General features: G+C 38.4%; 4 protein-coding genes across 9 annotated transcripts; 3 read left to right on the forward strand and 1 right to left on the reverse strand.

Annotated features, from left to right (window-relative positions):
* Window positions 1–16,151: 16,151 nt before the first annotated feature.
* Window positions 16,152–72,128, forward strand: LOC306872081 (coronin-2B). Of its 5 annotated transcripts, none has more exons than XM_079420453.1 (12): window positions 16,152–16,458; window positions 40,315–40,515; window positions 63,215–63,331; window positions 64,433–64,582; window positions 64,814–64,978; window positions 65,764–65,880; window positions 66,507–66,611; window positions 67,487–67,583; window positions 68,202–68,314; window positions 69,649–69,739; window positions 69,834–69,973; window positions 70,094–72,087. In XM_079420453.1, exons 1-12 carry the CDS (start codon window positions 16,444–16,446, stop codon window positions 70,259–70,261), a joined length of 1,479 nt encoding a protein of 492 aa, XP_079276579.1. In that variant the 5' UTR covers window positions 16,152–16,443; the 3' UTR covers window positions 70,262–72,087. The 5 variants fall into 5 exon arrangements, with proteins under 5 accessions (XP_079276579.1, XP_079276582.1, XP_079276578.1 ...); XM_079420452.1 differs by having other exon boundaries at window positions 16,327–16,458; window positions 65,761–65,880; window positions 70,094–72,128; XM_079420455.1 differs by lacking the exon at window positions 16,152–16,458 and adding an exon at window positions 38,636–38,898 and having other exon boundaries at window positions 70,094–72,127.
* LOC306874749 (acidic leucine-rich nuclear phosphoprotein 32 family member A-like) lies at window positions 72,077–78,442 on the reverse strand. Of its 2 annotated transcripts, none has more exons than XR_013784657.1 (8): window positions 76,664–76,830; window positions 74,477–74,626; window positions 74,244–74,366; window positions 73,771–73,969; window positions 73,552–73,670; window positions 73,412–73,466; window positions 73,155–73,310; window positions 72,077–73,048 (listed from the first exon to the last, which is right to left on the reverse strand). XR_013784657.1 is itself a non-coding variant. In XM_079424983.1 (8 exons), the coding sequence occupies exons 1-8, from the start codon at window positions 77,959–77,961 to the stop codon at window positions 73,246–73,248; spliced, it is 792 nt and encodes a 263-aa protein (XP_079281109.1). In that variant the 5' UTR covers window positions 77,962–78,442; the 3' UTR covers window positions 72,082–73,245. The 2 variants fall into 2 exon arrangements, 1 of the variants encoding a protein (XP_079281109.1); XM_079424983.1 differs by adding an exon at window positions 77,946–78,442 and having other exon boundaries at window positions 72,082–73,310; window positions 76,664–76,728.
* A 16,874-nt stretch (window positions 78,443–95,316) lies between these two features.
* LOC306869383 (D-glucuronyl C5-epimerase B) lies at window positions 95,317–149,935 on the forward strand. Its single transcript, XM_079416145.1, has 5 exons — window positions 95,317–95,476; window positions 126,338–126,489; window positions 134,028–134,533; window positions 141,984–142,223; window positions 146,102–149,935. The coding sequence occupies exons 3-5, from the start codon at window positions 134,038–134,040 to the stop codon at window positions 147,124–147,126; spliced, it is 1,761 nt and encodes a 586-aa protein (XP_079272271.1). The 5' UTR covers window positions 95,317–95,476; window positions 126,338–126,489; window positions 134,028–134,037; the 3' UTR covers window positions 147,127–149,935.
* A 4,192-nt stretch (window positions 149,936–154,127) lies between these two features.
* LOC306882973 (membrane progestin receptor gamma-B) lies at window positions 154,128–162,425 on the forward strand. Its single transcript, XM_079438009.1, has 8 exons — window positions 154,128–154,363; window positions 154,644–154,771; window positions 156,683–156,888; window positions 158,362–158,488; window positions 159,962–160,006; window positions 160,250–160,346; window positions 160,647–160,791; window positions 161,092–162,425. Exons 1-8 carry the CDS (start codon window positions 154,310–154,312, stop codon window positions 161,349–161,351), a joined length of 1,062 nt encoding a protein of 353 aa, XP_079294135.1. The 5' UTR covers window positions 154,128–154,309; the 3' UTR covers window positions 161,352–162,425.
* Window positions 162,426–271,475: the final 109,050 nt, after the last annotated feature.

Genomic DNA, 271,475 nt, shown 5'->3' on the forward strand with positions numbered 1-271,475 from the left:
ACCAGTATTGTGAGGTTGTAACTCATAGCTCAAGAATCCCCACTGTCAGTTTGCAAAATGTCAACAGTCAAAACAAATGATAAATTAAAGAGGAACCTGCAATTAAAATTAAAGTCTAATTCTTTCTCTCAAAAGAGGATAGGGGCCTGAGAGGGAGGTGGGTTGCTTCACTCACTGTTTCCACATGGAAGGAAAATGCTTTCGTTCATGATGTTGAGCTACTTGACCAAAATTGCCATGCCAAGAGAAGAATTCAGTAAAAAGAGAAAACGAGGGACTGACGTATAGAATGGACTGCAGAAACGAAGTTGTTTTTACTGGAAATCATACCTTCATTTCTACATGTGGGAGTCCTGAGCCCCTTGTCGAGAAGAGGTTGGAAATCAATACATATCCTCTACAGGAGCAACACTTACCTAATGACCACAAACCTTCCACCAGCAGTCGCAACTGCAAACAATTATCCCAATAACCTCCACATTACCTGCTGCATGATGTATGACTGACCATTTAGAGAAACACAAGCCAAAAAATAAAGCCAGTAGCAATCATTGTTGAACTTCATCACAGTTAAAGGTTACAATGCAAATGTCATTAGTCAACAACATCATCATGGTTGCAACTGATGGAGAAATAATGAACATGTACTCTTGTGCAAATGGATTTTGTAATCTGAAATACTACTAATAATAATAATAGTAATAGTAATGCTTTTCAGAAACTGCTCTAATCACAGGGAAATTCAACGTGATTAAATACAGTTTTTGTCCTTATTTTGAACTGTGTACTAATATAGATTGATTATTTTTCTATCAATAGAAACAAATACATTTTTGGCCATATTTTGGTGATCACATTTTCCTTTCCTTTTAGCCTGGTTGTGTTGGCAAGGACATACAGCAATGTCAGTGACAACCCTGCTGTGGTCAAACCCTAGAAGTCACCACAGTGTCAAGTGCCAGTCAGATCAAACCAAATCTGGACTCTTCGGCTGTTTCTGTATGATGTTGCTCAAAACATGGCAACCACACTCAATAATGCTGAACTGTGGTAATATCTGAATGCCAAACTCCTGCTTTGTTTTGTTGTCGTTTCTTTCCACTTCCAGAATTTAAAATAGAAACTGTCAGAAAGCAGATGATGGTTGACCTATACAACGCCAAGTTGAAAATGTAAACTTTCCACGATTCTGGCAAATAACATTGTGAAATTGCCAGTAGGGAATCGACACATAAGTCAGTTGCCATAAAAGATTTTAAGAATGAGTCTTGAAAAAATATCATTGTTCCTTTTGCTTTTAAATAACATGAATTCTCTTTCATTAAATTAGTACATATCACATTAATCTGTATGGCATGACTCTCTAAACCCCAACATAAATGTGCTCATGAATTATATGAAATCATCCTAGGAATCAGAGATTTTGTGGTTAGGCCATGGAAGCATGAGTCAACCAATCAGACATGCAGAGTGTGATGTGTTTGGCCACTTGACTGACAGGCAACGTTCAACTGGAGGAATTCAGTGGTTTGGGCAAAGACGCCAGTGTCCTCGCACTCACTCGCAAGCTGTGATGAAAGCTTTGCTTTCCCAATATACAATATTTTATCAAGAGCTCAACTTGTGTAATCTCGGTATGCTAAAACCCAAATCAACACTCATGCTGTGTTGAAATCCAGCGGTTTGGACTGTAAATTGTGATCTCATAGCCATTTGCATTCCAGCTGCTCTTCTCTCTCCATGAGATCTGCCGTGAAAGGGATATTTTTGCTGGTTATGCTGTTCAGTTCAAAGACAAACTATGACAGAACTACACAAATAAACAGGCAAATATTATCGATGAAAAACGATGTGAGATTTTCTTGACTTCTAATGGTTTCAGAGTTCCTTTAAGGATGCAGCAGTCAAGGTCAGGTTTGATGGCTGATTTGCAGCTTTGTTCTTGAATGAGTTTACACTAAGCAGAAACACATTCGCTAAACTTTGATTTGTTGTTCTGGAAACCATATAGGCACAAAAATGACGTCCACAGACAATCATCTCAGTTCTGTGCTACCGTTCCATTAACAGTGGGGCTGAACTGGACGTCATCCACAGTGAAGTCAAAAATAGTAGTTTAGACACTTTATGATGTGCGAGAGATTGAATTGCACCTGCAGGATTAAGAGTGAGTTTTTGCTATGTTTTTTCTGGGGGGTCCACATGTATTTCCATCTAAGTAGGGTGCAGCAATTAATTTTAATTGTGGAGGTTTAAATGAACTCACTTCACAGAGATGTTCTGACTTTTGGATGCTGAAGATTAATAAACACTCTGGGAAAAAATTAAGATTGTTATCTTAAGGAGCAATTTATTCCTGATGTAACCTTTAAAAATAACTTCCATTGATGAGGTCAAACCGATCTCATAAGAAAACACAACTATTTTGTACTCAAAATTAAACTGATTTGTAGGAAAACAAATGTTTTTAGGGAAAAATAGTTTTTAATGAAGGTTCACTCCTAACCTAAATCTGGTGTAAAACATACAAATGAGGTTGTATGATTTCATATTAATTATATAACAGTTCACCAAAATGTAGATACAAACTGCCAAAATACAAACATACACTGAAAGCTATGAAAGCTATCCCCAAGTTAAATAATTAAAAAAATATATATATTTAAAATTATCATTTGAAATGCAAACTAAGTTTGCATGTGGTCTTTAAATATATTGGCAAGATTATCAAGAATCATGTTAGACATTTTTTCAAAATTAGCTAATAATTAAAACTCATAAATCAGTAAACTGCATGTCACATGACTAAATAACTTCATTATGTTCGCTCTCTAAGCCTTGGAAACTGCTTTGATCTGCACTACATGATATTTCCACAGTTTCCACTGTTTATATTTATGCATCACGTTGCCTTTTCAAAATCTAAGTCTATCACTTACAACGTTTGAAAGAACTAACAGAGTACTGACGATAATTAGTTACATTCTTGCCACCGTGGAGGTCTGTTCTACTTTTTGAGCACCAAATTTTCAAAAGTGTCATAAAATCTTGATATTTCTAATGGAACGTCTCCATATTTCTAGTGCCATGTGCCAAGGCCCTTTAACTCTCTCAGTCCTCACTGGTTTTATTATTGCACATGAGGTGGTTATTCACATAAGAATACTGCTGAGAGAATGGAGAGTGGTTTAATTGTAAGCAGGGCAACATTGTACCAATAGAAATGCTCATATAATGTGAAAAAATGCCAAAGGCCTTTAATATAAATACTGAAAGCAAGCGAGCGAATGGTCTAGCCTGAGCAGTGAGTCATTCTTACTTTTCCAGATATCTGGCATCTGAGCTGACTGGTGCTCAGAGCCAGTAGCAACATCGGGAGATGTGGAAACTGAAACCGCACACCAGAGCAGGAATAGCCACATGATTTGCACCACGTAACATACACATGCACACGCACAGTTCTCAAACACGCAAACAAATGCATAGACATGGAGACACACAACCAGAAACCGACCAGGGACAACACAGCTCCATTTAACCCTGTGATTTATAACCGCGCCACCTAACAAATTATATACACAGGTAAACTCAGGGTACACATTAAACCACTGGACTAACAAAATCCCTGACACCATAAATTCACAATTCCTCACTGTCAAAACAAGGAATTTGTGGACAGAAGCTGTCCTTTGTAACCTTTAAGCTGCAAAAGTAATGACTTCTGAGGCTGAGCTTTGGCCTTGGTTTGTTATCGCTTGAGTCAGCCCTTCAGCGGCCGCTTGAACACAGGCAGTTGTTTTAACATCGACCAATTAGCTCATAATGTGGTCTAAAATCACCCAATGCCTTGTGCATGCCTGCTATAGGGAAATGCTCCTGTTTCATAGAGCTTCCGCATCACTTCATATGAAACGGAATGGAAAAATGTAAGAGTGGGGGAAAATCATATCTTTCTTTTCTCCTGCATCACCATGGAAAACCCAAAGCTCCGTCATTTCCAGCATGTAATTATTAGGTTTGAAAAGCCTTATACGTAATTATTTATTTCAGGGTTGACCGCTTAAACGCTGTATACTGAGCCCCATGTGAGCAGGCCCTGTAAATTCATCCCATATGATGACATATTAGCAAAAGAAGGCATAATACTGCTTGTGGCTGAGAAGATTTTTGCAGTAATAATGCAGAGTCATTTCTTTTTCGCATAAATGTTTTGTTGTCCTTTAATTTCCTAGTAATACAGTCGTTTAAAGGACTTTTCACTCAGTAGAAAGTGGAAACATTGAGACCCTTGTGCTCTAGCCACTGCTATTAAAGGGATAGTTCATCCAAACAATGAAAATTCTGTCATTAATTACTCACCCTTATGTTGTTCCAAACCCATTAGACCTTTGTTCATCTTCAGAACACTAATTTGAAAACCGATGAAATCCGAGAGCTTTCCGACCCTGCATAGACAGCAGCACAACTGACACATTCAAGACCCAGAAAGGTAGTAAAAACATTGTTAAGATAGTCCATGTGACATCAGTGGTTCAACCTTAATTCTATGAAGCTACAAGAATACTTTGTGCACAAAGAAAACAAGAATAACAACTTCCGTGTCAGTTTCTGCTGCACATGCATGAGAGTACCATGTGACACTGCAGGGAGACACTGCAGTTTGTTTTCCAAAGAGAGGAATGCACAGTTGTTATTTTTTTTTCTTTAACATTAAAGGAAACTATGAAATGAAAACTAAAATGAGAGCATTTTTTAACTGAAAAATTTTATCTAAACTAAGAAACATTTCCATGACTCCAAAACCCATCCGAATAAAATACGGCCACAAATCAATTATTGTTTTGGATACATGGTATATTATAAAACTGCAAGTCTTTACATTAAAAGTTACATCTTAAAACTAAAACATAACACTGTTAAACATTTCTAGCACATTAACAAGTTAGCGCATTAACTTTAGCAGCCATACAAATACTAAAATAAAATTATAAACTAAGCTTTAATTAAAAATGACTTGACTTGAAAATAAAAATAGAAGTAAAACCTAATAAAATATAATATTATTAAGATAATCCTGGATTAAGAACATGTACAACTCACCTTCTCATTCACACAAACAGTGTAAATGAAAATCCAATATACTATAAAAACTAAAACAAAGGCCATTTTTCTCATGAGAATCTCAGAAAAAAAATGGAGCTATTTGAGAAGATGGGAAGTAAACAGTGAGCTTCCCTGTTTACCGTTTGCTTCTCTGATGTTTGGCCAGGTCAAAGGTTGCTGGACAGACTTCAGAGAAATTAGCCACTTTTTGATCCTAGTGACCGTTTACAGCAACAAGACATCATCAATAACGTGGTCATGCACACATTTCTAACTGTGAATACAATTGCCCTTTAAGGAAACTATAAAATGGAAAAAAAATCGCAATTTCAGATTTTTTCCTAATGTGACTTAATCCCTTAAAATAGATTTGTGCTTTCTGCTTCATCAGCTTGTATGATAATCACACCCAGAAAGTTATGGTTTCATTGCAAGTCATTTGTCAGGAATGAACAAGCCAGGGATCAAGCACTCAACAATATCAGTTCCCTGGACCTGAGGCACAGACACCACAGAAATTGCAAATATTGTGAAAATAAACACATAATTGCTCTAGAAATGGGTATGACTCACTTCCTAAGTCTTTCGAAAAGGTCTGGAAATATCACACGGGCATCTTTACAAAGAGCAGGCTACTGAAATATAGCTGGACGGCTGGGTTTGGATCTGGCCAAACAGCTGGGGACCTGGAGCGAGTGTTCAGCTGGAAATACCAGCTCAGATTTTCAGACAGTTGATTTTACATACTGCTTGGTGAATTAGAGGTAAAGATTATTCCAGAGGCATAGAAGCACCACTCCATGGAAAGAATGGAAAATCCCACAACGCCTGTATTGAATACAGGTGACCTATATGCTAAAGTAGAAACACATCTGAGCATATAATGGGCACAAATAACATTATCCAGCAGAGCAAATGTCAAGTAGAACATAAAGATTATTTTCAATCTGTCTGCCCTAGAAAGGGAATCATCACAAACTTAACAATTCTGTAGAAACTTCCCTTCAAACATTCCAAGAATACAGGATCTGTTTGGATAGTCACATAAAAGTATATTGACATAGTCTAAAACATTCACGAGATGTCTCATAAGGTCCACATATGGGCATTTTCCCTACATAGGTGTATAATTGGTCCACAGATGTGATGGAGGATAGTGTGTTCTTGGTGAAGCTTCTCTTTCTCTGATAGTGTTAATGATTTCATTAGCTGGGGTTAGTTATGATGACTGCACTATGGCTGTAACAGGGCGAACAAGACGTGAGACGTGCGGATCCATTTGCAAGGCTTTATTCAAAGGCGAGGTCATGCAATGGCAAAAAGGAACATCACAGGCATTACAAAGAGTAATCCTAGGGCAAGCGTGGGTCGACGATCGGCGAACAATATCCAACAGGGCAAGGCAGAGAGATAATCCAGGTACACGAGCAATAGTCCAAGAGAGGTGCAAACAGAGTCCGAACGGCAAGGCAAAGGGTAAATCCAGGAATCAAAACACTAGAAAACACGCAAGGCAAGGCAACTAAGTGGGCTCCGTAGAGTAGCTATCGCTAGGAGAGTGATATACGCTGTACAATACTCGGCAATGACAGAGAGGAAGTCCAAGGCTTATAAAGCGTGTGTGATTGTGTGATCAGCTGTGTAATCAGAGCAGTGTGAGATTGGCACAGCTGTGTGTCCTCAGTGCAATGGATGATGGGAAATGCAGTCCAGAGGTGTGCAACAGTAGTGTAGTACAAGAGTCAATGTGGTGAGCGAGTGACCTCTGGTGGTGAGTAAACGGAAGTTCATGGACCGGATTCGTGACAATGGCATACAACACTAAGGGTTTTCTCTGTTGGAACTGTTGGCCAAAAACAATTGTTAACTATTTTATCTTTTTGCAATGTATTTATATTTTTATATTTGCTAGAAACAATATTTGTTATTTATTAAGAATAATATTTATTACATATTGCATTTCATAAATATAATGTATGAAATCTGAACGAGCGGAATCTGCATGAGCAACCGTACAGATTTCCATTGAAATGAATGGAATTCACCCACAAAACTTTGCAGAGCAACAAGGTGACCGCACCTTATGAGACTTTGAAAAATAATTTAAAAACTTTTGATCAACACACTTGCTGAAAAACTATGCCATATGATGCAAAACATTACTGATTGGTTTATCAAATCCTTTTATGCAATTTCAACAAAACCTCACATTGGCTATATGCTTATTTTTGAGCCCTGTCAACTCAATGTTGTATGTATTTATTTATTTTTTACAAAATATTACATTGTACCAGATTCATTAGTGTACAAATTTGCCTATTTCTTCCAACCTGGTCTCATGGCACAACCATTTCTTCACCCTCATATGAGCTTTTCCATTTTTCTCTGGTCTTCATAAATGTTTGGCACAAGTACTCCAGACACGGTGCAATCCTGTGATCTATCCTATAGGCAAACACACATAAATGGTGAAGGAAACACCACCATGCTTTGACAGCTTGACGCCTGCATGTTTTTTTATAGACTTCAGTAGAATTTCCTCTTCTTTTATTCTAATCTCTGGTTTGTTAATAAAGCTTTTCAGTCGACGCTCCGTGCACCTCTGTGAGAGGTGCAAGCAGGCTCACAAAACTACTATAATTGAAGCAAGACCACTGGACTCATGGTTAAAGCCACATTGTGCTTCAAAGGTCAGGTAGCTGGCAGACCACACACACACACACACACACACAAGTCCTCACACACTCAAACAGTCCATATAGTTCTTTGGATTGTCAGTCTCACAAAATTTACACACACATGAAAGTGCTGACCTTTGTACACACAGTACCTGGCACTGGATCAGCCCAGCATACAACAATCTTAACCAAACATTAAATGCATAGATAAATGGATCTCTGACCACATCAAAGCATTTATGACCACTGAGTTCAGGACAACCCTGAACTATTACAATTTACTATAACATTTAAGCATTTAAAAGCATTCACACTTAGAAATATGAACAGCATATCCATAAAAATCATCTATATTTTATACTGCCACAGCATACTCAACCCAGTGTGAGATAATTTAGTTCTCGTGTTATTTCTTTTGTGCAGTTATTTTTTACAGTAATTCTAAATATTCTTGTATAGAAGAAATTATGGTATTTTTTTAATTATTAATGATACCCTGAGGGACACTTACATTAATTATTTCAATAATTACACTGCAGTAACTTAACCATCTAAAAACTGCATCTATAAGCTGTCTTTTTCACATATGTGCAGTGAATCAGTCAAATATGACGTGCAAAAGCATGTAATTCTTTATGAGAACATTGCATGATGTTTAAAGCTTGTTTAAAGTTTTCAGCTATTGAGATGGCTTTATTTCCAGACAGCCAGTTAACCCTCTGGAGCAGCGGCAATAACTCACCAGAATAAGCCTGTAATGATGTGACAGGGTTAACAGGCTAATGTCTTTATGAGGGGAAAAATGCCACGTGTGCAATGCAAACCTTAATGTATCACTCTGAGGAAGCATGCAGGAAGAGTTATGGTGGATGTCACATGGTTTCCTTCCACTTGTAATGTTTTAAAGGTGCAGATCTATATGGGTGAACTTATATAGTTGGGAATAAAACCAACTACTACAGCTCAATACAACATCATATAGAATGGTCTAGGTCAGGTGCACTTATGAGAGTCATTTCAACTTTATCGACTCATTAAGAGCTTTTAGCACTAAAGATTTCCAAAAAGTGCTCAGCATCACTTGTGAAAGAAAGTTTTAATTGTATTGAATGTGCACTTGCAGTGTACTTCAAACATTAAAAGTATAGAAAAACTGTATATTTCAATACATGACATGCAAGTTTCAATAGTAATAACATTATGAATATTTTAGTTTACCAAAAATGCTTGTCAGTACATTCTGCAGTATTTATGATGTACTTATGTGTACTAAGTATAAAAGTACACAGATATACTTAAGTCCTACTTAAAAAGGTACTTAAGATATATTTAAGTATACTTAAGTCCTACTTAACTCAAAAAGATCAGCTAGCTGCATTAATGTAAATTTAAAATATAAAATGTTCATGTAATTAACATGTATTTAAGAGTCTGAAAACAAAGCACTTATTTTACAGTTCACTTTCATTTGTTTCAAATATATAATTTCTGTGAAAAGTAATCTTTTTAAAAGTATACTAACAGTAGTGTACTTCTTGTTCACCTTATCCAGTTCATTAGCTAGTTCATCCAAAAATTCCGTCATCATTGACATTCACTCACTCAAGTCAAGTCAAGTCAAGTCAAGTCAAGTCAAGTCACCTTTATTTATATAGCGCTTTTAACAATGCAAATTGTGTCAAAGCAACTGCACAATATCAAAATAGGAAAATAGAGTGTCAATAATGTAAAATGACAAGATTAAACACTCAATTTTCAGTTAAAGGCATTTCATTATTGAATTCAGTGATGTCATCGTCCAGCTCAGTTCAGTTTAAATAGTGTCTGTGCAATCAGGTCGACAATATCGCTGGAAATGAAGTGTCCCCAACTAAGTAAGCCAGAGGCGACAGCGGCAAGGAACCAAAACTCCATCGGCGACAGAATGGAGAAAAAAACCTTGGGAGAAAGAGTTTGGGTGCTAAATAGAAAAAGGATCTGCCCCCCGCAGTTGATTTTGATATTCTAGGTATTATCAAATGGCCAGAGTTTTGAGAATGTAATGGACGTGGAGGACTATAATGCGATAAGAGCTCGCTCAAGTACTGAGGAGCTAAACCATTCAGGGCTTTATAAGTAATTAACAAGATTTTAATAGGGAACCAGTGTAGTGTTGATAGATCTGGGCTAATGTGGTCATACTTCCTGGTTCTAGTAAGAACTTTAGCTGCTGCATTTTGAACCATCTGTAGTTTGTTTATTAAGCGTGCAGAACAACCGCCCAATAAAGCATTATAATAATCTTACCTTGAGGTCATAAATTCTGCATTTGACATTGAGAGCATAGGTCTCAGTTTAGATATATTTCTAAGATGAAAAAAAACAGTTTTACAAATGCTAGAAACGTGGCTGTCAAAGGAGAGATTGTTATACAATAGCACACCTAGGTTCCTGGCTGATGACGAAGAATTTACTGAGCAGCCATCAAGTGTTAGACAGTGTTCTAGGTTATTACTTTTGGGGGTTTTAGGTCCGATAATTAACACCTCTGTTTTTTCAGAATTCAGCAGTAAGAAATTACTCGTCATCCAGTTTTTTCAATCAACTATGCATTCCATAAGTTTCTCAAATTGGTGTGTTTCACCGGGCCGCAAAGAAATATAGAGCTGAGTATCATCAGCCTAACAGTGAAAGCTAACCCTGTGTTTCCTGATAATATCTCCCAACGGTAACATGTAAAGCGTGAAAAGTAACGGCCCTAGTACTGAGCCTTGAGGTACTCCATACTGCACTTGTGATCGATATGATCGATATGACCTCTTCATTCACTGCTACGAATTGATGGCGGTCAGATAAGTACGATTTGAACCATGCTAATGCACTTCCACTAATGCCAACAAAGTTTTCTAGTCTATTCAAAAGAATGTTGTGATCGATAGTGTCGATTGCAGCGCTAAGATCCAGTAGCACTAATAAAGAGATACAACGATCAGATGATAAAAGCAGATCGTTTGTAACTCTAATGAGAGCAGTCTCAGTACTATGGGATGGTCTAAATCCTGACTGGAAATCCTCACAGATATCATTTTTCTCTAAGAAGGAATATAATTGTGAGGATACTACCTTTTCTAGTGTCTTTGACAGAAAAGGGAGATTTGAGATCGGTCTGTAATTAACTAGATCTTTGGGGTCAAGTTGTTTTTTTTTAATGAGAGGCTTAATAACAGCCAATTTAAAGGTTTTGGGGACATATTCTAATGACAATGACGAATTAATAATAGCCAAAAGAGGATCTATGACTTCTGGAAGCACCTCTTTTAGTCATTTAGATGGAATAGGGTCTAACATACATGTTGTTGGTTTAGCTGATTTAACAATTTTATACAATTCTTCCTCTCCTATAGTAGAGAATGAGTGGAGCTGTTCCTCAGGGGATCTACAGTGTACTATCTGATGCGATACTGTAGCTGACGGCTGCATGGTCAGAATTTGATCTCCAATATTATCGATTTTGGAAGTAAAATAATTCATCAGTTCATCACTCTCATGTCATTCCAAACCTGTATGTCTTTCTTTCTTCAGCAAGAACACAAATTAAGATATTTTGGAAAAAATTATTAAAGTGTTAGTATCCATACATTTTTAAGTAAAATAACGTTTAGCTATAATTTTCCATATCCTCTGTCACACCTTATTCTTTTTGTTTGTATTCCATAACGCCTTCAGTTCATCAGCTCCTCTCCTGTCTCCTTCCTGGAGGCCCTTACTTTTTCCCTTCACCCCTGACTTCAGAGGAAGTGGTTTCTGTGCAGACAGCGTGTAGCTGGAACATTGTGTCATGTACATGGGAAGCTGTAACCAAAGAAGTGCACATTAAAAGTTCCACTAGAGTAACACTTTCTGTGCAAACAGATCTGTTGGACAGTCAAGCCAGAATTGAGGGTCTGCCTTGAATCTCACCGTAAGTATATGAGTGTGTGTGTGTGTGTGTGTGTGTGTATATCTGACTTTTAGGCAAAGTGTATAATACTGCCCCCTAGTGTAAACATTTTGCTAGTGAACAGAGCACTGGGAAATGTCCTGCTCCCTGTTGCACATGAACGTACACATCTTAACACGCAAAGAATGATTTTAAGTAGCACATGACCACACTCATCACTGTCTATTCTAAAACTACACTTCCAATTTTAAGTTCCTGTAGAGCCTTACTCTCCAGATCCAGTCAAAATCATAAAGAAGTATTTCAGGCATGAGCAGATAAGATATTTACTCCACGTCAGGCTCTTATCTCTGCTTCTGTAGGTATACAGTAATTCCAGTAACTAGGCTTCTGAAGTTCAAAAGCATGGCTTATCTCAGGCATTTCTCCATATTGTTTTAATGAGACATTATTTACTCTGCATGCTTGGACAAATTTAACTAGATTCAAGATTCAAGATTTTTATTCGTCACATACACAATTATACAGAGTATAACCAGCAGTGAAATGTAAGTCAGGTCCGCTCCAAGGACAGTGCAATTATATAGAATACAAATATTAATAAAAAGAAAAGTAGAAAAAAAAAAAGAATAAAAAAAAGATAAAAAAATATAAATATAAATGTGGAGGTCAGTATGTTGTTGACATAAATAATAATATAACAGGAATGTGCAAAAGAATGTGCAAAAAAGTTGTACAGGGTATTTAAATAGCAGCATATGAGGTAGAAAAAATTATGAATATTGATATGGTGATATTTGATATTGATATGGTGATATAACTATAATGTAACTTTAAGGACAATGTGGTATATGAACACATAACTGAGCTTTAAGACCTTTTAGCCAAATTAGGGAGATGGTCCTCACTGCAAAACACAAGATCCAGGGGGCGTGGTTGGATCTAGATCCAACTCCTCCCACCTTACATAGACCTAAACCTACCCGTCTCCACCCCCTGATCCCTAAACCCACCCTTCTCCACCCCTAAACCTACCATTCTCCACCCCTAAACCTACTATCTCCACCCCCTAGATGTGGATCCAACCCCACCCCCTGGATCTTTGTTCTGCAATGAGGGGCTACTGAAATTAGGAGTTTTAAAGTAACTTAAAGGGATACCACCCTCACTCATGTCTTACCAAAACTGTATGACTTTATTTCTTCTGTTGAGTATGTGCAGTATGTGTACAGCATGTGTTTGTGTGTGTGTGTGTGTGTGTGTGTGTGTGTGTATGTATATATTAGTGCTGTCATAGTGCATTTGTTTACATAATGTGTGTATGTTGTGCATAGTTATTATGTATATATAAATACACACACATACAGCATATATTTTGATAATATTTACAAGTATTTATATGTATATATTTATATTAATCTAATTTATATCGCATATAAATATATTTCATATTTAAACGTAACATATATACAAATATATGTTAAATACTACATGCATGTGTGTGTATTTATTTATATATACATAATATATATACACAGTACACACATATTATGTAAAAAAAAACTTACATTTTGGATGCGATTAATCGTTTGACAGCACTAATATATATATATATATATATATATATATATATATATATATATACAGGCAGGGTGCGATTTGTGAAAAAAACAGAAGGGGGGTGCTTTTGAAAAATTTATATAAAATGTTTTTAATATGACAAAAACTGTATTTAACGTGATCGCAGTTTAATAAAAACATTGTAGGCATACGTTAGGCCTATTAATTGTAATGATTTCTTTTCCACAGTTATTCAAACAACAAATAAATTATATAGAGATAGCGAGCAAAGAACATAGAGTTTTTTGAAAAAACAAAACAGAGTTTTTTGAAACTCCGAATCAGGTAAACCATTGCGTGGCAAAATGATTCACTGTTTCGAAGCTCTCCAATCGGATCACGTATCATTTGATTCAGATCGGGACGTCAGAGCGGCTTCGCGGGATGTTTTTATCCCCACCGGGGATAAAAGTAATTCAGCAGAGGCAGGGATGCACAAACCAGAGGGGGGGAAATGTATATAGGCCTATTTTTTAAAAGCTTTAGCATTAGCCATGACAAACTAACTATGAACTATTTTTGGTATTCTTATTCCAAAGCCATTATTTTTGTAATTGGTGACACTATTGCATGTCGATCTATAATTCCTGAAGAAAGCTATGCATTCGCATTTCCATTCATCTAAACTGTAGTTGCTCGGCTGGCAGAAACATCCCCAGGAAATACAAGTACAGTCACTGGTAGAACATCTACTATAATATAATGAAATGCTGCATGTATACAAATGTAAACAAAAATGTGTTCAAAAGTTTTGGCTGCGTTAGATGTTTTTAAAAGAAATGAACAAAATTGACTAAATTAAATGTCTCAAATTAAATTAATCAAAAGAGACAGTAAAGACTTTTAAGTTGCTACAAAAAAAAACAAATCAAAAATCAAATAAGTGCTGTTTCAACAACAATATTAAGTAGCAATGTTTTTAGCAGTGATAATCATAAGAAATGTTATTTGAGCTCCAAATCAGCATATTAGAATGATTTCTAAAGGGTCATGTGAAAATGCTGAAAATTAAACTTTGCCATCATAGGAATAAATTACAACATTAAAATAGAAAAGTTATTTTCAATTATAATAATATTTTACAATATTGTTTTTTTTACTGATTTGTCATCAAATAAATTTAGTTTGGTGAGCATAAGAGACTTCTTTCAAAAACATTAAAATATATTACCAACCCAGACTTCTGAATGTTAGTGTATCTCATCAGAGCACACAACTCATTTTGAATGGCTGTCAATGGTGATTTGTTTTTCTCTCTTTAAAAATGGTGTAGTTATGCTAACTAAGTGGCTGCTAAAAAAGCTAAGTATGCTGCACATGTCCTTAAAATTGATGTTAATGTAATTTCAAGTGTTTGTTTTTGTAAAAGGTTTGGTTTTATGCTATAAAAATGAGGTGTGGCGTCATGATTGTGTGCTTACAGTTGGGTCTGCAGGAGTTTGGGCAGGACCTCCAGCTCATGATCACTACTACACAGAGTTGGGCTCCAAATTTCATCAGCAAAATATGACATTTCTGGTACATTTTGGTACAAATGTACCATTTCTGGTACATTTCAATTTCCTACAGCAGAAGGAAGTGGAGACACATGTCAATTCTGCTGTCATCTACTTATTGTCATTCTGTTATACAGTTAACCTTAATATGGTTTTCAACCATACAACAACACAAGACGTTAGCCAGAATAACAGCCTCAGTCACCATTCATTTTCATTCATCTTTTTCCATTGGACATCTTTTTTTTGTGTGTGTGTTCCACAGAACAAAGTACATCACACATGTTTGGAACCACACGGCTATGAATTAATAATGACACAATATCTGGGTGAACTGTCCCTTTAAATGTGTTGTTCAATAAATATAAATAGTGATGTGATATTGCTGAGGCCCACAAGAGGGCAGCAGAACATAATAAAGCTACAGTTAATCCTACATCACGTTTAGATGTTTTTTCGTTCTTCACGCTTCTTACTTTAAGAATCTGAAGTATGATAATCTTGTTAAAGTATATACATTTAATTAAGCATTTAATATAATTGTTTGCTTTATTATCATACATTCCAAAAAAACAGGGTAACCACAGTTTCCACCAAAATACTAGTCATTGTATTCATAATTCATGATTCCATAAAATGAACAGTCTTCTTCAACTGCTTTTTAAGCTTTCAAAGTCTTGCATTATGAATTTTGATTATAGCAGCCAAATTACCGGAGTATGATGATAGTAGATACAGCAAGGAGAGAGAGCATATGTGACCCTGGACCACAAAACCCATCTTAAATAGCATGGCTATAATTTGTAGCAATAGCAAACAATACAATGTATGGGTCAAAATTATAGATTTTCTTTTATGCCAAAAATCATTAGTATATTAAGTAAAGATCATGTTCCATGAAGATATTTTGTACATTTCCTACCGTAAATATATATATATACATCATTTTTTATTAGTAATATGCATTGCTAAGAACTTCATTTGGACAACTTTAAAGCCGATCTAAATTTAAAGCCGATTTAAAGCACCCTCAGATTACAGATTTTCAAATAGTTGTATCTCGGTCAAATATTGTCCTATCCTAACAAACCATACATCAATGGAAGCCTATTTATTCAGATTTCAGATGATATATAAATCTCAATTTCAGAAAAATGTACCCTTATGACTGGTTTTGTGGTACAGGGTGACATATATGTTGTTTACACAGAGCTAAAGAGAGGGGGTATGACACTGTAAACAGAGTGATGCTGTTGTGGACATCAATAATCTTCATCAGCACATGCAGTAATCAGATTGACAGCATGGAAGGAGAGAGAGAGAGAGAGAGAGAGAGAGAGAGAGAGAGCAAGGAGTAATAGTACTAACATACTACGCTGACTTCACTGCAGTATCCTGACTACAGGACCACGGCTACCGCAGCACTGATAGGCTTGGATACTTAGCGAGAGACAGCGACCAGACCCTCCCTCCCTCTCTTCTCCTCCTCTTTCACAATCTCTCGTGTCTCACTCTGCTGTCGTAGAGACTGCAGGCTGCACGTGCTCAGTGAGTCCTTCTCTCTCTGTCCTGCTGTCTCACTCAGCGTTTCAGGAACGGAAGCTGACTCTTCTGCACTGTTCTCTGCATGACTGTCACAAAGGTAAGCGTGTGCTGGAGTGTGTGAGGCTGGGAGGGGCTGCTGGAATTGAGCTTCACTGCAGTGGGATGTTCTGCTGAATCTATGGCTGTAGTGTGCTGCAGTGCTGGACAGGTGGAGTGTGTGTGTGTGTGTGTTTATGCATGTGAATATTATGCCTGCTGGATTTGCTGTGCGGTACAAACTTCTATGTGTGTTTGTCCAGCTGGCTCCCCGTGTGTGTTTAATATGCAAGTGCCTGTCCCGCAGTAGGGCAGTGGGTCTTGGCTGGGTGAGGCATGTTTATGTGTGAGTGTGTGTGTGTGTGTGTGTGTGTGGGGTGTGTGAGTGTGTGTGTGGCAGGCTTTAGCAGACTGATTATGAAGTGGAGCTCTTAATCCAGTGCTGTCCTGCATAAAGCCTGAGCTGTGCTTTTTTGCTGAGGAGAGACTGAGCATGTCACATACTACAGTATGCGTGAAGGTAAAGGCGAAAAAATTAAAGAAACAAGAAGAGAAGAGGCAGGCCAAGGGATATTGGAAGAATTCAGGTCAACTGGGCCACTTTTTGACATTGGGATTATGATGACAGTCAAAAAGTAGCCCAATTTAGTTGAATTCATTTTCAACTAAATTCATCAAGTATTAATGTAGATAAGGCTAATTATGTTTTGTTGTGCTTGTTTGTACGCTTATCAACGTGTCTGTTTAAGTTTGATTTATGTTATTGGACTCTCACAGCTGTCATGACCTGCAGGCTAACTGAACTTAATTCATTAAAGTCGGACAAAAATGACTCTATGAAATGATCATAAATGCAGTACACAAACAAGTCTGTAAATCTGGAAACATACCTGGTCTAAGCCTCATATTGTAGAGATGAACACAAAGAGATGCTGTTTATAAGTCACAAGTGTTTATGCATTTTATATATATCTCGGTATATATTTTATATATCGGTATCTGTATATATTTTATAGTTGTATATATATATATACAACTATATATATATATATACATGTATATATATATATTCTGTCACTACAACAAATTCCTTGTATGTGTAAACATACTTGGCCAATAAAGCTCATTCTGATTCTGAATAAAGCTCATTCTGATTCTGATATATATAACATGATATAATATCTTATTTCCTATTATATTTTTTTTTATATACAAAACCGATATATATATATATATATATATCAGTTTTGTATATATAAAAAATAATAATAATAGGAAATAAGATATTATATCATGTTACAATTCTACACAATTCTGATTTTGAAAATGGATAAGCATTATATTATGTTGCGTTACGTTAAGTTACGTTATAAGCTCCAGCATTCCTGCAACATCACATTGGGAAAGCAGTTTGCAAAGTAGATGGATGGATAATATATTTTATATTATTTAGAGTTGCTTATCTTACTTAAATCTCAGCCAGTGCCAGTGGTCATGCAGTGAAGTGTGTTGCAGTTATTCCCGGCTGAATTACCCGCATGACGCAGGTGCTGACTGTGTAAGAACTGATGTGAGTGTGTGTTTTGCTCTGATGGAGAAGGTTGAAATGTTGAGTGGGGTCACGAGTGATGGGTACTGTACAGAGCTAAATGACCTTGGAGTGTTTGTGTATGTGTGCTGATCGAGCAGAACAGCACTCTGTGTCAGACAGTGGGAGATGGAGAGCGATTCCACTCCAGAGTGTGTCTGCATATGTTAGAGTGAGTGCACATATAGACTAGTGTTTAACCACACAGCTGTGTGTCAGGATTTCCTCACAGACTCTTGGGACTGAAACCGTCACACACTCATACTGTCATGAACAGGACAGGCTGCATCTCTCACTGCAGGGCTATAAAAAAGCTGGCTGCACGTCACTTCCTGTCACACATTAGTTAATAAATCACTGTGGATGTTAATTTCATACAAGGTAGGAACTATAGCCAAAAAGCAAAGCAAAATTACATATTTTATTCAGTAGTGTACAAAAAGTGCCTCTCACACAATCTAAGAAAGGTCCCCATATAACAAGTGTTAGAGCTGGTTTACACTATTGGGCTTTAAATAATAATATTAATAATAAAAAAATAAAAAAAATTATTGCACAAATACAAATCTAGTTATTTGCACATAGACTGAATAATAATTTATTCTTATTTTAGTTAAATATTTACCATTATAAAAAATAAAAAACATGCTTGTGGCTGCATAAACCTTGCCAGATTGTCCCTCGAAAATATTTTTATAAATAATAAGATCTTGAAAATTCCAATAAAATTCCTTTAAAATTTACATAAAAATTCTCAGCCGCCTCAAAGTCACTCCCTAATTCCTACACTGTCTATAAGGTATGAAATCCACAGAAACATTGAGCCCTTTCACACATACAGACTTTTCCGGAAAAATACCGGTAAATTGCCGTAAAGAGATCATGTGTGAACAGGACCTTTTCAAAAATACAGGTAAATTCGTTCTGGCAATTTACCGGTATGAGAAGTTGTAACATTACCAGTAAATTGCCGGAATTCTGCTGTGTGTGAACGCAGAAGGAAAATTACCGGTATGAGCACGTACGAGTTCAGAACGCGCTGACGTAAGACGTGTACTCTGGGCCAATCATAACATTCTGACGCAGATGATGCATTCACTCTACAATTTCCCATGTATAATCCGCCCATGTCCGTCGCACAGACCCCTGTGTAGCCTATACACATGCGTTTTCTTTCTCAACTGTTTACTTAAGAAAAAAACTGCATACCTGCCAGGATGGCCATTTTTGCGTAATTTTGTGTGTATTTGGCCACTTAAGCTCAACAACAAACTACGAAAAATAACTCAATATGATACTCGCTAGAGGCGGCTTTGGATGTGACTGAGTGCTCAGCCTTGAAACAGCCTCTGGAGCGCGCGAGTACCGATTGTCTTAAAAAGACGTGCAAATTATTCATTTTTATGACGATCCAACAATGACCCGATTAAGCAAATGACAATTTTGTCAACTGTCCTGAAATGCAAGCGAAAGTCTTGGATCGGTGTGCAGCAGCTGCAGACGAGATGTGCTGATGTGAAGCCGCTTTGAGAGAGTGAAAGAAAGAAGACACGGTCCAGCTGAATCACACACGCTGTTTTCAAATGACTGATTTAATCTGCTAGTTTGTGTGGATTTATTTACTCATATAACCTACTTGCTATCTTGAATAAATGTTTGCAGGAATTTCCCTCATTATAAATTGAAAGCTGCGGGGATGAGTAAAACTATGTGATATAGGTCACAATTCCCCACGAAATTCTGGACATGATTAATTATAACTCTATTACAGAGATTTGTTAAATAAAATTCCATTATTTTTTATTTTTTCCCAGGCCTGGAAATTGCTGTTTCAAAATGTAATGGCTTTTTCAGGTTTTTCATGTATGAACCCTAATAAAAGCAACTGATGCACTCTAATCACTTAAGCTGGCCCACCAATGTGATCAGCTGAATGCTCCACCTCTCCCTCATCTAATCACATGCCGGATCCATCACCCCGCTTTGTTCCGGGACCTCGAAATTTACAAATTAAGCACTGGTTTGTAGTTTTCTATTACGATGTCTCTGGGACAAAAGCAGCTGCATGAGAGAGATCATTTTGTCTTCATAGAGTTGAAGCCTAACACATGTGCCCTTATGCCTTTGTTTAAAGCTTAGCATATCTTTCACCCTAGGACAGAATTTCATCTGACAGAAATGCCAATAGGCATCAGATTCTTTCCAGATAATTTGCAGAATGGACCCATTGGTTAAATGTTTTCCCCATTATCAACACACAGAGCCATGCAGACGTCACTGGTTCATGATCACTGAGTGTGCTGTGAGTGTATTTATTGGGTGATTGTGAGAAGGGTTCTCATCTCTGGTGTGTGTGGGTGGGTTTGCACATGTCTGCATGTAAGTAGATCGAGAGGAAGGTAGGAAGCGTACAGATGTGTTTATAAAGCTAAGACACAATTGCACATATAAAATGCACAGAAACACACTTGTCAGCAGTGTTTGAGCGACTGAGAAGACCTGCGTGGGAAGAAGGATTGTAAATTCACAGGTGTAAAACACATTATTATAACTACACTCCATATGCAACTGACCTCATGCAGATAATTGTGGGGGGGTTTTTGTTTTGTTTTTTTGTGGCGAGATGTGAGATGTGAAGTGTATATGCAGGCTATATATTACATACTCACACATAAAACTCATAGAGCTATGTTGGTGCCCACCCATTATATATATGAAAGATGATAATCTTGTATCAATGATAGCCAGAGATATTGTCAAAAACATCAATTATTGGCAATATTAAGAGGATTTGGTACTTCCAATTAATGTAGGCCAGTTACATTCTTATTTTTATTATTAAATTAAAAGTAGCTACAATTCATTTGTCCCGCATTAATTAACGCATAACTGACACGCTGCGAGGATAAGATTATATTTACTACTCAATTAAAATGTTTTTTAAAAAGGTATTTTAAAGCAGTTCTATTAGGCTATACATTAAATTATAGTCCTATAATTAAAATATGAACACTGCAGTCATCAATAAAAATCAATTAAATAAAAAGCTTTTATTTCAAGCACCGACTTTCAAAAACAACCAGAGAAAATATAAAGGGAAAAAAATATAAATATAAAATATAAAGGGCAAAAAGAGAAATATAAAGGGAATAAATGAAAACAGCTATAGGTTATACCGTTATCAGCATATGTTGAAGTAGATTCGTCTCTCGTTGTGTCTGAGAGAATACGTGGAGTCAGATGCTGAAAGCTCCATCATTACTCCGTCATTCCGTTTTTACTTTCACTTTCTGCTTATAGTGAATTGACTGAGATTAAGACGTTCACCAGCATAAATCTTGCGCAAAGTTTGCACGTGTGCAAACCCTGGTGCAAACGCGTGCTTATGTGATATCAATTGGCTCGTCTTCATGGTTTAAAACAGAAATATTTCCAACATTGTGATGTATCCAATTGCCCCGCCCCCCGTATCGAAAACGTACTGAATCGTGACACCACTGTGTCGTATCGAACTGAACAGTGAATTTTGCGAACCGTTACGCCCCTAATATATATATATATATATATATATATATATATATATATATATATATATATTTCTGTCATGACAATTCTCAGAGGGATTGGCATGGTAATGTACATAATGTTGATTTATTTGGTCTTAGCGGAATAGATCTGCTACGCTGCTGCTGTGCCAGAGCAAGTACCGAGACTTGCTACTTCCAATACATCCACAACATACTGCTGTGAGCATGTAAGAAATAATGCTGCTGAAAATATAACATACGTGAAATAACCTCCTATAGCATACATGAATCACCTCGTAGCAGATCTATACAGGTGGAGCTGGGGAAGGTGGAGGGTTTCTAAAGCATGCTGCGAACTGCTACAACAAGCACTAGTCATATATTTGAATGTTGAGCAGAGAGCTCATTGGCTACCAATACAGGAGAGAACCAGTCAGCTGTGCCATGTGATAATGATGTCATTGGGTCAGATTGAGTTAGACCTATCGGACTGCGCCATCTAGAGTTTCATGCCAGAACTCTGTATAATATATATATACTGTATAAACTGCCACCTCATTTTAAAACACCACCGCACGCCACTGATATATATTATATACATAAAGATGAAAAAATAGTGAACTACTGTAAAGTATTTAATCAAATTCAAGAACTTCACAATGCTGATGCTGACTGCATGGGTTATGTTTTCTCTGTTAATACTGCAAATCAAATAAATGGAAATGGTATGTTTAAAAACACATAAGTAGCAAAACTATGGCAAACAAAAGTAACACTATAAATTCATAGAAGAAAAATCCAACAGTGTTTATCAGTAATAATAAATATTTTATTATCAGTAATAAAAACACATTATTATAAACTTTCTCTTCTGAGAAAATGCACCAAAAATATGAACGACTCCTCTACAAAGATTTTTGTCCAATCAAATGCTCTCTAGAATGAAGAAGCCCATCCTTCTAATATTATCTTAAGCAACTAGCAAGTAACAAATCACGGTTCATGGCTGTGTCATAACTAAACCCATGTAAAAAAAATAAAAAAAATAAATAAAAGGAACTACCCTTTCGAGATGTCCCGGCCAAGCTTCCATCGCAATAGGAAATATTCCCTATTATTCATAGTTCCTGTAGAGGATATCTCTAATGAATTTCTAACAAATTTATGTAGGTTTGTTTCAATGCATATACTTATAAATTCATGAAATAATATTTTCTAATTGCTAAAAAATGCACTATAGAATATTTTATTGAACAGAAATAACTAACAGAGTGGCACGCATAGTGTAATTAGTGTATTAGATGGACGACTGTCATGTCAACATTTGTATGTAAGACTATTTTTAAACTGTTGCTGCTAGTTGATTTTTAAGATTACGTTAAAGGTTTGATATATTGCATAAATTGTATTTGACTGAAATGCCTGTTTTCACATATTTTATCCATTTTATATTCTACCAATAATAAAACTGCTAGATGATGAGTTTTGTGAGGGAGAGGCACTGGTAGGGGGACTTTGAGATCCTTAATTAAAACAGAGGAGTATGACACATAAAAGTGACTAAAAAATACTTATTTCAGGTATGGGAGTGCATATTTTGATATTTCAGATAGAGTCATTACTCTAGCTTTGAGCTATTTTTGATGGGCTATTGGGCTAGTTGTGTTTAGCAAACCAGGCAACCCTGAATACACGCTTGATTTGGACGCTGGTTTTTGTTTTATCCTCAGAGGGAATCTTATAATCTGGACTGAATTTGCAGGCTATTATGGCCTGTGCAGGCAGTTTTCACACACGCTGAGAAAAGTCACATTAGATCCAAGTTCTAACAGCTAGTTTAGCAACCCGAACCTCCCGCTGGCCAATGTGCTTATACAGAAAACATCCAATAATGAACAAATGACTAAAAGGTCCGGCATTTCTCTTCAACGTTTTTTTATGAAGCCTAAGAAAGTGCAAGACTGTGTATTCATTGATGCAGATATGAGAACGCCTCTTTCGATAGAACCAACTCCACAGAGACTAAGAGTTTCAGTGGGACCTTCTATAGAAAAAGAAAGGAGATCATGTCATTTATAAATATCCAGCTCAGCTCCTGCAGAGCTGTAGTGAACGTGAGATAGAGACACTGGGAAGCTTCCTGTGGTCCTTGGCTGGTGAGACTCAGTGTAGATAAACAGCAGCTGTGGGGCATCAGTATGTGATGTTCACACTGTCTTGTAATTCCCATTGTCTGTCTCCTCTCTTTTCACTCAAGGCACAGAAACTGAGAAAATATAATATTAAGATTCTTGCCTTGAGATATCTTTATCTATTGCCACTGCAATCCTAGATGCATAGACATACACTTGCAGGGTGTCAAGAAGAATGAGTGTATATGTCATAATGTAAAAACATCCACAAAAATAGCAGCCGACTTTCAGCTCAACCAACGGCGTGAGTTTTGGAAACAGTCATTAATATTGCAATCCCATTTGTGTGTCCCCTGTGTGTAACACAATGGAACGTGGGACCAGAGAAGGAAATGCTACAGCCTATCCAATCAAACAGTGTGGGAGTGGGAACTAAAGCGTGACAGTATGATGAAGATGGGTCATATGCTTCCACTCTCAGGATTTCAACACGCTTCTCCTACTAATACAGTCTCATGAAAATGGAGCTTATTATCTGTAATAAAGTACAGCAATGCATTCCACTGAGTGATCCCACTCACTCATGACTCTTTTAAATTTAGAAATGAACAGCATTCTGCTGCAGTAAAATGCTGGTAAATTACACACTTTCTTTAATGCATGTTATATGGCAGGTTTGGAACAAAACTGGCATAATTTGCACTAGACTGAAGTCTTGGACTACTTCAGTTTTCTTTGCTCGCTTTCTCTGTATAATGTATTGTCTGTTTAAATAACTGTTTTATTTCTGTTAATGTACATGTCAGGTTTCCAATCACTTGTGTGTTGTAATTTCACCCCTTGACCTCTATGAGTTCATCAAAACAAAGACTGCTTATCAGCGCTGTCTGTTCATGAAGACAACGTGGGGATGTGACACATTTCAGGATGGTGTGCACGCTCCACACAATATAGTACAATTGCCTTATGACAATTTCACATGGATCTGCCATAATTAGTTTTGATATGCTCAGTTTCTTTATGACACTCTTAAAGGATGTCAATAGCCATTAAATTTCCATTCAATATAAAAATTTAGGCAGAAAAAAATATTTTACAATTTATTTATGAATAGTAGTCAATCATTTATGACATCTTTATGTATAAAGTTTGTTTCCATCATAATGTATGCGCATGTCTTCACACAGAATAAAAATCTTGTTGACCTGAAGTTAGCATATATGTTTTTTATGGAGCATTTAATGCAACATTTCAAAATTTGCATTAAAAAATGGAGGGCCTTCATGATCATAAGCAAGGCCAAACATAATCTGATAGTCCAAAACTGGAATGCCTGTCAATCACGAATCCATCCCTCATCTTTTGCACGTTTATTAAATATTAAGGCTAATTTTGTGCTTCCAGCTATTAATAATAGTCTAGTATTCTAAGCTCGGTTCAAAACATTTTCTCTTTTTTAAATCCATTTCACAGATTCTCTGACCTCCACAAAATTAGCACAGAATAGCAGATTCCATCTGGGCTTGGTCATAAGAGAGAACGCACAATGAGAACATTATGAAAATGTTTTTGATACTTCAGGCTGAAGTAAACAATACCTACAAGTTGTCTGAGGTTATTGCTGCTTAAAAGGAAAAAGAGAACAGCTTTCTTTGAGAGCAGAAAGAAAGAGAGAGGTCAGCTGAGCGCTGTGAAGGTTCACATTCCTTCCCAGCATTCTCTGGCCCTCAGCAGTGTTTTTTGAAGTGATATGCCAAAAACTCAAGCCTTTTATTTTCTTAGAAAACACATCAGTGAGAAAGTGCAAAGGAGCAAAAAACTGTGTTTGTGTGTGTGAGTGTGTGTTTAAGAGCATTGTTAGACACTGCTCTTTCAGAAAAGCATGGGCTAGCTATTCCAACAAGAATGATCAATATTTTTATAAACACCAGCCAGAACATGATAACATATAATCAAATAAATCAAATATGGGCTGGATAGAAAGCAAACTTGGCATGAGAAATGCATTACATGTATTACAGGCCTCAGGTAGAAAGTCAGTGTCGTGGAAGGCAATTTAAAGAGGCACAGATCTAACCCCATGTGATCCTGGACTTACGGCAGCCCAGATTTCCTTCAGGCAGTTTTCTGAGTGCTTAGCTCTGCTTCCAGCCTCCAATTAATCAAATTTCACTACCGAAACAAATCCCACACAACAAAACAGAGCTGGAGGATTCAGAGAAAGATACATGTAGAAGGACAAAAGAGAATGTGCAAGAGTGAGAAACTAAAAGAAGCATGAAGAAGACACTAGAGAGGATGTCTGAGAAAAAAGCTAGGCAATGTTTTGGACACTTTCAGAGCAAAACAAAAGGCACCGCTTGACAAGGCCCGAGGCCTGAACAGACAGATTGCCAGGTGGAGATCCAATGACACAGATTTCAGCTCTACCACTCCAACTGTTCATTGCATCTGTTTGGGAAGTTATACTATGGCTACAAATTTCAAATATACCACCATTTAAAGAAATAGTTGACCCTAAAATGAACAATCATCTAATCAACACTAACTGAATTTTTCAAGAACTCAAATCAATGCATGAATCCAAAATGGGTCACATGATGTTGGACACGTAGGGGACACACATGCATTCATGCATTTGTGCAGACACAGAAATCTGTCAATAATGAAAATTGATTTCCTCTGATAACGTCAGTGACACAAATAAAAAGCACTACAGATAAGCACAGGATCTTTAAAAAAACATGTGGAGCGGCAAATTGTCATAAACATTAGACTATGCAAATATAAATGCTTTTGGTTAAACTTTAAATTAAGTAGAATTTGCAAACAGACAGCTTTCTCATGGGATATCTAAAAATAGATCAGATTTGAACCTTTTGACATCCACTGGTATGTTTCTGAAAAAAGAAGATTGTTTATGAGAATTTTTGCTTTGGAATAAAAAAAAGTGTAAGTTGATAAAGAACAAACATGATAGCATTTAGAATAATAACTTTGCACGTATACTGGAGTAGTACCCAGTGCTGCTCAATCTTAGTCCTGGAGCACCACCAGCACTGCATATTTTGGATGTGCCCCTCATTCGACACACCCAGTTCAGTTCATGAGCACTCTGCTAACCGGCTGAGGATTTCCCAAATGTGCAGTGCTGGGGGGTTGCTCTAGGTCCAGAACTGGAAAAATGTAGTCTAGCTTATCATTTAAAATTTAAAAGAAACAAGAGGTTTTACTTTACCAGTGCTTGCTTCTTTTTCAAGGTGCTCTTAAAAGCGTGAAATTGACTTATATTTAGGGGTGTGCGATATGACGATTTTTGATCGTGGACGATAAAAATGTCTCCACTATCTGCTTTTGAAGAAATATCGTAGTATCGTGCTACAGAACACATTATGTCAAATACAGTTCTGGTCTCTGTCTCTATATACTGTACAACACGACATACAGCAGTAGAGTTACTCTGACAGGACACTGCACTTATTCGCGATCGCAAAAGTACATTATTTGCACACAAGCCTTGCTGGTTAAATGTTTAATTCGCGCGCTGGTCTGACGTGCGCTTTTTCTGAGCGCATACACCTGAAGCATGCGCACTAAAACGCCTGTCTAACAGCGCGAGCGCCTGATTACTCAACTAAGTTATATTTTGCGCTAATACTGTCAAAACACACAAGGTTTACATACAGACTGAGTTGGTTATCTCTAAAATGAAAGTAAATAGTTAAGAGAGAAACGGATGCGTGCCTGTATATTAGATGCGTGCAGCTCTTAAAGGGACAGGACACTAAACATGCTGTCGACTGTCATTAAAGGGATAGTTCACCCTAAAATTTAATTTCTGTCATTATTTACTCTCTCACATGTTGTCCCAAACCTCTATTAATTTCTTGTGCTGAACCCAAAATAAGGTATTTTGAAGAATGAGGGTAACCAAACAGTTGCTGGTCTACATTGAATTTGATAATAGGAAAGAAAAATCCTATGGAAGTCACTGAGGACCAGCAACTGTTTGGTTTTCCACCTTCTTCAAAATAGCATTTATGTTCAACAGAAGAAAGAAACTCATTCAGGTTTAAAACAACTTTTGAGTAAATGATGGTATAAAAATAAAACATTATGACAGAATTGACAGACAGATGACAGAATATTTATTTTTGGGGGAAATATTCATTTAACGTTAACAAAACAACAAAACGCAAAGAGAAAAATCACTCACTATTCTTGACTGAAAAACTTTAATACAGTTGCTTTAGGAATCAGTCTATGTAGTGTTTTATTTTTATATTTGTTCATTCAATTTCATTGAATGCTCTGCTAAATACACCTATTGTACCTGAAAATAAAGCACTGTTTGTTTTATTTGTATATTATGTGTATTTGTAATGTGTATCTTTGTTCTTATTTTTTAATAAGAAAGATAAAATAATGAAAAATATTTTTTATCTTCACCCACTTTGGCCTAAATATCTGCCGTGCATCTTTGTCTTTCTAGTTTGGCTGTAATGCTCAGACAACTTGTAAAACCAAAATAGTAAAACTAACATGACAAAGAATCGTGATAAAATCGTGAATCGTGATATTTCTAAAAAAAATCGTGATATGATATTTTTCCCATATCGCCCAGCCCTACTTATATTTTACCTGTTTGGTGGCTTTTAACCTCACAGCTCAGGATTATTTGTATTTATTTATTTGTTGATGCCATCAGCCAGTCAGTGTTGCCATGATGTAATTTGCTTGTGGCTCTAGAGATTAATCACATGACATTTACACTACCATTTAAAAGTTGGGGTAATTTTTCAATAAGATGTTTTTAAAGAAATTGCTAATTTTATTCAGTAATGATGCATTAAGTTGATCTAAAGTAAACTAAACTAAAAAAAAAAAAAATGTATAATGTTTTAAACTGTAATACAATTTCACAGTGTTTTAAAGGGTTACTCCACCCCAAATGAAAATTTTGTCATTAATCACTTACCCCCATGTTGTTCCAAACCCGTAAAAGCTTTGTTCATCTTCGGATCACAATTTAAGATATTTTGGATGAAAACCTTCAGGCTTGTGACTGTCCCATTGACTGCCAAACAATTAGCACTGTCAAGGCCCAGAAAAGTATGCAATCCATCGTCAAAATAGTCCTTCTGCCATCAGTGGTTCAACCGTAACATTATGAAGCTATGAGAAAACTTTGTATACGGAAAGAAAGAAAAAAACGACCATTTTGGAGAATATCTGCTGGACACAAGCAGCTCTTCTGTATCAGCTGCGCCGCACGAATATGCTATTTTCGTTCAAATCAAAGCGTAAACAAACGTAGAAGACGTATCCGTGCGGTGTGGCTATTCTCCAAAATGACACTACGCTGACACAGAGGAGACGAATTGTTGAATAAAATCTTTTTGTTTTCTTTGCGTACAAAAAGTGTTCTCGTAGCTTCATAACGTTACGGTTGAACCACTGATGGCAGATGGACTCTTCTATATACTATATTCTGATGTTTTTTATACTTTTCTGGGCCTTGACAGTGTTAATTGCTTGGCCGTCAATGGAACAGTCACAAGCCTCCCGGTTTTCATCCAAAATATCTTAAATTGTGTTCCGAAGATGACTGAAGCTTTTATGGGTTTGGAATGACATGGGGGTAAGTGATTAATGACAAAATTTTCATTTTGGGGTGGAGTAACCCTTTAATCAAATAAATGCAGTCTTCCCAGCAAACATGCATTTTTTTTTTCTTTAGCCACTCAATTGAACTGGAATAGCTCAAACCAAAACCTTTTCAAAACCTGTTGTTTCAAATAGGCCAGGGATCCACAAATCTGGCTTACGAGGTACACTTTCCTGCAGACTTTAGTTCTAACCTTCATCAAACACACCTGAGCATGCTAATCTTTAGGATCATTAGAAAATCACAGTTGGGTGAGTTTGATAAAAGCTGGAACTAAACTTTGCAGTAAAGTGGGTCTCACGAGTCTTATTTGAGGTGCAACAGACATGAGCCAGTTAATAATAATTTTGTGGGCAGTTTTCTTCCTTACCACTAGGGGTGCTAGGGTGTTTTAGGTTTCCTAAGCCATGTGGGTAGAGGGAGTAGCAATAACAAGCAGCAGTAGCCAGCAATGGCTCACCTGCTGAGCACATTGTGCTGTGGTCTGGTTGGGAAATGTGTCATTTCAAGCCCAGTCTAAAGTGAGGAGTTGATGTTTTTTGCAGAGATGTTACATGTATGTATGGCCTATGTTTGGAGTGATGCTAAGAGTTTAAGACAGTGTATTTGTATGCATTTTAGAAGGACTCTTTATTGGTGAGGTCACCACATCATGGTCTAGTTTGAATATGGATTTAAAGTTCTTTTCGACGTGGGACCATAGTCTGGACTATTTTTGACTGTTCCTGGTTAGAAAGAGTCTGGTGTTTGAGAGCTGTGGCGTGTTTTCATTACAAGAGGCTGGATAATTTTTTGCTATAAGTAACTTCAGCTATGGACAGTGTTTGGACATTTATGCACTACAGATAAGACTTTCGCACGCATCAACTTTCACATGACGAAATCCTACAATCTTACACTGCTTTGTTTGCTTTCTTTGTTCTTTTGTGTATTTGGCTATATGTAGCTATATTAACTTGAATTTAATGTTTTCTATTTGTATTAAATTGTATGGTCAAGTATGGTAACCCATAATCAGAATTAGTGCTCTGCATTTAAAGTAAAGTCGTGACGTATTGTCAAGTATGGTGACCCATACTCGAAATTGGTGCTCTGCGTTTAACCCATCCAAGTGCACACACACAGCAGTGAGTAGTGAACAAATGCGCGCACACACACACACACACACACACACCCGGAGCAGTGGGCAGCCATGCTGCAGCGCCCGGGGAGCAGTTGGGGGTTCGGTGCCTTGCTCAAGGGCACCTCAGTCGTGGTATTGAGGGTGGAGAGAGCGCTGTACATTCACTCCCCCCACCTACAATTCCTGCCGGCCGGGGACTCGAACCCGCAACCTTTCGATTACGAGTCCGACTCTCTAACCATTAGGCCACGACTTCCCCAATTGATCCCATCCAAAGTACGCACGCACGCACACACACACACCCACCCACCCACCCACCCACCCGGAGCAGTGGGCAGCCATTTTTGCTGCGGCGCTCAAGGGCACCTCAGTCGTGGTATTGAGGGTGGAGAGAGCACTGGTTATTCAGTCACCCCACCTACAATCCCTGCTGGACCTGGACCTGAGACTCGAACCCGCAACCTTTGGGTTACGAGTCCGACTCTCTAACTATTAGGACACGACTTCCCACAGTTTTCACAGCATTATACAATAACTGTTTTCCCGAAAGACTTAAGTTATAGTAGCTGGAAAGTATTGATATTGAAATGTATTGTTGTTGATTAATAGTGCGGGCCCTGCATGTGCCATTGATGTAAATGGAAAGTTAACGCATAGTTTTCTCCTTGTACCATGGACCTCCTGATGTGCCTGGAGTTTCATTTAAATTTGAGGAATAGACATTGAAATGCAAGACAGAATACAAAATGAGGTTTAAAACTAATTTCAGTTTCTCACAAGTGCATGTATTAGATCACATTCACATTTCACAGAAATCACTGTTTTTGCCCCTGAATGCTAGCTTAATAATGCCATCTTCACTGAAATGTTTGCTTAATAGTTTTACTCATCACCTCGGTCGTACAGCTGTTTTATATTTGACACTAGCCTGAGCACATTTTAGAGCACACCTTGCAGAATCCAGTTTTAGCTCAGAGTGCTGTGCTGGCGATCACACTGAAACAGAATCCTGCCAGCAATGAAAAACAGTCAGAAGAGATTAGCCAAGCAGGAAGACAACAGGCTAATACGACATTGTCATGTCACTGTGGAAGGTCACGGTGCTCATCAGTAGCTGGGTAACACTATTACGGGATGCCAGCCTCTGAGGTCTGGCTGATGTTGTTACATCACTATCTGAAATGGCAGTGCTTTGACTGTGGCTTCAAAGGTCCTATGAAATATATTTATAAAAAAAGGGAGAAAGGGTACAATACATTCATACAGAAGTATGAGTATGACAAAACTTGCAATGTTTAGAAATTATTCCTTGATTTAATTTATTAAATTTTTTATTATTTCGTTTAGTTATACTTCCAAACCCAACACACACACATAATGTTGGCTGTCATGTATGTTTTGTTGACCCTGGCTACTCTGTATCTGATTTGTCACCTGTAAATAGCATGTTTGTTTTCATAATAATAAAAAAAATATTCCTTGAATGTTTTTTTATGAAACTATACACAATCAAGCAATTTGACAGATAGTCTACTAAATAAGAATCAGTCATTAAAAACCTATATTTATCTACCACTATTTGTAAAATTGCTTATAGCTTTTGCACAATAGGTTATGGCACCGTGACTGTTTTGGGTTTGGGTGTGGTGCATCTGGTTCATTTATCCAGGGCAGATGGCATGTCTGAGCCATGATGCTCCTCTTCTGTGTAGCATACAGGAGCAGGCTGTTACTAACACAGGGAGCCAGAGACTGCAGGAGAAAGTCTGTCTAGTCAGCAAAGCATTGCCAAATCTGAAGCCTTAATCCAATTTATAAAAGGACTTTCTCCAAGATGGAGAATGCAGGAGAGGGACTAACTTATATACAGTTTTCATAGGATTAGAAAGCACAGCATAGACTGAGCAGTACAAGGGTAGAGACAGTGTGAATGCCACCAAATGGTTCAATGTCATATCAACAAAATTCTTTACTTCAAATTGTCAAAATGCACATTTCTGCTCTACAGTTTGAAAGCTGTCATTTATAGTTGTACACCAGTGAGCATACATAAATTAGCATTTCCATGTGTTGATTAATTTACATAAAAGCCATCATTCTGGTTTTCACATATACAAAAAAGACACTACTGGCAAAAGCTGTATTCTAAAATAAAAAATTGCCTTTTTACCAATACTTTTACAATGAAATGTAACTATGATTTGGAACTATAAATAACCACTCTCATACATTTCCATTTTTGCAAATTACTATAGAAATGCTGCTCAGCAGAAAAGATGGACTGTACAGACTGTAAGGTTTAGTATTAGACTGAGTATTAAAATATTGTATTAAATACAGTATTTAAATATTGTGTCACTGACAGAGGTTTTTGTCAGGTATGATTATTATGTGTGCTGTCATACTGTGCGCATTTCATCCAAGAAAAACATTTGACATATTTATCTCTCAGGACTGTTTGTTTTAGTCACTATAAATCAAAAAACAGCAAGCTGCTATTAAAACTACTTGGGCAGCTTCAATGAATTATTCCTGACAGGTGAAGTGGATATCTACTGAATCAGAGATGACAGGCTGTTAGTCTTTATGCAAGTTTGCTGGACTCTTGGCATTCCAAACTAAGAAATATGTAAGTTGGGATGGAAGTAATTTTGCAAAGTGCATCTACATCTACATCTGTGTTGGAGCTCTCTAAATAATGAAAAGTATTCTGCCAACAGAGAGCAGCTCCTGCGGTAAAGAAGCGTTGCATGTCAAACTCAGAGAGAATGGACTTTAACCCCATTTGACCCCACTCGAAAAAAAAAAAGATGTAAGAGAACAGATCTGGTGCACCTATCTGAAAATACCGCAGTTACTTTGGTCTATTTTGTTTGTCTCTTGAAGACAAAGAGTCAGTACCGAATATTCTTCTTGAGCACTTGCCAGATGGCCATCATCGCAACTGGGGCTCGTGTTTTTGTTGCATGTGGTTCAGAGCTGGCATCAGGACATCTCAAGCTGTGTCAGAAAGCTCACACACATAACAGTCACTCTGTATTCTTTATGCATGCTAAAAAGTCACACTCTATGCCTACTTTCATTCAGAAATTTTCTCATTTCATACTGAATTAGTCAAATCTTAATGCAGCAAAGTGTCATTAGTGAATTCTGTGTAATTTGATTGACAGATCAGCAGAGAGCTGAGTCATGGTCTAATCTCATGGTGACCATAACGATCATCTTCTTACTGCCCTACCCCCTCTATCTCCTAACGTGTGCCATCCTTTGTCCTTCCTCTCTCTACCTCCCCACCATAATCCCCATCTATCCATCTGTTGGTTCTGCTTATCACACCCTTTCCATTGACAACAGGGAGGTTAGAGGAAGAAAAACAACAGACAGCTCCTCCCCTGGGAATAACAATCTCTAGGAGATGCTCTTTCAGACACTGCAGCAATGCTTAAAGACACAAGGACACAGGAGAACATATGGAGGAACAATTCTTTAGTACTGAATTTGAATATTAAGCAAATAAATAAATCATTTTACAGTATAGTATTATTATTAAAAAGTCAAAAGCCGATTGCATAGAAATAGACTTGTTACATCTAAAAGAATATCTGTGATCATAACACCAGATCTTCCTGTCAACCCTATTGGCAAAGTGCATCTTAGGAACCGCACTCCAGTGGTTTGAGTCTTACCTCTCAGATAGGTCCTTCAAGGTATCTTGGAGGTAAGGTGTCCAAGTTGCAACATCTAACTACTGGGGTGCCTCAGGGCTCAGTTCTTGGACCACTTCTCTTCTCTGTCTACATGGCATCACTTGGTTCTGTCATTCAGAAACATGGCTTTTCATATCACTGCTATGCTGATGACACTCAACTCTACCTCTCGTTCCATCCTGATGATCCGATGATAGCTTCTCACAGTGATCCGATGATAGCTTCTTCAGCTTGTCTAACAGTCATTTCTTGCAACTCCTTGTTCAATCTCTTGTTCTGTCCAGGCTAGACTATTGCAGTGCTCTCTTGGCAGGTCTTCCAGCCAGTTCTATCAAACCTTTACAATTAATCCAGAACGTGGCAGCAAGATAAATTTTTAATGAGCCGAAAAGAATGCACGTCATACATCCATTTATCAATTTGCACTGGCTATACTAATAGCTGCTCGCATAAAATTCAAGGCATTAATGTTTGTCTACAAAACCACCACTGGCTCTGCACCCCTTTATCTAAATTCCTTACTTCAGACCTATGTGCCCTCTAGAAGCTTGCGTTCTGCAAGTGAACGTCGCTTTATTATGCCATCCCAAAGAGCCACAAAATCACTTTCTCGAGACTTTTAAATTAAATGTTCCCTCCTGGTGGAATGGCCTGCCCAACTCAATCCGAGCAGCCAATTCCTTAGCCATCTTCACGAATCGGCTAAAAATAAGTTAAAACACATCTCTTCCATCTTTATTTGACCCTCTAACTCTAGCACTCTCTTTTCCAATTCTATTCTTTAAAAAAAAAAAAAATTGTCCCTTTTAGACTTGCACTCTATTCATATACTAACTGCTTGTTTTCTTATAAAAAAATTTAAATTTAAATTTAATAAATTAAATAAAAAAATTATAAATGTTTTAAAATATTCATATATGATTTTTATTTAACTAAAATAATTTTAAATGAATTTAATTTAATTTTAGTTTTTAATGGTCTTGACTTAAACCGAATAGTGCAAACCTGTTTTAAAAAACATTATGGGTTGATACCTCAAAGTAATGCCCAAAGTGATGACCTAGGTATAGGGTCGTTACTATAATGTAAGGAATAACAACATAATTCCATTACTTTCCCCATGTTTGCAGTTTCATAGTTTTGATAATTTTACAAGTATTCTAAAATGTGGGAACTACTAAAAAAAAGAGAAAGTAAGTGACAAAACTTCTGACTGTTAGTGAATGGACATACTCAGAAAAGATACACACTTAAGCAAGCTATATGTAATATGGAGGCTACAGAGTGTAAGATAGAGAAGGAGGGGGTGTGTTTACCATTTCTAGAAAGGATCTTTCATAAGCATATAGCTGGACCATAAGAGCAGAGCAAGGCGGTCCTTGACAAGGTGTTTCTATCACGGCATCAGATAAATTCCTCTTTCATTATTTTCTACTTCTTTATCAAAGTCTGATAACTCTCTCAAGGACATCCTGTCCCTAAGTGCATGAACAACAACATACAGTTTATATCCCCAGATGACACTTGCAGCACTTTACAAGTTTTTTTTTCACATATGAGTTATCAAAATAAAACCTTTAAAAGGAATCAAATTTTAAAAAAAAAAAATATATATATATATATATATATATTAGTATTAAAGTATTGCTTTCATTTCACAGAAAAGGATTGGGTGTTGAGTATAAAAAATTTCATAATTTGCAAAAGAAGGGCCAAATATTTCTTTCTCTCATTTCGTCTCCCCAGTCCATCAACCCCTATCTTCTGTCTTTTAGCAAGCTTATAGTGTTGTAGCCTGACTGCACCCATCCTGTCTGTCTGATCCCCTACAGAGACAAAAAGGGAGGAAACTGGTTGTCTTGTTTCTTATGTTTTTGAGGAAGTATGTCATGATACACTCAATAAATTTCCTAGTGTTCTTAGATCAACATCCTGCTGTTCAACATCATGGCAAAAGAAATCAAATTTTACCTGAGTTGTTGCTGTCTGTATCGAATGCAATAAAAAAGAGTGTGTGTGTCTGATTGCTGAATGAATTACTCATATGAGCCAATTTTTTATAGTGAATCAAAAATATACAGCACAGCCAATGTAGTCTGATTCACAAACAAATGACTTTTATGAGCTGGTTCTTTAAATGAATAATTCAAACAGATGATTTACTGGTTTACTTGGACAATATTTGGCAGTACTGCAATGTACCTCTAGTCGAAGACCCCTAGTCTTAAACAAGGCTAATCTTTCTTATTTTTTCTCCTTTTATACAGTTAGGCCATTTACAACGAGAGACGTGTTTCAGTATGTTATTAGATCAAGGACAGTGTGTGGAATTTTCAAATGTGAGTGTCAGTTGCTGCACCTCTGCTTCTGCACCGTCTGATGGAGCAAAAAACACAGCCAAGCAGACAGACAATAGCAAACAAAGGGCACCCCAGTACACAAAACACCCTCCAGTACAGTAGTAATGAGGGTCTCTATCCCATCTCGGAGTCTTTTTCCTCCCTCCCCTGAGTTCTGTCCTCACTGAGAATTGAAGGGATTTAAATGCCCTTCAGCTCTGACAAAATGATTCTGTTCTGAAATTTAACTTATACATGTGATTGTTTTCCTCAAGGTATTGCCATTACTTATGCTTAATAACACACAGTAAGCTTATGGCTTAGGATGATTTCATTAATGTGTGTGCACACATGTAGTGAATCCAGTGAAAACAAACAATAAAAATACATATACAAAATACAGTGTTATCATTTGCCGCTTGGCAGCCATATATCGGCTAAATCTCATGTTGTCCTCATAATATCTTTGTCTGCAAGGAGTAAATGCTGAATTTTCTATAGCGAGTTTTCCAAAGTTCAGGGCTGGCAGACTTTGGACAGGTTTAAGGACTAGATTTATCGAAGCTTATGCGATAAACTGTCTCTGCAGTCACCAACATTCATTCTGACTTTTCTGTGTGTGAAACGACAGCATGCAACTTGACCTGGCTCTCTTTCAGCTGTATTTCATTCACAGCTGGAGCCAGAGCTGCCAAAACAGGCAGTGGGTCTCTCCAGGCTCAGTGTTATTTAACTCCCACAGAGACAGAATGGCATCAGAACTCACTCCTGCTACTCAGAAGCGGGAGTGTGAGGTTAGCTGCTCTAATGCCCAACAAAGACAGGCTCCCTGGCATGGTGAGGGACTGAAAGCAGTCTAACCAATCACCAGCTGTGGCGCTCTGGAGGCCTTTCATCAGTTTTTGTGTACCATTTTAAAGACAGAAGAAGCTTACTTCCTGACTTGGAAGCTGTTGGAATATCAGTTTCTTTGAATGATTCTTTACACGAATTGGGTTGGGGAGATCTATGAATGATAACAACCTGGTTGGTCTTGCATTTTGCTGTTCTGTTTCATCAGTCTACCATTAGTATTAATAAGACAAAAGAATTTGTAAATTGGAGATAAGAAACATAACTGAAGTGTCTGCAATAATGGTAAAAAGAAAACAAAAGACAGCAGCAGCAGCAGAAGAAACTTCAGGCAAGATGTGAAAAAGTCAATAAAGTCAATAAAGTGTGAAGTCTCTGGAGTCTCTGTCCTGCAGCAAAAAGAGCATGTCCATGAAAAAAATAGACATCACCCAAATAATTTTCTCCCATATAGTCTGCTAAATTTGCGGTGATACCATCCTAGACAAAATGACACATGCTTCATCAGTAGCCATACTTTTGACTAACTGCACAAAACCTAGCCCAGACTGAAACTTGTTCTGGTAAAGCATAACCCAGGAGAAAAAAACATCTGGCTAACAATTAAACAAACTCCAGTTTGTATATATATATATATATATATATATATATTGTGTGTGTCGTTTAGGGGCAAGACTTATCTGAAATAGCCTAGATTACAGTAATAGACCAGTATCAAAAAAGATGATCTGATCAGAATTTCTTCCATCAAAAAATTAAATGTATTGATTATTTCACAGACATACTCAGAAAACAAATCTGAACTTTATACTGAGTGCATTACATTAAACACCAAGTACTGTAAATTTCAAAGATTTAATGCCATTCATTTTTCATTTGGTAAAAAAAATTATCAGCTCTTTCTGAAAATAACTAATTCTATCAGTTCGGGACACTCTCAGGAAAAATAGAGAGCTCAGGAACAAGAAGGTAATGTTTATGTAGGTAATGTTATGTTTTTAAGACCATAGCTGCCTGCTATAGTGGATGCACATACAGCAATAATCATCCTTCGGTGGAAATGAGGACACTTCCCCCAGACATAAGAAGACAGAGTGCAGTTGTGTCATATTATATAACTCTACATTGTCTTTTAGTTTAGATCAATATGTTTTATAAACTGAATGAGATGGTGAGGAATCTGTGTTAATACAAGAAAGACATTAATAAGCAAACACAGGCATGCATTAAAGAGAGGATGGAGCAACAACTTGTGCCGTGTATATGTTAGAAAGGGAGTAACTATGTGTGTGTGTGTTGCAGGCAAAGAGAAAGATATTCAACCTCTAGCAATTACAGTAGCTAATGTGGGGCTGGGCCTGGGAAGAGGGAGGGAATGAAGTAGTAAGGGAGGGATGAAAGGAGGCTGTGGGAGGAGAACGCTTGGAGGAAAAAGGAAAAGAGAGAAACAGATGGAAGCAACTCAGGCCGGCAAACTAGATGCACGCAGGAAGCCGAAGAAGATACAGGCTCTTTTTGTATGACTGCAGAATTCAGAGGGTGCTGAGCTCAAAACCAGAGGAAAGGTAGGAAATTAGTTTGAATAATCTGGAGTCAGACATTGAGGTGAAACTAATAATAAATGATGTACATTATTCCAATATATTGAATAAGAAAATATATTTTGTGGATTCATATACAGAAATACTGTAATACAGATAAACAGTACACAGATAGAGAAGTGAGCGAGTGTGTATGTACGTGCAGTATTAACTGAATATGTTGTATGCAAATATCAGGCACAGCTCTCTATAGCTTAAGGCCTCTCTGTGTTTGATTCGGTTATGGTTAAACAGACAGGACCACAAGCACACAAACCGCTGAATTCTTTAGGACTGCTGTAAAAATTCACACAGTAGTAGAGCTCAAAATTACACGTGGAATTAAAAAAAAATTGATGAGGACAGAAAGATCCCAGATAGATGTAATTTTAAACCTCACTGCTAACAGAAGCATGCTTAGCCAAACTTTTTAACTATGCTAACACAAATCCCGATTAGTCATCATATTAGAAATAAACTAAAGATTAAGGGTTGTAGATGTTCTCATACAAAAGCAGAGGGACATTCACAATGCAGTCTTTAGTCACGAGTGATGTCAATCTCTCATAAAGATTCAGATTTAACACTTCCTGTTCTCCTTGTGGCTACTATCTGTTCGAATCGCAGCTCATTTTAGTTTGAATGGCACAGTCTCATTCATTAGAGCCTAAATTGTTGCTTGCACATTCCTCTAGGCTGAACTACAAACGGCGGTTTGAGTTGTGAGTGAAATTTTACAAGCATCCACCAACCGCTTCCTGCTTGAGTGGCAGAGTCTTCTAAGGGTTTCATAATGGAAAATGGAGCCGAATCAGCACTAATGACTCCAATATCTGTATTTCACTTATCGTATCATGGTGTCAATGTACATTTTAATTGTTATATATTTATTGACGAAGTCTGTATCTGAGTTTGCTTAAAGGCCCCAAGTGATGCTGGGCTATGATAACAACTAGTTGGTATCTGGGTGTTGGTTTGTGGTCAGTCTTGTTTACTTTTTTTCTTTATTGCTGGTAGATTGCAAAAACACTCATTCAAGTTTACCACTAGTAACTACTTATCTTTTAAATTTAAAGCGTTGTACATATGTTATTAATATCTGTTATATATATTTTTAAGTTGCCTGTTTCCATGTAGATTAAAAACATTATTCTTGACATTATGGATTTTTCTTTAAACGTAGCTTATTGGTTCATATGCTCACCTGTGCATATAATCTTTCAGCACGGAGAAGTACTGAACCTTTAAAAACATAGCCTAGGTTTGATATGGACAACCCCATCTGCCCACGGCACAATTTAAACAAATAAATCCTAATAATAAAATTAAAAGCTAAAAAAAAAAAAAAAAACTGATGTCACTCTACTAATCTCGTTTGTTGTCTTCGCATGTGTTTTGCAGATGTCATGGCGGCCGACCTACCGGAGTTCCAAGTTTCGAAACGTCTATGGCAAAGTGGCCAACCGAGAGCACTGCTTCGAGGGCATCCCGATCACAAAGAACGTCCATGACAACCACTTCTGCGCGGTCAACGCCAAGTTCCTCGCCATAGTAACGGAGAGCGCGGGAGGAGGATCCTTCGTCGTTATCCCGGTCACTCAGGTAACCACGACGACGCAGCACGCGCGCGTACAAGTGTCTTCTCTACACAGAGTTGTTTTATGGCTTACACTAAATTCATGACCTACACAATGTAGGGCGTCAAACTACCACAAACAGCGGCATTAATTATGCGAACTTTTCAAGAGCATTATTTTGGCGACTTACAGTGTTGGGAAGGTTACTTTGGAAATGTAATAGGTTACAGATTACAAGTTACCCTACTTAAAATGTAATAAGTAGTGTAACTTTTCAATTACTTTATTAAAGTAATGTAACTGATTACATTTTATTACTTTTCAAAATTTCTAATGTTTTCAACTGTTAATCATTTTCAAACATGTAAACCAGGGTAAACCTTACAGTAGTAGCTACTACTCAACACTGATTACTGTCACACTTTCAAAATCCTTCATCTCTTGACTTAAGATTTTTTTAAAGTAGACATTGGATGCAAATTGTACTTTTACATGGTGTTTGTTAGGGGTGCCCCCGAATAGTCGACGATTCGATGCTTCGATGGGAGGAGCCTGATTCACTCCCAATCTCACAGTCGAATATTCGCGGGTGTTATGATCATGCCTTTTTGGATTTGGGGGTGCTCAAATGTTTGATTTCACATAAAACTACCAGTTTTCTCCCAATAAGTTAATATACAGCCTATTAAAATAATGTATAAATAAGAATCTGAAAATAAAGAAGCTTCAAATAAATATTTTAACGTGCTTGAATAAACCAGGTTTCACTTTCCATAATTTTTCCAACAGAGGATTTTGCCGGCAGGGATTTAAATCTTTAACAAGACTCAAATTGACACAGGCAGAGTGAAAGATTGGATTTTTACGATCAGGTAGGGTACAAGCGATTTCAAAACATTTCAGCTGGTTTATATATATAGTGTAGCCTATATATTATTTATCTCGAATAAGATGCATTTGGTTGAGTTACGATGCAGCGTGAACAGGACAAACAACAATGCAGAATATTAATAACTGACTGGGACTGTCATATACATAACATGATAACATCATTTATCATGATAATGAGAACACTATTATAATAAAACATAGTGAATTTTTAGAGTTTAGTTGCCGTGTTTCTGCACATTGTTGCGTGAAGAATGCGTCCACAAGAGTTCATTCAGAGCCGCACAGACACGTTCATGTGCCTTCTGGACATTTCGTGCAGATAGATTATAAGTTGTTATATTTACGTTATGTTGTATAAATAACGAAGCGTACTCTATATGACATAAATGAGTTAAATCTCATTGATTAAAAACCTGCTATCAATAGCTTCATTCTACTGGTCATCTTCAGCGTGTGCAGCTCAAAACAGAAATGCAGAACATATCAACAACTGTCATAACGTTATAATGAGAGCACTATTGTAAAACATGTTGTGAATTCTTAGGGTTTTGCTGACGTTTAATGTTAGCTATCTTTTAATCAAAACATAAAACATACCCCGTTTGTATCTGCGAGGCACCCGATACACACCTTCCCTGTGTGTTAACGTCAGTAATTACGACTGACTTGACTCTTGGTGATGTATTTTGCCCCGCCCCAAACATATGATTCGACTATCAGTCGAATATCGGCAAGATTCCAAAATTCCGATTCGACTATGAAAATCCTTAGTCGAGGACACCCCTAGTGTTTGCATATAAATGTATCTTAGCAGTGTGTGGACACAACCACCCTACAATGATAAAAATCCATTCACTCTTTTTTTTAATCCCCCAAAATCCTAAACCGTCTCAATTATCAAGCCGTTTTGATTTTCTGAGCAGCTGTCTTGTAAGCAATGCAGGTGTTTTGTGATGTAGAAGAACATAAGAATCTTAATTTTCTCCTGACATCAGAGCCACTGAGGACACTGTGCATTAGTTTTGTTTTTAATGGTAATGTTGTATTTAATGGCCACCGAATACACCTAAATTCGTTTATATCGGCACAAATACTTTTACTCCAGATTGCTTTCTGAATGAGGGATAATCAAGGCAGGTTTTGTTAAAAAGTTAAAACTCAAAGATAGATGAGTACCCATTGCTCATGATCCAGCTGCACCTCCAAAAGAAGTAAGTTCAGAGCCGGCACCAGGGCACCTCCATCGGGGGGGCATTTAAATTTCTAGGGGGGGCACAAATCACGTTTTGTGTGTGTGGGGGGGGGTTGCACAGAGTGTGCAATCTGTGATCGCGTGCAGTTGCTGACGATCGCTAAAGCGTGCAATTGCTTTCTTATGTGTGCTGTTTTATCGGTACTTTCGCTTTCAAAATCGATCGCGTTCAGCAAAGAGGGGAGAGGATGGAAAGTGGGGGGGGGGGGCCTGAGTAAGTCTGGCACTTTATATTTTTTATGATTATTTGCAAATCGCCTTTGCTCTTCCACGGAAGAGAGAGGCGGATGAGCAGAGCTCATTAGCATTTAAAGGGACATGCCCCTAAATGAGTCGCTATGAACAGAGCAAAATAAAAAGGGTGCTGTTTTACACGACCACTGAGGAATTTTAACCAAAGTATCTTGCAGACCGTTCATGAAGACCCTAAAGAATCATACCAACTTGTGGAACATCAATGTCCCCTTTGAAGCACAGCCACCACAAAATCAGACTTACTTTAAGGTCATCCTGAGGTTAAATACATATTTAAAATCATAAGAAATATTTTATTAGTTATGATACTGTTTTTAAAATCAAATCTTTGCATAGCTATGACACGAAACACTGGAATCTAACAATGCCTTGGAAAAAAACAGTTAATCTTTAAAAAATGAAGCATAGCTATACATAAACCCATACAGGAAATAAAAGAGTTATCGAATAAGCATTTTCTAAACTCCTGAAACATTGGTGTTTCATATTTTAGAGCAGTCACTGCAATTTATAAAAGAAATCAATTAAATCTGTATGTGGGAGTGTGTGTGAAAGAAATCAGATGTAACCCCTTTTATAATCGTTAACATTTTCACATTTTTTTGACGCCACCGTCCAACATATAGGCTAGTTTATTTATGTAACGTTAGGCTGCCACCAAATGTAGATCTTGTCAGTTTTTATCTTTGAGGACAAATTTGCCCCAAAGCACGTCTAAATACAAGGAATAACTACACAGTTATGGCTTATAGTGTGTGTGTGTGTGTGTCTGTGTGTGTGTGTGTGAGTGAGTGAATACATATGAATTAAAATTCATGTCTTGAATTAAAAAAAAAAAAATTATGTTTTAGTAATCAATGTTACAATCTACCCCAGTGCTCTTTGTGCTTGACTTTAATTAGTAGCAGACAGATATGGGAATATGAGACAAAGCACAAAAAAGGGCATTGGAGCATTACAACACTCAGTGAGCAGATATCTCTATATACAATATGATAATATATATATATATATATATATATATATATATATATATATATATATATATAAAGTGTGGCAGGCAACCAGCAACCGCCCTGGCCTGCATGCTGTAAAAAATGTGCATCTTAAGGTGAACTGTGATTAAAGTGTGCACACACTTGCAAGATCAAACTGCAAATATGCATAAAATCTGTCTAAAACAAAGCAATACTACGGAGCAGTGCTAATTGATGCTTTGCACAAATTCACATTTACATTAATTGGTAGAGAGAACATGAGCAGTGGTTCATGAACAATGGAAAAACATAGATGAGTCATCCCTCGCCCTGTTCTTATAAATGCACATGTGGTGCAAACTTTAAAAAACCCACAGGCCTCTGTCTCTCACTCTCTCTATCTGTTGAACACTTTAGTTGGCTCTGTTGTAGAGTAATATGCATTTTCTTTGCAAGGTTTAGATTTCCTTTGCACCAATACACAATCATTTCATGATCACCTACAATGAGAAGATCTCTTTCAACACGATATTATCCAGAGAGCATAATAAAGTCAAATTAATGAGCAAAATGTTGTGTTAGTACTATTGCCCTGTTGACAAATGTAAAGTTAATACTTTTGAGAAATACAAACGTTTGTTTTTGCATCTTTTAAGAGCAAGTTGCCATCTCCATCACCCTCTGAGTCTGAACCATGAAGTCCCTCTCCCAGTGGCTTGACATGCTCTAAATTGAATCTTTCTGTTACCCTTTTTACAGGCCGAGCAAAAGCCTGAGCAGAGAGCAGATACTTTTCCTTTGATCTCTGGCTTTAATGCTGTTAAATGGACAAGCACTGGAAGCTGTAAACTCCTGGTCACTAACATTGATATAGTGTGGACTAATCAATGTGGACATCAATGTGCTCTGGCTGGAACAGCTTTATATGTCTGCTTCATAAGGAAAAATAGAAGACAGGGGTTCTGCAGGTTAAAGATATAGTTTATCCAAAAATTAATATTCTGTCATCTTTTACTCACCCACACACCCTTGTGTTGTTTCAAACGTCTACGACTTTCTTTCCTCAGCAAAAGATGATATTTTGAAGAATGTTGGTAACCAGTCACCATTGACTTCTATTGTAAGGCAAAAAATAAAAATAAAATAAAATGAGACATTTCTCAAAATGTCATCTTTTATGTTCCAGAGAAAAAAGAAAGTCATGATAACAATTTTTCCATGAGCTTTGGTTTTGTAACGATGTGACTGACTCCTAAAAATGCAAAATGCAAAGTTAGTTCATTTAAATGCAACTCCAAATTCCACCTCCGCAGCAAGTGGCCAGACTGCACGAAAAGCACAGACAGAAAAAATGACTCACACACCGTTTATCATTGACATGACAATGAGATTTTGGCGCACAGCCTCTGATGTCCCATTCTTCTCTTCAGTCATCCCCGCTCTTTATTCTGTCAATTCTTCTGTCCCTCCTCTTGAGCGTATCCGGTCATGCTACACTGCCCATTCGGCCTGCAGACCCTCGGTCATGGTCTCAGCCAACTTGGATAAAGTATCAATAGCACTTTTGTGATGAACATTCAGAGTGGCCCAGTTAATGTGTGATGTAGAAGGCCAGCTTTGTGCCCTTAATGTGCTCATTTCACAGTGTTTGTGACTCCAACTGGGCTCCCAGGCCTTGGAAAAGAGCTCAGTCCCTCTGACTTCCGCATATGTATTTCTTTGGACACCACGTGGGGCTGTTTTTCCCCAGCTTCTTCATCCTCCTTCTCCCTTGTGTCCCTGTCTTTCTCTGTCTAGCACTGACAGCTTCCTGCAAAGTTTGCATACTTACTGTAATACGGAGAAATTCTCTGTCACATCACTAAAATCTGCCATAGAGATCATAGAAATCACTGTGAAGCTATTTAATAACTGACAATAGTTCAGCCTTAGCTGCATTATATACTGTATGTAACAAATATATAAACTTTAAGAGTTTTGCTTTTTAGCTTTTTATAGCCAATTCTTGAAGTTAAATATGTGAATTTTGGCAGTTTAATCCAATTTCGTGTTTGTTGTAATGTGTGTATGTAGCTTATTAAATTTCTCTAATGTGTTTATTCAGTCCAAGATATTAGTCTATATTACAGGGACAACTGTCTGATTAAGAATAAGCAATTCTCATAGTAAAATCCAGATACATGGGAGCAATATAGTGTCAGAACATTGGCTTTTCAAATGGAATTCCTCATATGACAAAGGAGCTTCAGTTGTGGAATGGAAACTGCATTCAGAAACCATGATGAGATGGCCCAGGGAAAGAGAAAAAAAAGAGCATGAATAGAAGACTGGTATTCGCGATGATGTCATCATTAACAGTTTAACCATTTGGAAATGAAACCGTTCCTTTCCTTGACCTGCTAAACGGCTGTTGACAGAAACTTCTGTGAATGACAATGTGTGAGGTGGTATTGTAATGGTTTGGGATGATATCAGAAGTCTTAAAATAATGCAGGCTGAAGCAGTCAGGCGTACAGTTACACACACACATACGCACACATATATATAAAAGGGAGTTGGGCCATCTGGCAACACTGATAGGAAACTGCCAACCAGTTCAGACTACTTTAACATGCCCAAAAGTGCTTTTTACTAGACCCACACCCATTTTTATAATGCCCCAGTTAGCATACAGTAAGCTCAGAAAAATGAAATGCCCTTTGTTTAGAATTTTGTTCCAAAACCATGGAAAATGTTGGACTTAGAAGAATGTAGGATAATTTTGAACAGGCTTTAGAAGAGCCATGTTCTGATGATGTGGTAGGATAAAACTCCACACTCCTTCTGCTGTCTCTGAATATCTACAACAGAATAATAATTAATTGTCAGGCTCTGCCAATCAACAGTTTGTAGCAAATAATTTATTTAGAGGTGGTTCACCCAAAAAAGACAATTCTATCATTAATTACTCACCCTCGTGTCGCTCCAAACCCGTAAGACCTTCATTCATCTTCAGAACACAAGTTAACATATTTTTGATGAAATCTGGGCGCTTTGAACCACTGATGCCACATGGACTATTTTAAAGATGTCCTTACTACATTTCTGGGCCTTGAACATGCCAGTTGTGTTGCTGTCTGAAAGCTCTCAGATTTCATCAAAAATATCTTAATTTGTGTTACGAAGATGAATTAAGGACTTACAGGTTTGGAACGACATGAGGGTGAGTAATTAATGAATAATAATTAAAGAATTGTCATTTTTGGGTGAACTATCACTTTAATTAAATATTACCATTTTATAATATGCTATCATTTTGTAAATGCAGAATGTGCACGCAAACTCTCTTATGTTTCTCTGTGATAAAAATGTAAATAAAGTAAATCTTTTGTTTATACTGTTACATGAGAGGAAACAATATTTGCAGCCTTTAGAAAAATGTTGTTTCTGTCTCTTAAGCTCTACTACAGTTCCAGTGAGTCATCACTTATTCGCTATTGTGTTTAGCGGTTATTTAGGGAGTAAAATGATAACCTCTTGCCCCAAAATGTGCATTCAGAAATGTGTTTAGTGTGAGGACTCAAACATAATAGCATCATAATCGAGCCTGAACTTCTGTAAATCTGTATAAAATAGACACTGATATAGCATACTCTATGGACTGTCCCATAATAATGTTATATTGACTTAATATATAGATGTAGAAATTCATGTGACACTAATTGAAGTACCAGTGGCTAAGCCATAGAACGTATCTACTAAGGATGTTACATTTGTCCTCTAAGAAAACACAATCTTTTTTTAAAAGAATGTGCTACCAGAGTTATGGCAGTCTAGACTGTAGGCACATCCACTGACATCATAATTAGTGTAATCACATGGCTGTTCCTCACGCATCATTGTGCTGCTCACAGGGTGTGGCTAAATATATTATCTCCTTTTGTCTCTGACTGGAAGATCTCAGACAGCGACTACTCAGCCTGATCTGCAGCCAACACATCTGTGTCAACAACCACCCGCTGCCAACACACTCCTACACACAAATCCGTAACTATTTTGCACAAAGAATAACAATAAACAAGAATACAAAACGAAGTGATTAGAGAGAGGAAACTGAGAAACAAAGAGAAATCTAGGCGTAAAAAGCAAAAGCACCTCCTTTCAACACTTTGTCCTGTGCATATATGAAAATGTCCCTCAGAGAAAATCAGAATCACGGTTGTACATTAGTTGTCATGTTGTTTTACCAAAATATTGGCAAATGCAATTAAAAGATCATTTAAAAAAAATCCATATTACCTTTAGTTAGTCAGTTATTAGTTAGCAACTAAATAATGTTAGTAGTTTTAGTAAAATCACACTTTTAATGTCGCTTTTTTATTATTATTTTTTTATATTTTATTTTTACTTTATTTACTTGTTATTAGTGCTTTATTTTATTTATTTATTTTATTTTTTTATTTTTTTGCTGCTGCCTTTAACAATGCTCTGTTTGTACAAGTTGTTTTGGTTCTAATAGTTCTAATAAATTAGCTTTTTGATTTGAATTGTTTGTACCAATAAGCAGGATCACTCTAAGAGCTATATACAGTGGGGTAAAAAATTATTTGATCCCCTGCTGATTTTGTACGTTTGCCCACTGACAAAGAAATGATCAGTCTATAATTTTAATGGTAGGTTTATTTGAACAGTGAGAGACAGAATAACAAAAAAATCCAGAAAAACGCATTTCAAAAATGGTTATAAATTGATTTGCATTTTAATGAGTCAAATAAGTATTTGATCCCCTATCAATCAGCAAGATTTCTGGCTCCCAGGCGTCTTTTATACAGGTAATGAGCTGAGATTAGGAGCACTCTCTTAAAGGGAATGCTCCTAATCTCAGTTTGTTACCTGTATAAAAGACACCTGTCCACAGAAGCAATCAATCAATCAGATTCCAAACTCTCCACCATGGCCAAGACCAAAGAGCTGTCCAAGGATATCACGGACAAGATTGTAGACCTACACAAGGCTGGAATGGGCTACAAGACCATCGCCAAGCATCTTGGTGAGAAGGTGACAACAGTTGGTGTTGTGGTCAGATGAGACCAAAGTCGAGCTCTTTGGCATCAACCCAACTCGCCGTGTTTGGAGGAGGAAGAATGCTGCCTAAGACCCCTGTAATATGTGTGTTGCCTCACCTGTGTGGGCGGTAAAGGTTCTACTGAGAGAGGAGCCAAATAAAGTTCAGTTGACATTCAGTCATGGGGTGGTGATGGCGCAGTGGATAAGACACATGCCTTTGGTGTGAGAGACCCGGGTTCGAATCCATTGTGAGACCTGAGCAAGACACTTAACCCCCTAGTTGCTCCAGAGGCATGCGACCTCTGACCTATAGCAATTGTAAGTCGCTTTGGAATAATGAATAAATGTAAATGTTTATTACATGGTGTCAGAAGTATCGAAATCCAGCCAAATACGTAAGGACTAAAGCCGCCACAACCACTGCAATTTGAAGGTAACACGGCAGAAAACTGGAAAAAATCTAAATAAAAATTTGGACTGTACATGACCGCATCAGGTGCCGCAAAAAGATAAGAAAATACAAAGCTGCACACTGCTACACGTCATTGGTGATGAAGCCCTAGAAATCTACAGCACATTCGACTTTGCAGAAACTGAAGACAAAAACGACGTTAAAGTCATAATAAAGAAGTTTGATGACTACCTTGAGCCGCAAAAGAATGTGACGTTTGAACGGCATATCTTCAGTTCGAGAGTGCAAGCATCGAACAGTTTGTTACAGATCTCAAAACCAAAGCCAAGTCATGCGAGTATGGACAACTATGTGACAGTCTAATAAAGGACAGAATCGTTGTAGGCATTCGCAAAGATGCTCTCCGGGCAGGCTGCTGAGAGAAACTGATTTAGATTTGCATAAAGCAATTCAAATGTGCCACGCATACAGCTCTCCCAAATTCAAGTTGCATCAAACAGAAGTTCACACAGTAAGACAAACGCGAACAAGACACGGAGCACAAGCCAATGATCCAGACATGTCACGTTACATCATACGAAACTGTAAGTACTGTGGAAGAGATCACAACAAAGGTAAATGATGCGGTGGTGATGGCACAGTGGATAAGACGCATGCCTTTGGTGTGAGAGACCCGGGTTTGAATCCACTGTGAGACACCAATGTGTCCCTGAGCAAGACACTTAACCCCTAGTTGCTCCAGAGGTGTGCGACCTCTGACATATATAGCAATTGTAAGTCGCTTTAAATGAATAAATGTAAATGTCCAGCATATGGAGTAAACTGCAAAAGATGTGGAAAAAGGAATCATTTTGCTAGTAAATGTGTCTACCAGACCTCAGAAAAATATAAACTGTGTCTGAAGAGAAAACGAATTCTATGTTGATGCTGTGAATGCAAGAAATGGAGAGGATTGGATGGTAACCATCAAACTGAACGGCCATAAAACAAAATTCCAGATAGACACAGGTCTCAATGTAACATCATTCCACAATCAATACACGCTCAAAGCTGTTACAAAATAGAAAAATCCAAAGGAAGGTTAGTGACATATGGTGGACAGTGCTTGAAACCTAAAGGTAAATACTTGTTGATGGGTGAATACAAAGGCAAATATTACGACATTGAATACCAGATTCTGGAGGATGATGTACAGCCCCTACTTGGACTAAAAACATGTATACAGATGGGGCTCATCAAACGTGTCGAAGCAGTTACATCACAACATGGCGACATTGAAGACCGCTATGCTGACGTTTTCACAGGACTGGGCTGTATAGAAGGGGAACAACACATCAAACTCAAACCTTCGGGTGCTCGTGCACCCAAAATCCTGCCGCTTCCACGAGCACGGCGCTTCGCGGCAGGCGCCGCCAAAAATAAAAATATTTTATCTTTTTGTGAGCTGCTAGCAACAGCCGCGTCAGTTTCAACCAATCAGAGAACGTCTCGGGTTACGTATGTAACCCTGGTTCCCTGAAGGGAACGAGACGCTGCGTCGAACGCTACGGGGAACGCCCTCAGCGTGACCACGCTCTGAACCAGAGTGTAAAATGTCCAATGAAAGGGCGAGACGTCATAGGCGGTGACGTCACTGACCGGAAAGCATATAAGCACGTGCGGTGGAGCCGGCGTTTGCTTCCAGGAATGAAGCAACCGCTCGCAGGGATACAGGAAGTATGGCCTAGAGACGCAGCGTCTCGTTCCCTTCAGGGAACCAGGGTTACATACGTAACCCGAGACGTTCCCTTCCAGGAACTCGAGCTGCGTCGAACGCTACGGGGAACGAGATGCCAACGCCACCAGACTTCCAAATACCTGCCCTGTGTGTATCACTGGGAGCACAGCGAGGGCGAGAAGAAGAGCCGGGAGTGGCCATACGATCAAGGTGATAGAACCGAACAAAGGTGAGGGGCGTGGACCAACCCGCAGCATTGCAGATATCCTGCATAGAAACCCCTGCCAGAAAGGCCTTGGAGGCCGCCATACTCCTAGTTGAATGGGCCTTAAGCCCCAGAGGCGAAGGGATGCCTGAAGATTCATAGGCCAAGGAAATAGTATCCACAATCCACCTGCTAAGGGTCTGCCTAGAAGCAGGCAGACCCCGCTTAGGAGGACCGAAGCAAACTAGCAATTGGTCCGTCTTTCTCCACAGGGCAGCTCTGTGGACGTATGCGTCCAGTGCTCGCACTGGACACACACAGTTATGCTTTCGCTGGTCAGGCTCCCGAAAGGGAGGAGGACTGAGGGCCTGCAGCACGACAGGCCGTGGTATAGAAGAGGGGATCTAGGAAATAACCCGCTCGAGGGTAGAAAAACGCTTTGGCCAGACCAGGGGCAAAGACGAGATAAGAAGGGGCCATGAAAGGCCTACAAATCCCCACTCTCTTAAGAGACCACAGCAAGGTCCCCGTAGGGACACGTCGTACAGGAGGCCTCAGCCTCAGCGCACCGTGGAGGAAACCTGTAACCAGGGGGTGTCGACCCACTGTAAGGCCACCGAGAAGGGCGTGGTAGGCCGATAAAGCCGCCACGTAAACCTTCAGGGTGGAGTGAGTTACCCCTGCGGAGAAACGGGCCTGCAGGACCTGCAGCACTGTACCAAACGGGCAGTTAACTGGGTCAAGGTGGCGGTCTCCGCACCAAGAAGTGAAATATTTTCACTTCAGGGCATACAGTTTCCTTGTAGAGGGAGCTCTGGATTGGAAGATGGTCTCAGCAACCTCGGTTGAGAGACCGGAAGCTATGAGCTGCGCCCCCTCAGAGGCCAGAACTTCCACACGTAATGCGCGCGTCGCCTCGGCAACGTGCGCTGCAACAGCGAGCACTCACTCAGAGGGGGAAGAACCGCACACGCGGGCTTCCACGAACGAGAGCGCTAGATCTGGGGAATGCAGGAGGAGATAGGGCGAACCCGTCTCCAACCTGTTCACCAGATCCCTGTTGCCATCCAGAACTCCCGGGAGCAGAGCGATCGGGGAAAAACCGTACAGACGAATCCTCGGCCAGGTCTGTACCAAGCGTCCAGTCCAAAGGAGCTGGAGGAACTAGAGGGGCATAGCGCTGACTCTCGAGTCGCACAGCCAAAAACCTCCATATCTGCTTCACCACCTCGGGGTGAAGCATCCATTCCCCGGGCCTCAGCCCCTGCCTCGACAGGATGTCTGCTCCCACATTGAGATACCCAGGGATATCGATGGCTCTGAGCGAGCGAAGTTTGCCCTGGGACCACACAAGGATCTGGTGCGCCAGCTTGTACAAGGGGCGCGAACGCAGACCTCCCTGGTGGTTGATGTAAGAGACCACCGCTGTGCTGTCGGTGCGCACCAACACATGGTGATCTCTTAGGTCCGGGAGAAAGTGCTTGAGTGCACGAAACACGGCCAACATTCCCAAACAATTGATATGCCACGTTAGATGGCGACCGCTCCACAGACCGCGGGCAGGGTGGCCACTCATGACCGCTCCCCAACCGGTGAGGGATGCGTCCGTCACTAGCATTACGCGGCGACAAGAGGCTCCCAGCACCGGGCCCTGAGACAAGAACCAAGCTTGGCTCCATATGTCTAAGGCACGTAGGCATCGCCGCGTGACCTTGATCATGCGAAGCGGGTTTCCCCTCGGGGAGAACCCCTTGGTCTTGAGCCACCCCTGTAGGGGTCTCATGTACAGCAGGCCAAAAGTAATCACGTTGGACGCAGCTGCCATGAGCCCCAGCAGTTTCTGAAACTGCCTGACAGTGAGTGACTGGCCCTCTTTCACTCTCTTGACTGAGGTGAGGATCGACTCGCTCCGAGCAGGAGACATACGTGCCTGCATCGTGGTCGAATCCCACACCACGCCTAGATAAGTGGTTCTCGTTACTGGAGAAAATCACACTTTCTTGACGTTCAGTCTCAACCCCTTCATGTGCGCGAGATCGACATCTCGATGCCGAGTCGCCACCTGCTCTGATCGAGCCAGAATCAACCAATCGTTGATGTAAAATGCGGGGTACGACTGCAGGGCCAACGAGAAGAACCCAATATCGGTAAGCTTTGCCCCTAAAAGCAAACCTGAGGGACTTCCCGTGAGAGGGAAGGATGGAGACGTGAAATATGCGTCCTTAGATCCATCGTGACAAACCAGTCCTCGGACTTGGTCTGAGACACGACTGATGAGTGTAAGCACCCTGAACTTCAGTGACATGACTGAGCGGTTCAACTGACGCAGATCTACCATCCTTCCTTGGAACAATGAAGTACCGGCTGTAGAACCCGGACTCTCTTCCGTGAGGAGGGACCACCTCGATGGCCTCCTTCCCCAAGAGAGTGTCTACTTCCTGTTCCATGATCAGAGCCTGCTGGGGGACCACGCACGTGGGAATCACCCCATTGAAAGGCGGTGGCGGAGCGCCGAACTGAATACAAAAGGCCTTTCTCTACAGTACGCAGGACCCAATGAGATCCAATTGGCAGTAGTTTCCACGCTGCCTAAATGGTCTACTAAGGGAACCAGTCTCTCGAGACTGGCCTCTGATGTACCCAGAGCTGCTGGCACGGTGCCCTGAAGCGGAGGACCGGCAGGGGACGGCCGAACCAGGAGCTCTAGGGACCCCCGCAGGGGTGGCGAGCTTCTCAGCTCCGCTACACTTCGGGGCGGAAGAAACTGAGAACACCGCTCGCTGGAGCCAGCTGCGCCCTGGAACTCTGGCAGGGTTGGCAGACTGCTCTCCCGAGGGCACTGGGGGAGACGGACACCCGATCTGCCCCAGAGGGGTCTGCCCTCGTAAGTCCTAGGCACAGCACCAGGACTGCCTCAGCCTCAGCCCCCTAATGAATGACGGTCCTCAGACCCGCGTCATTCCTAGGAAGACCAAGCTGAAGGACCAGACCCTGCAAGGCAGGACCCAAAGAGACACATCGGCAGTAGTTCCCACGCTGCCTGATGGTCTCCTAAGGGAACCAGTCTCTCGAGACTGGCCTCTGGCGTGCCTAGAGCTGCTGGCTCGGTGCCCTGAAGCGGAGGACCGGCAGGAGACGGCCGAACCAGGAGTTCTAGGGACCCCCGCAGGGGTGGCGAGCTTCCCAGCTCCGCTACACTTCGGGGCGGAAGAACTGAGAACATTGCTCGCTGGAGCCAGCTGCGCCCTGGAACTCTGGCAGGGTTGGCAGACTGATCTCCCACGCCCGTAGGCTTCTTGGCCGAGAACCCCCTTAGACTTAAGAACGGTCCGCAGATCCGGCTTAGCCTTAGAGGTCCCCGACCCAGAGCGTTAGCTGCCACGGCCCCACCTCGGTGGGGTGTGAGTAGCCACGCTCTGTTTTGCGCCTCTCTAAAGAGGGGCTGGCACGCGGCGAGGGCTGCTCCCGCCTAGCAGCCCCCTGAGCTGGAGAAAGGCGAGGGAGAAACCGCTGAAACGCCGCCGCTTGTCTACAAGCCTCCTGGTACCTGTCGACGACGTAATTGACGTAGTCGCCGAACAGGCCAGAAGGCGCAAGCGGGGCGTCCATGAGGAAAACCCTATCTTCTCCTTCATGTCAGATAGGGTCGACCACAGACAGCGTTTCTAGGGAGCTCAGAGACCAACTTATAATTCAATCAAGTTGAGCCCAATCCCTCATCCAGCTCTCTAAGCAGGTACGTCAGCTTGGTGCGTCTGCAACACTCTCTCTTTTTTTTTTTTTTTTTTTTTCGGTGTGCAGACACGCACCAGCCTGACCTGCAGCCGCGAGCCTTCAGAGACAACGCCACGCAAGGGGACAGATAGCTCGCGAGCGTCTGTTCCACCCGGGGCATCGCTCTGATATGAATGAGAATAACGCACGCGTCGCCTCGGCAACGCGCGCTGCGATCCCCGCACTCACACTCGCCGCCGTGCCTCAGCAGCGGCGGGAATGTGAGATGTACAGCGGAGAGAAACACAACCAGCCCCCTTTCTCCTTTTTTTGAGCTGACTGCGCGCCGTTCTCATTCATAATATGCTTGTGCAAACACTGTTTCATTGACGCGTCCACCTCCTCGGAGGAAGACAGGTCTAGGAGGAAGAAGACACGGGCTCGCCCGTCTTCATTCAAGGCTAGCGAAACTCACTCCTCTCTTTTTCTTTTTCAAAGAGAGCCTTCAGAGAGCAGGCGTAAGAAATGAAAAAGCTCACAAACAGGCAGTCAGCTCCCTCGAGAGCTGAAACTGCGCGCTCTGCTCTGAAGCAGACCACACACAGACTGCGTGCATCCCAAGCAGTGATATAATGTTGTGTAGGGAGGAACACACAGCCCAGAATGCGATCTGCTATCGCCCCAGTGCTTGCACATATTGCTGGAGCCTACTTAAGTGATTGTGCAGGACAAACAACACTAAATAAGACTCACAACATGCAAAGACAATACACACAGACAGAGAAGCGGTTGCTGAATGACAAAAAGCAAACGCCGGCTCCACCGCACGTGCTTATATGCTTTCCGGTCAGTGACGTCACCGCCTATGACGTCTCGCCCTTTCATTGGACATTTTACACTCTGGTTCAGAGCGTGGTCACGCTGAGGGCGTTCCCCGTAGCGTTCGACGCAGCTCGAGTTCCTGGAAGGGAACTGATTATTAACAACCACTTGTAACAATTCACTGAGCTCATGTTGGAGTGTTGAAAACATGATGAGGATCAGTGATCCATCAAAATCTCAGAGATTTTTATTTATTTTTTTAAATCCAGTGTGAGTGTACGGAGTTTGTTAATGAAAACGCTAATAGACACTCCCATAAAATGATAAATAGCAAATAACACCAACATAAAACTTATTATTATTTTTTTTTTTAGTTTAGGAAATACAAATGAGATTTGTTTGTAACTATGGTAACGTCCGCCCCGAGACCGCGACGCCAGCACCGCCTCAACAGCACAAAACGCTTCCACTACGAGAGAAAGCGGCAGCCGCGCTTCCCGTGTGAAAGGGCCTTAAGACTCCTCTTGGAAAAGACCGCAGAATGTTGCTGGGAAGAAGCTCTTTCAAAAGAGTTTTGAGGAATTACAAACAATGGTCTCTGAAACAGCTACTCTCAAATATTATGATCCAGTAATGCCATATGACACTTGTGTGAATGCATCCAGTTGCGGGGTAGGTGCTGTGATACTTTAAAACAACTGCCCTGTAGCATTTGCTTCCAAAGCGTTTACTGAAACACAGAAGCGTTGTGCACAAATTGAAAAAGAATTTGCAGCTATTGTATTTAGATGTGAATAGTTTTACCAGTACACATTTGGCAGACACTTCACAGTTGAAAGTGACCAAAAGCCTTTAGAAATGATTATGAAAAAAACCCTTGCTGACATTCCTCTCTGACTCCAAAAAATGCTCCTGAAACTTCAGAAATACGACTTGACAGTGACATATAAAAAAGGAACAGAGCTCCACATAGCTGATGCCTTAAACAGAAATGATCAGCCTCACACAGATACCGACACAGCGGGTGATAATATACAGGTGTGCACCGTTGCTTCACTGCCAATCGCACCATTGCGCTTGTTGGAAATAAAAACAGAAACAAGAAATTATTCAGTTTTGCCCATTGTCAAAAGTTTTATACTAAACGGCTGGCCTAAAGACAAACGTGAATTACCTGACCAGGCAAAACCTTACTGGGATTATCGTGATGAACTGACTGTCGAAGATGACATACTCCTAAAAGGTAACCGCATCTTCATTCCCCAAAGTAAACAAAGATTCATGTTACACAAACTCCATGCCAGTCACCAGGGCATTGAAAAAACTAAACGACTAGCAAGAGACATAATGTTCTGGTCTGGCATGTCAATGCAGATTACTGACCTAATTTCTAAGTGCCCAGTGTGCAATACATTCAGGAGAAGAAACTGCAAAGAGCCCATGATAGGACATGACATTCCAAATAGTCCATGGCAAAAGGTGGGCTCTGATCTGTTCAAATTTTGATTCTGAACTGCACATTGTACTCGTGGACTACTATTCCAAATTCATAGCAGTAGACAAGGTGAAAAACATTAAAAGCCCAACCATCATTCACATCTGCAAGCAGCATTTCGCTAGATATGGTATACCTGAAGTGATGATAGCAGATAATGGCCCAGTTTACACTTCAGCTGAGTTTGCTCTTTTCAGTCGGTCATATGGATTCAAGCATGTTACATCATCTCCAAGGTACCCACAAAGTAACGGCAAAGCTGAAAAGGCTGTCCAGGTGATTAAGTCACTCTTTAAGAAAGCCAAGGCAGACAGACAGGATCCATACATTGCGCTCCTAGACTACCGAAACACACCTCTGGAAAACCTGCCATCTCCAGCGTAAATGTTCATGGGGTGTAGGACTCAGACACAGCTACCCACTGCACAGACATTACTTACAACACAATGCATGACCGGCGTACACAGACAATTCAAAAGCAACCAGCTCAAAACAAAACAGTACTATTACAGGGGTACCAGACCCCTGCCGGATCTTAAGCCTGGTGATTACGTGCATGTACAAGAGGATACACAGTGGAAGCCGGCAAAGGTGGTTGAAGTATGTGAAGCACCACGTTCTTATGTGGTAGAAAGTGAGACGCAATAGAAGACATCTCATACAGACCAGCGAATAACCACAAAAAAGCATCACCAAAGATTCAGAACAAGAGTGTGTTTCCCAAGTGCCACCGACAGAAGAAGATGGAATTGATAAAATTGATGCCCAGTACAGGGTTACAGAGCCCAATGTCAATGTACAGTCCAGTGTGACAGAGCCCAGCATCACAGATGCGAGATATCCTAAAAGAGTTCGTAAACCACCTATGAACTGAGACTCTTTAGGATGCACATTAAATTACTGTTCACTGTAATGTGTTGATACTCCTTAATTTAGTAATGCTGTCCCCATTTAAGTTGAATTACTGTTCCTGTTACGTGTTGTTACTATGTAACTTAGAGAAAAAAAGGGAGATGCAATATGTGTGTTGCCTCACCTGTGAGGGCGCTATCGGTAAAGGTTCTACTGAGTGGAGCCGAATAAAGTTCAGTTGTTATTGACATTCATGGCATTCAGTTACATTTATTACAACCCCAAGAACACCATCCCCACCGTCAAACATGGAGGTGGAAACATAATGCTTTGGGGGTGTTTTTCTGCTAAGGGGAAAGGACAACCGCACCGCATCAAAGGGACGATGGATTGAAGCCAGGGCATTGAAAATGGGTCGTGGATGGGTATTCCGGCATGACAATGACCCAAAATACACGGCCAAGGCAACAAAGGAGTGACTCAAGAAGAAGCACACTAAAGTCCTGGAGTGGCCTAGCCAGTCTCCAGACCTTATTCCCATAGAAAATCTGTGGAGGGAGCTGAAGGTTCGAGTTGCCAAACGTCAGCCTCGAAACCTTAATGACTTGGAGAGGATCTGCAAAGAGGAGTGGGACAAAATCAAACCTGGTGGCCAACTACAAGAAACATCTGACCTCTGTGATTGCCAACAAGGGTTTTGCCACCAAGTACTAAGTTATGTTTTGCGAAGGGGTCAAATACTTATTTGACTCATTAAAATGCAAATCAATTTATAACGTTTTTCTGGATTTTTTTGTTGTTATTCTGTCTCTCATTGTTCAAATAAACCTACCATTAAAATTATAGACTGATCATTTCTTTGTCAGTGGGCAAACGTACAAAATCAGCAGGGGATCAAATATTTTTTTTCCCCACTGTATAGTCTTGGAAGACATCTTGACAAATCAGAAATCCCCACATATATGCAAATATTGCACAAGTGTCTTTGGCCACAGTAGTAAAAGCTTTGACATTTTATAATTGGTCATATTTTCTATGTTCTATTGAGTTTTGATCTCCTGTGGGAAATCAAGCACAAATTCTATTAAATGAACACCCCTCGAGCAATTGCAGTGCTAATTTAATGCAATAATCTAACACAGAGCAAATCACAGACATGATTTCCATCATGCTAATCTAGGAGAATAGCACAGAGAGCACAAACATGGAAACGTGTGACATGTTAAAAAAAATGTGTGACAGCTAGGAGTTCATTGCTATAATGTATGCGACCAAAAAGCAACATACTGTTCAATATCAAGCTGCTTTTGGTTTTTCATCTCTCTTGACTAAGATTTAAGCATCCATAATTTCTTCAGCAATAACTTCTCTGATATTAGAGCAGCAAAAGTACTATCTCTCTGCATTGTGCTGAAGGCCTGACGACGTATAGATGAAGAGTGTTTCATAAGCAGCCCACTTAGGGTGCACTCATGCATGACCTGAACTACAAATCCCACAGGACCTCAGAAGGAGGTCAATGGACTAAAGTGACATAGAACATTTATGACAAATGTTCAGTCTACTTCTCACTGTATGACTGTAGTTATGTAGCGCCACACAGTGGATGTTTGTGTGTATTACAATGGAGCTGTGTTTGTGTAAGTGTGATGTTGGTAAACTGTATGAACATATAGAAGACATCTCAAAAAATGTGGATGTTTTCAACTCTACGTATGTATATACAGGTACATCTAAAAAAAATAGAATATCATGAAAAACTGCATTTTTGGACCTTATTTCAAAAAGTGGAACTTTCATATATATTTTAGATTTGTTACATGTAAAGTAAGACATTTCAAAAGTTTTTTTGTTTTAATTTTGATGATTAGAGCTTACAGCTCATGAAAGTCAAAATCCAGTATCTCAAAATATTAGAATATTTCCTAAGATCAATCAAAAAAAGGATTTGCAAAGCAGAGAAGTTCAAGTTCTTTAAAGTATGTTCATTTATGCACTCAATACTTTGTCAGGGCTCCTTTAGCACAAACTCCAGCATCAGTGAGGAATGGCATGGAAGCGATCAGTCTGTGGCTCTGCTGAGGCACTATTGAGCCTTCAGCTCGTCTGTATTGTTGGATCGACTGTTTCTCGTCTTTCTCTTGAAAATATACCATAGATTCCATATGGGGTTCATGTCAGGCATGTTGGCTGGCCAATCAAGCACAGTAATATCATGGTCAGCAAACCACTTGGAAGTGGTTTTGGCACTGTGGGCAGGTGCTAAAGTCCTGCTGGAAAAGCAAATCAGCATCTCCATAAAGCTTGTCAGCAGATGGAAGCATAAAGTGCTCCAAAATCTCCTGGTAGACAGCTGCATTGACTCTGGACTTGATAAAACAGAATGGACCAATACCAGCAGACGTCATGGCACCCCAAATCATGTGGAAACTTCACACTGGACTTCAAGCAGCTTGGGTTCTGTGCCTCTCCAGTCGCCCCCAGACTCCAGACATTGATTTCCAAATGAAATGCTAAATTTAAATTTATCTGAAAAGAGGACTTTGGACCTCTGAGCAACAGTCCAGTTCTTTTTCTCCTTAGCCCAGGTATGCTTCTGGTAGCCCTTTTCCTGAAGACGTCTGAGCGTGGTGACTCTTGATGCACTGACTCCAGCTTCAGTCCACTCCTTGTGAAACTCTCCCAAGTGTTTGAATTAGCTTTGCTTGACAGTATTCTCAAGCTTGCGGTCATCTTTGTTGCTTGTGCACCTTTTCCTACCCAATTTTTCCTTCCAGTCAACTTTGCATTTAATATGCTTTGATACAGCACTCTGTGAACAGCCACACCTTTCAGTAATGACCCTCTGTGACTTACCCTCTTTGTGGAGGGTGTCAATGATTGTTTTCCGGACCATTGCCAAGTCAGAAGTCTTCCCCATTATTGTGGTTTCATAGAACAAGAGATACCCTGAATTTATACTGTAGAGATGGTCGTTTAATGAAACTCAAATAAAAATATTCTAATATATTGAGATACTGGATTTTGACTTTCATGAGCTGTAAGCTCTAATCATCAAAATTAAAACAAAAAAACTTTTGATGTTATGTTATGAATGTAAAATATATATATGAAAGATTCACTTTTTGAAATAATTTACAAATAAAATCAGTTTTTCACGATATTCTAATTTTTTTAGATGTACCTGTGTGTATATATATATATATATATATATATATATATATATATATATATATACAGTGCCCTCCATAAGTATTGGAACAGTAAAGACAAAATTAGCCGTGAGCACCAGCCCCTTTTCCCCTTGATGCCCAAAGTGCCCTTTTGTCAAGGCAATTTATTTTTTTTTATTTTTTTTTGCAATTAAGTGAAGTGACATACAGCCAAGTACGGTGACCCATACTCGGAATTCGTGCTCTGCATTTAACCCATCCAACGTGCACACACACAGCAGTGAACACACACACGCACCGTGAACACACACCCGGAGCAGTGGGCAGCCATTTATGCTGCGGCGCCCGGGGAGCAGTTGGGGGTTCGGTGCCTTGCTCAAGGGCGCCTCAGTCGTGGTATTGAGGGTGGAGAGAGCGCTGGACATTCACTCCCCCCACCTACAATCCCTACCGGCCCGAGACTCGAACCTTTGCATTACGAGTCCGACTCTCTAACCATTAGGCCACGACTTCCCCAAAGTAAGCGCCCTTTCGTGAAGGCCTGCCCAATCTAACTATTAGTAATATTAATTAATAATAGTTTAGCCGTAAATTAAATTATCCACATGATGACCTTTCACCTGACGATCTCATCCGTGACAATCCCTCACGTTCAGACACCTTTAGGATGCCTTCAATAACGTCCGCGGTTGCCGGTAAGTGGAGTTCTCAGCAGAGCTGTGTGCTTGTAAACTTATATTATTGAATTATTATTATTTTGCGAGAAGGCGTGAAGAGATCATGCACAGCTGTTGTTTGTATTGCTGTGTGTAGCCTGTGGAAGCACGGTTAGCTGCAGCAAGGGGCTACAATATTTTTGTTCAGTGTTTTCCTAATGACAATTTTAAGATTGGTTTATAATGGCTACTACAAACACCCTTTTCCCATTTTTATCACATTGCAGTTCCCTTTTTTTCGCCACATTTTTGCTTTCCCATCAATTAGATAAAGGTTCACCTTTGTCTCATCGGTCCATAAACACAGTTCCAAAACTCGTCTGGCTCACCTTTGTGCTTTTTTGCAAACTCTAATCTTGCCTTTCTATTTTTGGTGCTGGTCAGAGGTTTGCATCTTGCTGTGTAGCATCTGTAATTCTGTGTCAAAGTCTCCTGAGGACAGTAAATTGTCAGAGCATCACCCCAGCTTTCTGGAAGTTGTTGGTGATTTTACAGACACGTCTTTTAGGGTTCATTTTCACAGCTTTTATGATTTGTCTGTCATCAGCTACTGTTGTTTTCGCAGCTGATCAGGTCATTGCTGGTGGTTTCCAAACTCTTGATTTCTCCATGTCCTTTGTTTTTGCTATAGCTCTAACTGACTTCCTCTTTTCTTTTAGTATCCAAATTGCTTGCTTTTCTCTCAAAGTCAGCTCCCTCGTCTTCATCCTGGTTTGTGTGTCATCATCGAATGCAAGATTCAGAATACAGAAGTAATGGATATAACTGATACGACACATTCCCTGCTTTTAATATCTGAAGAATTAATGCAACAGGACATAGCTGATCACTTAGAAAGACCTGTGAGGCAACTGTTCCAATACTTCTGCTCACATCAGATAGAGGGATGAAACTCTAAAAGTGCTGAACTTCTTAGCTGGTAAAAAACATCTATGTGTTGAATCACCCAATAATAAAATGTGACATTCTGTAGTTTTGTCTCATATTCATCTTTTAATCATATTTGTAAATGTCTTGACTCCACAGCCAACAGAGCTATTTTGTCTTTACTGTTTCAATACTTTTGGAGGGTACTATATATACAGTATATATTAATCTTGTTATGTTTGTCCATACATTCTTTTGTTTGTATTCTTATTTACCTTACATTTGGGGGGAAAATACATCTGATCAGTAACCTGTACTTCCCTCCTGCAGTTTGGCCGTATCGACCCTCACTATCCAAAGGTCTGTGGTCACCAAGGCAATGTGCTGGACATCAAATGGAATCCTTTCCATGACAACATAATCGCTTCTTGTTCAGAGGACTCTTCTGTGAGTAAACTTAATGTTCAAAATCACCACAATAGTCAAATTAGTCAGCATCCTTTAAATAAACAGTGGAAACCTCTTTCTGTGCAGTGATAACCTGTTAAAATTGTTTTTGTTTCAGAAATGGAAAAGCTGCATTTACTTTGTCACAAATATCACTTAAATAGAAACTTTATTTATTAAACCTAAACCAGCACACCACAAGGATATACATGTATAAGGAAAGGCATAAACATTTAAATGTCATTTTCATGTGTGTACTTTTGTTTTACATAAATCATAATATATAACCCTGTAAATAATAATACAAAGTAATGTAATACAATAAAAATGAAGAAAAAAATTAAATGAATAAAGAAACAAAAAATTGACATTAATTTAAACTCACACACACACACACAAAATTATGCCCAAAATGCCTCAATCAAAATCACAATAGGTGTAGAGCAGGTGAAAACATATGATGATGATTAGATAGCTCTCAGGAATACTTGATCACTGTAATGCTTCAGTATGTTATCTGTGAGCCTGGACCACAAAACCAGTCATAATGATCAATTTTTCGAAACTGAGACGTATACATCATCTTAAAGCTGAATAAATAAGCTTTCCACTGATGTATGGTTTGTTAGGATAGGACAATATTTAGCCGAGATACAACTATCTGAAAATCTGTAATCTGAGGATGCCAAAAAATCTAAATATTAAGAAAATCGCCTTTAAAGTTGTCCAAATTAAGTTCTTAGCAATGCACATTACTAAACAAATATTAAGTTTTGAAATATTTACAGTAGGAAATTTACAAAATATATTCATGGAACATGATCTTTACTTAACATCCTAATGATTTTTGGCATAAAAGAAAAATGTATAATTTTGACCCATGCTATATATTGTTGACTATTGCTACAAATATACCCATGCTACTTATGACTGGTTTTGTGGTCCAGGGTCACATATGTTGTATTTGTCATTTGAGAGAAATTTATGAAGTTATAGAGTAATAACTAACGTGACATTCGAGTTTAAAACTGACTTCATATTTTAATCATTCTATTGATTCAAAAGTGATATTTGTGTGTTCTGTGTATGTGAATGTGTCAGGTGCGAATATGGGAGATACCTGATGGTGGACTGAGGAGGAATTTGACAGAGTCTGTATTAGAACTTTATGGCCACAGCAGGCGTGTGGGGCTCGTAGAGTGGCACCCAACCACTAGTGGGATTCTCTTCAGTGCTGGCTATGACTACAAGGTAATGAAATCTTTTGTAACAGAATTTGCCATTTTTAAATTTAGTAATATGATCTATACAATTAAAACATCTAACTAATATTTGATCATTTAAAATAACAGTGTGGACATTCGGTACTAAAGATTGTATTCTGATTGTCCATAATATGAACTTGAAAGTGCCACTCGCAAAAATAAAACTGTCAAAAGACTGTACTGAAGGTTTGACTATTGTGTTTTTCTCTTTCTGTAGATCCTCATTTGGAATCTTGAGATTGGAGAGCCAGTGAAAATGATTGACTGTCACACAGATGTGATCCTCTGTATGTCATTTAACACAGAGGGCAGCCTGCTGGCCACCAGCTGCAAGGACAAGAAGCTCCGCGTTATCGAGCCCCGCTCTGGCAAAGTGCTACAGGTGTGGATTGTGTGCATTTAGTCTAACAGTACATGCACTTGAACAATCATTGATGCAGAAACACTCATTTATACCAGATTTCAATCATGTTCCTTCTTAAAACTTGAATTAACACTTTGTGTAAAAAATGTATTTCTGCACTACTGTTCAAAAGTTTGGCGTCAGTCAGATTTATTTTTTATTTTTTTTTATTTTTTTGAAATTAATCGGAACTTAATACTTTTACTCAGCAGGGATACAAATAATTGCTCAAAATTGATAATAAAGACATTTACAGTGTTACAAAAATGTCAGTTTTAAATGAATGTTGTTTATTTTGAATTTTTTATTCATCAATGAAACTTGAAACAAATATTCAGCGCAACATCAATAATAATACAAAATGTTTCTTGAGAACCAAATCAGCATATTAGAATGATTTCTGGAATAATGACTGCTGAAAAATCAGCATTACCATCACCAGAATAAATACAATTTTAATAAATATTGAAGTAGAAAACTTTTTTTTTTTACAATAGTACTGTTTTACTTTTACTGTTAATTTGTATTTTTAAGGTAAATAAAATGCAGCCTTGGTGAGCATAAGATAATTCTTTAAATATATACATATTTGAACGGTATTGCAATTTTTTTTATTTATAAAAAATATTTCATTAACAAATAAACCATACACAGAGAATAAAACACTCTTTCATTTATATAATAATTATAATTTTTCATGCATGATTTTGTAAATGCGCTATTGAGTAAAATTTCACTTATTTTTGTTTTATATTGTCAAGCAGGAGGCGAACGCTAAAAACCACAAAGTGAACCGTGTTGTATTCCTAGGCAACATGAAACGACTCCTAACGACAGGTGTATCTCGCTGGAACACACGACAGATTGCTCTCTGGGACCAGGTGAGAAGAACCTGTGTGCGTGGGTCAGATTTTGACCTGATCAAATATTCCCACAAGGGTAGTTAAACCTGAAATCACCTACATTCTGAGACCAGTTAATGGTCCCACAAAATACCGTCTTAATTAAAATGTAAATGCTAAAATGTGTCTGCAAGGGTCAGGGCTAGGGGTTTGTGTAGTTTTAGGGGTTACAATATATCATTAGTTCAGTCTAAAGACAAATAATGTTAATGGAAAGACTTCACCATGACAGATAAACAAATGCATGTGTGTTTTTGTGCGATTAATTCCCAAAACTCATCCAGAAATACACTTTGTCCCTGATGTCTGCATTACCCTAAAGATTACCATGCTTAAAGTCATTATGTTTTCTTCTCAGCATCTTCCCTGTAATTATTGTGTGATAATCACATTCATTGTTCTTTGTAAGTGTAGCTAAACAGCTTCACTCAACTGCAGTAATGAGAGAATGTGGGTAAAGTAGCTGGTTGCGTTGCTCTTAGTACATTGTAAGGGTTCTGAGAAAGCCTTGTATCGCAAAAATATTTTGTAAAATGGGAAAATTGCTCTCTGCAAATCTGAGTTCAACGTTTTTTGCTCTCATACCACACTGTCTCTCATCACAGGAGGATCTGTCCATGCCAATCATTGAGGAGGAGATTGATGGCCTTTCAGGACTGCTTTTCCCTTTCTATGATGCAGACACACATATGCTCTACTTAGCAGGCAAGGTACATATTCATATAAGGATTCTTACTGCTTGTAATGCAAGACGTTCAAAAGTTTATTTTTTTAATAACATAAGAAATGTTTATTGAGCACCAATTCAACATATGTTACCCTGGACCCCAAAGCAGTAGCACGGCTATATTTAAAGTAATATCCAAAATTACACTGTACGGGTCAAAATTATAGATTTTTCTTTTATGCCAAAAATTCATTACGATATTAAGATCATGTAGCATGGAGATGTTTTGTAAATTATCATCCATAAATACAGCAAAACTTAACTTTTTATTAGTAATATGCATTGCTAAGGACTTCATTTGGACAAATTTAAAAGCGATTTTCTCAATATTTAAATTTTTTTTGCACCCTCAGATTGCAGATTTTCAAATAGTTGTATCTCGGTCAAATATGGTCATATCTTAACATATGATCTTATCCATACGTCAATGGAAAGCTTATTTATTCAGCTTTCAGATGATGTATAAATCTCAATTTAAAAAATTTGGCCCTTAAGACTGGTTTTGTGGTCCAGGGTCACATATTAGAATGATGTCTGAAGCATCAAGTCACACTGAAGACTGGAGTAATGGCTGCTGAAAATTGCTGAAAAAATATATATTCAAATAGAATTTTATCATGATGGTTTAAATTGTAATAATATTTTACAGTATTACTTTTGATAGTATTTTAAGCCTAGGTGAGCATTAAAAGCATTAAAACATAAAAAAAAAAAATCCTAATCCAAAACTGCTGAATGGTATATTTAGAAATATATTAGATATATCAATATTTTGTTTCAATTATATATTGAAAAGACATATTGATGCAAAGGTAGGGCATTATACATTGACAACTGACTAAGACGGTGTAATTGCAGGGTGATGGGAACATCAGGTACTATGAGATCACCCTGGAGAAACCCTACCTGCAGTATCTCATGGAGTTCAGGTCCCCTGCACCACAGAAAGGGCTCGGTAAAGCTGAATCCATAGCCTTCGATTATCACACTACACCAGCAACGTCTGTATAAGGGTGTAGGAAACTTTCCAAAGTAACCCTAGAATGCAAAAAACCCAAAACAAAAACAAAACCATCTACACAAATTGATAAAGGGGATCAAAATGGCCCATATTGGATTCAGCAGTTCTCTTCATAGAAAGGCATCCTTGTTTTCTTCATTTTCAGTGCAATGAAATCAAGAAAATTATTTGTTCATAATGTTCATTTGTTCACTTTGAAAGCATTCAAAATGTTATTTCTGAATCTATGATCAAAATATGTAAATGATAATAGTTTAATGAGGAATATAAAGAATATCACAGAATTCTATATTTTTGTAATAAACAAAAATATTCCAAAAATCACACCCTATCAAGTAATTTTACTGTCTTTATGCAGCCTGGGGTTAAACCTGAAATTTTCTATGTATTACCTTATAGCACTTTTATTTTCTCAGTAGGTTCTCTCTCTTAATAAACCAACTATGTGTCGTGTTATGGTCTCTTCAATATCAAGATAAAACCAAGAATAAGCATGCCAATTACCAGTGCCAACTTCTCATACGTTCCTCTCTCATGTGTGTATTCTGATAGGAGTGATGCCAAAGCATGGGCTGGATGTAGGAGCGTGTGAAGTCTTCAGGTTTTATAAATTGGTGACTCTAAAGGGCCTGATTGAGCCAATCTCTATGATTGTACCTAGAAGGGTGAGCATAAGCACCATGAAGCTATTAGTTCACAGTCCACAGTTCCCAGTTAAATGAATCATTGAGAGTTACACTGAAGGATGAGAGAAATTTGTGCTAGACATATCCCTTGTGTGAGGTCTATAGTTGAGTATCCTGCCAAAATGTCTCTTTTTAAGCAAGCAGTCTGACAGGATAGAGGAATCCATCACCTCTCTGTTGCTGGTGTAACCGGCGCCTCAGTGAGATGAGAGTAGTGAGCCATGTAATAACCTCCATGTGAGACACAGCATGTCCGTTTTGTGCTCTGTGCAGAATGGACAGCGGCAGGTTGGCCCATTATTGGAGGGCTTTAAAAACAGTGGGAGAGATAGCCTCCTATCAACACCACAACTTTAAAACACACCCCAATAAATCCAGTGGCAGTTCTGTTTCAGTGCAAACGGTTCTAATACCTATCAATCCATATCTATTATTCATGAAAGAGGGCGAATCAGCCAACCTTTTAACCCACGGTTTTTAAAATCAGGATGCAATATGTGGGAGGAACAAAATTGCATTTATAATTGTATTTAACAGTATGAATATGGTTATGCATATTATGCATGCATACGTATGTTCAATAACTGTTTTTATGTTATATCTGATATCCTTTTTTTTTTTACCACTATTTGCCATTTTTATGGAAATAATTTTGGTAAAGCTGCTTTGATATTTATTATGTAAAGGGTTGTACAAATAGATTTTAAAAAATGTTTCTTTAATATTAGGTAATAGTGTAATATATAAACATTAATTTAATATTTTTTTTATTTTATTTTAGTAAAATGACTAGGCAAATACATAATTATTTATTACTATAATTTAATTTGGAAAACAACACATGTACTATTTATTTCATCAATTTATCACATAATGCATATTTTTTTGTACTTTTAACTGCCTTTATAATTTAGGAAGGATATCATCATATTTGGAGGTTACAGGCATGTAAATGTTTTGAAAACCTCTAGTTTTACTCATACCCAAAACATTAGTAATTTTGCTTTATTTGTAGCAGAAGCCTCGGAATTCAGCAAACCCACATGAACCTGAAAGAATAAGTGCCTGAACACCTTGGATTATTTTCACTCAGATACCTCTTCATCCAAAGTTTCTCACAGTACACTAATTACACATCCTGGAGCATCCCTAAGTGCTCTGCACAATGAACACAGTGATAATAGTGCTCTTTCTGTGAGCCTCTGGATTCCATGTATTAGTTTAGACTGAACATTTACCTGCCCAGAGCCTAACACATCAACTAAATCTAACTGTACAAATAACAGTAAATTGAAAACCCTCTTTCTTTGCAGTCGGAGACATATCAGGAGGACATATATCCCATGACTCCTGGGACAGAACCTGCTCTGTCTGTCGATGAGTGGCTCAGTGGAATCAACCGAGGTGAAGACCTGCAGTTATTTTCAGAATAAAAATATTTGAAAAGAAAGACAAAGGCTAAAATTAATTGAATTCATGTCTGTATGTACACATCTAGGTCCGGTGCTCATGTCCTTAAAAGAGGGCTACAACAGACCAAACAAGCTGGTGTTCAAGGCTCCTGTGAAGGAGAAGAAGAGTGGAGTGGTCAATGGGATTGATCTGCTAGAAAATGTGCCTCCCCGTACAGAGAATGAGGTGTTACCGTAATTCTGTTAAGATTTATTATGGTTGTTGAAAGGACAATTTAGCCAGTACAGTTTCTGGCTGAGAGGTGTTTATATGTGTGTTTGTAACCCTGTACGTTTTGCTCTGCAGCTCTTGCGGATGTTCTTCAGGCAGCAGGAAGAGTTGCGGCGACTGAAGGACGAACTTACGCAGAAGGACATTAAGATTCGACAGCTTGAGCTGGAGCTCAATAACATAAGGAACAGCCCAAATATCAACAACAATAACAACAGCAGCAGCAATGGTAGCAGCATTTGACATTGGATCTGTGCTGTGTCTATTGATTTCCTAAAGTGACACACTATAAGCCCTGAGCGCTGCTGAAACATACAGGCTTCCTTTTGCCTAAAATTCCAATATCCCTCCTCTAAGACTACAGGAGAGCAAGTGCTTGTCTTTATAAAGCAGCGTTTCGCTCTGACCCCCAGTGTTGACCCCACAGCTGCTGTGTGCTAAGTTGACTTTATTGGAGTGATGATTCACTAACCCTGTGAAAACTGTCCCATCACGTGACCTTCCGTAACACTGTCGGCCTACCTGCAGTGGATTGATTCTCTCTATGGACTGGATTTGGTACAAGCTATTCATTGCATTATCATCACATAATTGTAGACTAAATTTAATTAATAGAATTATTTATTTCTTATTTTTTCTCTCTCTCTCTTTGTGCTACTTAGCCTCATTCTAAACAGCTTAATAAACTCCATATAGAGAAGAAACGTGTTTTTTAAGGAACAGACGTGCATCACCCATCGAGCTGTTATCTCATGTAAACGCTAGGTCTGTTGCATCATTTTGATATGACCCACAGTGCCGTTTTAATGTAGAAACTCAAAAACCACAGTGCAGTAATCTTACACAGCAGTTGATATTTATACAGCTGACATGCTCCTCAATCTAGAAGTATTGGGTTTGTACTAATATAAATTGGGGAATTTGTAGCTTCACATTACTTAGATCCTTCTCACACTGTGCAATGTGAAATATGTTCAAATCAGTTTATAGAAGCAATTCAAATGTGTTTTGAAGTTAAACTTAAGTATACATTTAGAAAAATCTAATTCAAATGTTATCCCTTTTAAAGTATATATTCAGGTCCCTAAAAGAACTAGTGGTTATAAATAACCTCGCTCGACCAGCACGAAAAGGAAAGTGACATTTTCCTGCTGTCGCTATTTAATGAAAACAATATGAGCCTCAAGCTTCGTACATATTTTGCTTCATAAAACAATAACACAAACTCCAGCAGCTCTTGCTTCGTTATTGCATAGTACTAGTGCGTTTTGAGGAGAAAGTGCATTTTAGGTTTCTTCACATTAGGGGGCGGTAAAGCCACAGTCTTGCTCATCTGAGCACATAGGCCTACACTTGACTACACACAGCATCCTCTTTAACATGTTAAAGTTCCGACACAAGCTGTAGTGCTTAGAAAACGGCCTAGCTAAATGGGCAAAACTGAGGAATAGGTTGTTTATGTAGCCAGTAGCTACATTCCAAATCTTGTGCAGTAGAATTATGCATCATTTTAGATGTTGAGGTGAAGTGGTTATTCATTTGTTCAGTTTGAGGTGCCAGAATATGTATATGTTGTACTCAGGCCCCTTTCATTTGGTGTCAGACGAGGCGCTCAATGCCTACACAAGCACAATTAATGTAGAAATATTTCGTGCTGACAATGCCTGAGGAATTATGAGGCAAGACATTAGGCTAACCTTTGTCTTTGATTAAAATGACATTAATTGGTAATCACTACTCTGTATTTCACTATTCATTATGATTAACTGACTAACTAAAGCATATTGCACAAAAGGTAATTGCATGCAAGGCAAAAACCTCTTCCTGAGGAAGAACACTAATGTGCTAAGCTGAATTTACTTCAAATGGTACATCAAATCTTAACTAGACTGAGACTAGCTAAATTTACCTTCAATCTCACATACACACACACAAAAAATGTTCCCACAGATCATGAGACACCTCAGTTACTCTCTATGCGATGCTTTCATGCTCATGTTAACAAAACACATGCTTATACAGTAAATATTCATTTGAACAAAAATGCTGACTTCTATTCATGTGAAATCTTAAGTCTTCTTTTAATAAAAAGTTCAATCAGTATGATCTGACAACTGGATACAGCTCAGTTAAAATTGCGAATGCTTTCTATTTAAATTGGCATGATGCTTCCGAATATTTAAACAATATTCAGTCATGTATCATCAAAAATATACAAGCTATTTTCCCTGAGCTTCACAATGCAATTTCACATCATGTATTCAGTTAACTCGCAATATCAGTGGCGAGATGATATACACTTGTAATCTCTGCACAAGACTTCAAATACATAATCTATTGATCAAGTATGTATTCACATCTAATTACAATAAGTGGATTTTCTGTGGCTGTCAGGACAGAGAACTTCAAATTATAGAGCCTCTTGCGTTTTTATTCATTTTATTACAGTTAATGGTTACAACTGAGATTATTTGTGAAAATGTCTGCCATTATCAAAGGGAATCAGAAAAAAATATATTTGGTCATTATTTACAAAGAACACAAAACCTCTGAACTATCCACACAAAAGGGAGAAGGGGTTTAGGGCTCATTTGACAAGGGCAGACATTCGGCTCTTAACATTAAAAAATAAAATAAAAATCACATTGAGAGGTTGAACGGTGCATGTCCAAGCAGACATCATGATGTATTCTTCAAGCCTAAACAGCACGTCACATGGTGGTGGTGAAGATCATGAAAACACCAAAGAAACAAAATACACAAAAGATGCAACAAAAAAAGTGGGTTAGAAAATGTTCTTCCTTGAAATCCAGTAGTCAACTTTAAAATAGAGTCAGCCATGCACTTCTAAAAGGTTTTTGGTTGTTTTTTCTTTTTTAATACATAAGTCATCACCAGCATTTAGGCATCAACAGTAAAGACAGGGAAAAATTACAAGAGCATACTGGTCTTTTTTTCCAACAATAATAAATTTCCACACTGTGTTGTCAGCCACTTGAAGAGCTTTTGGAGAAAATGAAGGGAATCAAACTGAAAGTACAAACCAAACCAAAAGAAAACATCAACAACAGCAACAACAAAAAAGCTAAAACAAATATTTAAACTGTGTCCTCGTTTATACTAACCCACCCCCTACCATTTGAATACCTCCCCAAACCATCGCAGAGTGACAATAGGACAGATATACAGGGGTTAAACGGTCAGATCACAATGGGGGGAGTGCATGTTCAGTCATCATCTTCCTCCCCTTCCTCATCCAGCTCTCTTTTCCTCTTCTGACCCCGCTCCTCCTCTGTAAACACAACACGGAAGGACCAGAAGTTTCGTTTACTCTTACTCTGCTTACCAGCATTCACTTCATGGGTAGTACAAACACTTCATCCATTCACTTACCAAAGTCTTCCTCATCATCTACCTCGCCATCATTTAACTCTTCTTCCTCCTCTTCCTGAAAGCGTGCGAAAAAGGCACAAATTGACACCATGTATGTGTATTTGTAAACAAAAAAGGAACCATCATTTTCCGGCATTAACCTCTCCACTGATGTCCTCTTCTTCCTCCTCTTCTCCCTCTTCCTCATCATCCTCCTCTCCCTCCTCTTCATCTTCATCTCCTGGAGCTGCATCTTCATCATACTCCTCCTCTTCTCCCTCTGCAAACAAAATTAGGTCAATGACAAATTGAATTCCTTAATCTCAGTTTAAAACCCGATACATCTTGAAGCACGTCAGTAAGACTCTTCAGAAACATACCATCTTCATCGTCGTCGTCGTCGTCTAGGCCTTCGACGTAAGCTTCGGCATCAGAGTCTGGTGCTTCTTTATCCTCTTTGTCATAGCCGTCGAGATATGTCAACTGAGGGAGGAGCTTGAAAACATTTTCTCTGTAGTCATTCAGGTTTGTCACCTCACAGTTGAACAAGTCTAAACTTTTGAGGCCTTCCAATTTTTTCTGTTGGGAAAAAGACAGGAGGACAAATTAACAATAATAAATCGGTGTTGTTTTTGTCATGTCAAGCCATTTAAAATCCAAGTCAACTTTTTTGTGCCAAGCAACAACAATTGTTTAGACGTGTTATTCAAGAATGTTAATAATAATAGTCTCTGAACAGTGTATGAAATCTATATTTATTTTAACATATATACAACTAATGAAAAATATTTCATCAGTAAGTTGATCAACTCCACTTGTTTACACCTCCTATGATACTATAAACGCATCTTACCAGGGGTTCGATGGTGCTGAGGTCTTTAATTTTGTTGCCACTGAGGTTGAGATGGGTGAGGTTGGGACACTTCTCTGCCAGTACCTCCAGACCCCCAGAGATTCTGTTATCGCTAAGCTCGAGCTGTGGAAAACATGGTTCAGTGGCATATTAAAAAGACTGGCAAAGACTTCACACAATCCAAAAAAATATTTTGATACTCCTGAAGTAGCGGTCAAGAAAGCACCCATTACCTTTTTGAGTTTGTTTAGCTTCGGCAAATTGGCGACTGATGTTAAGCCTACATTGATTGTGCTTAAAAATTCCAGTTCCTCAAACTCATCAGTGAGGCCCTCAATTTTGCCCTCATTTGATCGACAGTTGTCCAGCACAAGCTCTTTCACCTGTTACAGGGCACATGGGATGAAATGTTATGTTGAATACAGCATTTGTTAGACTCTACACCTGAGGGGCTTAAATTCAGTCACAGCAGAGCCGTGTTTAACTTTTGCAGCATGCCAAGAGCACCGTGATGTTTACTTCCATCATGTTGACCCACCAAAACAGCAAAACAAAAACTCACATTAGAAATAAAATTAGGGGAAGTCTTTCTCTCTACAGAGCACACAGTTATCAGCAAATACTTGGGGGAAAAACAAACAAACAAAAAAAAACAGCTTATATTCTTAACACAATATGAATATATTAATCAGGTTAGAATGAGGGGGAAAGACAGCAGATAAACACGTCGCCACGACCGAATCGGGCGCCATTCAGTTGTAAAGTTTACTTCAGCATGGGGTCTACAGTAGCAGATAGGGGTGCATGTTTCGGTGCTTTGACAAAATCTCACATTTGACTCCCTATCCAACAAAATGGCTGACTCCGCAACAAAGCGGCGTACATGGTTTTCCTGCGGGTAGAGTATTTTTACTATAGTGCGTGCTCGAACAGCAAAGTAAAGACGCGTAAACGATAGCCTGGGTGTTACACAAATGCATTACATTGTCTTGGAAGAGCAAAAACACGAGGACGGACCCAAGAATTCACGAGTAGGAGGGGCGGAGAGGCGCATGATAATGCAAAGGAGTCTCTCTTTAAGCGAAAGGTATCGACTTTCACGAAATAAAAATGAAATACCCGGCTTCGTACACGCTCGACTCTATATATTCAACGGTTCTGGTCGGTTCAAAGCATAGAGACGGCGGCAACGATTCCCTGCTCGATTAAATATCGTGCGTCTTTGTTGCGGGTTAAAATGGCGGCGTGTCCTAGATCTTGCAACTGGAGCAGCGCAGCTTCAAGTTGCGTAGCGCTCACATAAGCGCCCAGTCTGTGTCAATAACAAGCAGAGCCACACGGCTGAAAATCACTTTATCCTGCCAGTGGAGACGAACAGACGCGCTCAGAATACGGTTATGACATTTTAATTACGAGCTCTATTACAGCGTATTTGGGTATGCGTAAAGGGGCAATAACAGGGACCTTGATAACGTTGCATGGAATTGATCAGAGACGGTCGCTACACTTGTGAGAATTGATATATAGTAAGAAAAACACGGAGGACATTTAAGAAAGAGAGTGTGCCGATTTGGTCTTTGCATTCTGGCAATGTCGTCGACATATAATGCAGTTTTAAATAGGTTTGGGCACCTTTACGCAACTAGATATGCTGTGACACGATTACTGTCCATTCCGCGATTGAACAACAAATGCGCTCGTTTTCCATCCAAATCAAAGAGGTGACTATCAGTAATGCGCTAGAAGCCCTCGAAAAGATCCCGCCTAAGTATTTTCACAACTTTTCTTTGATTGAGAACCGTAAATGCTTTCGATTTAGACTAAAATCCCTCAATAAAAGCCTTTTGCTGGAGAGATGCCCCGAAATGTATTTGACCGATCGGGTTATAGCAAGCTATCTGTCAAATCGCCTGCACAGCAATTCACAAAAATGCGTCCCACAACAAGTTAGCGAACTGGCCAACGATCACTGTGACTGGCAAGTATGAATGTTGAACTGAAAATGATGTGCGAAAGTGTGAGAGAAGCATGAACTGACGGCAGGCGACTTTTGCAGCACTGAGGATGCAAAGGAAAAGGGCGCGTTCAGGGGCTACAAAGTTACAAATATGGCTCCTCACGCCGCTTCCCTTGTTTACACTGAATGCATGGAGCGCTTGCAGTTTCCGAGCACAGCATCACCAAAAGGTCTCGCGAAAGTTGGGGAAAAATCAGTAAAACTGCTTAACTTATGGGCTGTGTATAAGCACACTGCGATAACAACATCCAAGGCTCTAGGCTTGTAACAAAGTCGCCGCAAACTTTTCATTCAAGACATCAACTTGACGCGTGCACATCTAGCGTTGTCCATCCACGCAGAACTACTCTAACCAACAGTTTTATTAAAATCATATCACTCAGCAATTAATAAAGATGCTTACGTCTGACGGCGTCCGGTTCCGCAACTCCAGGTGAATTCTCTTTTTCATATCCATCTTACTGAACTCTAAAAGAGTGATTTAAACCAAAGAGCGCAGTTAGACTTGGAGTCTTTGCTGCACATTCAGCTATAGCCTCTTAAACTAGCTATTGCGAGTCTCACAAACTTGATGCCTCAGTGGGTGGGAGTTGGGTGTGGGATTGTCGTCACCGGTGACCAATTAGAAGCGCGGAATGGAATGTGAAAATACTCACATCTACACAGCCGACCAATCAGCGGTCGATCACAAACTGGGTGGGGTTACAGGAACAGTTAGGTTGATCCAGCGAATCTGTTTTAGGGTGACATCTATGCGATAAAATCAACCGAACTGTCGAAGGCGCAGAGTCTAAACAGGGGTATGCTAGTTGCTTTAGTTTTGAGTGGCTTTATCCACACTTAGACCAGGATATAGGAGTCATAGGAATACGAAGACGTTTTGAAACAAACTGACGCGTGTTGGTTACAATACAAAGCAACGCTCGTGGAAGTGAGGACTGTGCACGTATTAAATATTGTGTCAAACTACTGCTTTCTGTCTCGAAGCACATAGTTTCCTGGCAGTAAGTACAGTCACTTTGGACTGATGGATGGTAGACCGTCAGGAAAACACGACCCCTCCCCCTTTTGGAGGGAATGCACGGCGGCGACCACCGAGACTATCTGCGCTAAATCTTTATTACTTTTCTAGTTTACGCAGTGAACGCTGGGGATTTTTCACGCAGTGTGGGTTTTAAACGAGATAGTCCTCTTTATATAAACGCTCATATGTAAATAACCTATACTGGTTTAAACAGATGAAGCATAATATTTCAACGCGAACCAGTGAATGGTTGCATAACAAAACATACGAAAGCATGTTATATATATGAGGCGAAAAGTGGCGATACGACACACATCGACGTAGTTTAATTATTACAAACGAGCCCCGCAACAGCAGAGCCCATAAGTTACCAGTAGCCACTGGTCTTATTAAAAACAAGTTTGTCACATGCACTTGACTGCCACATCGCACACTCCAACCACGAGCCCACGCTTTTTCCTACAGTTCAAACCCGCCAATCGTATTTCAGGGGGGAGCATCCACTTCCGCTTCTCGCTTTGACTATTGTTGGTATTGAGGGGGAAAAAAACAAGGTCACCTGACTGTGCTCCGGCGCCATCTTGACTCGCAAAATACAACACATTCAAATAATTATACCATTTATTGACTCTTAAAACAAACAAAAAGCAATAGACTTTACCTATATTTGATGTCATGTCTGTGTGTCGCTCCGCTACCCCTTAGAAAAAACTGTAGAGCAACTGCTTGGCGCATGATTGTTTTCACAAGTGCACCGGCTGGCTTGTTTGTTGAGAGAGCGCATTTCACTGGCGACTCTGTCGTTTTACAACGTTATTTCGAAATCACTTCATACCAGGACATTTTGCCCTTGAAGAAAACAGGAAAAAAAATCTTCTTCTCTCGATCTGGCCACTGACTCCAACCCGCGCAAGCGGGCTATTCTCAAGCCCTTTTGATTGTACTTGCGCATTAGTTGAGACCATTTTTCCTCTGGGTGTGTCTCACTCGTTGTCTGAACGCCCTTGCTAGCAGTACTGCATCAACTGTGTGTGTGGATTGCATTGCAGAGTGCGTGCACGATGTGCGCAGAGCCAAACCGTATTCGCACGCTTTGTGGCACACACACACGCACACATTCGCTCCTTTTCACACCATCGACGGCTAACTTTTGTGCGTGAAAGGCGAGGAACGTCATCAGGACTAAACGTAGAAAATGAGCGAACGTGCACCAACATGTTTGCTCATGCCAGTCAGAAATCACTTTCAGGAAACTATTTCTTGCGCGGAAGACTTTATCGTTTTCACAGTGACAATGAAGACCGCGTGCATCATGTGACTTACCAACGAGAAGGGTTAGATATTTGAATAAAAGGCATTTGGGAAAACGCGGGGTTATTTTAAGAGGACAGATGGATTGATGAGCATTTGCACCATCTGCTATAATGCCAATAGAGTGATGCAAGGATCAGCTCGTGACGTGTTTAATCATCAACCAGTGCCGCTTTAAAACAATCTTGTTTTATTACCATATTCGTTACACGAGATCATTTTGTGAGGCATTCGCTACATTTTACAAAACTGGAGTAGCGCGTGCCAAGTTTTATTTGTCACAACAGCACTACATGCAAAAATGAAATTAAAAAGTGCAGACAACAGGGCAATCAATAGGACAGAACCGAATCATAATGTCACAAATGCGCCACTTACTCCGAGTAATGCATACTTCATGACATTAAAAGCAAGTTCAGTCCAATTTACTCCTTGTCCAGGAATTAGTCATAGCTAGACATCTTCAACTGTATGCCACACTGAATACTACCATTTCTGTACAGGAAAGAATCACCAGACCACTACTCTGGCAGTTGATTCTGTTAAAGTTAAACAAACCTCTCTAAAATACACACTATTTCATTCAAACAATTGCAAATAATGTAATTTATTAACATGACTATCACACATTTCTCACTAAACTGCACTACATTTGAATATCTACCGTGCTTGATTTGACTAATGTTTCAGGGCGTTTCTGAACTGACCTGGGACTGTAATAAAGAAATTTCAGTTTAGATCTGACTAGTTTTCTAAATGACATCCTAACTGAAAATGTTTCATAATACCCCTGATCAATTATTTTGACTGTTAGCACTGTTTTCACAATCGGTGAAAGACTTCATTCGTGTTCTCAAACACTTGAGGCCTTAGCTACCTGCTAAATCCTGCTTAGGCTGTATGTGCATTTTTGATTGTTTTGCTCTTTGCTAAGAAAGCATTGGATAACAACATACGTGTAAATGGAGAGATTTGGGGAGTATTCCATACAGGCTAGTGCAGGGGCTGTTTAAGCATACATTAGGAGAAGCTGCTTTTTGTACAATAGTTGCTTTATGATTTGAAGCATCTCCTGGATGGATGGTTTTGACAGTAATTTTGTCTCCACACTTTATCCCGTTTGTGTCGTGCAGGGCATTGATAGAGGGCAGCTTACAGCCAGTGCTGTGAGAATGCATGCAAAATTAAAATAGGGCTGGTTGTGAAACATTTGCATGGAGAGCATCTTGTTTTACACTCTGTGAAGGTGTAGAAACTTGATTGTGTCGAATATGATGAGATATGCATTTGCATAATCTAACATCTTTAGATACAGATGTTACAACACAAGGCCGCCAATCTGACCTGTGGCTTATTGGATTTTTTAATTGTGCTGTTGAAGGCTCACTTTCATAATTTAAGGTCCACTAAACTGTTATTGAAAGAAATATGGGTGAAACACAGTGACATTAAATGCTGACTCGTGTGTTAGGTTGTATAACTGATCATTGTCAACCTGTGCATTCTCCTGAAACACCACTAGATGACAGCCTTTCATAGGCTGAAAACAATGCCACTATAAATTATGATTTCTGGATGAATCATGAAAATACATTGATATTTTTTCTAATTCATGTTTCTATCATCTATTTTCGTGAAATAACACAAAATGTATAGATGCCGCGTTCTTAAAGAAACTTGTTCAGTACTATTAGGCCATAGGCGGAAATCCCGGGTAGGGGGTCGAGGGGGACAAGACCCCCCTATCTGAGGGTTGCCCCCCCCCCCTAAAAATATAATTAAAAACCACGCTGTGTGTTGGAAATAATGTTTTATATTTTAAATAATTGTGTAAGTTGTAAAACAACACAAACGGGGCAAAAATGCGTTTTAAGTTTCGAAACATTTTGAGTGCTTTGGTCCAAATGCTTTCCTCTTTTATATCACACACACAAGTCAAGAGATAATAAGTCTCAATAGTTGTGGAACTCCAGTAAGTAAGACTGTCAATTGGCTATTTTATTCACTTAAACATCGGACGAAGTGATTGTTTTCTCTTTGCGAGAGCAGCGTGTTTCTGAGAGCGCGCGTCCGGTTTTGTGCTAGAGCAAAGTAAATCCGCGTGCGAGGGAAGAGATTCGCGTGCTTAGTTTCCCTGCTACACGAATAGTTTTAGCTTTCCTCTGTGTATACATATCCTTACAAGTACAATTTTAGTTGTATTATTTGTGTCCCCCCCCCCCCCCCCCCACTGTTAGACGAAATTTACGCCCCTTTAATAGGCCTATTATGAGGATTATTCTGAAGAGGATTATGTATTTGGGTCTGAGGCAAATGGAGCACATCCTTTCAGTGACCAACTGATTATAATAATAACAAACAAACAAGCACAACTTTATTCAGACGTTTCTCAGTAAGCACACCGATGGCACATTGCTGCCATCTTCTGGTTTGTTAGTTAAATACACGACACAATCACCTGAACAGTTTCACATCTTTTTACTCTGCCGTTAACTTTTTGACTTTATGAAACCTAAATCCACTAAATATGACCGTACTCGTATAGAGTACTGTAAAGTGTAATTTTCATTTTCCCATTTTTATAGCACAGCCCATATGTCGAACTTGTTTAGCACACAAATGAACAGTCCTTGACATGATGGCAAATTTGCTGTTACATCATACATACAGTTAAATACGACCTCCAACCTTATAAATAAACCTTTTTCTATTGACAACATGTGTACTTTATTGAGTCTTTATTGAGTTTACTGTAAATATTTTGACCACACGATGGCAGTCTAAGGACAAGTTAACAGTCTTTAGGGAAAGTATGAATATTGCTGGTGTGGCCTGTATTAGGGGCTCATGAATGTATGTCTCGCAAAATAGTCCCAGAGGAATCTACTGATAGAAAATGAGAATCATTACAATCTCTTTATCCATTAGGGTGCAAAGAACAAATTATTTATTTCTTATTAACTTAAATCAGAGACTTTATGTATGCATGTACACAAAAGCTGTCACTAAGGTGGTACCCTTTCAAAAGGTACTAATATGTACAATTTAGGTACTGATATGTGTTTTTTTTAGAGAGCAATATGTACCTTTATGATACAAATGTGAATGAAAACGGTGCAAATGTGTACCTTTTGCAAAGGTACTGCCCCATTGACAGCTTTTGCACCTTTTTTTCTGAGAGTGTATTAAATTAGATAAGAATATAAATACATTTTCATTTTACATCTTCTGAAAATCCACCTCTTTTTGGACTGCATTGAACAAACACCCTCTGACGTCAACATCAAGATGATGGCCAAAGGGGGGTGGTTTTGGAGGGTGGGGTGTTTGTCAGATGAAACAAACTGAAATAAACCCCTGCATTCATTATTAATGTTAATTGACTCTAGGATCAGATCTAAGATGGAGATTGTAATTTGATAGCCACTTAGAGGGTATGGATATCCTGATACAAAATCATTCAAGACCATGTGGCTGAATCAAATTATGCTGTCTCATAGTATCATTAAAAGTGGCTAAGATAGTTTTATGCCTTCGAAGGGCCATGATTTAGATTTTAGAAACTGTTATGGATGCACAACCTCTATGCAACCAAGAGCTGAAATCTACATGACTCAAAAGTACTGCTATATACCTGCAAGGAAAAACAATCTTCTTTTGCGCTCCATGAACCAAATATCACCATACGGCTTTATAATGACATGAGGATGAGTAAATAATGACAGAATTTAACACCACATGCTCAGAGAACAAACATAACAGCGTTTGCACAAAGATGCAGTGCAACGACTCAGAAACTTTCCATGATTCACTCACATGGGCGACAAGAACATGCCCACTTCTTTTTTTCTTTTTTGTCTTGAGCACAGATAATAAGACAAATTTGTCGATATGTTTTTTGTAATACGTTAATTTGTATAATGTATAATTGTGTGATTATGTGGTGCACAATTGAAAAAAAGAATAGATGGTCATAATAAAGTGCTAGAATGGGAGGAAAATGCAAGATATATAAAAAGAAAGTGTGTTTGTAGAGTTATGTTCTGTGTCATTAACAGTGTAGCTCTCAGCTCTCTTCTCAAACATTCATGAAGCTTCTATCCAACAGGATCATGAGATGTTTGTCTTCAACTGTTCTGTCGTCCTCCCCCCACAAAATTTGAAACGTTACCTCTTGCTTTCTCTCTTTAAATGTTCAGTTTCAAATGTACTTTATTGGCATGACATAATTGCACATTTGTACTGCCAAAGTTTTTGCAGCTTACAAAGTGGCATAGAAAGCAACAACAAGAATGGTGCAAAACAATGTGAGTTGGGAAAACTAGCAAAAGACAAAATGTATTTGTTAATTTAAAAAAAAAGAAATATTAAGAATGAATAACATTAGACAAAAAAGTTGAGCAATTAAGGCAAAGGAAATGCAGTAATAAGAAAGAAAAATAAATTAATAAGGATGAACAATAGCCAAATAATGAGCAAAAGAAACTCGCTCACATTCCTTCTTTGCCTTCTTGTTTCTTGCTTATTATTTTCTTGATGTTCCCGATCCATGTAGGAAATACACACCACATGCAATGAGTTTACATTGTATATACCTTATTCTAAGGCATTAACAATATAAAGTTTAGCTCTCAAGACTTGAACTGTATCCGTTTTCCAATCCCTCAGAGTCACTTGACCAAGCCACTAGTGATCTAATGGTGAGCGTTGTCATTCATCTGCTGGAGAGAGACTGGAGGAGGGATCTGTGACGGCTCTCTGTGTCTAATAACAATATAAGACTGATCTACACAACTGCTGTTTCACTCTGATTGCTTGCACATCATTTTATAGGATTCCCCAGTATCCTGTGGCTTCTAACACTGCTGTAGTGAAGTAGACCTACTTTTTATCTGTGTGCACTTTAAAGATAAATTAAATATATAGAGTAAGATGGGGGAAGTCAAATCTGATACAATTCCACACAGAACCCAAAAAATGCACTGGACAAAATTATTGGTACCCTTAACTTAATATTTGTTAGCACCCTCTTTGGAAAATATTACTGAAATCAATCGCTTCCTGTAATCATGAATGAGTTTCTTCCACCTCTCTACTGAAATTTTGGACCACTCTTCTTTTGCAAACTGCTCCAGGTCATTCAGATTTGAAGGATGCCTTCTCCCAACTGCTGTTTTCAGCTCTCTCCACAGGTGTTCTATGGGATTCAGATCTGGACTCATTGCTGGCCGTTTCAGAACTATCCAGCACTTTGTTTGTAATTATTCTGAGTGCTTTTTGAAGTGTGTTTCGGGTCATTGTCCTGCTGGAAGACCCATGACCTCTGGTGGAGACGCAGCTTTCTGACACTGGCCACTTCGTTGCGCCCCAAAACATCTTTGGTAATCATCAGATTTCATGATACCGTTCATGCAGTCAAGACATCCAGTGCCAGAAGCAGCAAAGCAACCCCAAAACATATTTGAACCTCCACCATGTTTGACTGTAGGGACTGTGTTCTTTTCTTCGAAAACCTTTTCTTTTTCTGTAAACAGTGCCATGATGTCCTCTACCAAAAAGCTACTTTAGTCTCATCTGTCCACAGTAAGGATTGTAGTTTTGTCATGTAAGTTTTGGCAAACTCCAGTCTTGTTTTTTTATGCCTTTGTGTCAGCAGTGGTGTCCTCCTGGGTCTCCTTCCATAGCGTCCCTTTTCATTCAGATGGTACCAGATAGTGCGAGCTGACACTGCTGTACCCGGTGTCTGCAGATCAGCTTGAATTTGTTTGGAAGAGGCTGTAAACCTCTTGATGATATTGCGCACAGTGGACACAGGAACATTAAAATCTCTGGAGATGGACTTGTTGTCACGAATCTGGTCCATGCTCTCCCGGTCAACCACCACTAGAGGTCACCCGTTCACCACAGTGACTATTTTCACTCACAAGCACATTGGACTCCATTTCCCACCATCCATTGCACTCCCTAATCACGCACAGCTGTTCTCAATTATCACACCCACACCTGATCACCATTTCACAATCACCACCACTCACTACTTTAGCCTGGGACTTGCTCTTGCACACCGCCGAGTATTGTTAAACCGTCTACTCTGCAAAGCGTTTTCCTGTTTTCTAGTTAGTCTTCCTGTGTCTTGATTCCTGCCCGTGTTCCTGGATTATTCTCTCTGCCTTGCCCTGTCTGGATACTGTACGCTGATCGTCGACCCACGCTTGCTCCACGGATTGCTCTGTCTTGTCTCTGCCATACCCGTTTGCTGTCTCTCGACCCTGCCTGTATGACCACGTCTTTTAATAAAGCTTTGCAAATGGATCCGCACGTCTCACGTCTCGTCACTCCCGTAACAGAATACTCGGCCCAACCAGGATCCAGCGGCTTTTCCAGTGGACATTGGCCAGGTATGGACATGGCACTTATATTATTAACCCTCGAGCAGGGCTCGCGAATGCTCGAGGAGTATATACAAGAGTATTTAGACCTCACCCATTTTTCTGATCTGCCGGACTATGCACTTATTGACTTCTTTTGTGAGGGCATTAACCAACCACTCAAATCACGTTTAATCCGTGAGGGTCCCCGTGCATCACTCGCTCAGTATATGGATTATGCCTTGCTGTGTGTGGGCTCTCCGTTCACTGTGGGTGTCGCGGAGGAACCCAACACCGCACTCACTCGCAAAATGGCGGCAACAACAACACCCCTTCATGTCTCCGCTGTCAAGCCAGAGTCTGCTCACGTCATGCCTGCCAAGCCAGAGTCTGCTCACGTCATGCCTGCCAAGCCAGAGTCTGCTCACGTCATGCCTGCCAAGCCAGAGTCTGCTCACGTCATGCCTGCCAAGCCAGAGTCTGCTCACGTCATGCCTGCCAAGCCAGAGTCTGCTCACGTCGTCGCTGTCAAGCCAGAGTCTGCTCACGTCGTCGCTGTCAAGCCAGAGTCTGCTCACGTCGTCGCTGTCAAGCCAGAGTCTGCTCACGTCGTCGCTGTCAAGCCAGAGTCTGCTCACGTCGTCGCTGTCAAGCCAGAGTCTGCTCACGTCGTCGCTGTCAAGCCAGAGTCTGCTCACGTCGTCGCTGTCAAGCCAGAGTCTGCTCACGTCGTCGCTGTCAAGCCAGAGTCTGCTCACGTCGTCGCTGTCAAGCCAGAGTCTGCTCACGTCGTCGCTGTCAAGTGCCTCCAGAGGTGGCGGCTTCCGCCGCAGAACCTCCCGAAGTGGTGGCACCTACTCCCGAATCCCGAGAATCCAGTTCTCATGTCACGGCCACGGAGGCCGTTCCTGACCTCATGGTCTGCCCTGTCACGGCCATGGAGGCCGTTCCGGACCTCATGGTCTGCCCTGTCACGGCCACGGAGGCTGTTCCTGAACTCACTGTCTGTCCCGTCACGGCCACGGAGACCGTTCCTGAACTCACTGTCTGCCCCGTCACGGCCACGGAGACCGTTCCTGAACTCACTGTCTGCCCTGTCACGGTCATGGAGGCCATTCCCGAACTCACTGTCTACCCTGCCACGGAGGCCGTTCCTGAACTCATGGTCTGCCCTGTCACGGCCATGGAGGCCGTTCCGGACCTCATGGTCTGCCCTGTCACGGCCATGGAGACCGTTCCTGAACTCACTGTCTGCCCTGTCACGGCCATGGAGACCGTTTCTGAACTCGCTGTCTGCCCTGTCACGGTCATGAAGGCCGTTCCCGAACTCACTGTCTACCCTGTCACGGCCATTGAGGCCGCCCCTGAACTCACTGTCTGTCCTGTCACGGCCAAAGAGGCCGTCTGTGAGCTCACGCCCTGTCCCGTCACGGCTAAGGAGGCCGCCTGTGAGCTCACGCCCTGTCCCGTCACGGCTAAGGAGGCCGCCTGTGAATCCTTGTCCTGCCCAGTCACGGCTATGGAGGCCGTCTGTGAATCCACGTCCTGCCCAGTCACGGCTATGGAGGCCGTCTGTGAATCCACGTCCTGCCCAGTCACGGCTATGGAAGCTGCTTTTGAATCCTCGTCCTGTCCTGCCACGGCCATTGAGACCGTCTACGAACTCTCGACCTGCCCTGTCACGGCCCCTGGGACCATGGGGACTCTCTCTGTGTTATCTGTCTCTGTTCTCCCTGTGGTGTCTGTCTCTGTTTCCCCCAGATCCCTGATCCTGCCATGGCTTCCTGAGCAGTCTGCTCTACCGTGGAGATCCTCTGCCCTGTCTATTCCACACTGGTGGGCTCTGGCTCTGTCTGCTCCGCGGTGGTGGTCAGCTGTCTGGCTCTGGGGGTCTCCTGCTCCACCCAGGTGTGCTCTGGTCCCGTCCTGCCCTGCCACGGCTCCTGAGACCATGGGGACTCTCTCTGTGTTGTCTGTCTCTGCTCTCTCTGTGTTTTCTGTCCTTGTTCTCCCCAGATCCCAGTCTCTGTCATGGGTTCCTGCCCTGTCTGCCTCCCTGTGGTGGTCCTCTGCTCGGGTCTGGTGGTCATCTGCTCCGCCGTGGTGGTCCACTGCTCCGGTCTGGTGGGCTCCGGTCTCGCCTGCTCCGCCCTGGTGGGCTCCGGTCCCGTCTGCTCTGCCCTGGTGGGCTCCCGTGCCGTCTGCTCCGCCCTGGCCTCTGGCTCCGCCCTGGTTTCCTGCTCTGCCGGTTCTGCCTCAGTCCCCGGTCTTCCCACTTCCTCGCGGGCCTGGCCCTCCGTCCCTCCCCCTGTTCCGCCTCTGCTCCACCGCCCTCCTGGATTGTTTGGGAGCGTCTGGAAGCCGCTCTTTGGGGGGGGGGGGGGGGGCTATGTCACGAATCTGGTCCATGCTCTCCCGGTCAACCACCACTAGAGGTCACCCGTTCACCACAGTGACTATTTTCACTCACAAGCACATTGGACTCCATTTCCCACCATCCATTGCACTCCCTAATCACGCACAGCTGTTCTCAATTATCACACCCACACCTGATCACCATTTCACAATCACCACCACTCACTACTTTAGCCTGGGACTTGCTCTTGCACACCGCCGAGTATTGTTAGCCCGTCTACTCTACAAAGCGTTTTCCTGTTTTCTAGTTAGTCTTCCTGTGTCTTGATTCCTGCCCCTGTTCCTGGATTATTCTCTCTGCCTTGCCCTGTCTGGATACTGTACGCTGATCGTCAACCCACGCTTGCTCCACGGATTGCTCTGTCTTGTCTCTGCCATACCTGTTTGCTGTCCCTCGACCCTGCCTGTATGACCACGTCTTTTAATAAAGCTTCGCAGATGGATCCGCACGTCTCACGTCTCGTCACTCCCGTAACAGTTGTAGCCTTGAGATTGTCCATGTTTTCCACCTTTTTTTTTCTCTCAAATCCACAGACAACTCTTTACAATTCTTTCTTTTCTCTATGCTCAGTGTGACACACAGCACAAAGGTTGAGTCAAATTCTCTCCATTTTAACTGGTTGCAAGTGTGATAATTAAATTGCCCACACCTGTTACTTGCCACAGGTGTGTCTAAATACAAATTACAAGAGCATCACATGCTTGAAAAGCAATTATTTCTTACAATTTTGACAAGGTGCCAATAATTTTGTCCAGTCCATTTTGAGTTCTGTGTGAAATTTTATCAAGTTTGACTTTTCTTCTTTGTTTTTTGTTTTTTGTGTTGTTGCCGTGCAAACAAAAACAATAAGCACATGAATACCAGAACATTTGCAATTGGAACTATGTTCTGAGAGAAGTGTTGCATTTTCTGACAGAATTGCAACAGTGCCAATATTTTTTGGCCATGACTGTATTTGGTTAAGAGGTAAGAGGCTTTAAGACTATTATTCAGACATATTTAATTTCCCATATTTTATTTAAATATGTGTCATAATAGCAACACTATGAGTGCAAATTGAATTATTTCACTCAATTAGCCAGCAAGTTTTAATGAAAATCTAAGATGTCTGAAATGTACAATAATAGCAGCACCATGCCATTACATGACATTCTGGGCCTTTACACCAATTCCAGGGGTACCATCTTCCAATGTTCTAATTTGATCTTTTAACTTAATTTTTATTCCTAAATTCTAAAAAGATCACTATTTTCCAGAGGCACAACATTAGATTACCTCAAAACGGTTTTATCTGACAAATTTTATTTATGATCCTTCAGTGTTGAAAGCACCCATTCTGCTGTCTCTGTATCATACTGAATCCTCTGGATTTGTTTTTTTGTCCAAATTTTTGTCTCTCTCTCACTCTATTCTCTTTCCTAATATCTCTTGCTTTATCCGTATTATGTGTATGACTCCATCCTCCAGCTTGTAGATAATCACATTGTAGTGCAGCAGTGGATTCATAATTGTATATTTACTGTTTGCAATACGCCACACTGGTGCCAGAGGGACATGGACCAGACAGACAGTAACTTTGGGTTCTATAAATGGAAATCTTCCAGGCGGTATGAGATATTATAAATGTGGCTCCTGCTATTCAGTTATCAAGTGATAAAGTTGATGGAGCACCTTTTTAAATCTAACAATTCACATTTAAATGGAGGCCAGTGCAAGCTTATAAAGAGGATAACCCAAGGCTAAACACAATCATAGAAAACAAAGGAAAAGGTGATTTCACCCACTAAGAGTACAAACCATCCCATACTGTAATAAATCAGCACTGTCCTTTAAAAGTGTACTAAATTTTCTCCCTGCAGAGGGCTCTAACTCTTTTTTTTCTCCCAGGTTTACAACCTGGCTTCTCTCCAATTGCTCCCTTGTCCTCTATATGCCGGCTTCGTTATCATGAAAGTGTGATTCACGATTCATGATAAGGCAAACTGATTTACTTACAATGACAGTCATTGTGTCCTTGAGCACCATCCTGCTGAGAAGACCAGCATAAATGGTCACCACTGTATACTGAATTTTTAGATAATTGTCTGTATACAGTGCCAAGTTTACAATAAAGCTGTAGCTGCCAGATCTTTGCCAGATTTTTACCATATGTTATAATTTATTTTAGTGTGGTGTGATGGTGTGTTAGTCTGGGCAATAGTATGGGAATAGTATTTTGGTGACAAAAGAGCACATTGTTGCCCAGACTAACACACCATCACACCACACTAAAATAATGTAATACAACACCAACACACAACACTAAAATAATGCAATACATCTGAACTAAACAACTAAAACACCCCAGTAACTGATGGCAAAAATAAGAATTTGACAAACATTAAAAAAAAAAAAAAAAAAACATTGTGCAAGGAATTCAGAAAATGCCCCTTTCCCTATTAATTATCAGAAATTCACACTTCTATAGCTCATAAAATAGGACTGTTAAAAATCATTTATGTGTTTAGTTCAATGCATTTACAAAAAAATAATGCTGCTTCTGCTTTTTCACTTCCTAAGGCTCCAATAATGCCTTTCTCCCTTCTTCTTGTGGCTAGCATTATTCAACTGTATTTTCCAGTGTAGAGCTGCAAAGGTTGGTACCTCTTCATATAATAGGCAAATCTCTGATTATTTGCTGATACAATTTGTTTCTGGATCAATTTATCAAAGATATTGGTAATAGCAATATGCTTGATATTATTTAGTAAAAACATGCCATTAATCAAATATGTGTAAAATGCACTCCTTGTTGATTCTACATTAATTTGGTGGTCCAATTTATAAATATGTTACAAATTTACAAAAATTACAAATTTTGTGTGTGATTGTGACTAATCACAGAAACCTGTGCAATTAATTAGTTAAAATGTTTTATTTGATTCACAGCCATAATAAAAACATAGTATCAACAATATTTTACAATAAAAACATATTTGTTAAATATAAAACATAATATATATATATATATAGTATATATTTGGTATATTTAAATGTATAAGAATGATATATATTTTATATCAATATGTTCATTTACACAACAGTTTACAGTAAACATTACTTGAATTAATTTTTAAAAGTTAATTTTTTTCACTGTATGTAAGCAACTTAGTTTTTTTCTGACCAAGTTTTTTTCTTTTTTTTGTCAATTCCTGGTATTTTGGGCTATAAGTAAGCTTCATGCTGTTCTATTAACAAAAAGTAAGGAGAATTTAATTACCAGACAGATCTGCATGATAACTTGATATTCATTCTCTTTACATTGTTTTTAGTGTGGTGTATCAGCAATATGATGTTTATAATGTTATGAGCCAGAACCTCACTTTTGCTTGTTTAGAAAGAAATAATGAGTCACAGCAGTGATTAACTGTGACAGGGACAGATTGTGAAGGAAGACTTTATGAAAAAAGTATTAGTTTGTGTATTGTTGTTATGAAGCTCTTCTACTGTATGTTTTTACCGCCATACATTGCTTTTCAAAGCTGAAAACAGACACTAGGCAGATTATTGGGTTATTAACATTCTTTTAAAATTCTACAAGTAATATTTTAAATCGATACATTTGTCCTGTCCATAAAATGTTAAATGAATACTCTTCTATTGGCTGGAGACATACACAGCTGTTTGTTCCACCCACCTTAAAGGTTCTGTGACACTTTAGAGACAAACTAGAGTGCATTTGCATGTTATAAGCAGAGAATTTGTCACTCATCGTACCCTGCTCTTGGAGACACAGAAAGAAGAAAGTAACAGAGAGCTGATGGCAGACTGAGCAATATAATAGATGGATTTGTGAAAAGGCTTGGGAGGGGAGCTCATGATGAGAGTAAGAAAGCAGAATAGATAGACAGCCAAGCTGTCAGACGTGTAGACACTGAGGAGAGGATTTAATGAGTATGTGCATGTAGGGGGAGAGGAAGATGGAAATTTGATGAGCAGTAGTGGTCCCGTTGCCACCGTCTTCACCCCCAAACCTCTCTTTTTCTCTTTCTCTCGCAGTCTTTCTGTGTGTCACCCAGGAGAGGAATGCACATCTGCTTAACATGCAGCAGATATAAACAACCACACACACTAACATTCAGAAAGAGACTCTATAGGGTGAGCAACAGAAAAAGATCTACAAAGTCTTGGATGCATTTCTATTTTATAGCAGGGGTTTGTTTTGATAAAATGTTTATATTTACAGTAAAAACAAAATCCTAGGCTATAAAAATCTGGCAGCTGTGGTTGCTATTAATTCACCATGAGTGACAATGATTCGCATTATATGGGATTTCCGTTTTGTCTGTATGTTCTTACTTATAAACTTATGTTTAGGTAGTGTAATGTACTATACCAATCTACTTGAACTTCTAAAACTTGCATGTGCCCTAAAATATGCAAATACAGGTGGTAAAATAAGCCATCGAGGGTCATACACACAAAGACAAGGTAGTGTCAGGGTAACAAACATGACACTGAAATCATGCAACAAAAACATATGAGCTAAATAACTTAAAGTTTAGACAAAATATCAAAAAAGGAACAAAAATGCTTAAAAAACTGTAAATTACAAGCAGATCATATTTGTACTTAAAGAAAAATGACAAAACATAATTTTAATGATAATTTACTGTAAAATTAGCTGTATTTTCCTTATAGAGATTAAAAATGGAAATTCGTACATGTAAAATTGCACATGCAATGTTAAATTTATAATTTTGGTATCGGGCAGTTGTTTATTGGTAGAAAATATGTAATTGTAAATATGTAAAATATGAAAACTGTAACAATATTGTGCACAAGTTTGAATGTCTCTCAACATACACTGAATAAAGTATTTCAGTAACACCAGGTAATGGATTTGATGACAAAGAGAACATTGGCATAACAGTTTGGTCTGTTGTTCCTGTTGTCATTTTAAGCAGATAAAGTTCAGCAAGCATGTCTCATGCAGTGACCCACTGATGTGTGACCTGCTTGCTTTTCTTTTTGGATTTTTGAAAACAGTGTGTATAAGCACACATACTATATGTCTATATGCTTATTTATTTCTTATTGACAAATAAGTGTCATTAAGGGTGTATGCTTTGCAAATGATCAATATACCTCTGATCTAATACCCATCAATTACTAAAAATAAACATTCTTTTCCATTCTGTTATCATTACATCCTCTCAGATTGTCATGTTGTCAGCCAGTGTCACTTTGGCCTCCTCATGGTGGCGAGATCTCAAGAACAGTGTGACACCAATAAGCAAAGAAATACAGAGAAGAGGAAAGCAAAAGAAAAAGAGGCCAGGCGTAGTAAATATTTATGAAGGGGGTGCTGATGCTCTCTGGCTGGGTGATCGTTGAAGTACATTAACAAACACAGTAAGCAGTCTGCATGAATCTTTTATATGCTTGGAGGTCAATGACAATAAAAGACAACAAAGGATTGAAGCAAGCGCACACAGCAACCCTGAAATCAATCAGCTGTCAGCCCCCCTCACTCTCTCTGCAGACCAACAGGATGTACCAAACTAACTGAAACCCAGCTGTAGCTATTTTCTGGAATGTCTGAAAGCATGGAACTAATGTGCGGAGCTACAAATGTATTCTGAAAGAAAACAAAATTATGTGTAAGAGCTGGATTTGGCCAATTTGTGTGCATTATTGTCGTAGTAAAATATATGTGCATTAAATAAAATATGTAAATGTGTTTACTACACACAGGCAGGCCATCTATTTTGAGGCCATCTATATGATTGTACGCTCCTAAAAATAAACTAAATTAAATTTAGATATAGCAGGTATATGTGTTTAAAATTAACATTCTTTAAAATAAATTCATACAATGGAAGCCAAAGGTAACCAAAACTGTTTGGTTACCAACGTTCTTCAAAATATAGGAAGAAAATTATACAGATTTGAAATGATGTGTGCAAGTAAACAATAACCCAATTTTAATTTTGGGTCAACTATTCCTTTGAGAGAACTACAGTTTTAAAATCTACAATCTTCTGGAAATATCTCATATTTTCTTCTAGATGTTTTGGAAAGGGCATCATCACTGTCTGAGAGAAAATGTCTTATACCAGGCCAGCACACACACACTCAGTAGTGACTCAAGAACTGAATGGACCATTTTCCAGACCCAAGACTGCCTTTTCTTCAGGATTGTTTTTTGGCTTTTAGCAAAATGACAGAGAGAAATAGATATTATGTCAAATTTCAGAATATGCATTCTTATTTGTGGTTAGAGTCTGACAGGTAAAGAAGCCATGGACTAGAAAACAATCTTTGTCAATATAGTTCATAAAACAGTAAGTATTTTTATTATTATAAAAGTTAAATAATATTTTATATCAATAAAATGACAAAGTAGAACAATAGCTCAGGGCATTTTTTTGTAGTAGCTAGGATGACATGTCATGTCTAACTAAAACAACTGAACACAGATATAAAAAGACTAAAAAGACTCCCACACTTCCCCAAGAGAGCTGTCAAGATAAAAGATTAGGCATTTAAAGTTGTTCTAAAGGTCTCTTGTTTCTTAGCTTTAGCATATTTTAAATGGGGGTAGTTAATTCAACATCACAGCACTGTGTGCTGGAAGAGTTTGTGAGTGCATAATCACAAGTATTTTGTGACTGTTTGCGCAGCTTGACATGTTTTTGCTGGGGAACTCATGAGGGTCATGGGGCTGGTCATTAGGATTGCTTCCAGATGGATCGTGGGTAGTGATGCAGTACAGTGGCAGTGTTCATGCTCCTTCACACAGCAAAGTGACTCATTGTGTTAATCTGTGCACCACATGCACATAGAGAAAAGACGCCAGTGTCTCTAATAATGGGTCTCTTGGGTCAGACTATTCACAGAGGCAGCAGATTAAAAAAAACAAAAGAACAAATGCTGATTTGAAGCATGGAAACTTACATTCATTTGTAGATGTTAAATGTGCTTATCAAAAGCATTTTTAAGTGTCAACAGCATTTAGGGAACTATGTTGATTATGAAATGCTATTGATTTGTTGAATGTTGTCTTGAACCTAAAAAGTAATAAATATGGCCATAGTACATAAGAGCCTACTTTATTACCTAAATTAATACCAAGAGCTTTAACCAGACAGAACACATACAAATACACATAGCTTCAAATATGTGGCTATACCTATTTGCTAAACTAACTTGTAATGTAAAAAGTTTTTTTTGCCTCTTCTTCCATTAGCCTACTTACACATTATACTTAACTGTTTATTCCCCTCTTCATTCTGTTTCTATTTTATGCTCTTATATATATATTTTTTTCTTAAATAAGTTAATTTCTAAGGCCTCTAAATTATCAATATGATCAAAACCTTCCTGAAAAACCTGTTGTGCACAATCTACTACTTGCTTTCTGTCCTTTGCTTGATAGTTCATACTTGTAGGTTGTCCATATCCTTTAGGTTGTGGTAGCTTACATGTGTCTATTTGCTGTCAAATCCTCAATGATTTTTAAAAAGTAAATATAAGAGTAACTTTTTATATTGGTAGTAATATTTAAACATACACATTTACTGGACTGAAGCAACTTATTGATGAATACCCATACATGTTTTTTTTTTCAAATAGCCTATATGGTAATCTATATCATATACATAAGGCTTTTAAAGGAATGTTTATTTGTACATCTCTATTCAGCATTGTATTGCATTATATGTTCAATTCACACACTCCAGTTCCCTCAGTGTCTTCTCAATCCTGTAAACAAACTGCATGATTGAGCTCTATAAATTGCTCTTCAGGATGTCAATCTCAGTGAACTGACCAATAATGTCGGGGATGTCTCGCCCTCCGCTTTCTTATTGGACGACGTGTCTCGAGTATGATTGGTCAGTCCAGCGCCGTCAGGAGCGTTGTGATATCGCGATATTTGTGGCATATGTTCTCTCGTTGCAGCGTTGTAGCGGGCTGAGTGTGGGTGCTTTACTGCCAGTGGTGCCACCGTCTCGCTCTCTCTCAAGCGAAGTACAAGCTGCGATATCAAGGCTGTTTACATTACCTTTTAACTTTTGAAGGGCCTGAGGAACAGCGTGCTTGAATGTCGCAAAGGTGAGTAAATACTGCTTATTTGCGTCCTGGCGAGAATGAGTCGTTTTGCTCATTTAGTTGCAGCGCTAACATGTCGACAGTGCAGTGCCTTTGAGTTAATCATCAGGACTGGTAGCAGCTAGTCTCACTCATTTTAGTTCGTTTAACTCTTAATTGCTTAAAAATCAATAAACGACAAACTCTAGTTCCCATAGCAACATCAGTGTTCTCATCCCTTTGACAGCATGTCCTTGCGGCTGTCGCGGAATATAAAGAAGTTCCCGTACTCTTGCTAATCAGTGCTAGTGAGGAATAAACAGTTAAAGCTCACTTGTGTGTGATGACAGCTCTGTAACAATGATAAAACAACAGACACCTCTTTTTCTGTTCACGCGCCGGCAGTGTTTGTCAGTGATCGGACTCTCACTGAGACTGCATCTTTGCAGGATTGCCTCCTTTGGGCACATATGGTCTTGTTCGCAAGATACTATAGATACATCGATAGGTATTTTTTGACTGTCTGTTTTTTCTTTGAGATGACCGCAGTAATGGACTGTTCAGATATGTTATTGTCGCTTTTATAAGCTGAAGTGGTCCTAGACATAGTGCAGGTATTACATGTTGAATGAGCACTCACCTGAATATAAAATTGACCTTAAGAGTTGAGGTGGCACAGTGCTAATATTTTGCTAATAATAAAAAAAAGAAGCAAGAAATATAATTATATAAATGATATGAGAAGACATGCATGGGTCATGAAGGGACATCACATGATACATTACATTATACAGTTGACAGAGTGACTTGTTAAATAATATACTTTATATATTACACAGCTCTGTGGAATACAATACTTGATTATGATTCTGGTCAATTGTGGTCATATATTTCCTAATATTTGCTGTCATGTAGATTAGATTGCTCATCCGGGAAACTGCAACTGCTCAGTGTAGGTGATATTTTATTATTTCGTTATTATAGTATTTATTAATACTTTGAATTAGCCTTTATTTGTAATATTTCAGTTTTCATTTTATTTGTATTTTTATTAGTAGTATTTTTGTTGTGCTAAAATATATATATATATATATATATATATTAGGGGTGGCACGGTACGTACTTAGGTTCGAGGGTCACGGTTCGATACGATTTCGGTTTCTTTTCATTTATTTTGAACAGACAGTAGTGCAAAATGCAAATTACAGTGTTATATATATAAAATCTGTTTTGTTTTGAGTGTACACAAATAAAAGCAGACCTTTATACAGTGATTATTAATAAGACAATAAAGTTGAAAAAAAAAGTGTTTAAAGTTGATTCTGCTGGTATAAGGAAATAGTTGAAGTGATCGCGCCGGATCGCATGCACACACACACACACACACACACAAAACATTTTAACTGTTAAAAAACAGCCTTGCTAATTGCATGAGCATTGCTCAGTTTTAGTTATTTTAGTACTTTAACTTACACAAGTCGTGGCCTAATGGTTAGAGAGTCGGGCTTGTAATCCAAAGGTTGCGGGTTCGAGTCTCGGGCCGGCAGGGATTGTAAATGGAGGGAGTGAATGTCCAGCGCTCTCTCCACCCTCAATACCATGACTGAGGTGCCTTTGAGCAAGGCACCGAACCCCCAACTGCTCCCCGGGTGCCGCAGCATAAATGGCTGCCCACTGCTCCGGGTGTGTGTTCACGGTGTGTGTGTGTTCACGGTGTGTGTGTGTTCACTGCTGTGTGTGTGCACGTTGGATGGGTTAAATGCAGAGCACGAATTCCGAATATGGGTCACCATACTTGGCTGTATGTCACGTCACTTTCACTTTCTCTTATTTATAAGTTTCCAGGGCAAAACATTTTAATTTGTTAATTTTTCATCTTTATATTTTTATTTTTTATATGTTTATCATTTATTTTATTCTAGCTTTATTTCAGTGACCAAAAGGATTTTTAACGGTTAGTAGTTTTAGATTACAACACATTGCTTTTCACAGACTGTTGGTGGTGCATTTCCACAAAAATTAACATGGCAAATATAGCACTTTAAAAATGTATCCCTCAACCCCCCACCCCCCCTTTATTTTTTTTTGGAAAGTCTAGGAAATGTAATAGTGGAATTCCTTAATAATAATACGATTTGCTATAATCTCCCTTGTACATCTTATGAAAATTAGCCTGCTATCGATAGTTTTCACTTGACGTCACACCCTCATAGGAACAAAAACGAAGCTTAGCTGCTCTGACCGCCAGCTATTTTTATGCAGATTGCATCAAGTAATAATGTAGTAAAACACAGATATTAAAAGGCGAGATTCAGTGGACACCTTATTGATGATGTATATTTTGTACAGGCAAGAAGATGAAGTCAGAGTATAAACGCAATGTGCAAAGTTTCACATTAAATGGCTTCCCATAGAAAACCATTAGAAGGAAAACACTGAACCGTTAAGTGGATTGCGTTCATATTCCAGGCCTCATCTGCTTGCCTGTGTAAACTATGCATCATTAATGTGGTGATTACTGAATTTGATCTTTTAATATTACTGTTTGAAATATATTAAGGCACTTTTAAGTGTTTTTACAACTTTTTGTAGCACTGTTTAAGATTGAAATATTGCCGCGGGTGCTTAATATGGATTGCAAATGGCCAAAACTTGCATTTTGTTCAGAAATAGCTTTGTTTATTCTTTTGAGAGGGGATCTAAATATTTGCGGCTGGGAAACAGATGAAAAATTGACACGCTTGTGCAGCAGTTCTATGGATGTTTTGCCCTCCAAGTCCTCGAGATGGTCACGTGACTGAAAACTATCAGTTGTCGACTTCCATGTTTCAATATGGAAATGTGAAAAGGGTCCATAAGGGCGAAATCATTTAGTTGAAATAAGTCTGATGTTGTAGTGAAAGAATTTTATATCAAGAAATGTAAGGAATTTTTCGGATTGTCACAAAAATACCAGCTAGCACCCGACTTTAAGTATGCATGCTCATTTGTGCACAGCAGACACATGGACCAGTAACAAATTGGCTGCGGTATGGGCTTTACATTAGCTAAGTGCTATCTGAAATGGCTACATGAGTTGGTTATAGTTTCATGGATCAGGTCTTCAAAGGACAGAGCGGAGTCATCATATTTGAGGTGTGTGGAATTGGCAAACTGTCCATCTGTTAGCCTCACTTGCCGAAACGAGTCCAGTCCAGTATAAGGTGAGATTTGTAGAACTATTTTTTTAAGTTGTAGGTAGTGCCAGCTCTGCTGTCTCCAGAAAGAAACAAATAGCTATTTTGTGCTGCTCTCTTCAAGTAGAGGTCTTCATCTCCTCTCTGGAGTCACCGCTGCGCTCGAGTGCCGAAGGGTGAATGGGGAACAAGAGTAGGTAAAGTCTTCAGTTAAAAACAGATGAAACGAAAATTGTGATCGCTGTTTAAAATGACAAAATTTAGATTAAATATCAAAATGACAATGCTTTATGTGCGCACATTTTACTGGAGTGTGCTCAAACCGTGTCTCTCAGACAGCTCACACTGCGCACATATACCAGCATTTTTGCTGCTAATTGCTCACAAACTATTTAAAATCAATTTTTTTTTTTAAACCACAGCGCTTCAAAACGTAAATAAATTTACAAGCGCTTATGACGTCTCAGCACAGAAATGTCACGTGAGCATAGCACCAACCCTATTTTACTATAAAATAAAACAATCAAGTATTTAAGAAAAAATAATAATAATTTTATTTCACAACACAACTTTAAAATTACAGTACTAGTAGTTTTGTTGTCTTACTTTGAACTTTTTTTGAACATTAAACCATCAAGATTTTATTTAGGCTGAAAACGCTTCAAAAAAAAAAAAAGTCTTCTTTTGTTGACAACAGCTGGTTTTTAAACACTTTTTAGTACAGGTTTGGGAAGTTGGTTGGCACATGTTGTATTCCCAGAATTACGTTACCAGCAGCCCAAATGCAGAACCGATGCAAAGAAAAAACATTGAAATATGAACTGCTTGCATGTAAATGTTCACTCTAAAACACACGCTGCATATATTTATTTAATTAAATCACAGCCTTCTCAATTTGATAATTGCAGCCATATCACAGTTTCTTTTTATTTCGATTTATCGTGCCACCGTAATTGGGATATAGAGTGTTCCTGACTTTGCTAATGTGTCTTGAAACCTGGTAACTATCTGCCTAGACCCGTAATGAGGCGAACAATTCTCAATGGTTCGGTCACGTTCCACTGTCTCTAATCAGCTTTATCACATGCTGCACATTTGCACTCCAAAGAAATGAAGTAAAACAGTTTAAACTCATTTTCTAACATAAGCGTAACAAGTTGGTGTCCTCTGATAAGAAAACACAGACTTCAATTTTCTTCAAAGACGTGATCTCTTACCTTACTTGTCTTTTTATCAACCTCTTATCACAACTTATTGTTATGGGACTGCTTCAAACCCCATAGTTCAGTTTGATTAAGAAGCATATGATATTTCGTCACACTTATTGTATTGGAAGGTGCATGAGGGAATTCTGGTTGATTTTGGCCAGGGGGGAAATTTAGAGCACAAAAGAGTGTAGTAAAAAAAAAAAGAGGGCAAGAAAAATAGCAGGAACTCTGACTCATTATGAGGCCTAGTTTTCAAAAGGCCGCTGAGAGTACGTTGCTGTTCAGCTTCTGTGGCTGCATTGTTATGTGGGTGGAGGAAGAAGACCATCAGCTGTTCATAACAAAAACAAAAAAGCTCTGTCATAGTTATCGTGTTGGGAAGTGTCTACATAAAGTCATTGCTGAAGAAGGCATTCAGACTTTAACATGAAAATTCACCTGTTATAAAAATAGTAGTTTGTTGATTTAAAAGCATTGTGTGCCATACTTGAGCCGATGGAGTCCTTTATAATGGATGGTTGTCTGTGATACTGTTGTAAACATATGGCCAGGGCCTCCTGTGGGGACTAATAACAGTCAATTGTGGGAAGTCGGTCCCACTTGGCCCTTGGCTGGACAGTTCCTGAGCCCTTGGACACAGGGGCCACTTGTAATTTGGATCACTCAGATGCTCTTGATGAGTGGAGAGCTGGCCAAGGAGCAGTGCTGGCCCAGGCCCTCTGCCAGCATCACAAAATAATCCACCGCTGCCGCTTTCTCTCTCCACATGGGCAGGTTTAAAGGAAACTCGAGTGAAACCTTGCTCTACCAGACTGGGACAGAAAAACGCTATGTATGTAAAGGGCGCTAATGGATTTCGGGCATCCAAAATCAATAAAACCAGCAGACAGAAAGGTTTATGGCTTTCTTGTAACCAATATGCTAACCGTGTTGCTGGCTTTGAAATGGACATTTTTCTCAGTTGAAGAATAGTGGGTTGTAATTCAGCAGTGTGCATGGTCTTTTTTCCCAAGAAAGATATCCCTCATTTTTGCAGAGTCGGTTTATGAAGACTGTAGTAACTTTTTAAGGAGCTTTTTCATTTGCTGTATACACATTGTGTTTAATTTTTTTTAAATATTATCTGCTGTTCTTTTCATTGCTTTGTATGTTTTGTACCAATAAATGCAATGGGCCCCATTCATGAAACCTGAGCAGAACGAATTTTTGTGTAAAACGTTTGTAAAGCCATTCTGACGTATTTTCAAAATGTTAGTTGGTACGAAATAATTTTATACCTGCTCCCTACCAGGTGTAAATGGTGTGTAAAACGTTCTGTGTTGTTTTTGGCAAACTGATGGCACTTTTTTTGATGCACTGCCATTATAATATTTTACAAGTTCGTTTGGACTTGTCACTGTCACTTTTTACCCAGCCGTCCAATCAATGGGGGAGGAGCGGGACAAATAGCCTACTACACTGACCAATCATCCTACTTGTACAACATCTGAACAACAATAGAGAAGTTAAAGGTGGGGAAAGCGATTTCTGGGAGCCAATAGGTGTGTTCGACTTGAAGCGGCGCTGCGCAGAATGATCAGTGTATGACATAAAAGTATCGCAAGATCGTTTCGAAAGCATAAGGATCCGTCTGCTCTCTTATCGCTCTCGCAGTGCTTTGATGTCATTCTGCGTAGCGCCGCTTCAAGTCGAACACACCTAATGTTGATATTTGAAATCACCAAAACAAACACGCCCCTACCCCAAAATGGTCTCGGCCCTATTTTGATGGCTCTGCCCCACACATACGCTAGGGATGGGACGATACACCTACCTCCCGATTCGATACTATCACAATACATGGGTACGATATGTATTGCAAAATATTTTTTTTTTAATATATATATATATATATATTTTTTTTTTTTTTTTAATTTTAAAATGTAAATTTTATTTTTTTTAAGTATTGCGATTCGATATTGCTATGTGTTGCGATTTTTGTTTTAAAATCTGGACCATGGCAAAAAATTGAATGATACACTTAATATGCAGAGTGTCACAATTAAAAAAAAAACACACACATCTTAGGAGTCACTATTGCGATTCGATATTACAATTTATTGTGATTTTTTTTATTTATTTTTTTTGCTTATTGAAATTCATAGGCGGGGATTATGCTAATTGTGAATGAGTGTACACGAGCGCCCTATTTACAAATAATTGAAAGTCATTAACATACGCATGTTTAACTATCAAATCGGACGTTTACGAAGCGTTTGTGAATCCAGAGGAGAGTTTTCGGGAAGGTCTGTTTTAGGGGTCGACCGATGTGTGTTTTTCAGGGCCGATGCCGATGCCGATTATTACAGACAAAGTAGACCGATAACCAATATATTGAACCGATATATATGTCTGGTGTAAAAATTAAAATGAATGTCAAAATTAAGAATAACAAGGGCTCTGACAAAAATGGCCTTACCTAGTGTTGGTTGCATTTCTTACTCTTGTCTTCCCCCATGCATCCATCTACAATAAGGGTAATATATAAAGAGAGAGTTAAAAGTGGGGCCACTGTATGCTTCATGATTAAGCCTATGAATACTAAATACTAAAGCTAAACAGCTTGGGGAAATGTAAGTATTTGGCTTCAATAATTTACATGTTAGAAATGTATGTGTAATAGCATAACCTCTCATAATTCTTCATTAATTATTTTCGGTTGACTAAATCATAACCTACAAGAGGGGACTATTCAATTCATCATCTAATGCACATCAATTGATTAATTTAAAAAGCGCAATGTATATAATAAGTGTAAATAATTTGTCTTCATAGCTCCATTGTAGAAGTTGTGAAGAAGACCGCAACTATTTTAATGAAACTATAACACTAATAGCCTGTTATAGGCACACTTGGTTCAATAGCCTATTGAAATGTCCCAATTTCCGTCATCATAATCTTGGCCTATGTGACAGTAATTTCCATTAGTTTTCATTTACAGTGCAGTGCAAATGAAGGCATAAAACATTAATTTAATTTATCTTTTAATCAAATGAGAGTTAAACTCAAATTTGGCAAACAAATGGGTTTACTATTAAAATTAAAACATGGAAGAAATAGCGTATTGTGTGATTGTTCTTTTAAACAAAAGTTGTAATAATTGTAGTAGTATTAGTAAATAAACCGAACTTTTATTTTGACGGGATGCCATGAGGATCTCTTAAGTTTAGCCTATTTATGATATGACGATCGTTTTACTCAAACGAAACAGTCAAATGCTCATGAAGTAACTCTCAGAGCAGTTCTGGGGATGATGTTCATATATTTATGTCCTCATTTAGTGACATGGCAGATGCGGAAAACACTGCGAGCGTCGCGCACTTCAGTGTGTGTGTGTGTGTGTGTGTGTCAAAACCGCGCGTCTGTGCCATTCGCATATACAGAGACACGCCGAACATGCAGAATTCATATTTAAATAGTCTTTTTGCAGCTTAATGTTTGCAGATAGTCCATATTGTGAGTCGATTTAAGTGTACTGACCTACTTTTGATTAATTCATCCAAACTTTGACTAATTCCGTGACTCCGCGTTATACAGTAAACGCTGGATTCCGCGATTCCCCCTGCGTTTCCCCCATCTCGGAAACCATAAATAGATAATATTGAGGTTTTTACAACTTCAGTGTAGTGGATTGTAATTTATTGCAACTTGAGCAACGTCTGCTGCTGCCTTTGAGAGATAACTGATGCGTGATGAAGCAGCACCAGTTAGCAAGCGCTTTCGGTGTGAGAGTGCCTTTAGTCTTCCACGTTGATTGGTCGGACTCCTGACTCTCAACAGATCAGATGCATGGTGGGCGGAGACTGCTCTAGGCCACAGAGTGGTAAGTTCCGACAGGCTGCATCAGAGCCAAATAGCGTGTTTCAAAATTAAATAATTTTATCGGCACAACGGTTTTGAAAATGACCGATACCGATTATCATAAAAATGCTTAATATCGGTGCCAATAATCGGCCAGGTCGATAATTGGTCGACCCCTAGTCTGTTTTACGTGCAAATAATTCAGAATTTACTCCTATATTTACGAATGTTTCATGAATGAGGCAAAATGTGTTTAGACTTTAAAAGTTCAGTTTCTGTTGGACTAAAATAGTTTGTTTTAAGATATCATGCTAATGCTATAAATTTACGTATATACACTAGTGTTGTCACGATACTGGAATTTCTAACTTCGATACGATACCTTGAAAAATATCGATACTCGATACCATTTTCGATACCACGGTGAAAAAAACTGCCACAATATTAAGGGGGTAATTTTTTTAATTTAAAGATAAATGTAACAAGTCGAGAACATGCGGTATATTTTACATGAACTAAAAAATGTCTTGAGGTACTGCATTTGTTGATTTATTTATTAATCTTTTATTAATCTTAGTTAAATGTTAATTGAAACTAACGTTTACTAATACATGTACTAATTAAAATCCAAAGTTCTATTTGTTGATATTCTCATTTGCTTCATAACCAAAATATTTCCAGATATAGGGCCCTATGAAATCCGTTTTATTTTTCCCCAAATTCCGTTTTATTTTTTTCTACATTCAATTTTTTCCATTTTAATTTTTCTGGATTCCATTTTTTTTCAGTTTGAATTTTTCTGGACTCTTTTTTTTTTTAATGGTCAAATTAAATGCTATCAATCTAAAAACATGTCTAATTCATTAAAATCATGAAAATTATACAATTTTACATTTAATTTATTAAAAGTGTAACAAAAATGACACGTTTTGGGCCGTATGAAATGTTTTATTTTTTCTCACCTTATGTTTTATTGTTACCAAATTCTGTGTTTTAGCATGTCTATTATTTGAATGCATACAAACTATTTTTATTTATTCTTACAGTAGCCTTATGAAATGTGTTTTCCCCCTCAGAAATTCTGTGTTGTGTATTTAAATTTTACTGGATATCAGATGAAGGCATAAAACAATTTTAATGAATTTATATTTGAATGAGTGAAAATTAAACATTTACATTTTTGGCAAATGAAGGGGATTTACTATTAAAATTAAAATATTTTGTGATTATTTCTTTAAAAAAAATTAACAGTAGTAGTAAGTAGTAGTATTATGTACATTCTACTAAATAATAGTAATATAGCCTATTTCTGGCACACGGTCTTTAATATTAAACCGAACTTTTATTTTGACGGGTTGCCGTGAATACTTCTAAAGTCCTGTGTGTGTATGATATGACGCTAGTTTTACTCAAATTAAATGGTAAAATGCTGGTAAAGTGCCTTTCAGATCAGTTCTGGAGATATTGTTGATGTATTTATGTCCTCATTGAGACGGCAGACGCTGAAATCACCGCGAGCGCCACATTAGTAAACACAACCGCACGTGCAGCACATTCACACAGAGACGCGCAGAACATGCAGGATTCATATTTAAATCCACTTTTGCAGCTTAATATTTACAGATACTAGTCCATATCGCGATTTGATTTAAGTGTAATGACCTACTTTTGATTAATTCATCCAAACTTTGACAAATTCCGTGACATTCCGCGTTAAACTGTAAATTCCGTTTTTATGGCTGGATTCCGTGCGCGTTCTCTGCATCGCGGAGATCATAGATCCCTACAGATAGCGCTCCTGCTGTGTTCTTTAACAACCAGAGCAGTCATCTTTCTATTCACTTCACTTTTGCTATTTAACCAGAGCGAAGGAGACGAGTGCGGTCACGTGGTGCTTGTCCACGCGCCTTTGGAGAGAAGGGAAAGTGACAGCTCGGCTAGTATCGGTGTATCGATACTTCGGGAAATTAATATTGGTACCGTTCAGATATTTCAGTATCGATATTTATCGAAATATCGATATTTTTGACAACACTAATATACACTGTGATTTTTGCCACGATTTGCAGTCTGGACTTGTTGATGCTAGTTTGCAAAAGTCAGAACCAGTCTGTGGTTCTGTTGGGTGCACACTTTTTTTTTTTTTTTTTTACTTTTAGCTTCAGACTATGAGTCGGAGCATGTCATATCAAACATGTCAGATATTTTGAGTTGATTTTTGAACACATAATTGTTTTCCAATTGCAATTAGACTGCAAATGTTTTTGTGTGTGTGTATGTGCATTTGGAACAGTTGAAAGTGTGGTAGCATGTGATCTTCTGTCTTTTATTAAATTATGGCCAGTTTTTTATGTAATAAATAACAAAGCTGGCAAGAAGAAAAAAAAAAAAATATATATATATATATATTTATTTTTTTTATAATATATTTTTATTATAAAAAAATATATCAATCACAGACCTAGGTAATTGCTTCGTTCAGCATGTATTCACGTTTATTGGGCTAGAGTTGCCTTTTTGAGGTTGCTCTGAAAGACACATTGTGTAATGTACTTAAATAGAACAGTGTTGTTGCACAATTATAACTCCTCACTGGAGGAAATGGATTTAATTCCTTCTCATACTCTAGTCAGCAATGACAATATTCTTCATCCTCACTTGTCTTCGGTTTCATATCCCATTTCAAATATGCACTGGCATGTCTCTATTTCTTTTTTGTGTTTGCTGCATCTTGGGCTGTCTATCAGCCTTTTTTCTCTCCAGTCATTGTGCATAGCTAGCAGCCACTGCTGGATAATATCTGTCTGTTTGGTAAATGATGCTTATCTCACAGTGTAAGGTCTGCTCTTAAAAGTCTTTTAAGCTCTGATGTCAGAGGCCTTTAATGAAGCCGTTTTAGTGCAGCACTGTCTTTTTTTCTCTTTTTTTTTGCCTTTCAGGTCTGGTTTTTGCTTCTCTTTGAAATGCTGCCTTCTGTAGACCACAAATTGGTTGTTAGATTCCTGACTAAATTGCTGCTCAAGTGTTTTTTCTTTGTATTTAATTTAAAATAAACATGTTCTGCAAGTTTTTCTTTTGCTTTCTACTTTGTAACCTAGATAAATAACAGGTTTGTGTGTTGTGAGCTGAACTCACAGAGGGACTGTAGACATCTTGTCTGTTGTGCTACAGAGCATAAGTAAGTGTCATGGTCCTTTAGGATCATATGGGGGTTTGTTTATCCTGGCAGTTGAGCCCCTTGCTGTGTCACTCAGGGTGCCTCCAACCCAGTTTGGTTCACAAACGCACCCATTCATATTTCAGTAATGCCCGACTATCCTAACCTCAATAGTCCAAATCCCACCAGCCCTGTAACAAAGACCTTGGGCCCTGTCTACCCGGGTATCAAGAAAAACTGTATTTTGAAAACAATAGAGATGCTGTTATTCTTTCTCTTATCTATTGTTTTAGCTGCTGAACGAACAAAGCAAAGGGAGGGGGTGTCAGGGGGTCCAGTCTAGCAATTATTATTTGACGAAGCCACCAGCCAGACTTTATATGTGCGTGCCAGCTTTGTGACGTTCTCAGAGTTATGGTAGTGATCAGACTGCACACACTGGGTTCTGATGGAGGAGTTCTTGTTGGCCTGCTATGTTTCCTGCTGTCCAATAAGCTGTCAAGCTATTGACATGACTGTTGGACATGTCACACCCCACCTGCTCTGCTCCGCCACCCAGCTGAGATCAGATGCAAGGGCCTGGACCCTTCCCAAGCTCTTGATTATTCCAGTCTCTTTAGTGCTCCAGTGAGTTTTCAGTAGCACATGCCTGGTCAATCTAGTGGAGGCATCGTTGACGGTTGAGTTGATCTATGAGTTACTGTCACACACCTGTGCGGCCTCTGACTTTTTGACGATGAAATCTACTGTTTTGAAACCAAAATATATCACTTAAAGGATTCCTGAAAAGCCTAAGAGTTTTTTTTTTTAAGGAAAGCATTGTACCTTTTCCTCTAGTTTTCCAATTTTCAGCCGAGACATGTTGCCCTCGGACCTCCTACAAGGATCTACTTTCACGCCATGTCGCCTCTCGATAGTTTGCAGGTGTGAAGAGAATAAGAATGTGACCTTCTGTGAAAGACAAGTTGCAACTGTAGAGCTTTGCCTTGATCTTCAGCAAATATTGTGCTGCTGATTATCTTAAAGCTTCTTAAAATCCATCAAAGGATTGTGTCACATGTGAGCTTCGGCGTCTCATGACAAGCATGAACCCTTTGATTTCAGCTAATACAAAGAAAGTTTTGCAAATCTGTAATGCAATTTGGATGTGCTGGATTTGCTGTTGGCCTGTTTTGACTGAAAATGCTGTATTTTTGAAAAGGACAGTTCTGGCCATACACTGCTGTCGGGCATTGTCAGTTCAATGTTGTTATTGCACTCTTCTCAATGCATGTTTTCTGAAAGCAGCTTTAGAAAGATCAATGCTTTAAACCCCCAGTGACTGCAGGAAGAAAAACTCCCTTCCTGCCTATATCATCTAAAGAGAAAAACGCCCTGACTGGGAACCTGTCCTCTGGTTGATACTTATTTGTCTTTATAGTTCTAGCCATATAATTAACAGACTTCAGCAATTAAAGAGTACTGGAGGAGAGCTTTGAAGTCTTTGTGTTATTGAAATAATGCAGGAAGTAAATGGCATAGCTTCACCTACTGTTTAGACCTCACAATTGCCTCTTGAACCAATTAATTTAATCAGTCAGTAAAAAGATTCTCAAACTTACAAGTAAGTTAGCCTCATAAGTCAGACTCATTCACAAATCATTCAGAATTCACAATTGACTTTCTCATTGAACCATTCATTGTATTGTTTATTTTATAATCTCTATTAACGCTTGACATTGTACATATTCTTTTTTTTTTTTAATCAGGCAGACTATTGAACCATATACGACCAGTCAAGCAATTCTATAAATTGGTATCTTAAAAAATGGGCACTGAAATATTTTAAGGTCTACAACTGAAAACATTGTCCTAATATTAGTCCATTAAATAGCCATAGTATCAGATTTAGCTAAGTAAAGATATTGGATCACAAATATCTATTCATCATTTAAAATGAATAGTCCCTTAGTGTCAGCAATAAGACTTATGATATGACTGAAGTCTTATGATAATGCTTTCATGTGAATTCAGGCATCCTCGTTTCTTAACTTCTATTTATAAAGTTTGGCAGTTAAACACACACTTTTTCCACTGGGGGAAGTAAAGCTTTATTTATTTATTTTGTTATTCAGTGCTTCAGAAGGGCTGTATGAAAAATCCCTTCTAAGTGCGCAGCTCAGTCGTCTGCACTTATTTGCCCATCTCTCTGCATGCATAATAGCTCTTTTTTAAGCGTCCTTTGTGCTGCTTTGGCTCCTTTGGCTGATGGACTGCTTTGAGGTCAAGAGAACTACTATTTATCAGGCCTTCTTTAGTGAAACCTATAGGAGAGTTCTTGAAAAGCACATTTAGCCAGCATTTGAAGCTATGCTTAAATGGATCCCTCTCATAAGGAGCCTGCCTAATCAAAAGAAAGCATTCTTGAGTTGTAGTGTGGCTGTTTTTATTAAAGGTGAAAGGAGCTTGAGTTTGTGTGGTCTGTGTGTGATAGGAAGTAGTGTATAGTAGTAGAAGAAGTAGTGCTTCTTTTTATGCTTTAATTTTCTCTTTTAGAAAACAAAACAGTATCTAATAAAGATATTTTGGTGACACCAAGATTAATAAAGGGTGTTTTGCTGAACACAGAGGTGATCATTATTTAGGATGCTAAATTATTTGCATTAATGCAGATAATTTACATTTTTGTTTAAAACTTTTTTTTTTTTGACAGTAAATAATAATAGGAAAAAACATTGTAATTCACAAAAAAGATGAGAGGAGAATTAACTGAGTCTCTGTCAGTGTTAAAGTGGATCAAAAACAGATTTGAGCCCACTCTCAAGGTAAGGAACAGTGTGAGTGTAATAAGAACTACCGTAAATTATTTTTCATTCTGTTCATTTCAAGGAACTGAACTGAGTTTATGGTTCTTTTAAAACTTTTTGTGAAAACATCCTATATGACCTCTTCTTAAAAAAATAGAGAACCAGAGAGAAAAGACACCAGCTGCGATAATGAACGGAAACAGTATCATCTCTATTTGAAGATTGCTTTCAAAAATAAGCCTGTTGTCTCTTTCTTTGGCAAGAAACAACGTTGTTGAGAAAACTGAGGATTTTCACCAGGAAGTGTTTTCCAAGCAGACAGCCTTGAAATGAACCCTGCTGTGCGTCCTGTCTTCAGATATTTTACACAGAAACACTCATATACACGGGTATGGAAAGCATAAACCTTGCAAATACGTTTTTGCGATCACTTTGAAGAGGACCAACAGCTTGGATATCTGTTAATGTGGTGAGTGCCCTGAAAGCCCTCTGACTGAAACGTCATTTCCACAGAAGGCAGGGAGTTAGATTCAGTTCCAGCAGTGTACATCAAAGAACGCTCTGAAATCTGGAAAAGCTCTCTGTGGATGCAGGATGATATGACTCATATTGGTGGATGTTTACTTTGCTCTGTTGTGTTTGTGCTCTCCCGTTAAGTACCCTTAAAATCCAGCTGAGATTTGTCAGTTTTTGGATAATTTTGTATCCCCTTTGTTTTAATAGAGTGTTATATTGCCACTGTCTTTCTAATTTGAGATTTGTCAGTTTTTGGATAATTTTGTATCCCCTTTGTTTTAATAGAGTGTTATATTGCCACTGTCTTTCTAATTTGAGATTTGTCAGTTTTTGGATAATTTTGTATCCCCTTTGTTTTAATAGAGTGTTATATTGCCACTGTCTTTCTGATTTGAAGTTAAGCTTTTTTTCCACCATGCATGTTCATTCCAGGTTCAGAGGGACTGAAGCACATTTTCACTTTAAACTGACCCACTTTAGCATGGCATTTGAGTCATGCACTAAAATTCTGCACTTTGCTTCTCATGGTGCTGTACTGCAGGCATACACACGTGCTCGGAAACCCATTGCACCCATTTAGTTGTCAGGCCTGTGTGGAATATTCCAGCCTGTTTGGAGGGTGGGGGGTGGGGAGCCCAGTGTGAGGCTATCTCACTGGGGAACAGAGTTGTTCACAAGCTCAGTAAGAGGATTTTTCTCCCTGTTGACTGCCATGATGCCAGGTAGGGAGCTCAGGAGTGGGGGTAGGTAGGTGGGTGGGTGGTGGGGTTTATATTTAGGTTTAGAAGACAAGCGTGGTGGAGAAGAGTCAAACGGCTTCCTCAGATTACCTTTCATTGTTGTTTAGCTCATCGCTGCTCTAGAGACAAACAGAAGAAGGAACTGCATTCTGCTTTATGAATATTCATGAATGTTTTGCGCCATCTCTTGTTAATATCAAGACTAATATTAACTTTAATGATGCCCAGTGATAATTTTAGACTAGTTGATGGAGCTGAAACTCAGCTCACAGTACTTTCATTCCAGTAAATTGTTGTTAATTTACTGTGCTTTTATGCTTTGATTTTGGGGTGGGCGATATGACCAGAATCTTATATCACGATATGAGTAATTTTATTTCATGATAACAATATATCACAAACATAGAAATTTCATAATTTTTGTCACCAGTGTCGATATCACAAAAAACAAATACTATCATATATTAAAAAAATCGAACAAAACTCAAGCTCACTGAAGACAAGTAAACATTGATTAAATAAGAATAAGAAACTAATTACAAGCGATAGGACAACAAATAAATAAGAAATGCTACATACATTGTATAAAATAATCAAATGTAAAAAATTAAATAGGTATTTCTTCTAATTTCTTCTAGCAGTGATAGATTTTTTTTCTCTTTTGTTGTTTGATTAACATAAACGACAGGAATATTAGACTGCTGTCACTTTAAGAGCTGCCCGGGTCCAGTATTTTGTTACACATGTGTTTTCTTTCTCAGCTGCTTGCTTTCACGTAAAGGCCTGTTCACACCAAGGACGATAACTATAAAGATATAGTTCTAAAAATTGTTCTCAATATTAAAGAATAGCTGAGTCTGTACCACAGCTATAATGATAAAGGCAAAGACAAACAATATCATTGGAATCACTTTCAGAAAGATTTTTTTCCAGCTGATGAACGATAAAAACACTGACACCCAATCAGAATCAATCCTGCTGTAACAAGCTCAAGAATTAAAGCGGCAGACGCGCATTCGCTGGGAACAAACAGACGATATCGTTCACTGGTGTGGCCGCTAATATCATTATCTTAATTGTTATCTTTATAGTTATCGTTCTTGGTGTAAACGGGACTTGTGACCTAAATTGCGGCATTTACGAGAATACTTGCAAAAATCTGCATTTTGATATACAATTGTTTAATCATTCAAGGCCTATAATAAGGCTCAAAAATAATTTTATTCATTCATTACTTCCACGCTCTGAGCCCTGCCTTCACGTGTGTGCGCCTCTAACAACACTCAGAAAAGTTTCTCAGACCGCACGCGCATATAGCGAAATGAGTTTTCTTTCGCTGCTTATTGCATTTCAGTGGCTTAAAGTCACTTGTTTTGTAAACCGCAATGCTTAAAAACATGTAAACAAGTTTCTGTGACCATGTAGCTGCATCATGTGAGCGTATAACCGTGATAGAGATTGATTGATTGATACCTTGATTACTGAAACATTAGGATTTCTAGAGTGATGTAAAAAAAACAACAACATTATCTTGTTGACTGACAGTTTTTTGTGAGAATGAGTTGTGATAGCCTTGCAAACAGCGGTTTATAGCTGTCATGGAGTTACATTTGTGAGTGTAAAATAGATTGTTATTATCAAGGCTGGGTATCGAGTTCGATACTTTTTAGGCACCGACCGAATTGCCTCGATGCCATAGAGTATCGAAAAATGGCTTGTCGTTCGGTACCAAATTTCGATATCTAAGGGGTTAATCTCATCAGCGTCAGTGAGCCAATAAGCCTGCTGCTCTAGGTGTGTTCGACTAGAAGTGACGCGGTACAGATCGATCAGTGTTTGACATCCGCGAGAGCGATTTGAAAGCGTACTGAGTAGTCTGCTCTCTATAGCTCTCGTGGGACTGTAATAGTTGAACACACCTACTTTACACCGGTTACGCCTCCTTAGATGTAAGGCTATTTTTAAAATGATTTTAAAAAATTTAAAACGTTTTTATTTTAAAATGAAAACGACCCTCATCATACTGGCATTTCCACTGCGTTTCCCGGCTTTCCATTATCTCCGACAAACGACAAAGCGACAGACCGGAAATCATTCATTTCCAATGGAGAGTAGTGTGGGAGCTGATCATATTAGTGATGGGAAGTTCGGATCATTCTACTGACTCGGATCTTTGAATCTCGTTCATTAAAATGAATGAAACTTTTTTTCAAGTCATTTCGTTCATTTCAGCAAAAAATAATTGTTAATAGCCAAATTCCACAACACATATGCAACGTTACGAATAAGGCTGTTAATGCAATAAAACTAATGCAACCAAGGCCAAATTATGAGAAACAGAGATCAATTCGTTATTTCAGGTTATGCAGTATGTTTCCCTCACCTCCCAATCTCGTTCGTTCTTTTGTCACGTCACATCCCCATAAATTGAAGCTATGCAGTCTGTACCGGAAACAGAATTGATTAGTTCATCTCTCGAGTCTCGGGTTCGAGTCATTCGTTCTTTTGTCACGTGCTTGGTTCCCGGCTCATTATTACAACATAAACATTACATATTATTAACTGTATGCTGTTATTATATGTAGGAATCTTTGCTTTGTCAGTGCAAAGTGATCTTTCCACATAAGGATGAAGTTACAACATTCAGTGTTAACCATCATGACAATTATTCACAAATGTATAAATTGTAAGAATCACATACAACTGTAAAAGTGTTTGTAAGGAAGGTTGGGTATTATTAAATAATTTCTGTATCCAATACTGTGTTCATGTCAAGTGACAAAAGAACGAATGACTCGGACCCGAACCCGGACTTGAGAGGCGAACTAATCATTTCTATTTCCTGTAAAAATATAAAACATTTTTGAACGATACCGAGCCCTAGTTATTATTGTATATTTTATATTTTTATGAAATAATTTTAACAGTTTTAATAATGTATGTGGTTAGTGTTTTTATTTATTTATTTAAAACAGTTTTGAGAAAGTTTGAGAAGATGATAGTATGGTGCAGATTTAGCGTCATGCATTTTTTTTTTTTTTTTTCTGTAACAGTCACTCATGTTTGGCCTGTGAGAATTTGCCATATGCTGCGTTCTGAACGCATACCAAAGGCTTTATATAGCCTCGCTCTCTAATGTGTCAGCACTGTTTAACTCTGTTTTGTTTGCTGGTTTGTCGTCTCTAATTAATGTCGCAGAGTAGTTCTGACTTGTCATAATGGCTGTTTGAGCAAGCTCTGAAAACACTGGAAGAAGCTCTGAAAAGTGTTGTAAGTCCCTGCTTTGGGATTAAAGTTATTTCCTGAATGTCACCCTCTGTCACGCGCTCCATCTTATCCATCACAAAAGACTTTGTTCAGTAGTTTTTCTTTTCGTCACTGTTAGATAAGCTTGGCTAATCAAGCAGTGGCGGCCCTCTGAACGTCTGAACTCTTTCCTGATTCGGCATCTGTTAAGAAACTCTGAGCTGTCATTTTATTTTCCTCTTTCTAATGGCATTGCAGATTAGATGAGATTTAGGGATGATTTTAGTGACGCATTCATCTCACCTCTGGTAATGATTTAAGATGATTGATATATCTATATAAGGAAGGAGAACATTTTAATAAAACCACAGCGAACCTATTATAAAATATTATACTCGACATTTAGTTTTTTTTGCCTCTGAATGTGTGTTTTTGCAGTACCTCATATTAATGTGCAGTTATATTAAAAGTAGCCATAAGACTCCACTTTCCACCTTTTTTTTTGCCTTTTGTTTAGTCTTAAAATGTGTTCTGTAGGAATTTACAATCAGTACTGACCATTAAACACTTTTTAATCAGTGTTGGTCCAATTGGTAAAATATGCTGATTATAAGGCCGATTAATTTAGGCTCATTATCATAGGACCCTCCATTGTCTAGATGGCCTACCTATTTTTCAAATAAAAATAAATATTTATTCATAGGCCAAGTTTATTTATTTATTCAACCCTCTACGGACACCTTTGCAATTGAATCGCCATTGGCTAGTAATTTTTCTTCAAATATTTTGTTTTCAGACATCGTTTTTGTTATTGGATGTAGATTTTATCGCTCTGATATAAGTTCAAGTGTTTGTTTTTTTAAATAAGTTTGGTCAGTTATGTGATGCTATAAAAACGGGAGTGTGACGTCATGATTGACAGCTCAGACTGACAACTTCTGAGGCGCAAACTGACTTTTTCAGGATTTTCAGGAAGAGATTGGAGTTGTATTTACCTTATTTCAACACAAGCCTCTTATACGGCAATCTGCAGACAAAAATTGGAGCTGTTGGGGTAATTTAAAAAAGATTCAGAGGCGTGTGCTTGGCGAGATGTGGCTCCACTTTGCTCGCTACTGCACAAACTCAGGTCCCAAGTTCACTACTGCGCAGACTCTGGTCCCAAATAAGTGCAATATGGCCGCGCCCTATTAGGACGATGACGGCTTCACTTTACTTCAATGGAAGTGAGTGGAGGTGCGTCGTCCATCTTTTTTCACTGTCTATGGAATGAATGCAGGTGCTTTTTTGGTCATTCAGTGTTTCTGTAAAAAAAAAAAAAACAAATGGGAAAAAACTAACAATAATAGCCTGATAAGATATAGGGATGTAATGATTACCGGTCTAAATCGTAATAAAATTCCCCACAGTTAGTATTACCATTTCATATTTTAATGATCGTTAAAACCGTATTCAATTACCGCGATTTGAACAACTCATGATAAATAAATACTGTCCAGCATAAAGCACAGTTTTAAGTACCAGTCTCACATGCGCACAGCGTGCAGAGTAGTTTCGTTTTGAGTGAAACTAGGGCAGAAAAGCTGGGAGGTTTTAAAAGAGTCCTGAAAGAATTATACAAATTGATATATGAATTAATTAATTATATGTACCTCTGAAGGTTCTTCAGAAACGATTTGATGGCATTTTGTTTTCATCTTAGCTCCATGTAATACCTAAAGGAAGTGTTCTTAATCGCAATACTGCCTTGTCCACGAAGTTTACGGGAAACAGCTGTAATTCAGCTTTTATAATAAGCGCCACCTCTCAGAGAGTGGATTTACAGAGACTTACATTCACATTCAGTCTGTGTGCAGTTTCTGTCTGGCCAAAAACGGACCAAATTTGCATGCCCTGCTGTAAATTTTGACCAGTTGATTTAAAAACAAGCTTATGTGGATTCTGCACATTTAAACAATTCAGATAAGTTATCTAGAATTATTTATGGAGCAGATAAAATACATATAGTCATTTATTAATCAATTATCATTTTGACTTATCCCTTTTCATTAAAGGCTGAAATGTGAGGTTTACCTTTTAATGAAACTTTTTCAAAGCTTTATTTGAACATTTACATTAGATAATTGAACATGCTATTAAATAGTTTTCAGTCAAATTGTCATTTAAAATTCGAACATCATTGGTAACGTTATTGTTTTAGTGATTTATGCAAACAAAAATCATTTTATTTGTTGTTTGTCGATTTTTAAATATAAAACTTGGAAGTGATTTATGTGTCTGTACTTTTTGAACGTCTCCAGCACATTTAACAATACCGTGATAAAACTGATAACCGTGATAATTTTAGTCACTATAATTGGGATAACCGTTACATCCCTAATAAGATAATAATAATAGTAATGATACTACAAATTCTACAAATAAGAGGATTGTAAAATGGACTAAGGATTAACGAGCTGCTGGGATGTTGAATATTAATCAGGTTGTGTGCGTTCGCTCAAACTGATTTGCTGAAATCAAAACAGGGACGATAATAGGTGAGCGCCAGCCAATGAGATTGCCGATTGTGTATTAGTTCCGCCTACCGGAGAAACCAGCAGTTCTTAAAAGCTGAAGAATTCCAAAGGAACTCCGTTAATTTGACAGGAAAAACAACAACAAAGAATATCGTTTACATGTAGTGTGTCAATGCCGCATGCTATGTACAGTAAGACTCTCTCGCTCTCTGTCTCTTTGCGTGTTTGTGATACAAAACAACGACGAGATATGCGCCTTTACACTAGAGTTTACGGTATGTCAAACACAGGTGTGCTGCACATCAGTTGAGATGAGTTGAAATGCAAAGTTAAAATGGGCCTACAGCACAGATCGCTTGACCGAGAGTGAAAATCTTAAGCGCTTAGTCAGTGTGTTCAGCGAGTGAAAATAAAACTTCTCGCTAACCCAACACAGCCTTAGTTTATACTTGACATTGTCTATAAATATTGTCGACCAATAATGAAACGCTTGATATTTTCCAACTAAGGCCCTTTTTTACATTTTGGTATCCAGAAAATTGGTAGTTTGTTTTTTGTCTTGCACCTCTTTCTCACCAGCTCTGTGTGTGCTGCCTTTTGCATAGAAACAGCATTAAGAAACACAGCAACGGTATAGACATGCAAGAACACTTCCAGCTGTCGTTTGCAGCCTCTGTGTAGAGACGTTTTTTCAACATGACAAGAGTAGGAATTTTAGACGGTTCTTCTGTGCTTGTGGGGTTTTGTTTCAAGCATTTGATTTGTGTGGTGTCAGCCCCAGGCTTGGTAACATCCATTTTCTGCACTGAAGAGACCTCAAGAGAGACTGATGAGAAGACTTGATTCCAGATGCTTGCCGAAGATCATCATCATCTATATCTATGAAAGAGCTTCTTCCATACCCTAGTCTCGCTCTCTCTGTCTTTGACCCAACCCCCCCCCCCCCCCCACCCCCACCCGCACTGTGACAGTCTCTTCTCATGGAGTATGAATTATAAATCCTGATATGAACACTAAGACTTTGATTAGTTATTAATGCCTTGCACTTATGCAAAGTTCATATATGGATGAATAATCTGTCTGCTCCTCAGATGCTGTTTCCTGCTGCACTGCATTTTATCCTTGCCCTCGGATCACCCTTGCGGAGATGCTGTGATATGGCTTTTTGAAGCACTCTTCTCTCAAAGGCTTTTGATTTTTCAAGCATCGGCTGATAAATATTCCATGCAAGTTCCTTTCATAAGCAAACACGGTGCAGAGAATGCGACGCTTATCTCTTCGCCCACAGCTGGAAGACGCTCTGACACTCTCAGGACTGACATGAGGGGCAGAGGTCGCAAGATGCACCTGTGCCTTTGTTTGTTTTCAGGATTGAATCTCTATAATCAGCAGAAGGCTGCCATGAGTAACACTTGGCTTGGGCTGGTGGGTTGCGAGTGGGCCTGCTCGGTGCCGTCACTGAAGCATCAGTGAATAACTCGTCATCAGCGAATAATCACACACATACCCCTGTAGTCAGGCACGAGCCCACGACCGTCTGACCAAACGTCTGTTTTGTTCATGCGATTCCACATCTTGAGTTTGGAGGCTGAGGCATTCTCCTGAGGCAGACTTTGAAATCTTAGCCTCATTGCAGCTGTTTAATGTGTAAGATTCAAGGCTGTTTATGTATCAGGAGAAATGCAGCGCATCTAGCCTGGACTTAAAAAGGAACTTCTTTCTTTTTTTATTTGCAGGGCTTGGGTGCTTTGGTAACTCTAACAATCTCTCCTGGATTGTCCTTACAGTCCAGAGCTTGAATTTGCTGTGCAGGTTGTTTAGCAGATGTATGTGTCAGAAATAAACATTCAAACTTTTTTTTTTTTAACCATGCATTTATTCATTCTTGCTACTTCTGTTGCCCTTTATGTATTGTTTTTGGTACCTCTATCTTTTATCTTGTCTTAGACCCACATTTTCAATATTTTATTGTCATTTCCAAACTGCAATTTTGTTAAATTATGCTAAAAGAGTTAAAGAAAAAAAAAAAACAATGCATGTATGTGTATATGTGTGTATGTGTATATGTATGTATCTTTTCATGTGACAACACTGAAGAAATGACACTTTGCTACAATGTGAAGTAGTGAGTGTACAGCTTGTATAACAGTGTAAATTTGCTGTCCCGTCAAAATAAGTTAACACACAGCCATTAATGTCTAAACCGCTGGCCACAAAAGTGAGTCCAAAAATGTCCAAATTGGGCCCAAAGTGTCAATATTTTGTGTGGCCACCATTATTTTCCAGCACTGCCTTAACCCTCTTGGGCATGGAGTTCACCAGAGCTTCACAGGTTGCCACTGGAGTCCTCTTCCAGTCCTCCATGACGACATCACGGAGCTGGTGGATGTTAGAGACCTTGCGCTAAATACTGATTTCATTTGATTGGTATCTTATTCTACTTGTTTTTATTCTGTTGTTTTAATTAGAAATGATAAAAAGCTTAATATATTTTTTTTATTTGACATAAAAGATAACATACTTTTAATAAAGTTAGAAAAATGCCATTACAAAGGTAAAAACTAAATTCCCTGTAAATCATTTTAAGGAGTCAAATATCACCTCGTAATGGGAAGGTTAATTTTTGATCAGAATTTGATTATTGATTTGACACGCTCCTAAAAAGAAAAGTAAGCGCAGAGTCCTCTTTGTATATAAAATTGCGGGCATCAGGGATTATGTCTGGCATTGAAACTGCTTTTGAATGCACAATTGTTTTTTTAGTTTCACTTTCAAGATTCGCAATCGCATGTACTGTTTATGCTATGGAGCGGCAGTACTTACCACACATTTTACAAGATAAGTTTGTCAGTGGTCCTGAGGATCTGCAAACCATTTGTCATCGTCCCGCCAAAACAGTCACTGATATTTAATGCTGTTGAATGTTTTGTTTACACTTTATCAGAACTACCTCCTATCTACTGAATAGCAAGATGTTAAAACCTTTTTGTGTTTAAAGAAAGCTTGGCAAAAAGGGTCACATAATTTTATGTTATGTTACGTTATGTTAAGTTACATATTCACTTTTTACTATGGCAGGGCCTGCCATCTTGTCTTTTTGGCTTGTTGTATCTGATTGCACTTTAACCCCAAGGGGGAAATCCAGATTAAATCCCAGAAGGGAAAATCAAAACAAAGTTAAGTTAAAACTTGTTTTGAACAATTTCTTTGTCATCGCAGATTGATTTTAAGTAGGGGGGGGGTCAATTTAAATCGTAAATCGGATTTTTTTTTCTTAGGCCATATCGCTGTGCATGGTTTTTCCTTCTGGAGCATCAGTGAGCGTTTGACACTTATGTAATAGTTGCAAATGAGTGCCTCAGTCGTCCTCAGTGTGAAAAGATGGATCTCAGAATCATACAGTCATTGTTGGAAAGGGTTCATGTTAACATCTTTTATGTGAAATCTTATTCAGGTCAGTTCTAAATAAACAATAACATGCATTTTGTATGATCCCTCTTATTTTGATAAAATAATTAACATTTTGCAGATTCTGAAAGGTGTATGTAAAGTTTTGACTTCAACTGTAGATGTAAGTGAACAATAGCTTTTAAAATATTGAATATATCATACAGCCTTGGAAAATAGTCTAATAATGTGTTTTATGGATTCTCGTCCGTGAAATGCGCCCTTTCCGATATTTTGCCGGTTAGTCAACGCGAGCAAAATGAAGTCAACGATTTTTAATAATCGACTAGTCGACTAAAATCGACGAATCACGACAGCCCTAATAATATTTAGTATTTTCACATCTAGGTGGAAATTTTTTTAATTTACACTACTGTCTTTTCAAAATAAATGAAAAGAAACTGAGCATAGTAGATTTCTTTTTTCCCCCTGTTGTACCGAAATCGTATCGAACCGTGACAGTCGACATATTAGTTGTGATGAAACAGAAATTGCAGCAGATCTTTATTTCCTCATTGTGATGTACATCTAAGTGATACAGATTATTAAAAAAGACTTGGTTTAAGAATATTTTAGTTACCCCACTGGCAGATAATTTGACTTAGATTTTAAACAAAATGCACTTAATTTAGTTTTTTTCCCCTGGAAACAAGACTAAATATCTTAAGTCATTTTTGCTTATCTAGTAAAAGTACTTGATTTAAGAATTTTTAGATATTTTGACTAGAAACAAGACAAAATACTAAGGAAGATAAGCCATTTTTGCAGTGTATGCATCAGTTGTTTTTTGGGTGGAGGCAGATTAGCTGAATACGAGCTTGCAGGATTATAAGAATGGGTTTAAAGTGATTAAATGACTGGAGTTCAGCATATATCAGCAGAGAGAAGTCTTTCAGCAGAAATATGCACAGATTAATTGTTCACAATGAGATGCATTTAGAAAAGAGGTCAATTTTAATTTCATGCTGATTTTAAACTAGAGAAAGTGTGAAAAGTTTGCTTTCAGAAAGTTTTTTTTTTTGTAGTTCCCATAGTTAAAGAAACCCCCATAACAAGCTTATAGAAAAAATATTGTTGATTTTGTAAAGAGCTGTCAATGACGTTTGTTCTTGGTATGAATACTTTAAGCTTCCTTAGAGCCATGTCTGCACTTGAGCACTCCAAGAGAGCTTCCTTCAAGGCTGTTATTTGGATGGACTTGTGTGCATGGCAAAAGCTTTCAGGAGAATGCCTCGGGTCTTCAGTTCACAGTGCTGCTGCTGAAAAGGTCTCTTGTAATATAGCTTCTGCTTCGAATTGATTTGTACTTCAGCTGAACTTGGTTGTGTGACGTTAGTGCAAGATGTCAAGAAATGAAAGGGAAAGTTAATTTTGATTGCTTTCTATGCCACACTTTTTCTCACTTGAAGCTTCCTAATTTACCATTCCTAACTGTCACAGGGCTCTGAGATTATGAGAAACTAAGTTGTAGCGTCTACCTTAAAGCCTTGCAGAAAGAGAGCAATTGATGAATGAGAGAGAGGGGGAGGTTGTGAGAAAGAGCTGCTGGCAATCATGAGATATCTTTAGGTAGAGACACTCGGCAGGGAAGCATTTATATACCCCCCCAAGAGCTTTGACACAATTCGAACACTGATCTCAGTTCTTTGATTCAGAGTGAGGATCTTCCGTCTCTGTACATATGGAGAGATGGCAAGAGAGTGAGTAAGGCCAAGGTCCAAAATTAACACTTGGCAAGCACCAAATGTGAGTATGAATTGACTTAATTGAGTTGTCTGGTAATGCTATTAAAAACTGCAACATTACACGGTTTAAGAGTGAAAGACTGAGGCCAGTGTTACAGCATTTCAGGCCAGTTAACAGAACAGTACTTGCTCTTTCAGGCCAGTGCTGCACTGCCATTGAAAAGGTAACATGTCATTTATTGATCTTATACATGTCGTTTTTCTGTGATTATGTATTCTCCATTGTTGCAAATTATGCTGATTTGGTTGATAATGTTAGCAAGTAGATTTCATTTAGTTGAATCAATCTTGCTGTATGCAGTACAGGTAAAAAATTTGGGGTCAGTAATATTTTTTTTTTTAAATGTTTTTGAAGCCTTTTATGTTCACCAAGGCTGCATTTATTTGATCAAAAATACACTATATATATATATATATATATATATATATATATATATATATATATATATATATATATATATATATATATATATATATATATATATATATATATATATATATATATATATAATTTTTTTTTTTTTTTTTTTTAAATACTCTTGCAATTTTTAATAATGTTTTATTTTTTTAGGTTTTCTAAATGAATACAATTCTGTAATTTATTGTGTAATGTAAGTGTAATTTGTTCTTTTGATGGTAAAGCTGAATTTTCAGCAGTCATGACTCCAGTCCTCAGTGTCACATGATCCTTCAGAAATCATTTTAATATACTGCTCAAGTAACATTTCTTCTTCTTATTATTATTATTATTATCATCAATGTTGAAAACTGTTGTAATATTTTTGATATGCATTTAAGGATTCTTTGAATAGAATACTTAAAATTCAATTTAATGTGTCCGTGCTGAATCAAAAGAATCCTACTGACTCAGAAGGTTTGAACAATATTGTTTATTAAAACAATTCACAATACAGTGTCATGTAAGAAAGTAAGAAACATTTCATAGCCAGTTACCCACCTTAGCATGTGTGGCAAAAAGTTAATTTTGGACCCTGAGTAAGACTATGAGATGAGACTGAGAATCCCAGGAGGCAGTGTAGAGATATCGGGAGAATGTATGTAAAGCCTCTTCAAGAGCTATAGGAATTTTACAGATGAGCAGCATATCCCTGAGAGATTATGACAGGCCCCACACATCTCCCCTACTGCGACACTCAAACTCCCAGCTTCTCTTTGCTCCCATAATCCACTGTGACGGTGAGGGTTGCATTTCCACTGCAAAGGGTCTGACTGGAGGAGGGGCTGCAGGATCACACGGGCCATTTATAGGGCCACAAAAAAGTGCTGGGGCCCTGGATATGTGTCCACAGGGTCAAACAAAGAGGTCTTTCTCCTTTTTGAGACACTTGATGTTGCTTTTGTTGCTGTTGTTTTGGCTCTCTCAGTGTTTTTAATGCTGTCCTTCGTATACATGGGGCCAGACGAAATAAAGCAAGTCTTCAAAGAGGGTTCAGGTTCTAACTGTTTTCGACAGCATGCTCTGTTTTTCTATTTGCACACAAGCCTGAGCATTTCCAGAATCCTCCGAATCTGATGTTCTTGTCCAATCCATCCTCACAGGCACTGAATCTGCCAGCCCGCAGTAAGTTAAGAATGTGGTGCTTTCAAGTGCACATCTGATAACTGGCCATATTTTATCTGCCGCTCCTCTGTCGGCTTCTTGCTGCCGCTCTCCCACCTTCCCCACTTTCATTCTTTCTATCATATGAAGCTGAAACCTCCATTACTCTCGAATGCAGAGTCGGGGAGATGAAGTGTGAGATGATTTCCTGCGAATGTGGCCATGTGCTGACTCTCGTTACTCTCGCTCTTAATAGATTCCACACTTCTGCACATTGTAAGTGTACTCGACAAGGACTCCTGGATATGTCCTTGTTCTCAAGAACATCATAGTTGCTTTTGTAGAGTAGACGTGTGTGGGCGTTGTTTTTATTTTCAATGTATTTCTCCCTCTCTGTAGCCTTTGATTTGAGTTTTTAATGTTATGTTTGGGAAATTATCCACACATTGCAGAGTGAAGTATCTTGGTGTTAGTTTATTCTGTCTGTACAAAAGTAAAATTTAAAAAAGCTTCACTGTTTTGTGTGTATTGTTGAGAATGAACTCTTCAACCTCAAATTCTTTTTTTCACCCCGCCCCCACCATCTCAACTCTTCTTCAAAATCTCCTTCTCTCCCCTTAGTCTTTGAAACTCCACTCTCTTCTTTAGAGATTTGTTTCAGACTAATTCGATTAGCTTTTTAATTGCCTCCATTCATGAGAGTGTGTATGTGTGTGCATGCAGACGTGTGATGGAGGATGGGTTTAGAAGGACCTCAGTTCATATGCACATTCCAGTGTGAGAAGTGTCCTGAAGGAGCTGCCACGTTAACAAGAGGAGTGCATCTCTCTCTCTCTCTCTCTCTCTCTCTCTCTCTCTCTCTCTCTCTCTCTCAAGCATATGGCATGTGCTCTGAACATTAACTAACCCTCTGGGGCTTTTAGCTAAAGTACGTCCTTATTTGGTGTATGGATACCATTAGATGCACCGCATGGGCACATTGGACAACCTGTAGTTAAATACATCATTCACTTTGACTGTTTTTTTGCCCCTCCATATCTTGGGAAACATAAATGATAAACACGTTTGTGTATACTGTGGACTGTGTGGGAGTTGCGCAAGTAATAGTTCAACCCGAAAATGTGTATATAAATTTATGAACATTGACGAATGTTTACATGGAGCTCATCAAATATGGTAAACATGGATGCTCCATCGTGCTTGCTTGACACGTGCATCAAACAAGCATGTTTGAACTTCTGTTTACCATATTTGATGAGCTCTATGTATGTACCTTGATCTGTGTTTATAATATGAATACATTTTTTTTTCCAAATCTTACAAAGTCGTTTGATGGTTTTGTCTGAGAAACAAGCTAAAATATAAGTTGTTATTCACTGAAAACTGTGACATTTGCCCTAGCCTCTCTTTGGCACATTCACGACAGAAGAATTTGATGCCCGATTCATGAACTAGCCTAATTTTTCAGACTGGTTTTATGAACTTATTCATTGTAAAGATTGCACTCAAAAGAAACGATCAGTAGCTTGAGAAAAAGTGAACCGGCAGGATGAGCTTTGCTCAAGTTCTCATTGATACTTGATGGCCGCTGGTGTGATTTGAAAAGACTTTTTAATGTCATGCTTCTTTTGTCTGCAGCCTTCCTTTTTTTCTAGTCCATGAGAGGAGAGTATGACCTGTAGGAATTACTAAATTGCTGGGAGAATCTTTGAGCTTCTGTGATTTGGGTGAGAAGAAGGCATAAAAGACGAGGCTTTTAATAGTAACTGCCGACAATGCCCCGCAGACAGCCACACGTAAATGAGGTGTTAACTAGCACTGACACACTGAGATTTTGCTGCTGTGACTCTCAGACAGGCATCCTGAAGATCAGCCTCCGTGAGTTTTTATTAAGTAGACGTGCACTGAAAAGCATTAAATACATTTTACAGAAAGGATTAATTGCCTTTTAAAGCTGTTCTTGACTGAATCATCATAAATTATCTATGCCTGTCTAAACATTCCTGGTATACCTATTATTTTTATACGCCATAACATTGTTACATTGTGACGAATGGGAGCCTTGTCAATGAGGCTTGTATACCGACAGAATGTTATAAACTAGCAAATAACTGATTTAAGTGCTTCGTCAATATTCCCATTTTATAAAAAAAAGATCAATACCCCCTTTACGGTGTGATTTACTGCAGTTTTTAATTTAACAAGCCTTTCCTCGGGTGCTGGAAGACTGTTATGGTAGAGATTAATTGTGGGATGAAGAGTTGCAGTCACTCTCCACACACTGCGGCTGATAGATCGTCACTACATTAACGACCGGGCTGTCGACAAGCCTCTAAATTCATCATGAATGCAATTACTAATATGTATTTGTTTCTTCTCCATCATTTATGGTCTATTTAAAGCCTGTAAGTCAGTGTTCCTTGACGTGAAAGTGTACTTAACGCCTAGGCCAAATGTGTTGTGCCAGTTTCATTTGCACTCACAACAGATTTCATTTATGGATAACTGCCTAATTAGCTTGGAGTTGATCTCATCTTAACATCCTACAACAATGCTGCCTTTGCCATTCGTTCGACCAAGCAGTCAACTCAAACAACCGCCAACACCATCAGATGATATTTGATAGTACATTTAATCTGCGGTTTGAATAACTTGTCCTCCTGTGGAATCAACGACGCAAACAGGCAACCAGTAAATAGGCTTAGCTGGTGTTAATAGATGATATCTGAAATTTGGCCATCACCTCAGACACAGTGATGACTTAGTCCTCAGGTTGCAGAAAATATTTGTAGTGAGCTTCTTCATGGATTAGGTTATGAGTTTCTTGAATAGAAGGAAAAATAGCTCTTTAAAAATAGTGATTTTTTTTTTTTTTTTTTTTTTCTTTCTGTCCACACAGCTCAGCTAGAGCAGTACCTTATTACTGTTTCTGTTTCCTCTGTTTCAGGTATGACTATTATGTGAAGCAGATCTCTAAATGAACTGGAGTAGAGGATCGAAACTGTGGCATAAAGCGCAATGACGGCACAGTCAGACGTTCACTGGTGATTGGAGCTGCGTAAGAAACAAGAACCAATGCTGTGATTTACCACCCTGAAGGTAGAAAGCAGCAAATGTGGATCCAACGAACTTGGATATTTAACATTTCACTGCTTCAAAAAAGAATAGTTGAAGTTCTTATTGTACAAATGTTTTTGTCTACCAATGCTACATTTATTTGATGAAAAATACAGTAAAAAGAGTAATATTGTGAAATATCATTATAGTTTAAAATAATCTTTTTTTTTCTTTTTTTTATTGTAATATGTTTTTAAAATGTAATTTATTCCTGTCATGACAAAGCTGAATTCAAGCCATTACTGGAGCCATTACTCCTGGCTTCAGTGTCACATGATCCTTCAGAAATCATTCTACTTTGTTGATTTGGTGATCGTAAACATTTCTTCTAATTGTACTTCTTAATATATTTGTGGAAACTCTGAGACAGGATTCTGGATTCTTTAAATAGAAAGTTCAAAAGAACAGTATTTATTTGAAGTAGAAATCCTTTGTAACTTTATAAATGTCACTTTTGATCAATTTAAGGAGTCCTTGCTGAATAAAGGTATTAATTTCTTACCCCAAAAAAAAAAGTACTGACCCCAGATTTTTTTACTTTGTCTTTGTTTTAATATAGACAAATCCCAGATACTAAATTACTGAGAGCTTAATTTACATATTACAGATCATAGCTACATAACAAGGCACTGGATTTAGCTATGAGTGAGTGGAGAAAATTACTTTTATACTTCCTCATTAGTCAGTCAGTACAACGGTTGGGCTGTTAGGTATTTGTAAATGGGACAGTGTGGTCAGATTTAAGTTTAAGCCTCATATCTTGTCAAATCATCCATGCAAGTCTCTTACGAATGTCATTCTGTCTTGTTTTACACGCTCCATCTGACTCTAGCTTGATCTGATGATCAGCCTCTTTCCACCCATAAAGCCCTGTTTACACTGACAGAGACTAAATCACTGGAGGTTGCAGTCTCTGTACTGATGGATGCAAGCTGGCTATATCCAGCCTATATCCAGTCATCATTCCCATTGGTAGTCGCCACATTGCGTTGCATCGCATCTGGTTAGAAGAAGTGTAAGAGTGACTGCAGTATGTTTGCTAGTGCTGTTTGTGTGTGTGTGTGGAGGGGGGTCATAATGACCCTGTCACATGGTTTGCTTCTCCTGTCTTCATTTTATGAGAAGTGTTTAATCCCCCCGTTGGCCGTAAAATCGTAATCTTTTTGGTAATATAACAGCTCTAATCCCCTGACTGCTGATGAATTGGATGAGGGGCATTACCTTCAAAGCAATTTTTCTGTTCACTCACTGCAAGAAGAGATATGACTATAAACACGGGTTTATCACACAGACTAGTTCAAATAGACTATTGACAAGTAATTTACATTTTTGTTTTGTTTTATCTTGTTTTCTATTATATTTGTATTTTTTACAGATACTAAATAATGTGTCATAATATGCCACAATGGAGTCATTCTGTGAATATCTGTTATGATCTGTAATAAATATTGTATGAATAATCTATTCATCTGAATTAATTTGAATATTAAGGTAATTTCCACATTTCTGGTGATCCCAATTTTGACAACCTATAGTCTAGTGTACTAAGAGTTAACAAAGGGAATAATGTGTTTTAATCCTTCTTAGTGAAATCTTTCTCTTATCGGCCAGGTGTCTCTTTCCAGCTGTCGTTAGTGCGACTTCTGGATGTGCTGTGGTTAATTGCATTCATGTAGAAGCCAAAGTTGTTTTGATTAGACAACAGGTGTTTTGATTAGATCATGAATCACAGCCAGAAGGAGGTCTTTGCAACATCTGCTCTTTGATCATCTTGCCTTTCCAGCTATAAACTGGATTTGCATCTTAGTGGGAGAGTAAATAGCACTGTACCTCAGTCTAATATCCAATCAAACCTGCAAAGAGGTTCAGTTCTAGTGCATCTGATTGGTTGGGTTTGAGCCTACTGTCCTGATATTACACCAAAATGAAGGGCTAATTTTATGGCTTGACCACAGTTACTGTGCGTGTGTTCGTTCATGTCTGCGTGTCCTCTATAACTGCCGTTTTGTTGATACGGGAGTTCTCCCCTACTCCCTTTCTAATGAGAATTAGACTAAATTACACCCAGTGCATTATTATTAGCCTGTCAAATGTGCTTATTATGGGTTGCATCTGTTACACAGGGGGGAATCCCTGTGATGTCCCTCTGGCAATATCTTTTTCTGTAATGAGCCAAATAATGTAGCTGTTTCACACCGGAACAGAGGGAATTGGTGTGCTTTTGTTTCATTGGTTTACTTCTTTCATTTATCCGCACCCATCCTTTAGCTTCCAGGTCTGGCATAAGTAGTAAGCTTCTTTTGAAGCTGCTGATTGCCTTTGACTTATCCCGAGGCTGATCAGCAGTTCAGAGGAGTGGAAATGTTCAGAGTTTAGTTAGATCTGACACACCTGAACTCAACATGACTCACTTCCCAGAGGGCAACACTTCTCCTTGGCATTGGACTTGTACTATTTCTGCTGTTGTTGGCGGGTCCTGTGTCCTCGACTAGAAGGAGCATGCCACCACCTGATCCTGACCATTTTGCCATGAAGCAACTTTAGAAGTGAATTGTTCAAGAATGTCACATAATGTAATAATATGCATAATATTGCAATATTTCTAGTTTTACAATGTAAGCACACTTAAATGTCCAAAATTAGATCATTTGATCATGCTTAATATAGACTTCAATAAATCGTATTGTACTAGATTCATGAGTGTACTACATTATTATGAAATGGTTTCATATTTTTTAATCAACATGGCAACTTTAACCACCTCTGATGCAACTTTATTGAAAATTATCTGCTAACAATGGCCCTGTGAATGGGAAAAAAACTAAATACAATGTTGAAGTGGATAGTAAAGTTTATTGCAGCTTTAGTTGATATGAGAACCATAATTTTTTTTTCTGTTTGTTAGTTGAATGAACTTCTGTCAGCTGTTGAATGCGCAGTTGGGTCGTCGTGATCCAGGGTTGTGTTCTGAGCACAAATTTAGTCAGTGATTTCTGTTATGCTAACAATTTTGTGCAGCTGTTTGCATGCAGTTGGCAAACGGCCGTCTACGGTTCCAGCCAACCAATGAGTGATAAAAGACCTCAACATGGGCGTAACTGCACTTCTGAGTCTTGCTCTTCTTTTCCAGAAGCCATATTGTATATGATCAAAATCTTGCCTCTTTCCTTCCTGTGTTTGGCTTGAGATATACGAGCCAGCACAAAGGCTCATATTTGAGGTATTCTGTGATTAATATGCTGTGTAATAGAGCAGGAAATCCTTTTCCCTGTGGCATTTCAAAATGTGGTTGGATACCATTTAACCCTTATTAAGTTTCCTTAAATAGGTCTCAGATTCTCAATCTGTTTCCTTCAGTGCCAAACCCTTGTCACAAAACGTTTTAGGTTTGACAGAAGTTTCCTATTGGATTAAACATGCACATTAGTAAATACCCTGTGGTTAGATTTGTCACTTTGTTTGGCAAGATTTTCTTCATTTTAAAGCCAATGTTTAAAGCTTTTATTCTCTTTATTAGAATTGATTGTGATTACTGTAACTCACACATTATAAGCTGTACCATATAAAAAATTAAAAAAATAAATAAATGGGGCTCCAGCTCCTCTCGGCATTGTCTGGTGTTGCATGAAGAGTGGGGAGGACAGGCGTGCAGTCTCGGGAGCAGGTCTGTGTAGGTTGTGGTGACAAATGAGCTGAAAGCTTGGCAATCATTGCACCCATTCAGAGGGCTGGGCGGTAAGACTGTATATATTGTGTGACCATAGACGTATTAACCACTAGAGATTTCATGGTTTCTTTTATGCCCAGGTAGATAATATCAATGGGTTGGACTGTTTGTGTTGATGCATGATGCAGAATCAAAGTATTGTGGAAATAGAGAGTGGGATGTGTGCTAAAGAGGTCAAGAGAATGAAGGGTTTGGTATTAAGGAAGGGGTATTCATGGTTAAAAATATATCCTTTTTCATAATAGACCCCCCCCCCCCCCCCAACATGCACACGCTAGCTGTGTTTACAGGCACCCAAATAATGTTTGTATAACTGCTTGATGGTTCATTTGGATAGAAAAGCTTTCATTTAAACACCTCAGTTGATCCGAATGGTCTCACACTGAATGGATGTTTGATTGGATTGAAAGGGGTGGTGGTGTATTACGGTCAAAAGGAAAAATTAAGCATATGAAACAGCGAAATCTGACTATTTTTAAACTGGATTCAGATGTCTTGTTCACACGTGCAGAGCCATGATGCATATGTTTTACATACGTTTTACGTCATACAAATACGCATATGTTTATTTACGTCTTGTTTTATGAGCTGGTCTGTGGATGAGACTGAATATTTACTAAATATTTGCTAAAATTATACTCGCAGTAGCTCCAGTGACATTATTACTGTGGCTTTTCCTGTTCTGAACATAGCAACTTATGTATGTGCTGAAGTCTTGCTTGAAATGAATGTGATGCAGATGTAAACAAATATGTGAATCACACTGCAGCTTTTAGGGTTCATGTAAACAGATCTTTCAGTACGGATTCAGAATTGGATTCATTCCGGTTGCCAAAAATTAGTGCACATATGAGCATTCCTAAGATGTATGTACTTGAATGTAATTGAATGTGATAATTTTCTTGTTGATTGACCTTGAGCTTTTTTTATTATTATTATTATTATAACAATATTAACTATAAATTAATTATACAAGAATATATAATTTTTATTACATAATGAATTTAGTCATAACTATCTGTTATAAATCTAAATTAAATTATTTCTTTATCTGTTTTGAGTCTTGTTTGTAACTCAAATGTTACATCATGTTAAGCTGCCTTTGCAATAATTTCAGACTGATGGCAAGAGATTTTTTTTTTTATTTGAACAAGCAGCTCCGTTGATTAATTATGGTATATAGTGACAGAAGATTATAGTTATACAGCTGTGTTTGGATTGACCAGGGGAGCTGTGGGTGTTGAGGTCCTGATCCAGGTAGCAGGAAACAACTGAAGATGTGGTAAATCGATAGCGGCCAGCATTAGATGAAAGAGAAGGTCATGAATCAGCGTGATGAGGATGCAGAGGGGGCGTGGCCAGCGTCAGGTCGTCTCTGCGACTGAGACAGCACTAACAGCATTCTGATGGGGAACGCTCTACTGAGATGGATGTGCTTGTTTTGAATTCAGTTTTCGAGAGCACTGTGTTTAATAAATCAGCTGAACCCTGCTTTCCTCATAGGAGCTGATCGGCCACAGCTGTAGCTGTGGGGACGGCACATTGTTAAACCGCATTCATCCCTGACTCCTATTACCAGCCGTAAGCCTCTCTACGAAAAGCCATTTTCTTAAATCTAGCATGGTATGATGCTTCCTAGGACGTAGTGTGCTTTTCCTTTAAGTCCGCTGTGCCACTTGTTCAGAGAAGGGATTACATCCATGTTCCTCCTGTTTTGAGTTTGATCTCTGGATTATACAGAGCTCAGCCATATCTCCTGCATATTAGTGGATTTGAATGCAAATTATCCTTGTACACAAATGCACCCTGCACTGCGGTGGGCCGCCAGAACCAGATGCTCCATCAGTGAGGCTTGATCAGGTGCTCCACGTTAGGATTCAGATGGCACTTTCCGAGCATGTCCCTGAATCTCAGAGTAACGGCATCTGAACTCTGCCTGCGAAAGCCACAAAGATCAAATTATTTATAGCCTCTGCAAATGAGATGAGCTGCTTATCTTTCACGGTGCAGTCAGACGCTGCTCTCCTCCGCATGCTCTGAACAGTCGACATGGGGAAGACGAAGTAAAGGGGGGAGAGACTAGAAAGAGATGGAGCGCAGGTCTGTGAAACAAGTGCAAACTCTGCAAAGAGGATTAAACGGGAAGATTGGAAGAAAGAATGATTCACTTGCCCTGATCTTCCGTAGCAGTGAATATTTCAGAAGTGTATGAAATCAGGTTTGCTCCTAATACATATGTAGGGGAGGCTAAAGGCATGTACGTACCACTGTTATTCATCATGCCTGGGTCTTTTCTGCTCAGTTCGTTAAATATGGAGTGTTTGGCACTATGTGGCACTTTGTTTGGGTTGATGGATTGATGCGTTTTCGTTCTCCGCTGACCTTAGACTTAGCTTTAGATTCACAGAGGTGTGGACTGCTAATGATGCATTGGCGTGTTGTCCATGCCAAACCCAGCACAGTAATTAGCTGTAGTGAGAGGCAGTGCTGTTCTGCTTATTGATTTTTATTCTTTGCGAGGAAGATAACATGCCAAAGAGAGAAGAGATGGTATGAGAGGGAGGCTGCTGATTCACATTATGAGCTACGTTTACAAAGTTAATCTGATTATCTCCTAGTACAGAAACCACAGCAACAGAATATGATTTGTGAAAAGAGGAAAGATGTTTTGTTTAAGACTATTGTAAGAACAGTAGACACTGCATAAACTACCAGCAGGGTTTGCCTCCATATTATTATGCAGATTTTGAGCTATTGCATCAAAAATGATGAATGGAAAAGCCAAAATTAGACTTTTGGTGGATACTTTTTTTTTTTTCTTAGCAAGAACACTTGCACATAAACTGTAGTGGAAACACATTTACCAAATAAGTTTGTAGATGGGCAGTTAAAAAAAAATATGTGACTAAATAGTATATTTCAGGAAGATGAATATTATCAGACATCTCAATTTTTATTCCCAAATTGTTTTTGATAGATTTTTTTGTGTTGACTAAATCCCACAGAATTTGTTTGTTAACTAAAACTGTTATAGTCATTTTTATTATAAGATAAAATAAAATAAGAATTCCATAAACTTTTAATGTTAAAAATTAAAATTAAAATTGCTAAATTAGAATTAGAACATAAATTAGAACAAAATTTGAATTTAAGTTGCCTTGTCCGAAGCTAAATAAAAATAACATAAAAATTACTTAAAAATAGCTTGAAAATAGAAAAAAAAAAAAAAATTACAAAGGCACAACAAAATTACAGAAACCTAAACTAAAATGAAAATGTAAATGTAAAAAAAAAAAAAATCTAATTCAAAATAAATAACTTAATACAAGTAACATACAAAAATAAATGTTCCTGTTTTAGTAAATCCAGAAACAGGCTCCATTGTGCTTGATTTTGGTCAAATGCTACATGTTCTACCCCTAACGATAAATATGTAGTTGAACAAAAAAAAAAGAAAAGCTTTTCCTCTGCTGTTAAGAATTTTGGAAGCAATATGCAAAACAGTGTACACAGTCACCCAGACAGATATTGAATTTCTCTAATTCTGTGTTTGATTATTCATGCAGAGGGAAAATGTTGATTAGACCTTTTAAACTCTGATTAATTCCATGTAGGTATGCATAAAATTTCCTCTGACTGGATTACTGATTACTCGACAGCTTAGGTCTGAAATGTCACTGGTTTAGTGTGGGGAGTATAAATATGTAATTGCTTGTTTGCCTGTTATTTCAGATCAGAGAATGGGTCTGTCATAGAATGCTTTTTAATGTATGTTTGTGTGTTTGTATTATAGGTAAAGATTGATGATGCGTTGTCTGGCAGCCCGTGTTCACTATAAGACCCTGATAGTGATCTGCGCTCTCCTCTCTCTGCTCACGGTCGTTCTGTGGAACAAGTGTACGAGCGAGAAAGCGCTGCGCTTCCTGCCCCGGCACCCCCAGCCCCCTCCAAGCCCAAAAATAGACAGCCATCCGCAGCAGCCCCAGCCCCCCGAACCTCCACCTGTGGTCGGCGGAGTGCGCTACGAAGAGATCGACTGCCTGATCAATGACGATGCCACCATTAAGGGCCGCCGAGAAGGCAGTGAGGTATACCTACCTTTCAGCTGGATGGAGAAGTACTTTGAGGTGTACGGCAAGGTGGTGCAGTACGACGGCTACGATCGATTCGAGTTTTCGCACAGTTACTCCAAAGTATACGCACAGAGAGATTCGTACCACCCCAGCGGAGTCTTCATGTCCTTTGAGGGGTATAACGTGGAGGTGCGTGACCGAGTCAAGTGCATCAGTGGAGTGGAAGGTGAGTTATGTGGTAATGGTTACACCTCTTCACTTCTGATTGGTCTTCTCTGATAATGGTTGCTTAGTGTTCAAACACAAGTAATTGCAGTTTACACCTGGTATTAACTTGTGTCTTTAAACATGCATCAAAAGTGCAATAGTGATGCAGTTCTGGATCATTTGTTTATTTCGTAATTTAATGATGGGTTTTGACTGTTTCAGCATCTGTGTCATGCACACAATGTGAATGAACAACAAGAGGTAAACATGTCAACTGTGTTAACGCACTACACCATGACCAAATATTATGCTAGAGTTGCAAAAAACTGGTTCAGCTAAAATATCAAGAGGCAACTTGTTACCAAAGAACTTCACCATGACTGGTTGAATTTATCAAAAAACAACACGCTGAAGAGCATACCAAGTTCATTTAAAGTGAAGTGACATACTGCCAAGTATGGTGACCCATACTCTGAATTCGTGCTCTGCATTTAACCCATCCAACGTGCACACACACAGCAGTGAACACACACACACCGTGAACACACACCCGGAGCAGTGGGCAGCCATTTATGCTGCGGTGCCCGGGGAGCAGTTGGGGGTTCGGTGCCTTACTCAAGGGCACCTCAGTCGTGGTATTGAGGGTGGAGAGAGCGCTGGACATTCACTCCCCACACCTACAATCCCTGCCGGCCCGAGACTCGAACCCGCAACCTTTGGATTACAAGTCCGACTCTAACCATTAGGCCACAACGTCCCCCAGTAACCAAGTTTAGTTACTGAAACTGTAGTCAACATTTAAAGTGGATCAAAGTTGTCCTAAGACAAGAACGAATTTTGGTTTTAGGACAACTTTTATGAAAGGTTTTGATCCACTTCAAATGTTGACTAGTGTATATTTTGGTCCACCTGAGATGAACGTTAATAGCTGGTGTTCAATAGGTTAGGTTGTATGGACTGTACTTTCAGTCCACACTGTCATCAGTATGTATTCAGCTACCAATAAAAATCTAGTATTCTGAGCTCTTTTAGCCATTTTACCATGTTTAAATACATTCTGCTTGTTTTTTCCCTCCTAATTAGAGCAGAAAAATCAGCAGATTCTGCCTGGGACTACTCATGACTGGCTCTCCTAATGTGTCTCACACCGTTACTTTCTCCCTCATCAAGATTCACCTAAATACATGTTACATTAAAGTAGCACTTAATTGAGGCACACTGGGAGAAGTGAGAGGCAAAGCGACCTGCCTCATTTCTAACACAACTTGTTAGTGGCCATTAATAGTCATTTAGTGCAGTCCAAGAGGAGTTTCCTGGAAGACAGGCTCGAATGATCTATGTCTGGTTCTTAGTGAGTAATGTACCCTCAATGGACTATACATTAAGCAAATGAAAGTGGGATTGATTCAGCCAAGAACTGAATCACAAGAGCTGATTTGATGACCTTAAAGGTAATGGAGAATAATTTTGCACTCAGACTCCCATGTGTCTACTGGTGAATGTCAATGAGGAAAAGCAAAACCAAATTAATGCAAAATCATTTCATTTTTTGTTAAGGAATCTAAATGACAAGCGTTTCAAAATGAATTCAGAGATGACACTCTGTGACAGGAAAAAGCTGATTATGGTGGTCTCGGTTGTGTCCTTCAGAGGCGTTTTACTGTCCAGAAACGGCATTTTTCTCTTTACTGTGTCAGTGATCCATCACGGTTTCACCGCCCTGACAGATTACTTTCAACCATTTCCTGCTGGCTCACTCTTCTCTCTACATCTCTATCTCTTTGCAAGGACCGTCCTTCAGCAGACGGGGTTAAGTGCCCTGTTCGAGCCATCACACTGATAGAGCAGAAGTCTGATCCCAGTCTCACTCCAGTTCTTGGATCACATCAGGCTAACACCACCATATCAAAGCTATTTTCACAAAGTTTGTGATGCTCTCTAAAGAGAATAGAGAGTCGCTCAGTGCCATTTGCTCTTCTATATTCTTTTATAATGAGACTGGGTAATGAAGTAATCACTTCTTAAGGAAGTATTGAAAATGAGGTCAGTCTGATCAATACTGGAGAATAAAGAATGCCTTCCAAACCACAGCTTCATTACTATTCAATGAAGACGGTGAAGCCTTTCACAGTGCTTCACAGGATACTAATGCCAAACAAAGTGGAATAATTTTTAAATTAAATGAATGTAAATCTAATTCAAAGCAGGCCAAATCTGTTTGTTTGTACGTGTGAGTGTACGGCAATGTAACCAATGACAAATGTGTAAACCAGGGGTCACCAAACTTGTCCTGCAGAGTTTAACTCCAACTTGCCTCGGGAAGTCGTGGCCTAATGGTTAGAGAGTCAGACTCGTAATCCAAAGGTTGCGGGTTCGAGTCTCGGGCCGGCAGGGATTGTAGGTGGGGGGAGTGAATGTCCAGCGCTCTCTCCATTATTATGAAGCCATGATAGACAAGGGCCAGTAGAGGGAATTTGGCCAGGACACTGGGGTTACACCCCTACTCTTTACGAGAAGTGCCATGGGATTTTTAATGACCACAGAGAGTCAGGACCTCGGTTTAACGTCTCATCCAAAAGACGGTGCTTTTTGACATTATAGTGTCCCTGTCACTATACCGGGGCGTTAGGACCCACACAGACCACAGGGTGAGCACCCCCTCTGGCCTCACTAACACCTATTCCAACAGCAACCTAGTTTTTCACCGGAGGTCTCCCATCCAGGTACTGACCAGGCTCAACCCTGCTTAGCTTCAGTGGGCAACCGGTCTTGGGCTGCAGGGTGATATGGCTGTGGCACATCTTTAAAGGTGCTATACAGCACCTTTGTCAAATGGTGCTATGTAGAACCATAAGAGGTGCCATATTGCATTGTATTTCTTCAACAAAAATGGTGCTAAACAGCACCAACAGTGGCTCTTTGGCTCGTAAAGGGCTTACCAGATTCTTTGTACGGCAGTGGTGCTATATAGCACCTCAGTCATGCCAAAGACCTTGATTAGCTGGTTCTGGTTTGTTTGATTGGGGTTGGAGCTAACCAACCATAACAAACCAACCATTGCTCACTTCACTTGCTCAAAAACGGAGAGCATTCTACAGTACTCTGTTTAAAATGCTGAAATTCAGCACTTCCAGCACTTTCACTCTTTGCAAAGTCATTGATCAGCATTCAGGATTAAAATACTTTCGAATCTTTTCTGGTGAAAGCTTTTAAAACATGCAGACCTTGTTTTTTGTGTGCATTCAAAGGACCCCCTTTTTTGTAGCACCGCAAAGAGGCACATTCATACCATAATCTCCTGTGGCAGGTGGAAAAATTGGGTTGTCTGTGAGTTGAGATGAATTTCTCAATGTCTGTGGCAGTACAAAAGCAAAGGAGTTCGTAGCAGTCCCCTACGTTTGTTTCCTTTCTAGCCTCTTCTCCTCCATAACCAAGAGCCAGTCCATTACTCTGAGTCTGTTTACATGTAGCCACTCTGTGTTCTGCATACTACAAAGAAGCTCTGTAGCAGTAATGACTGTGTAGGAATGAAGGAGCCTGTAGGGAATCATCTGAGGTTTGAAGCATTGCCTCCTCCAGTAACCATGGAAAATTAAAGCAAGCGTTGCCTCAAAACACGTGTAACATTTAAGAACAGGCTTGAGTCCAGTGTTCAAGGAATGTTACGGTGCTGGTATGAAGGTCGTGCGACCTGCTGGTGTCCGTCAGTGTTGGATCTCTCTGAGGTAATCAATTAGCATGTATTTTTAACTGTCAAAATTATTATGCTAACAGAATACAGCTTTGATCGCCTCAGAAGGTTTAATTCACTGTAGTAAGAAGTATGGCCATTTTTTGAAAGGTGTTGCTCATGCAAACACCCAAAACAAAGATTAATTAGAGGTTCTGTTCCCCTCGCGTCAATCCCAAGCGTCAGAGGCACAAAAACATTGTGTTGAGCTCAGAGGTAATAACCCACATGAGCCTGCGACAGTGTGTTAGAGCAGAGAGGCTATTATCAGAAACAGCGGACAGACTCATCAGTCTCTGCTGAAGGAGGGAGAGAGAGGGAGAGAGAATAAAAAGGAATGAAAAGGAGATGAGTACGGAGGGTGACAGTGAAAGAGAGCTCCTTTTTCCTCCTCCTTCAGTTTGAGGGATGGCGTCTCCTCCAGCAGAGGATCAGAGTGCTCTGAATAGTATCTAGGCCAGGGAGCGCCTCCACAGCGCCCATCTGCCTCCTAATGCAGGTTCCACTTAGAGCCGGCGTGTGTATGTGTGTGTCCTGGAAAGCGGGAGGCAGTCTCATTGGTGTGTTTGTCATCTATATTGCCTTGTTATGTCTGTGTTTAACCCTGCATGTGGTTTTTTATGTGTATGTTTGTGAATAGATCCTTTCGTGCCTGCTATAAACCAGCAGCGCGGTCGCAGTGTTTTGCCTGTGGCTTGATTATTGTCATTCCAGGCTGTAGAGTAGATGAGCTGTGGTTTAAAAAAAAAAAAAAAAAAAGCATAGAAAGAAGGTGAATGAAAGCCTGGTGAACTGTAACTCTCAGTATTTATGTCAGTGCCGAATGGACAACTTTCAGACCAAGGCTAGAGTAAACGTACCTATTAAGCTCACGTACCCATTAAGCACACTTCCATTTATGAGATAAGATTATAAAAACAAAAAATAATTTATTATCCTACTTGATGTCTTAACCAATTGATATGTTTGTTACCTCCAATAATTTCAAGTCAATCAGATCATTGCAAACTTTCACCAAAAGAGGAGCCCCTTAAATGTGTGTTTTTTAGATGTTTAAGTCTTTATTTTGGGCAAGTTTCACTACTTATTGTAAAAATAAGAGATTAATGTTCAGACTTTTGCATATTATAACCTGGAACTTGGATGTGGGAAATAATTACCTACATTAGATCCAAAACATAGTGCAGATGCTACAGAACACAGTTAGCTGACTAGCTGTATAAAATTGTGTGCTATGCTAACATATTACTTCACAGGCATTACTGGATTATACTTTTACATCCATAATATTATAAATTTTGATATTAATTATATAAATTTTTAAGGTGAGTTTAAAGGGTACGAAAATCGCACCGCTTCAGTGTGACCTCAATAAGAAAAAGTATAATTTCATAGATATTGTTAATAATAGTTGTTCATATTAAAATATGTATGAACTTAATACATGACCTAGATTTTAATAAATATTACATGAAATTAATAAAAAATTGTTGCTACTCCCATTAAGCTCAGTGTGCTCTCTTTAAACTCTTCCACACTGAACGTCTATGTAAATACTTCATAAACAGACTTTAAATATTATCTGATGACCGTCACGTTAAGTTAATCGATTTTCTATGGAATCAGTCAACTCAAATCTGCAGACTGGCTCTGATCTTTGCCAACTAGCATCAGCTTCTCCAGACTGAAAATCTGTGGAAAATCGGGGCACAAATCATGTAGTGTTTTCCAGCCTTAAGAGACTTTAGATACATTGACATCCATTTAACAAGAGGTTTCATAATGAGGCTAGTTTCTGTGTTCATCCCCATGTACTAAATGTTTTATTTGATTTTTGAATGTGTTATTTAGCTGAACGTGGACTAGTCTAGATATTGAAATGTGCTTAGATGACACTTCACTATGAATATATAAATGATCGACTTGAATGCCTTGTTGCTTGATTTTAGTGTTCTGCTTTTTTTTGTGATTGACTTTTTACCTTAAAAAATATATATTTTTACAATTATTCTTTAAAAAATTTCCTTAAAATACACACAAATTTTTAATAAAACATGATGTGAGCTTAATGGTAACAGGGGTGTGCTTAAAGGGTACAAAAATGTACCCATTAAGCACAGCCAGACTTTTTGAATTTAATGATGTATATCTTATTTGAGATGCTTTCGTCATTTAAAATAAAATTAAATATTTTAATCTTTTAAAATATTAATATTTTATTTTAACATAACTGAATGAATTTGTACTGAAACCAATATCTTGTGCACTAAAAATGTCTCAATGTAGATTTTGGTGAGCTTAATAGGTACGTTTACCCTATTTGCTTAGGGGCTTCAGTGGCTTTATTCTCCCAGTGTTTACTAGTCTTTTGTATATCTCTGGCTAATTGAAGGTTTATATGTTTTCACTTGTCACTGTGTACTCTGGATTGTGTGTCTGATCTAAATTGTGTAAAAGTCATGAAACCAGAAACAAGATTATGTTTAGCAGAAACCACTGCTTCACATTATCACAGTTGAGTTAAAAACAAAAAAGACTCCACATTAAAAGCTATAAAATGCTATGAAGCTATATCAGTATAAAACGGACAACATCCTAAAACACAAATGTGAAACGTTTTAATTTTCGAAATTCTTAAAATTTGAAGCCTAAATTGACCAACATAAACAATTTGTGTATGAAAACTTGTGTCTAAAGCTAATAACCTGCATTAAGGTCATTGCACACTGAGTCCGAAATTTTTGCATGCGTTTTTTTCGTTTTTTTTTTTCGCATTCCCCATCCTTTCCTATCAAAATGCATGCTACGGATGCGAAAAAGCAGAAAATCGAACCTGATCCGAATTTATTTTGACGGATGAACACAACGTGAGGTTGTATTTATGTTTTAAAGTGCGAAAATTTTGAACTCAGTGTGCAATGAACTTTACTCATTTTTTTAATGATTTGAACTATGCATTGAACATTTATGTTTATAGTGCTGTTTTCTTTTAAAAAAAGCATTTTAAATGCATCACATTTTACTTTTGGGTCCAAGACACTGTTCGATTCCAGTATCGTTGTGAATACAAGCACAAGAACTAGTGGCAGATGTGTAACACTTCTAAGCTCACCAAGACGGCATTTATCTGATGATAAATACACTAAAAATAGAAATATTGTAAAATATTATTACAATCAAAAATCTTCTTTTTTTTGTATTTTAACATTTTAAAATATAATTAATTTCTTTGATGGCAAAGCTGAATTTTCAGCAGCCATTACTCCAGTCTTAAAGTGAAAGTGACTTGACATACGGCCAAGTATGGTGACCCATACTCGGAATTCGTGCTCTGCATTTAACCCATCCAACGTGCACACACACAGCAGTGAACACACACACACAGCAGTGAACACACACACACCGTGAACACACACACACTGTGAACACCCTGCTCAAAATTTGCTGCTCAAAAAACATTTCTTCTTCTTATCAGTGATGATAAACAGTTGTGCTGCTTAATTATTTCATGGAAATTGTGATACTATTTTTCGAAATACTGTAAAGAATAGAAAGTTCAGAAGAACAGTATTTAAAAATTTTGTAACATTGTAAGTGATCAATTTATTTTGTCTGTGCTGAATAAAAGTATCATACTGACTCCACACTTTTGAATGGTAGTGTACTTACATATTTGTTACTCTTCTCTTCAGTTTAACACCCAGTCTCTAATATCTCTTTACCTGGTTCCTCCCTACAGGAGTACCTTTGTCCACCCAGTGGGGCCCTCAAGGGTATTTCTATGCTATCCAGATAGCTCAGTATGGCCTGAGTCATTACAGTAAGAACCTGACAGAGCGGCCACCACACATGGAGGTGTATGACACGGCGGAGGAGAGAGACAGCAGGTCTAGCACGTGGACTGTCCCTAAAGGCTGTTCTCTCACCAGAGTCTATGACAAGACCAGAGCCACATCAGTACGACAGTTCAGCACTCCAGGTACCGAAGCAGATATTGAACTACATGCTTTCAGTTTATTTTGTCTAGTTTCATTGTCTGGTATTCTTTTGTTCTTTATACACGTCATTCTGTTTTTTTATTCTATATCCTCCAGATTCACACCTAGTATGTATACCGTTCAGCATCAGTTGGACTAAAACAATAATTTATCTTTTAATAATTTTTATCTTTTTTGTCGAAAAACAAAGAACCGGTTTGAAACTAGGCTCTGGCTCCGAACCAGCACTGGAACTGCCTTGGTGGAAAAGGGGTGTGAATCTGTACTTGTTTGGGTGCTTGTGTACTTGTTTGTGTATGCAAATGATACTGTAAGCGAAACAAAAGAACGTCACTGTACACAACGTCTTATACTGCTAATATCACAGTGAAGGCAAAATTTGCCAAAAATATATCAGTATTTCACAGATTTTGTTACCTGACAACAGTTTGTCAGCTTACTTGGTGTGTTGTGCTCAAAATGGCGATAATGTGAAGTACAAGTGAAATATGGTATTCGTATATAGGTAGGGCTGCACAATTAATCAAATTTCTAATCGCGATTACGATTATGGATGCCACGATTACATAATCGTTCAAAGCCGCGATTACAAAAATAAACAATTAAAAATGCCCACTTGCGTTATTCTGTGTGCTTAAAAGGTGTTTGCAGCGCGGGGATTAACAAACTCAAACGCACTGGATAAAAGACATTTTGTCTAACTGATAGTCGTTGTCACTCTGTTGTGCATGATAGATATTTTAAACGCCAAACGTGTCAAAAGCGGAACAAAATAGCGGTACTCGTTTGAACTGCGCGCCTCAAAAGAAAACAGCGCAGCAGGAGCTTAGAGGGTATGCGTTTATTACAGTAACCAGTCGCGGTCACGCATTAAACAACGCTGTGAAATCCAGTAAGAAGCGCTCAAGTTCAGCGCAGAGTTCTCCAGAACAAATCACATCTCTTTAATTTAAACTAGTTTAAAGCCAAAATAAATCGGAGCTGTTATTCTCATCAACACTGATGCAGAAACAGTGCAACAACGATCCAGTTAGAAGACGTTTCAATCCACAAATCACCCACATTTACCATAGTTTTACTGTAGTAACACTAACGGTAACAATGGTATGGTAGCAGAAAAGTAGGATATTCATATTGAGTATTATTATATTATTAATATACTAATTATGTTATAAGAGTAATGGAATATTATTACATTATTTTGTTAATTATTTTATCAGTTGATGTGGATTTGTAATTGACTGAATGTCTTTAGGTTACTGTTTTTCAATGCAAACACCATAGAAACCATATAGTTAGGCTACGTTTTTACCATGGTAATGAGGTGCTGTACTTTTGGTTATGTATAAAAGATGAGGCTGTTAAAGTTTTCACAATGGTACTGTCAAATGTACATCTGCATCCCAACTCAAGCTCCTGATCTCAAGCTCCTGTTCTAATGTGTATTTCTAAGAGACAAAACTTGTAATATTACATGTTCAGTGCTACCAAATAATGTGCTGGTGCCACTGCTCTCAAATGTTAGTCTGGAGCCCTGATAATATAAATTGTACTGTAAAATGTTACTGTAATTTGAAATTTTGTCTGTTTAATTGTAAATGAAATATATAGCTTTAGTAAACCATTTTTTCTCTTAGTTTTAGTATAACATTATTATACCATGCATAATTTTACCTTTTAGAAACATTAGTTTAGTTGACATTTGAGGCTCAATGCTATAGAAAAGCATTAAAAGTTCAGGAAGAGTGTTTTCAAATATATATATTTTATATACAAATATGGCATGCAGCTTCAAACAATGGCATAAATCTGTTCAAAATAATCGTTATAAATAATCGCAATTACAATCTCAAGGGAATAATCGACAATTATGATTTTTTTGATAATCGTGCAGACCTAGTATATAGACGCAGCTAAAGTGGTGAATGAAGCAGCAGCAGTCTGCAAACAACGCCACATTTCATGCCAATCTGCCAAACAGGTTGACATTAGGGGTGTGCACGAATAGTCGAATATTCGGTCTCTAATTATTATTCGAACAATAAAAACACTATTCGAATTTATGTGTTAATTTGCTGGCTGTAAATGCAGGGAATCCATGATAAATCCTAAGCAGTTATAACTACGTCGTCTCGCGAAGTTGGGATTTACTTTGATCTAAATGATTTTACTAAATGATCAGACAAAATGTAATTACTTCTGAACAAATGAATTAGTGAAACTGATTTATCATACTATCACCACCACAATGAGAAATCATGAAATCCAAACGCAGTCGACTGAGGAAAGACAGCTGTCCATCACTGCATTCACGACTGCAGGTGAGCATAGCTGTACTCCGATTGAGCCGAGAAGACGGTTTATCTGATAGTGAGATTATCTGCAGACATATATAAAGTTTTCTCGAGGGAGAGTGGTTTAACACAAAGCGCTAAGAAACTGTTAGCACACGTTATCTTGGTCAGCGCGTTCTTATTGTTATCAGACTGAGGAAAAAACTTTCATCCTAGCATGTGGATATTATTGTTTCTCTCAGAATTAATACGTGAAACAATTTAAACACAATAAATATAGGCTGACTCGAGTATATTGAACAATCTGCTTGATTTTTCCGTTTGCTCTGCTTGATCTTGAATGCTTTATGTATTTTTTGTTGTTGTTGTTTACACGTTTTCAGCCAAAATAAAACCTTGCGATATAACTTAACGCTGTTGTAGAACATTGTTGAGTAACAGCTAATCATAAGCTTGTTCAGAAATCATGACAAAAACTGGATAGTTAAAAATAAAGTCTTTCTCATTAAACCTCATTTAAATAAACGATTATTCAAATATTCATTTTTTATGAGCCCGAATATTCGAATGCAAAATTTTGGGAAAATGCCCATCCCTAGTTGACATTCATCAACAAATTCACACTTCCCTAATAATATTAGTTTTTTTTTTTTTAGCTGAGGTGCATTAAGCTACATATTATTTTAAAGGAATATTTCATCTAAAATGAACAACTGTCAGCAATTCACCCTTATGTCATTTTATAATCCATTTAAAAGTATTGTCAAAAATACATAGAGGCTCAAAAAAAAGTGTTATTAATATTTTACTTTTAAACTTGCAATGGTTTACACTGTGCTGTTCATGAAATTAATTTTTATGGTCATAGTCAATTCATTTTAATGGTCATGTAAGGCTATGTTCACACTTGGCGTCTTTTTTGAAGCTGCCAGCATCTGTTTTACATTATAATCCTATGTAGTAAACCGTGTTTTCTAAAAAGTCCACCGCCACCGCTGGTGTCTTTTTCTGCAGCTCAGAGCATCTTTTCAAGTTGAAAAAAGTTAAACTGTTCTGAAAAAAACTCCCTACGTCAAGCGCCTTTTTGACAGCTGACCAATGACAAGCGAGTGGCGAGTCGTTTCCATAACAACAAAAACACAGAGAAAACAGGAGACAGATCGTATCATCCAACTGGAGCTCCTGGACTAAATTGTTGGAAGCACCATAAAGTTTCCTTTCCTGTATAATGTCGTGCTCCCGCAAACATCGTTGTGAACCGACACCATCCCTGTTAACTTCAAAAGCCAATATTTCTGCAGCTAGGTTACCGTCGCCACTGTTGTTATAGTAGCTGGTATTGTAACCAAAACGCTGGCAGCTTTATATTTTACTAAAAAAGCGCTTGTCAACTAGTCAAAAAAGACGCCAAGTGTGAACGAAATCTAAGATTGTTTATTTGTTGCTTTTGGCACTAATTTAGTATCCGCACCATGAGCTTGTTATTGTACCAAAGCTAAAATTTCTGTTTTGGATCCAACAGGCATCATGCTAAACTTTTGTTTTTTTCTATTCCTTGTTTCTAGAAAACTCAGAGGGCGTCTCACTTCCTCTTGGCAACACTAAAGATTTCATCATCTCTTTTGACCTGAAGTTTACATCTAACGGTAGTGTCTCCGTCATCTTGGAGACCACAGAGAAAGGTCCTCCGTTTGTTATCCACTACGTCACCACCACCCAGCTTATTTCTTTCAAGGACCGTGACATCACCTACGGGATCGGTCCTCGGACTGCATGGACCACGGTCACCCGTGACCTTCTCACTGACCTCCGCAAAGGCATTGGCCTCTCCAACACCAAAGCGGTCAAAGCCACCAAGACCATGCCACGGCGTGTCGTAAAGTTAGTGGTGCACGGCCATGGGATGATAGACAATATCACAATCTCCACTACTTCGCACATGGCGGCCTTTTTCGCTGCCAGCGATTGGTTGGTGCGCAACCAGGACGAGCGCGGCGGTTGGCCGATCATGGTGACTCGTAAACTTGGGGAGGGTTTCCGTGCACTGGAGCCGGGTTGGTATTCGGCCATGGCACAGGGACAGGCCATGTCCACTCTAGTGCGTGCCTATCTAAAGACAAAAGATGACACGTACCTAAAAGCTGCCCTGCGTGCCACGGAACCTTTCAAACTGCCATCGGAGCAGCACGGCGTCAAAGCTGTGTTCATGAACAAGCATGACTGGTACGAGGAGTACCCCACAATCCCTAGTTCCTTCGTTCTGAACGGGTTCATTTATTCCCTCATAGGCCTGTATGACCTGGCGCAAACCGCGGGTGAGAAACTGGGTCGGGACGCAGGCCAGCTGTACAGCAAGGGGATTGAGTCCTTAAAAGTTATGCTGCCCCTGTACGACACTGGGTCGGGCACCATCTATGACCTGCGTCACTTTATACTGGGCACAGCGCCCAATCTGGCCCGTTGGGACTACCATACGACGCACATCAACCAGCTCCAACTGCTGGGTACTATCGACAACTCACCCATCTTCAGGGACTTCGTCAAGCGCTGGAAAAGCTACCTGAAAGGAGGGAGGGCCAAGCACAACTAAAGCGGAGCACACCTATACGATCCCTTCAGGCCCTCACTTCCTCTTCCTGACTGCCATCATGAGGGCCACTGTGTCTAGCGAGGAGAAAGAATGGCTAAACACATCAGATTTTTCTGTTTGAGACAGTAATTGCAGTGCTTCTTGTGTCTGTGCTGAGGTTTTAATTAGGTACAAACGCAGCTGCTTGCAGCATGTGTCTGGATAAGGAGGAGGGAGGGCTTAGGTATTTAAAATTCAAAGCTCCAGATCTGCAGGTTTGAGTGAGAAACGCGTCTGCTGAGATTTGCCACATTTGGACTCACTTCAGTCGAGATGAGGAATCGCAAAGCAGCTTTCAGAACCTTCTTCCAAAGTAAAGCTCAGAAGATAATTAGTCATCAATCGTCGAGAAATTAATCGTAGAGAACAAACTTTAGCTGCAATAGTTATTTAAGTTCATAGCCTGTGAGCAGAACATTATTGCATATAAGCTAGGTATAAAAATGCTGAAAATGTCCTCAAGTGTAGCATTGCTATATGTCACAGAGCACTGAAGGTTTACTCGCCTTTTGTTCAACCCACTGTCCAGCCTTCGGTCTGCATTTCATGATCTCACAATCAGATTGAGCTGTCACTAATGCGGCCCAATCCTACCCATAATGCACTTAAAGCTTTAGAGAGGTGGTCGCAGGTCACTTGCTTCATGTTTACAACAGATTTCGGGAAACATTGCTGTAGTTTTTAAGACACCACTGTCCCGGACTAACAAACACAGGCTGCTTTTTGAGAAATCTGAGGGACTCTGAATGGTTGTGTAGCTGGTGTTCATCCCTGTAAGACGTCAAACCTCAGTTCAGTTGTGCTACATGTAGACTGGTCATGCACTTTACTTGTGTGGCATGCGTGTGTATGGTGAAGATGCGTTTATACAACCATGTAATGAATTCTAACTTCATTTTTTTACATCAATCCAGTTTTTTTTTTCTCACTCTCATGCCTTAATGGCAGTGAATCATTTATAAGGGGATTTTCAACTTTTGTTTGCTGATTGCAAGTTTATTGTAGCTGTACCCATTTCCTTAAATTACTCACTATTTTTTTTTATCAGGTGATTGTTTTATACAATTTATTTTTAGACAGCTGTATTATTTCTCTTGATATTATTTTTATAAGTAACATCAATTGCCGTAATGTGGAGCAAAAGAATGAAAATGTTTCTTTCACATTTAGTTGAATAACTTGCATCTCAACTAAGCAAAAAGATGCTGTTTCGTGTATTAAAAAGACACTAATCATCAGTACTTCCTCATTAAAATAGAGAAATGATTTGCATGTAAGACTATAGCATCTGTTTGTTTGTTTTTTATCCAAAAGAATCATTTCAGCAGCCCTCTGACTAGTGCAAGTGCCAAGTGTCTGAGAGTGCAGATGGAGTTCAAAAGAGTTTTGGCCATCCGTTCTTGATGATTCTCAGAGTGGTCAGCCGCTTGACCTCAGCAGTAAAAGCTCCACCTGTCTGAATTCTGTCGATCGTGATCTCACCTAACCACAGCTGCTAAAATACCGAGATTTTATCCCATTATCTGGCATCCTGCTGTTATGAACCATTTCAAACAGATGTTCACATTCCAGTGTGGGCTTTTGGCTTCAGTTTTTTTTTTTTTTAGAAAATAAAAGTCAGAGAAGAAAAATGTGGCTTTTCTGAATGTTTGATATGAAAGCTTCTGATTTGTTTGGCAGAGATAGCGTTTAGAAACTATGGGTGCTTTAGACCTTTTGTGTTGACCTTTTTTGGGTTTAAAAATCATGTTTTCCCATGAAAATCCTATTGCTTGTAGTCTCGCCGACACAGATTTCACATATAATACTATGCACATTTCATACTTGTCGCTTAATGGACAGACAGACGTACACTTAAAGAGGAAAAGACGTTAGCATGAGTGAGGCATAGAGCTATATTTCATTTATACTGTACCAAAGTCTTTAAAGTTTGGGTTATTTTTATCTGAAACATTAGTTGTTGTATTGTGCTGTATGGAAGACCATGGAGCATTTTGTCTATTTTTTTTAATAGACATTTTTTTTTTGAAAGATGATGTGACTAATGGAACACATTGAGGTGGTAGTTACATGCCTTCTTCTTCCGAAGAAATGCCTTTTGATACTGTTTTGTTTTCACTTTCAGTCTAGATTTGTATAAAATGGAGTGGGTATAGAAGGGAACTGGGAATATTATTAATCACTGCTATCAATGGGAATGTGTGCAAATGTTGATGTAGAGCTAGCGCTCAGTGCTGCATATTTCAAAAGGGAAAAGAGAGACTTGGAATGCTATGTCTGGTCTTGAAAGCCTTGTTTCAAAGCAGCCTCCTTTTTGAGTCGAGTTTACCAAACGTTTGCATTTGAGAACTCCTTGGAGTAAGCAATGTTAAAGCACAACTATAGTTTCTTTAATTTATTCTCATCTCTCTGTCTCTTTGTTTAAAAAAAATGTTTCCAGTCTGGACTATGTGCAAAGCCTTCCTCTGCAAGCTGCTGCAGTTTAGAAATGCAAAACGGTAGAAAAGAGTAGAACAGGTTGATCTTTTTCGCTCTTCTTTTTTTCTGTTTTATTTCATTCTTGGGTTCTAAATTGACATGTGAGGTGTATTTCATGTGTATGCAATAAATGGTTGAACTGGATCGCAACAGCTGCACACCCAGAGGTTGTATAGACTTTGCAAAGGAAGCACAATGCGATCATTTTTATGCAGGACAAATGTTTATTAAAGTCTTTGTGCTTTAAATAGCTTTTTTAAAATTGTATAAATAAAGGCATTTCTTTTTATACATATATTTGTCCGGTGTGTTTCTTTTACCTAAACAGCATATCTCGTTTAGATTTTGATTCATTTGTTAAGTCACTTATCCTTCCTCACTAGCTGAGCAGAAATGACCAGTGTTGAACAGTGCCTGAGGTGTCTGCTAGCATTTATCTCCAATGTCCCTGTTCACTATAATCCCCACGACATTCTCTCTATCTCAGTCACACATATGGACAGTGCGGTTTAATTATTAGCTGCAGCCTGGGGTCTGATCCAGCACATTAAACTCCCTTCTCATTCTTCTGTCCTGTCTCTGCCTCGCTCAATAGTCTGCATGTTATTTTAGCCCAGTTATTTAGCTCAGCTCATAGCACTGGTAGACAGGGGGTGAAGGCGCCCCATAGAGCTCATCTTTTAATGACTGTCTGATCAGATTATCACTGTTTTTACCCGGACTCAGCCAGCTGACGCTTGTGGTCTGTGGTCTGAGGAGTTTTTTTCTTAGGCTGGATAAGGATTTTTTATCTATATTTATTTATTTATTTTGAATTCATTTGGCCATATTTCAGTGAACATGGTTTATTAAAAGGATTGAATTGTAAGAGTCATTTGTTCGTGAATAGTTTATGTTTTCATTTGTATGAAATGTTTGATTCAAGTAAGAGTAATTTGTTTGTGATCATGCTGCAGTGATAACACTGTTTAAACTGGTTGTTTTTGCTGGATCAAAAACAAATGTAGTCCCGTTCTTGAACAAATAACTTATGAGCTGATCCTTTTCTCAGATCATTAGACAATGATAAGATGATCAAATAAGATCATAAAATGAGCCAATCCTTGCCAGTCCATGTGTGATTTCATGCTTTTAATTAACCAAAAAAAAATGATGAAATGTAGTCTTTCTTTTTTTTTTTTTTTTTTTTTAAATCTAGTTGGTTGCAGCTAGTTGCTCACAAGGACAACTCAATAGAAAGTTATGTCTTGTTATTTTGCCATAAATGCAGTTTTTTGTTTTGTTTTTTAAGCAAATTTCTTAGCAAATTCTGTTAAGACTGCAAACCTTGGCTTTAGTTTCAGCAGCAGATTATTGTTCTTTTATGAATAAAAATCCTTCAAAAGGAAATCTTGATTATCAGTAGATCAATATGCTTTCTTAGCTCTAGTTTATTCTTTTGCAGCAAGACATTGCAGGCAAAACCGTTTTTTTTTTCCTTTCTTTTTTTTTCATGCCCTGGTCAAATTGAAGATCACAAAAACCCACTTCAGTAGCACTTACATACACCAAAGTTTTCAAAGTTTTATTCCTATCTAGATTCTGATAGTTTTTAGAGAGAGATCTGTTGATATGTCTTTTGCTTGATTTATTTAATGTGGTTAACATGGTGATTTGTTTTCACGGCCGTTGACGACTATTTATTTATTTAAATGGCATCACATCCAAAATCTCCTCTGTAAAAAATGTCAACAAAACGAAAGAATTTTAAACATGGCTTTATCCAATGTTCAGATTTCTTTTCTGTAACTGTATGCAAGTGCATATTTAATTAAGATAATGCTTCATTTGCATATTTAAATTGTTCTGTTGTTAATCAACTGGGGAAGTATGGTAATATCTATTAGTTACATTTGTTCCCCTATTCACCTGTGGTGTCTTTCCTTGAAATGTCTTTCACTTGTTCAGAGATTGACTCGCTCACACATACCAGCAGTGCACAGCAAAACAATTCCCAGACTAACACCAAACTGTCAAATATCAGTTTATTCTTGAGTCTTTCATTACATTCAACTCATGTCTGCCTCCCTGATGTCTGCAGCAGGCGTTTCAGTTGTCTGCTTGGTTTGGCATTGTAACAGGACACAGTGAGTGATGTGGCTTTTGTGTCTGAGAGGTACACACACACACTTGTGTCTTTTCTCATTTGTGACCTAATACCTCAGCTATGCAGAGTTAAGACTCTTCTCATCTGGCACACCCTGAGATGTTCTGATATATTTTACCCTTGGTAATATCACTGTGACCGAAGTGACAAAGATATCAGTGCTGCAGTGAGAGACAGACAGATGTGGAGGTAGGAGTTGACGCTAGCATATTGTAGCAGTCTGGGGGGTCATATGGGCCGTGCCCTCCGCAGCACTGTTTGATTCTGTCTGTCTGCATCTGCCCTCCACACCGCTGTTGCTGATGCTTAATTATGGCAAGGCCACACACACACACACATAGCCCTGCTTACTCCCACACACATCCTCTCATGTTTGCCGTCCAGACGATACACACACAAACACACACTTAATGACGCAGATGAAGAGTGTTTGAGCTGAATAAAGAGCGAGAGGTAATGAGAGAGTTGCTGCAGTGATAAAACAAACGTCCTTCTCTGCTAATCTAGGAAGACTGGAAAAGTGCCAGTGTTATGGTGGATATGTTTCTTATAGCCTTTTACATCATAATTTAGATGCAACCCACTTCTTAAAAGACAAACTCCTGATTTAGGTTTAGACAGTCTTATCATATTAAATTGCAACAGAGACAAAAAAAGAGATTAAATACCATTACTGATTTCATATTAGCAAATATTCGGTTCTGTTCCCCCCAGGCTGTGTCCTTCATTAGAGAATATAGAAAAAGACAGATTTATATTATTTATATAAATTTTCTTAAATTTGGGGCTAATGGATTTTTTATATATATAAAAATAGGTTTTCACTTGTGGAGCAAATATTTATACTTTTTTTGTACATTTTACCCCTACATTTTTCCCTTTGAAGTGACTCTATATTCATTTAATTTTCATCATCAATGTGTCTGACTGTATGTTTCCTTCATGCAGACATTCAGAGTTGATTTAAATAAGAAACCATTTAAAACAAGAATCTATAAATAAAATGAAAATTGACAACGTCTGGAAGAATATGAACTTTGGTATGACACTGGATGCAGAGAGACATGGTGGATTATTTTAGATTAGAAAATGCTGCCATCATGGGGTGACATTTGGCATTACTGTTACATAACCTCTCAAAACCGCTTCACCAACAGTACATTCTGCCTTCTATTGTAATATTTAAACATATTGTATAATGCCTGCTTTGCAGTTATTCTTCATTTCATTGCAAAATATGCACACCAAAATCACAGTGTATCCATACAGATATATTTTAAATGGAAAAATATTTCACATGATATGGTTGATCATTTGATAGGCCTATTATTTGACACAGTTGAATGGTTTTAAAGGAAAGGCTCAGTTGACAGGACATATAAATTATTATATACAGAGTAAATGTTATAAATAATCTTACAAATGTGTTATATATATCCGTTATCAGAAATAAGAGATATTTTCATCATCTTCTATTAAGGGCTGACACTATTATAATATCATACATAATTAGTAGATTATGTATCACTGTATGGTTGTTTATGTATGGTAATCACACTTAATTTGTTGTAATTGCATTATTATTGAAGGGTGCCAGTAATGTCACACTAAAGGAAATACATTTAAGATGTTAATTATATTGATACTGTTAATTAAGTGTAATTTTCTCTCTCTTGCTTTTTATTGATATCCCTTGTTTTCTCATTCTAAGTCATGTTGCTTTTAGCTTTCCCTGCCAACATGCATCTCATTTCTGCCAAGAGGTAATACATTTACTACCAATGGTTACAGTTTGCTTAAGATACCTGATCTTGAATAGAAATAATGTTTTTGCATTGTCATTGTATTAGTACAGGCAGGAGAATGGTAACGGCTCTGTTTCAGCATGTTATGGATTAGCATTGTAAATATATGTCATTTCACTCCCTCCACTGATTACACAACTTCACCTACACTTCCTGAAACTGCCTTAAACACCCCACCCTGAATGAGCAAGTGGGGTCTGTCCCAGCAGTTTATTCTAAAACTGAATTTCAGCAGCCAGTCTTCAGTGTCACATGATCCTTCAGAAATTATTCTAATATGCTGATTTGGTGCTCAAGAAACATTTTTTCTTATTATCAATGTTAAAAACAGTTGTGCTGCTTAATGTTTTTGTGGGAACCTCTTACTGACCCCAGACTTTTGAATGGCGGTCTATATGGAAACGTATCAACAAATCTGTTGTGTGCATTCATATGTCTTTTCGGAGTGAAACTCTCTGACCTCTGAAACAATGTGCTCATGAATAGCTCCTGTGAGTGTTCTCACCTAGCCGGTGTGTCGGGTGTGAGTATTTAGGATAGAGGTTGATGTCTGTAGGTGTGATGAAAAGGGCAGGTCTAACTGAGCCAGTCAGGTGGATCAGGTGGAGTGGAAGAGTGTCTGTATGTACATTTGTCTCTCTGTACCTGCCGCTGTGTTGATGTATGTTTAGTCTCTCTCCTGGGTCAGGTACTGAGGGCCGTTCATCTGGGGAACATGTTCAGCCTTATCAAACTTCAGCGTGTCTTCACTGTGCACCAAGTGCCCAAAGTAAGTTCATTCATTTAACAAACACAAAACTACCACAACAAACAAATACTAAACTAGCTGAAGCAGTTTAAGGTGTTCTTGGTATAGAAAAATTGATGGAAGTCAAGAATCACTTTTTTCTTTACCCTCTTATAACTATGCAACCTGATGTGAAACAGTTTGAAGGTACCCAAACATTTTCATATTAATGCTTTGCGGTATTTTTCAAGCTTGCCTGTGGAGAGAACTGCTTTCCTGTCTTTATTAAATGAGTGTTTGTATGATTCTTTTCCCTTGGTAGGCATTTCACGAGGACAGCATCATCTCTGGATATCGACACCCTCGTAGTTCGGCCACAGACTGTGTGTTGAGTGTCTTTCAGCTCACCAATGAGACCCTCAATGTCTGGACTCACTTTCTACCAACCTGGTACAGTGAAACAAGTTCATTTGCGCAATCTCTCTCACTCTTTATCTCTTATGCATGCTTTCTCTCTCTCTATATATATATTCATATCTCCATGCTTTTGCCACTTTCTCAGTATGGCTTTTACAATACATTTTGTTATCTTATAACTCACAGACGATAGTAAATGAACTCTCACAACTTCAACAGCACAATGGCCCTGGGTTCCATGTCAACAGTATTTAGACTGACTGTGTGTATGGTGTGCTGAGACTTACAGTAGTTTGACTTGAGAATCTCCACAGTGGATTGTTATGTCCCTCACCGAGCTTTAACCTAGCTGAGCCACTCCTAGGAGAGTTCACCTCGCTGGATGATGACAGAAGGTCTGCCATCATTGTTAATGAGCTCCTAATGTGATTCTTCAGACGTAAACATGTTGGAGAGTTGCTCATGTCACCTTTGATTCTTTAACTTGTGTCAGTCTATTTGGCTTTCTTGAGATCTTGTAGGGTTTTGTTTATTTGTATTATTTTTTATGGTTATTCAGTGTTTGCTGTAATGGTCAGTCATAAGCCTCAAGCATTGTTAGATAATTGCCTACTTGTCATTGCATCACTTTTTTTGTGAACAGAACTGAGATCATTTTAAACCTCATTGTCATTAATATGTTTCAATCCAGCCTCATTTTAATCAGTGTTTTACAGTAGAAAAAAATAAGAAAAAAGATCCTGCACACAACATACTTGCATATAAAACTATCTTTATTAACTACAAACCAGTGCTTTACAACAAGCCTGCTTTAAGTCACACACATACTTTTTATGTATGTATCAATATAATATAAAGCTATAATAAACACACTATAAAATATTACATTGTATTATTAATATTATTTAATAACATTGTCATTATCTCTCACTGTTCTGCATAAATTGTATACTACTCTAGCATAACTCACTACTGCAGTATTGACTGATGTTTGATATTCTAAATGATTAAATGTAAATGCAAAAACATTTTTCCATTACTCATCTATTTAAAGTACACCATATCGCAAAGCTAACACATCCTCTGATCCCACACAATAGTTAAATACACAGTCAACCGACAGTAAATCAATAGGACAAAACTTGGAATCTGTAAAATGACTCTGTGTTAATGTTTGGTTATATTAAACTCACTGATCCCTCTAAAGCAAGCAAGAGTAAATCAGACATGTAAACATGATTCATCACTCAAAAATCTGAGATTTGAAGACTAGATGTAATAAAACAACCCAGGGAATTTGTGTGTTTGTATAATAAATATATAGCTAGTCTACAGGGGTGGGAACCCAGAAGATGTCTTTGGAAAATTTAAAAGCTGTACCATATGTATCAATTCTTATCTTTACTGTACATACCGTACAAGCATAGGAAACAGCCTTACAGGTGCTCTGTAGAGATTGAACTAGACCTATAGAAACCTAGACTGATAAGTCTGATTTGTGTGATCTGTGTGTGTTTTCATGCACTTCTGTTTGTTTCTGTGTCCTCCTGTCAGATGCATCCCTATAGTAACAAACTCTGCGAGCAAGTCTCGGCAGGTTAATCATTTGAGTACAATTTATTATTGCTCTTTGTCTTCCACAACTTTTGTTTTGTTTCTGATTTCCACAGTAAAACACGTTCACTTAGATATAGACTCTGTAGTTTTCCTGTCAGCTACTATGTGTAGAAACTATGCAAGCAATTGTCCTTTTAGCCTTTCTGTGAAAAAAAAGGAAACAGTCATAAAATGAAAAATGTATTACGTATAATGTTGATTCCATCAACAGACAACTTCATGGAATTAGTGTTTCACTGTATACATATTTTGTTGAGTTGCAGCATTTCAGTGCTGTCTCAACATAATTGTCTGTCATCATCTCATCTCTTTCTGTTTCTCCATCAGGTATTTTCTCTGGAAGTTGATGACAGTGTTGTTGATGAAGGATGCGTGGTATGATGCATACATGTGGCCTCTGCTGGTCTTCTTGTTCTCCTGTTGTGTGTATCCATTGGCCTCCAGTTGTGCCCACACCTTCAGCACCATGTCTACCCGCGCTCGCCATATTTGCTACTTCTTTGATTATGGAGCGCTCAGCCTGTACAGTCTCGGTAAGAGAGGAACACACAGGCACATTCACTTCAACACTATCACTTCCTTGGATTGTTATTGAAAAGATTGCCATAAAAACAAAGTTCAAGGTTTCTTCAAAGTTCTGTAGTACAATATTTTACAGACACAATGGAATTCATGAACAATTAATGCAAATACAGATTACATTACACAGCATACGTCACAACACTCTATATTTTTTCTAGGGATGCAATGGCAATAGAATTCTGTCCAACATGCATAAGCTGATCAATATTTAAAATTTTGGCCAATAACTAGTAAATGAACTACAAATCAACCATTTCAAATGATACAAGTGAATTTAGGGATCACTACATTATAATGTTGAGTATCAAAAATACAAAAAATTGTTTAACATTCATTAAATTATTATAATTGTTTATATAAACGTTAAATGAGCTTTAAATGATGGCAAAGGTAATCCAAATATAAAAATACACTGGTAGCCAAACGTTTGGAATATTTTTAATGTTTCTGAAAGAAGTCACTTATGCTCACCCAGGTAATTATTTGATCATAAATACAGTAAAAACAGTAATATTATGCAGTATTATTACAATTTAAAATACAAGTTTTCTATATGAATACATTTTGGAATGTAATTTATTCCTGTAAAGGCAAAGCTGAATTTACAGTTGTCATTAATTCAGTCTTCAGTGTCACTTGAACCTTCAATAGTCAATCTAATATGCAGATTTGGTGCTCAAATAACAATTTTTATTTCATTTTCTTACAAATAATATTTTCTTGTAATTATTTGTTGCTTATTATTAAAGAAAGAAAGAAAGACAGACAGACAGAAAAAGAAATTGATCAAAAATTCCTATAAAAAGACAGTAAAGACATGTATAATGTACAGTAAAAAAAAAAAAATTCAAATAAATGTTGTTCAATTAACTTTCTATTTATCAAATAATCATAATAAATAAATAAAAATAACAGTTTCCACAAAAATATAAACAATGTTTTCAACTTTGATAGTATTAAGAACCATTTTTAATAACTGAGTACCAAATCAGCATATTAGAATGATTTCTGAAGGATCATGTGGCATTGAAGAATGGAGTAATGATTGGTGAAAAATTCAGCTTGGCCATCGCAGGAATAAATTCCATTTTAAATAATAATATCCAGTATGATTACTGATATATTGTGCATCCCTTAACAGATAATCTTAATTTAATATCAGCATATGTACATAAATAAAATACAGAAAATTTACTGCACCTGTGATTGTATCTATACCTGCCAGTTTCATGACCCTTCAACTAAGTAGTATTTATGTGTATTAATAAACTGTTAAAACAAGAAAACCTTACTGTATATATATTATATGTATATGCATTATAACCTTACTGTACGCCACAAAAGGACACGCTTCCACACATTATTCCCAAATCCTCGACACAGCATTAAGTTGTATTCATGTGACTGATTGCATGTTGATGCAGGTTCAGCGATCAGCTACTCTGCATATGTTTTTCCTGACGCATGGGTGAACAGCACATTTCATGCATACTACATCCCTGCAGCTGTACTAAACACCATCCTCTCAACCAGCATGGCATGCTACTCCAGGTAAGGCTTCATTTCATTCTATAATCCTCCTTGCCAAAGTAAAAAGTAAAGTAAAGTCGTGACGTATTGTCAAGTATGGTGAGCTCTGCGTTTAACCCATCCAAGTGCACACACACAGCAGTGAGTAGTGAACAAATCCACACACACACACACCGTGAACACACACCCGGAGCAGTGGGCAGCCATGCTGCAGCGCCCGGGGAGCAATTGGGGGTTCGGTGCCTTGCTCAAGGGCACCTCAGTCGTGGTATTGAGGGTGGAGAGAGCGCTGGACACTCACTCCCCCCACCTACAATTCCTGCCGGCCGGGGGCTCGAACTCGCAACCTTTCGATTACTAGTCCGACTCTCTAACCATTAGGCCACGACTTCCCCCAAGGGGAAGGGGGAAAGGGACGTTCTCTGCATTTAACCCATCCAGGTACACCTGGAGCAGCGGGCAGCCATCAATGCGGCGCCCGGGGAGCAGTTGAGGGGTTCGGTGCCTTGCTCAAGGGTCTCACCTCAGTCGTGGTTGCCGGACCTGAGACTCGAACCCACGACCTTCGGGTTACAAGTCCAACTCTCTATCCATTAGGCCACGACTGCCAACACACCACTATACCGATAACACAAATATAGGTTTCAAAAATGTGGGTTATGTAGTTCTGATGAGTGAATATGCAAGTATGTGGAACAAGCTCAGGAAAATTTATACTAAATATTTAGCATTTTGAATAATTTTTGTCAGTCTGTTCATTTAAATTGTCTGGAGCACTACATTAATTACAATGCTTCACGCTTTCACATCCGAAATCCCATAATCTCTGAGTAGGTACTTTGTTTGAAAAAGAACTTACAGTGTGAATGTAAAAAAATATGTTCTATTTAGTATGAATGTGTGTAATATGTAAGCCGGACGTACTACATTTGTTATGAAACTACATTTGTTATGTAAATTATTTCACTGCCATATCCGCTGCTATGGCCTCATGGGATAGTAGTAAAGCGTCCATCAAATCCGTCAACAGGATACTTTTTGCCTTTTGTTTTGCAAATATTAGCTGTGAATTCAGTACTACTCTTTTCAAATACTGTATTTTGCACTACTACGTATATAGTAGGGAATTATGCATTTGGGATGAACTGATTTACTATAATAAATCATTCTGAGACAGATGACTGTTTAGGTGAGTGTTTGTGTTAGTGTGATTGTGCTACACCGCTACTCACTGGATGAGGGTTACTGGAAAAAGTTATGAAACTGGCTTATGCTACTGAAAAATGTAGTTTAGTTAGCGTCCCCACTAACTCCTCAACACTGATGCAAACAGCATCAAGAAAGAAAATGCTGTATGCTACATTTTAAATAAAGGCATGTTATAAAGTCTGTTCTAGTAAGTATGTGAAATACAAGGCTTGTTATATAAACATGACATGGCAGTCATGTTTATAACAAGTCCTAATTCAAAATTATTTCCACTTTTTTCTTAAGGCTCGGCTTACCAGTTCTTCACTATAATCATGACATTGATGAAAGGTAACAGTTTAAACACAGAATGTGTCCAAATCCTCTGCCACTCACTAATATGCTTTCTTTGCCTTTTAACCCATGAAAATGCTTTATAATATTAACACTAAACACTTCCACCTAATTTTGTCAATGAGGTGGTTATGTATTTTTGGGATTATGCTACTAACAATTACATAACCTCACCACCGGCACTGAAACTGATGTTATCATTAATGAACATAAAAATATCTTTCTCCCTCTCCCTGTTAGATTCTTGGAAAGACAGAGCCTACGGCTCAGTAAGGTGTTGCGAATTCTTGCCTTTGCCTACCCTTGCCTGTTTGACAACATTCCTCTCTTCTACAGGGTAAGTTTCAGCATACTATACAGTACATTCAACACAAATACCCAAGCTGTTCAGTCAAAGATCAGTCCGGATAAATAACCTAATATCCAAGGGAATGAAGCTGGTAATTTTGTGAATTGTACTAGAAATGACTGTTTTGTCTACTTAGCATGTTGTAATTGTTTATCACCGGGGCCACATTTTTTACACACTTCATTGCGTTGTTAAAATAAAGTTTCTAGAAATGTTTATGCATGTTACTTGAGTATATGAATACAATACAGGACGTGACCTGTCTTTTTTTCTGTTGCTTCTTTCTAGTTGTTTCTGTGTGTAGGTGAGGGTTGCACTGATAATGAAGCAAACTCCATTTATGTTCGCCATGTATTGCTTGCTTTTCTCACCGCCTTCCTGTTTGCAACACACTTGCCTGAGAGACTGGCTCCTGGACGCTTTGATTACATAGGTAATTAATGCTCGCTCTCATAGATATTAAATAATTATTAACATTAGATTAGTTTATAGTGTATATTTCTAGCGCTACAATTTTTTTATTTTTCACAATCTCTTCTAAGAATACTCTACGTGTGTGAACTAGTTAATTACTGAGGATTAGTATCTGAATTATAATAGGTGTTTAATTAAAAAGTCCAGTCTCAAACATTTGAGAAAGTACATTCTAGAAAATACATCTTTAAAACAGGACCACAGGTATTTCTTCAGGAAATCCTGATTCATGTGAATGGCTCTCTTCTCACCCCTACAGGCCACAGCCATCAACTGTTTCACGTGTGTGCAATAATTGGGACACACTTCCAGATGAAGGCCCTTGAAGCTGACATGGTGTTGAGACAGTCACAGCTGCTGGCCACTGCTCCTCCTATCACATTTAATAACACAGTTGGATCAGCTCTGGTCTGTGTCTGCACCAGTCTGGGGATCATATGTCTTTATAGTCTACCCCTGCTGTACGGCTCCTCAGAAACACACTCAACAAATACTGAAGGAAAGAAATGCAAGCACTAAAAGCTCCTTGAGACAGGGGGTCTCTGAAAGATTAATTACAGTCTTGCACAAGTTACCAAAGTTATTATGAAAATATATCAAGGACGTTCTTGCTAGATATTACGTTATAAAAAATCCCCAAGAGGGGTTTGTACATTTACTGAAGCTATGCAACCTGAAATTGCAAAGAGTAATGAATGCGTTACTGCATGAATTCTGCTTCTCAGGGAAGAGCAAAAAAAAAAAGGGGGCACTGAATCTCAGGACAATGTAAGTCAGTGTGTCAACGTGGTCTTTTTTATGGTGTATAGAAACCCATTTATTAAATTATTATTAAATATACATAATTTACATAATCATCACACTTTAATACATAAACTCAAATTGGTGATTATATCGTCAGTCCAACATGATCCATCTAATTTTTCTGCGCTATATATTAGAGCATGCATTTGGTCATAATCTCAGGACATAATACTCAACTCAAAAATTATACTTAACTGAAAAATGAAAATTTGCTGTTAACTTGGGGTTAACCCTCAAGCCATCCAAGATGTAGAGTAAAGAAGATTTTTGGCTGAAACTAAACTCATAAAATGTAAGTAAATGGCTACCATCACTTGGCAGCAAATGGAGTGACTGGTATTCATTTTGTGATGACTGTAAATGCTTTTTTTTTTACTCAAGTGATGGTAGGCGTTGCATTTTATGATTCACCAAGGACCAAGGTTTTTGGGGGTTATTCTTGTTAATATATGTCCCTAGATTATGACCAAATGTCTTAAAATTAAATGAAAATGTGCTCTACTATTTCATTCACACATGGTACTATTTCTTTTATGTACAGACAAACATCTCAACAAATGAACTAGCACTGTTAAATAAATGTATGCACAATTACCTGTGTGCACAGTCTGCCAAAGTCCACAGTGACAGCTGTTGTATATTCTACTTATTCTTTTCTGTAAAACTGCACCACTTTTTTCCTGTGATGTCAACAAAGAGTGTTGGAGGTATTACATATTTTCATCACACCTAAAATGAAACTATTTATTGTTTGTATGATTCTTTATAATAAAATATTTATTTCTAATCAACCTAGACCTGATTTTTATTTCTTATTGAGAGCTTTAGTTACCTTTATCAGCATGGTGCCAAGAGAAGGTTATATTGATTTTGTAAGTAGGGTGAAGTCAGCGAAAGTGGGACATCAGTTAAAATGGGACAAATAAGCTTTTGGTGTAGTGCTCCTTAAAAATATACTGGTAATAATGGGTGGGTCTTGAAATGTTATAATAACAGTACTTAATTTCAATATCAAAATTTGATTAGTCAAATGAAAATCATATGGGTGTGGTTATCACTCAAGTGCTGGAAGGGCTGAGAAAGTTCATGGTAAGTGCCTGTACATAGTTTAAGTCTATAAAAATTGTTAAGGTTTGATTTCTAATACAAACAGTATCTCAATCTACATTAAAAAATTGTATTAGGATGTGATCATTCAATTGATGTGCAAGTTTCTTCATTCTGTTTTTTAAAAGTATCAAGTTTTTTTTTTATTATTGTCCTAATTTACCTGAACATGTTAGATAAATTGGGACTGTAGTATTCAGCTAAAGTGGGACACCCTATAAATGTTAGATAAATTGGGACTGTAGTATTCAGCTAAAGTGGGACACCCTATAAATGAAAAGATAATACATTGCTTAATGTGAGAAATTGTTTCGGTTTACTTAAGAAAAAAATCACTAGGCAGAAGACAGGGAAAGAAAAAAAAAGATTAGAAATTTGTAAATATATGAATACGTTTTTGTGTTTAAAAAGTGCAGATAAACAAACGTAATTATAATTATAATTCTATAATTGTTGTTCTATAAATGTTAAAGTGCCCCTATTATGCATTTTTGAAAATTACCTTTCATGCATTGTGTAACACAGCTGAATAAAAACATCCTGCAATGTTTTAAATCTGAAAGTGCACCATGTATAAAGTTATTTGGTGCGTTCCAAACGGGATATATCGCCCTCCGCACTTCGGATTGAAAACAATCATGGCCGCCCCGTCATATTGAAGTATCGTTCCAAACCAAAGTGCTCAAAATTAGCCACTTCAAAGGGCCCTTCGGAATGAAGGATTTCGAAGGGTGTAACTGATGGACACTTCGGGCTCCCATGATTCTTTGCGCTGATTCTTTGCATGATGACGCCGATTGGGCACTTCAAGAAACAGTTGTTTGGTCCCCTACACCCTTCAACCCTTCGAAGCTCTCACTCCGGAGGGTAACCCCTTTGAAGGGATTAGGGCATAGGGATGAGCCCTTCCGAATGGAACGCAGGGATTGTCCCTCAAAAGAAAGAGTAGACTCTGAATCATTGAAACCAAATCCCAAGCCGTTTCATGTTGACGTCAACATGAAACATTAGCATATTGCCACCCACTTGTTGGTCTTTTCGCATTGGTCTGAATGAAAATGCTAATTCATTCTTTGCTACTAGGTTTTTCTACGGTGGCCGAGAAAGCTTGCTGCAACTTCAGAAAACACATGCAAATAGAAAAAGCACCAGCAAATCAAGAAAACATCTTCATCAATTTGACAGCAGGTGCTGCAAATGCTCACAACACTAACAAATAAAGAAACGCACTGCAAATGCTTACAACACAACCAGTTTGTGCTGTGAGCATTTGCAGCACGTGTGTTGTCAAATTGATGAAGATGTTTTCTTAATTTGCAGGTGTTTTTTTTTCTGTTTACAGTGCATTTCTTTATTTGGTGGTGTTATGAGCATTTGCAGCACCTGCTGTCAAATTGATGAAGTTGTTTTCTTAATTTGCAGGTGTTTTTTTTTTATTTGCAGGGTGTTGAGCTCTTTCGTCCACCATAGGGTTTCCCCGTAATGCTGTACACAAAGCAGCACTGCTCTCAAAAGACTTCACTCTACACTGCCCTCTACAGCCTGCTGGAAGCAGCTTTATAGAAAAGTCTGGCAAACTCGACAATAACTTATTGTCTGTAAGCAGCAATAAACAAGATTTGTGTTGACAAGAGGGATTTAAGACAAAGTATAGACATTTCTAATTTCTTTATACATCTTCTCAAAACTGATATACCATTGAATTTAATACAATGTCTGACAGAAGAGTGGTGGCAATAAAGTTTTTGCGTCGAAATGACCATTTATCATGTCGTATTTTTTTATCAATATCAATGAGACGACATTAGACAATGAACAAACCTTCTACTTGCGATTAGTGAATGGTGCTTTCGAGTCACTTCGTGAAGCTCCGAAACCTTGTGAATCATTTGTTTCAAAGAAGTGTTTCGGAGAGCGTATCAGCTGCCAAAGACACATGATCTCAGAAAACGAGGCTGGTCTGTTTAGACAAGCTTTAAAAAAATAAATTAATAATAATTGATAATAATTATTTCAAAACACACATTATACAAACACTTAATATTATTATTATTAGTAGTATTTTTAAAATATTTTTTATTAATTGTATTTAATTGCATTTATTTTTTTTATTATTGAAGAAAACATTTGGAATGGGTTTGTAAAAGCTGGTTAGTTGTATGTTTTGGCTTGAGTTTTGTTACATTTACGCAGTTTTGACCAGCAGGTGCCACCAGCATGTGGTGTTTCTAGCGCTTCGAATCCTTTTGCTTCGAAAAGGTTTGTTTCTCCCATCACAACTTCCAATATGTGTCCCAGTTTTAATAGGTAAGTACACAGTGTAGTCCAACATTTGCCAAAGTTTGATCAGAAAATTGGTTTTGTTTTGTTTTTTTAAATACCACATTAAATCAAAAAGCCCAAAACGTGAAAATGTTAGTAAATGTCTGTGCAGTTAGGCCTGTCTAATGAGGACCGAAAGAATGCTATGAAACTGTGAAGTCGCAGCATTTATCGTCGTAAAATGTAAGAATTAAGCCACTTCTTACGTAGCCTATTCTACATTGTACAGCTGAGATGGCAATTTTGATTTATCCATGTAACTCGAATCTTTTGATCCATTCAGTGATTTGTTTGGTGACTTTCTTTATGTTAGCTCACCAGTAGGTGACGTCTTTTTTTGTGCAACATTTAGTAATTGATTAATTCATTAAATCCGAGTCATTCACGACTGAAACAAGTCTCATACATCTTATGCCTTCACAACTGAGATGCTTCAAGAGTTAGGTGTTGGTGGGTTTGTGAGCTGGTCCCACTGTTGCCAACTCTCGCCAGACAAATAAGCAGCCACAGCTTAAAAAAAAAGCCCGATATTCTTTTTTTGTTTTGATGATGATGATTTATTATCATCAATATTATTTATTATCAATTATTTATTACCAATAAATGAGCCTGCAACATATTAAACTGAAACCACTCTTTTTTCTGAAAATAAAAAAACAGATAAGCCCAAAAAACCGCAACCCGCGACCAGGGATTTTTTCACGCAACTTTACAAAAAAAAAGAAGAAGCCCAAAGTCGCGTATAATACGCGGACTTGGCAACTGTGACTGGTCCTCTCCTTTGTGCCGCACTTCCTCCCCCACCCTCGTTTTTGTTTTTTTTGTCACGTGGTTTACCGTGCACACATTCTGACTGATGCTGTTTGCTCAGCATTCTCTGTTTTGTTGGCAGAAGATGAAAAATGTCAAAGCAATTGTGAATCGCAAACATAGGCTGACAAAAGCACACATTCACACAATTGACAGTATATTTTAGAGCCCCGCTAAGAAAGCCTTGTTGGTGGAGATTTAACTGCTCTTCTCACTCTCACACATTCAAAGAGCTCGATGAAATGAGAGCTTGACATCTTTTCATAGCAGTATTTGTATCTGTTTGTTGGTAAAACTGTAGGAAATCCATCACATTTGATTCCCATTTGAAAAGTCATTATTATCAAAATTAAAGTAGGTGAAAACTTTTCTTGACAGTGAATATTGATAGTTCATAAACTAACAAACGCAATTTACTTTAGAATCCATAATTAATCTGAATTCTTTGTAATTAGGAATACCCTCAGCAGGGGGCAGCATAGGACAATGTATGTTCTCTTGTTTTATATGCAGACAACAAAAATAATTTTGGTGAATTGAAATAATTACTTTATCATTAATAAGTTGTAACATTTTTGCATATTTTCTTGCATCCCTAAGTATTATTGAGCCACATCAAAGTATTTTTAATGTAAGAGAGTCAGCAATAGAAATATTAATGGTAGTGTGTGTACTTTATTTTTTCTCCAGTTTTAATAGGTGCTGAACATCCTAATTCATATTCAAAGTCCTTCTTCATGACAGGTAGGAACTGACATTCTGTCATGTTTGATCAGGGAACAGGGAAACCGCTGCTCCATAGTCTCACTGTTCCAAGACCTCCTTGTAATAATATTGACCTTCCTGTACTGTTTACTCAGGCTGCCTTTAAACACAGCACCAGCAAATATCACACAGCGCTGCTACTGTCTGCTGCACCATTTCACTCTCACACTCGCTAATTACTGCCTAAATACCCTCTTATCTCCCTGTGCTGCCTGTTTGTGTTAGCGCACAGCACACACATTTGGCCACTTAAACATCCACTGAAGCATTGTGATAAATATGACTGATTGACTCTTCTGTGTCTGCCATCTGGGTGTTTAATTTCTCATGTATTTGAGGGGTTTAGGAAGTTAATTCAGAGGTGGCAGACAAATAATGTGGTGGACGAAATTTCAAAACAACAACGGTAATTAAACAGCTAATAATAGGCCTACAGCCCTGCCTCACCCATTGCAAAGTGCTAAAGACGAGTTAGCATATTTTATTGCTTACTCTGTGGATTAAATTGAGATGAGTTATTTCAAGTGACCATTTGATCGGTGGCAATCAGGTCATTTGCATTCCAGTAGACTATAAACTGGATTGGCTCCAGCATGCCGTGCTGTTGGTCCTGATGCTCTGTGTTTGTGCACGTTGATAGATTCAGTTTGGCTGTTTGTTTAGCCCTTAGCTCTCTACTCATATGAACGCCTGCGACTCAGCAGTGATAGAAAATATATCCCTATCCCTTCCCTCCCTCTTTCTGTTTCTCCTAATTACACAGAGTGTGTTTGTACAGCCGGCATGATGTTTTCAAAGTACACAAGCAGGTTTTGAAGCTTTTGTTGGCCTGATTTGTTTCCTGTTTCTTTATTCAGATGCTGCTTTCACCTGTTAAATGGAACACATCCCATGAGTGATTAGTGCAATGATTCACTCCCAGGCTCCGTCAGGATAACTGTCACAGCTGTGGGTCAGCATAAGAAAGAAAACAGGTGTGTGTATGTGTGGAACAACATTTATGAAAATTACTGCAATGTAGCTTATTCAGTGAAGAGCTGTGGTTCTCCACCTTTTCACTCCCATTGTTCACAACAAAATTCAAATGCAGCATGACTTTTCCAATCATTCATGAAGCCAACCACTTCTTTTTACACAATTTCTACCCAATAAAATATTTTAGAGCTTAAAACATATATATATAATTTTATTATTATTATTATTTATTTTTTTTATGTATCTTATACATTTTTCTGGGCCTATAAACTTGTAGACTTTTCCAGGTCTATAAACCACACATTTATAATATATATATTTTTTTACCCTGTGAATCCCATTCATTCAAAGAAAAAAAAGGAGTGAATTATTAATGTTTGTTTTGTCTTATTTTAAATAATCTCGGAAGTTTGCTGAAGGCCTGAATTAACTAATGAAATTAACTGACTCTCCTGTCAACAAACTTTAATTGCAACACACAAGTAGGAATACACAATATATCGGTACCATACTGATTATTACCTTTTTTTTAAATCAGTATTGCATTTTGGAATTTAGAAAGAAACATTTGATCTTTAGGAAATGTCACAATGCATATCAATTTTTCATACTGTACATTATAATGCCTTTAGCAAATTACTGATATTAGATTAGTTTTTAAATTATTTATATAAAATAGCATAGAATTGTAATATCTGTTGTCTATTGGATATCGGAAATATGATTATAATATAATATTATAATTATTAATATAATATAATATATGATCATTTTAATACTAGTGAATACTCATTTAACAACTGTCTACATGTAAATATATAAAAATTCTGAATGACAAAAATGTGTGAGATATAGCAAAGAACATGCATGAATTACTAGTGCCATAGGCTGTGTGTGTTTGTATTGAGGATATTACCTTGGCAGTATGACCAAACATTATAATGAATTTTAGGCAAACCCCAAACTCTTTTTAATCTCTGGGCTACAGATATCCGACTGGCTGCCTGTTCTGAACTCCACTGTGTATCTTTGCCCCAATCACAAGCAGCTGTGACTATTTAGTGGGCAGGAAACCACCGAAAGCAGATAATTCTCCATTTATAACTTCTGGTTCACTCTGTTTATTTTCTTGTTGAGTGAGCCAATGCTGGCTTTTCCATTAGCTGGCATGTGTTGACCAAAGGCCGTTGTGTGCTGTCCTCTGTGTTGATTGCTGGATATTGAATATCCTTGAGGTAATATCAGCCAGGCCTCGCTTTCTTTCCATAGTCATTTATCTAGTTAGGCAAACCACAAGTCTTATTTTAACCACCTCTGAAAGGGCTTGCTTTAAGTGGCTCGTAAAAAAAAAAAAAAGGAAAAAGGAAAAGCATGAAAACTTTGGGGTTTTCGAGGCTAACCATAATAGGGCAAACCACCAAGTATACCAATTAGCCAGCAATGCTACTGTCAGAGTGACATGGGGACAGAGCTGAATGAGAGACCGACACAGAAACCAGACACAGACCACACAGAGAAGCAAAGTGCTGTGGGACAGTCACAGGAAAGCCCAAATTAGATGAAAAACATTAATCTGAAATATGTTTGAAACATAAGGCACATATCAGAGCTGCCTAGCTTGACAGTTTAAGACAAATGAACACGAGAGGTTAATATAGCACAGGAAACACAATACTGCATGACTGCACATACTCAATCACTATGACACCTTAGAAATGTTTAACAATCACCTCAGTGACAGAAGAAGGATTTTGTGGCCAAAACTCAGTGCTGGAAACATTGAACAGAACACATGGTGTGTTTATGTCATTTTTAATGTGTTGTCACTGTAGTATTCTACTAATTCTACCATTTGCAGTAGACTCAGAGGTTTCCTTCTCTGTGGAGAATATTAAAAATATATTAAATTAATCCTTGATTAGCGGCGCATGCTATTGCGGCGCATGCTATTAGGGGAAGTCGTGGCCTAATGGTTAGAGAGTCGGCCTTGTAATCCAAAGGTTGCGGGTTCGAGTCTCGGGCCGGCAGGGATTGTAGGTGGGGGGAGTGAATGTCCAGCGCTCTCTCCACCCTCAATACCACGACTGAGGTGCCCTTGAGCAAGGCACCGAACCCCCAACTGCTCCCCGGGCGCCGCAGCATAAAATGGCTGCCCACTGCTCCGGGTGTATGTTCACGGTGTGTGTGTGTTCACTGCTGTGTGTGTGCACGTTGGATGGGTTAAATGCAGAGCACGAATTCCGAGTATGGGTCACCATACTTGGCTGAATGTCACTTCACTATTGTGAGGACAGATTTGCAGTGAGGCTGCTTAGGCTGTCGCTAAGCCGATTTATTAAGGTCACCTAGAATCTCAAAATAAACCTTACAAATTGTTTTTATTTTACAGAATGCCAGTGAACAGTTATTTATATGACTCCTTTTTGTATTCATATTTTAAACAAAAAGGAGTCATATAAATAACTGTTCACTTTCATTCTCATTTCATTTCATTCAAGCTAACATAACCTTGCCTTGCGGAAAGTAATTAACATATTTATTCAAAGTAATGAAACATTAGTCAGAATAGAACGATTTGCAACAAATGACATTCAGTCAAGTGGATGAATGAGTCATTCGAAATAAGGAGATTAATAAAACTTTTAGTTCATTTCAATTCAATTTAAAAGACTGCATGATAAGACTATGTTCAATTAGTTTAACAATTTTCTAAACATATAAACTCTAATCTAAGTGAACAGTATTTTACAGCATTTATTAATCTCGGTTAATGTTAATTTATACATGTACATACAGTACTATCATTGTTAATTCATGTTCATCCATAATACATAACTGTTCATTTATGCAACATGTTAAAAATGTGTTAGCACTGTAGAGAAATGAACATAACCTAGATTAATAAATGCTGTGTTGTATCTGTATTTGTATCTGCTACACAAGTAATAAATACAATATAGCTAAATCCGGAAGATCATTTAGATCCCTAAAACCCTAAAACTGATTTATGTTAATTAAGGTATCATAAACATAACATTGTTACTTTCTGTTAAGCTGCTTTAAAAAAATGGGTATTGTTAAAAAAAAAAAAAATGGTAAAAGTATTGATCACCAGTAGGTCTTGCTACTTACTGCATAAACTATTGTTGACTTATGAACATAAATAGTGCACATGCAGACACATTTTAATAACCTAACCAATAAACTAAAAAAAAAACTAATGTTCCTACACGTGTACACTCACGTTTGACCCTGTGTGACAGAAAAATGTAATGCTTTTTTCTTGATGATTACAAAACATGACATTGAACAACAAGTAATGACTTCTTGAAGAACCATATGAAACCAATAATACAAGGGTGCATTTTGCCACGTGTTTTATACTAGATTTTTTTTTTTTTTAAATATCATTGATACTTTTATTTGTCATTGACCCATGTGTCTGATTTTTCATGAAATGCACTCTAAATATGATGGAATCTGTCGGATGATTGTAATATCATTAGGCACGCAGAATGAAAAGGGGCATCCAAATTGGGCTTCTGGACGTGAATGATCCCGCAATGGGCCTGTGGCCCGAGTCAGGATGGATGGTCCTGCTTGAAAGAGTGAGTTTGTGTTGTGGGAGCCCACAGTGACACAATCACTGGGGACAGAACTCACTGATCCAGAGCTGGAATTCAACCTCATTTAGCCAAGAGTATGCCAACAGTATAAACACTTAATCCAGCGTGAGATTTCCAGGCCCCGATGGGTCAACAGTTTAGCTCTTTATCCCCCCCACCATCTTGTTATAAACAAAGTCGGCTTTCACTTACTCCTGTGAAATTGTTTTATAGGGTGCATGCATGATTGAATATTCATTATGTTAAACTATGCACTTTCTTTGTATATAAATCCATATTAGATTTCTCTGGCAGGCTGCCTAAACCACATGAGATGGATTATTTTCGTAAAAAAGCCTGAACTCCTTAGCAGCTCTTTTCTTCACTCCTTATTTGTTTTTGTTCTGATGTAAATGACGACTTGTTGATATTTTCCTGCCCAACCTCTCGGCCTCCCCCTGTTTTCATCCTCCTCTCTCTCTATTTCTTGGCCTAGGAACACATGGATCCTTTCAGAGAGGGGAAATGTCGGAATTTGTGGTAGGCATGGGAAAAATAAACAATCGTGTCCGTTCAGCAGCAGAGGACCTGTGCTTCATGTATGAGGGTGGTGTAGGGGAAAAGAGAGCCAAAACATTTTTTCAACCAGACACCAGCTTCCTTCAAAATATTTATACATTATTTTTCCTTGTCGGCAAGCAGAATTTACCTCAGGATTGAAGAGCTCACCTCTAATACCACAAGGAAAATAAACCCCCTCTGCCTGAGGTGCAGTTTATTTGATGAGAAGCAGCAGCATATTCAGGCCTGTTTTCCCTCAAAAGACACATGTAAAAAGCGTGTTAAGAATCATACAGATGGGTCCCAAAACACACAACGATTCCTAAAACAGGTGGATATCACTTCTTACAGCAAAACCACAACAACCTTGTTGTACTGCCAGGTTCAAGTGTTCTACATCTGTTTTCTATTCAAACAGACTGCAAACACGTTCGGCAGTGTTCCAGGACAGCATCCTAAAATCTGTGTCTTGGCAGTTCTGCAATGTCAGACCTGCTGTAGTGTGAGGAACACATTGGATTCCTTTCTGGACAGAACGTATCCGAGAAGAAACACTTTGTTGGACTTTTGAGATTGAGAGCATTTCAGTACCCCCGCAGGACTCATTTCAAACAAGTGCTTTTGTTGTTTAATTGTGCGTTTTTTTTATCTGGAATTATGCACAATAGAATCACATACAAAAAATAAATTCTTAAAAAATGTTTGTGTCTATTTCACAAGCTCTGAGTGAGGCTGTACTTCTCAAGCAGGTCCTAGTGAAGTCTCTCTCAGAATCCAGTTATTCACATCACTGGTTTTGAGCTGGCAGTTAAAGCAGACCACACACTATGTGTGAGAGCATGACTCGTGGACCAACCGCAGTTACTGAAACTCACAAACATATGGATGCAAGGCAGAGAGAGAGAAAGAATGAAGGGATGGCCAGTCATCAAAAAATCTGAAAATCTCTATGGGTTTCTCTTCTTGTTTTGTATGTAAAGCATCAAATTCATGGTGAATATTTAACTCGTTTTTATAGAAAACATACTTTAAGCCATTTGGCCACATAAATTAAAACAAAGGAAATTGTCAAATGTTTCCTTTTTTTAGTATTTTGACATGCTCTTTTCTGATGAATGTGGCTAATAGACAGTCATAATAGAAGTTGCCTTAGAAGTTGTCTTTGAGCTACTTTCCCACACCCTGCACAGATAATAGGACGGTGTAAGATCAAATATTATAGATCATAAATATTATCTGATATTCTTTCTCTGTCTGTGTTTGTGTGAGCTCTAAAACCTTTGAAGACGGGCTAATATTATGGTCTTATCTATAAGGTCATGGTTTTAGAGGCGACCTTTAATATAATTTTAAGTTATATGTTTTCTGACTTTCTCACTACAGAGAAGTGCAATGAAGCACATTCACCCTTCATATCAGCTATAACTTAGCTTAAAACGTCAGTGTTTAAATAGATACAGTGACACATGACATGTCACCTCATGCTGTAGAATGGAAAATTACTGATGTTTGGATATTTCTCTTAAACATCCTGTAAGTTTGAGCACTAATTTGATCTTTCTATCCCTTGTAACTTTTTAGTTTTTAACCATTGGCACATTTTCAATGTTATTCCTCGTGATCTTCATTTAAATGTGTGGATGTGCCCATGCATGCTGAAGTGTGCATGTGACTGCAGGTAAATTGGCTCATTAAGTTTCCTTTCTCAAATCACTGAGCACAAATCTGTAGAACAAGGTCACACAACTGTAGTTTATATACAGTGGGGAAAAGAATTATTTGATCCCCTGCTGATTTTATACGTTTGCCCACTGACAAAGAAATGATCAATCTATAATCTTAATGGTAGGTTTATTTTAACAGTGAGAGACAGAATAACAAAAAAATAAAAATAATCCAGAAAAATGCATTTTAAAAAAAGTTATAAATTGATTTGCATTTTAATGAGTCAAATAAGTATTTGACCCCTTTGCAAAACACAGCTTAATACTTGGTGGCAAAACTCTTGTTAGCAATCCCAGAGGTCAGGCGTTTCTTGTAGTTGGCCACCAGGTTTGCACACATCTCAGGAGGGATTTTGTCCCACTCCTCTTTGCAGATCCTCTCCAAGTCATTAAGGTTTCGAGGCTGACGTTTGGCAACTGGAAACCTTCAGCTCCCGCCACAGATTTTCTATGGGATTAAGGTCTGGAGACTGGAGACCATGTGCTTCTTCTTGAGCCACTCCTTTGTTGCCTTGGCCGTGTGTTTTGGGTCATTGTCATGCTGGAATACCCATCCACGACTCATTTTCAATGCCCTGGCCCTGATGATACATGGCCCCGTCCATCGTCCCTTTAATGCGGTGCAGTTGTCCTGTCACCTTAGCAGAAAAACACCCCCAAAGCATAATGATTCCACCTCCATGTTTGACGGTGGGGATGGTGTTCTTGGGGTCATAGGCAGCCTTCCTCCTCCTCCAAAGATGGCGAGTTGAGTTGATGCCAAAGAACTCGATTTTGGTCTCATCTGACCACAACAATTTCACCCAGTTCTCCTCTGAATCATTGGCAAACTTCAGACGGGCCTGTACCAGCGCCGGCGCAAAGGGGGGGCATTCGCGGGCCGTGCCCCCCCAAATTAGTTACTGTGCCCCCCCCCCCCCCCCCCCCCCCACTTTCCATTCTTTCCCCTCCTCGCTGAACGTGATCAATTTCGAAAGCGAAAGTACCGATAGAACAGCGTAAATAAGAAAGCGATTGAGTTTCAGCAACTGCACGCGATCACAGATTGCATGCCCCCCCCCCCCACACACACACACCGTGATTTGTGTTCCCCTTGGTGAATCGTCCCAGCTGCCTTGAGATCATTGACAAGATCCTCCCGTGTAGTTCTGGGCTGATTCCTCACCGTTCTCATGATCATTGAAACTCCACAAGGTGAGATCTTGCATGGAGACCCAGACCGAGGGAGACTGACAGTTATTTAGTGTTTCTTCCCTTTGCGAATAATCGCACCAACTGTTGTCACCTTCTCACCAAGATGCTTGGCGATGGTCTTGTAGCCCATTCCAGCCTTGTATAGGTCTACAATCTTGTCCGTGACATCCTTGGACAGCTCTTTGGTCTTGGCCATGGTGGAGAGTTTGGAATCTGATTGATTGATTGTTTCTGTGGACAGGTGTCTTTTATACAGGTAACAAGCTGAGATTAGGAGCATTCCCTTTAAGAGAGTGCTCCTAATCTCAGCTCATTACCTGTATAAAAGACGCCTGGGAGCCAGAAATCTTGCTGATTGATAGGGGATCAAATACTTATTTGAGTCATTAAATGGAAATCAATTTATAACTTTTTTGAAATGCGTTTTGTTCTGGATTTTTTTGTTGTTATTCTGTCTCTCATTGTTCAAATAAACCTACCATTAAAATTATAGACTTTGTCAGTGGGCAAACGTACAAAATCAGCAGGGGATCAAATAATTTTTTTCCCCACTGTACATTAATTTTGCTTCATGAATACAGCATATTTACCTTATGCTCTCACATATTAAACCTCCTGGTCTAGCTGGTAATTGATCTCAGTCAATCAATGTTTTAATTTTGTTACATGATGTTTCAAAACGTGGTAGTTATTTGGTCCAGCAGTCCATTGTGGACATATATATTGCAAATATTTTGTTCTGTCAGAATAAGCAGTCACTTTATATGGTCTTCAGTTGAAAAAGACTCTTTTTGCTTGCATAGTAGTATAGTTATAGCAGTAGGGTCTATGCTAACCAGTCTGACCCCTGGGGTGTGACACAATTTAGGTCCCTTAAATCGGACAAATGCAGACATTTTTGACAATTTGAAAGGTAAGCAATCATCACATAAGATAATTGCCTTCTGTGCAGCATAATTAGCCTTGGGAGCAAAAGCTATTCAAGCTTATTAAGTGATTAAATGAACTCAGGTAAAACTTGTTTCTTCAGAGCTACATGAGCACGTCTTTGCGTAGCAGACAAATTCTGGCAATTATTGGAGTTAAACCACGTTTCATTTGAAGCCATTAAATTACAGTGTGTGCAATACAATTAAACTTGTTGGCGAAACATCACCTTTCTGCTTGAATTCACAATGTTAATTAGCTAGTGCCTGGATTTTTAAAAATGAATTATTGCTCTGCTTTATCTAAGATGTGGATGAGTGAGTATTGTGGGATGGTTTGCACAATATGAGGAGACTGGATTTGGTACGAGAAAAACTGACACTGGAGTTTCTAATAAAATTGCACATGAAACGATATCCAACTGTTATACATGAAAATAGACTGGAAGTGAAGTCAACATCCTGCTGTTGAGGACATCTAAAATCCTAAATAAAAGTAAAATTAAAAACAAGATGAAAACTGTCATTGCTTGAAATAAACATTAATTGACAAAATAAAATATAGAATTTTTTTTTATTATTTAGTTTAACGTGATATACTAACATAACTAATGCTGAAATAAAAATGTATTTAAAAAACAATGTATATATATATATATATATATATATATATATATATATATATATATATATATATATATATACACACATATATATAATACAATATGCAAAATTAACAAAATAGCAAAATTACTAAAACTTTAAAATTATATTGAAATTAAAAATAAAAAAGATGAACAGTATCTCTATACTAAAATAACACTACTAAAATAACTTTTAAACTTACAACGTCTGAAAAAAAAAAAAAAATTCCTGATTGTTCTCAGAGCAAAGTACTGATTGACAAACAGTACTGTATCATTCTGTTAGTGTTGACTGACTTGATTTATTTTAAACAGTATTCATAGGACAAAGTATGGCTTTTGTAAAGACCTGTGTGCAGAAGTGTGGCTGTATATCTGAGGTTGCATGAGAGCGTGTGGGTTCATGTGCATCAGGGAGGTTCACAGCAGGTCACCCGCTGTCAGGTCTGACCTTTTGAGCGGCCAGCTATCATCTATCGGGATCTTAACTTTCACTGTGGACTCAAACACTCACAGGAGAGCAGTCGCTGACATTAAAACTCAATTAGGGTCCCACGCACTAAATAATGCAGCAGGAAAGTGCATTACCCACATGCTCAATGCCCACAGTCTTACATCTCAATATGTCAAAAGCTCTCCCAGAGCCAATGTATTTGCATATGTGTGAGTGAGTATATGAGCGTTTATAAAGAAAAGACAGAGGATGTAGATACTGAGACACCAGTGAGCTCTCTCAATTAGATGATTGTCATTTAGCGAAGAGGGAACACTCCCTCTCATCAGTCTACTCAGGAGAAATTAAGTGAATCAACACACTCTCAGGCTCATTCTTCTGGCCTTGTAATCTTATATCAGATGCATAATTACACTAGCATTAACACAAGTTTTAATTGATATCACCTAGATTAGACTAAGCATACATCGGGTTTGTATCAACTATTTGCAACTTTACACATACACATATTGACATACAGATATATTTTGGAAGATACACTACTGTAGGGTACACTTACAGGGCTGTAAATAAAAAAAATTAAATTAAAATTAAAAAGCTTTCTTATGCTCACCAAGGCTGTGACTGATCCAAAATGCAGTAAAAAACAATAGCATATTATTTTATTACAATTTAAAATATCTGTTATCTATTTTAATACTGTGAGGGTAAATTTTGATGAATTTTACTCTAGTCTTACAGCAGCCATTTACACCAGACTTCAGTGTCACATGATCCTTCAGAAATCATTCTAATTTGCTGATTTGATGCTCAGGTAACATTTCTTCTTACTTTTTCCTTGCCAGGATTCTTTGATGAATATCCTTTTGTTCAAAAGAACAACATTTATATAGAATTTATTTAATATTTTATCAGTATTTATCTTGAGTATGTGAGGTATATATATATATATATATATATATATATATATATATATATATATACATATATATAAACTCATTTCCAAGTAATTACACAAATCATTCAAGTCATTTCTGAATCATCTAAGACCCAGTAAATGTTTTCCTGTTGAATTTCACACTAAATAAAATGCTCTGCTGATTTTAATAACACTCAGTGTATTTTTGCCTGATGGTTTGTCAGGGCTTTGCCTCCATTATAACTTCTATTATTGTAACTTTCATTACAGATTAATGTAATATAACACAGCCCAAGAATTAAACATCATTATGCTAAATGTTCTGGTGAAATAAACAGCAACCAACGAAACATCTAATAAATGGTAACTGCACTGGGTAACATTTTTTGATGACTACCAGTTGCAAATGAAATGTCTCATGTTTTTTAATTGCATTATTGGTAACACTTTAATTTAGGGTCTCTTTAGTTGCTTATTAGCATGCATATTACTAGAATATTAGCCATTTATTAGTAGTAATTAAGCACATATTGATGCCTTATTCTACATGACCTTATTCTACATCCCTAATCCTACCCAATACTTAAAACTACCTTATTAACTATTAAGCAGCAAATTAGGAATTTGTAGTTAATAGTGAATAAGTGTTCCCTATTCTAAAGTGTTACCAATATTTTATTATCAAACAGAAAATGAACATCCCAATATACCAAGCTATGCTGTCTGTTAAGATGGGCAGCATCTATTGGCATGCCTTTTGAAAAGTTTAACTAAATCTTGTGAATTTAAAACCTCAGGTTGCTCTGAGTGAATTAACATGTCATGTAATTATCTGCTGGAATAAACAATTTGAGATTTATAAATAACCTTTCCATTGATGTATGGTTTGTTAGGATCGGACAATATTTGGCCGAGATACAACTATTTGAAAATCTGGAATCTGATGGTGCAAAAAAATCTAAATATTGAGAAAATCGCCTTTAAAGTTGTCCAAATGAACAACAACAACAACAACCTTTATTTATAAATCACATTTAACACAATAAAAATTTGTCCAAAGTGCTGTATATAGTGCATAACATTACAAATTCCCAAAAGCTAAGGAATAAAAATGTGTTTTCAAAGTAGATTTAAAAATGTCCAGTGAAGAAGCAGACCTCACATGATAAGGAAGAGCATTCCAAAGCTTGGGCCCAGCCACAGAAAAAGCCCGATCACCCTTTAATTTGTAGTGACTTCGTGACACATTTAAAAGCAAGTGATCTGAATATCTAAGTGCCCTAGCAGGACAGTATGGCACAATAAGATCACAAATATACCTTGGTGCACAACCAGACAACGCCCTATAAACAAACATAAGAATCTTAAAATCAACTGGAAATTTAATGGGAAGCCAGTGAAGGGATGCCAAAACAGGAGAAATATGATCCCTCTTTCTAGACCCAGTCAACAGTCTTGCAGCTGCATTTTGAACAATTTGTAATCGAGATAGTGAAGATTGAGGAAGACCACAATAAAGAGAGTTGCAATAATCTAGTCGTGATGTTACAAATGCATGAATTGCAACTTCTAAATCTTTGCTCGAAAGAAAGTTCTTCAGCTTTGCAATAGATCTTAAATGGAAAAAGCTTCCTCTAATAACCGCACTAATTTGTTTATCAAAAAATAGTGAAGAGTCAAAGATCACTCCAAGGTTTTTGATTTGTTTGCGTACATTTGTTGAGAGAGGACCTAACTGGGCTTTCAAAGCAGGAGAAACATCTGCCGGACAACCCAGAATTAAAACCTCTGTTTTATCCTCATTTAGCTGCAGAAAATGATTTGTCATCCACCTCTTTATATCATCTACACATTCCAATAACACATCAAATGGAGCAGTGGTGTCAAGCCTTACCGGAAGGTAAAGCCGAGAATCATCTGCATAACAGTGATATGAAATGTTGTACTTTTGAAAAATGAGGGCCAAGGGGAGCATATAGAGGGAAAACAATAAAGGTCCCAAAATAGATCCCTGGGGCACACCAAACAAAACAGGCGCGGATGGCAAGGAACAATTTCCTAAATTTATAGAAAAAGTCTTTTCGAGGTAGGAAGCAAACCACTTTAGTACAGTGCCCTTAACACGTACCACATATTCTAGCCTTTCAAGAAGAATGTTGTGGTCAATGGTATCAAATGCAGCGCTCAGGTCTAACAAAACCAGCACAACACAAGAGCCTGAATCTAGAGCAAGCAAGATGTCATTTGTAACCCTCAACAGAGCTGACTCAGTGCTATGTAACGATCTAAAGCCAGACTGGAACATGTCCAAAATATTAAAAGAATTCAAATAAAACTGGAGCTGTGAGAAAACTACTTTCTCTAAAAGTTTAGAGATGAAAGGCAGTTTTGAGATCGGTCGATAGTTACTACACATTTCTGGATGAAGTTGAGGTTTTTTCAACATAGGTTGCACAATTTCATGTTTAAAACTAGCTGGAACGACACCTTTGGCTAGAGAGCTGTTTACGATAGCTGTTACCATATGACTAATGGTAGAGAAAACATCCTTAAAAAGACGAGCCGGGATAATATCTAACTTAGAACCAGAACATTTCATAGTAGAGATAATATCAGCTAGCTGAGTTGGAGAGACAGGTTTAAAGTTAGACAGACAACTCATAGGACAGGGCAGTTGCAAGTGACATGGTTCAGATGGAACAATGGAGCTTCTAATATCATCAATTTTTTGAGTAAAATGTTTTAAAAAATCTTCACAAAGCTCAATAGAGGCCTCCGATAAAATATTCGTGGTCGGGTTTAGAATAGAATCAATCATATCAAACAGGACTTTCGGTCGCTTAGCGTTATCAGAAATTAATTGAGAAAAGAAATTTGATTTTGCCTGTTTTACTGCCGTTTGATAGTTGAACAAACTTGATTTTAAAATGTCAAATGAAATCTGTAGCCTATCTTTTTTCCACTTTCGCTCCGCTTTTCGACACTCTTGTCTGAAAGCGCGGGTGTCATCATTTAACCACGGCTGGCCAGCAATCTTCATCTTTTTACGCTTAAGCGGAGCAACAGCGTCCATAGATATAGAGGATGCTTTATAAAATATCTCAGTCAAGCATTCAGTATCTGTTTCATTCAGAAAATTATTATTAAAATGTGCAGAAAAATGTTCAGAAAACAAATTTGCAGCATTTGAGTGAATAGCTCGAGAGAGAAATGAAGGCTGAGGGCAAAAATGAAGTTCTTAGCAATGCATATTACTAAGCAAAAATTAAGTTTTGATATATTTATGGTAAGAAATTTACACAATATCTTCATGGAACATGATCTTTACTTAATATCCTAATGATTTTTGGCATAAAAGAAAAATCTATCATTATACATGATAGATTTTTACAATGTTTTTTGGCTATTGCTACAAATATACCCCAGCGACTTCAGACTGGTTTTGTGGTCCAGGGTCACAAATGTTAAACACCCTGGCAACTTTTCCATTTGGAATAAAGCAGTCAGTGAAACAAACCACCCAACCAGATATCCCAGCGATTCATGAATGGATTTAATGCTTTATGAAGGTAAAAATCAATCTGAATGGAACTATGAAATCTCACATTGTAATTTTTATATCACCTCAGAGTTCAACATATCAGATTTCAACATTTCCCAGTTTGGAGAAATGGAAAACATCTACTAAAATATCTCTTGGCATCTAACAGTGTGTAATCAAAAACAGCTCACTTCAGAATTTCATGAGGCCTAAATGCTGGCTAGTGTCTTATGATACAACATATATCTTCGAGTTGTCTCACAGACAAAAATGGGTATATAACCACAAAAATAAACTTTCATTTTCCATTAGAAGGTGCTCATGTAAAAGAGTTATTTTGGATGGGAAAAAAACAAAGCATCTAGAGGCAGTGTTTAAATGGTGCTAAGGTGTTTTCATGCATGATTTGACAATAACACTCTGGCTGGTTTAACAGACATCCACGTCTGTGGTGTTACCTGTCTTTTGCCAGCATTAGATGTTTGGTGTGGTTGTCCTGGGAATCGCATTAACCTGTTTTCAGTTGCAGACAGAGCACAACAATTCACAGCAAATAGATTAGAGCTGCTATCCATCTTTCGCACAACGCGCTGCCCATGTACAGCTTCAAAATGTGTTAATCTGTCTTTGTTTGCTAGGCTGTCCCACCATGCACCCCGCTCTATGCCAAAGAGTGTTCGGCTTACTTTAATACCCACAGCCATGAAACAAACGATTGTGTTTTTTCTGGCATCAAGTTTTAGCTGATTTCAGTGGATAAACAATCCTATAGTTGAGGGCTTGTAGTGATTCCCTGCACTTCAGACAAATGACGTCACACTTCCTGACACAAAGAGTGATGTAACTCCATTGTGGTAATGAATTGTGAAAGATAAAAGACATTTAGGCTGATTTTATTTTGCGAGTTCCTTTTTGTCGAGGATGGCAGAGCTGCCAAAAACAATAAAAATGAAGGGTAGTTTTCACTGCATATTGTTGAAAGGATAATCATTACAGCTCCCTCTTTTTTTTCTCTCGCATTCCCATCATATAACACTGATTGCTCCCTCTTTTTCTTTCCCTGGTTCTCCCCATATCTTTCACGCAATTAAATCACACACAGTAAAATCCTTTCTGGAATAATAAAAGACAGTTCAGGAAACACATGGACAAGTTTTCCATGTCCTTTGTCTGATTTAAGCTGTTTTGGATTCTAGTTTAGAACCTAATCGAGCTTCAAGCACTGCTGTGGCCTCTTCCAGCCTGAGAGGTCCTCAAATACCCCCTGTCCACCAGCAGGAGATAGTTACCCAAAAATGACAATTCTAGTCTTCAGTCACTGGGTTCGACTTTCTCTACAGACTCAAAACATCTTTTTTGTTCCACAGAATAAATCAAGTCACACATGTTTAAAATCAAACAAGGGTACGTAAATACTGGCAGAATGATCATTTCCCTTTAACATGAGGGTTTGTTGCAGTTGTGCACTGCTAGGGTTTATTTTGTCTAATCCTGTTATTGGCCCTTCTAATATTTCACAAATAACTATTATAGTCTAGTAGAAAATTTGGGCAGTGTAACTCAAGCGGCCTTGGAGTATTTGGGGAATGTGTTTGGCTCAAGCACCTGTGGAGGGAGCTCACAGTGCAGTGGATTAGAGCGTTTCTAGAAATCCCCTGCTGATTGTGCTTGGAGTATGTTTGGACTTTAATAACTGAATAGGTGACTCATTTATCTGTGAAAGAGCAAATCATCACAATTTCGTAGTTGCTGTGGTATGAAAGGAAGATAAAAAGCTTTTGCAAACAAAAAAACTTAAGACATCTTAAAAATGACTCATTTTACAGCTGTACAACTGGACTGATTGAGTGTGTAAGTGAGATAAGAATGTGTGTGTGACGTGGAGGAAGAGAGCGTGAACATGCACATGACACAAATTGTAGTTCAATCCAAGTGAGCTTTAGTGCCTGCTAAACTTTCCTCTGAAATGATAAGTTTAATAGCCGATACGGAGCTTGTACAAGATATGTTTATTGCTCGTCATACAATAAATGTTCATGGCTTATCGTGCGATTAAAAAAAGCCATTTAGAACAAATGTATAGTTGTGTTCTTCTCATTACATTACTTATATAAACAGAGGCTTGCAAATAACTGGAGGAAAACAAAACCCTGTTCAAGACAGCATATTGGGCCTTCTTGCAACAGTGATGTTTATACTAAATAATATCAAATATAGACAGCAACCAAACCAGAAGAAACCATTTCCTGTAAGTATATTTTTACAGACATTAATGTTTAACCTACAGTATTCTAACCTCATCACAAACCTCAGCTTGTACTTAACCTAGCTTTTAACATGTATGTGCATATGTGTGTTTATTAATTTAATAACTTATACATAAATTAATACTTTTATTCAGCAAGAATGTGTTCACTTTAACAAAAATGACAGTAAAGACATTTATAATATTACAATGGTATTTATTTATTTTTTTTAAATCAGAAGCTGTTCATTTGAACATTCTATTCAGAAGAGACGGAGCTTCAAGAGCTCATGGTCCAGCACACCGGCAACAACTAAACACTACAGGACAATCTCACGCACTGAAAATGTCAGAATCTCTCAAGCGGTTGATTTCACATTGCTTTCATATGCTATTTTTAACTACCACATTCCTATCTACGATCATTCTGGTAGCACGTGAAGGCAGCATCGGTGAAAACAGGCAGAGACGATGGTAGCTTTAGCAACATTAGCCTTACAGAGTGCCGAAAAGCTCTTTCAGAAAGGCAATTTGGTAAACAAAATATGACACGTGATTTCTCAGCTTTCCAACATGCTACTATGAGTTTAGAAAAGATTTTACCAGCAACATGTAATTACAGTAATTCTACAGCATACTGTAATAAATTCATGCCCTACATAGTGCTAAACAGATGAGGGGTGTGTGTGTGTTTGAGGATGGGGTGCATTTGGCAGAGGGAGCTCAGGGTCTGTTTGATCACCAGCAGTACAGCCAGCTGCTGTTTCCAGTGGAGAAGGGAAGACCCTCACGCTGGCTTGCCGGAGCCCCTCAGAGTGTCTCTCTCTCCCGTTCTCCCATATTCTACTACCTGCCTCACCTCAATCAATACCTACATCAAAGGGCCAGGAGGAGGTGGCCACGTTCTTTGAAGTTGTTTGCACAGCGCTGGGTTTGCAGAGCTAACGGCGGGCTGAGAAGACTCCTCCAATAACCCTGTTTGCACAGAGATCCTCGTGTTTGCCAAAACACCTAGTGGATTCTAATGGAGAGCAGACTTCACTTTTAGCTCTCTGTTTTTTCTCCATCAGTTTTTTTCCCCCAAGAATCCATAAACCAATCAATGAGACCTCTTATTGTGCCAACCTGATGTGTTCTGCGTATGCTGCATCCTGCCAACTCTAATATTTATCCAGCATATTATTGGCAGAAACTTGTTGGAAACACTGAAAAGACATGCTGAGTTTTTCAATAAAGACTGTCCATTTGTTCCCGCCAACTGCAGACGAATTGGATAATTACTGTGGTGGACTCGGAGAAAAGTGCTGGCGCATAATGGTTTACTGCATATTATTCTTTCAGTTTTTCATATACTCTTGTAGAGATGGCAAGAAAAGACTTTGACCTGGATGACTGACCGGTTGTATCTCACAATTGGTTCATTCAGATAATAAATGTGCTTCAGCGAACGATTCTGAAATAACAAGGTGAAAGGAAAGAATCGTGATTTTTGTTATACAATCAGTTAAGATAAAGGCCATTAGATTCACTCTCTCCAGGAGATGGCAGTGCCGTCTATCAGAGATGAGTCTCTCTTTCTCATACACACACCATCTACTGGTCTCAATCCCAGTATTTATCCTGACTAGATAAAGCAGTTATAGCTTTATTAACACTAAGAAACATTTCAGCTAGTGCACACTATCCTGACCAGTAGCTGATAAAAGACTGATTACAGTGTTTGTGCAAATTTATGACAGTTTCGATAAAGAACGATACCGGACTGTACAGTTCCTTTTAGCATTGAGGCCATAAAATGTTATCAAGTCTGTGGAAAATCATACACTTCATAATATAAAGTGATAACCTTAGACTGTCTAGGTCATTTACACTAACATATCAGCTCTGATAGTAGCCATAAAGATGTATAACTCAAAATGTCACAAAATCAGTTTCGAAATCAGTTAAGATTGAAATGCTAGCGTCATACAGCCACACCTGACCACTATGACATCACTTCCTGTTCTGTTCAGTCCCAGGCAGGGCTGTTATTCAACTGTAGCTCTAATGCTCATCAAATAGTATATTAAATGGCCAAACTCAATAGTGGCAGTGTTTGGCAGAAGAGTAAATATTGGCTGAGCATACAGACAGAGGGGAGTTGCTATGTGTGTTACTGTGTGTTAAGTGTACTCTCCTCGCAAACCCAGCAACAACAACAAAGACAGTATAAAAAGAAAAAAAAAGGGAAGGAGCTCATATATTCTGCTTGCTTGCTTCATGATGTTATTCCTTATTTGACAAAGAACAAAGAAAGACATTCCCTCTTTTCCACAACTATCATTTGTGTGCATTGGTTTTTGTTAGCTTTACATTCCTGCCATTATCTTTGTTGTGTCAACATGTCTCAGCTCATGTTCAGGCAAACTTCAGTTGATAGTTTTCAGTCACGTGACCGCCTCGAAGACTTGGAGGGCAAAACATCCATAGAACTTCTGCACAAGCGTGTTAATTTTTCATCTGTTTCACAGCTGCAAATATTTAGATCACCTCTCAAAGGAATAAAACAAAGGTTTTTCTGAACAAAATGCAAGTTTTGGCCATTTACATTCCATATTAAGCACCCGCGGCAATATTTCAATCATAAACAGTGTGACAAAACATTGTAAAAACACTTAAAGTGTCTTAATATATTTCAAACAGTAATTTTTATTATTTAGCAGACGCTTTTATCCAAAGCGACTAACAAATGAGGACATCAGAAGCAATCAAAACCAACAAAAGAGCAACAACATGCAAGTGCTATAACAAGTCTTGGTTAGCCTAACCCAGTACACATAAAAAAAATATATATATATTTTACTTTTTAAAGAAAACGAGTAGATAGAATATAGAAAAAAAGAAACCATGTTTTATATATATATATATATATATATATATATATATATATATATATATATATATATATATATTAAAAGATCAAATTCAGTAATCTTTTAATATTTTAAGCAGATGAGGCCTGGAATATGAACGCAATCCACTTAACGGTTCAGTGTTTTCCTTCTAATGGTTTTCTATGGGAAGCCATTTAATGTGAAACTTTGCACATTGCGTTTATATTCTGGCTTCATCTTCTTGCCTGTACAAAATATACATCATCAATAAGGTGTCCACTGAATCTCGCCTTTTAATATCTGCGTTTTACTACATTATTACTTGATGCAATCTGCATATAAATAGCTGGCGGTCAGAGCAGCTAAGCTCCGCCAAAGACTATAGAATACCTAAGACACGTCACTCGTATTGTTTTGAATGGGGAAAAATGCAACTGTCAATATGGCCGCTCAATCGCAGGAAGGCCCGCCTTCTGAATGAAAGAGCCAATCGCTAATCGGTAAAGTCAGCGCATCACTGCAGCTGCCGTTAGAAGTCCCGGTTGCTATTCACCTTATTTTTCATGTAAACGCGGACGCCGCCATTGTCGAACTATAATATTAGTTGTATTGTGATTACGTAGTTTTGCGTCGACTGTGTAGATTTTACAGGCTAGTTAACTTTTAATATGGACTTCAGAAAGACTGGCGTACTTTGCGCAGTTAGGGGGTGTCATAATAGCTGGTTCAAACGTAAAAAATACCTGCAAGACATTTGTTTTGATCATAATCCACGCACAAGAGCTGAATGTGGATGTGTGTGTGTACACTATTAGTTGTTGAACTCCACTGATTTGACAGTGGTTCTAGAAATAATCAGTTGTACATTATTATTGTACAGTATTGTGTATATAAAACCACAAATTCACTGCTACTAATTTAGTAATTTAATCACTACTAATTTAATTTGATACATTGTGTAGTTGTTTTGAATTATTCAGTGTGGTTTCCTCAATGCACAGACCATTAAATATACTATTTGTACACAAATATTTTCAAGATCTTATATTACTTTTTTCTCCCTGTATATGCACACACACAAACACAAATCATGATGTTTATTTTGATTCCCCCCCCCACACACACTGAAAATGATACAGTTTAGCAGTGCTAGGTAAATAAACACCAATTCGTCACTTTTTCAAAACTCATGGAACAAAAGGAAACACATATTTAAGTTATTTTATAACTTATTTTGGATGCTATTAATCCGACCTAATGCTGCACAGTACAGTAATCAGTTTACGGATAAGGACCAAAAAATTTAAAATTTAAAATTTTTCAAATTAAAAATTTAAAATTTTACTAATTTAAAACTATCAACAAGTGCTTTCACAGATGAAAGAGATAAAACATGTCATCATTTGCAAGCTGAATGCACATTTGCGCACTTTGACTTGCATTCACGTCTGCTTTTAAAAACACGAAATCGCTGTCTATTTCATGTACCAGCACTCGACCGACTTTTCCGCTGTGCAGGTACTGATATGCCTCAGTGCTTTTATAATTCCGCATCGAAGACCCGTCTACTCCGAGCGACAACACAAAATAATTGAAAATGTCCTCATAAGTTATGGCAGGCCACTTTTTCATTTCATCCTCCCACTTTGTAATACACCGCGGGTGTGGTAAATATTTACCATACTGCGTTTAACAGTGTTCTCTGTGTGTTCTCCCCACATCGCTCCTTACTTACAAGGTAGCGAAACGGAAGTCTAACACATTATAAGGAAGTACGTCATCGTATTTACTTCCGCGTTGCAAAATAAGGTGAATAGAAACATTCAGTGCTCTGAGATGCGCGCTCAGGACTGCACATGCGCACTGGCTGATCTAGCCTGAGAGAAAAGCTTTTTATAGCGCTATTTGAGCAAAATAAACAACATTTATGACACAGTTGTTGTCCGATTTCATTGGTGATTTCAAATATGAAATTTAATCGTAAGCTTAGTGAACAATTTTGGAGTTTTTGTTGTTTCCCCATTCAAAGAGATAGGAGCTGCTCTTGGATGCCTGAGAGGCGTTTCAAAGATGGCCGCCGAGTGACAGGACTTGTCTTAAAGAGACTTTTGGCTTCACTTTGTCTGCCAGGTGGGCGTTAATGAAAAAAAACGAACGTACGAAAAGATAGCAGTTGTGAAATATTTGTAGAGATGGTAATCCCCTTTTGTCTAAGGCGTAAAAAACAAAGAGAAGACAGACAGTGTGTTTAACCCTTTGGTTAACTGACTATTCAGTGACAATGTTTATCTAAGCCTCAGCTGCAGCTGTTCAGACTTTTAAAAAAAAGACAGAGTGAGAGAGAGAGAGGGAGGGAATTGATGTATTTCAATAATAATGTGAAGTATGTTTGTGCTTAGCAAGCAGAGTTATGGCCAAGAGTTTTTACCTTGCTGTGAACTGACAGCACATAAATAAACACACCACAACAGACACATTGTGTTCTCACTGCTGTGTGATACGCTGCAGCCTCAAAAAAGATTCATACAACCTTCATTCAATGACATACTAAATGAGTAATTAAAAAAATAAATAATAAAAGATGTTTATTGAACATGTTGGAATTTGAAAGCAAAGCCTTAACTACAGGCCTACAGAATTCAATTGTAATCCAGCTAACCCATTAGCCCCTTTTGCTGTTGTGGAACACAAAAGATGTTTTATGGAATGTCCAGAACAATATTTTCAATATGATAAAAGTGATTGAGAGCAAAATGCATAATAAAGTTATCATAAAAGTGGTCCATATGACACTATATGCTCAGTATTCTTCTGAAGCAATATAGTAGTACTGGACATATTGTAACTTATTCACTTATTCACTGAAATTCAACATGAGAAGTACTGATGTCCCATTCATAAATTTATCTTTCTTTTGAATTAGATCAGTTTATTTGGTTCAAAAGAAAAAAAATGATTTGAGTTCAATTCACTGACTCAATAATTCGGTCACAGTGGTTTAAAAAGAATGTTCAGTCTATTTCGTCATACAAAGCAATTATATGACTTCAAAATACAGCACATGAGCCATATGGTTCACTTTTATGATCATTCAGTTGGGTTTTCTGTTTTTTTTTTTTTTTGTTGTTGTTTTTTTACATTTGATAGCCCCAAGTCCCCAGATATCAGTAGAAACATGAGGTTTGTGAGTGGCACCTTTCAGAACAGCGAACACAGTTCTAAAAGAAGCCTCTGTTTTTGTTGGCCTCATTAAGGATCGCTCTGTGTTTAAACACTAGCTATCCACATTTCCTCCTCCAGTGAGCAGAGGGAGTCATGAAAATGTCAGTGGTTTTGCTTGATTAATGAAGACCCAACCAGATTTTTGACATGCCGTTGACAGCATCAGCGGCCTAGCGAAGATCTCTTCATCGGACCATATAATGATACTCTAGCTTCCATTGGCCTGTTCGTTTAATTCCCATTTGGAACATTCTGACCAGTTCTGGCATTTTTCATGCCACCAAGCTCTAAGAGTAACACTTAAAGTCAGGTGAGAGGGAACATGCCTGTCAGCTTGGTAAGAGTTGGCTAGCACTGATCAGTTCTGATGATGAAGCATAGGGGAATTGATATAATTTGAGGGGGAAATTGAAGCTCTGAGCGTGAAATTACCCCTCATTAATCATGGACGGCTTTTTAAGGAAGAAAATTGTCAATTAATTCCCATTCCCCCTAATAACTCTCAGTCCACAGACACAAACTGCCAAAGGAAACTGCTCTGTAAATTTTCCATGTTCTCTCTGGTCGTTTTAAAGTCTCTGGTTGTTTGAAAATTCAGTTATCATTTATTGCCCCTCATTTTGTTCAAAACCTGTATGGCTTATTTTCTTCTGCAGAACACAAAAAGAGATATTTTGAAGAATGTTGGTAACCAAACAGTTTTGGGGACCATGCATAGACCCCCACTGAATGGGAGAAAAAACTGTTATTTTTCTCAAAAAAATAACTTTTTGTAATGTTTGTAATGGTTTGTAATGACATGAGGGTGGGGAAACGGTTGCAGAATTTTAGTTTTTTGGCTCAACTATCTATCCAGTGTTTCTTTTGGGAATAACAGCAGCAGTTTTGCCATGAGAGCTCATTTGGGCACATGCCAAAATGTTTGCAAATACACAAAATTTGCATGAATAGTCACACCAACTTTATTGTTGAAAATAATGAAATAATAAGAAACATTTCCCTGTTCATTTAATTATCAGGGGAAGAACAAAAAACATATTCGGTATAGGAACTTATATTTCTTGTAAGGGGAATTTATTACTTCCTGGTACATGCATTATGGGTAATAAAACCTCGTTCAGGTTTCTGTTTCATGTGTGCATTTGATAACACATATTTACACTATTGTTCAAATGTTTAGGGTCTGTTATGTAATTTATATATTTATAATATACATTTTTGTTTTGAAAGAAATTAATACTTTTATTCAAAAAGAATGCATGTAATTGATAAAAAGGGACAGTAAATTCTTTTACATTTTTACAAACAGAAATTTTATAAAACTTTCTATTTATCAAAAAATCTTGAAAAAAAAGTATCATGGTTTGATAAGCACCAAATCAGCATACTAGAATCATTAATGAAGGATAATGAGACCAAGCATAGGCATAAATAACAAAAAAGTTATTGTAAATATATACACTCTTAAAAATAAAGGTTCCAAAAGGGGGTTTCCACAGCGATGCCAGTTTTGGTTCCCCAAAGAATCTTTCAGTGAACCATCTTTTAACCAACTTAAAAGAACAATTTTTTTCTTAGTGTGAAGAACATTTTAATAATCTAAAAGAACCTTTTGTGGAATGAAAATGTTCCATGGATGGTAAAGGTTCTTTGTGGAACCATTGATGCCAATAAAGAACCTTTATTTTTTTAAGATCTATCTATCTATCTATCTATCTATCTATCTATCTATCTATCTATCTAGATATGTGTGTGTGTGTGTGTATATGTATATAACGTGTATACATATAAATTATCCCCAAATGGACACTGTGACCATTAATTATGTAACACTGACATGCAATGAAAGTACTGTGCAAAGTAGTGCACTGGCAGCCTGACACCACACACAGGATGAGAGAGTGTGTGCGTTTAGTTAAAGCATGCTGCTGGCCCAGACCATGCATTAGTGATGAGACCGTAGGCCTCACAGACCTCACATCCCCTCAGCCAAACTGTCAATCAAAGCTCCCTGACAGCCTGCAGGAATTACAGGAGCTACATATTCCAGAACTATCTACTGCATCTGCAAAGCTATTACGAATATATATATTGACCTTATTATGACAGTATACTTGTGTGTGTGTGTGTGTGTGTGAGAGAGAGAGAGAGAGAGAGCCCGAGGCAGTGACGCATATTTTCTACATATTAAAGAGCAACTCTCAGCATGTAATTTATGGAATGTTGCACAAGCAGAAAGGACAAAAATGTGTGAGGCTGAAGAGAGAGAGAGAGAGCGAGAGAGAGAAAAGTAGTGCGATGAAACATTAATAACATTTGTGTGTGTTTTCAGATGTGGGTGTGGGAGTGTTGATGATTGGCATATTTCATCTATTCAATATCTGTCACACTCATTTCATTTATATTCATTCATCCACTCATATAAGACAATTACCCCTACCTAAAAAACAAACAAACTTGCATTTAAAAAAAAAATTAAATAAATAATAAAAAAATAAAAATAAAAAATAAAATATATATATATATATATATATACACACACACACACACACACAAACATTTTGTCTCTTTGGGATACCCAAGGACATCTTGAATTGGTCAAACTATGTCCAACTTGGATCGGACAAACTTTAAACAGGTTTTCTGAGATGTAGCAAATTTCTGTAGACAGCTCTGTCCCTGAACTATAGCTAAGCAAACCCCCCCCCCCCCCCCCCCACACACACACAGATCACATCTTGCTCTCCAGATCGACACCTCAGCGGTTGTATTCTTTGTTAAGTTTCAAGGTGAACCTGAGACAGCAATGTGGTGATCATGTGTTCCAGAGCAAACGATAAGAGCACACAAACACTGGAGTGGAGGTGTGTGTGTGTGTGTGTGTGTCTGAGGATATGTCTGTCAAGACAACTGAGCTGACACAACCTTAGGAGGTGGATGGTTTCACAGGGTAAGGGTGAAGAGTTTCTTGTTTCAGCCAAGTTAGATTGGTGTCACACTAAATTAAGTCTGGCAAAGTCCACATGCCACTAAATCAGTACGCAGAATTCCTGAGTTGCCAAATGTCTTTCAGACACCTCTTGAATTACATAATGTGATAGGTGGCTCTTATATCTGCTTCTATGAATTTAGCTGGTGGGAGAATAAATAGCAAAACATACATGTAATTTGACACCATGTTAGTTGCCGTTTACAAGATTTACAAAGGATAAAACTTGATACACTTAAACTGCACTGTCATGCTGCTCTTAAACTATAGCATTATTAAATCAAGATGATTGTTCTCACTTTTCAAGCTTGTTCCTCTTCCTTTAGGACACACAGCTTTGTTTGTTTTGTGTGGAGGTATGAGGTATTTTGATGTGCGATTACTGCTTCACGCCACACCTGTTCTTCTCTCTCGACCCCCAAATGACCCTTGTGCTTTCAACCGACTTCCTCCCAGCCAGCGAGAGGCTCAAACGCTCCTTCTAGCTCTTTAGCAGGTCTGCAGCTGCTCCAAAAACAAACAGTGGTAGGGAAGCAGGAGCAGGTGCTGAAGGTTATGAGGGCTAAAACTCTGAGATGAGTGAGAGGAAGCCCAGCGTCAACAGAAAGGCACCCACACGATGGGAATAAACGGCAGGTTAACAGTCAAACAGAAAAGTTCACAGGTCAATGACTACATGGTTCGCAGCCTGTGAGTGTGTTTTCTCAGAAGTCCTGAGTAAATCACACGTAAAATCTGTCAGAAAGCAGCTCTGTGGTAACTGACAGGAGTTTTGATTTGAAGTGAACCTTTTCAAGACTGTGTACATGGGGGTGTGAGACTTTCCAAAGCATACTAACCTTTGTCATGAAAGACGAGATAACCATCTTGAACCCTTTCCTTCCCTTCATAGTGTTTTGAGTACGGTGGTTAAATAAGAGTGTCTTATGTGTGGGTCGGACACGGCTGCTAAAACACTACAGCTTTATCTGAGCACCAGTCAGGCTGGTGAGGGGGTATGGGGGTGGCCACATGTCCCGTACAACAATCATACCACGTTACAGGACACACTTACTAGGAAGTGAGTAATTTTTTTAGAGAACTGTGTTGACGGAAAATTCATTCCTGTGCAGATTTGGAATGATAAGATTACACGGATGCATTGAGGAGTACAAACATGATGTGAATGAAGGAGAAATGTGAAAGTGGATCGCTCAGTTTGTTGGCACCGTTTGTGCTGTTTGCTCATATCTAATCTTCTCTGATCAGAGAAACACTAGGGACGCTGAGTAAGCACAAAAATGTCTTGACTGCCAGTCTCATTTACCTCCTATTGACAAAGACTGTACGGGCAGCCCGCACCAAATCTCACATTCCACAGACTGTGAGCGTGATTGCTTCTTTTCATCTGTGAGCTCTCTTAACCTTGCCAAGATAATGCACCTGCAGTGATGTTGCAAACACTTGAGCTGAGACAGATATGGTTGTCCTCTGAGAAAGTGAAGCATCTGTTTAGATCCGAGGCAAAAACAGAGAGAGAGAACAAGAAGCACACTGATGAAATCAACTGTCAAACTATTGGTCTTTAAAAAAGACTGAAGGTCCAGCCTTTGGTATGATGGCTAATAACACTAAACTAATTTTGGTTACACTTTACAAAAAGGTTAATTAGTTAACATTTGTTAACTACATTTGTTAACATATAATAATAACAACGAACAATTATCTTCTACAGCATTTATTATTCTTAGTTAGTTAATTTCAGCATTTACTAAAGAATTATTAAAATCACAAGTGGTGTTTGTTAGCATTAGTTAATGCACTGTGAACTAACATGAACAAACATGACTGTATTTTCATTAACTAACATTACCAAAGATGAATAAATATTGTGATAAATGTGTTGTTCACTGTTCGTTAATACATTAACTCATGTTAACAAGTGACACCTATTGTAAAGTGTTACCATAATTTTTAATAGTAACAAAATACAAACAATACAAATTAAATGCTATTATTATTAAATACTAATTACATTTAATATTACGAATAAAAATACTATATTTAATATAAATCAGTTTCATACAAAAATGAAAAAGTAAAGGATTTTACCATTCTCATGAATAACATACATAATGCTTTCTGGAGTAATATTAATCAAGCTAAATAATAATAATAAACTATAGTATGTTTTTTTTAGCTTTTTATACTTTTAAAATCTTTAAAAATGTAATTCTAAATAAATTATAATATATTGAAAGAGTAAACAAGCTGTTCTGTTTTCTGACCGTAGGAAATGTTTGAAGCTTATTATTTAGTCGTTTATCATCACAATCATTCAGAGTATTGTCTCCCCTGACAGACAGAGATGTAAATCATTTGCCTCATTTTTCATTTCCCGTTGGACAACAGAAATCCAAAAGTTCATAAACCTGTTTCCTCCAGCCCTGGAGCAGTATGTGTGCATGAGTAAAATCTGCAACCTGTCTCTGTATTGTAAGTGTGAATGTTTTTGAGTGTGTGAGTATGAAACGGCCTGTGTGTTTCTTATTAATATCTGTGGGTAGTGCTGACACTTGCTGATTGAAATGGAGAGCCTGTTATTTACAGCAAGCTGCCAAACTACACTGTAAAAAGTGATAAGTTGACTTAACTTAAAAAAAATTGAGGGAACCTGTTGCCTTAAAATGATTAAGTAAATAATAATAAAAAAAAGGTTAAGTGAATTTGAAAATTCACTTTTTTTTATTATTATTATTTGCTTAATTAATTATAATTTTAAGGCAACAGGTTCCCTAAATTTTAAGGCAACGGGTTTCGTAAAAAGTGATAAGTTGACTTAACTTAAAAAAATTGAGGAAACCTGTTGCCTTAAATTTTTTAAAGTAAATAATAATTAGAAAAAATAAGTTAAGTGAACCTGACAATTCACTTAACTTAATTTTTTAAATAATATTTTACTTGATAATTTTAAGGCAACGGGTTTCCTAAATTTTTTTAAGTTAAGTCAACTTATCACTTTTTACAGTGTACCGTAATAAGAGTAGTAGATATACTGAGACACACAGATACATATTTACATGCAGTACACATGTTCTGTATTTCATGAAACATATTACAGTCCTAATCAGATTCCTAAGTAACGTTGCTATAAAATTCAATGTTAAACCAACCAACCTTCCACTTCCAACGCCAAACACATACACACACACACACTCACAAATCACTACAGTGTCATATCTTCTGCTCATCACAGCTTTGTACACTTGATGAAATTATCATTGTGGTTTATCACAAACATACACATATCTAATGCTCTCCATCCTTTGAATATTGAATAGTTAAAGGGCAGGCTGTGTTATTTAGCTGCTAATGCATTAGAGAAAGAACTGACAGAAGAGGATGAAATGCCTGTCCGTGTGGATGACTTAACAACACACTGCTGTATAAAGCAGTGACCATCGGCTGTCAAATCCCCAGCAAAAACAATGTAAGCACTTTCATCCTGCAGTCTTTTAGCTCTCCAGACACCTCTTCTGTGTTTGAATTGCTAATGTGCTCTCACTCTTTTGAGCCAAGTCTCCCTCAGTATTACCTATTCCGTTGGAAGGGCTGCCAAGCTACATGCAAGCTAGCTTCCATCAAGACACACAGGCTTGTTCTTTAATATAGTCTGAAAAACATGCACGATACACAGAAGTTATACTACAACATTCTCAGAGAAAAGATGAGGACTGTGATGTGCTTCCTATATATATATATATACAGTGGTGTGAAAAAGTGTTGGCCCCCTTCCTGATTTTTTTTTTTTTTTTGCATGTTTGTCACACTTTAATGTTTCAGATCATCAAGCAAATTTAAATAGTAATCAAAGATAACACAAGTAAACACAACATGCAGTTTTTAAATGACGGGTTTTTTTTTAAGGGAAAACAAAATCCAAACCCACACGGCCCTGTGTGAAAAAGTGTTTGCCCCATCTAAAGAACTGCAGGCCTCACTTGCCTCAGTTAAGGTCAGTGTTCATGATTGCACCATAAGAAAGAGACAGGGCAAAAATGGCCTGCATGGCAGAGTTCCAAGACGAAAACCGCTGCTGAGCAAAAAGAACATAAAGGCTCGTCTCAGTTTTGCCAGAAAACATCTTGATGATCCCCAAGACCTTTGGGAAAATACTCTGTTGACTGACGAGACAAAAGTTGAACTTTTTGGAAGGTGTGTGTCCCATTACATCTGGCGTAAAAGTAACACAGCATTTCAGAAAAAGAACCAATAGTAAACCAATAGTATCATACCAATAGTAAAATATGGTGGTGGTAGTGTGATGGTCTGGGGCTGTTTTGCTGCTTCAGGACCTGGAAGACTTGCTGTGATAAATGGAACCATGAATTCAGCGGTCTACCAAAAAATCCTGAAGGACAATGTCCGGCCATCTGTTCGTGACCTCAAGCTGAAGCGAACTTGGGTTCTGCAGCAGGACAATGATCCAAAACACACCAGCAAATCCACCTCTGAATGGCTGAAGAAAAACAAAATGAAGACTTTGGAGTGGCCTTGTCAAAGTCCTGACCTGAATCCTATTGCGATGCTGTGGCATGACCTTAAAAAGGCGGTTCATGCTTGAAAACCCTCCAATGTGGCTGAATTACAACAACTCTGCCAAGATGAGTGGGCCAAAATTCCTCCACAGCTCTGTAACAGACTCATTGCAAGTTATCGCAAACACTTGATTGCAGTTGTTGCTGCTAAGGGAGGCCCAACCAGTTATTAGGTTTAGGGGGCAAGCACTTTTTCACACAGGGCCATGTGGGTTTGGATTTTGTTTTCCCTTCATAATTAAAAATTTCATTCAAAAACTGCATGTTGTGTTTACGTGTGTTATCTTTGATTAATATTTAAATTTGTTTGATGATCTGAAACATTAAAGTGTGAAAAAATAAAACATGCATAAAAATAAAAAATCAGGAAGGGGACCAACACTTTTTCACACCACTGTATATAAATATATATATATATATATATATATATATATATATATATATATATAATATATATATATATATATATATATATGTACTGTATATATATAAATCCATAAAGAAAACAACATCACTATTGCACTATTATAGTAAGCGCTCTTTAAAACTTTTGTGTCACCTCACTATGGTTAAAATAAGCCCATAAATGCCATTATGGTAGCAATATTTAGTACAGAGTATACATGATGTGACAAAGGGCTCTTCAACCTCAATAAATTGAAAGTGTGTAAATTCAACCACCTGTCTTTTAAAGCTATAAATATTCCAGCAGATGAGTACTAGGGGTGGCACGGTTCGCGGAAAAAAACCGAACCGCACGGTTCTCCACACACGGTTCGGCACGCGCTAGGACCGCGGTTCAACTGAATTCTGACAACGCATGTGGTTTGTTAAAACAAATAGGGTTCGGCTAATGTATGTTTCTGTTAATGGATGCGCATTCTGGCTTCCCAGTACATTATAACAACAGCGATGAGAAAAAAATAAATAAATAAGTGGACAAATCATTCACTCTTGTTCAATGCGAGTGCCATATGCTGGAATATGAGCATTTATTCCGTCATCACCCGGGTGCTGATAGCGCGCGCACAGGTGAGACCTGAACAGCACACGTTGATATCGGCGTTTAGACTAAAGTCATGTAAGCTTTGCCAGCTCAAATATTTAAGAGCCAGAGGACGCGAGCTCGCGCGCGCAGTGAGAAGATTTGTGCGTGCGTTCATCAGAAGCGCACAAACCTGCGCCTCAGAACGCGCGCAAATATGAAGCTCTCTCTGAAGTATTGTGTTTTAATGGATAAATTCACACAAAATTCTGTCAAAATGCCCGTCTTGGTAAGTATCCTATAGCAGACATAGCCGGCTGGGCGTACAGTATCAGTGCTTTCTCTTAAAGTGACAGTTAATATTAAATAAACAGCAACAACAAAGAAATCACTCACTGCTCTTGATTGAATCGCTTTTGTAACTTTAATAAAGAGTAATCTTTAATTTATACAGTCAAATATGCAATGCTGTTTTACCTTTGATTACTTTAATCGTACTTCAATTTCTGTACCTAAAAAACCCCCTGAAAATCACTGATTATTTTATTTGTATCTTTACTCTATTGTATTTTTATTTGTGCTGTTGCTTGTAGTTAAAGGTCTGCTTTTATTTGTGTACACTCACAATGAAAACAAAACAGATTTTATATATATAACATGTAATAATAGTTAGCATTTTCACATCAAAATAAAAGAAACTGAGCAAAGTAGATGTCTTTTTTTTCCCTGTTGTACCGAAATTGTATCGAACCGTGACCCCCGAACCGAGGTACGTACCGAACCGTGACATCTGTGTACCGTGCCACCCCTAATGAGTACTGAAGTCAGAATAGCAGCGCTGACACGTCATCAAAGTGAAGTTCACAGTACAACAGCTGTTTATTACATAGGGCAAAGTAAGTGCACAACCTTTTGTCTTTGATTGGCTACTTGAGTTTTTTTAAATATATATAGTAGATACATAATGTTCAAAAGTCATAAGATTTTTAAAGGGGTGGTCAATCTATTTTCGAAGCATTGATTATGTTTAAGGGGGGCACTGTAACGTGTTCATGCTTTGTTTTTGTTTTTTTAAATGCATTATTTTTCACATATTTTACCTTATCCTACACTGCTGTTTCTGTTCTCCTAAAAACATTCTGTTGACTTCCTGGTTCTATGAAGCCCCTCCCTTAGAAATACACAATGGGCTAAGATTGGTTGGCTGGCCCAGTGTGTTCTGATTCGCTGACCGCCTAGAGCACGTTGTCCGGAAATGTCCCGCCCCTTACCATTATCCCCTTTGTTGCATGTTCCTGGGGGCAGGGTTTATGTAAATTTTAGAGTTTGTGATGTCAAAAGCCAAGGAAGTAGCTTGTTATAGCAAAGACTATAGAAATACAAAGATGGTTCACTACTATACTTATGAATGGGAGAAACTGCAACGCGCAATATAATAATAATTCCGCCTTCTAAATGAAAGAGCCAATCATTGATTGGTAAAGTCATTGCATCATTGCAGGCTGTTAGAAGCTCCGGTTCTCATAGAAACCTGAGGCTGGACCAGCTGATGTGCATGCGCAGTCATAAGCGCATTGAAACTACACGTGCCTAGCCTGAAAAATAAGCTTTTTAAATGCTATTTGAACATAAGAAACAACATTCATGGGGCAGTTAATTTCAAATTTTGTTGCAATTTTGAAATATGTCATTTAATCGCGAGCTCAAACAGCAACATTACACACTAACTAAAGTTAAAAAAGTGAAATCATAATCAAGGACCCCTTTAAATGTTTTTGAAAGAAGTCTCATCATTGAAAATAAGCGTTTTGTCAGAAATAGTTTGTGCACACCCAATCAAATGTAATGAAGAATACTTAACTGCATCTGACACAAACAGTACACATTTTCAGCTAAATGTAATGTTTTTTGAGTCAAAAAAGAACAAACTTAAGCAAAGACAAACAAACACACAGCAGCAAACTCCAACCCACGTTTCTCTAACATTACCACTTGTCCTGTCTTCAAATCACTTCCACGGTCTGCTTGTTATCCATCACAACAATGCTCACTAATGACACACCAAGCTGCTGACATGTCTTATCAGCTTTACCGGCATATGTTACAGGCCTCTGCGTGTAATCAGGGACGTTTCTCTCTCTCCTTCATCAGACAGAGCGAGAGGCATGGCTGTCAACAAGACTGGGGAGCAAGAAAAGACACGGACCCTCATCGCTGCTAAACTAGCATAAAACTGCCTTCCGTCACGGATTAGCCAGCCAACACTTTTCATTACCTGCCATTCAAAGAACGGTATTTATGGCTGCAGGGGGTGCATGTGTGTAGGCAGTGTGGATGATGACTACATGTCTGTATTCATTTTAGCTTGTTGTTTTCAGAAAATCAAGCACACCTGTTTTGCTGCAAAAAATAGGACATTGACAAAATACATTTAAAAACGTCAAGGATACATAACAGATAGCTCTTTTTAGAATTGACGGTCACACTTTATTTTAAGGTCCAATTCCCGCTATTAACAAACTATTAACTACAACTTTTGCCTCAATAATGGATGTAGAATATGGTCATGCAAATGTGCTTTATAAGTAATAAACAGCCAATATATTAATAATAGGCATGCTAAGCAAATAATTAATGGTGCTAATTGGTCCCTAAAGTGTTACCGAATTATTTTGTCAAATTGACAAAAAATTATTTATAGTGTTTGATGGGATTTACATGTCTAGCAGATGCTAACACAGGACAGATTATTCCAAACAACAGAAGAAAATTTAACACCCAAAAATACATTTCACTCAATAAACCATCATTTCTGACCATTCCTAGTAATAATTCCATTACTGACATAACTGCAAATATACTGATATTGTGTTTTGTCCAGTAATTAGTATTTTATAGGCCAAAGACATGACAGTTGGCTATAGCTGGTCACTATATGCTTTTGTTGCAGAAGGAAAGTGAAGAACAAGGCATATTGATATTAAATAGAAATTTAGGCAGAAAATGAGCAATGAAAGTTATTTTTATGTTTTGTTTCACCCACTCACACAGCGTCTTTCTATTTTTCATTTCCACTTCTTATACTGTCAACTCTATCTCACATTGTACTACATATACTGATATACTTATGAGTATTTTTTCTTTCTGTTTGTTCCCTTTCTATCTCTGTTTATTTTCAACTGTCTCTCACAAAATATATAGATATAAAGCTCCTCAACAGAAAGTGATGTGCACAAAACAGGCCAACCAGACCGAGAGGAGAGGGCAGGAAACAGGCATGAGAGGGAAATGAAGTGATGTTCACAGCAGTTGTCTTTCATATCCCACAGCAGCAGCTGTCTAGGTCTCTTAATGGTCTTTTCATGCTCTCGGACACTGAGTGTCTCTTTGTAGGCCACTAGCTGAGGTCCGGGTATAATATCACTCCTCTGTCTACTGCATACTGGCACCAGGCACACTAGCTGAGTAGGTGGCATTAATAAAGCATTACTGAAGCCCAATGGTGCATGAATGCAGAGCTGCTTAAATCAGTGGTGACCGTACTATGCTGGAACCAAAAATTATTATAGTATTTATTTTGAATTATTATTTATTTTATATTTTCAATTTAATTTAGGTTTTAGTCATTTTGCTTTTCTTTCGTTAGTTTTATTAGCTTTTTATATATTTCTATTTAGCTTTAATTTGTTAACTTATTTTTATACAGCATTTTTTTAAGCTTTACTTCAATTTTTGATATTTTTAGTTTGTTAACAGTAACAGTCTCAGCTAGTTATCTAATTTTCATTTGACTCTCACTATTGGCGTATTACACTATCTAAATAATTTATGTCAAGGAGAGATACAATGCTGTGTTTCTGAAGAGCAGAGAGCTATCATTACACACACATATACACACACACACGCAGTTGGCCCATCTGCCAGGTGACGCTTGGTCTCCTCAGCAATCATACCTCACTGTGGTCTGCCCAATCTGTCCCACCACAAGCAGAGTGGCAGCAAGCCACATACCACTAGCTTATTAACAAACTCAGCTAGCAGTAATTCAGCACATCTCTCAACCAAATGTTAACATCCAACACTTCCAGCCAGTTTATATAAAAACTGTTCACAATTATTATTTTGTCTTATATTAACACAGTGTATACAAAGATTAAATCTGCCTGCATGACACAATAACAAAATGTGTGGTGATTAATCACTGCAGTGCATTTTGCTTTATTATCTATGTTCTCATTGGCTGTCACTGTTTATCTGTACCTGTATTATAGGTGTGGCCATCTCAATGGATGTTGAGCTAAATCTGGTGACTCGGCAGGCATTAAAGGGTGCCAAGATATACGAAAGGGAGGCCTTGGCAGTAGCAGTGATACCCATTATTAAATAGTCAGAAGAGCGGTCTGTGCTTTTTTTTTAGCCAATCAGAAAATAGGTAGCAGCAATCAAAAAGAGCAAACCCTAAAACACCAACTGTGTTTAGATGAAGTGAAATTAGTGTTTATTAGAAGAATGTTAAAATACAATAAACAGTTTTTTTCATTTAAAAATGTAAACATCTATTTTAAATTGTAATAATGTTCTGCAGTATTATCTTGATCAAATAAATGCAGTCTCGTGACCAACTTTTGAAGGGTAGTGTAACTGGTTCATCCATACAGAGATTTCTATTGTGTTTTTTACATTTTATTCAGACAGAAACTGGTTTTCAAGAACGAGTTACTTATTTGCTTAAAAAAACCCATGTCTACAGTAGATGTTTAAATGGGGATATTTCCATTTGCCAGAATCTCTCCACACTACATGCCTGTGGACAGTATTTGCATTTTCATGACAATACAATAAACAAGCAAAACATCAACCCAGAGACGAGCAGTGTGCGGTAACCGCAACATTTAGAGTATTTCTGCAAATGCTGCTGGAGGGCTTCCTGAAACTGCAGAAATGCCCTCACTAAGCAAAGTTTGGATCCATTATCTAAAACCAAACAACAACAACACACCCTGGGATATAGACAGGAGAACATAAATATAGAGCTTTCCTCTTTCCTGACGTTAAGACTGGGATTTTTTTTCTTCTTATTCTGCTGGGTGTTTTTTTTTTCTGACAGCTCCTGGCAGGAATCCCCAAGCCTCAGCGCCTAACCACATTTTAACATTCTCAGTCACTCTCACGTCTCTTTTTATTTTACTCTCTCACTTCACTGAATTGTTATGCATACTCTGAGCCAACTCATAGTCTGAGCCAAAAGAGCTTTATTCTGCAGAGTAAAACTGACACATAATTGCTGTTACACACACACGTTTCTTTTTGTGAAAAGTGGGGACATCCCATAAGCGCAATGGTTTTTATACTGTACAAACTTTATGCCCTATTGCCCTACACCTAAACTTAGCCCTCACAGGAAACTGTGCATTTCTACTTTCCCCCCAAAAAACTCACTCTGTATGATTTATAAGCTTTTTGAAAGGTGGGGACATGTGGCAATGTCTTCATAAGTCACCTTCACCTTGTAATACCTATGTAACACCTGTGTCATTATACACATTTATGTCCTCATTTGTCACAAAAAAGGGCGCGCACACACACACGCACAAATCCACTGCCTGTCCTGTTATTATTAATGAGTGATAACTGAAAATCAGTGTTCAGGCCACCTGTAGATAAAACAAACAAACAAAAAAACATTCTGAATATTTGCTCAGAACATACTTTTTTCTGAAAATACCAATAGACATGAAAAACAAACTAAAGCAAAGTGATATCTGTAGTGCATGCTAACCTTGGAAACCAAAGAACAGCCACACATGGATGACATCTCATGATTCACTGAGGAAAAACTGGTTTGTAATTACCATCATTTTGCTTTAAGAATGGTGTAAACATTTCACCACATCTAAGTATGGGAGAAAACACATGACTGTGGTAAAAAGCTGCTGATCTGGAATCAGGTATGAGGCGAGTGTGCTTTGAATCCCTCCTCCAGCCTGCTTCAGTTCATCACTTCACATGGAATAATGAGCAATGCAATTTTAAACAAGATAGCAATTTTGACAACAGCTCATGAAACCACATGAACACAAAACACTCTTATAAAGAGGGAATCATAAGAGGCTTGTGTCCATTGTCAAAGGACCATACTAACAGAAAAAAGGAGTTAATTACAGGATTTGCCCACCTGGAGCAGTCTGAGGTTAAGAACACTTAACATGATGTACACAAATAGAACATTTTCCTAAATTAGCATCCTTTTTTGTTTCTGGAATAACATTCCCATCAGCCAATCATTTTAAGGTTAGAGTTAGGAGGGCTATGTTTTGATGCTTATAGGAACAACAAAGGTTGTTGATCCACAAACATATTCTACTTGTGTGCATTAAAAACCTTCTTAAAGATATAGTACTTTTTAGTTCAAAAAGTAAAAAAAAAAAAAACCTAAATACTTTAGATTATGATAAAATATATATTTAAATATAATTTATATAAAAATAAAATAAAAAAGTCATAAAGCTATGATACTTTATAATATTTTATCATTTATAATATTTGAATATTATGAAATATTTCCAATAATTATAATACCTCTATAACTATAAAGTTTTAATAATTGTTTAACTGTAATTCTATGAGAAAAGTGAACTCTACAACACAACTGTAACGGTAACGAAACAGGACGAATTATATCATTGGAATCATTAAAAAGTTGACAGCCAAACAGAATCAGAAATTTAAAGTGAAAGACAACAAAACTGCAACATATACTTAAGATTAATGTAACGTTATTGTGCACTGATGTGGACACAGGTATAGTTATTGTTATAGTTTTTTATTTATATAGTTTTATTTTTATTTTAGTCTTAGTGTGAACAGCCCTTAAATGATTAAATGACAAACAAATGAAAACACTCCAGTGCCAGAGATCAAACCTGGAACCTTTTACACAGCCACCTTTAACCATAACAATAAAAAGCATCTGTTACTAAATTCTGCATAGACATGATGGAAAATTAACATTATTGAATAACATCAGCTAAGATGGCCATCTGTAGAGTTCATCTCCTCAATGAGAGAAGCACATTAATACATAAGTACCTAAGAGAGCAGCCAAAAGCAGCTCATTCAGCTCTTCCCCTCCCTTCATTAAACAGGCAGGTGCTCGGGGCCACCGTAACACTAGCCCTGCAACCCAATCAGCTACTAAGCTATTACCATGCCAGTGACTGTGACAAAGACACATCTGTTAATACCCTCTGAGTGTCATCAGAATGTCAGCTGACGTCACAGCTCGGCAGGCCCGGCGTGTCAGAATGCCCTTCTCTCCCAGAAAGCATTAAAGAGGAGTGGGTCAAATGTGCTGCTCACACCTTGCAGTGAGATCAGGCATTGCGAGTTTCCAATAACCATTTAATACATGCTAACGGGCCTCGCTCTAGTTTAAGAGTCACAAGCTTAAAAGTGCATGGGATGCCAGGTCAGGGGCACCAGTGGCAGAATGACACGTACTTCAAGTATTTGTGACTATTTTGTGATTAAAATATAGTAGTATAGAGATAGGGTTGGAAAATCTCTCAAATAAATTTAAATTGACCTCAAAGGATTTGTACATATATTTAAAAAATAGTTTGATTGCTTGAACTGATTAATTCCAGTTCCTTACTGGTTGCATTAATTATTCTTTTCTTTTGAAGAATTCTTGCAAAAGCATAAATGTAATCTAAAAATTGTCTTTAATATTAAAGTCACAATGCAGTGATGTACATCCAAGTGAAATGGATTACCCATCGTTGTTGATTGAATGGAGGCATATCGGCTAAATGTGTGCATGTAGCCAACTGCAAGAAAGGGGCGGGGTTTAAGCAGACTAAACAATTGGAGAAATTCATCATACATGACCAGAGTGCAATGATATTTTTATTAAATGTTACAATGTAAAAGTTAGCATGCAGGAATGACTCATTTGACTAAGAACATGCATGTATATAGGGTGGATTAATATGAATTCATTCATATTTACCAAACAATTTAAAGCTCATAATATGTATCTTTAAATTTAAGATGTACAAAGGTTAAAAATGTATTTCAAAAATGTTTTGCAGGAATTATTGGTAATGCCACAATAATTAATTTAGCAACTTTAGTTACAAATATAATAGAAAATATTAAAGTTTAGTTAACTTTAGTTAGTTTTCGTCATTAAATGTTAATTTAATCTGGGGCCAGTTGTTCAAAAGTAATCTGACCGGATTTTGGCCATCGGAATGGATTAAATCGTAAAAAAAGGGTTGTTAAAAAAAAAAAAAAAAAAAAAAGATTATTCTGATCCCAGGAGAAGGGTGGATTTCAGGAACAAAAATATAATAAATCCTTAAAACTGCTCCAAAAATACAACATTTGTAACGTAATATATCTCCAAACAGCAATATCAAGTCAATAACAGTCAATATCAAACAAAAATATTATATTTAATTTAAAGTTGTTGTTTTTTATCACTGATTGTAAACTACATTGGCAAAATCATATGGACCAGTCAGAAGAAGTAATTTGTGTAAATGCAATGCAAAACTAGAATGCAAAACTTTTTTTTCCCATCACCACGTCCCTTTAGGGCAGGGATCCTCAAATCTGGCCCACGAGATCCACTTTCCTGCAGAGTTTAGCTGTAACCCTAATCAAACACACCTGAGCATGCTAATCAATGTATTCAGGATCATTTGAAAATCACAGACAGATGAGTTTGATCAGGGTTGGAGCTAAACTCTGCAGTGGATTGGCCCTCCAGGGTCAAGATTTGGAAATCTGAAAAAGTGTGTATCTGGATCAGGGTGATCCAATCAAATTTTGCTTTGAAAAACCAGCACAAAAGTAAGATGGGTTACCTGATCCTGGATTTCCAAATCCAGACCGTTCTTTTAAAAAAGCATGTATTTATAAATAAACTATAATAAAGATAAATTAATGCTCTAAAGTATTGTTCACTGTTTCATTTCATGATACCACATGCAACAGCTAATGTTAACGACCGAACCTTACTGCAAACAGTTACCAAAGCATTTCAACTTTGCACATTCACTGCAAGACTACATGTGTGCGGCCCTGCAGTAGCACTGTATCATAACGGGGGCTACCGATTCTGGCAGTCTGTGTTCCTTTCCTCACAGCTGTAGCGGTGTAATTAAGACCTCTCTGGAAGTGACAGCATGAACTGGAGACATAAAACTCTCTCTTGCTCACTCTCTCTCCCCCACCCTCCCTCTGAGCTCAGCTGTTTCTTCCCATTGCTGTCACAAGCTGCTCTGTGTATGTGCGAGCATGAGAGGGAGAGTGAAGGAGGGTGGAGTGCAGGGAGGGCTGACAGGTGTATTTATAGCATGCCAACGCATTAAATTGATAGATGTCACCTTGCTGCTGTAGTCCTGAGGGCACTGCACCAACCCTCCTGCGCACTAACAAGCCGCAAAGTGCTTTCAGGTAACACCAAGCAAGAGAGTGAGAGAAAAAAGGAGAGATAGTAAGATAGATAAAGAGACAGAGGAGGGAAAAAAACAAGCGCTGTCGGCAGTTAAATGAACAAACAGATAGAAGAGGAGAAAACGAGCACAGTTCTCAATTTCACCTGCCTGACTGCTTGTGCTGCTCACTAATTAAAACAAAACCGCAGCTCCCAGAGCTCCTCTGTTTCCAGGAATAGCATCACTCTAACGATCAGGTAATTAGCAGCGAGCCACTGAATGATGTGTCCTGTCTGGACCACTGGACTGTGGGGCTTGGCTACTGTCTGTGTCTGTTAGTATGCTCCGAATCAAGTGTTTTTAACATTTTGCTGTTCCTGATACAATAAAAAAGCTGTGTACCACAAAACAATAGCAAGGAAACATCCTTTCCCTCTAGAGATGTTCTTGCAGGCCGCACACAATACATACAGCATAAGTAATACAGCCCGATTCACAAATAAATGGCCCCTTTGAACTAGTTAAAAAAATATCAGCATACAAGTCCAATTAATGAACAAATGACTTCCAGTAAAACATACATAACATACTAGGCTACATATAGTAATACAATATTGTATAATAATATGAAGAAATGTTTTTTGAGCATTAAATCAGCATATTAGTTTGATTTCTGAATAATTATGTCACTTTGAAAACTGGACAAATGGCTGCTGAAAATTCTGCTTTGCCATTACAGAATAAAATACATTAAAAAAATATATTACGAAATGGCAGAATATTACTGTTTTTACTGCATTTCTAATCAAATAAAAACGTGTGTGTATATAAATATAAATATTTTCATAATACACTTAAATCATTTTATAAAATTATATTGTATTAAATTTATTTCATTTAAATAAATAATAACTTTTAATTTGCAGCATTAGCGGGTGGAAAACCTGTATAAACAAAAGTTAAATTATTGAAATATACTCAAATTATTTAAAATAAAATTGAATTGAATCAAGTGCTTGGGATTTGGCATTGAATTGAACTAAAAAAAAATTGAATTTCTTGCAATATCCAAAAACATACATCACCTCAGAACTCACAACAAATTGAGTTGAAATGGCTTGTACTTTTAAAATGATTTAACTTAACATTTTAAGGCAGAAAAAGTTTTTTTACAGTGTTCTACCATTTGTCATGATACCTCTACCTTGTCTACAACATTACATGACATTTTAAATGGCTATTTAATTGTTCTAGTCCAACTAAAATGAAACCTTTAAAGTGCATGTGTGTTTTATAGCTGAGAGAGAATTTAAGAGTGGAGGTCATATCGCTTGTGTTATAACTCTCCACAGCATCACACAACACATTATCCCGTAAACACAGTTTCAGATAAAGTGTGTGTGTGTGTGTGTGTGTGTGTGTGTGTGTGGGTGTGTGTTGAGCTGCTGGTGTTGGAGCTGCTGAAATAAAAGGCTGTCAGAATGATTGTGTTGACATTGCTTTAAGTCAGCATGTCACCTGACCCCAGTCTCCCGAGGCCGGCTTGGTCCAGTCAGGGTATTGAGTGTCAGCGCCAACCAGCTCTCTCAAAATACACTTAGGCTAAATTGGAGAGTTGGGAAGGCCCAGAAGTATATGTCAAGACCCTGAACTGTCATTTCCACACTTCTAATGCTCATTTGGCTCAACTATATCTACAGCAGCCAGGAATACTAAATGAAACCCAGTAAGATCAGCACGTATTTAATGTCGCTGGTAAGCTATTAGCTTCAATAACACTCATAATGTCACATTACAGTTGCTTCTGCGGTTGTTGGTGTGTCTTTGCATACTAAACCTGTTAAAGACAAGTGTGTGCATTTGTGTGTGAGTATGTCCCTAGATGGCATAGCACCACTGTGCTTATTATCCACTGGGCAGGAGGTGGAGGTAGGAGAGAGAGGAGAAGAGCAGTGGGGGAAGAGGCAGACAGAGAGGATACACTATCTCTGTGCTGACATGTGTCACCGGCCTCAGCTGCTTCTGCTACTCTGCTGTCAGAGACTGAGGGAAAGAGCGATGGAAACAGAGATAAGCAGACAGAAAAAGTAACAGTTGAGTGGGGTGAGATATGAGGATATACCACAGCAATACAAATACCACCACTGATCTCTGATCCATCTGTTAGTCCATCTGTCTGTTTGCCCATAAGCTAACGTCCACATTCTGTACACTCTAAAAAAATGGTGCGTGCTATATAGCACTAAAAGTGGTTCTTGGCTCGTAATCATAGGGGAACCACTTTGGTGCTATATAGCACCATATCTTTAAAGCTGCTATACAGCACCTTTGTCAAATGGTGCTATGTAGAACCATAAGAGGTGCCATATTGCATTGTATTTCTTCTAAAGGGGCTTAACAGGTTCTTTGTACGGCAGTGGTGCTATATAGCATCTTAATCACCTTAAAGAACCACTGAAGAACCGCTGAAGAACCACACTCTTAAAAATAAAGGTGCTTCACGAGGCCATAGAAGAAACTTTTAGTCTAAATGGTTCCATAAAGAACTTTTAACATCGGAAGAACCTTTCTGTTTCACAAAAGGTTCTTTGGGGTGAAAGAAGGTTCTTCAGATTATAAAAAGTTAAGCAAGAGATGGTTCTTTTAAAGAACCTTTGACTGAATGGTTCTTTGTGGAACCAAAATGGTTCTTCTATGGCATTGCTTGAAGAACCTTTTGAAGCACCTTTATTTTTAAGAGTGCATACAGGAGCTTAACAGGTTATGTATATGGTAGCAGTGCTATATAGCCCCTCAGTCATGCCAAAGAACCGGTGAAGAACCACTGAAGCACCAAGATTTGGTTCTATACAGCACCAAAAGTGGTTCCCCTAAGATTACGAGCCAAAGAACCATTTTTAGTGCTATATAGCACCATTTTATTTAGAGTATATACCCTATCCTTTTTCGGTCTGTCCTCCATTCCTCTGCTCCATCCAACCCAGAATGCCATGCTATTCCTGCTGGTTCCACTAGCTCACACAGACATGAGCTGTCCAATGTGTGTGCCATGCCCAAACAATGTGCCACATTAACTGCTGCACTCGCATCCAAGTAACAGTTAAAGAAGGGCAAGTGCCACTCACTGAATATGCACTGAATGAGTTTTATAGAAAAGCTATATAGAAAGACTTATCTGGGAATTGCTCATCTGAGATCTGTAGTTTGACTTTGAATAACTGAGAGATTTAATTACATTAAATGATATGTCACTAAAATTGTCGAAACAACATGATAATGATACAAACAGTGAAAAGTACCTGTGCTGCCAGAGCACTTGGGACACTGCACTTCCTATCAAATCAGACTGGAAATAATGGTTGTTTAATGCATTTAACACTATTCAGATTTGTTTCTCAAATGCACTTCTCACATTATAAATATGACACAAGTATGATGATTCTTATGTTTAAACTGACTGAACGCTAAAGAACTCAGTTCTACACGGGAGCTTGAATAGATGCTTCTTTTCTTTATTCACTCTGTCTCGCGCACACAACTCATGCACGTGCTTGCACTTCAAGAACTCTCTGTAACATGCTGAACACAACACCCCCCCCCCCCCCCCCTCCCAAGAACTTGATGAACTTAATGAAACAAGTTTCAATGTGGCACTCAAACTATAAGAGAGAAAAACATATAAACCCCATGCAAAGAAAGTGTGTGACATAATCTTCCAGGTAGGCAGGACGAGCCCTTGCCCGAACAGGTCTGCCTCCCAAAGTCGCCTGCTGGGGCATTTCCTGGCTATTTTGGGTAACATCAAGCAATGGCTGAGGAGGGTGAGGACCATCTGCTGGCAGGAGTAGTGCCGGTTCAGGTCCTGGCTGTTGTGGGGGCTCCCTGAGCTGGAAAACTTGAGGTGCCTGGTGCAGCCATGGCTATACTGGTTCTGGTTGTGGGACTGGGGAACTGACTCCTTGTGCTGCACCTGCGTTGGGCTCTATTGCCCACTGACCTCTTGTTGGTGTAAGAGGGATGGGCACTTTCTGCAGTCTACGAGCATGCCAGCGTGCGCCATCACTTAACAGAAATGTGGCGGATCCCAGCTGACGGACCACTTGGTGAGGTTCAGACCAAAACGTTGCCATTTTACTGCCATGGTGAGGTCTGCGAACTCGCACCCAGTCCAGTACCTTGATGTTAGTATGCCTGACCTTGTGTCTCTTATCGAAGTTATCCTTCATTCGCCCCTGGCTTGTACTTACGGCCACTTTGACTGCTGCTTCGGGGACAGTTACTACTGCTGCGGACAAGCCCTGTGCTCTGAGCCTGTCCAGGGGCAATTCCATCTCCCGGCCGAACATGAGCAGAGCAGGTGAAGCCTGAGTGTTGCTGTGCAGCTAGCCCTGTAATGCAACAAGGTTTGATTAAGTGCCATTTGAAATGAGTACCCCTGGACCAGATGCGCCTGAATCCCATTCTTAAGGCTCTGATTAAACCTTTCAACCCCACCGTTTGCCTGGGGATGGTAGAGTGCGGCACGAATATGCTTAATTCCCTTATTGCTGAGGAAGGTGGAGAATTCTGCAGAAATGAACTGGGGCCCGTTGTCAGTAGTTATGTAGGTGCGGAGTGTTATTAACATGGAGTCATGCTCAGATTCCTTCTGCAGCTCTTCCAAGGAGACAGCAGATTGTAAAGATGCATGTAGCATCTGGATGAACTCCGGCTCCTCGTCATGGCTGCTTGGTGAGGCTGCCGGTGGGGGTGCAGTAATGGACCGAGATAAGAGATCAGCAACCACAGTGTCCCTCCCTGGTGTGAATTTCAGCTGGTAATCGTACTGTCTCAGGTGCTCACCCCATCTGTGCAGGTGCAGGGGTTTATGACCTGAGCCAGAAGCTGACAGAAGTGTGGGCAACACCTGATGGTCTGTGCGGAGGATGAAATGCCGTCTGTAAAGATAGGGGTGCCATCTCTCAGTGGCCCAGACACAGGCAAGGGCTTCATGTTCACCGACAGAGTAGTGCTGTTCCGTGGGGGTCAGGGCCCTGGAAGCAAATGCTACAGGCCTTTCAACACCGTCCTGCTCCTGTGAGAGAACCGCACCCAATGCTTGTGTGGAGGCATCACAGGTGAGGATAGTCGTACTGTCCAGGTCAAAGTGAGTTAGAATGGGTGGTGTGGTAAACTGGGATTTTAGCATTTGGACAGCCTCGGAGCATTCTGCAGTCCAGTTCCATGGCTCATCTTTCTTTAGTAATTGAAGGAGGGGTGCTGTGGTTCGGGAGTACTGAGGCAGAAAACGAAGGTAGTAGGCTGTCAATGCCCAAAAATGAGGCTACCTGGGAAGAGGAGGAGGGTTCTGGGATTTGGTGAATTGCCTCGATATTTGACTGGAGAGGGGCGATGCCTCAGGGTGTGAGATGAAACCCCACAAAATCAATGGCTGAGGTGGCGAACGTGCATTTCTCTGCATTCAGTGTAAGATTATGCTACAAGAGAGCACTAGCCACCCTATTGAGTCGGTCATTATGTGTCTGGATATCTGCTGCATGAACGACTGTCATCCAAGAAAACGGCAACTCACCTTTTGAAAGCAGCTTGGGTGGGGCGGAGCTCAAGCCAAATGGCATGCGTGTATACTGATATACCCCAGTGTGTGTGACAAACGCTGTGAGGTTTCTGCTGGAAGGATGTAGTGGCACCTGCAAGTAACCTTGGCGCAGGTCCAGCCTAGTAAAGACCGTCGACCCATAGAAGTGGGTGGTCAGCTCCTCAGCTGTGGGTAAAGAGTATTTGTCGGGAATAACGGCCTTATTGACAGAGCAGAAATCCACACAGACTCGTATTCCCCCAGACTTTTTCCTAGCAATGACCAGGTTGGAGATCCAGGGGGCAGCATTGATTGGTTCAATCACTCCCATAGCCAGCATCATTTGGAGCTCCGTTGTCACTTCATCCCGCAAGGCGAGAGGAATCCTGCGAAGGGGCTGAATGACCGGCGACACCTCTGGATCCACCAGAGGTCTGTGGGTGAAAGCTGTGAGGCAGCCGAGTCCGTCAAACAGCGTTGGCCATCTCTGTTGCCAGGTAGTGGTGACGTGGTGGATGTCTGAGCCTTTGTCATCTCACAGCGTGAATCCTAAGCATGTGAAAAGATCCAGTCCCAGGAGATTGGCACCCCGCTCAGTAATATAGAAGGGAAATGATGGCAGGTGTTTGGAGCCATAGCTGACTGGAACATAAAGAACACCCAGCATAGTGATCTTAGAGCTGTCATAACCACAGAGGGATGTGCAGGGCTGTTGCAGTGACAGATGGGAAAAGAACTTGTGGTATGTACTGGCATCGAGCAGAGATGCCGCTGCACCCGTATCCATCAACAGCGGAAGGCTCACCTCGCCGAGAAGCACAGTACATGTCCTAAAAGCTGTTTGGCCCGCTGATACATGTCTGATTTCAGTGCAGTCATTAGAGGCAAACGGTTGTCGCTTCTGCAGAGTGATTTTTTTAAGGCAGTTCCTGCATGTCTGTCCCCATGCAGGACAATTTTGGGCCCTGGAGTTGTGTGAGCTAGAGCCACAGTTGCTGCAGAAAAATAAACTTCTGCGACTTCCTTGCAGCTGTGTAAGCTGCACTGGAAAACATGCTTCTTCAGTGTCTATTTTATCTGAAGGAAATGGACCGTGGTGTGTGAGACAGACAGATCGCATTTGCTGTGTGGGCGCATCCACCAGGGGGCGCGCATCAGCGAGAAGCGTGGAGCATTCAGTGGCTGCCTCCACTTGCAGTGCGATTGCCACGGCTTTATCCAGTGTTAATTTTTTGGTTCAAGCAACAGTTTCTGCCGAGTCTTGTCACACAATATCCCTTCAATAAACTGATCACGAACGATCTGATCTTGAAGAGTCCCATAATTGAAGTGAAGTGACATTCAGCCAAGTATGGTGACCCATACTCGGAATTCGTGCTCGGAATTCGTTAACCCATCCAACGTGCACACACACAGCAGTGAACACACACACACCGTGAACATACACCCGGAGCAGTGGGCAGCCATTTTATGCTGCAGCACCCGGGGAGCAGTTGGGGGTTCGGTGCCTTGCTCAAGGGCACCTCAGTCGTGGTATTGAGGGTGGAGAGAGCGCTGGACATTCACTCCCCCCACCTACAATCCCTGCCGGCCCGAGACTCGAACCCGCAACCTTTGGATCACAAGCCATTAAGCCACGACTTCCCGACTTAGGCTCATTGCATGAGCGTGCCATGTCTCGCAGATTAGTTAGATAGTTTTGCACGGACTCACCCGGACGCTGCAGCCGTTTGCATAACTTGTATCGGCGGAGCAGTACTCGTTGCTGGCCTGTGAAGTGGTTAGCGAGGAGAACGACCGCTTCCTCGTAAGTTTCTGCATGTCCAAGGGCATGATATATTCTTTGTCCCTCCGCACCGAGACAGTGGCGAAGCAGGGCGGAAATGTCAGTGTAATCCATGGCCTTGAGATATACTGTGAAACCATCGAACCAACTCGGCCACGGAATAGGCGGTTCACCAGGCACGGGAAGAAAAGGTGAAAGAGGCGGTAAGCTAAACTCAGCCATCCTCGTCGCCAATGTTATGTTTAAACTGACTGAATGCTAAAGAACTCAGTTCTACACGGGAGCTTAAACGGATGCTTCTTTTTTTTGTTCACTCTCTGTCTCGCGCACGCAACTCATGCACGTGCACGCACTTCAAGAACTCTCTGTAACATGCTGAACACAACAATGATCATATAACCCTAGCTGTGTTGTTATAGGTAACTAAAACTATCAGAAAATATTTGATTTTATATAAAGAAAAAAAAAGCTGCAATAATATTGTGACGAGTGGGGCGGGGCCGAGAGCCGTGGGAATGGAGCGAGGCCAGTGGAGTTAATGATAATGAGCGACACCTGCGCCACTCACCGGTCTCGAGTCCCACAGAGGAGCTCCAGAAGGATAAAAGGAGGAGGGACGACAGTGCAAGACGAGGGAGGACCAGGCCTGGACTTTTATTTGTGTAGTGTGTGCGGCAGTCGTCCGTGAGGAGCTGCCGCTTTGCTTTTGTGTTTGTTTATTTTGATTATTAAAGTCTTTAAATGTTTGCCGGTTCCCGCCTCCTTCTTCCCAATCTACAAACTGCGTTACAAATTAAAGCGTAATATTAGGTGAAAATTAAAAAGAAAATTAAAAATGTTGCCTTGGCAAGTAACTGAAGTTTGAAAAAACAAAAACAACACAAAAAACTTTAAAGTAAGTACCTAAAATAAATAAATAAATAAATACAAAAAGCACACAAAATTACTACAACTAAAATGAAAATACAATATAATATTAAACAGTAATAATAATGGTAATAGTAATAAAAATAAAAATATAAATATTATAATAGTTTAAATGTAATACTAAAATAACACTGAACCATAGAATATAAATTATAATATTTATATGCATAAGTGCATTTTTTACATTGTTGCTGCCATTATTTCAAGAGTTTGCTTTTTTTGTGTGTTTTCGTTTTTGTTTTTTTTTCTTTTGAATTCAGACAGGAATTAAATTACAGCATGACCTTGGTTTGCGCTCCAAAAAACAACCAAACCAAAAACAATAGGGAAATTCAGCCAGGAATATTCTTACTGGTGATGAAAAAACCCTGACATTTCCGATTCTGACAGCAATTCTCAACATAAAACAATTACTGTCCGAATAGGGTCCGAATAGGGCTTTCTTGTGTTTATATGGCTATTATTAGATACATGATTAAATATGAAAATACTGAAATGAAGTGCTGAAAGCAATGACTTTCCACTAGACATACAATTAAATTCATCTCATGGGGTTGGAGCGTCTCCTCTGTAATAAAGTGTCACACCGCTCATGTGAGCTCAGGATAGTATTACTTTTTCGGGACAATGACCACATTACCATGAGAGCGGAGGAATGCTAATGTACTGTTAATTATGACCCTGTGTAAATACCCTGCTCAAATGTTCTCTGAGTACCCCCACCACTCTCTTTCACACACACACGCACACACAGAGTCATAAGCAAACATAGTGCAAATCACACTCCTGGCCTGTATCCTGAGCGCGCAGTGTGTAACTGGTGTTGGAGAGCGTGTCCTTCCCCTCTCCATCAGAGCGGCCAGTAGCATGCTGGGACTCCGCCAGCGGCAATCATGGTTCCCAGAAATGTGCTTACGTTGTAGCCCCTCACGAAAAAGCATCTGGCACGCACACACCACACACACTCTCACACTGAGGGTCACGTTTGTCTCGGGTGTGAAAATAAGATCCCTTGCCTCGGTAAATGCCTTTTAGCAGCAGGGCAGTTTAAAGCTTTCCAGCTATGCCAGGACCTCTCAGCCTAAACCCCCTCATTAGCAACAGGGGACCTCATATTTGCAGCCCAGTTTAACACCAGCTAGATTTACACTTAGTAGGCTACCACCTCGCCAAATCCTAGCTGGGTCACCTCTTCAGACTACTTTGTTTGCTTCTTGTGTGTATTAAATGTAGACTAAACTGTCTGCACATTACGTTTTATTTCAGTATACGTGCCTCAATGCTATTATAGTTAACTAAAACTGAAACTAAAATTAAAACCATAAAAACATTACTTGAACTTTACTTCATTATTTGAAGTAAAGTAGTTAACTGAAATAAAATACAATATAAAAAATTCAGCTAGTTGCCAAAGCAACATTTCTCATTTCAATTTAATAATTAACTTAATAAAAACTAATTGCATGCATATTATCATTATTGTTTTAGAATGTCACTGCTCTCTATATTTTATGTATGATCTATAATGTACTGTATCTCTATAATGATATTGTATGTATTAATCAGTACTTTGAAATTCAGAAAGAGAGACAAGGAGTTGTGTGAGATGTGTAAATGTATAGTGTTGTGTTGCATGAATGTGCTTAAGTGTGTCTGGATCAAAGTGTGTGTGTGTGTGTGTGTGTGTGTGTGTGTGTGTGTGTGTGTAAGAGGAATAGAGATCTCAGTCTAGAGTCACACGACTGATGAGAGAGTGTCAGACATGCTGTGATAGTCTGATCCGCTTTAAGCCACTCATTCAGTTTCATTCACTCAACCACTCATCAGCTCAGAAACCTAAACACACACACACAATCCGCACATGACATGCAGAGACATACATTTCAGTTATATAACACCTCTCCATCTATTTTTATTTCAGTTCTGAGCTGGCACTGAATGTCCTCTATTATTTGACAACCTATGCTTGTGGTCCACTCAGCTAAATTGGACATGAACATATGCTGACATATAATTTATAAATCTGAATAGTAAGACATTCATTTCTGTTGTTGGTTCATACATGCACTGCCATTCAAAAGTTTGGGGTCAGTAAGATTTTTAATGTTTTTTAAAGAAGTCTCTTCTGCTCACTAAAGCTGCATTTATTTGATGAAAAATACAGAAAAACAGTAATATTGTGAAATATTCAAATTAAAATGAACAGTTTAAAAGAACAGCATTTATTCAAAATAGAAGTCTTAACAATATAAGTCTTTACTATCACTTTTTTAATCAATACATTGATTAATACATTGTTTTTAATCAATACATCCTCGCTGAATAAAAATATAAATTTCTTTAAAAAAAATACTGACCTCAATCCTTTGGTAGTGTATAATGGTAGTGTATAATTCTACCTCTCATGGCATAAATGTACCTGGGCGTACATATAAGTACATCTCACTGCAGTTTCCAAAAGAAGTTATGACTTCAAAACAATATTAATATGCAGGGAAATTTGAAAACTGATGCTTTTGAACGTTAGCATCACACATATCCAGCTTCATATCTATGGGTTTTATAGACAGTAGGTTTGTTCGGTAGCTCACGGAGTACGGAGACGTACTTGAGACATGAGGAGCTCTGGTTTGAATCCTGTGTAACTACGGTTCCACAAAACCGTTTTTATATCAGTTTTGCATTTGTCAACACTATCGGGGTAGGTTTAGGGTTGGGTTTGGTGTAGGACATATTTCCAATATGATAGAGCATTCATTTTTAATGATGGTCCCTGGATATTTGAATTCTGAACCACCGCAATACGTACCTGAAGCAATGTAATAAATACACAGCAATACATACCTATATCAACGTAATAAAAACGTGCCAGGGTTTACGTATTGAACCCATGTTTTAGCACCACTCAGTGAACATTTCTCTTTGAAACTGCAGCAAAACGTGCAGTAAGGTACGTAAAAACGGTCTCGCTAAAAAGTGCACCCAGGTACGTTTATGCCATGAGACCATAATTTGTTGCAAATTTCTGACACTGAAGACTGCAGTAATGATGCTGAAAATTCAGCTTTGCATCATAAGGAATAAATTACATTTTACAATGTATTCACTTAGAAAACAGCTTTCCAAATTGCAATATTTCATAATATTGCTATTTTTTCTGTAGTTTTGATCAAATAAATGCAGCCTTGATGAGCGTAAGAAACTTCTCTATAAACATTCAAAATCTTACCGATCCCAAACTTTTAAATGGCAGTGTATATTAATATACAAATTCTACTAGTTTGCAAAAAGACATCTGAAAGTTAACCAATTAACAGTTTAAAAAAAAACTGTGAAGCAATCCTGTGAAAGACAGGAAAGATAAAAACACACTTAAGCTGAAGTGTTTCTTCTACACAGGATCTTATTGGAGATGCAAAAAGGTGTTAAGAAAGATAAGAGGAAGCTATTCGCACACACATTCACTAGGGGTTGGCAAAGGGAATCAGCCTTTTGTGATTGTCCTTCCTCCTGCATCTCTTTATCCGTATGGCAGGATGCTTTCAGACACAACGGGGGGGTGTTAGGGTTAAGGAGGAGGTCTGTTGACAGCACAGATACACACTGATGTACAAACAAATGCATACACAAACACACAATAATCCTCTGTCAGAGCAAAACAATGCCCTAGTGAGTGGCCCGGGCACCCTGGCATCCTCTCTCCTGTATCCTCAGTTCCTGGCCTGATTGGTGCCAGCCCTCCTGATTCTTTCTGCCAAACGCATAAAGAAAGAGATAGAAGAAGGGCCCTGTGGAAGAGATTGAGAGCGTCTTCAGATATCCCAGTAAGCAGAGAAAACAATTTTTCCAGAGCAGAAAACCAGGGGAGGCCACAAGAACATACCAGAGGAGAGATATTTCACTCTAGCAGTTGGACCTGCTGAATAATTATTCATGCAAAAGGCGATGGAGACACTAAAGTATCGTTATTACATGCAGAGGGCTCTGAAATATTTAAAAAGGGTCTGATTGGCTGACAAATTCTAAAACACTCTAATTTCTAAATTCTAAAACACTGCTAGCAGCAGATCAATGACATGAATTGAGATGAAAATCAGAATACTATAAAAGCTTCAGAGGTTTAATACTTCTACCCTTTATCTCTCTCTCACTTTCTCTTCTCCTCTTGCTTCACTACTCCAGGCCCAAAGTGCTCATTTGTGATTAAATAAGTCATCGTCTAGCAATCATCTATTCTTAATGAATTCCAGATCTCTCCGTCCTCTCACACTTTGCTCTGCCCTGTTCCTTCGTCCCAATACAAGAGAGAGAGAGATAAAAGAATGAAGGGGAGATGAACAAATAGTATACTTACAGTGAAGCCACAGTAGAAACACAACGCTTTTCTTTTTGACTTTTCACATTGGCAAAAGCGGGTACTGGGAATATTTATGCATTATAAATGAAGAGAAGAGAGAAAAGCATAAATACACAGATTGGAAGAGAATGAGAACAACTGTTACAGCTGTTGTTTGTTGTAAAATGCCTGTATCTTGTGCATTGTCTTGTCTGTTTTCAATGACTGCCTGATGACCTCTCAGAAATCACCACAAAGCCAGTACATATCCCTTTGATTCTTCATTACTGTTTCTTCTTAAACTTTCTTGGCTGCATTTCTGGTTCACTTCTGCCAGCAAATCATAGAAAGAAACACTGATTGCAAAGGAATCAAATCTGGATCTATTTTATTTTTGTAAACATTTGCTCAAGGCTACAATATACAAAATATCAGTATTTTTCATGGAATCACTGCAGGATAGTATGATCAGAATAATCAGACATCAAATTGGTAATTATTGTCATAACAGTATCTGTGAGCACAGGGCACAGGGTTTGTGTTACGAATCGGTCAGGCTCGCTTCCCAACCAATCACAGCGCACTCCCTCTCCTGAATACTGATCACCAACACCTGTCCCTCATCATCTCACTCATCAAGTCTGGTACAAAAGCACACATCTCAGCAGCAGTCTTTGTCCGATCTCGTAAATACGAAGTGGACTCTACCCTCGGTATCGTTACCCTGAACTAGCTCAGTTTACGTACCTGTAGTAGTTCCCTGCTATCTCTCTCTTCAGTTGTGTCCTCCATCTCCAGCTCCAATCACCCGCTGAGGTGTGTGCTCCCTGTCATCCTGGTCTCCGTCTCCACGAGTTCCTGTGAGGCAAAGAAGGTTCCGTTATTCCCTGAATTCATCCACTAGAACTTCTCTGAGTAGGCTTACTCGCCCGGAGTCTCTCGTCACTTCTCCAGAGCTCTCCTGTTAATTAATAAACTTCATCTGTTATTTACTTACCTTCGTGTTCTGCCCAGTATATGTTAGTTTGTGGGTCCAAAATAATACTTGTCATGTTGATTTTCTTTTTGTATGTTCGTTTTACATTTTGACCACTGACCAGTTTAAACAGAGGGTTTTAAACCCCTGTCCAGTTACCAACAGGGGGTCTCAAGGAGGTACTCCTCAGAAAAGTTTAATGAAAAAAAAGAAAAAAAGAAATGATCAATTCTCACTATTTACTATAACTTTTGCCCTAAACTCCTAATTTGCTGCTTATTAATAGCTAGTAAGGCAGCTGTTAAACTTCGGTATATGGAGTTGGATTAAGGGATCTAAAATATAGTTAGGCATTATTATGTGCTAAACAGCCAAGATGCAAGTAATATACACACTAGTTAATAGTGAAAAATGGTCGCTAAACAAAACTTCTTAATGGTGGGAAGATTGTGTGTGTGTGTATATATGTATATATATATATATATATAGCAAAAAAAATAATAATAATAATAATTGTTTCCAGACAACATTACTTACACAATTAAAAATGTCAGTATACATGAAAATACATAGTGGATTTTATATTTTATAAAAGGGTCCCTTGCAAGGATTCTAGGGGATAGTTTCTGGAAGATTCTGGAGCATCAAAAAGTGTTTGTCAGCAGATGTTTATTAGCTACAATGTGGAAGTCCTCTATTTTGTGATTTGGAATGGAATGGAGAGTGTGTGAAATGATGCTTATGCCTAAGGGTAATATTTAATAATTATTTTTTTTTTACTTTTTTTAACGACTGGTAAGGTAGAATTTAGAAGGAAATAACCTCAAATAGCAAACTGCAGCTGCTGCTTTCAGCAGAGGTAAAGAGAGATCACAATTACAGACTTCTGAAGGGTGCAGATTACAGACTTTTTTTGGGGGGGGGGGGGGGGGGGGTGATGTTGAGATGAAAGACAGGGACAGAAGCCCCCCTAAAAATGGTCTAGTTACATGTATGGGTTGACAGCTGCTCTAGTAAAGCAGCACTGCCTGTTCCATAGAAACATGCCACTTTCACTAACTGTAAGCACACTCCCCTTCACTTTAAAAAAAACAAATGTCTGCCTAGATACGTGACACATTCTTTACATGTCACACGTTGGAAACAGACACATTAATGCTGAAATATGTTTTCACACACACACAATGCACATGCACATGCAGGCTCACATGCACACCTGAGTAAGTCAAACCACAAATAATCACATTTCTGACCTGCTGCCCACTCTTCACCCCAGAACATGCCCTTACTGAGCAGATCTTCTGCTGGCTATAATCAGCAGGAAGCATGAACAACCCTGCCGCCCTGCATTAGTTATGCTCACTGCATCATTAGCACTCAACAACCACTCATTATGCAGGTGTGACACATCAATTATTGCTGATGACAAAGAGAGGAAGAGAGAGAATCTTTGTCCCAGGAAAGAGAAAGACGAGATCCCACATAACTCCACTCGAGGCTGCAGTAAATGTCAGCCAGTGTCAGGGTATGTTTGTCTTCCCCTCTGCTGATCAAGATGCCCTAGAGTTGCTATCTGTCACGACTGTCCTTTCTATATATGTGTGTGTCTGAGCATTTATTTGCTCACACACACACACACACGCACACACTGGGAACATTAAGAGTGGTGGAGAAGTCAGGCAGGGGTTGTGTGTCTCTTCAGGAAAGGTGACAGAAAATATCCCTGAGACACACTCTCATTCATACTTAAAAACTTATGATGAGGATTGAGGAAACATAGTTGTCAGATGAGTATAGAGCAGAAAACATACGGGTCTAGATTTAGGTAAATCACTAAAGGAAGTGACGAATACTCATGAGATTTAATACTCAACCTTCATGACTCCAAAACACATCACCGTCAACCAAAACATTCAAAGGCCCATAGACCTAGTTTTGTCTCTGTAAATTAAAATAAGTCACTAAATTATACTTACACAACTAATTAGAATAAAAATTAATATAATTTCAGGATTCCAGATGTCCTAAGAGCTATATATTCTTCAAGGATCCTGAATTTACATGACTTTTCCAGTCATTTCTGACAAGGATTAAGGAATTTTTATTTTCTTTACTCACAGTTTCTGCCCAATAATTAGAGCAATGTATATTCTTTATAAAAATGCACACAGTGCTATTTTTTATTAATAATTTTTTTATGAATACATTACTTTTCCAGGTCTAGAAATCACACTTTTAAAATAAGGCTACCTCATTTATGCGGGTTTTCCAAGACTCTTGCAAACCAGGTTTGTTTGATAATTTTATTGCTCAAGATTAAACATATTAGTGAATATATTAGATAATATATTGTAGTGAGTGGGGCGGGGCCGAGAGCCGTGGGAGCGGAACGAGGCCGGTGGAGTTAATGATAATGAGCGACACCTGCCCACTCACCGGTCTCGCGTCACACAGGAGGAGCTCCAGAAGGTTAAAAGGAGGAGGGACAGTGGAAGACGAGAGAGGACCAGGCCTGGACTTTATTTTGTGTTTTGTGTGCGGCAGTCGTCCGTGAGGGGCTGCCGCTTTACTTTTGTGTTTGTTTATTTTTATTATTAAACTCTTAAATGTTTGCCGGTTCCCGCCTCCTTCTTTCCATTCTATGAACTGTTACAATATTCATGTTAGTTCACACCAAAATTAGTATTCAGGTACAGGTAGTCAAGACCTGTATGTCTTTTTTCCTTCTGTGAAAGAGAACCTAAGGAAGCTTTAAAAAAGTATTTGTCACTCTTTTTCAAGCAATTACAATGAATGAGGACTGAAGCTTATAAGGGACCATAAATGCATCTTAAAAGTATCCAACACTTGCACACTTAATCATACAATAACTTGTTTGATGAGCAGACCAAGATTTAATTTAAGCTGTTATGAACTGATAACCTTTCCCTTCATTGAGCTTCTTTTTATTGAACTTCATTGAACTATTCCTGCAATCCTCAATCCCCAGCAGAGGGCACTCACTCTTACACACAAACCGTGTTTCTTTCTTACCAGAACAGTCTCTTGGGGACAGCAGAATGATTTGACCTCTTATGCCCTTACGTCTGTTATTTCGGCAGTGATGACCTCACATATGTCACTCAGTCTGCCGCTCGGGCCAACCTGCCGACAGGAGGTCACAACCAGCACTGACCCCGTCACTATCACTTTGCGCACAAAGAGGACACGCACACAGACTCTCACACGCAGGTCTCCAGTCTTTTGTCACAGTGTGGTGTGTATAGTTGTGTGTGTGACAGTGTGTCCTCAATGCGCTTTGTTGTTGGTGTGTGAGAGTGGGTTTACATGCGCAAGCATCAGTGAACAGCCTATTTTATACATTTCTACATGCAGAGGTGCTTTGATTGCCATTTCACTGCCAATGTGTGAAAACTGCTAATGAGAGAGAGAGAGAGAGAGAGAGAGAGAGAGAGAGAGAGAGAGAGAGAGAGAGAGAGAAAGAAAAGGTGGCAGAACATAAATTGTTTACTGTTGCCAGCCACCCACACATCACCCGTCTTCTCTCTCTTTACCTCTCTCACTATAGTTGTGTCTCTGACTTTTTTTTTTACACATGCATTTAGCAGTTATTTGTTAGTGAGGAGACACACAAGTTAGTCTTAAAATATCCAAAAACAATGATATTAAAAATCTTCAAACAAAAAGTTAGCGAACGTGTCTCTATAATTACATACTGTTGAACTCATTCATTAATTAGGGGATAAATGGAATTGCTCTGGGTACATTCAATAATGTATTATGTAGATAAATAGAGTAATTATAAGTCATTCTAATCATAGACAAACATTAGGAAACAGCAGTAACACACCATGCATCTGTGTCCAATTACGTCTGGCTGCTACTGTCCTCCATTTTCAATGCTTGGGCAGCCATGCTAGCCAGACCATAATCACATCTAAACATGCATTAAAAATAGGAAATACATGCACACACAAACCGAAACAAACACATACAGCCACAAATTAAACGACTAAATGATTTATGGATGTATAAAGTAAATAACACAGTGAATGAACAAGCGAGCAAACCAATGATTGAAGGAATGAGTAAATAAGTTAATAGCTGATCAGTGAATGAAGAAAGCAAACTATTGAATGAATGCGTAAAATAAGTTAATAACCAATCAATGAATGAACAAGCAAATAAATTTGAATGAGTAAATAAGGCTATAACCAATCAGTGAACGAATGAACAAAACGAAAGATTGAATGAATGAGTAAATAAATAAAAAATTATTGAATTAATATTTTAAAACAATAAATGAATGAATAATTTAATAAGTAAATGTGACAATGAATGAATTAATTAATTAATACTTAATTAATGAAAAATTAACGACTGAATAAATGTTTACACAGTGGAAGAATGAATGCATGAGTGACTGGCTGACTGACTGAATGAATGAATGAATAAATAAATGAATGAATGAATGAATAAATGCGTGAATGAATGAACAATTGAATAAACAAATTAACAATGTAAGAATGAATGAGTACATAAGTCACAATGAATGAATGAATGAACAGGTGAGTAAACAAATAAACAACGAACATACGAATGAACACAGGTCTATGAACATTTGATGAAGTAAAAATGAATGGATGAACAAAATGAATGAATTCATGTTAACACAATGAGAACAAAGACAAACATATGAAAAAAAACATGCAAGCAAACAATATATGTGTACGCAATACATTTTTGTAGGTTTCTCTGAGAAGCTTATTCCAACTTTGTCATCACAGCTGAACCTGAATGATCCTGAAACAACTATATTCTCCACTGTTCTCTCTGCTCTCTCTCTCTTGCTCAGTCCAGCTCTGTTTTAACCCTATGGGTCACATCTTTACAGAGCAGCCTGTAATGGTGTTTAATATTAGGCTATTTGCTCCCCCTCCATCAGCCCTCTATGATTTCTCTGATCCATTAGCCTTGGTTTTCAGGGCTCCTGCAGCTAAACACATTTTCTCCTCTCTCGCCCTGGATCCCACATGAGGATTCATCCCTTTGCCCTGGAGCTAATGTATTTAATTCAATCACAGCAATCCATACCAGGGCCTTGTTCCTTTCAGCCTCTCTGGAGGGGGAAGAAAGAGATGAAGGGAGAGAGGGAAGAGAGAGAGAGATAGGTGAACGGGCAAATAAACAACCTGACCCCCCCCCCCCCCCCCCTCCCCCTACACGCACACACACTCCCCACTGATCTTCAGGGGCAGGCCTGTCGAGTCTCGATAAGAATAACCATGCAACCACCCACTCGCCAGAGCAACACACACACATTCAATCACAGACTCTCAGACAGCCAGTAGTGACAAGTGTACGAAGCCTAATCTGCGAACCAATAAAATGTCAGACAGACAGTGAGAGAAAGTAAAAGGAAAAAGGAGCGAGTATAACTAGACGGAGCGAAAGAGAGAGAGAAAACAAGAACAGCAGCAGTCGTGTTGGCTGCCCTTCCTCTGTCAGCCGGAGGGAAACTGCAGTAGCAGCTATAAAAGTTTCATAACACATCTGTGTCTGCGCCCTGTTCTTTTTTTCTTGCCTCTTTTTTTTCAAGGCCAGTTTGCCAGCGATGTCGAGAGGGGGAGGTGGGAACGATCTGCCGTGTGCTGTGCTCCCCCCATCACCCTCCACCCTCGACTCCTGTTTTTGCTGCTCTAGTGCTCATCAGACTCAGTCACTTGTGCAATGTGTTTTTATGAATTAATAAACGGCACTTTAGAGGCCCGGGGCAGGGGGGAGCGCGGGGAGGCTGTGGAGGGGAGCAGGCAGTCGTTGGCAGCTTAATGAGCACCATGGGGACGTCTCTCGCTCTCTCCCTCCCTCTTGCTCACCCGCTCACTAAAACACGCACACACAATGCTCTACATCACTGTCACCGGCATGCAGAGCTCGGCCTCCGAGCGCCAGATGACTATCATTACCCAGATAAATACATCTGCCCTCAGCTATGCCCCCTCTCACTAATATAGCCCTCTCCATCCATCTCTCTTTCCCCGTTCTCCCCCAACATTCCTATCTGTCCCCTTCTCAGCATAGCTCTCTCTCGGTGTCGCTCCATCCGTCTCTCTGTGGCTTTGGCTTGGGCGTCCCTGAGGGCCGTCTCTTTCAAACAGGTTCACTGATTAACACCCTGCCATGATCATTGATTGAGGCGGTTCAGGTCTCAGCTGTGCGCGCAGTCATTTCGGCTCTCCGTGTAGCTAATGACACTTGTGATGTATGAAACATCGTCAGCCTCCGCGACGACACCTCTGTGACGGAAAAAAGTCGTATTAACAATTTTCATACATATTGGCTTCTATTACGTGCTACTGTTGCCGGTATCAGCCTGTTATTTCTAATAAGGTTCACTCCGGCTCATCATTGCAGTAGAAGTCTGCACAGCGTTATGACAGGCCGGCTGAAAAAATACATTTCATTTGCCAAATTAGGCCTGAAACAGCCCTCCGTCTCAACTGAGAGGGGATGGTAAATGGTCTCATTAGAGTAGTATGGGCTTTCTCCAGACCATAATCACTGCCATGACAACCGTTTCCTTAGAAACTGGACTGGTCTCCAGGCAGCAGTGCAAATTCCTTCTGTGGTGTCGACCTGGGTAAAAAGGCCTAGAGCCAGAGGGAGTGATTTTTTTTTTTTTTATTATTCGTCACATACACAATTATACAGAGTATAACCAGCAGTGAAATGTAAGTGAGAGAGAAATTACACTATGACACCGTGCAACAGGCATGAAATTATTAGAAACAGCCGTGTACTAGATGACATTTTTGTTTGTTTGCATTTTTAATTTTACTCAGATATTTTTAATTGAATATTTTTAATTAAATATCAATATGAAATTTTTTTTAAATTACATGTGTGTTTGCACCAGTTTTACTATTAAAGATCTGGTCAATACTTATTGTCATGCTATCCATCACAGATAAATGGTTATTAATTTTATATTCATTTTTATAAAAATACATACAAGAGTATTGTTATTATTAATAATAAATTCAAAATAAAACAGTAAAATCATTTTAAATGCATTTTCAATAGATTTAGACATCACAACATTATAATGTACAATACAAAACATGCATAGTCATTTTGAAATTTACTAAAGATTACATTTAAATTTTATTACATTTTAAGAGTTTTTAAAGATTAACTCAAACTGAGCATTAGCTAATACATGTAATCTAAAAGTTTACATAAAGGGGAAATAAGCATAGGAAAGAAGAATCAAAAGTGAGATCAATTATTTCTCCTAGACAGAAATGAGGTTACTTGAAGATCAAATGGAGATTTTTGCTTGAGTCTCTTTATTCTCAAACTTATTTCCTGAGACAAAAACTCTAACAATCTTACAATGGTCTCCGTTATTTCTCTCTTCATTTCCAGTGATATCGTCGACCTGATTGCACAGACACTATTTAAACTGAACTGAGCTGGATGATGACATCACTGAATTCAACAATGAATCAGAAGAATCAGAATCAGAAAGAGCTTTATTGCCAAAATGCCTTTAACTGAAAATCTTTTTTTTTAATCTTTTCATTTTACATTATTGACACACTATTTTCCTTTTTTGATATTGTGCAGTTGCTTTGACACAATTTACATTGTTAAAAGCACTATATAAATAAAGGTGACTTGACTTGACTTTAAAGCTTTAAGAGAGATCTAAACAACATCACACACTGTGCTCAGATATTTCTCCTAGTCTAAAGACTCTGGTGGTCTCATATTTGTCTCCTTTAAGTTTTAGAAGAGATCTCAACAACATCACACACTGTGCTCAGATTTATCTCCTTTACTAAAGACTCTGGATCTCTCACATTTGTCTTCTCAAAAGTTTAGGAGATCTCAACAACATCACATATTTTACTCTTTAGGTAAATAATCTGGTGGTCTCATATTTGTCTCCTGTAAAGCTTTAGAAGAGATCTTAACAACTTTACAAAGTGTGCACCAAGTCAAGTACTTGGAAGGCACTAAATAAAGGGATACATTCAGAGTTAAATATTGAAGAGATAAAATATGCAGAAATAAGGATAATGTTACTTTTTATAGATCAATGTTATGTACTTAGGCACATAATTGTTGGAAATAGTAATGTACTGGATGCCTTAATCAAAACTGATTTACAGAAAACGTAACCCTGCACCTTTCTTTGCTGAAAAGCACATAAATGGCTTATGACTCAGTCTTGATTATTAATTGACTAATTTGATTATTAATACATATTACACGGTATAATTGTTTGAGCTCATATTGAGTCATTTGACTTGGTGCACACTTTGTAAAGTTATTGAGATCACTTCTGAAATTTAGAGGAGACAAATGTGAGAGCTCCAAAGTCTACATTGTAGGAGAAAAATCTGAGCACAGTAATGTTATATTTTCTAAACATTTGAGGAGACACATGGGAGAGATCCAGCATCTCTAGCCAAGGATATATATCTGAGCACAGTGTGTGATGTTGTTGAGATGTTGTTTGAAACATTGGAGGAGAAATATGAGATCAGCAGACTCTTTAGATTAGGAGAAAAATCTGAGCACGGTGTGTAAAGTTGTTGAGATCTCTTCTAAAACTTTAAAGGAGACCATTGTGAGAGAGATTTAATTTAATTTGAGATTTAAAGAATTTTAGGAGAAACATCTAAATCACTATTGATATTAAAATGAGACATATGAAAGAAAGAGCAACCACTGAGCAATAAAATATATCAATATTGGAGTCTTGATAGAGATTGCAGCAAGACAATAAAGAGATATTCTATGTTTATTCCACCACATTCTCAGTTTTGACTCTTTTTTTCATGTCTCATTTGTGTCTACTTCTATTTCTCCTAAGAACTTTTAGGAGAAATATCTGAAATGCTGTTGATACTAAGATATGAGAATAATATGAGGAAAAAGTCTCATGAGCTTAGGAAAAGCAAGCATTGAGCAATACATTTTTCCTATGAATATATCCAATATTGATCAAAACAATAAAATAAATAAATAATAATAATAACAATAACAACAACAACAAATCATCTCAAATATGAACTATTTTACTTACATCTAAATCAAATAGGAGTGCCATCAGGATATCAGGTTACTTAACTGCAGGTCTTAAACTAGATTTATGGACAAATGAGAGAAAACTAACTGTTTATTAATTTTTTTGTCTATCTTTGTCTCCTCTTCATTGTATGCCTTTTTTTCCTTCCACTCTGCCACTCTACCTCGATCCTCTCAGACAATATGCAATTTCCAATTCTATATCTCACTCACTTGCAGTGCTTTTGAAAGACTATCTCACTAGTCCTCTCTGTAGACACTCAAACTGAAGGATTACAATTTAGTGGTGTAATAAAGGATTGCCTTGATAGATGCCAGTATTCTAGACCCAATAAAGAACGAGGGCGAGAGCGAAAAAAAGTAGCATAAAATCAAAAATACGATCCTTCAGAATGATACATGTCTGAAAATCAAACAATGTTCTACTAGATAATGCAATTCACTTTCATTACACACCTAATATAGCAACCACAATAGAAAAACACATTACCCTCCATTTCATAAAGTGGCACAGGGAGAGGTGGAGGGAGTGTGTGGATGAGGAGTTTATTTCGACTAGTGTGCGTTGAGAGTTGACCTAGCTGGCTCTGTAATGAGGGATGTGGGATTAAAATGTGCTAGCGTCTGCCTGAAGAGCTCCTGTGCTTATTCTAATGGAAGCTGTTGGCTGACAGCAGCACCACTTGACTGCAGCAATAGTCATTCTGTCATAATAAAACACTTAACATCAGACCTTGCCTACTCGCTCCCTCGAGTGCCACCACTCCTTATCTCTTCATCTCTCTCAGTGTCACTCTCATTCACTACTCCATTCTGATTCTCTCTCTCGCTCATTAGTGTTCTCGTCCTTCTTTACATATCGTTTTCTATGCTTGTCTCTTTTTGGCTTTTCACACAGCTGCTGTTCATAACCACAACTACATGTGCTAAATTAGTGATATGAATGAAATGTTATGAACTTAAATGTCTAACTCTTTATCGTATTTTCAGTGTAACTGTAATTGATTTCTAAATCACACATGCTATCCAAAAGATTGGGGTATTTTTTTAAATCTTTTTTATTTAACAAGGACAGACTAAATTGATCAAAAGTGACATTAAAACATTTCTAATGTTATAAAAGATGCTGTTCTATTGAGCACTCTATTCATCATAGAATTCTGAAAAATCATGTGTCTTGCTTTCCATGATCCTTTATAGACAGCGCAGCTGTTTTCAGGAGTAATGGCTGCTGAAAATTCAGATTTGCAATCACAGGAATAAATTACATTTATTCACAAAATACATACATAAACCATATTACAATAAAAAAAATATTGTAAATTGGAATAATTTCATTTCATCTTACTTTTTGCTGTATTTTTAAATCAATGCAGCCATGGTGAGCAAAACATTTTTCGAAAACTTAAAAAATCTCAATGTCCCCCAAACTTTTGAATGTAGTGTATATGTTGTAAAACTCTAGTCAAACACTTATGCAAGTTAAGATGTCATAATTGTGAGACAGAAAAGTTTGACATGCCCTTTCTGGAATGAAAAAAAAGCCAGTTTCTCAAAAACACATTTTTTTTTATTCAACTTTTTTAAATTATTATTATTATTAAATTAATGCAACAGCATTACTGTTTTTTTTATTTTCAGCATTTATAGCTCCCACTTCCTCGCAGAACTTCTTAATTAGCACATCTTGTCACTGTGGGATGTGATAATTGTTTGTCATCTTGTCAGTCACCCACTAGGAGTAAACAGACTGCAGTGGTCTGCTATTCTGTCTTGTCAAATCAAACCTGTAGCTTAATGAGCATGTTTACATCATAATGCCATTCATAATTCTCATCTGTCTATATCCAATAAGAATGCACAGATCACAGAACCTCTGATGGATGTGGCATCTGGCCCAGTGGGGTCAGGCTAGGGGCACTTGGCCCATGTCATAAGCTCTTTAGAGGGATAACCACACTGATCAGGATTGGTTTGGTGTAAATATTATACCATTCAGCTACAGATTAACAACAGATAATGGTGATTACAGGTTAAAATGAGGTTAAATTATTCTGATAATGGCCAAAGTTTTTTTTTTGTGTTTTTTTTTTTTTTGTCTTAGAAAAAAAAGGGTAACACTTTTATTTTGATAGTCCACTTTAGACATTCTACTAACAGTAAGTAACTTTGCATCTACATGTCAACTAGCAGTCATTAGAGTATTAGTAGAATGTCTGCTTAATAACTTCTAACACTTTATTTTAATGGGTCCACAACATACTACATACTGACTATTAGAAACTTTGCAAGTATATGTCAACTTATTCTACTAACCCTAAAACTACCCTAAAAGTGTACTCTGAGAGTTAGTAGACATGTAGTTGACAAGTAGTTACAAAGTTAGTTAGGAGAATGTCAAAAGTGGACTATCAAAACAAAGTGTAACCAAAAAAAAAAAAAAAAAAACCTTAAAATATTTCAGAAGTATCCTTGATTACAACAGGCAATTATGTTGTGATTACTGAACAACATAATCTCCTTCTTTAAAACAGATTATTTTATGTTGCTAAATATATCTAATCCATGTGATAAAGCTCTAATGTCAGATAAAGAAGACTACATATTCTTTCTGGATTGCTTTCTGAACATTCTGAAATGTTCTGTCCTGATTCAAATGTACTTCTTTATGTACAAAATACTACTCAAAAGTTTTGGGGTCAAATTAGTTTTTTTTTTAAAGAAATAAATAGTTTTCTTCACCAAGGATGCATTAAACGGGTCAAAGGTGACAGTATAGACTTTCATGCTGTTACAAAAAACACCCTTTTCAAATGCCGTCCCTTTGAACCTTCTTTTCATCAAATAATCCTGAAAAATAAAATTCACACTTTAAACACAACTTTTTTCAACATTGATCATAATAAAATGATAATGTTTCTTATAATAATATGTTAATAAAATGAATAATAATGTTTAGAATTATTTTTGAAGGATCATGTGACACTCAAGACTGTAATAACAGCTGAAAATTCAGCTTTGTATGGCAGAAGTAAATTAGTCGTCGTGACGTATTGTCAAGTATGGTGACCCATACTCGAAATTGGTGCTCTGCGTTTAACCCATCCAAGTGCACACACACAGCAGTGAGTAGTGAACAAATGCACACACACACACACACACACACCGTGAACACACGCCCGGAGCAGTGGGCAGCCATGCTGCGGCGCCCGGGGAGCAATTGGGGGTTCGGTGCCTTGCTCAAGGGCACCTCAGTCGTGGTATTGAGGGTGGAGAGAGCGCTGGACATTCCCTCCCCTCACCTACAATCCCTGCCGGCCGGGGGCTCGAACTCGCAACCTTTCGATTACGAGTCCGACTCTCTAACCATTAGGCCACGACTTCCCCAAGTTTACATTTACATTAATGATATATAATATAAATATTAAAATAAAAAAGTAATTAAATGTATAAAACAAAATAAAAATGTAATTAAAACAAAATTACATTTACATTAATGATATATAATATAAATATTAAAATAAAAAAGTTACTTTAATATTTCACAATATTACTGTTTTTACTGTATTTTTTGTATTTAGTCTTGGTAAGCAAAAGAGACTTCTTTCAAAAACATTTACAAAAACCCCAAACCTTTGGATAGTAGCGAACATGTATTTTTATGCTTCATATACTTGCTGATATATATCTAATAAAATTGCTCACTTATTGTGGGCTTTGTTCATTTCGTCTGAGATAATATTAAAATTTGATAATGGGACAGACACTGTCCAGCTTTCTATTGAGGCCTCTCTGGCCTATTCTGTTGCCTACTCTGCTTTATTGTGCTCGCCATTGTAGTAAGATGGTCGTCATTGGAGTCTAATCGTTTAGCCATCCCAGTGGTGCATTTAAAAATCCCCATACCTGGTGCATGTGTGTGTAGAGTGCAGTGACTCTAAATATGGCTGTCTGGCGGCAGATGCTCCTGATTTAATAGCCTTGGCTGAGGTGGTAGGCCTGGGATTCAGAGACCCATAGTAATCAGTGTCTCTGAAACTCGAGCGGTTATTTAAAAATCAATGGCTCATCATTAGACCTCAGCCCCCTCATTCCCCGCCTGCGCATATATCGATCTGCTCGTATGCTTACTGGTTATCGATCAGACCGGTAATTTGCAGATAAGTGTACATGATGCATGGAGGGAGGGCCACTCGGGTGATAGCGCGGCACTAATAGTACTGGAGCCCTTAGCCACTATGGTCAAAAATGGCTAAAGGGAGACAAAAAGGGCAGAGGCAAGGAGGTTTCGGGTGATGCACTATAATGATTTTGCCATTAACAAAAAATCATGAATTGTAAGTCGTGGTTAGGTGTTTAACAAACAATAAGGCGGGATACCAACTGGACTAAATTCGGTCCTTCTGTTTATGAGATGACAAAAGCAACAGATTTCAGACAATTAGTCCTATTTTTACTGATTTCATCTGCTAGAAGCAGGAGACTATGTGTTATTACAGCATCCATTATTATAGTATCATTACATCTTTCTTGCTGCTTTGCAGTTTCATCTCATTTCTAAAATAGTAAATGGCATTAACATACAATTTTAGAGAATATAATTTCAACTAATTTTAGTGAGATTTTATGTGAGAGTAGTTAATATTGATATGCAACTTTACATGAATTACACAAAACCTAATGAACTTATAGGCCAAACAATAACAACAGTAAAAACAACAGTAATGAAGATGATTTCAAAAGTCTTACTTTTGAATAACTGACTACCCTAATTGGTCAAACAAGGTCAGACATGATCCATCAATCTCCTGATGATCAATAGAAAATGCTGGGGGGAAAGGGAGCAGGTGGTAAAGAGAATGAACATCAGCCTATTATGTATCCATTTCACACAGGAGCACGATAGGAGTCTGAGTGTCAGACGCAAACACTCACAACTCTCAACAATACACCCTGCACTCGCAGAAATTTCCATTGTTAGTGTTTGAACAATTAAAGCTTAAACTGCCTCTCCCTCCCCTGTTCCGCTGGAGGGTTTGTGTTTGAAGAGTGCCTCCTTTGTCCTCCGCTGAAGCAGAGAAGGTTAAGTGCAGTATTCCACATCACTAGAAAAAAAACAAGGGAAGAGGGCATTCACTACCAGAGCTATTCACTCTGAACTACTGCCCCCGTTATGGAGAATAAATTCAGTGGTGGGAGGGATGGATGGTAAGAAGTGAGCAGAGAGACGGATAGAGAGCTCTACATAAAGAGCTTTAAGATATAATTGTTCCGTTTTTGGTGTCTGTAAAAGCTTATCAACATAAGAACACTTGTTATGCTAATAAACCGTTTTAAATATAAGGCAGGGGTAAAAAGGGAAACAAAAGAGGAATGCTACATGCTGTTACAACCAAACACTCACAGAATAAACCTGTTCCCAGATCATCTCGCTCTTTCTAAACCTTGCTTCAGTCCCAAAGAAACACAACCAACACGGGTTCACATCAAAGTCTCAGGTAACCTCTCTGAAACACTACGGCTAGCCTTAGCATAGCTTAAGTTTGTGTACAGATGCTCTGCAGCATTGATGGATCAGCCGCATCTAATGTCCAAGTTTGCACGCACCCCTTGAAACAACCACACCAAAATAGCCACTTCTGGGTGGTTTAAATGTGGTGTGTGCACAGGGAGGCCTAGCTCCATTTATAATGCAAATAAAGAAGAATCATGTATCTGACTATTGCTCAAAGAAATGCTTAGTATCTGTACAGCGGTGAGGTGGTTAAAAGGTTCCAAATTCATGCGACGATAAAGATCCCGTCCAGGTTTTTCCAGTAACTCTATGGCCCGCCCTCTCCTACCCCCTGCCTCCTCTTCTGCTTTGCACTGATTCAGTACCCATCCCATCACACCCCCGCTAATGACAGGGACCCTGCTGGGCTTTTGTGGCTCGATCCACAGACTTCGCTCCAAACTGCCACCCCAGCTACTCAGACCCCCACAGGCAGCCCACCTAAACCCTCCGCCCTGACGCCAAGCATCCCGGGACCCATTCAGCCGAGGGAGGAGTCCCACAGTGACCCTTTCTTAGGGGCCATTATTGGCACTCTAATGGCTGCTGGGCACTGCTACACGCTGCCTCAGAAATGCTATAGTTTTTTCACTGCGCTGCTGGCTGGACATGGCGTTTTGAATGCGGTGGGTAATGACGGGGAGAGAATGAGAGAGGAGGTAGGGATGTGTGTGTGGCGAGAGTCTGTTCACACGCATAGTTACAGACGCGAGTACATGCGAGACCAAGAGGAAGAGAGACTAATGCCCTTTGGAGAGGACACATGCTTTTATTAACAAATGAGGGTGGGTTTGCAGGCCTAACTGCCTAACCGATGGTCAGATTAGGCATCGGGAAACCTCGCTCTGTGATTGGTCGGCTTTCAACCGACGGAATGGAGTTCCGCTTTTCCACAATGACCATAAATCATCACTCATGGCTATTACGGGAAATCCACATGTATTACTACTCAAACACAGGTAAATGTGGGCAGGCAAATCAGTGCCCCAGCCCAGGATTTGCATTAGCGTGTAGTGCGGCGAAAGAGAGTTACACTCTAACATGCCGCACACAGCCATAATGTGCAAATGAGGCGGCCCTGGCACCTGCTGCAGATTTGCATGGATTCAGGGAAAGCACAGGCTGCAAATAGGGAACCAGATAAGAGAAATAAGTTGACTTCATTATTTCGATATGTTTGGACAATAAGGCTTTATAAAACTTGAGGGCGGGGCTGTTATGAGGAACTATGGGAATTTCTCTTCCCATAGAAATTTACTCATAACGATTAAAAATAAAAACCCACCTTGCACTACGTTTTATCTGTACTATTCAGATGCTCTGATGTAATCTAGCCTCATGCAAAATACTACTAAGCACAATCAAACTAAAGTATTTTGCATATGTAAAATCAAATGCAAATAAACATTGCAGCAGCAGGAAAAAAGCTCTGTCATTAATGTTTGACAAGAACACATTTGAAAATAATATCAAATGCATCAGAGACATTTAAGATAAGAACTGTCAGTGGAAAAATAATGGCTCTGATATAAAAAGGTTCTCTGTGTGGCTCATTTTTATGTACTGAGTGAAACGCTCAAAGGATTAAAAAAAGCAGGAGAGATGATATGAAGGTATTTCTCTGAGATCAATGAGTTAACGCCTCTTCGTAATTTAGCTGCTTTGATCATTTGTTCTCATCACAAAGTTTCAGAAATGCATATCTGTTACTACAAGGCCAAGTCTACAGCATTTCCCTTAGTGGAAAGACTTCTGCTGCTGTATAGTATTTTATTCTCAGTGTTTAGAGAGAGTTTATAACTGTAACTCAGAAAAATGGAAGCCTGTTTCTAAAACAATAATAATAAAAGTTAATTGTGAGAAAGTTTTGTGTGTGTGTGTGTGAGAGAGAGAGAGAGAGAGAGAGAGAGAGAGGGAGGGAGAAATTAAGCTGCAAAATGAAATCACAGTGCAAATATATATTTACAATTGAGAGACAAAGTCACAATTAATTTTATCTTTTCTCAGAAACAATTTTCCATACTAAAGCGAGTTGGAATTCATTCTGCTGAATTTAAAGCTAGTTCATATGATGCACATCACATACACACCATGCACTGGGAGAGAAAGAGAAGCCCACACACACACACACACACATTCTCTCTCACACATATTACACACACCATTGAAATTTGCAAAACACAGCTCGGCAAAGCTAATACACAGAATGGGCTTGGGGGATAAGCAATTTCTGCTTTGCCCCGCAATGAGTTTGCATAATAAGTCATTAGTTAGAATAATACAGTGCATTCACAGAATAACACATTCTTTGTGTTGGGAGCTCTAAGAGAGTGCTAAAATATTTAAATAAGGGGAAAATGAATCTGTGAATATCCAGGGTCTAAAGCTGTGGGTGTAGAATGCTAATCTCTCTCTCTCTCTCTCTCTCCTGCAAGCAATGAGTTTAACCCATACCGATGTTTATTTCTCATAAAACTAGGCCACATTTTCTATGCAGGGGAATTTACATATTATTTACATTTGCTGTAACCTGTCTCACTCTCCTGATTCTCTCATGCTGTCTAACAGACCGTGAGAGGTCGTTTTCATGCATTGTGTAGTGTGGTATAATATAACTTGGCACTGCATGTGGATTGTGCAATAGATTTCCTTTGCATGCATGTGTAGGAGTATACAGGAGCAGACACGGTTAAAAAAAGACAATTGTGTATATATTTTTTTCCATTATTTATGATTTCACTTGCTTGCTGTTGGTGTAAACATAACACTGTTCTCTTATACAGTGGGGCTAGTCAGCATGCTGCAGACGTATGGTTTGGACTAGCTGAGCCATACAAATACCCAACATACACAGATATATCTCTCTATATCAGTGTATGTGTGTTTCTCTTGTCCTGTACACCATAAATCTTGGTTGGCTCATTTATGGATTAGGGCTACATATCAGAGAGAAGGAATTTGTTTGTTTGTTTGTTTGTTTGTGCTGGAGGCTGGGAGATGGTTTGAGATGAATAATTCTACAGGACTGCCATGTGCTGATATGAGCCCAACACAACACTGCTGTAACACCAAACACTGCACCTTCCAGAAAACTCTAAAAACATCCATATTGCCACGTCCATGCAGAACTAGAGAAGAAATTGGACTGAAGTAATATACTACATTGTCTAAAAATAAATTGAAAATAAAACAGAAAGAAAATGGATATTAATTTGAGATTTAAATAGTCTTATTGAATTGTTGATGTTTTTAAATATTAACTTTAAATTCTAAGGTTATATGAATGCTTAATCTTTTTTTTTATTGAATGTACAGTACTGGCCAAAATGAGAGAAAAAAAAATAGAAACCTTTAATATCAATTGGTAACCATTATAGAACTCCATTATAGTACTGGCACATTGTGTATAAATATTCATAAAATAGTGCTATATATACATATACAAAATATTACAGCACCAAAGAACTACACCAACATGGTACTGCTAAATGGATCCGCCCACCCCAGAACTCAAATTTTGAATCGCTCTTCTTCCATTTTCCACGTAATCAATCAAGCTACAGCTTCACTTCTATTCTGATAGGCTTGATGCATTGAAACCAAGATGCACCTGCCATTTAGCCATGCCATCAACAGGAAAACAGACACACAGACTACTGCCAGTGCAGGAAGTGCCAGTTCTGGGTCCTGCACTGATCCAGTGCTGGCTCCAGCATTTGGCTGAAGGTCCAATGCCTGTGTCCTGTAGTCAGAGCTGTTCTGGCCCCCAGATTCATGCTCACATGCACAAATGTGATATTATCAACATGGATATAATTAGTTCCAAGGATATTTAGACATATCTATGTCTCCTGGTAATGGCTGGATGGATTACATTATTTGCAGTCAATGCATTTTTTATTTAGACCAGGCAGCTGTAATACCAATTAAGAGGATAGATTAAAATTTGTATCTATAGACACATTCATGCCTAAACTGCTAATTCCTGAGAGTTTTGCATCAACACTCCATATCCCTTTTTTCCCCTTCCCTCTTTCGTTCTTGCTCTCTGGCAAATGATTTATTTCTACCCATCCTATCCCATTTAAACCCAACATTTAACAGTGAATGATTTAATATCAGGTATCAAACACGTCATCATCATAAAACACTGTTCTAATTAAGCTTAATTAAAGCAATCTAATGGATGCGTAATCACTCGGTGGATACGAGCCTGAAGAAAGGAGATGAAGCATTCAGCTCGCACCCACACGCACTAACAATCACTTGCTCTACGAGTGCACTCACTCCCATCAATCACAGCGCTTCCCAAAGCCATGCCAATCCTTCATTAAGCTGAGGAAGAGCCTCATAATTAAGATAATGCAATAATCTAATAGAGTCGCTGCCTCTGTCTCTCTCGGTTTAGCGCACCTGGGAGGCACCACTCAATCTCCATAAAATGCAGACGATGGACAAATCAGTTTCTCCTAGCTGATGTCATGCTTTTTGAATATTCATAGTGTTTTCAGAATTTTAATCAAAGTCAGTGATGGACTAGAATATGAGCTGGGCTGAGCAGACACACGCATGCAAGCAAATTCATAATTCATATTGCTTAGCTCACAGTAGTTTGGCCACAGCTGGCTAAAGGAAATGTGTGAGTGTGAAATGTGTGTGTCCTGGCTTGAGGGTTTTGGCTGTGCCTGCTGGACACATGGCAGGTCCAGATGTTCTGGTTTCGTATGTGCATAGCTCATCAAAAACTCCATGCCTGTGCCACCCTTGGGCCCCTGCCAACCCAGACACCAAGCAGGACTCACTCTGCCATCTGCCATGAGCGTGTCCCAATGCATTACGGGCTTGCTGCGTGTGTTTTGTGATGTCACAATAAGCTGATATACACAGAGCGATGAGCTGGTTACTTTCCAACATGGTAAAGACCTTTTGGCCTACACTACGCAACCATCCAGCATATTTCATACAGGTGTGTTTTGTTGTTTATTTTTATAAAAAAAAAAAAAAAAAATTAGCAGATGTGCTACTGTTCTCCGTATTTTGTTTCAGCCCTGTCCAGTGCTCAGTCTGAAAAATCCTACAGGCTAGATCCAGACAGCTTACACACTAGATTTGAGTCATTGAACTGTGTAGCTGTCAATACCGTATTTACCAATATGCACATATGCACACACCCTTGAGGCACTAGGTGTCCAAACTGAAGGGACCAAAAAGCAGCAAGTCTGGCACAGAGTGATGATGTGTCCCCAGTGACTGCCCGCCATTTTGTTTTGCTTCACTAAGCATGTTCCAAGTCTTCAGTCAGTCTCACTACCCAGCACTGGTCTATGGCAGCCTGTCAGAGATGCTAATACTCTCCCTCCATCTCTCATACTCTCTCGCTCACTCTTTTAAAAGTTTAGTTTTTAATTCAGCTCAGTTCACTTGAAGTAGATATAAAACTGAATATGATAAATCAAATGATTATATGGTGCACTTTGTTGCCTCTTGATGTTTTCCACAGCATTAGAGGCTGAATATATAGTAAATTATTTACAGTAATGCTATGTTCTATCTTTTATTAAAAGAGCACATTTTTAGTATCCAACATATTTTGTTGTGTCCTACATTTTGCATGCATCAGTGTTACCAAATTATTTTGCCCAGGGATGGGCAGCTTGGGTCCTGGAGGGCCACTGTCCTACAAAGTTTAGCTAAATCTCTAATCAAACACACCAGAACAATCTAAAGGCTGCATCCCTATATGCATACTTCCCAACAAAATAGTAAGTGAAAAATAGTATGTGGGAGGGAAAAAGTATGTTCAGATAATATTCATACAGTACAATTTCATAATGTATAGAACATACTTAATGGTCACTAAGTATGTACTTATTAAAAAGAAGCAATCAAGTATGTGATTTCGGAAATCTACAGGATTAACTGAAAATCACAGGTTAATGTCTCAAGGATTGTCCATCCCTGATTTAGACACTTAGAGACCATCAAGTAAATAATATCATTCATTTGTTTACATTTTCACACATTTTAAAGCTTTTTTTTTTTTTAATCTAAGTAAATATATGTTAATCAGTATATACAACCATCATATGGTCCCAAAATAGTCCCCTTCCTAAGTGATATTAATATTAGCTAGATCTGCAACCCTATAGTAATACATTTAATTTTTAATATTTATTCTTACATTAATTTCCTTACACTTTACAAATTGCAAAACACAACTTACATACAAACAAGCGTTGTTATTATAAATCCATTTCGATAATTGAAAAAGATGAAATAAAATAGAAATATTAGATTAAACACATAAACTTGAAAATAACTGGAAATATAAAAATAAAAGCTCATTCAAAATATTAATGAAAACTATGATAGTATATAAATAATAATAAAATAACACTACAACAAAAATGTATTAATTTTTTATTAAGTGGAAAAAGGCATATCTCACTGTCTGTCTCAGTCTTTGTAATGCTGCTGTCAGCCTTTGGCTGCCTGCTGGATGCTGACGGTTAGACTAAGTGTCATCAAACACCATCCCTCTCTTCCTCTCTCCATCTCCCTCTTCCTTCATCAGAGAGAGAGAGAGAGAGAGAGAGACAGGTGAGATAGGAAAGTACAGAGACGATGGGAAGAAACGCTATTCCTACTGCCAAGTTTTTTAGTTTTTTTTTGTTGTTGTTGTTGTGCCTGAAGCATTGAGGTGTGTGTGAGTGGAATACACCCACTGTCTGCCTCCTCCTGAAGAGATCTGAACATCTGGACTGCAGATGAGTTCTTCTCATGCTCCTCATCTTCTTTCCAAGGGAAACAAATACCTAATGAAATTAGCCATTAGTGAAAGTGATAGTGAGAACTCTGCCTCATCAGGTGTTATTTCTACATGTGCACACACACACAGAGAGAGAGACACACAGAGACACACATCTTGTATCATAGCCACCCACAGCAAAGAGATTATTTACTGCTGTTGTACGCAAGCAAAGTTCCAGTTCCACGTATGAATGATTAATATGCCTATAAAATATAATCCCTCTGTAATCAGAACTCTCTGACTCTCTCTCACACACTTAATACATCTGTGTGATACACACACACACACACACACTACATCTGAATAACAGAGAGACAGACAAACACTATTAATTATTTATGCACTCATGAGTACACTCTACAAAAAATGGTGCTATATAGCACTAAAAGTGGTTCTTTGGCTCGTAATCATAGGGGAAACACTTTTGGTGCTGTATAGAACCAAATCTTGGGTGCTTCAGTGGTTCTTCAGCAGTTCTTTGACATGACTGAGGTGCTATATAGCACCACCACCATATAAAGAACATGTTAAGCTCCTGTATGGTTCTTCAGCAGTTCTTCAGCGGCCAAAGAACCACTGTTGGTGCTGTTTAACACAATTTTTGTTGACGCAATACAATGCAATATGGAACCTCTTATGGTTCTACATAGCACCATTTGACAAAGGTGCTGTATAGCAGCTTTAAAGATGTGGTGCTATATAGCACCAAAAGTGGTTCCCCTGTGATAACGAGCCAAGAACCACTTTTAGTGCTATATAGGACCTTTTTTTTTTTTTTTAGATTGTAGCATTAAAATTTGCCTATATAAAATTTGTCTAATATAAAAGAAAACGTTTTTTTCCATCCTCAGTCAGCTGCACAAGTGTTGCCTCAAAGTGTCGAGTTTTATTTATTTACTCACAAGAAAAAGGCAGATTTTCATTTTGATTGGCTGGTTTAATCATCAATGCTGTGGCTCATTAGAGCAACACAAAAAAGGCTGTAATACTAAAATAACTAGGAGGTAGTGTGCTCCCTAAATCTCAAAGTACACTTTGGTTTTTACACATATGCTAATGTGTGGATATATGTGAAACAATATTTATGAGACAGATCATGTCACATTTTTTTTTTCAGATTTATTTCAAATAAATGTGATTTAAATACGAGTGATGTACACAATTTCTGATATTTCAGGATTTCCCTATTCAAGCATATAGTACTTTGTTTTGGATGGCTAAAATAGCTGTCTGGATACGTGAGATATGAAAGCTGAATGAACTGACTTTTCTTAAATAGGACTTTGACAGATTAAATTTTCTAGTGTGCCCGTACAAACTAGCACGCGATGAAGTACTCTTCTTTAATTGTTATATGTATTCATTATCTATAATTCCGATCAAAACTGTCGTATACTTTGGCCTTAAATATCGGCTAGCTAACTAAATAGCATGCAAAAAAACAACAACTCTTATTTGTGTCACAAGCTATATTACATACACTAACAGCACTCAATAAACAAGCACACAATGCAAACAAACACACGAACCAAAACACAGCAGTGGACAGGATATTCTCTGGATTATATGAAACATAACCTGCATAACTGTGGTGTTAAATTAGACATAACACATTCCCCCTAACAACCCATAACACAGCGAATGCCAAATCCACTGCTTTTCCATCTCATTTAACAATGCCTTGTCAAATTCACACACATACACACACAATGTTAAAACGCAAAGCAAAGCATCCCTGCATAGAAAAAGAAAAGCATCTTAGTGCAGTGGAGAGTAAAGTACATGCTGTTTTTAATGTGCTGTAAAATATTGATGTGGAAAGTCTGTTTTTTTTGTGTGTTGTTTTGCGCACAGGGAAATACCAGCCAATTCAACGTGAGATTTGCAAGCTTCTATTTCATGCTGATCTGAAACCAGTGGCTCCTTCTAAATTTGAGTCTTAACTGCAACATGGGAAACCACAGAGATGATCTCAGCTCAGGGTGAAAGGGGTTGTGGGTAAACAGAAGGGCCAAAGGGCAGCTAATTTGTTCATAAAAAAGCCAGAGAGTGGATGTCTCTTCTTACAATGATGTGAGCTAACAATGTCAGTCAGATATTTTATTCATGCTCCTTATGCATGTCTCACATATTCACTTATACAAGGCTGTTGCTCCCTACCGAACCAGAGTTTGTGTGTTTGACCGGACTGTGCAGACACTTGATAGTAGCTCTGAATATCTACCAGCACTATCGGAAGCTGTTACCACTTTATCTTACTCATCCAAGAGCGCTTCTCAAACTGCAACTGATAAGAGGTCAAAGTTGATGCTGATCTCCGAAGGAGGCATTAGAATGAAACTGGATATGGCCTGAGCACTTTGTGATCATAATCGTGCAACAGGAGACGCTTTCCTAAACTTGAAAGCTTTGAATGCAATTTGTGCTTCATAAGCAGTGAAATGCAACTAATTTATCTTCATTATCCATGTGCTTGGACTACAATAAAATCTATCATTGTGCACACAGGTTTTTAGAGGGCGCTAAATTTTATCTTCCTCTGCAGCCTGAGGCAGAGGACACAGGATCCACACTCATACGTACACACAGATAAGCCCCGCCATTAACTACTATTAATCCTGGCTGATTTGCATTGTCAGAGCGCCTGTGTTTGAACAATGCTGTTGTTTCCTTGTTTGCTAATTTAGGAACAAACATTTGCCTGTGCAGCAAACAAGCTCTCCCAGGATGTGTTATTAATAGGCTAATTAAGCCAGCGGTAATGAGCAGGATTACAGCTAATTATGACAAGATTTGTTTTGGCGTTCCGTCTGGGAAGAATCAGTGGAGTGTGTACATCTACCTGGGAGTTCATTACTGCCATCACCATGCACCTGAGTGCACAGAGTACACCGCTGGGGGAGGAGGGGGAGTGCTGTGTGGATTTATGTAAAGGAGGACGAGGGGAAAGAAAGCATGAAGGTGTGAACGGTTAGGGTGGCGGTGACCTGGGCTATGATATATGATACATGACAAACAATACAGTTGTGTTTTTCGGTATTCAATAACTCAACTGGTGAACATTTCAGCCATCTTATTGAGACACTACTCTGACCTCCGTCCCCTTGGTTACGGTTACTAAGGCAGACGAGTCTTAAAGGGATAGTTCACCCAAAAATTTTTAATTCTGTCATCATTTACTCACCCTCAAGTAGTTCCAAACCTGTATGAATGTCTTTGTTCTGCTGAATAGAAAGAAAGATATTCTGAAAAATGTGGAAAACAGAGCAGTTCTGGGGCACCATTGATTTCCATAGAATTTTTTTTTCCTTACTATGGTAGTCAATGGTGCCCCAAAACAGCCTGGTTACAAACTTTCTTCAAAATATCTTCCTTTGTGTTCAGCAGAACAAAGAAATTCATACAGGTTTGGAACTACTTGAGGGTGAGTAAATGATGACCGAATTTTCATTTTTGGGTGAACTATCCCTTAGTTATAAAAAGAAGGCGCATTCATGTTACTTATGAATAGGAGAAAGTGCAACTCGCAATATGGCGGAATAGTCCTGCCTTCTAATTAAAAGAGCCAATCATTAAAGTCAGTGCATCACTACAGCAATCTGAGAACGATGCGCGCTTAGCACTGCACATGTGCTTGGGCCTGAAAAGTAGCCTTTTTAAGGCTATTTGAGCATAAGAAACTAAATATATGAGATAGCTGTTGTTAGATTTTATTGATGATTTAAAATATGAAATTTAATTGTAAGCTTGGTGAATAGGTTTGGAGAACTGTTCTGTTAGGAGACTCCAAAGGGGGTTGGAGCCTCCAGAAGGGCGGTCACAAGTGTTTGTTAGGTCACACCCTTTCTTCGACCCTCGATTTTCAGTAAAAATGTGTGTATAAAGTCATGAAATTTGATTGGATGTTAATGTTACATGAGCTGGAATTAATTTTGACATTAAAGCAATACATTTCTGAACTCTTAAAGAAATTCTTAAAGTCACCATGAAATAAAAATTGACAAATAAAAAAAGAAAAAATTCTGTGTTTTTTATAAATGATTTCTCTGTGCCCACAGTTGCCAGATTCAAACTGTCTATTAGATTGTAGATTCCAGAGGGAAACAACAAACACTAATAATATACACTTACAGTGTGCTGTATTCCTACTGAAAAATCATTGTCTGAAATCTCAGTTGGCCAATGATTAATTATTTCTGAATCTTAAAATATTAGTATCCAGGACACCGGGATCTAGAGAATGTACACTGAGCTTTTAAAAGCTTAGATTAATTGTGTGCTATACATAAACATAACAGTGATCATAAACAGATGTTGAGAGTTCTCTTCTCTGAAACACAGGAGGCTCGGACCCAGAAACAGATGTGTCACAACTTAATTTGATGCGATTTCAAGTTTTCCTTTCTCTTTGGAGTGTTACAAGCTGTTTGTGCATAGATAAGATCCCTGAAGTTGCAAAGACTAAAGCAGGGCTGTCCAAACTCGGTCCTGGAGGGCCGGTGTCCTGCAGAGTTTAGCTCCAACCCTAATTAAACACACCTGAAGCAGCTAATCAAGCTCTTACTAGGCATACTAGAAACTTCCATGCAGGTGTGTTGAGGCAATTTGGAGTTAAACTCTGTAGGACACCGGCCCTCCAGGACCATGCCCACCTACAGCGGCTCATTCAAACACGCCCCCATATGTCTACGTCACGGTGTGGGAAGATTTGCAAAACACCGCCCAAATGTATATGTAGCAGAGGCCAGCGGGTAAGTGCTGTGTAGGTTAAACCTCACTCCCTGATATCAAGTGGTGCTTTAGCCTCCTCGTTAGAGTGCCCACCTCCCACGCTGGAGACTGCGGTTCAAATCCCGCTTGGAGCGGGATGAGTAGGACCGCACCATATATGCAAAGAAAGGGGTTGTGATTTTTATTCTCGCTGTAGTATTGGTGCCATGTCCTGGAGATGCTGTGTTTCATTGTGAAAGCAAAACTACTTTATTTGGGCTTCCAAAAGAGGACACAACTAGAAATCAGAGGTTAAGTTGTATTTACAACACTTTTCCAGAACAGTTCAACCCAAACAGTAAAGTGTATGCAGCGCATTTTACGGAGGACTGTTTCCTGAATCTGGGAGTAGCCTGCCAGCTATGCTCAAAGGCTGTTTCTATAAAGCAGGGTAATTCCAACTTTGCAAGGACAGTCTGGCGCTTCTGACTCACAGCCTGTAAGTACGTTTTCTTATTTAAAGAATTTGCACCTGATTCAAACGCAAGTAAATCCTTGGTTCTCGGAATGATGAGCTTTGTAAAAATCAGCGTGTTTCAGAAAGGCAGAGCATAGAGGAGCAACAATATTGTACAGTATGTGGAAAATAATGTGTTTTTTGAACTTGAAACCACATAAACACATTGCATTACACCAAATACACAAAATAATGTTCTTTTTAGCTACATCACATGACCCCTTTAACAAGTGTAGGGGAGAAAATGCGATCACATTTTTCATTTCATGTCAGCTTTAAACTTTAGCATTGTGATTAAACAGCAGTTGCTAAAGTAGGATTATTCGGTAACATTTTTAGAGCGGAGCTTAGCGAACAATCAACAAATTGCTTTATCAATAAATTGAAACTTTTGTAAATGCAAACACCAATGCTACACTTTCTGTTCAGTTGTTTTTTGGCAACAGTGCCATAATCTGAGAAACCAAATCCACATATTTTGTTTCAAATATATTTAAAGTCTTATAATCCTTATTTTTATAATACCCTATGAAAATATGTGCCAGCTAATGTTACGGGACTTTAAACGGACAGAGAGATGACTCTCTCTTTTGAAATAAATGCTTACAAAAACATACCCGCATACACATACACTTCTGTAGCTCAGGACAAGAAAACTGAGATTTACAGCTAAACTTCATATTTTCACCCTCGTCTTTCTAAGAGCAGCCAACACCAACACAAATCCCTGCATCTCACATGCACAGAGAGAGAGATGAGAGAGAGAGAAGGGAAAAGGAGAGATAAATATACTTCTTGCAAAAGCTCCTTTTGAACAGGTGGATTTATTTGCCTAAATCAAAGATTAGGTCACATGTAGAACCTCAGCTCTAAAAATGATTGCTCACTTTGTTCCCAGCACTCAGAAAACATAAATCACACATGCACACATATTTAACAAGCTTTCTAAATGGAGATTTTCCATTTAACCTCTATTGTTCTTAAATCAAGCTAATTATAATTACTATAGGCCAGTCTTAATCAAAACACTAACCACAAAAATATTATTTTCATGAACCTATTATTTTCTTCCGAGGATGTTCAGACTTGTTTTTCTTGTGGGGACATGTTTCAGAAATTATGTCTCTAAAAATATAGATATATAGGCCATAAATAGACCTGCATGTCCACAAATGTCTCATTCAATTTCCATTTTATTTAAAAAAAAGAGAAAGGATATTTACTGCTAAATTTGAATAACAGTTTCCCCAAATAAAACTGCTTTTTTCTTTACAACATGTGTTCACAAAGATTAGACCACTGTAATCTTGCAGGGTTTAATAATACACACACACACACAGAGAGAGAGAGACAGAGAGAGAGAGTGAGAGAGTGTGAGTTTGTGTGAGAGAGAGAGAGAGTGAGAGAGTGTGTTAAAACAGAGAAATGAAACAAGGCTACACTGCTTCAACAGATGACTTTAATCCTGTTTATTAAATTATAAAGAATCCATGAGGATCAGGACTAGAGAGTCAAGGATTTAAGCGATTTGTGTATTTTTTGCAGAGTTATTTGATGAAATGGGATTGTAGTGAAGTAGGGGAGCTTTGTGAGCATGTGACAGCAGTCGTGAACTGGGATAAATCGCTTGAGAAACAGAGCACAACCGACAGGATCAGACGCAGACATTTATTTGTTCCAAATGCATGAAGTATTAAAGGGAATAATTCACTCATTCTCACACAGAGGGAGGTAGATCCTAGAACAGCATGTGATTGATGGAGTACTGACAGCCTATAAAACAAACGGAACAAAAAATATCAATAATCAAATCAGAAATCTGCAGGCTGTATCCATAGTCGCACATAACAAACAGGAATCATAGACTGATTAATGAAAGTCTATGTAAATAAACTCGGATTTCAAAGTAAAAGCACAGGGATGTGCTGAATTATGAAGACTCATTTAAATGGCTAATTTTCTTGCCGCTGATTACAGAAGCTTTATATCTCATTGACACGCATTTAGGAACAATGGCAGAGGCAATTTGTGACCCCAGAATAATTTTCAGAGCGCTCTTTGGGATGTCTTTTAAGAGATACTTGGAGGTTGCGATTTGGGAAGATTAGAGCGAATGAGAATTAGCTGGCTGGTTTTGGCTGGGTGGATTCGCTGGCTCTTGGGGACCTCTATGTCACTGATAACTTCCACTGAGCTGTTTGTTAAGAGGATAGAATGTGCTAATCCAAGTCAAAAGACATACCATGTGAATTACATCCCCAAACAGATTATTCCACACCGATTAGGATGAAAGCAATAAATCTTGTCATGTCGTTCTTGATGCTGGTACACACAAAAATCAGAACTAGCAGATGATGTTGAAATAAGTTAACATATTAAAGTCAACACTTAGCAAAGAGCAATAAGAAAATCATCACAGGTGTGGAAATATGATTAATAATCTGAAGTGCAGTGTAATGCTAGAGAAGCCATCTTCTTTGGCTTCTCTCAAACACTCTTAAATATAGTTTTAAGGAAGGATCAGCATTTATTTTGCTAGATTTGCTGTGCAGATTTTGTCTAGTCCTCAATGTTTTTGTATTTATATTGTACTTAGAGAGTGTTTGTGCTCTAGCGGCCTACAGAAAGAGCTGTAAGAGAAAATACAATTTAGTGTCAAGATGAAAGAGGAAGAACATCGCCCTTCTGTCATTATTTATTCACCATCATGTTGTAACAAACCTGTATAACCGTCTTTCTCCTGTTGAACTTAAAATAATATTTTAATACAGAGACGCTGAAACTCATTGGGGTCCAAAACAGTGTTGGACCCCACTGACACTCACTGGAGCAAAAAAAAAAAAAAAAAAAAAAAAAAAAAAGAGAGACTTTTTTTTTCCTGAATGTCTTCTTTTGTTTTTGCATAATAAATAAAGTAATACAGGTTTGGAAGGACATGCGGCTGAGCAAATAACACTTTCCTCTTTTTTACCTTTAATATCTAGAGAAGTTCTGTTTTGTGTTGTAAACCAGCAGCATTGCAACCTTGGTTCAGAAAGACCAAGACATGCCATGAGAGCCAGTCATGTGTGGCATATTTTTTTAATGGAGAGCAGTAGCATCATTATCAACAGAACTTTTGAGTCTAAATTGGGGTAGACTGTAATTATCTGTCATCTCACACCTCTACTCCCCTTGCACCTAGAGGGTGTGTTCAAATAAAGTGAGAAAGAAGCAAAAGGCAGACAGGTGTGTGGTATTGTCTTTCTTGAGTGTTTGAAACAGTGGCACCCAGGGAGTTCCCGGTGCACACATTGGCACAGATGCACACAACATATACCCACAATGCATCTGGTCACCTAACACCCCACCCAAAAAAAAATAGCTTCACTATTAGAAAAACACTTTTTTGTGAATGTGGAGGAAGACAAAAGGGCACGAACAAAGAGAAGAGTAAGAGGAGGTGTCAGATAGGCATGCTATAGGTCATCGAGATTCTCAAAGGCATTACATCTGACTCACACCTGGGTTACACTCGCTGGCATTCTGGGACTGCGGGGAGCAGGTGTGTGTGTACATGTGCTATTATGCGTGTTTGTGCAACCACATTGAGCAGATGGTGAGAGCAATAACTGACAAACCCTGAGAGGGAACTGAAAGCACCTAATAATTATCTCTGTGTTTTCTGCCACAAACACACCAATTAGAATCCCAGCAACACCTTGCCAACACACACGTTAGTATGTCTGACACTGAGACCACGTGTACAAGGATATACTAAAACAACACGCTATTCTGAACAAAGGGCCATTGTTTATGCTGAGAATGACTCATAATAGCATGTTCTTTCTTTCCTTTCTCCTAGCTGTGTTTCAGTCTCTCAGTCTTGCGGGTCTCCCGGGGGTAAAAGCAGAGATGTAGCTGTGGATCCCAACAGATGGAACGCTTGTTAGAACAAGAAGTGCACTTACAGGACCCATGGGCTCCCTAGAGGACCTGCTTCTCAGACTCAAGATACAGTACATTCAGATTCAGCTAACAGCAAAGTTCACATTGCCTTGTCAAAATTGAAGCTGTCAGTATGTTTACATGCACACTTGAAATTTGTGCAGTCAAACTACAGTCTTCTTCTGTCCGTCCATGTAAAAATGACAATGCATAAATTGAAAATTTGTATTCAATTCAGTCGTATGAAGAGTCATACCAAGGCCAATTGTAGTCTGATTAATGTGTAGTACAATTTCAGTCATGCATTTAAATGTATTTAAAGAGAAAGTACACTCAAAAATGAAAATTCTGTCATCGCTGCTCATTACTATCCTTTTAATGTTGGATTTGTTTCATGCATTTAAATGTGAAAGCTCTCAAATGGACACATTTGATGGCGTAAGTATTTTTGACTTTTTCAGACTCATTTCCCTTGAAATCAGAATGTTCCCCTCTTTGTGTCAGCGTTTTTGGTTTATGGCATTCAAAGTACAAAACGTCCTGGCAATTACCACATGAGTCAGATCCCTTGACTTCATCCACTTTAAATTTGCATTCCAACAAGGCAAGAAAGCACTTCATACCTCTCAGCAATGTCAACATGATAATATCAGAGACAAAGCACTCTGGTAAACCAGGATTACAGGAAGAGCTTGGTTATGAATACAGACAGCAACTGTGAAACAGTTAAAAAAACAAATCAGACTGATCTAGTATCTGTTTGAAAATAAAGCAAGAGGTAAGCAATACACAAGCTGATCAAGGTTTAAAACAAGCGACAACAGCACTCACTGACCTGGGATCAGTGTAAATTCACTCATCAAATTTGCTCTCGGCTTGCGTTTGTTAGACCTGAGTGATGGCTTAGACCTTTTTAGACCATTCTGTAGTTATCAACTGATCTGAAAAGCACCTCATATTTAAATGTATGCCTTTATATTCCCATGTTTCAAACAGTATAGTGACCACAGCAAAGAGAGTGACAGGCTAGCATGTGCTATTCTGTATGCTTTCTTTTACTCCGCTATAGAAGAAACCTAATACATTGTACATTTTTACATAAGCCATCATATGCTCTCTTTTTTCTGTCTCCACCCACTCTTCTTACTCACAGCACTGAAAATGAATCCCCTGAAACTGTCTTAAGGTAAACAGTGAGTGTGAAATCAGGAGAGAGAGCTGCAGGTCTTTTGAGGATCCAGCTCAGCTTCTGAAAAGTATTCTAGATTTTTTCAGTGATAAATCACACATTTAAATTTAAAAACCTTGTGATAATGTACTACTTTCTTGAGGTAATTTTATAACAGACATGTAGCAAGCGCTTGATCAATACTCTGTCAATTGAGACATATGGCAGGAAAAAGGCTTGGATAACAAGACCAGGAGCACAGCATTATGAAAAAAAGAAAAGAAAAATGAATTATTTACAGACCAATATTGTGGTCACAGTGGTTAAAGATCTTGACTGGTGACCAGGAGAATGAAACCTAATGTGTATGAACTGGAAAGTTAAAAATGCCTAAAACAATTCCACTTGTGTTGGCCAAGGAAAAATGCATTTGGGAATATTAAAATACGGCAGAAAAATAAAATAAAATAGATAGATTGATTATATAATACACTGCTGCTAAGGTCTTAATTTACCTCTTTATTTTATGGAGTCACACACACAGTCCTCCCACTCCACAGGTTTCTTACCTCATCCTCCTAATTCCCCCTAAATAATTACAACTGCTCATATAACATTCAGACACCCACTTAACCAGACACAGATTAAACAACGTTTCAATATATTTGGTTGACTCCTCGTCAAACTGAAACAGTTTAATTGTATAAAAGCACAATGACGTAATAATAAAATGGCATACCTACATCTAAAAAATACAGAAATTGTGGGAAATATTTCTCCAATTAAAAAAAGACCACTTAAAACAAAAATAAGCAGAAAAAGAAAATCATCTGTGCCCTAAAAGCCTCCATTCTCAGTGGATTGCACATGTACGTGTCTTCTGAGAAGGATTGTTAGAGATTTAAGCTAGCATTAGACAAAATACTACTCGAGTCCGATCTGTAAGAATAGCTTCCCACCACCTAATCAACCCGAGGCCTGTGCTGTCTGTCCGCCTGGGTGCCTTGCCTTTGTTGCACCCTGAATAGACGCTAAATATCCTCCCAATCTCCTTCCTGGCTCTGGCTGAGCTCTCAGGGCCCAGTCTATTCACATGCTAATGCGAACAGGCTTGATTCCTTAATCACAATCCTGCTGAAATCCAGGAACAAGGAGATGTAATAGGGAGCCATTTCCTCATTGTTATTTCATTTTTTCCTTTCTCTAATTCTCTTACCTTCTCAGTTTTGCCATGAAACGCAAAGCATACCGATGAGAGCGGAAAAAGATGGAGTCTAAGATGAGCCGTTCTTTATTGTAGCACTGGATGGTTAGTGGCAGCGACTCTCCGCATCAATTCAGTGGAGGATTTGATTTGTTTCTGTTGACGAGCTCTGTTAATTTCCTCTCCCGCCTCATTAAGCTCTAACTGCCAATTAACGTCTTTTGTTCTCGGTAATGGCTGCCTCCCAAACAGAGCCGCACACTCACACACATACACACATGGACACAGGCTTACACAACAATAGGGGAAAAGTATCAGTAGTACACCCCTATAGATGGGAAAAGAGAGCGAGAGAGGGAGTAGTTGATTAATTGGGAGCTCAGTGGAACAGCAGGCAGACAGGATCTCTCATTAGCTCCTCTCCAAACTCCACCAGCACTCAGACACCACTCGTAGCCCCTCAGGACATGAGGTCACGCTCTCCCATGGCAACAGTTGGACAGACTAACAACGCCCTAATTGTGAAACCTAAACAATAACACCATATCTTCACAAGTTTGCACACATAGCCGCACAGACACAAATACAAATGCTTCGGAAATATCAGTGTTTTGCTTGACGTAGTTCAAGGAAGACATAAAAAAAATCACAAAAAATAAATAAATAGATGGTTTCGGGTGGTGTAGTTTGTTTGTCTCTTGAGAACGCTTGTGTCACATCACTCATCTCCGCTTTGAGAAATCCTCAACTACGGTCCCATTATTAGCAAAGAGTGGCTTTTTTGAAACACGGGGCTCTTAGATTGTCGAGTGCCAGGGAGAACCACGCTTCACCCTTCGGTCCATTAAGAAAGAATGTCTGTTTTTGTTCCGGCCAGATACTTTCTGCGAGCGCTCCTATCGGGGCTTTTACAGGAAAATATGATTATGCTGTGATTCAGTTTTCAAAGAGATCCATCTGAAAGGTTTTTGAACCTTACATTTTCAGAGCATTTTTATGGACCTCAAAGAATGAAGGCAGTGGTGTATGTGTGTGTGTGTGTGTGTATGTGCAAGTATACTGCAGAAATCTCATTTGTAACCTTCTCTCATCTAACATAACATTCCCAAACCATGCTCTCATCAATATAAGAATACTGCATGTAGTTATTTCATTTGATTGCTATATTCTTAATATTGCATATAGCTAGCACCAGCCAAAACATCTATATCTTGAAAATAAAGTTTCCAAAAGGGGGATTTCACAATGATGCCATATCATTTTTGCTACTATAAAGAACTGTGCAATGGAAATATTACATGGATGTTAAAGGCCATCATTGGGACTATTAATGGCAATAAAGAACCTTTATTTTTAAATATAATCTTGAACAGCTGTTTTGGAGATTTTGCTCTGCGTTCAAATATGTTTACTTCCCTACTATACAGTAGTCGAAATGTGTAGTATGTCTGAATTGCCAAAATAGCAAATGCACTTACTCCCAATTTGTTATATCATACTACAAACATCCATACTCTATACTGTATGTTTTTAATATTCGCAAAGTTCATCCCTCATAAAATGTAGTACATTACCTACTCACTGTCAGTGTGTGATTTCGGATGTACCCCATTCAAGTAGATACAAGTTGTACTGGCCAAGGTTTTTTCCAAGATGGCCATCAAGTGGATTGATTGGCTTTAAGAGACCTCGTACAGGTAAAGAGTGACAAGAAGCCCCCAACCTATCCTTACCAATATGTGCCAACAATGTATGCCAACTAAAAAAAAAAAAGTAAATCTGATCTGACACCACGTGTCAAGTACAGTGTAAATGCATCTCCTCACTGGCCTCATTTGATAGTAATGTAGACATTAACAAGGCAGAAGTGAGTCAGCTTCAACTTCCTGTCACTAAGCAGCTGTTGCTGTGTTTACATTTCAAACTGCTGTATCATTAAACTGCTCCAAAGCACTCCACAGAGACTTAATGTGAAAGAAGAAGCTTTAAAACAGAAACAAAGCAAGAAGCATGCATTAGAAATAAAATAAAGGGTTTCATTTCTAATGAAGAAGAAAAAAAAGATACAGCTGTAAATGGAAAGATGTGTGTAAGTGCGTAATAATTGAAAAAATGAAAGAAAGTCATACACATTTGGAACGACATGAGAGTGAGTAAATGATAACAGTGTTTGTTTATGGGCAAACTATTCCTTAAAGGATATAATATAAGTAAAGGAAAACAGATAATATATTCTGGAATAAATGAACATACACCGTACCACATTTGAACTATGAGTCATATTTTACTTTTTGTAAAAGTTTCATGGAGTATCTGAAAATAAAATGAGCCTAGCTGCTGAAAGCAAAACAAAACCGAAACTAAATTATTTCCAGATCCAGCACAAGCATTTTCACATCCAGACACCCTCCTCTCTCATTCTCTATCCCCACCATTGATCAGTGGATTACACTGATCAAATGAGACAGACAATATGCCCAACATGGTGGCAAAGCATCCATCCTGCTGTGCCAGGGACTGACAGAACCCACTCACTCGCTTCTGCCAACCCATAGAGGACATGCAGACAGGGGCTGGCACGGGTCCTGAGCCCTGACCACTGCGGCTTCACGCTCATTATCTCTTCCTGGGATTTCCTGTTAGCACACATGCATCAAACAAAAAGCACACACTTACACGCTGCTAGCATTAGCAAGAAACTGTTTTGGCTCGCTAACAGTGACAGAAAAAGAACAGAGACAGAAATATCCATCCCTCACTTTTTTGGAACACATATAACTGAATATAAAAAGTGCATTTATTTATATTATACCATAAAATCATTATATAAGTATAGTAATATTAAACATGTAAAACTGCCAGTATTTAATTTGACATTTGGCTTGCTTTCCACTTCACCAAAATTATCAGTTCTTTTATTCTCCACACAATTCTGTTTATGGTGGGATTAACTGCTGTCATCAGAACTAAAGATCTCTCTCCCATCTGTTTTCCATTTCTCTTCTGATTCTACGTCTGTTTCTCGTTATTCAATTTAATAAAGCAATTAAATAATGCAATTAAAAATAAAAATAATAATGCAGTTAATGAATCGTTTTGTGGTCCATTAGAAATTGGTGCACTGTCTCACCTCTTAAATTAGATAGGTAAAACTTTGAATACATTTGAGAGCACAGAGCATATTATTTCTTTTGTATGTGTGTGTCATAACTCCAACCTGTGCTCTCAGATTTTTGTGTTTTAGGACTCTTGTTTTGTAATGTGGTCCTTTTCATGGTTTTCTGATTTGGTTCGTTTTAATTCTATTAATAAAACTCTGCATTTGGATCCTCTTGCCTTCGTCCTTGAGTCTCATCAAACATAGTGTGCAGGTATTCATTGAATATTGTTTTAAATTTGAATATGCATATGCATTTAAATTTTAATATTTCATTTTTATATTTTAACTATAAAACATTTAGGAAAATATTTCAGTTATATTGACATTTGGCTTAGCCTGTACTGAACGTACACATACAGTATATTAGAATATAACTATTTTTTATACATACGGTCTCACTTTATTTTAAGATTTTAAGGTCCAATTCTCGCTATTAACAAACCAATAATTATGACTTTTGCCTCAATAAACTCGTAATTTTCTGCATATTAATAGTTAGTAAGGTAGATGTCAAGTTAAGGTAATGAGTAGGATTAGGGATGTAGAATATGGTCATGCAGAAAATGTGCTTAATAAGAACAAATATACACGCAAAAAGTTTGGGTGATTACAGTCCAGTAATTATTCAAGGTAACATTATTGAACAAGTCGATACATTTATGTATCTTGGGGTGGTCATTGACCGTTCATTGACTTGGAAAGCCCACACTGATTATCTCTGCTCAAGATTCCAGCAAAGACTATATTTTTTAAGAAGGCTTAGGTTGGTCGGAGTAAGTAAAAAAATTATGTCGTTGCTTTACCAAGCAGTTTTGGGAAGTTTAGTGAACTATGCAATGCCGGCTTGCTATGGCAATCTTTCAGTTCAATCAAAATCGCAGCTTGTACGTCTTGTCAAAGTTGCCATGAAAGTCATAGGTGTAAGAGAGTATACATCACTTCAGTCCATTTATGAGTCGTTGGTTTTTAAGAATGCGCAAGCAATAGTAAGTGATTCAAGCCATGTTTTATTTTCAATATATCAATTACTGCCATCAGGGAAGCGTTATAGAGTTCCATTATGTAGAAGTATATATACCGGTATCTACAAACCCGATTCCAAAAAAGTTGGGACACTGTACAAATTACGAATAAAAAAGGAATGCAATAATTTACAAATCTCATAAACTTATATTTTATTCACAATAGAATATAGATAACATATCAAACGTTGAAAGTGAGACATTTTGAAATGTCATGCCAAATATTGGCTCATTTTGGATTTCATGAGAGCTACACATTCCAAAAAAGTTGGGACAGGTAGCAATAAGAAGCCGGAAAAGTTAAATGTACATATAAGGAACAGCTGGAGGACCAATTTGCAACTTATTAGGTCAATTGGCAACATGATTGGGTATAAAAAGAGCCTCTCAGAGTGGCAGTGTCTCTCAGAAGTCAAGATGGCAAGAGGATCATCAATTCGCAGACTGTTATAAAAAGAAGAGGGGATGCCACACAGTGGTAAACATGGCCTTGTCCCAACTTTTTTGAGATGTGTTGATGCCATGAAATTTAAAATAAACTTATTTTTCCCTTAAAATTATAAATTTTCCCAGTTTAAACTTTTGATATGTCATCTATGTTGTATTCTGAATAAAATATTGAAATTTGAAACTTCCACATCATTGCATTCTGTTTTTATTCACAATTTGTACAGTGTCCCAACTTTTTTGGAATCGGGTTTGTATTAGGACTTTAAATAGTAAATTGCATTAACTGTTTTTTTTTTTGGTTTTTTTTGTGGTTGTTGTGTATTGTTGCAGCTTTGAGTCCAAGACAAATTTCCTGTAAAGGACAATAAAGTATAACTCAAACTAACTCAAACTCATGTTAATAATAGCATGTTAATAAATAACTAGTTAATAGTGAAAATTGGTCCCTATACTGAAGTGTTGTACATGTTTGCATAAATCCGAAGTGCTTGACACAAAAATAAGTTTCCCTTGTAGCCAAATTTCAGATGTAAAACTGTAGTACTGAAGATAAGCAATTATCCAAGCATCAAGTCTCCATTTGCATCCTCACCTGACAAAGCAAAAGTTCAACGGCACATCCACAACACAATCAACAATCTCCAGTCACTCAGAAAAGAAGAGCACTTATGTAAGTGGGTTTTCAGTGATCAGTATTTTCTCTTTCTACCACTTACTTGTTCACTCTTTCAACCTTTCCTTTTCATTCCTCCCTCTTCCGTCTCCTCCCTTTCTTGGTGGTAATGCTGTTATAGGGATGGAAAGATGTAATACTATGGAATGGGCACCTCAAGTCAAAGCAATGATATATTAAAGCAGGACATGCTGTATGATTTGCTTCACTTGTCTTACTATATATTAGGTGTCAAAGGGACGAATCGCCAAGGTGATAGGCTGCATTAAACACACCGGCTTGGTTAAACGGGGGGAAAAAGGCAAGCTGACTCTATGGGGGACAGGTTGTATCCAACACATAAAGTTCCATATAAAGTACAGTGAATGGTCTTTTTTCCTAGAATGGGTATAATTATTTAATGTACCCTGTTGGCCATCAACATGCTAGGCAAATCAGCAGAAGAGGGATGCACATTTTTTCTCTTTAACAGCTTTAATGGATAAGATGACTAAGCCAAAGTCTTTGAGAGGAAGCGAATTATATGTTTGTGAATTCTTTTATAAAGACTGCGTTCTTCCACCTCCACACCATTGCATATCCCCGCCCAATTTTAAGCCTTAGGGCTTCCAGTCTCATAAACAACAGCCTCTGTTCCTCATTGTCTTACTAGTAACCTTTACCTCTCTTCTGTGATCCAGGGGTTTTCAATTTTTTTTTTATGTCAAGGATCCCCAAATATGACAATCCCCTAGGGAAGGACTATTTTCTAAAAATATAAAGACATTATTTATTTGGAATAATTAAGATTAATTACACATCTTTTTTGAAAAGAAGAAAATTTTTTGAAAGAAGTCTCTTGTGCTCACTAAGGCTGCATTATTTGATAAAAAATACAGTAAAACGCCAATGTTGTCAAATATTAATACAATTTAAAATAACCTTTTCAATTTGAATATATTTACATTTTTTCCCCTGTGATGGCTGTGCTGAATTTTCAGCAGCCATTACTCTAGGCTTCTGTCACATGGCCCTTCAGAAATCATTTGAATATGGTGATTGTGAATATCTTCTCTTTTTTATAACTTCTTACAAATACACTTAGTATAATCGTCTCCCTTTTTTTTAGGATGTGAACTTGATTAAGACCCAGTTTGAAAACCCCTGCTCTAATCTATGCAGCATCTCATATAATTATAAACAATTTACTTAACTTACTGTAAGGTGCATGCAACTTAGGTTATGCTGCAGGTTATGCTGCTGTTTACAGTGTTGTTAGTGAAGCAGAATAATCCATTACTAACTTGTTCACATCGAAACCAGCTTTGCATTATGTTAAACAAAACAAAACGCATCTGCATGTAAACCTGGGAAATGAAAAGTAATACGCACTCGAGCGTATGAATGGCGTGAAGGTGGAAAGTATTTACTGACAGAAGCAGTTGTGCACCAACCACCAACAGTGTCTCTCACACACACACACACACACACACACAAACATCACCATCTGCTCCTGTGTGTGCTGATAGCCCGATGTGAGAACATATTAGCATTGTGAAATGTGTGTGTAGGTGGGTCAGCTCAGTCACGGCAGCGATCAGGGACAGATGCGGAAAAAAGTACCTCATCAGATTAGGAAGAAAAACGCTTATGGTGTCAAGAGGTATGAATTACAACCAGCCCCATCTGTTCTCACTCTCTCAATGTCATTATCATCAACTCTCTAATTATTCTCATTACGACTGTTTATTTAGAGTCAGTAGTCATTCTCGCGTGGCAGCGTCGTTCACAACATACCTTGAGAGCACGACCACTGGCGTGCCGTCGGCACTGAGATTCATCGGTCAGCATTAGCACCAGACAAACAGGTCATGCTTTACTTGGACTGTTGAGGTTGAGGTCTTCAAGAACAACACAGCAACTGAAAATAATGAAAAGAAGATGCTCATGAATATAAAAACATCACCTTTTAAGGATTTAATGACATTTATGAGGCATTGAGTTGACAACCACCCTCAGTGCACCAGTAACCACAGGAAATCATTAGCAGTAAGAGCTCATTTCAGCCCTGCTCCGTCTGATTGAGGAGCTAAAGGAGAACTTCATAATCATGTTAAATTAAAGGTCCTTTAGATTTAATCTTACCCTTTCCAATCTCTTAATTACTTATTTGTCCCAATTATTTGCTTTACTGAGCCCATTAACAGCCCTTTTCACCTCAAAATTAACCAGTAGCAGCTGTAATCATGCCAGTGTGAAGCCCTCTTCATTAGAGCGCGCACACACACAGTCAGTTAATTCTCAGCACATAGAGACTCTTTCACCTAGATATCACACTATAGAGACTGTGTCTGTTCCCCGAACTAGAAAATACAGAAAATATCCAAACCAAAGTAAGAGTAACAATTTAATTGATGTTCAACAAATAAAAAACAGATATAATATAGATAAACAAATTATAAAGCTTGGCTTATTGAATATTAGATCCCTTTCTACAAAAGCACTTTTTGTAAATGATATGATCACTGACCATAAACTAGATGTGCTTAGTTTGACAGAAACCTGGCTAAAACCAGATGACTACATTACTTTAAACGAGTCTTCCCCCCAAGATTACAGTTACAAACATGAACCGCGTCCAAAAGGTAAAGGGGGAGGTGTTGCCACAATTTATAGCAATATTTTCAGTATTTCTACTGAGGTTTCAAGCGTAATTCGTTCAAAGTAATGGTGCTTCATATAACGTTATCCAAAGAAACAAGTGTTAATGATAAATCCCCTGTGATGTTTGTACTGGCTAATGTATACAGGCCACCATACAGACTTTATTAAAGAATTTGCTGATTTTCTGTCTGAGGTAGTGCTAGCTGCAGATAAAGTCCTAATTGTTGGTGATTTTAATATCCATGTTGATAATGAAAGAGATTAGTTGGGATCAGCATTTATAGACATTCTAAACTCCATTGGTGTTAAACAACACATTTCAGGACCTACTCATTGTCGAAATCATACTCTAGATTTAATACTGTCATATGGAATTGATGTCAGTGGTGTTGAATTATTGCAAAAGATCGATGATATCTCAGATCATTATCTAGTTTCGTGTATATTCCATATAGCTAAAGCTGTAAAGCCAACTCCTTGTTACAAATATGGTAGAACCATCACTTCTACCACAAAAGACTACTTTATAAATAATCTTCCTGACTTGTCTCAATTCCTCAGCATATCCAATAGCTCAAAACAACTTGATGATGTAACAGAAACTATTGACTCTCACTTTTCTAGCACTTTAGATACGGTTGCTCCTTTACGCTTAAGGAAGATTAAGGAAAAGAGTCCAACACCGTGGTATAATGAGCACACTCGGGCCCTAAATAGAGCAGCCCAGAAAATGGAGCGCAGCTGGAGAAATACAAAATTAGAGGTATCTCGTATTGCTTGGCGGGAAAGTACCCTATCCTACAGAAAAGCATTAAAAACTGCTAGATCTGCTTACTTTACGTCTCTTTTAGAAGAAAACAAACACAACCCCAAGTATTTATTTAATACAGTGGCTAAATTAACAATAAATATAACATCAGCAGGTGCAGACATTACCCAGCAGCACAGTAGTAATGACTTTATGAACTACTTTACTTCCAAGATCGAAACTATTAGAGATAAAATTGTAGCCATGCAGCTGTCAGCCACAATATCGCATCAGATTGTGCACTATAGATCCCCTGAGGAACAATTCCACTCTTTCTCTTCTACTGGAAATTATTTGTATAAACTTGTTAAATCATCTAAACGAACAACCTTTATTTTAGACCCTGTTCCATCTAAGCTCCTAAAATAGGTGCTTCCAGAAGTAATAGATCCTCTTCTGAATATTATTAACTCATTATTGTCATTAGGATATGTCCCAAAAACCTTCAAACTGGCTGTTATTAAGCGTCTCATTAAAAAACCACAACTTGACCCCAAAGATTTAATTAATTACAGACTGATCTTGAATCTCCCTTTTCTGTCAAAGATATTAGAAAAGGTAGTATCATCACAACTATGTTCCTTCTTAGAGAATATCAAAATCAACTGCGGGCAGGAGATCGTTTTCCTATTTAGTGCCCAAACTCTGGAACAATCTACCTAACACTGTTCGGGAAGCAGACACACTCTGTCAGTTTAAATCTAGATTAAAGACCCATCTCTTTAACCTGGCTTACACATAATACACTATTGCATTTCTATAATTGAAATCCGTTAAAGGATTGTTAGGCTGCATTAATTAGGTCATCCGGAACCGGGAACACTTCCCAAAACACCTGATGTACTTGTTACATTGACAAGAATGGCATCTATGCTAATATTAGTCTGTTTCTTTCTTATTCCAAGGTCACCGTAGCCACCCAGATCCAGACTGTATCCATATCAGATGGTGGATCAGCACCTAGAGATGACCTCTATAGCCAGGACACCTAGATGAGCCCCAGCGACTGATCCCCAGTGAAGACCTGTCTCCAAGACGGCCATCGGTACAAGACCACAGGAAACAGATGAGTCCTTTGCACAATCTGACTCTGCTTTAGCCTAGATTTAAACTGCTGATTTTGTCTGGCCAGAGGAGAATGACACTATTTCAACAAACTATTTCCCCGTCTAAATACTGTAAAGCTGATATAAAGCCACCCAGCTTTATATCAAGCCGATGTAAAGCTGCTTTGACACAATTTGCATTGTTAAAAGCACTATACAAATAATACTGACTTGACTTGTCACACACACACTGGGGAACATGTCAGAGGAAGCTCACTCTTCTGATGAAAACCAGCATTAAAGTCACTTCAGGTGGCGTTTCAGAGGAAGAATCCAACTGTGCTGAGATGTGTGCTGTCACACTTTCCTACACAACTCACACACTCATCACAGAATATGAATCATCATCCAATACTCATGTCCCACTATCTGTGTGATGCATCACTGCATATGTAATGTAATTTATGTGCAAATAAAATATTTCCTCAAACAGTCACCTTCTCAGCATGGTGCAAATCTTTCATTTCTGCTGTGAATCATCCTGAAGATTCCTGCACCGCTCGCTCTGCCAAAACAGGATATTAACAATTAAAGCAACTCCGATTTATCTTAGTTTCTCAACACCCTAAAATGTTGGTACATGACTGACATTTATCATTGTAAGAATGAAGTTGTGAACTGTATGTGCAATAATAATAAATCATTGGAGAAATGTGCAATGATAGCGCAAGCTTTGCTCTTAAAAACTGAAGTAAAAAGCAGATTAATGTCTCAAAAGAGCTTCAAAAACATTGTCCGAATAAGGATTAAGGTGAAACCTTCCCAACTTTATCGGTACATCTGTGCGGAACAGCATGCACTCGGCTCCTGTGGTTATTACATCTGATTTTTGTCAGAGAGAGGGCCACAAAACTGTTCAGGGCAGGCCATTCAAGAAATGGACAGTTTGTTGGCACTGCTGCTATATGACCTTAGCAGAGAGATTGAGCTATTACACTTTTAATGACCACTGCAGGAAATGTTCCCTTAATCCTGTCTGATTGCTAAAGTTATAAATTTCCACTTCCAACAGGTTTAAAGTTAATGACCATTATGGACATACCTGGTGATTAACTCCATAATCACATCCTGCTGCTGTTTCCTTTTCTGTCCAGTCTGTCAGAGCACCACAGTGGATGTAACTAAGGTACAAAAGCATTTGTACACAATCCAAACAATGAAATGGGCAGGAAAGATACATACACACAGCAAACTTTATAATCAATTATATTGTGATGTGATAAACTTTGTAATATCTTAAATATGTGTACATAATGCACACTATTGTTAAAAAGTTTGGGATCAGTAAGATTTTTTTTTATGTTTCTGAGTCTCACCAAGCCAGCATTTATTTGATAAAAAAATACAGTAGAAACAGCAATACTGTAAAATATCATTACAATTTAAAATAACTTTTCTATTTTAATATATATATTTTTTTTATGAAGGCAAAGCTGAATTTTCAGTAGCCATTACTCCAGTGTCAAATAATTCTTCAGAAATCATTTTAATATGCAGATTTGCTGCTCAAGAAACACTTCTAAAAACACATTTCTCCCAGTGCAGCCCCTGGGACCACAAAATTCATGTGCAGCACAATCAGCAGTGCTGCTTGAAAGTTTGTGAACCCTTCAGAATTTTCTATATATCTGACCCAAAAGATCACCAGATTTTCATACAAGTCCTGAAAGTTGACTAAGAGAATCCAATCAAACAAATGAGACAACAATACAGTATATACTTTGCCATTTATTTATTGAGAAAAATTATCCATTGTCTGTCAGTGTCTGACATATCTGTCAGTGGCAAAAGCATGTGAGTCTTTGCTTTTAGTTTCTGGCGAGACCCCTTTTTGCAGCAATAACGGCAGGTAAACGTTTCTTGTAACTGCTGATCAGTCCTGCACAACGACTTGTAGGAATTTTAGCCCATTCCTCAGCGGGGAATCACTTCAACTCTGCAATGTTGTTGGGCTTCCTCCTATGATTTGCTTGCTTCAGCTCCTTCCACAACATTTCAATTGGATTAAGGTCCAGATTTTGGACACGTCCATTCCAAAACATTTACTTTGTTCTTCTTTAACCATTCTTTTGTAGAACGACTTGTAATACAATGACCCCAAGCACAAATGACCCATTTTCTCTCAAGATTCAGTTCTTGGACAGATGTCCTAATATTTTCCTTTAGAATTTGCTGGTTAACGCATTGGAAAAATTAGCTTACAGACTACATCTCCCTAGAACATTTTTCCCCTTCTTATAACTATACTTCAGAACCACAACACTCCAGATCAGACCTGATTCAACTCTTACAAATCTGACACACTCATTCTAATTATTTATTCACATATTATTATACATATTTGTACAAGGTTTTAGTAATACTATGAGTGTTTGCATTATTATTATTAATAATAATATCATAGAAACATTGAGCAGTAGTAAGATGATGTTGATAGGATGATATTTTGTATAAGGACGGTAATGGTTTAATGAAGATCATAACACTAAATATATATATACTTAAAAACTATAACTAAATCAAACCTTCGCCCAACATATACCACACGTTTTTAATGCACCACCTCAGTTTAGGCATATATGCATATACTAATCTTACCGTGAATGAAAAAAAAAAAAAGTGTATGTGTGTGTGTGTGTATATATATATATATATATATATATATATATATATATATATATATATTACAGATAAGTGCAAAGGTAATATGTATTATGTTTATTGTTCTTTAATTCTAACATTATAACATGAATTGCACTGAAACTGTTATAGTTGAATTTATTTATACCATAGTCCCACAGATTTACATTATTTATATATATATATGCATATTGATTGTCTGCCTGCAGGAGGTGCTGTTGGAGCAGGAGAGTTTCCCCGGTAACGCTGTACACAAAACAGAGCTCAGTTCACAAACGCGGCTTTATCAGACATTATATGCAAGATTAAATGAAAATGACATCCAAAATTTTCTGAAAATAGTTGGTTTCCATCAGAAATACCGTGATATAAAAACACCCGCACTTGGTTTCGATTCTGAAACGTGCAGTGCTCCTCAGCCCCCAACCATTTAAATTTCTGTAGGCGGGATTTACAATTTGTGATGTCATAAATACAGGAAAACAACTTTGTAGTCCAAACGAGCCGTTCGCTGTAGTTCTTGAAAAGGGATTTATTTAAAACACAATATTTCCCTTTGAAGTGCACTTTGAGATTTGTAACTTTGTAGATCGTTTTATGCCCAAACATACACACTGACTAAAATTCAAAAAGTGAAAAAGCATAATAGGACCCCTTTAAGATGTTTTGTGAATACGGGCCCTGTTCTTTAAATAAAGGCACACACTGACACATGATAGTCATCCCACTGATTGAAAACAGCTCTGAACAGATGGACTCAATTTCACCGTTAACCCTAGAGTTTCACAAACTTTTGCCACTCAAAGATATATAATATTGGATCATTTTCCAGAATAAATAAATGACAAAAGTATATTTTTGTCTAATTTGTTTGACTGGATTCTCTTTTTTAACTTTCAGGACATTATCTTTTTGGTCATATGTATGGGTTCACAAACTTTCAAGCAGCACTGTCTAATAGGATGGTTTCTGAAGGATCATGTGACACTGAAGACTGGAGTAATGGCGTCTGAAAATTCATCACAGAAAATTACATTTTAAAATATTAAATCGAAAACTATTGAAAATCCAATATTTCCCAATATTACTTTTAAACTCGTGAACCTCACATAGACACACCACACTGCCCTCTGTGTCTAATCAGACGGATGAAACTAATCTTCTCACACCGACTTCTCCAGTTCAGTAGGAGTCTCCTCAAGAGCCGCAAGAAAGATTCCTGAGCACGCTCGTCACGCAGGAGGAGAGAGACGGCAGCGGAGGATGAGTGAGGTTACTGTTTCATGTGGCTCAGTAAGCCTGGACTAATTTGAGGCCTGAGTGGAGAGGGCACTTGTGTGCAGGCCTGATGAAAGCTCTTCAGAGGAGAGAAAAGAGTGGAGGATTGTATCAAATCGCTGGTCGCTCTCATAGACAAGCCCTTCTATCTCTCTCTCTCTCGACAGAGCCTCTTTCTTTCTCTTTCTCTCTCTTCAGCGGTGCCACTCAACAGGATAGCCCTTTAATCTCCACCTATTCAGCTGCTCCCTTATTAAGAGTGAAACTAGGAAGAAACAAAAAGAAAAAGAGAAAATAAAAACACCACATGTACAGCTTTTTCACATCAGAGCAAAAGAAATGAAAGAGATAAGAGCGAGCGAGCAGAACGAGAGCCTGCAGGAAAATCAGTATGTTGGGATTTGGAGTGTCTCTCTCCCTCTCCTTCATCCTCTCAGCACTCTTTCTGAGGAGAACATCAAACTCAGGGCTGCCAGCTAAGGTAAGCTTCAGAGAGACCGAAGGAGAAAGCAGAAAGCAACTAAAGGAGAGAAGAAAAGAACTGGCTTCACAAATGCTAAAAGGCACTCCGTCAGTGATGTTTGAACAGAATCCACAGGAACTGAATTAGCTTTGGGTTTGAAATTCTAAAAGGGCTTCTGGACAGGGAGGATAATGCAGACACCTGACTCACCGAGTAGGGAGAATGAGTAGGTCAGTTTGTCATCATCTGAGGGAGACAATCGAAATCTGCAGAGATTAGTGAAAATCAATCTCTCTCATTTGATCCATCTACTGCCATAATGTACAAAGCCAGCGGCTCGTTTAACAGGCTGGTACATCAGTCAATCATCAGTCTGCTGCTGACACTCCTTTGCTAACAGCAAGACCAAGTTCATCATCTAGTCTGGTGTATTTAGACAGGAGCGCACTCGTGCCGATGTGAAATCAAGGTTCCTGTGAGAGACCAGTAGGTGTAAGAACGGAGCAACAGCGGCCTCAGCACTTCTTTGACACCTGTGCTGGAAGTGGCATCATGTAGATGTATGTTTCTTTTTTCTATTTCGATGGCAGGACAAAAAAATGCCTGTTCAAGGACGATGCCTACAATTTTAATATCATTCGAATGCACTAACTACAGAAAGCCCACATGGAAACTGTGACCACAGAAATCACTACACACTCCCAACTGAAGTAAAACAACCTTTTATACTCGAAAGTTAATACATATTCTGCCTAATTTTGGATATTTTTCCAGTGTGCAATAGGCATGTGCAATTTGACATTTTACCACATTTAAATCTTAAAAATCTTTAAAATTTTCTCAAGGTCAAAAAAAAGCTTTCCCTCTTTCCTTCTGTGCAAGGAAGACTCAAGGCCAAAAGTAAAATAATAATAACAAAAAAAAAATAAAAATAATAATAACAATAAATAAATAAATATATATATATATATATATATATATATATATATATATATATATATATATATATATATATATATATATATATATATATATATATATATATATATATATATATATATATATATATATACATACATACACATACAGGTCCTTTTCAAAAAATTAGCATATTGTGATAAAGTTCATTATTTTCTGTAATGTACTGATAAACATTAGACTTTCATATATTTTAGATTCATTACAACACAACTGAAGTAGTTCAAGCCTTTTATTGTTTTAATATTGATGATTTTGGCATACAGCTCATGAAAACCCAAAATTCCTATCTCAAAAAATTAGCATATCATGAAAAGGTTCTCTAAACGAGCTATTAACCTAATCATCTGAATCAACTAATTAACTCTAAACACCTGCAAAAGATTCCTGAGGCTTTTAAAAACTCCCAGCCTGGTTCATTACTCAAAACCGCAATCATGGGTAAGACTGCCGACCTGACTGCTGTCCAGAAGGCCATCATTGACACCCTCAAGCAAGCGGGTAAGACACAGAAAGAAATTTCTGAACGAATAGGCTGTTCCCAGAGTGCTGTATCAAGGCACCTCAGTGGGAAGTCTGTGGGAAGGAAAAAGTGTGGCAGAAAACGCAGCACAACGAGAAGAGGTGACCGGACCCTGAGGAAGATTGTGGAGAAGGACCGATTCCAGACCTTGGGGGACCTGCGGAAGCAGTGGACTGAGTCTGGAGTAGAAACATCCAGAGCCACCGTGTACAGGCGTGTGCAGGAAATGGGCTACAGGTGCCGCATTCCCCAGGTCAAGCCACTTTTGAACCAGAAACAGCGGCAGAAGCGCCTGACCTGGGCTACAGAGAAGCAGCACTGGACTGTTGCTCAGTGGTCCAAAGTACTTTTTTCGGATGAATGCAAATTTTGCATGTCATTCGGAAATCAAGGTGCCAGAGTCTGGAGGAAGACTGGGGAGAGGGAAATGCCAAAATGCCTGAAGTCCAGTGTCAAGTACCCACAGTCAGTGATGCTGGTGTTGGTCCACTGTGTTTTATCAAGGGCAGGGTCAATGCAGCTAGCTATCAGGAGATTTTGGAGCACTTCATGCTTCCATCTGCTGAAAAGCTTTATGGAGATGAAGATTTCATTTTTCAGCACGACCTGGCACCTGCTCACAGTGCCAAAACCACTGGTAAATGGTTTACTGACCATGGTATTACTGTGCTCAATTGGCCTGCCAACTCTCCTGACCTGAACCCCATAGAGAATCTGTGGGATATTGTGAAGAGAAAGTTGAGAGACGCAAGACCCAACACTCTGGATGAGCTTAAGGCCGCTATCGAAGCATCCTGGGCCTCCATAACACCTCAGCAGTGCCACAGGCTGATTGCCTCCATGCCACGCCGCATTGAAGCAGTCATGTCTGCAAAAGGATTCCCGACCAAGTATTGAGTGCATAACTGAACATAATTATTTGAAGGTTGACTTTTTTGTATTAAAAACACTTTTCTTTTATTGGTCGGATGAAATATGCTAATTTTTTGAGATAGGAATTTGGGGTTTTCATGAGCTGTATGCCAAAATCATCAATATTAAAACAATAAAAGGCTTGAACTACTTCAGTTGTGTTATAATCAATCTAAAATATATGAAAGTCTAATGTTTATCAGTACATTACAGAAAATAATGAACTTTATCACAATATGCTAATTTTTTGAAAAGGACCTGTATATATAAAAAGTTCACCCTGTAAAAACTCCCATTAGTGCCAAGTAGCAATGGTTCCTATAGATTTGAGTATACACATGGCATAGCCATGCAATGTTTTAAATAACACATTTACTGAAGGGCTATCGTGGGCAAACTTCAACAGCAAAGTTCATGGGCAGAGGAAGTGTGAAGTTTCATTTCTCTTAGTTACAGTCATTTTACATCTAGAGCATCAGAATGCAGGAGGTGAGAGACAGACATTTGCTGAAATCACACTATTAATGAAACCAACTCAAACCACCAAACTAAATCAATTGGCACAAACACACTTCCTGGCCGATAATCCACTTGAGGTGAGAAAATCAAAAGGGTGTGTTGTGTGTCTAACCAGCTGTGGTTGGGGGACCGCAGGGCATATTTGAGTCAGCTGGGTTTGTGGTTACAACAGATAGCTGAGGCAGCA

This window comes from Barbus barbus (assembly GCF_936440315.1).
Source record: "Barbus barbus genome assembly, chromosome: 1".
In the NCBI taxonomy this organism is placed as follows: domain Eukaryota; kingdom Metazoa; phylum Chordata; class Actinopteri; order Cypriniformes; family Cyprinidae; genus Barbus; species Barbus barbus.

Bases quoted from the DNA above. Each gene is read 5' to 3' on its own strand.
- LOC306874749 (XM_079424983.1), bottom strand. The intron at 73,970-74,243 runs GTAAGATGCGTT...TTTTCCCAACAG, and splicing joins TCAGCACCATCGAACCCCTG to AAAAAATTGGAAGGCCTCAA. The intron at 73,311-73,411 runs GTAAGTGAATGG...TTGTGTTTACAG, and splicing joins AGATGATGAGGAAGACTTTG to AGGAGGAGCGGGGTCAGAAG.
- LOC306882973 (XM_079438009.1), top strand. From the start codon at position 154,310: ATGTTCAGCCTTATCAAACTTCAGCGTGTCTTCACTGTGCACCAAGTG. The intron at 160,347-160,646 runs GTAAGTTTCAGC...GCTTCTTTCTAG, and splicing joins ACATTCCTCTCTTCTACAGG to TTGTTTCTGTGTGTAGGTGA. The intron at 160,792-161,091 runs GTAATTAATGCT...TCACCCCTACAG, and splicing joins TGGACGCTTTGATTACATAG to GCCACAGCCATCAACTGTTT.
- LOC306869383 (XM_079416145.1), top strand. From the start codon at position 134,038: ATGATGCGTTGTCTGGCAGCCCGTGTTCACTATAAGACCCTGATAGTG. The intron at 134,534-141,983 runs GTGAGTTATGTG...TCCTCCCTACAG, and splicing joins GTGCATCAGTGGAGTGGAAG to GAGTACCTTTGTCCACCCAG. The intron at 142,224-146,101 runs GTACCGAAGCAG...CCTTGTTTCTAG, and splicing joins ACGACAGTTCAGCACTCCAG to AAAACTCAGAGGGCGTCTCA.
- LOC306872081 (XM_079420452.1), top strand. The intron at 64,583-64,813 runs GTAATGAAATCT...CTCTTTCTGTAG, and splicing joins GTGCTGGCTATGACTACAAG to ATCCTCATTTGGAATCTTGA. The intron at 66,612-67,486 runs GTACATATTCAT...GTGTAATTGCAG, and splicing joins TGCTCTACTTAGCAGGCAAG to GGTGATGGGAACATCAGGTA.